General features: G+C 36.5%; 3 protein-coding genes and 2 non-coding genes across 5 annotated transcripts; 2 read left to right on the forward strand and 3 right to left on the reverse strand.

The window, feature by feature from the left end:
- The first annotated feature begins 22,927 nt into the window (after window positions 1–22,927).
- Window positions 22,928–24,692, forward strand: LOC127086002 (uncharacterized). Its single transcript, XM_051026626.1, has 4 exons — window positions 22,928–23,042; window positions 23,302–23,514; window positions 23,998–24,135; window positions 24,343–24,692. Exons 1-4 carry the CDS (start codon window positions 22,989–22,991, stop codon window positions 24,511–24,513), a joined length of 576 nt encoding a protein of 191 aa, XP_050882583.1. The 5' UTR covers window positions 22,928–22,988; the 3' UTR covers window positions 24,514–24,692.
- A 36,750-nt stretch (window positions 24,693–61,442) lies between these two features.
- Window positions 61,443–204,136, forward strand: LOC127081775 (uncharacterized). Its single transcript, XM_051021992.1, has 4 exons — window positions 61,443–61,599; window positions 61,867–63,114; window positions 130,783–131,127; window positions 203,759–204,136. Exons 1-4 carry the CDS (start codon window positions 61,546–61,548, stop codon window positions 204,134–204,136), a joined length of 2,025 nt encoding a protein of 674 aa, XP_050877949.1. The 5' UTR covers window positions 61,443–61,545.
- Window positions 145,726–145,832, reverse strand: LOC127088366 (small nucleolar RNA R71). The gene has a single exon (XR_007790204.1). It is a non-coding gene; the product is annotated as a small nucleolar RNA R71 (small nucleolar RNA).
- A 30,555-nt stretch (window positions 204,137–234,691) lies between the features above and the next one.
- On the reverse strand, window positions 234,692–234,798 carry LOC127088726 (small nucleolar RNA R71). The gene has a single exon (XR_007790549.1). It is a non-coding gene; the product is annotated as a small nucleolar RNA R71 (small nucleolar RNA).
- A 31,992-nt stretch (window positions 234,799–266,790) lies between these two features.
- LOC127081776 (uncharacterized) lies at window positions 266,791–267,465 on the reverse strand. Its single transcript, XM_051021993.1, has one exon. It carries the CDS (start codon window positions 267,463–267,465, stop codon window positions 266,791–266,793), a length of 675 nt encoding a protein of 224 aa, XP_050877950.1.
- Between the last annotated feature and the right edge of the window lie 20,893 nt (window positions 267,466–288,358).

Consider the following 288,358-nt stretch of genomic DNA (forward strand, 5'->3'; position numbering starts at 1 on the left):
CCTATTTGTTGAGTTTTGTTTCGTGAGGGCTCATATGACTCTTGCAGAGATGGTTTGCCTGGTGTTCCACTTTATTTGTGGGATACCACCTGGAGGTTTCATTCTGATTACCTGTACTGACTCACTTTCTTTGATGGTGTTAGCTTGGGAGGATCTCATGGTTTCCTTGTTCCGTTAATTACTGGTACTTCGGATCTTTATCCGTGTGGTACTTTTACATTTTCCCGTATTTTTACCGCTTTCTTAGCTGGAAGACCTCGATAGGAGGCAATGTTTTGTGTGTTTACTTTATGCTGGTTCCTTCGTCTAGGATTTCCCTTCTGCATGAGCATCCCTAACCCTACCAACTCATTGATTTTTCTTCTCCTAAGAACACGTTAACTCCTTCTACTACAGGCGAGTAAGTCTCCAAAGGTCGAGCATCCGGTAGATTGCGTAGTAACGTCGTTCGTCCAAAACCCAATCCATAACCCCGTAGTTAGCCGAACTACGGCTTGCTCTGATTCTCATTCCAGATGAGATACGTAGGCATAAGACGCAATATCTTAGCGAGCACAATTACCCTTAACCCCTAGGTAGCCAAACTACGAAGACTCTGATTCTCATATTCAGATGAGATACGTATGCAGTGGATGTGTAACACCTCAAAATTTGCCCTCCTCTCTTGGGACTAGCTTAGCATATTGCATATCATTTTTAGGTCATTAGTCATTGCATATTTGCATATCATGTGGCAACATAATCAAGTCATCCTCCTAGGTCTTGATCAGAAGATAAAGAGGTTGAGATATTCAAGCTAAGGGTCCTGTTGAATTGATCACTAATCATCTGAGGGTTGGTGCTTCAAATTAGGGTTTCTTGGTTCCTCAAGGAGGTGGATCATTATCTTGGTTGAAATGGTACATCATCATCATCATGGTTTTGTTCTCACCAAGAGATTCTTTATGCTTGATCAGATATCTTGAGATCAGGGTTTTGACCTCTGGTCAACCCTAATCATCTGTATTGTGCCAATCAGGGCCTGTCAAGGAGATGAGGTTTTCAATGGATATGGGGATCATCATGTGATTATATTGAGCTTATGGAAGCTAGGGTTTCATCATTGAGCCATTTCATCAGGAGTTTGGAGCTCAAGTTCATCTATGCATGGCCAATTCATCTGTCAGTCAGAAAAAGTCAACTGTGGTCAACTGTGCCTGAATTCATGGATTTGGAGGTGGGAGAGGGTTAGAGACACTTCATTCATGTCCAAACAAGTTTCATTTGACATTTCAAACATCAACAATGAAGAAAATAAAGTCAGATGAAAACTTTCCAAAAATAGAAAGTGACTTGTAATTCAAAACTGCCAAAAATGGAAAGGTTTTCTCCTCAAAATTACATGTCCAAAAATGCTTCAAATGAAATTGTGTCCAACATGAAAGTTGTAGATCTTGCTCTCACCTTTCCAAAAAGTCCAAGAACATGAATTTCCCATTTGTGGTTGGCAAGTTATGGATTGATCATTGTCAAGAAAAGTTGGATTTCAAAAGTGCATAACTTTTGATTCACAAGGCCAAATGGAGTGGGACTTTTTTGAGCAAATTTCTTTTGATGTCCTCTATCCAAAACAAGCATTACATTTCATGAATTGTGCTCACACAAAAAGTGCATTTTTCAAGTGGACTTAATTTGAAAAGTGGAGGGAAAAAGTGATTTTGCAAAATAAGCATGGCATACACATAATTCCACTTGCATTAGCTTACAAACATCATTTTAAACTTGCTCCAAACCAGAAATTACACTGTTACATTGGTTTTGCACATAAGAGGGTGAATTGGCTAATTGGCATTTAGCATGAAACTTGCATTTCACTTAAACACTCACATTAGCCTAATCATGATTAGTGAACATCATTAACATTACATATAAAACCATAATCATAACTGTTTTTTGATTAACCATAACAGAATTGTGAATTCTAGATCTAGATCCAAAACTTTTTCATTTTTCTCTCAACTTTCTTCATCAATTTTCTTCATTCTTTTTGCCTTGCCTTCGATCAATTCATCATCTACATGCATAATTGAGTGGAATTGAAGCAAAATCTTGGAGAAATCAAGCCAAATCGTGGACTGTTAAAGTGAGCTTCAACAATGGCAATTCGAGTTTTGAGCTAGATCCTTCACAATCAACACACAAACCTTGCTCCATTCAATCATTCAAGCATTAAAGAGTTTCTGTTTTGGCATTACAAGGCTTAAAACACACGATTTCACCACTGCAATTCCAACAAGGACCAAAAGCATATGGCATGGAGGAATTGATTCAATTGGCTTAAGTTGCTTGTTTGATTGATGTTGATTAACATTAAGCTTGTTTTGTAGGTGGCTTCCAAGTAATTTGTGTTGAGCATTGGCTTATGCTTTGCTTGATGCATTGCTTGTGTACAGTTAACTGTTGACTTTTAGTTTGTCTATTTGACTGCTTGAGCTGTGTACTGACTGAATTAGATTGTTTTCAGGTACATTAGTTGCTATAGTTCATTATGAACTTGCTTTTGGCTGTTGCTTGGTTGCTTAACCAATTGAGGTAGAACTCACTAACTCCATGTAGTCTGGAAGACCTGGCCTGTTACTTAGCCAGGCACCTGTCTGAAGTCCTCCTTAAGAGGCAATGATTGTGATTATTTATTTTTGTCCCCAAGCAGGAAAAGACCTTGAATAAGGCAATTGGCAAACACAAGAGATGTGCAATCCATCTCCTGCTATTCAGTTGAGTCATCCCTTTGCTCACACAACTGGTGTTGATGCATTGAGGATAGTAACCCAAGATCCTTGTACAGTTGTACAGTTGAGTCAGAGTCATAAGTGTAGAAGGGTTCCCACTTTCTGAACCCACACTTCCTTTGTCTGAAGCTCTCCCTGGCCAGGGATAAGAGCTGTGAGGCACACCCCTCACTTCCTATTTCATCTGCTTCACCCTGACTCTCAATGTCAGGGTTAAGAGCTAACATCACCCTGATACAGTTGGCTTGCTTTTGCAGCCTAACCCTTGTGTGAGCCCACCTTTGTCTGTATATAATGTGTGCTAATTGTGAATATTTGCTTTGATTTGATTGTGCTTGCATGCTTTGCTTTGCCTGGTTAGGATTAGCTTGCTGCTTGTGCAAGTAGATAGAAAACTCAACCTAGGACCATTATGGAATACATGATAACTATTAGGCTCGAGTCAGTCTCCCTTTTAGTTGGTCATTTCCCAGTCTCTGGTTAGGAGAAAGTTTCTCCCCTGTTAAGGGGAACTATGTTGCCCTGATCCTCATACCAGATGAGGTACGTAGGCAGGAGGTCGCACGAGATCTCTCCGGGCACCCTTTTTCTTTTTTTTGTGTGTTTGCTTGACAGTTGCTAGGCTCGAGTTCCCGACTCCTTAGTAACTTGTTGCTGGTTTCTTCGTGCGTGTGTTAGGAGATGGATGTAAGCCCAGCCATTGGCATTCCGTATCCTCTTGTTGTGTGCTTGGAGTCCGGTATAAGTCCATCGAGTGGCATCTGGTTTCCAGTGTGGGTTTGTTTGGTTCGGAAGCTGATGTAAGTCCAGCGATTGGCGTTCGGGTTCCATGTTTGCCTGTTTTGCGTGTGTTTTGTTTCGGCGTGCGTGAGCCGAACTACGGTAGCTCTGATTCTCGTTCCAGATGAGATACGTAGGTATAGGACGTGATGTCCTAGCGAGCCCTCTTCCCTCTTCTCCCACCTGTGTTGTTTTCAGTGTGTGTGTGTGTGATGTTTGTTTTAGCAACCTTGTTCTATCGTTTGAGCCTGGATCCCATCGAGTACGACGGACGTGAGGGGTGCTAATACCTTCCCCTTGCGTAACCGACTCCCGATCCCATTCTCTTTGGTCGTGAGACCATGCTTTTTCCAGGTTTACCTCGAGCGTTTCCTTTCCCTCTTTTGGGATAAATAACGCACGGTGGCGGCTCTGTGTTGTTTTGTTTTAGCCCGGCGGTTGTTTTTCGCGGATGCGACAGGATGCGACATCCGTGTGAGTCATTTTCTTTTGACCCCCTCTTTTTTTAGTAACTAACACATTAGATAAACCCACACCCTTTAGACAAGAACTACAAAAGTGGATCCCGTAGAGTACTACGGATGCGTAGGAGTGCTAATACCTTCCCTTCGCATAATCGACTCCCGAACCCAAGATTTGGTTGCGAGACCCTGTCTTGTCCTTTCCTTTTTCCAGGTTTACTTCGAGCGTTTCCTTTCCCTCCTTTGGGATAGATAACGCACGGTGGCGACTCTCCTGTCTTTCTTCGCCGGTTGTTTTTTTTTGCATTCCATTTTTCAGGTTGCGACATCGGGTACCTTGAATTTGTTTGGAATTCTAATCCCGGGAACAAGACCCTTGTCATTGAAATCCATCCCCATGACATCTTGGTTCTCCATAGCACCCAACCTTTCTTCCAGCATACGAAATTTCTCATCAACAACATTCTCTTCAGCATTGGAATAGTAATCCTTATATTGATCATCTTCTTGGACAAGAATCTGCATGGTCCTCCTAGGATGAGCCAACACTTGCTCAATTGAATTTCTGATACGGACATTCCCAATATGCAGAGGTGTCGGAGGAGGAGGAGGTGGCGGAGGAGGTGGAGGATTCCCATCATGTCGAGGTGTGGGCGGATGAGAAGGAGGAGGAGGAGGGGGAGGAGGATTCCCATTATTCTCATTATCGTCTTCACCAAATGGATTCCCTTCAGTGGGCCTAAGGACAATTGCCCTTAATTCTTCTTGCTTGATAGCCATATTCTGCATTAGTTCCATGAACTAACTTATCTGTGCAGCAACTTGCTCTTGCATTGTTGCCATGTCTGCTTGTATTCGTTCCATCTTTCATTGCTCGTTGGCATGAGTTGAGTAACAGTGAAAACTAGAATTTGCAATTTCTCTACAGAAGAAAACCATACAGAGATAAGAAGATGACCACAAATAACCTGTTATGCATGAAATGTGTATGCTATGTGTATGCTATGTTTTATCACTTCCAGGAACTCAAAGTTTTGTCTCTCATTAAGATGATAACAACAAAATACCATAGGCGATAAAAGGAAACACTGCCAAAAATAACTGTTCATCTCACTGCTCATCTCATTAAAATTATCAGAACAAGAACACAACTGAGTTCAACATAGAGTAAATATGGAAATGCTAAAAGATAGGTTCCCCATCCAACAAGTCTAGAGGTGCTCACAAAGTACAAAACATCAAAATACAACCAAAAGTAAGCTAATCAGACATCTCTACATAATATAGAGGTCCAGCCTTCAAATGATTCTGGCTCCAAGCTTTGGACTCCTCGAACAGTTTGTTTGTGTCTTTATGTCTAGGTTGTTTAATCAAACTTTTGATGATAAGGTCCTTGTGATGCATCATAACCTCCATGTACTGGAACTCTCTGCATAATTGGTCACACCTATCATAGTCTTCACTAGGATTTCCTCTTCTTCTTTCAGGCTCTTCTTCAAGCTTCTTCTTCTCTTCAAGAGCTTTGTCAAGGTACTTCTGACATTCCTTGAGATTAAACTCAAGTCTCTTATTTTCACCTTTGACTCTACCAACCTCCTTTTGTTCATCTTGCAACTTATTTTCCAGGATCTTCAACTCTTTCTTGTGCTCAGCTTTTGACTTTGCTTTTGACGCTTCCAATTTGAGATTCCTCTGTTGCGCTTTGAATAATTCTCTCTTTAGCTCTTACGTTTCTTTGTTTCTGTCTTCAGATGCTCTTGAATTTTCCGGCCTTTGCCTCTTTGTAGGAACAATTCCTCTTGCCTCTTTAAGCTTGTGCATCAGTTGTCTCTTCTCTTGATCAACCTGGTAGAGTTGCATCCCCATCTCATCTTTCTTAGCTTGAGTTTGGTAGTTTTCTGCTTGCAACTGTTGATAATTCTCAATGGGTATCATGATAGGCTCATCATAATCCAACTGAGAAAGTTGTTTGTAGAATGGTTCTTCTCTCTCAAAAGGTAACATGAGCACCTCAACCCTTTTCTTGATTCATGCCACATATGGATGTAAAGCCACATTCTCTTTTGGTCCAAAGAATACTTTACCCTTCTTATGGATTTTCCGCCAAGATGTCTTCACTCTTTTCAACAACTTGGGTTTCTCCTTCTTAGCAAATCAAACTGAAGTTTCTATCTCTCACTCATTGGGCTCACCTCTCAAAGCAAATCCCAACTGACGGATAGCCAATACAGGATTATAGTTGATACACCCTTTCGTCTCCATGAGAGGAACGTTGGAGAACTCCCCACAGCTAGTGATCATCTCAGTAACATGCATACCATTAGCCCATGTTATATCAAACGAAGTCAAAGCCATCACCCTTTTGGACCATTTCAAAGTACCTCGCGTTTCTACGAATGGTCCTTTTACAGGAAGATGAATCAAGAACCATTTGTAAAGAAAAGGTAGACAAAAAAACCACGGCTCCTCTCTTTCCATGTTGGGAGTGAATAGCATAATAAGTATCAGCGAGAATAGTAGGAACATGGTTCCTTCCTATAAAGATGCAAATAGCAGCTAGACCAATCAAATTCTCCACATCGGGAAATAATACAGCTCCATACACCATCACAGCTAGCAATCTATTAAAAATCACCTAACTTCCACCATAGACACCATTCTTCACACTTCAATGCTCCTTAACTTCTCCTATACCCAAATAAAGGGCATTTGCGATCAGTTGAAAATCTGGATCTTCAAGAACACTCATAAACGGAACCTCCTCTTTGATAGGAATTTTGAGAAGAGAAGAATACTCCTCCAACGTTGGAGCCAACTGGTAATCTTGGAAGGTGAAGCATCGTAGCTCAGGGTCATAGAATTGCAACAACATGTTAATAGCTTGGTCATCAATCCCAGAATGCAGAAAGAACACGATGTTCCCATACTCACTTGCGAATGCCTCAACATTTCTGTCAACCACTCTCTTACTCAACCCTCGCAGCCTAGATAAGTCAAATGGATAAAAGGTGTAGGTGGTCTTGTTTATGAGGAGTCTCGTGCATGTATCTTTGTTGTTTGACATCTTAAGAATTAACAAGAACTTTGACTTTCCTGGAAATGATATGTGTATGCAGGGTTAGATTCTTTTTTATAAAAAAAATAAAATGAATGTTATGCATGTGTATGTCATACAAGCAAGTGGGATCAAGGTTGATGGACACTGAAGTTCTGCTGTCTGTGTCTTGAAATAACCAGATATCATAGGACCAAAAGTTCGACGTCAACTGAGAAATACCACGAAACCAAGTACCAAATTTTGCAGCATGTACATGTTCAAGAATTCTCACCCCACTCACGGGTAAAACCTGGTTAGGGTAAGGTCGAAAGGTCCACAGATTCATCGGTCTGTGTGAAAGTACTATCATAGTAGCAGCATAGTGTGCATAACGATAGCATCCCACATCGGAAACCATATATGTGTGTAGCTCACATGACCTCACTAAATAGATCTTCCCCTAAATAGCCGTCATGTCTCTACTCTATTCGTAGGTTTCCTAAGTGACATCTATTGCCTGGGTACAGGGCCTTTTACCTCATAGTATTACCCACCCACCAAGAAAACAACAGCAAAACAACAGTGTATATAACCGGGTATCCCAGATGCAGATGCATACAAACATATATACAACAGTGATAGCAAATAAAGCAATGACCAGATAAACACCCAAAGAAACAAAACAAACAAGTGCTAGGATTGACTCGCTTAGGGCAATTGCCTCAGTCCCCGACAGAGTCGCCAGCTGTCGCGGCGGGAAAATTCTGAGTGTAAGCTATTGATTAACCTAACACGATTGAAATAAAGTCGCCACCGAACTTTTATTTATTCCAAAAGTAAAAGGGAAAAATATCGAGAAACCCCTAAAGAAAACTAGGCACGAAAGTAGGTTACGCAAGGGGAAGGTATTAATACCCCTCACGTCCGTAGTACTCTATGGTATCCACATAAGTCTGTCTGTTCTAAGGGTGTCTAAATCTAAAGCTTAAAAGCTAAGGGGGAATGCAATGCATGGTAGAAAGTTGATTTATTTACAAAGAAGAATAAAAGGTTTTTATTAATGTGCCCGACGTGATTGTGAACCTTTGTGCCTACGTACCCCCTTAGTGAGGGATCAAGGCATTTGTAGTTCACCTTAAAAGTTGGTTTGTTTGTGTTTTTTAGGCGGATAATGTTACATTCACACTCTACCATTTTGACGACTTATCGCCCGACATTTGTGGACTTACACATCGCATTGCACGGAATGGAAATAGCATATCCTTTGTTAAGAAAAAGGTTTGCAAAAGAAATAAGGCCAAGAGACCAAAAAGAGTTTGATTTGGTTTGTAATTTTATTTATAGATAGTGATGACTTAATCCCAATGTAGGGACACTCTTCCTTCTCTACTTTTATGAAAAAAGATTTGAGAATTGGTCCATAATAAAAAGGCTATGAATAAGAAAAATAACGGTAAACGGAATGTACCGCCTCGTCCTCCTATTACTTAAGTCTCGTAACATGTGAACCAACTCGTTTATGGCTTAGTGTTTTGAATTTGATTAAGAAAAAGAAGGTCTAATTCAAAAGAAAGAGGAAAAGACTAAGGGGAGACTACGCAAAGCCCTAGTGTTGTCATGCAATAGTGGCCCTTAAAGTCGAGGATTGGGGAGACTAAGCAAAACCCTAATATTAGCATGTATGGATAGAATCCTAATGTCTAATGACTTATCTTGCACAAGATGAAGCCAAATCCTAAGGGATCATGGAAAATAAATAATAAGGAAGTAAGCAAGGACAAATAACATGCATGTTATGATCAAGCAACAAAGCAACTCACAGAGAGGATGCATAAGATTGCCACAAGATTTAATGCACACGAAGCAATACTCAAGTAATCTATGCAAAACAAAAAAAAACTAATGTATAATCAAATATCCATGTGACAAGGCAATGACAAGCCCAAAGTCAGTAACATATCACAAAGGATGCCAAATGATCAAAGCACAAAACAAACACAATTCACACAAGTGAAAGATATCATCGCACAAAGGAATCATGTATTAAAGGTCAAACAAGGAAGGTATGATCACTAAAGGATAAAAAAAAACAAGAGAAGGCAGTATCTAAGACATACCAACAAGTATCAATCATTGAACACCATTCAACAAATGAAATAGTCCTCAAGATACAAAACTAACTAGCGAAATTATCAAACAAAGCTCAAAGGAAGCAAACATGTAATGCAAGCAAGAAGGAAGCTCAAAGATGAAAGAGTGCAAGATTCACATACACATGAAAACATAATTCAAATATCAATCCAAATATGGATCCTTAACCCTAAAGGTCTCACCATCAAAGAGGAATGAAAACAAAGTGGGAGGAGGAGAAATGTTGCTTCCAAAACTCATCAAAATGGATTTGTAATTGAGTGCAAGCCATAGAATCATAGAAGTTATACCTTAAAGTTACAATGACTTTAGAAGTCAGTAGCAAAAACACAAGGTTTAATTCAATATGGATCAAAGGTATTTGGCAAAGGAATGCATCAAAATAATCTCTTAACGTTAATCACATATGAATGAAAATAAAGCAACAAAGACAAACATAACAAACACAAGTTAGAGAGCTTAAATGGATCAACCAAATTGATCTTAAGTCCCTAAACATGTCATGAGAATAAGATAAGGAAATGAGAATCAAATCCTTAATGGTTTGCATCAATGCATTCCATGTATCTCACAAAATCCACAAATAAGCATAAGAAAGAAACACATTCGAAGAGAGAGATCAAGGTGATCAAATAAAGTCAAATGCCTCTCAAGTCTTTTAGAAGATTATCCTTGAGCTTATCATTCTTATAAGCATCAATGGAGTCAAGGTCAAAGCAAAAGTTGGCTCAAAAGATCAAAAGGATAAGAAACTAGGGTTTACAAACCACACAAACTTATATGCTTAAGGTAAAAACTAAATGATCAACTTAAAATTTCCAACAATTGAAAATAAGTTGTCACCTCCAAATTATCACAACATACCCAAAAATAAGCCATAAATTATGTCTACAAGCTTCAAAATGAAGTTGGGTCCAATTACACTAGGCAAAAGGGATCTTCATGATCAAAAAACCAAAGAAAATAGAAAAATAGAATATAAAATCCAAACAAAAATATTTACAGGAGTTCAAACCTCTAACAAATCAAAGGCATATACTTGCTCAAGCCAAAAGATCAAGGAAGCACCAAAACAAAAAGAAAAGTTGAAACTAGCTCACAAACTAGTCTAAAAAGACCTTTGAACAAAATAAACTTGAACAAGGCACAAAAACAAAATAAAAAAATCTACAAAAATAACAAATATTAACTTAACATCTTACCGAAGCTAAAAATTTTTTTTGTGAATTTTTATGACCAATGGAATTGGAGGAATTACATTGAAACTTCATGTAGAAACCATAAAACCTAAAAAAAACATTTAAATCTTGTCAAATTTTGAAAACAAAGTAAAACTAAAAATAAATTTGGTCGAAGACCATCAAAATATCAAGAAAACTTAAGGGAACATGAAAATATTTTTTTGTGAAAGAGGAAGAGAGAGCTTGTGTGTTGTGAAATGGACGACTTGCCTTTCTTATATAGGCCCCCAAAGTGAGGGTAGAAGAGTCAGTGCAAGTAAAGAGACGTTGGAGGGCATAAATGGAAGATAAGACTAAAAATCAACTTGTTAAGCAAGGTTGTGTTTTGCTCACATTTGGATATGGGGTTTGTGCATTTTGGACACCTCATAAATGCAGTAGTACATGGGAAAAAGATGGTACAAGTTAGTGGAGTGTAGAGAGAGAAACATCAAAGTTATCACTTTTGGCAAAATGAGGTTTTAATTGCAAAATTGGCCAAAATGGTTGAGTGGGTGCAAATAGAAGACAAGATACTATCATTCACGACCCAAATAGGTTATGGGATTGATTTGAGTCAAAAAGAATGGCTACATTTTGAGAAAATGGAGTATATGCAAAACTAGGCAAAAAGAATGGCTACATTTTTAGAAAAAAAATTCACTTCACCAAGTTACTTCATGAACAAGTTAGCTTCCAAAACCACATTTCCCTTGAGTTTCTTCCACCAAAATCCATATGATGTTGAAAAATGATTTTTGACTTCAACTTTGACCAAAAGTCCACTTGGTCAATAGTTGACTTTTGTTGACTTTTGCCTCAAATAATCAAATAATCAAGAATAAGCCATTGAACATCAAATGATACCAACCAAAGGTCCATGATCCAAATGAGGAAGCCCTAGTACACATAAAAGCCATTGATATCCAAGTTGCTCAAGAAATTTGTTAGAAACAGCCTTTGACCAACAATTGACTTTTTCACTAATCAGGTCAAAATTCACCAATCATCCAATGCAATGCTTTGAGAAGTCTTGTGATGAATCCAATGGTCATACTTGATACCTTGGGCCATAAATTGAACAAAGAAACCAAGTCTTGATGAAAATTCAACTCAATTCTTGAAAGGGGCCAAAACCCTAATTCCTGATCAAAAGGCTTAGGGGACAAGTAACTTGAAGCCACACCCTGATTCCTCAAAGATTCTTCTCTTGGGGAATTCAGAAAGCCAATGATCTTGAATCAATAAGGTACTCATGATCACAAGCTCTAGAAAAGTTTCATCTTCAACTGATGATCACAAGCTCTAGAAATCCTTGATCCCACCCACAAGTACTAATGTAAATGCAATGTATGAGAAGCAATAAGCATATGATGGTTGAAAACTAAGCGAGAAAATTTTGGGGTGCAACGCCCATCTGGTGTAAGCTTCCATGACTATGCAGTTCTTCTTACCCATTTCTGCTCTTCCTTGAGGATAAATTTCTCCCAAAGCCTTGATAATCTTCTTGAGTAACTCTGGATCATCAACCCCTTCATGTAAAACAAAACCTTCTACACTCTTGGAATTAGGTTTATCTACCATGGGGTATCCAAACTGTCGCAGTGCCAACCTCGAGTTGTAGTTGATTCCCCCTTTTGTACCAAGAAGAGATACATTAGGGAAGTTACCATAGTTGAGGATGAGTTTGACGTTGTCGTAGACTCGAGAGTACCAGGAAATATCTTCGGCATTCAAGGACATGATCCTCTAGGGCCACTTCAAATTGTCTTTGTTTTCAATGAAACGACATTTGCTGGGTAAATGCGAAATGAATCATCTATACATCAAAGGGGTACAACAGATGATGGTTCCCTTCTTCTTCTAAGTCCTTGCATGGATGGAGTAGTAAGTATCAACAAGAATAATAGGAACGGGATTCTGAGTTAAGAAAATATGAATAGCAGCCAGATCCACGAATTCTTCCATGTTCAAAAACAGTACGATCTCATAGATAAGTAGAGATAGAATGACGTTGAAAGGTGTCCAACTTTCATCATCAACAAAGGTAGTAGCTTTATCCATTAGAAACTTTGAGGTAAAACCATAGGTTCCACCTTTAGGGTTCAGGTTCAACTCCACTTCCTTCTTCCCTATGTGGAGGGCTTCAGCAAGGACTTGATATTTGGGGAGTTCCTTAGTGCAGACATAGGGCACTCAATTCTTGTTCCAAATACCCAGAATATGTGAATACTCTTTCAACATGGGTGTCAACTGATAATCTTGAAAAGTGAAGCATATCAACGGAGGATCGTAGAATTGCACCAGAGTGTGCACATCAATGGTATTGATATATTTTTATTTATGAGTTTTAGTTTTAATCAATTATTAATTATAAGATTACTATAATATTATCATTAAAATTAATATTTTGAATTATTATCTTTAAAAAAATTATATTTTAAATGGAATATTTGTTATGTAAAGGAATGACTACTAATTTATTTAGAGAAATATTTTATCATCTTTGATAAAACCAACAATTTAATAGTAAACCAAAAATATTGTAACTTCTTCGGTTCAGTTAACTACATAAGCATGTCAGCCCTACTTGCAAACATGTGAGCTTAACAAGCATGCAAGTCTCTTCCCACTATTTAAGTGTTTCTTGTGAGACTATTTTGTATTTATTGTTAACTATGTAGTGAAATCCTAGGAGTTGGAAGCAGAAGATTCATAAGTTTCATAAGCTTATCGTAAACAACATGACTCATGATTCACAATGTACAAAATCCAAGAATATTGACTACACCTACTTCTTAGCAGATTACATAGGATATGGTTTCCTCTATCCGACCTTACTTTGATTTTGTAAAGATTTAGAAAATACTTTTTTTTCTTTGCCTCTTTTTGAAACAAAATTGTTAAAAAAAAGTATTTCCAAATATTTTATTTGAAGAAGAGCCCCATCATACATTAGTGAATTTTCCACACCACTTTTTACTAATCATCTACCAATATATTATTATAACTTAAGAAATAAAAATAAAAACTTATTAGGAGTAGTCAGATATATAGATAAATTTAAAGACATAGATAATGATAACTTCTTAAATATTGATTTATTGATAAAAAAAAATGTTTGATAGTAGACACCACTAAAAATTTATATGACAATAATATAATAGGAATTTTAAAATAGTGCAGTAATATAACTCTTCCATTAATGGTTTATAAATTAAAGTTAATAAAAATTTATTTCGTATCAATAATGTTTTAATAATAGTGTTTTAATAAGGATTAAATTTATTTATTTTATTAACAATGGAAAATAAATATTAAATGAAAATATTATGATAATTTAGTTAATAATTTTTTATGTAACACTTAATTGAAATAAATTGACAGTATAAAATGATTTTACACCATCAGTTAATCATGGTCCTTGGATATTAAAAAAAATTTAATTTTTATTTTAAAAATTTATAAAATAATACAAACGGATGATGGTGATGAACCGACAGTGTAAATTTTTTACATTTATAGTGTATAATAATTAATTTCTTTTTTTCATTTAAATGTTAGTGTTGTCATTTTTATTTTGTTATAAAATTCGTCATAAATCTTAATATCCCTTAGATTTATCCGTTAGATCGGCATTGATATATATATATATATATATATATATATATATATATATATATATATATATATATATATATATATATATATATATATATATATATATATATATATATATATATATATATATATATATATATATATATATATATATATATATATATATATATATATATATATATATATCTTTTAAGGAGACTAAACATCTAAGTATATTATATTATCTTTTGAAAATAAATATTGAAATTTATTTATTTTTTCTTTTATTTTTTTTCCTTTTTGCTTAACGGTTAATCTTATGTAGTTACCTAAACCACCATCACATTTACAACCAAATCTTTATAATTAACTAATCTTATGTACTTGGAGCATTATTTCATCATAAAATCTCTGTCCTTATATTATTTGGAGAAATATTTTATCATCTTTGATTAAACCAACAATTTAATAGTAAACCAAAAATATTGTAACTTCTTCAATTCAGTTAACTACATAAGCATGTCAGCCTACTTGCAAACATGTGAGCTTAACAAGCATGCAAGTCTCTTCACACTATTTAAGTGTTTATTGTGAGACTATTTTATTTATTGTTAGCTATGTAGTGAAATCCTAGGAGTTGGAACCAAGATGCTCAATGATCCTTGAGGCTATGCAATGCAATGTTATGATGCCATGAGGGATCTTAGGGACAAAATTAGGGTCTTACAGACAGCTTACCAAGTCTATATTTGAGATTGACATTCTCTTTCTCTAGGGTCTTGATAGTTCTTTTCAGCTCATCGACTTCATAAGTATGATTGATCACAGGTTCAAGAGGATTGATGCTCATGGATGGTTTGGGTGGAAACATAAGCAATATCTCTTTGACTTTATATTTCACCCATTGTCGTGGTGGGAAAATTCTGAGTGTAAGCTATTGATTAACCTAACTCGATTGAAACAGAGTTTCCACCGAACTTTTATTTATTCCAAAAGGAAAAGGGAAAAATATCGAGAAAACCCTAAAGAAAGCTAGGCACGAAAGTCGGTTACGCAAGGGGAAGGTATTAGCACCCCTCACGTCCGTAGTACTCTATGGTATCCACACAAGTTTGTTTGTTCTAAGGATGTCTAAATCTAAAGCTTAAAAGCTAAGGGGGGAATGCAATGCATGATAGAAAGTTGATTTATTTACAAAGAAAAATAAAAGGTTTTTATTAATGTGCCCGACATGGTTGTGAACTTTTACGCCTACGTACCCCCTTAGTGAGGGATTAGGGCATTCGTAGTTCACCTTAAAAGTTGGTTTGTTTGTGTTTTTTAGGCGGATAATGTTAAATTCACACTCTAGTATTTTTACAACTTACCGCCCGACCTTTGGGGACTTACACGTCTCATTGCGTGGAATGGAAATAACATATCCTTTATTAAGACAAAGGTTTGCAAAAGAAAAAAGGATCAAGAGGCCAAAAAGAGTTTGATTTGGTTTGTAATTTTGTTTATAGATAGTGATGAGTTAATCCCAATGTAGGGACACTCTTCCTTCTCTACTTTTATGAAAAAAGATTTGAGAATTGGTCCACAATAAAAGGCTATGAATAAGAGAAATAACGGTAAACGGAATGTACCGCCTCGTTACCCTCCTATTACTTAAGTCACGTAACATGTGAACCAACTCGTTTATAGCTTAGTGTTTTGAATTTTATTAAGAAAAAGAAGGTCTAATGCAAAATAAAGAAGAAAAGACTAAGGGGAGACTACACAAAGCCCTAGTGTTGTCATGCAATAGTGGCCCTTAAAGTCGAGGATTGGGGAGACTAAGCAAAACCCTAATATTTGCATGCATGGATAGAATCCTAAGATCTAATGACTTATCTTGCACAAGATGAAGTCAAATCCTAAGGGATTATGGCAAACAAAGAATAAGGAAATAATCAAGGATAAGCAACATGCATGCTGTGGTCAAGCAACAAAACAACTCACGAAGAGGATGCACAAGATTACTACAAGATGTAATGCACACGAAGCAATACTCAAGCAATCTATGCAAAACAAAACAAACCAATGTATGATTAAATATCCATGTGACAAGGCAATGACAATCCCAAAGTCAGCAACATATCATAAAGGATGCCAAATGATCAAAGAACTAAGGCTAAAGCACAAAACAAACATAATTCACACAAGTGAAAAATATCATCGCACAAAGGAATCATGTATCAAAGGTCAAACAAGGAAGGTATGATCACTAAAGGATCAAAACAAAAAAGATAAGGCGGTAGCTAAGACATACGAATAAGTATCAATCATTGAACACCATTCAACAAATGAAATAGTCCTCAAGATACAAAACTAACTAGCGAAAACATCAAACAAAGCTCAAAGGAAGCAAACTTGTAATGCAAGCAAGAAGGAAGGACAAAGATGAAAGTAGTTCAACATTAACATACACATGAAAACATACTTCAAATATCAATCCAAATATGGATCCTCAACCCTAAAGGTCTCACCATCAAAGAGGAATGAAAACAAAGTGGGAGGAGGACAAATGTTGCTTCCAAAAGTCCTCAAAATGGATCTGTAATTGAATGCAAGCCATAGAATCATAGAAGATATACCTTAAAGGTACGATGACTTTAGAAGTCAGTAGAAAACACACAAGGTTCAATTCAATATGGATCAAATGTATTTGGAAAAGGAATGCATTAAAACAATCTCTTAACCTTGATCACATGTGAATGAAAATAAAGCAACAAAGACAAACGTAACAAACACAAGTTAGGGAGCTTAAATGGATCAACCAAATTGATCTTAAGTCCCTAAACATGTCATGAAAATAAGATAAAGAAATTAGAATCAAATCCTTAATGGTTTGCATCAATGTATTCCATGTATCTCACAAAATCCACAAATAAGCATAAGAAAGAAACACATTCAAAGATAAAGATCAAGGTGATCAAATGAAGTCAAATGCCTCTCAAGTCTTTTAGAAGACAATCCTTGAGCTTATCATTCTTCTAAGCATCAATGGAGTCAAGGTCAAAACAAAAGTTGGCTCAAAAGATCAAAAGAATAAGAAACTAGGTTTTACAAACCACACAAACTTATATGCTTAAGGTAAAAACCAAATGATCAACTTAAAATTTCCAACAATTGAAAATAAGTTGACACATCCAAATGATCATAACATACCCAAAAATAAGCCTTAAATTATGTCTACAAGCTTCAAAATAAAGTTGGGTCCAATTACACTAGGCAAAAGGGATGCTCATGATCAAAAAACCAAAGAAAATAGAAAAATAGAATATAAAATCAAAAAAAAAATATTTACAGGAGATCAAACCTCTAACAAATCAAAGACATATACTTGCTCAAGCCAAAAGATCAAGAAGCACCAAAACAAAAAGAAAAGTTGAAACTAGCTCACAAACTAGTCAAAAAAGACCTTTGATCAAAATAAATTTGAATAAGGTACAAAAACAAAAGCAAAAACTCTACAAAAATAACAAACATTAACTTGACATCTTAGAGAAGCTATACAATATTTTTGTGAATTCTTATGACTAATGGAAGTGGAGGAATTGCATTGACACTTCATGTAGAAGCCATAAAACCTAAAAAAAAACCATTTAAATCTTATCAAATTTTGAAAACAAAGCAAAACTAAAAATAAATTTGGTCGAAGACCACCAAAAATTCAAGAAAACTTAAGGGAACATGAAAATATTTTATTGGGATTTTTAGGATTCATAAATTGGCCAGAAATAATTAAATGCACAAGCTATTAAAAAGAAATAACAAAATAAACACATTTCAGCAATTAAAATACCAAAAATAGCAAACTAAATGGAAAAAAAAATCATAAATAAAAAGTAGACACAAATACCTTTCAACACATATTTGTTTTGTATTTTTTTGATAATTAAAAATATTTTTAATAAAATAAACAAGTAAAAAAAATGAATAACTAAAAAGAAATGTTTGGTCAAATAAATCCACATGGTATTCCGTGTCAGCCAATGAAAACAAACAAAATCATTGGATGTTATAGGACAAAAACAAGGTGAGCCAGTCAAAACACGCCATGTGGCCATGCAACATGAAAAAATCTTCAAAAACACTTCCAAAATCGTGTTTCACGATTTCCCACCAGGCCAACTTCCAATCCATTTTTCTCCTTCACTTCTTGATGAAATAAAAAGTTGTAAACACCTAAGTTATAAATCTCAGAGAGATTTACAACTTTGGTTTAGAAATTTATTCAAAAGGATGAAAGATGAGAGAGAAATCTATGTGAGAAATTGGCTAAAAATCATTTTTTTTCATTTGAAATCGTGTTTCATGATTTTCACTCAGGTAACTTCACTTCCATTTTTCTCATTCATCTCTTGATGAAATAAAAAATTGTAAACACCAAAGTTGTAGATCTCAGAGAGATCTACAACTTTTGTTTATAAATTTTTTTCAAAAGGATGAAAGATGAGAGAGAATTTTTGGCGAGAAGTTGGCTAAAAATCATTTTCATCAAATAACTTCCAATCCAAAAATCAGAGAATCAAGCAAGAATCAATGGAAAGTTTCAACATGAAAAATGTTCTAAACACCATCAAGAACACACACAACAATTTCCAGATTTTTAAATACCATGGTTAGGGTTTTGCAAGCTTACCAAGTGGAGAAAGAGTCCACTGCCCTCTTGTGCTTCCAAAACCAAAAGAAACCCAGAAACTCTTGTAAAATCTTCTTCCTTGAACTCAAATAAAGAGTTTTGATATTGAGAAATTATGGATAAAAAGCTTGATTCAAGAGGTAGAAAGATAAGACCAATTTGGTGGTTTTTGTGAAAGGGGAAGAGAGAGCTTGTGTGTTGTGAAATGGATGACTTGGATTGCTTTTATAGGCCCCCAAAGTAAGGGTAGAAGAGGCATTGCAAGCAAAGAGATGTTGGTGGGCATAAATGGAAGATAAGACCAAAAATCAACTTATTAAGCAAGGTTACATTTTTCTCACATTTGGCTAGGAGTTTGTGTGTTTTGGAAACCTCATAAGTGTAGTAGTACATGAGAAAAAGATGGTACAAGTTATTGGAGTATGGAGAGAGAAATATCAAAGTTACCATTTTTGGAAAAAATGAGGTTTTAATTGCAAAATTGGCCAAAATGGTTGCATGGGTGCAAATAGAAGGCAGGGTACTCTCATCCAAGACACAAATAGGTTATGGCCTTGATTTGAGTCAAAACAAATGGCTACATTTTGAGAAAATGGAGTATATGTAAAACTAGGTTTTAGTAAATTCACAAAAACCACCCCTTGGCCTCATGACCATAATTTTCTCAATTTTGAGAGTTAGCTCAAGTTCTTGTATGTTTTTGAAATTTATTGAGATGCCCTACAACTTCATGTTGGAAGAAATTTGATTTGAAACCTTTAAAGTCCCAAAAAGTGGCCTAGAAAATGGTTGAATGGTGAAAATGACCCATAATTCTCAAAAGTGAACTATAATGTCTTGCTCCACAAGTCTCAAAATAAGAACTTTTTGGACGTGGGACAAAATTGACAAACTTGTAGATATTCTTCCCAGATTTTTAGGAATATAATCAAATCACTTGGTCGAATCTCCACCCCTTGATAGTTTAATTTCATCAGCGCTGCTTTTGGGAGTACATTCAAAGACGAACCCGTGTCAATCAACACACTGGACAAAGTCACACCTGTACATTCCAAAGAAATATGAAGAGCTTTGTTGTGCTTTCTCCCCTCGGGAGGCAAATCAAAATCAGTGAAACCTAAACCATTGCTTGCAGTAATGCTCGTAACTACATGTTCAAACTGATTTACTGATATCTCTTGTGGTACAAAGGAAGTGTTCAGCAGGTTTATTAAGGTATTTCTATGAGCTTTCGAATCTCGCAGAAAGGAAAAAATAGAGATTTTCGAAGGTGTCTTGCTTAACCGATCAATCACTCTATAGTCACTTCTTCGGATGTATATCATAAGCTCTTCAACTTCTTCATTAGATGGCATCCCCGAATTCAAACCGGAAGGTTGAGTATTCTGCACAGGAGGTTCGGGAACAGAAAGTTCTGGCTTAGCATCAGTTCCTTCAACTACAAACTCTCTTTCCTTTGGCTTTATCCAAAGCCTCAACATTTACCTCAGGAATCTTTTGAACAGGAGAGAACACACTGCCACTTCTAGTAATTCGACTAGTTCCACCAACATCATTAACATCGGAATTAGGAGTCTTAACATTAACCTTCTGCCCTTGGTAATATACTTCTGCCCCATAGTTCCATGGAACACCTTTATCACTGCTATAAGGAACAAGGCCTGGTAAAGTAATACGAACAGTGGGTTTCTTTAGAGGCACAGGAATAGTGATAACGTCAACTTCCTCTACAACTTTCTTTTTCAGAGGGTCAAACTGTAGAGACCCCTCGTTAGTTAGATTCTGAATTTCAGACTTCGGACAATCACAACCATTACACTGATATAAACAATTTTTACAATCAGCAGCACAACCAGGAAAGAGACCCATCTTGAAAAGATATTCTTTGACAAAAGGCAGTTGGGTAGTCACAAGACTAACATCCATGATCATATTTAACTCTTCATCTACTTCAATAGCACTCACAGCAACACCTCTATGAGGTGGCATGGGATTCTGTACCACATTTGGTCCATTAGGAGGCTCAAACTCAATATTCTTATTTCAATAAGGTCTTGCACTTTGTGTTTGAACGCCCAATAGTTCTCAATGTCGTGCCCAACACCTCCGAAGTGAAACACACATCTGGCATTTGGATTATGACTAGCAGGGAGAGGGTCTGGCACTGTCCAATTTCTCAATTCAATCAAGTTGATCTGGCGAAGATGATTAAACAACTGAGCATAGGTCATAGGCAGAGGAGTGAATTTCCTAGGTGGACCCCTAGTCCTTTGTTGAGCATTTCTCTGGCGAGGAGCAGTCTGTTGTTATTGTCTAGGTTGTTGAGTTTGCTGGCGAGACGTAGCAGTAGGAATTGTGACAACATCTACTTGTTCGGAATAGGCTATCGATTTACCTTTACCCATATAAGCAGCACTAGAATCTTCTTTCTTCTTCGAAAAGCCTGTGAAAGGCTTCTTACCCTTATCAGATGAACTTCCAGAACTAGGAACCTGAATCTTGCCAAGCTTGATACCCACTTCAACACGCTCACCAGCCGTGACCACATCTGGGAAACCAGCAGTAGCGCAACCAACCAAACAATCATAGTAAACTCCTTGAAGAGTTCCCATAAATAGATCAACAAGCTCACGCTCCATCGTTGGAGGTTGAACTCGAGCCATCTTTGCGTGTACTCTTTAAAGATTCACTGTGCCCTTGTGTCAAATTCTGCAACTGAGTGTGATTGGGAGCCATATCAGAGTTGTAGTGGTAATGTGTTACAAAGGCATTCACCAATTCTCTCCAGCTTCATACATTATCCCTCTCCAAAGACATGTACCAATAAAGAGATCCTCCTGTCAGACTGTCTAGGAAGAAATGCATCAGCATCTTCTCATCATTGGAATATGCAAACATTTTTCTGAAATATATGTTAGGCCTCCTAATCAAATAAAATGTCTCATTTATATTTATTTAATTATCTTAAAACAATTGTCTTGTTATAAATACAATATTTATTATTTTTATTGATAAATCTTAAAAAAAAAAATATTTCAAATGGAATACTTGTTATGAGAAGGAATGAGTACTAATTTATTTGAAAAAATATTTTATCATCATTTATTAAACCAACAATTTAATAGGAAAACAACAATATTGTAACTTGTTCTGTTTATATATAACTATAATATAGTATCTTATTGTGTCCGTTAACTAGATAAGCATGCCAACCCTACCTGCAAACATTAATAAGCATGCAAGTCTCTTCACACTATTTAAGTGTTTCTTGTGAGACTATTTTGTATTTAAGCATGTCAACCCAACTTGCAAACATATGAGCTATGTAGTGAAATCCACCTGACTCATGATTCATGATGTACAAAATCCAAGAATATTGACTCCACCTACTTCTTAGCAGATTACATAGGATAGGGTTTCCTCTATCCGATAGAACTTTGATTTTGTAAAGATTTAGAACATCTTAAGCTGTTTGAATTATGTTGTAACTTCTTCTGGTTTGACTCATGTGAACATCTTAAGCATGCAAGTCTCTTCAGAGTATATAAGTGTTTTTCCTAAGACTAGTGTTTTGTATTTATTGTTGGATATGTGAACAATATAATAGGAATTATTTCCCGCACAAAATACAAGAACCTAGGATGTGGACTCCACATACTACTTCTGAGCACAGACTACATAGCATAGGTTTACTCTATCCCAACACTTATTATATTATATGCTATTTGAATAATATTTTGATTTTATATAATATTCTATCCCAACACTATTATTATATTTGAATAATATTCTAACTCAATTAATTGGACATTTTATCACACTAACTCATTGAATTTATAATATTTAATCAAATTAATTATTAAAGTAGCTTAACTAATTTTAAAATTGAAAATATGAATAGTCTGAGTTCATAATTATTATCACTTCATCAATAAATTAAAAGAAACTAATCATTTTTTTAAAAACTCAAAAAACACACCTAAAAGATCTTAGAAAAAAATAAATGTTACTAAATAAACTGTATTTAGATGTATGAACTTATAAATTATAAATTTTAAAAAATAGTCTTCACAACTAAAATCTCAATATCTTGGTTATTTATTCATTTTCTTTTTATTCACTTATAAATAATGTAAAAGATTTAAATTATAATTAAAAGAAATAATTTTGCCAAACAAACTCTTAAAGTCCAATTATTTTTACTTTTTATTCTCATTCAGTTATAAATAGGCCAACTCAATTCCACTTCAATGCATCTTTTACACTAAAATAGTTTTTCAACAATAACATAGCAGAAAAGAAATGACACACAAAATTGTTTTGTTTCTCCTACCTTTTCTCCTGCTCTTGTTGATTGTAAGTTACTGCATGTTTTTATCTCTTAAATTTATATTTTTCATCACCTAAATATCGTAATCTATCATTTTTCATTATCTATATTTGCATTCATCGCATTCACTCATAATCAATTATCTTTAATTTTTATTTCAAATTTTGTATCTATATGCTATAATGATTATCTCTTAACTGTGCAATAAAATATGTCTCATTTTTTTAATCAAATCTATCATCCAAATGTCACTTAATAATATCCCTTCATTCAATTGTATTGTAGAATGGGCAAGGAAGCTCTGCTCGATATATGAAACTTGAGCAAGAGAATGTAGAAGAAAAACACGCTGATCAGCCTTACCTTGATGGTTGGCTCAAAAATCCATTGAGGAATCAAAAACTCACCCATGACTCTAACCAAGTTTATCTTGATGGATGGTTGAAAGATACCCGATCTGAGAGAGCGAAATCCATCTCTGACTCCAACCAAGTTTACCTTGATGGATGGTTGAAAGATACCCGAAATGAGAAAGAAAAATCTTCCCCCGATTCCCACCAAGTGTACCTTGATGGATGGTTGAAAGATACTCGAGCTGAGAAAACAATACCAATCACAGACTCCAACCAAGTTTATCTTGATGGATGGTTGAAAGATACCTGAGTTGAGAAAGCTAAGTCCACCTCTGACTCCAACCAAGTTTATCTTGATGGATGGTTGAAAGATACCCGAGCAGAGAAAGCAAAATCCACCTCTGACTCCAACCAAGTTTACCTTGATGGATGGTTGAAAGATATTCGAGCTGAGAAAGTAAAATCTATTGATGACTCCAACCAAGTTTATCTTGATGGATGGTTGAAAGACATCAGATCTGAGAAAGCAAAGTCCATGCCTAACTCCAACCAAGTTTACCTTGATGGATGGTTGAAAGATACCCGATCAGAAAAAGAAAAATCCACCTCGAACTCCAACCAAGTTTACCTTGATGGATGGTTGAAAGATGCCCGAGCTGAGAAAGTCAAATCCACCTCTGACTCCAACCAAGTTTATCTTGATGGATGGTTGAAAGATACCCGAGCAAAGCAAACAAAATCCACCCCTGACTCCAACCAAGTTTACCTTGATGGATGGTTGAAAGATACCCAATATGAGAAAACAAAATCCTCATCTGACTCCAAACAAGTTTATCTTGATGGTTGGTTGAAAGATACCCGAGTTGAGAAAATAAAATCTCCCTCTGACACCAAGCAAGTTTACCTTGATGGGTGGTTGAAAGATATCCGAGCTGAGAAAGCAAAATCCACATCTGACTCCAACCAAGTCTACCTTGATGGATGGTTGAAAGATATCCGAGCTGAGAAAGTAAAATCTACATCTGACTCCAACCAAGTTTACCTTGATGGATGGTTGAAAGATATTCGAGCTGAGAAAGCGAAATCCACCCCTGACTCCAAACAAGTTTACCTTGATGGATGGTTAAAAAATACTCGAAACTAGTTCATATCTTTGTTTGTCAATGTCTATGTCATTCAGAAAACTTATGTTTTTAACTTCTATGTACTGCAAGATCTTATTCCTATGTACTAGGTAAGGTCTCGTTTATGTGCTTAATGAGCTATTGTTACTATGAACTAAATGTTTGTCTTTTAAAATAAACCTTAATTTAATTCGATAAAGATTGAGTTGGTGTTTCTTTCATTTTTCAAACCTTAGAGGTGAAGTTATGTTTTATTAATTCAACCTGTTTACTGTTAAAATAAATAAAGGAATAGAGATATCAAACTCTCAAACATTTGAGAAGATGAGATGTTAAGACTCTTGAAACCTTATAATACAAGTATTCTTGTATTATATATTAAGTGTGATTTATGTGTTTAAAATAAATAAAGTAATAGAGATATCAAACTCTCAAACATTTGAGAAGATGAGATGTTAAGACTCTTGAAACCTTATAATACAATTATTTTAGTATTATATATTAAGTGTGATTTATGTGTTCAAATTCTATTTTGTAAAGAATCAATTTGTATCATTATTTAATCATAAAATTAAATATCAAATAATAATTTGTATATAGATTAACTTTTTATTGAAATACTAAGTGTGTTTATAAAAGCCCTTCAATTGCCACTAGCTCACTTTAAGCATATGTGCACCACGCTTTCCAGAAGCAAAAAATGCTATTTTTTGTCAAACATGCCGTCTAAATGTGGTTTTGGAGTAATGGAAAACATAAGTCTATGCAATAATATATTGGGTTAAATTGAAGTCAAATTAATTGATGTATATTCACTTATTTGAACAATCTCCATTAATCTCACTTTATCCTCGTCTAAGATCGGACTAAAACACAAAAAAGGATTACAAGGAAATATGTATACCATAGAATAAAAGATTATATGTATTAACAATATGATGTGTCAAACTCCACCTTACACAAATCCAAGTTATTTGGTAACTATCATAACTTTCGTGTATTTTTTATGATCGATGAGAGAGAGAGAGAGAGAGAGAGAGAGAGAGAGAGAGATGGCTATAAGAGATATAGATAGAAAGGTACCTAAGACAAAAATTCTTAAAGGTAAATAATCCCTCCACATCCACTTGACACTCTGAACTGATCCTTTGTTTTAAATACTCCATGTACTCCTCGGTTTGATCACATGTTACATTAAAAACTTGTCACTTTTGCTTAATGCTTTCAAGAGTGGTATCATTTGTTTGGGTTTTTATTATACATAGGGGTGTTTCCAGTGCGGGTTGAGATATTTTGATGCTAAAAGTCATCTAACCCGCAAGAGAAAAAAAGTGTTGTTTGGTTTTGTTTGGTAGGTTTTTAGAAATAAAACCAAACTAAATCAAATCAAAACAACGTGGTTTGAATTTGTTTAATTGATTCGATTTTTTACAAGATTTCTATTGAGTCATTCATACACCTATATAAGACAACATAACTTTATGTTTAGTCATTCAAACAATATCAAATAACAACAAAACTCATGTATTTTTCTAAGCTTTAGTAAATTGGTTTTCAAGCATGGCGTTGAGTTTAGTCATTCAAAAAAACATATAGCCTCCAATTAGGAATAACGATATTCATTATGGAAAAGATGATCTCCTTTAAGATTCAAATAAAATTTTTGGGGACTATAATATCCCAGAGAGTGTAATGATATTTTGAAAGACGCAATCTTAATCTAGAGGGAACAATAATATTATTTGTAATGCTTTTTCATGAGTAAGCAAATTTATTAAATAGGGTGCCTCATTAAAATATCTCTCACTTCCTTATGTACAAAAAAGTAAGTCATGTCGGTTTATATCTTCACTTTATTAGCTTTTAATGTAATCATTAATTGTAATAATATCTTAAATTCACTGAGTTCCAAGATCTAGGAATAAAATCTTCGTTCAAGTCTTCTAGTTTATAGGCTCTAAGTGATAGCTTCTCACGTACTATGTAAGGAAATTACCATATAGGAAAGAGTTTACCAACCCTATTAAGTTCTACCACTTGTTTGATCACTAAGACGCCCTACTTCATTTCTCGTGGTGTATAACTTGAGAATTGTATCTCCCTATTTCACGTGCTTTACAAGTAGATTTGTCGCGCATTTAAGACATGTATCATTCTCTTTAAGGGATTCATAAAAAACAAGTAACCACAATAAGTTGCATTACTCAGAGATATTAGTACCAAAATATGGGGTTAGAAAACATGTTGGTAAGAGAATATGGCATACTAACTCCATGAGTGTTACACCTTATTTATTGAAATGTTCACGTCGATAGGTGGACGTGTATATTTCTACGGCTAGCATGGCGCCTGAACCATACACTATCTTAAATAATGTTTCATTTATTGAAGAGTGTGGTACCGTATGATATGACCATAATACCCGTGATTTTCATAGACGAGATCTTTCAATATATCTTAATAAATAGGTGTGAGATTTAAAATAAATGATTGAAATTTATTATTTTGAGTGGAAAATTAAAAGTAGGGATATCCCGCATAGGTGTTCACGAAATACTCCTTTTAATTTGTCAAGATTTTTCTTGATCTCATAGAGGATAACTTTGTTGGAGGATTCGACTTGGACATTGACTTGTGGGTGTTTAATTAAGACTAAATTGATTTTAACATCTAGCTGATTGAAATATGATGCAATTTGGTAAATTGAATTTGTAGATTATTCGTTTTCAGTAGAAGCCCCCCATTATTCCCATCGTGATCTTCCACATTGCTTCTGCTTCAATCTATTTAGTGAAGTAGTTCATCCTTACATGCAAGAATTTTAACTTCCTCGATGCTAGGGGAAATGGTCCTGGAATATCCATTCCCCAATACTAAAATGACCATGGAGAGGTCACTGAATGGAGTACCTCGGCGGGAGTTTAGTGCATGTTTGAGTATCGTTGGCACTTGTCATACCTATTTACATAATCGTCGATGTCTCTCAACATATTTGGCCAAAGTTCTTCCTCCAATGTGACTCTTTCATACACATTCGCGCACTTCCATTAATGTTGGGAAATTTTGCTACGTCTTAAGCATATCAACATTGGTATACTTGTCCCCATCTTACATATATTACATGTAACCATAATATATATTATAGATAACTTTATGACGTCCATTGTACCCATGACATTGACAACTATGGTTTATGTGTGGGAGGTGAGCATCATTTCTTGTATTGTCGTTTTCTTGTGGATTGACTTCTTTGTGATGACGAGTTTTTATTTAATATTGACATTGGAATTTTCTTCCATAGCTGCGTAAGGTACTTAGAAGAAATGAAATGCTTCTCTAGCTCTTGAATATTTTGGAGATGCTTCACTAGTTGGGACTTTTTAGTTTAGTATTCATCGGCGATTTAACTAGTTACAATTTGAGAATATTTTCTTGCTCGTAGTTTGGATGTGTCCATTTCAATTTTTAAAGTTATTATTTTAATTAAAGCTTCATATTCTACCTGTTTGTTACTGACCTTGAATTCGAATAATAACTTTTCTTTTATCATAATAGGATCTTAGTTTCATTGTTGTTGTAATTATTGCCAAGACCAACCTTTCTACTCTGATACCTTAGTTCATGTCCTTTAAAGACTTTGCTTACAAACTAAATAAACTTTTCATCGCCATCTAGTTGCTGAACTAACACAAAACTCATGGCATTATTAGTTAATAATAAGTATAGGAATAAAAGATCCCCTCCCTTGGGTTGATCAATATCGAGGGGGCTTTCAAGAATGTTTTAAAATTTAAAAGGATTCTACACATTCTTTTATCCATTTGAACTTCTCTCTTTTTCAATGTGGAAAAAAGCGGAAATTCTTATCGCTTGCGTATGTAGGAAATCAGAGAACACACATATTTTCCTTGTCAACTTTTGAACTTTCATAACTATTTCAAACTTATAATGTTGGGTATGAATTAGCATTTATCTGTGTTGGCCTCTATCCCCCTTGTAGTTAACATAAATATACATATTTTTTCTTTTTGAATCCCAAACAAGCATTTAGTTGGATTGAGGGGCATATTGTATTTTCTGACATAGCATAATTTATATTCTAGTTCTTTGTAGTGATCATTATGTTCATTGGTAGTTAATAGGTGGCACCGGCGTTCTTGAGACCAAAAGGAATTAACTCGTAGTAGTAATTGCACATGTTTGTCATAAAAGTTGTTTTAGGTGCGTCCAAAAGGTTCATCTTGATCTCATTATATCTCAATTAAGTTCCCATTAAGTTTATCATTATGTACCCTAGCAAAGCATTGATCAACATGCACTACTACAAATAATACATTTCATGGAAAAGCTTTCACCTCGACCCACCATTAACCGAGGTATATATCCTTGGAGCACCATCGTTAATTTTTTTAACAAAATATATACAACCTATACCCTCAGTTATTACCAAAACTGGGGGAATATAACTACCAGAGAGCTTGCTTCGAATCCCTCAGTTATTCCCCTTTCATTTTTTATTTATTTTTAATTTTTATTATTCTCGACTAAATTGGACAATCGAAGGGTAATATCTTTTGCATCAACATTTTCAAGTGCTCTTTTTATATTATTTTTAATTATTAATTTATCTATTAGCTCGGTTTTGTCTAAAACGTGTCGTGATAACTATTTTAAATGAATTCCCAAAATGTGGCGCTATGGGACTTTTATATTTTTTTAAATTTTTAATTAATATATTCCCTCGATTTTGCCTAAAACTGATGTGTTTGTTCTATTGCATGAAAATTTCAGAGAACTAGACTCTAACTTTTCATTTACCTATCAACACACACCCTTACTTCATTGTCACTCTCTTCATAAAAACCCTAGGCGATTTTCATTAAAACTCTTCTAATATCAACCTGAACATCATCTTTTTTCAACGTCAACTCTTCCAACATCAACTTGAACATCATCTCTTTTTAAAACTCGTTGAAGCATCGTCATCATGTTCATAGAAATGGCGTTAGTTTTAGAAATGTTGTTACGCACTATGGTGTTAGTTTTAGAAATGTTCATAGAAATGGTAATACTACTGAGATTTACATATATATATATATATATATATATATATATATATATATATATATATATATATATATATATATATATATATATATAATAGGAATGCGATGTCTACACCATATCTTACACCCCATACACTGTTCACCGTATTTATACGATGAACAGTGTTTTTTTTATAAATAAAATATAATATTTTTGTAAAAAAAATATTGTTTTTAAAATAATTTTTTAACATAAATTAAAATTTTATTATTAACCCATTTTATTATTGCATTAACCATAAAAATATACGTTATTAACCACTTATTTTACTTATAATTTATTAACCAAGTTTACTAATTTATTAACTAATAAAATACACAATATTAACCAAGTTCTGACATTAAATTATAAAATATAGATTAATTATTATATTTGATATTTTTTAATATCAGAATTTGGTTAATGTTATGTAATTTATTGGTAAATAAATTAGTAAATTTGGTTAATAAATTATAAGTAAAATAAGTGGTTAATAACATATATGTGTGGTTAATGTAATAATAAAATTGGTTAATAACAAACTTTATATTTATATTAAAAAAATATATTTTGAAAACAAAATATTTTTTATAACTATTATTATTCTATTTAAAAAATTATTAAAAAAAAACATTGTTCACCGTATAAATACGGTGAATAATGCACGTTGTAAATATTGGTGTATGAAAATGGTGTAAGAATATCATCTCTCTCTCTCTCTCTCTCTCTCTCTCTCTCTCTCTCTCTCTCTCTCTCTCTCCTCTCTCTCTCTCTCTCTCTCTCTCTCTCTCTCTCTCTCTCTCTCTCTCTCTCTCTCTCTCTCTCTCTCTCTCTCTCTCTCTCTCTCTCTCTCTCTCTCTCTCTATATCTATATATATATATATATATATTATATATATATATATATATATATATATATATATATATATATATATATATATATATATATATATATATATATATATATATATATATATAACAAACCATCTTTTTTTTTATTAAGGACAACACTCATCCGAACCATGTCACTCAATGAGTGTATAATCACGGTTAAATAGTTTGACCATAATGTAATGTGTTTTCTTAAATATAAAAATAAAAAGCACGCATAAAAATGAAATATTACCCAGTTAACAGTCAAGCCATTGTAATTTAGTGTTACGAAAGATCTATTTGTAGTAGTTGAAGTTCATGTTGGTGTCTTTGTTATATATTTTTATTTTTCTTAAGTTACACATACATGAGTGATTTGACAAGTACCTCTCATACAACATTTGCTGCAATCTCTGTTAATACAAAAAGGAAAAGAAAAACTAGAGGTGCCGCAATATTGACCAAGGGTAAAAAAGCCCATGAAAGTAGTGTTGCCCTCCCTATTAATTTTGATCTAAGAACTAGTAAGGCTTATGGTCAAAATGATGGTGATTTTAAGGTTTACATTGCATTACAAGGTAGAAACAAAGTGATTTTTTTGATAGATAATTGACACGATATTGATAGTGATTTGAAATATAACATATAGACCGATATTATGGTATTTATTATAAATTTTACGATTTGCTTTACAAATATTTATAATCATTAACTTTTTTGGTTTCATACTAATATCAACTCTATTAAGTAAACATAGGATTTATTTATTTTTCTAGAGGATATTGTGATGAAAATGAAATGACTTTCATATGTTGGTGAGCATTAAAGGGGCTTTAAGACACAACTCATATTTGAATACATTAATCATCCAAAAGATAACGAAATGCCTCCATACGTGAAGGATTCATATATTGATAATAAAGTTTGGGAGGATTTTGTAAAGTCTCGCACCTCTCCTGATTTCTTGGCTAAGAGTCAAAAGGGAAATGAGAATTGAGCTAGAAATATCTATCCACATATATTGTCTCGTGGATGATATGATAAACTTGAACAATGAAAAATAAAACAAAAGGAACTAGAGATGGGAGATCTTTCTAGAAGCCTTGACTAACATCTATATCCACCATAAATCCATGGGAAATGGTAGAGGACACTTCAAAGACCAGGTGGCGAGTTCACATAAGAGGCTACACACGAATTGGCTTAAAAGATTGTAAGTAGATAATTTTTCAACATTACTTATTTTAGTTAATTCAATTTGGTAAAGATGAACATTTATATGTGTTATAAGATGTACTGGTGGAACAATAGAAAGTTTGTACCTTTGTTTCATGAGATCGTTATGACATCATGGTATAAGCGATTGGAACTGAGGAGCATCTTAGGCGTGTCTGTGGTCTTGAAAGAGGCTTCGACTTGAAGTTACATTTTGGACCATCACAATCAATTTATGAGGTAAATTGTAAGAGAAAAATTGAAGAGATATTTGATTAAAAGTTAGGGGAGGTATTAGGACATGAGCAGGAGAAGTGGACTAAGGAAGCAATGGAGAAGTCAACTCAGGAGAAATGTGGGAAGGTGCATCTGGAGGAGCAAGAAAGGATGTTGCAGAAGAGCGGGAGATTGTGTTGCAAGAGGTGTATGAGAGGTTCCAGGAGGAGAGAGAGAGGATGGATGAGGTAGACTATGAGAAGTGTACACATGATGTGATTGAGGTATATGTATAAGTTTTAAAAACTATGTTGTATGTTGTTGTTATTGTTTGCGTATTTAAATTTTTGCATTATATTTTGGTTATTTTTATGATGCATAAATTGAAATAAATAAGCGTACTCAACCACCCAATTCCAGAATAGTCTGACACACATGAGAAAGTAGTCGAGAAATATTTTAATGGATGGTGCAAGCACGAAAGATAGTTGTTCTACCCCATATCACAATATTGAAACCACGCCACTTGAACTAGATAACATAAAAAGACTATTAAGGATGATAGAGGAGATTCCAAACATATGTGACTTTAAACTAAAACATGAACCAAAACAACCTGTTATACTTCATAAGAGTTGTCTTGTGAAAATTTTGAAGGCAGATGATTTGTCAAACATACCCATACTACAATTGTGGTTCTTGTAAGTTTGATTTTTATTGTGATTCCAATTCATATTCATTGCTCTCATACTTTAACATAAATATTTGACTTTTGCATTAACTTTTAATTAGATCCATGCATGGGATGTATGTTGAAAGGAAATTGAAAAATTATTGTTTCTTAGATCCATTGAACATTCAATTTCAAGGGAATGCAGTAAACACTATCAATATGTATATACAAATAAGTTGGTTAGTAAGAATAAAGATTGTTACGTGGGATCGTTTTATCATGCATAAGTATCACTACAACAAAAAACACATATAACCTCGATCGCTGAGGGGATCTGACCTTATTTACATAGGCGAGGTAAAGAAGGGCATCACAAAAACTTTCCACATTACCCCATGGTTTTGAAATAACCAAGGGGTAAAGTTCTCTTCACATGGGTTCGGTCCCCAACTTCTCTATTTTTATTATTTTCATAACTGGATGGCCGTCACGAGGGGAAAACATTTTTATTCAATTGTTTTCCTATATTTTAGTTTAAACCTATATTACAGACATATTGTACCTTTTGATCATATCTTAAACAGATACGTTGTACCAATAATATTCATTGTTTACACCATTTGCAAAGCATAAATGGCACATGTACACCATATAATTTTACAAAAAATTAAAACTAAAAAAATGATTAACCAACAAAAGCAATAACCAAAATGCAATGTCTTATAGGTCGTCCAAAAGTTATCTTCTGTAATTTATCACCGGTCGTTAAGCACTTATAATTTAAATCACATTCAAAACCTATTAAGATCATCAATAACAACAAATTTAAATCTTTAGTAAAAAGAATATAAAAAAACTAAATGAGTAAATATATATTACTGAGTGGTATAAAATATTTACGTACTAGTTTTCTCATATCCCCTCTTGATGATCATGACGAATAACATGCACATCATCATCAGAATCAATATCTTCAAATGAGAGACGTACATGTGTTATGAAAGAGGGGCTACCAAAGTTTAAATCTTGATTTTCATCACTATTTAGAATATGTTTTCATTGTATAGAAATTGACCATCTTGTGTTCGAAGGATTATTGATATAAAAAACTTGTGTTTTCTTGGGATGCCATGGTGAATGATTCGTTCATATAAGTCGCCTTCCAAAGATCAACTTGTGTGAATCCTAATTCACCGATTTCTACACTGGTGTTACTATCAATCCACTTGCACTTAAATAAAGAAACTTTAAAAGTAACATAATAAATCTCCATAATCTCCTAAGTGACCCTGAAGTATAGATGCCATGTACTATAAAAAAACCAAAGTAGTTTCCACCTAAAATTTTAATTCTAGATGGCCCAAAAAGGTCCATATGGAGAAGTTCAAGGGGTCCCGTTGTGGAAACAATATTTTTAGATTTAAAAGAGATCCTTATTTGCTTTCCCATTTGGTACGCATCACATAAGTGATCTTTTGAAAATTTGATTTTGGGAAGACCAACTACTAGATCTTTTGCAATAACTTTATTTAGTAAGTCAAAGTTGACATACACTAATCGTCTATACCAAATCCACAAGTCCTCACTCATGGAGACGAGACATTTAGCGCTAGTCAAAGATACTTCATTCAAGTCAAGCATGTATAGATTATTTACCCTTCAGCCCTTAAGCACGTCATTCTTTTTATCATTATGTTCAATCATGCAACAATCTTTTGAAAATGATACTTTATATCTTTTGTCATATAATTGGCTAATACATATGACATTGTGCTTAAGGCCTTTAACTAAAAGGACGTCTGAGATAGTAGTAGAGGATGGATTACATACACTACCTTTTCCGAGTATAGCTCCCTTGTTATTATCAGCGTAGGTTATAAACCCTTTCTTCTTAGCCACAAATTCAGAGAACAAGGAAATGTCACCCGTCATATGTCTTGAGCATCCACTATCAAGAACCCATGTTCTCTTTGTATCCTCAAGACATTCCACCTACAAATTTAAACAAGGGAATGAGGTACCCAATTTTCATTGAGTCCTAGTGTGTGAGTGAAACTTTGGTTGCATTTAGGAAACCATTGAAAAATGTCTTTAGGAACCAAAAATCTCCTAAATCCGCATTTAGCAATAGTATGTCCCCTTTTACAACAATATAGAAAATTTAAGTTCGGATGAGAGGTGCTTTTGCTAACTTGATCCTTTACCACATGTGTAATTTTGACAAGGATTATTCATGTTACTTCTAAAATTTGATTGATCAATAGAAAAGGTACCTTTAGGTTGTAAATCCTTGTCTAATTTAGCTTGAATAGTTATAACCTCTCTTTACCAAATGTGACAAGTTTCACATCCAGAACATCTAAACCAAAATCCCTTTATCATCTTCAGTTTTGCCTTTAGTAACCTTTATCATAGATTTCTTAAGATTTTCTAATTCCTTTTTGGAATCAGAAATCTTCTTTTCTAAATAACAGAAAATTTTCTTATTTGAGGCTAGGCGTTTGAAAGCTTCCTTGGCCTTATTGTGTAGAGTACTAAAGGCATTTTGCAAATCACAATAAGACATTTTATCAACATGATCATATTTAGAATGACTTACATTCTTTTTCTTATTTTGATGAGTTGTAAGAAAAAGATTGACATTTTCTTCTTCATCACTTGAGTTATCATCGCTTGAGGACTCACTATCGCTCTCCCATGTAATGTATGATCTTCTAGATTTGCTAGATTTGTTGTGATGTTTGTCTCTTCCTTTGTCTTTCTTCAATAAGGGACAGTCCGGCTTATAGTGACCGGCCTTTTCGTAATTATGGCATGATCCTTTTGACTTAGTTGTCTTACCTTCCTCTCGATTCGGGAATTTTGATTGTCTTCTATAGTTGACAAGATTTTTATCTGAATGTTGAACTTCATTCTTTCTAAGGTATCGGTTATACCTCCTTCGAAACAGCCCCATGTCTTCATTTGAATCTTTATCATCATCACTTGATTCACTCTCACACGTATCATTAGTGGATGACTTAGATCTTGAAGCCTTTAAAGCGATAGACTTCCTTTCAGTGTCCTTAGATTTCTTCTTCTTTTCCTTCTTTTGACTCTTCTCATGTTTCTCAAGGTTCATGAGCTCTTGCTCATGCTCTTGATGCTTACCAAATAATGTTGTCATGTCCAATGTTCTTAGATAATTGGATTCCTTAATCGTGGTCACCTTTAGTAGCCAATCCCTGTTAAGACATCTTAAGATTTTGTTAGTAGCAACATCATTAGGGCTAGTTATATCAAGAGCATTTAACTGATTGATTAGATGAGAAAATTGCTTTTGCATATCGGCAATGTTTTCACCATCCTTCATATGAAAAAGGTCAAATTCTTGAGTTAAAGTGTTGATTCTAGCTAGTTTGACATCATTGGTTCCCTCATGGGTAATATGCAATGAGTCCCACATAGCTTTAGAACTAGTACAATGGGAAACCCTATAATACTCATCAACACCTAAGGCAGGGATGAGAATATTTCTGGCTTTCCAATCATAGCTATACTTTTTCTCATCTTCTTCATTCCTTTGTCCTTCAGGTTTAGGTATAACAACACCATCCGCATTGGTCATGGTTATTTCCATAGGACCATCTTGGATGACTTTCCATACCTTCCTGTCAATATAGTTGATATGGATACGTATACAATCTTTCCAATAACTGTAGTTTTCACCAATAAAAATAGGCGCCCTATTGTACGCCCCTTTAGGGTCGTTACTCATTTTCTAAAAAGTTATATGCGAAGCACTAGATGAACTGGCGCTCGTGATACCACTTGTTAGATGATAGTACCCATTTAGAAGGAGGGTTGAATAGATTAGTATTTCAAGTTTAGCACTTTGAAAAATGTTTTCAAAGGTTGCAAAATCTCCCTAGACCACAATCGTCTAGACGATCCGTTAATGGAAAGATCGGATATGCGTGAAACCGAATGGAATAACTACGATAGAGATAATCAACCACTATCTTAATCAATTGATTAATTACCACAATCCTTTATATCGTTACCTCTAATCATGCGTTAACACAATAAGAGAACAAGTAAACTATTAATAGATTTGTGTGAGATTAATTTTATCAAACACTTGGTGTGCACTCCACACCAAGTATCAATTTCACTCAAATTGAATGTGCTGAATTTTACTTAGTTGCAATTAAAGTGATTGCATCAATTTGTCAAACATCCACTATGCACAACAATTAAGCGAGATTGATTTTTCTATTAATTTCACACAAAACGTAATTAATGCAGAATTTAAAGAGTTAAGAGAAAGAGAGAATAACACCAGATTTGTTTAGGTAGTTCCCCTTCCGTCCTCTCTTAGGGTACGTCTACCCCCAATTCTAAAACTAGAATTGAGATCTTTCTTATCAATTTGCAAAGTTATTACAAGAGAATAAATGATCACCGCCAACCAACCCCTAGTGTTGTTGCAGATCCTATTCACTTCTCTCCCCTTGATTCGAGTTGAACCAAGTCCTTCAAGTGTTTCGAACAAACCTCTGGTTGCAGCTACCTTATTGCGAGAACTCCATGTTCTCCAAAATTCTAGATCGGATGATTTTGATCGCAAGATGCTTGAACCCTAACCTTTCTTCACAATCCTCCGACTACTATTACTTGTTTGAACAAATCCACCTTTCTTCAAACCTTTCACTCGGCTGAATCTATGAAGCAAAGATTAGTGCAAAAAACCCCAATTCTTGGAGGATAAAACCCCAATGGTTTTATTCCGGAAAAATCCACAAAAAGCCTCAACCCAAACTAAGATTAAACAATCCTATTTGGACGTTATCACCACATCAATGCACAATGATCAACAAAATTTGTTATGTGTAATTGTTGAGAAATGCAATGAAGAATGAAGATGAAGAGCACTTTGGTGTATACCTTTCACTTTTCTTATTAATTTTGAAGAAGCGACTCAAGACTATTTATATGATGCATGGACAAAGTAACAAAAATAACAGAATAATTTTGCAAAAATGTACAGCAGAAAATTGAGTGCAAAAGGAGACCAGTCGACCTGTTCACACAGGTCACTTGACCTGTTCAGCCCTGAGGCAAAAACTACTCAAGTGAAGCAAGCGATGGGTTGACTCAAATAGGGGATGAGTCGAATCAAACAGGGTTTTTCTAGAGTTGAGTCGACCTATAACTCGACCTGTTCAGGCCCATGGTAATCATGGTTTAAATGAATCAGGAAATGAGTCGTCGCAATCATGTGGATGAGTCGACTCATTTGGTTTTCCTAGGATTGATTCTACCTCTGACTCGACCTGTTCAGACCCGAGAGTTTCACAGACTGGGATATGTATGAATGAGTCAACCGCTTCAGGATGTGAGTTGACTCACACATCTTAGACTATCAAAAAATGATTTTTGAGACGTATTTTGATCATTTGAAACCATTATTTTATGAACCTAAGGTACTAACGATGATCAAGTGCATTATTCAGGTTAATGAGATGCTCTTATATACATGGACACATTTCACTTATACTTTGAGCATGTTGGAGGATGAATGCGTTTTATGATATGATAACACCGTCCAAACCACACGTTATGAGCAACTAGAAAGGTTTGACATCATTAAAGTAAGGCCTAGTAATCTTTTCCCTCATATATAATATCCCAGAGAGTGTAATGATATTTCGAAATACGCAATCTTACTCTAGAGGGAACAATAATATTTATGTAATTCTTTTTCATGAGTAAGCGATAAAGCGAATTTATTAAATAGGGTGCCTCATTAAAATATCTAGCACTTCCATATGTACAAAAAAGTAAGTCATGTCAGTTTATATCTTCACTTTATTAGCTTCTAATGTAATCATTAATTGTTGTTGGTTCTTGTGTTGGCAGTAATTTTGGTAAAACCTAGAGTGTCACAAGTTGTCACATGTGTTGTCTTGACATAAGATAACATGTACCTGCTGGATGTTTAAAATGTGATTATGCAGGATTTTACTGAGATGTCAGACCCGATGTCATGACATTTGTATACAGAACATTCAGTCTGAATATTATGTATTATGTGATTGCATTTTTAATGCTAATCTTTGTATGATTGATGAGTTGATTGAACACACTATCAATCAGTAATTACAACTAGATTGACTTATTTTCCAAAGAGATATAATCAACTGTCATGAGAAGATATGAATGGAAAATAGTTTTAGGGTTTTATGATGTCCAAGCCCAGCCAAATGCTTCTATAAAAAGGACATGGAAAACCTGATTTTATACACAAGAAATAACAAATGAAATATTGAGAGAGAATAAGGGTTTTAGTCTTGTGTGGTCGTGTGAATTGTAAGCCATTCACTCATCCATAGATGATTGAATTAGACTGATTTTTGAGTTGTAATTTGTCCACTCTAAGCTTTGAAGCATGAGTGTGTGTTTACTTGATTGAAGCTTTTAAGTAAGATCAAGTATGTGTCTTTGAAGAGTGTCTTCTTTTCATTGTAATTCTTGTTTTATATCATTGCTGTGATTGAGGGGGAGTGAGTAGGATCTCATATCTAAGAGTTCTTAGGTAGAAGTCACACGGGTAGAGATTAGGTGAAAAGATTGTAACTTGAAGTTGTTTACTAAGAGTCTTTAAACTGATTATGTTTAGTGGATTTCCTTCCTGACTTGGTAGCCTCAAGACGTAGGTGAGTTTGCACCGAACTGGGTTAACAATTGCTTGTGTCTCTTGCATTACTGTTCTTTATCTTTTATCTTGTTTGTATTATTCAGATATTAGTGTCGTGACATTACCTTCGACATCTCATATCTGATACCAGAATTTCAATTGTAATAATGTATTAAATTCACTGAGTTTCAAGACCAAGGAACAACATCTTTGTTCAAGTCTTCTAGTTTACAGGTTCTAAGTGATAACTTCTCACGTACTCTATAAGGAAATTACCATATAGGAAAGAGTTTACCAATCCGATTATGTTCTACCACTTGTTTGATCACTAAGACGCCCTACTTCATTTCTCGTGGTGTATAACTTGAGAATTGTATATCCTTACAAATCTTTGTTTTGATGTAAACTCTTAGATGTGGGCTATTTTGCGTGCTTTACAAGTAGATTTGTCGCGCATTTAGGACATGTATCATTCTCTTTAACCGATTCATAAAAAATAAATAAACACAATACGTTTCATTACTCACAGATATTAGTAACAAAATATGGGGTTAGAAAACATGTTGGTAAGAGAATATGGCAAACTAACTCCATGAGTGTTACACCTTATTTATTGAAATGTTCGCGTCGGTAGGTGGACGTGTATATTTCTACGGGTAGCATGGCACCTGAACCATACACTATCTTAAATAATGTTTAATTTATAGAAGAGTATGGTATCGTATGATATGACCATAATAACCGTGATTTTCATAGACGATATCTTTAAATATATCTTAATCAATAGGTGTGATATTTAAAATAAATGATTTAAAATTAGTATTTTGAGTGGAAAATTAATAATAGGGATACCTCGTATAGGTGTTCACGCCATACTCCTTTTAATTTGTCAAGATTTTTCTTGACCTCATAGAGGATAACTTTGTTGGAGGATTCAGCTTGGACATTGACTTGTGGGTGTTTAATTAAGACTAAATTGATTTTAACTTCTAGATGATTGAAATATGATGCAATTTGGTAACTTGAATTTGTAGATCATTCGTTTTAAGTATACCCCCCCCTCTCCACCCCCACCCCCACTATGCCCATCATGATCTTTGGCATTGCTTATGCTTCAATCTATTTTGTGAAGTAGTCCATGCTAACATGCAAGAATTTTAACTTCCTCGATGCTAGGGGAAATGGTCCTAGAATATCCATGCCTTAATCCTAAAATGACCATGGAGAGTTCACTGAATGGAGTACCTCAACGGGGGTTTAGTGCATGTTTGAGTATCGTTGGCACTTGTCATACCTATTTACATAAGCGTCGATGTCTCTCAACATATTTGGCCATTAACAACTGGCTCATAATAATGTTTTCACCAAAGTTCTTCCTCCAATGTGACTCTTGTATACATATTTGTGCACTTCCATTAGTGTTGGGCAATTTCGTATGTCTTAAGCATATCAACATTGGCATAGTTGTCACCGTCTTACATATATTACAACCATCCATCATCTCTTGTATTGCCGTTTTCTTGTGGATTGACTTCTTTATGATGACGAGTTTTGATTTAATACTGACTTTGGAATTTTCTTCCATAGCTACGTAAGTTACTTAGAAGAAATGAAATGCTTCTCTAGCTCTTGAATATTTGGGAGATGCTTTACTAGTTAGGACTTTTTAGTTTGGTATTCATCGGCGATTTAACTAGTTACAATTTGAGAATAATTTCTTGCTCGTAAATTGGATGTGTCCATTTCAATTTATAAAGTTATTATTTTAATTAAAGCTTCATATTCCAACTGTTTGTTACTGACCTTGAATTCGAATAATAATTATTGTTTTTTATCATAATAGGATCTTAGTTTCATTTTCGTTGTAATTATTGCCAAGGCCAACCTTTCTACTTCGGATACCTTAGTTCATGTCCTTTAAAGACTTTTCTTACAAACTAAATAAACTTTTTATCGCCATCTAGTTGCTGAACTAACACAAAACTCATGGCATTATTAGTTAATAATAAGTATAGGAATAAAGGATCCACTCCCTTGGGTTGATCAATATCGAGGAGGCTTCCATGAATGTTTTCAAATTTAAAAGGATTCTACACATTCTTTTATCCATTTGAACTTCTCTCTTTTTCAATGTGGTAAAAAGCAGAAATTCTTATCGCTTGCGTATGTAGGAAATCAGAGAACACATATATTTTCCTCGTCAATTTTTGAACTTTCATAACTATTTCAAACTTATCATGTTGGGTAGGAATTAGCATCTATCTGTGTTGGCCTTTATCCCCTTGTAGTTAACATAAATCTACATAACTTTTCTTCTTGAAGCCCAAACAAGCATTTTGTTCGATTAAGGGGCATATTATATTTTATGACATAGCATAATTTATATTCTAGTTCTTCGTAGTGATCACTATGTCCGTCGGTAGTTAATAGGTGACATCGGTGTTCTTGAGACCAAAAGGAATTAACTCGTAATAGTAATTGCACATGTTTGTCATAAAAGTTGTTTTAGGTGTGTCCAAAAGGTTCATCTTGATTTGATTATAGCTCAATTAAGTTCCCATGAAGTTTAACATTATGTTCACTGGAAAAGCATTAATCAACATGCACTATTGCAAATAATACATTTCATGGTAAAGCTTTCACCTCGACCCACCAATAACCGATGTATATATCCTTGGAGCACCGTCATTAATTTTTTTAACAAAATATATACAACCTATACCTTTAGTTATTACAAAAGCTGAGGGAATATAACTACCAGAGAACTTGCTTTGAATCTCACTTACTTCATTTTATGTTTTATGTATATTTTCAATTGGTTTAGGGTCAAATGACACATTTCCCTTTTCCCCTTTCCTTTTTTATTTATTTTTAATTTTTACCACCCTCAACTAAATTGGACAACCGAGGGGTAATATATTTTGCATCAACATTTTCAAGTGCTCTTTTTATATTATTTTTAATTACTAATTTATCTATTAGCTCAGTTTTATCTAAAACGTGACGTGATAGATATTTTAAATGAATTCCTAGAATGTGGCGCTATGGGACTTTTCTATATATTTTTTTTAATTTTTAATTAATGTATTCCCTCTATTTTTCCTAAAACTGATGTGTTTGTTCTGTTGCATGAAAACTTCAGAGAACTAGACTCTAACTTTTTATTTACCTATCAACAAACACTCTAACTTCATTGTCATTTTCTTCACAGAAACCCTATGCGATTTTCATCAAAACTCTTCTGACATCAACTTGAACATCTCTAATTGACATAAGATAACTGCAGCATCATGTTCCAACTCGTCTAAATTTCTAGGTTCAATGACTTTACTACATATCGTATTGAAGAATAAGCACAATCTGGTAAATAATTACCCTTACATTTTTTGGTATAATGCCACGGATAGCCACTGATAGAAGTTTGTGTATCAAGACATGACAATCATGATATTTTAAGTCAACTAATTTGAGATCATTCATTGACACGAGTTTCTTCACACTTGATGAGTACCCTTGAGGATCTTTGATACCCTGCAAACAATTGCAAACACTTTTTCTTTTCTTTTTAGACAGAGTGTGATATGCTAGAGGCAAATATGTTATATTTCCTATATCTTTTGTGGCTAGCTCTTGTCATATACATGTCACCACCATATCTTCACGAAATTTCTTAGTATCTTTTGTTCTGCCTTTAATGTTTAGAAGTGTTCCAATCAAACTATCACATATATTTTTCTCCACATGCATCACATCAAGACAATGTCTTACATCGAGGCTAGACCAATATGGAAGATCAAAGAACACCGACCTCTTTTTCCAAATATTTTTCTCCACAGGACCTTTTTCGTTTCTTTCAAAAGACAACATTAAGGTGTTGCTATCTTTTATAAATTTCCTTCCCAATTAAGGGCTTTGGGGCAATACCAAACTTCTGATTTCTATTAAAAGCCTCTTGCAATCTACAGTACAGATGATTAGGTCTTAGAAAATTTCAATGCCCAAGGTAAACAATCTATTTTTTTATTTTTTATTGGTGGAAGCATGTATCATCTTCACATATTGGACATGCTTTATGTCCCTTGACGCTGTATCGAGACAAGTTACTGTATGTAGGAAATTCATATATTGTGCAAAACAACATGTCACACAACTTAAAGTTATCACATGTATACACATCATCAACATCGACGTCTTCCTCCAACAAAATTCTTAAATCTTTAATCAATGGCATTAAATAAACATCTATGTCGCTCCCTAGTTGTTTTAAAGTCGAAATCATCATTGATAACGTCATATATTTGCGTTTCGTGCATAACTAATGAGATGTGTTGTAAATTATGAGAAGAACAACCCATGTAGTATGGTTAGTACTCAAATTACAAAACTGATTCATTCCGTGGTGGCAAAATCTGAAAACAATGAATATATTTTCTTCTATTGCTATGAATGATTTCATGACATATTTTTCCATCACATAATCTTTCATACGCATGTCATCTAGTATTCTTTGTTTCATTTAAATTAGGAAACAATCTCTTGAACCTTTAAATTATCAGTAGATACCACATCACCTTGGAAGAAACACCTTTTTAGTTACACCAGCATCATCTTTAGCATCATTGTCATTCTTCTTGTAGCATGACTTCCAACTCCTCGGACACTCCTTCAAGTTTTCATACTCTTTCTTATTATAATATGCAATCATTAAGACAAGCATGTATTTTTAAATAGTCGAAACGCATTAGACACAATATCTTCTTGGCATCATAACTATGATTCGACAACGTGTTATCTTCTAGAAGCACTTTTTGCAACAATTCAAGCAATTTAGTGAAATTTTTATCCGTCCACCCACCTCTTGCCTTAAGATTGAATAGCTTTTACACAATTGACAATCTTGTAAACTTTTTGCATCCCTGAAATAATGACTCTTCGACGTCTCTATGCAAAGTAGCTTCCACATGATTTTTCTTAAAAACATCTACTTCAATATCACAAATCATATGTTTAAGAGTATCATTCATAAATTCATCATCTTTAACTTTATGTGACATATGTCTTTTTTTTGTCACTTCACCATGTCATACTCATTTTGTGTAATTTTGAATAATTCCATCACAACCTAAACATTTGAATATAACATCCCTTAGATATTTTTGCATATTTCGGAAAATTTTACAAGGACACTAAAAAATCTCATTATCGTCAGGAAGGTTTTTTCCGCGAATTCAAGAAATTGAATCACTCAATTGTCATACTATTTACTTAATCTATTGACTCTCATCCAACTACGATCTATAATCACATATAGCTTCTGAGAGTAAAATAAAAATAAACATTCCAAAATTAAACAAAAATAATAATAATAATAATAATAATAAACAACTATAAATACCTCGAAAATAACACTACATTATATCCTACAACTTAAAAAGCATGACAATAACAATAATAACAACAACAATAACGAGGAGGACGACGATGACAACAACAACAACAACGACTACTACTACAAATACATCAACAACAACAACATGGAAAAAATTTAACATACCAAAAATGTGACGAGAGAGTTAAATAAAAATGTTGGATTGAGGTTTGAGCTTCCTTCGTCCTTGGAGAATATGGTGTTTCAGTTTGTTAGGTGGAGGAGAATGGTGTTTCATTTGCTAGGGCGTAAAAAGTTAATGAAACTTAGCATTTTGTCGAGTGAATAAAATACTGTTTTGAGCGGGTAAGTGATATTATTTGTAATACTCAAATTTTATCTTTAGTTTTGAATAATTTTTATTTCTGTTTAATTTTCACCGACATGTAAAATTATGGAGGGATAAAATTTTGTGAAACATAATATACTTGGTAAAAAGTCAATGTTCATTTCTCCAAATGTAAGTATTACCTGTGCTTATTGATATTCTTTTATTTTTGATAATGTATTATTTTTGTTTTATGTGTGTGTGTATATATATATATATATATATATATATATATATATATATATATATATATATATATATATATATATATATATATATATATATATATATATATATATATATATATTTCAAATAATTTTGCGATACTTAACACTAACCGCCTCAAATATAGTCCACATCATCCTATTTGCTTATGTATACACCTTCTACTAAACCACTAACCAAAACATCATTATAGGTCAACATCCATTCTTTGACTCTTTTTCCCTACCAAAACTCTCATTTTTACCTTCCCTAATTCTCCAATACCATGTTATAATAATGAATATTTAATCATAATATATTAACTAAAAATTAAAACTTGCTTTTAGGTCATTGACTCGTGATTTTTAGTTGTTATGATGAATCATAATATATTTAGTTTGTATTATCAATATTATAAGATAATATAATTGTATACATTCTTGGGTCAATATTATTTTTTGTACAATAATAAATATACTATTTTATTTTACTCAAATTTTAAAAAATATAAAACATAAGATATTTTTATCTCAAATATTAATAGCATCACAAATGACCAGAAACAAAAAATTACCAAAATATAGCATTTACTTATATACTAATATTATTATAAATATTCTTATATTTTTTTTTAAATATAACATAGGAAACAATCCATATGAAAATTAATAAAACATAAATAAAAGAGGTCATTTTTGTATATTATTTTATTTATGTTCATAACTAATTATATTTATTATTTTTAATAATAAAAATAATTTTATTTAAATTATAAATAATAAACATAGATATTAAATGAATATTAGATTATATTCAATAAAAACGGAACATTTTATGTTATTATGAGAATTAAATTTTACACCTTTAAAAATTAGAGATATAGGAAATATGTAGAATGTATTATATATATTAATCATTATCTCTAATATTAATAGAGTTACATAGTATAAAAAATTTACTAAGATAAATATTTAATAAAAACAAATATTAGTCAAAAAATTATTCATAATCAATATTTATTAAAATTGATCAATCACAATTTAATTTGAGTCAACAAAATTTAAATTTTAATATATAATAAAAGAATATTAATTTTAGTCTCTTAAAAAAGTAAAGTTTATTTGTCACTAATAATAGAAGAAAGACAACTATTTTTAAGTTAAAATGTCATAAATCTTTGTAAAAAGTTGTTCAAAATATTAGTGTAATAAAACTTAATGACATCTTTAAAGAAAAACTGAATATTGATAAAATATTTACAAAAAATTATATTTAAAGTTGTTTTCAATTAAATGCAATAATGAATATAATAAATATTTTTAAATTTTGTATTATTCCAATTATAATTTAAATTTATTATTATCATTATAAAAAATATTTAAGTTTTGTATTATTACCAATTAAATGCAATAATGATTCTTTACTTACATATTAAATAATCGACTAATTTAATTTTATCATAATTAAAAATTAATAGAATTCTAATTGCATTATAATTTAGAAATATATTAAATTAGTTTTATCACAATCATATTTTACATGTTTAATAATTAATTTTATGATAATTAACTGTTCAATGAATTTCAATTGCAATATAATTTGTAATTAATAATCAATATACAAGGTTTACATATATATTATTACTGTTATTATAAATATTCATATCAAATTTTTTAAAAATATAAAATAAGAAACAATCAATATAAAAGAGATCATTTTATACAACTTTTATTCATCTTTATAATTAATTATATTCATTCTTTTTTTTAATAATCAAAATAATATTCTTCATATTGTTGATAAACTATAAATAATAAATATAGATATTAAATGACTATGATCAGTATTTATTAAAATTAATACTTCATCATTTAACATATATTATTCTATATGAACATTGTTGCCCATTAATTAAAATATTAAAATAAAATTTATTTGAATCATAAAAAATTAATTTAGTCTCTTTAAAAAAACATAATGGTTATTTGTGATACTAATACATAAACCGAATCTTGGTAAAATATTTATAATAAACTATACTTAAAAAAAATCTTTTTTTTTTGGAGAACCACTATTAAATTTAAAGTTGTTTCCAATTAAATTCAATAATAAAAATAATAAATATTTAGATTTTTTATTATTACTCAAAATTGAAAAGTACAGATTAATAAAAATATGGTATTTTATTTCAAATGAACATTAAAAAAACTAATTCATATAATATTGTATCCCAAATATTAATAACCTATAATAAAATGTTACAAAAATTAATTTTATTCTCTATAAAAATAAATAAATTTTCTTAGTCACTAATAATAGAAGAGAGTCAACTATTTTTAAGACAAAACCTAATAAATTATTGTAAAAATTTATTGAAAACATTAATGTCATAATTAGAAAAACACCAAATGTTGATAAAATATTTACAATAAATTATATTATTTATCAAAAAAATATAAATAAAATATTATTTATGGGCACAAAAAAGTCATAAGTGATTGTAAAAAAATTATGAAAACAATAATGTCATAAAAGTTAATCTCGTCAATAAAAACTGTCATAAAAATTAAATAATGAATATAATAAATATTAAATTTTGTATTATTAACCTTATTATTGAAAAAATAAAAATGTGTATGAATAATAAATATATTATTTTATTTCTTAACATAAAAAAATAAATAAATATAATATTTTATCCCATATATTAAATTCACATAATGGACAGAGATTGACTTATGGAGCGACATGTGTTTTGAGATGACTAAGGAAGAAACCCCTATAACCCGCGCTTTCACCTTCAACTAGAGCAAAGGCAATGGGAAAGACATTATTATTGTCGTCTTGTGCAACAACCATAAGCAAAGTGCCCTTGTATTTGTCGTATAACCATGTTCCATCAATTTGAAAAATAGGTTTACAAAATACAAAACCTTTGATGCACGGTTGAAACGCCCAAAAGAGGCGGTGAAAAATTCTATTTTCAGCAACACAAGTTCCATTTGGCGTAAATGCTGGCAATGTCTCCATAATTGCAACAGTTCTCAGTACGTATGTTTTAAGTGCTCATAAAAGTCGTGACAATTCTTTGTATGAATCCTCCCAGTTGTCGAATACCTGTTCAACAACCTTTGTCCTTGCAATCCACGCTTTCTGGTAAGATGGAGTATAGTTATATCTTGTGACGATATGGGATATTATTATACTCACCTTCACTAATGGGTCTTTGTTAACTAGCGGCAAAATGTCTTGCCATATCAATTCAGCGCTTAATTTTCTATTAACTTGTACAAGTGGCAATGCAACTGTGAGGTGGATTTATAGAAGCTATCTCCCAAGAATCAATTCTCTTCTTGTGAGACTCAGCCAACTGAAACTTGTAAATGATGTTACAACATTCGATGACATACCTTCTTGAATTAGTGCATGTTATGTATTTACCTTTACTAAGACATGTAGATAGAATAAGAAGTTACAATTGGGTGTCCGCTTGTTTGGCTTATCTTTATAGCTCTTTGTATAAAAATGCACACAAAGACACATCTATATTTTCTGGATGTGTTGTTTTGCTCCAAGCATGGGGTTGGTCCAGACTACTGTCCCTAGCGTCCGTCAACCACAACCCGTTCACATTCCTGTACACACAAAAGTAAGTTCTTAACAATATACTATATTTACTTACTTTACCGATTATTATCTCTAAATAACATATTTACTTTTTGATGCAGATGGGCGGTATGTAGTATGAGTTACAACAGATGTCCTAGACACTGTATTACCCAGTATCGTAATCTCTTGGATCACCTTCGACCAGCAGATGTATTGTCGTTAACCTAACTAATTCATAATAATTTGTTAATTTCTTCAAACAAAGTTATAATCTAATATATGTTCACATTTCAGTTCATTTGGCGTCCATATCTAAACTTGGATCATGACCATGAAATCAACGAACAAGACGCAACCATTTGGACTGCATGCACACCGATCATAAGATTCGCCACTATGGAGATGCATCATAATGATCGTGTTAAATTGCAGTTTGGTATGCTTCAACACATCCCAAATCCCCCGACAAACCTTGGAGAATGACATCTATGAAAAGTTAATGACCAATGGAACTTTAATCCTTGGCAAAGCTTCGCTAGATCTGAGTGTCAAAAATGGAAGCACCGAAAAGGCCATGTCTTAACTGACACTATGATGCCAACCTAAGAAAAACCAACTCGTAATTATATGGCTTGGTACAGATCGATTGAATTTGAGTTTCTCGCCGAGGATATGTACCTATACGATCCACTACAGGTAACTTACACACAAGAAGGTTCAATATCTAACCCCCAACAACATTGTTAGACCGATTACTCATAAACCTCTATCCATCGAAATTTCTAGTCCACAAACACACAAACCTACGACCCTAACATGCTAAACACTCAACCACAATACCAAGAGCATGCCCCGTACCACCACCAACAAGTTGATCATCATCAAGACACCCAACATCGATATGCACCCAACATATCACTCTACCAAATCCTCCTTAGCCAAAACACTCAGCGATCATTTAACACCAACCGTCCCTCCTCCTACTATAGCTAAGAAGCCCAAGCATCACAAAACCAAAACATGCAACAATCACATGGCTACAAAACACCACAACAATCATTTCAACCTTTCATCGATGCATCATTCACACTAATATCGACATTCAATCATTTTGGTCGCTCTCCAATAACTCAAACACAACCCAACTACTCTGGCATGGGTCACGAACTCAACTATGGCGGTAGCGCTTCATTGCATACACAGGACTATGTAGATTTTTCTGAATATCTTAGGCAATCTCCTGCAGGTGGTGGTGATGTTTCTGGGCCCTCAAATACTAAAACACATGTGGTGAATCATCAACGTGGGTTAGGGTCGCGCATTCAGGTAGCTAGGGGATATGGGACCTGAGGTCAGTTAGGTCATTCTGGTCAACGATGTAAGTCTTTTTGGTTAACGTATGTAAACACATATTAATATGAATATCAATTGGTCTGATTTTGAATTTTATCTAAAATTTATATTGTTTTTCAAAATAAAATTACGAAACACACATAGGTGTCAGACCAATTGGCGCCTCCTTTATAACCTAACACACAGACGCCAATTGGATTGGCTGCATTAGGTGCACAAGTCAATCCAATTGGCGCCACCTCTTTAACTTAGAGAGTAGGCGCCAATTCATTTGGCGCCACCTCTTCAAAGTGGGGTAGTTTGGGAAATAATCTGAAAAATTAGTTATTTTGAGATTTTTTTTGAAAAAGTGGGTTATTTGGGTCAAAAATTCAAAGAGAGCCAACTATTTTTAAGACAAAACCTAATAAATCATTGTAAAAATTTACTGAAAACATTAATGGCATAAAAATTAATGCCATAATTAGAAAAACACCAAATGTACAAAATATTTACAATAAAATACTATTTCTGGGCACAAAAAAGTCATAAATGATTGTAAAAAAATTATTGAAAACAATAATGTCATAAAAATTAATCTCATCATTAAGAACTGTCATAAAAATTAAATAATGAATATAATAAATAATTAAATTTTTTATTATTAACCTTATTATTGAAAAAATAAATATTTGTATGAATAATAAATATATTGTTTTATTTCTTAACATGAAAAAAATTAATAAATATAATATTTTATCCCATATATTAATATCACATAATGAAATGTTACACAAATAAAATATTTTAATTTTATAAATATTTTAATAAAGACGTGTATTATTATAATTATAAACATTTATATCATTTAAAAAATAAAACTCATGAAATAATGACAATAAATATAATCGACTATTTTTTAAATCATGAAAGAAAACTGATGAATGGATGACCTCGAGTTATACATTTTGGTGAATATAATAATAAAATTTTATAATGGTTTAAAGTTCATTATATGTTGCACACTCACGTAAATACTAACATTTTCCCCTCGGTTATTAACAAAATCCGAGAGGTAATGTTGTGCACTGCAGAGTTTTAAAAATAAAAAATGTTGTTGCTAGGGATCTAACAAATTATCTTTTCAACTATGCCTTGACTTATATAAAAACTGATGTGTAACGTGGCAAGTTTTCATGTCGACCTCTGTTACCTTGCTTGTCTAGCCGAGGTGAAATTCCTTCGAGCCCAAGGTAAAATGAGTATATTTGTAATAGTGATGTTTATGATGGATAAAGAGAAAGGGTCTTTGGAACACTCTAGATTAAGATCGATAAAATCCACACACATGCTCTGTTTTCCCGAGGATTTATTCAATACAACTACGATAGCTAGCCATGTGGGATATATGATTTTGCTTATAAATCTTGCCCCTTTCAGATTATTTACTTCTTTGATAACAATCATCCACATATCTTCCCCATCTTTTATTTTTTTATGATTAGTTTGGCGAAGACGTTGAGGTCGAGACGATAAAAAATGATCTTAAAGTCTATCCATGACATACTTGAAGGGATCTAGGAGAAAAAATCCACATTCTTTTGGAGCAAGTGGGCCATATATATTTCCTCGTCTTCTGTTAGGAAGGTGTTGATCTTTGTGTTCCATATGTTCTAAAGGCTGAAATGAACTTCTTTCATGTCTTATGTAGTAACTAACCTATCATCCAAGTATACTTGTCTTGGGTCGAGGTCTACAAAATTCATGACATGGACGTTGGGCCTTGGTGGTGCACTGGTGTTTGCTGAGCAACAAAAGTAAGTGTTCTAAATATCGTATCTAGAAGAATGATATTTTTAAAGACCGTTAAACAATTTTTTTAAGATTTTAAGTAGATAAGGGTTTTATATGTGTTTTGATGCGTGAAAATAAATGAAAAAAAATCTAAAATGGAGATTCTGGTGTTAACAATAAGAAAACTTGTTGGGGTAGATTTTTTCATTATGTATTTATTGTTGAATTATAATTCCTTGTGTCGAAGCAAGTTGCTCGACAGAAGCAAGGAAGTGTCAAATCACCTAGTGTGTCGAGTTATACTAATGTGTCAAAGTGTCGAAGCATGTTGATTCACACAGGATTTCGGCTTAGGCCTATTTTTATTAGTGTTAACTATTTTGGGCTTTTATAATTTTGGGCTTTGGCTTAGTGAGCAAGCTAACCTAAATCTATAAATAGAGGGTGTAACCCTTATTCATGTAATGTTGCACTCATAACATTATATTCACAGAATTTTTGTAATTGCAAAGTGAATAAAGAAGTTTTCCACAAGTTATGGACAAAGAGAAACTCTGTAGAAAATATTCTTCTTCTCCATCGTTCTTTCTTTTCTTTCTCAAATTTTCTTCTCTTTTTCATTGTTATTGTGTGGGTGATGACAATCTTATTCATCAAGATTGATAAAAAAAATTCATAGATTGTGGTGCATTTCCAACATCTGGTATCAAGTGCTCCAGTATAAACGATTTGTGGGAAGAAAATCACGATGACAATGAATCATTCAAATGGACATTTTCCAGCAAATCTTATGATTCTCAAGAACAACAATTATGATAATTGGTTCAAGTGATAACACTAAATTATACCACTATTTTGACTCGTTTTGCACATGTTTTGTTTTTGTTTTATATCTATTTCAACTATTATGTGGGTACCTTGTCTATATTTCAGGTATTTAACCATATTGGGACCATATGCGAAGAAAAGAAACAATTTGGATTCAAAACAACGAAAAATGGAAATTTGCACTCAAGGCTACCTACATGGCGTTCGCCATAGAGGTAGCCACCAGGAGAATGACGTGTCCCACGTTTCAATGGTCGGAATACTTGGTCACGCCCACGTTATAAAGATGGTGTTCTCCATGCAGGGGATGGCGTTCACTATCCTTTATTTTTATGTTGTAGTTGAAAAAGGGCATTGCTTGGTCTTTCACTCTTCCCATGTTTCCCTATATTTTCTCCCATGATTTGAGAAGGTTTCACTTGACATTTTAAGGTTTAGGATCAATATAAATAGTGATTTATTTAGCTTTCCAAGGCATCCAAGCTTAGTACCAACATAAGCCATAAATTCAGTATCATTAGAGCTTTAACTCCTTACATAAAAGGGTTATCGCATTTTTTTCGTGTATCAAGCTTGAAGCACTTTTATTTTGAAGTTATTTATCTTCCCGCATTTACATTTTGTCGAAGTTTATTTCCGTCTACCCGCATTGTATCAGATTCAAGTCTCTGATTGGAGTAAGTTCTTATACATCTTTATTTACGCTTTAATTGTTTTATCTATTTAATATCTTTGCTTTATTTTCCCGCATTTTATTTATCGCATTTTATTTCATCGCCTTTCCCTTTAAACCACTTTATTTAAAACCGTCGTTATGTTTAATTGTAAATCTAAACCAAATTCCTTTTTATTCACCGTGATCATGTATAGCTAATTTGTTCGTACTAGAATGTGTAGACCGGCATTTGATGGTACTCTATCTGTTATTTCTTTGGGATTACAATTTTGGGTTGTTTTGGTTTTAACACAATTTTTCCTAACTTAATCAAATCCGCTAATATGAACGTAGGATAGTGATAAAGTCAGATAAAATCGAAAGTCGTCTGACACTAAAGATTAAAATTGGTTATTTTTGGTTAGTAAATACCGCGAAAACACTTTATTAATTACTTAGGAGGTTTAATATTTCTAGAAGAAGGTTTTTAAACTATTTGCGAATGCGCGCGCCTATAGGTTTAGGACCCGGTCACCTGAGCGGAAGCTATGGGCCCTTTTTATTTAAACTTACCAATCAAAATCAATTTTCAACTAAGTAAAGAATATAATTCCTTAAAATAGGATTTACTATTTTGACGCAATTAGCGTCGGCCATATGTGACAATGAACGGTATAAATTAAAGAGTAAAATCTGATTCTGAATACGCAGAAGCGACAAACCCTGCTTAATTGAATTCTTTTCAAGGTAGAAAATATTGTTTGTATAGTAATCCCATTAGAAGCAATCAAGAGTACTCTTAACTGATGCAAACTACGTTCTAGTATTACTTGTTCAAATTCATTAAAGTTTATTATTTTCTTGTTCAATTCTTAATTCATTCGCCTTAGATAAACATCGTAACAATTAGAAACAATAGATTTGACTATTGGTCTTTGTGGGATCGATATCTTTTAAAACTAAGCGATAGATTGTACACTTGTATTTAGTTATTCCATTAGACTCAAAATCTTGCGAACAAATTTTTGGCGCCATTTTAGGGGACCAATTATGCCAAATTTCGTAACTTGTTGTTACATCGTCTAGATTAAGACACCCTATCTCTATCACTATGCATCATAAATTTTTTTCTTACAATTACCCTCTCAATATTTTGAAGTCCCGTATGAGTCTCATAAATCCAATCTTAAGATTATATGGGATAATTACATTGAAACACTAACTCTATCCAATCTAGAGTATATGATGCGAAGATTTATAGTAACACAAACCATGCGGAATAAGAGTTTGTAAACCAAATTTTTAACAGAATAAAACCTTAAGAAACTGGACACATTGGTCGACTCCCTGGTCACAGGAAGCAAAACATTGGAGACTAAAATAACCCTACTTGCACAAACACCTTTATACCTTTCCCTTGAGAAACACACGCTTATAGTAGCAACCAATAGTGAAAAACTGATCAAAAATCCTAAGGAGAGCAATAATGAGGTTAAAGAAATTTTAGATGAGAAAAGAATAGAGACCCTAAAAATATTCGCACCAATCTGCCTCTATCCAAGGTCCCGTACAAAATAGAAATCTAAAGGACCATAAAACGAATGAAAATAGAGGATTATTAGCTTTTAAGACAAGGAAAGAAAAATCTGAACTCAAAAGGCTAATACATATAATCATACCTGAACCATCTTGCAGAAAAGGAAAGAGAAAAGGTGGAGGATATGATAGATGGCTCGATAAGTGGACATGGAAACCAAATACTATTGAAAGTTCAATCAGGGAATTATCCTCTAATGAACCCCCATGAGCATTCATATTTCTCAGCTTTATCGAGCTACCAACATTAAACAAAGTGATGCGTGGGAGGTAACCCATAATTTCGTTTTATTTATTATGCATATTTTCTTTATATATAACAATGATTTATTTTCTTCTTACTAACGAGACTAATTGTTGGTTGATTTCACTCCAGGTATAAACATTTTTTGTTCCTACTAACCATACTTTCAGGATGCAGAACTTGGATGATATGCACGTCCACTTCAGAGATGAAGCCTAGAAGAAGTGTTATTTGGCATTATCTGAGAGACCCATGCTACCTACCACATACCCTGATTCTCATTGTCTAGAGACCCTAGGGATCGATCCCAACATCATATCCATGTGTAGCCAGTTGGATTGGGATGAATACTTAGAGAGAGAAAATGTTACATACTGGAACCTTACTTTGGAGTTCCTGAGTTCACTGACCCACGAGCCTTATAGTGGTCGTGGATTCAACAGAGGAAATATCACATTCAGATTATTTGGACGTGAATAGACCTTTAACCAAAGGGGTTTTGAAAAAATGCTACGGTTCCAGTATGGCTCAACCGCTGTAACCGAGGTATTTTATGATAAGGATACACAGGATAAGCTTGACACTTTCTAGGGAGCTATTACCATAGAAGGTAATCCCGACACATCCACCCAACTTACCACTTAAATCTACAACCCGACACTTAGGTACTTCCAAATGATTTTAGCCCAAACCTTCTTTGGTAGGAGTGAGAGTAGCGAACCTATTAACGCAAAAGAACTATTGTTTCTCTGTCGTGTCACCGAGTCAGAACCAGTTGAATCTGGAACTTTCCTTATAGCCAACCTTGAAGGAGTTTCTAGGTCTACGGAAGGCCCAATCCATGTGGGAGGAATCGTAACACAAATAGCCTATGCCTTGAACCTCCAAAACCAACTCTCCCACCTAGTCCCGTATTGTGGATTCACCCTCCTCGATATGGATTATTGCTTAGACCATGGCCTGGTAAGATGAGTGTACTTTAGGATTAACGAGTATAAACTACTCATTAGTAATGAGGTGGTCTACCATTTTACCTTGCCCAACCCAGAAAGAACCATCATTTATGGAAAACTGGAAATATAATCTAGAAGGACTAGGAGAGACAAATATCAGACATGCCACCCCTCCCACTCCATAATACCATCCACCACCTCTCAGATAGATCTACTGTATTTTCCTCTATAGGACCAACACAGAGGCGCAACACTGATTATGAGTTCAATTTCATACACCAGGAGATTGTTTCCCTTCGCGAAGAAATTCGAGACCTCACTTCACAGATGGAAGTGGCTAACACCACTCAGACAACAAAGACAAATTTCCTATGGAGTGAACTTCGTAGTCTTCAACGCCAGGTTATTGCACCTCAAACATCCAGACCATCCCAGATCCCGGGATATCCACTACAGCCCCACCAATAGCATTCGCTGAAAAGTCATTCATGATGGAAGAAGAATTTATTTTTCCTGTTATCATCACTATCAACGTTATTCATACTTATTATCTTTTTAATTGTTCTTTTTACTTCAAACTATTTTTTTCGTATTGCATCATTTAACATATTTTTATTTTTATCATGTGTCATATTATTATTTTTATATGTCAACGTCAAGGTTAATTTGTGCTAATATACTATGCAATCAACCGTCTCGAACAAAACGACAAGATTCCTAAAAAAGGGCCCAAAAATGCACCAAAGACTCTCCAAGGTCCAAAAGTTCACAACTTAGGGCCCACCTGCCGCCCAACCAAAGATGACGGTCTCCATCCAGTACATGGCGTTCGCCATGGGTCCTGGAATTTGAAATTCGGGACAGAAGCGAAAACCTTCATTTCTCCTCACCTCCTTCTTCTTCCCAATCCCACTACCTTCTACCTTAAACTCCATTTACAACCCCATTCACTCACATAACTCCCCATAACTCAAATACCCACTCAATTTCTATACACCCACTCAAATTTCCATCATTAAATACTCATTTTTTCACTAAAATCCTCAAAAACCCCATTCCTCATTTTCACCAAATTTCTTCACAATAATGACAAACATAGGAGGTATTATCTTTCGTGAGGGAAGGGACGAAAACAAACAAATGCAAAAATATCAAAAATTATTGACGCGAGAAGTTTTCTCTACCATGTATATCAAAAACAACTGCTTATACAATTTAGGCATTTACAATTGTGTGTACTATCTGTTAGAGAATTTAAATCTTCAACATCTATTTAACTTTTTAAGTGATTAAGGATGAATTTGGCTCTTCCTACCTATTTTAGATTTGTTTTTGAATTTTTCCTCTCCATATAATTATATGAGAAACTACAAAATTGGTTAATTAATTGTTTTGATCGATTGATACTTCTATATTAAAATGTGTCTTTCCATCTAATTTAGAAGGGTAAAATTAATTTTTATTTATGTAACTTTATTTTATTTAGTTTTAATTTTAAAAACTTATATTCAACTAATTATTTTATTTGCTATCTTTCTTTATTTGTGTTTATTGTGAATTCTTTTTGTTATGTGATTTATAGTAATGTCAACTCAAAAATGAGTAGTGCCAACTAAAAAAAAGTAATATCAACTGAAAAATTTGAATGAAATTTTTTGAAATAAAAAGTTAAATTTTTTAATGAAATTACAAAAGACAACTTCAGATAAATTTATAAAAATAAATTAAATAAAGTTAAGTTAAAAATATAGCTTAGTATTTATCAATCAAGCAATAGAAATTTGGTAGTTAAAGTCAAAGATGTAAGACTAATCAAAAGACTTAGATAATAATAAAATTTTAAATAGTATTATTGATAAAAAGATTTGAAAGTAGACACAGTAAAAAAAAGAATTTAATGGACACGGATAGTATAAAGAAATTTTACATAATAATCTAATAGAAAACATCAATTTATCAAATCATCCAAATTATTTTCAATTATTAATATAATATGGTATGATACACATAGTTATGACAATTTAAAATATGCATCTTCTATTTTCTCAAAAATATATATAATAACAATATAATCTGATACAAATATAATTCTTTTATTAATTATCTCTAAAGCAATATTTTAATAAGGATTAAATATTTTTTCTTTATTATTCATAAAAATTAAATATTAATCAAAAATTATTATAATAATTTAATAAATAATTTTGAAACTTAAAACGCTCAATTTTTTGATTTTAAATATCATTGTTATAATTTTTATTATTAAAAGCTTTGTTATTTAAGCCTCTGTATCTGTTGAGTATTACCTAGTACTTAGATCTGTTAAAGTGATTGAATATTTAAGTGTATTATATTATCTTTAAAATATGAATATTCAATTCGTCATTATTTCTTTTATTTCTTTTTTTTATTTGATAGTTAATCCTAATTAATTTGTAGTATCAATATAAACTACCATCACATTTAAAACAAACAACGTATCACTAATTATTTATTTATATATTTTTAATATAAAAATAAGAATATATTAATCATAATTTATTTTAAAAATATATTTCTTGACATCATAGTTTTTGACATCATAAAAATAAATAATAATAATAATAATAATAATAATAATAATAATAATAGTTATTATTATTATTATTATTATTATTATATTTTTTTACATCATAGTTTGTTATAGACCCCTTAAAATTCATCTATTTTTTAGTATTTCTTTAAATATATTTTAGGCCTCCTAATCAAATAAAATGTTTCATTTGTATTTTTTTTTTATCTTAAAACAATTGTTTTTTTAAAAATTAAACATTTATTATTTTTATTGATATATCTTTATTTATGAATTTTAGTTTTAATCAATTATTAATTATAAGATTATTATAATATTATCATTAAAATTAATATTTTAAATTATTATTTTTAAAAAAATTATATTTCAAATGGAATACTTGTTATGAGACGGAATGACTACTAATTTATTTGGAAAAATATTTTATCATCTTTGATTAAACCAACACTTTAATAGTAAACCAACAATAGTGTAACTTCTTTGATTTTTTTTCATAACTATAATAGACTTATCTTATCATGTCAGTTAACTACATAAGCATGCAAGTTTCTTCACAGTTTTTAAGTGTTTCTTGTGAGACTATTTTGTATTTATTGTTGGCTATGTAGTGGAATTGGAGCAGAAGATTCATAAGCTTATCATAAACACCACCACCTACTTCTTAGCAGATTACATAGGATAGGTCCTCTATTCGACGGTACTTTGATTTTGTAAAGATTTAGAACAATATATTTTTTTGGTTTGTCTCTTTTCGAAATAAAATTGTTTGAATTTTTTTAAAATATCTTATTTGAAGAAGAACCCCAATCATTCATTAGTGAATTTTCTAAACCACTTTTTACTAATCCTCTACAAATATACTATTAGAACTTAAGAAATAAAAATGATTGATAGTAGACACCACTAAAAATTTATATGACAACAATATAATAATAATTTTAAAATAGTGCAGTAATACAATCCTTTCATTAATGGTTTATAAATTAAAATTAATAAAATTTTATTTAATATCAATAATGTTTTAATAATAGTGTTTTAATAAGGATTGAATATATTTATTTTATTATCAATGGAAAATAAATATTAAATAAAAGTATTATGATAATTTAGTTAATAATTTATTTTGCAACGCTTAATTATTTTTAATTTAAATGTTATTGTTGTCATTTTTATTTTTGTTATAAAATTCGTCATAAATCTCAATATCGGTTGGATCGGCATGGATACTTGTATATCTATTAAAGAGATTAAACATTTAAGTATATTGAATTATCTCTTGAATATGAATATTTAAATTTGTTATTTTTTCTTCCTTTTTGCTCTGTAGTTATCTAAACCACCATCACATTTACAATCAAATCTTTATAATTAATTTATATCTTTTTTATATCTTTTTTATATCTTTTAAATAATAATGTGAATAATAAAAATATATTAAAAATACACAAAACAAATATTTATAATTGATTTTTTTATAAAAAAAATTAACATCATCAATATAACCTGCTATATTTCAAATAGAATATTTGTTATAGAGTACTTGGAGCATTATTTCATCATAAAATCCCTCTCCTAATATTATTACTAATTCAAACCCTTCAATCTTTTGGTTTTTACCATCACATAACTTCTGCACCTTATAATATTTGATTAGAATAAACAAAAAATGCTGTAACTTCTTCTCAATTGACTCACGTGAACATCTTAAACATGCAAGTCTCTTCCTAAGACTATTTTGTATTTATTGTTGGCTATGTAGTAGTAAATGAATTTTTTTTTATTTTCATTACTATTTCTTATTTGTTAAATAATAAAAATTAAATATTAAAAATTAAATGGGTCTTATTTCTTGCACAGAACCTAGGATGTGGACTCCACATACTACTTCTGAGCACAGATTACATAGCATAGGTTTCCTCTATCCCAACACTATTATTATATTACATGTATATTTGAATAATATTATAATTCAATTAATTGGACATTTTATCACATTAACTCATTGAATTTATAATATTTAATCAAATTAACTATTAAAGTAGCTTAACTAATTTTAAAATTAAAAATATGAATAGTCTGATTTCATAATTTTGTGTATAAGATTATGATAATTATTATCACTTCATCATCAAATTAGAAGAAATTTTTTTAATATCTGAAGTGATTTTTCAGATAACCACTTTGATTATTTTAATATGTTTGTTTAAGTTTTTAAGAAAATCATTTTTAATTTTAAAATAGTAATTTAATTCTAGTAGTTATTCTAAATTATTTATTTATTTTTTTAGTAGAAAGAAGGGCTAAAAGATTTTAATTTAGGAGCTTCGAATTAAAAAAATACATGATATTCAAAAACAATTTTTTTAATTTTTTTAATTTTTTTAATTTTTTTAATTTTTTGAAACTAATCCTGTTTTTAAAAAAAAACTCAACAAACACACCTAAAAGATCTTGAAAAAATAAATAAATGTTACTAAATAAAGTGTGTTTAGATGTATGAACTTATAAATATTGTAAATTTTAAAAAATAGTCTTCACAACTAAAATCTCAATATCTTTGTTATTTATTCTTTTTCTTTTTATTCACTTATAAATAATGTAAAAGACATAAACTATAATTAAAAGAAACAATTTTGCCAAACAAAGTCTTAAAGTCCAATTATTTGTACTTTTTCTTCTCATTCATTTATAAATAGTCCAACTCAATTCCACTTCAATGCATCTTTTACTTTAAACCAATTTTTCCACAATAACATAGAAGAAGAAAAATGACACACAAAGTTGTTTTGTCTCTCCTCCCTTTTCTCATGCTCTTGTTGATTGTAAGTTACTTTTTATCTTTTAAATTTGCATTTTTCATAACTTATATCTCATAATTTATCATTTCTCATCTTTTTTTGCATTCATCGCATTCACACACAATCAAATGCTTCTATTTGATTTGATAAAATAATATATTTTTGTCGTAATGAAATTTAAAAAATTACTTTTCTTTAATTTTTATGTTCAAATTTTGTATTCATATGCACCATTCAAATGTACCATCCAAATGTTACTCAATAATATCCCTTCATTCAATTGTATTGTAGAATGGGCAAGGAAGCTCTGCTCGATATATGAAACATGAGCAAGAGAATGTAGAAGAAAAACACGCTTATCAGCCTTACCTTGATGGTTGGCTCAAAAATCCATTGAAGAATCAAAAACTCATCCATGACTCCAACCAAGTTTATCTTGATGGATGGTTGAAAGATACCCGATCTGAGAGAGAGAAATCCATCTCTGACTCCAACCAAGTTTATCTTGATGGATGGTTGAAAGATACCCGAACTGAGAGAGCAAAATCTTCCCCCGATTCCAACCAAGTATACCTTGATGGATGGTTGAAAGATACTCGAGCTGAGAAAACAAAACCAATCGCAGACTCCAACCAAGTTTATCTTGATGGATGGTTGAAAGATATTAGAGTTGAGAGAGTTAAGTCCACCCCTAACACAAACCAAGTTTACCTTGATGGATGGTTGAAAGATACCCGAGCAGAAAAAACAAAATTCACCCCTGACTCCAACCAAGTTTATCTTGATGGATGGTTGAATGATACTCGAGCAGAGAAAGAAAAATCCACCTCTGACTCCAACCAAGTTTACCTTGATGGATGGTTGAAAGATACTCGAGCTGAGAAAGTAAAATCTACTGCTGACTCCAACCAAGTTTATCTTGATGGATGGTTGAAAGACATCAGATCTGAGAAAGCAAAGTCCACGCCTAACTCCAACCAAGTTTACCTTGATGGATGGTTGAAAGATACCCGATCAAAAAAAGAAAAATCCACCTCTAACTCAAACCAAGTTTACCTTGATGGATGGTTGAAAGATGCCCGAACTGAGAAAGCCAAATCCACCTCTAACTCCAACCAAGTTTATCTTGATGGATGGTTGAAAGATACCCGAGCAAAGCAAACAAAATCCACCCCTGACTCTAACCAAGTTTACCTTGATGGATGGTTGAAAGATACCCGATCTGAGAAAACAAAATCCCCATCTGACTCCAAACAAGTTTATCTTGACGGTTGGTTGAAAGATACCCGAGTTGAAAAAATAAAATCTCCCTCTGACTCCAACCAAGTTTACCTTGATGGATGGTTGAAAAATATTCGAGCTGGGAAAGTGAAATCCACATCTGACTCCAACCAAGTTTACCTTGATGGATGGTTGAAAGATATCCGAGCTGAGAAAGTGAAATCCACATCTGACTCCAACCAAGTTTACCTTGATGGATGGTTGAAAGATATTCGAGCTGAGAAAGAGAAATCCACCCCTGACTCCAAACAAGTCTACCTTGATGGATGGTTAAAAGATACTAGAAACTAGTTCATATCTTTGTTTGTCAATGTTTATGTCATTCCGAAAACTTCTCATGATGTTCCTATGTTTTTAACTTCTATGTACTGCAAGATCTTATTTCTATGTACTAAGTAAGGTCTCGTTTATGTACTTAATGAGCTATTGTTACTATGAACTAGATGTTTGTCTTTTAAAATAAACCTTAATTTAATTCGATAAAGATTGAGTTGGTGTTTCTTTCATATTTCAAACCTTAGAGGTGAAGTTATATTTTATTAATTCAACATGTTTATTGTTAAAATAAATAAAGGAATAGAGATATCAAACTCCCAAACATTTGAGAAAATGAGATGTTAAGACTCTTGAAACCTTATAATACAATTATTCTAGTATTATATATTAAGTGTGATTTATGTGTTTAAAATAAATAAAGGAATAGAGATATCAAACTCTCAAACATTTGAGAATATGAGATGTTAAGACTCTTGAAACCTTATAATACAATTATTCTAGTATTATATATTAAGTGTGATTTATGTGTTCAAATTCTATTTTGTAAAGAATTAATTTTTATCATTATTTAATCGTAAAATTAAATATCAAATAATAATTTGTATATAGATTAACTTTTTTATTGAAATACTAAGTGTGTTTATAAAAGCCCTTCAATTGTCACTAGCTCACTTTAAGCCTATGTGCACCACGCTTTCCAGAAACAAAAAATGCAATTTTTTGTCAAACGTGTCGTCTAAATGTGGTTTTGGAGTAATGGAAAAAATAAGTCTATGCAATAACATATTGGGTTAAATTGAAGTCAAATTAATTGATGTATATTCACTTATTTGAACAATCTCCATTAATCTCACTTGATCCTCATCTAAGATCAGACTAAAACGCCAAAAAGGATTACAAGGATATATGTATACCATAGAATAAAAGATTATATGTATTAACAATATGATGTGTCAAACTCCACCTTACACAAATCCAAATTATTTGGTAACTTTCATAACTTTCGTGTATTTTTTATGATGGATGAGAGAGAGAGAGAGAGAGAGAGAGAGAGAGAGAGAGAGAGAGAGAGAGAGAGAGAGAGAGAGAGAGAGATGGTTATAAGAGAGATAGATAGAAAGGCACCTAATACACAAATTCTTAAAGGTAGATAATCCCTCCACATCCACTTGACACTCTGATCTGATCCTTTGTTTTAAATACTCCATGTACTCCTCAGTTTGATCACATGTTACATTAAAAAATTCTCACTTTTGCTTAACGCTTTCAAGAGTGGTATCAGTTGTTTGGGTTTTTATTATACATATGGGTGTTTCTGGTGCGGGTTGAGATTATACATATGAGTTTTTATTATACATATGGGTTTTTATTATACATAAGGGTGTATTGCTTTTTCATGAGTAAGCGAATTTATTAAATAGGGTGCCTCATTAAAATATCTCTCACTTCCATATGTACAAAAAAGTAAGTCATGTCGATTTATATCTTCACTTTATTAGCTTCTAATGTAATCATTAATTGTATAAAATGTCTTAAATTCACCGAGTTCCAAGACCTAGGAACAAAATCTTCGTTCAAGTCTTCTAGTTTATAGGCTATAAGTGATAGCTTCTCACGTACTCTGTAAGGAAATTACCATGTAGGAAAGAGTTTACCAATCCTATTAAGTTCTACCATATAGGCTAAGACACCCTACTTCATTTCTCGTGGTGTATAACTTGAGAATTGTATCTCCTTACAGATCTTTATTTTTATGTAAAGTCTTGGATATGGGCTATTTCACGTGCTTTACAAGTAGATTTGTCGCGCATTTAAGACATGTATCATTCTCTTTAACGGATTCATAAAAAACAAGTAAACACAATAAATTGCATTACTCACAGATATTAGTAACAAAATATGGGGTTAGAAAACATGTTGGTAAGAGAATATGGCAAACTAACTCCATGAGTGTTACACCTTATTTATTGAAATGTTCACGTCGGTAGGTGGACATGTATATTTCTACGGGTAGCATGGCGCCTGAACCATACATTATCTTAAATAATGTTTCATTTATAGAAGAGTGTGGTACCGTATGATATGACCATAATACCAGTGATTTTCATAGATGAGATATTTCAATATATCTTAATGAATAGGTATGAGATTTAAAATAAATGATTGAAAGTTAGTATTTTGAGTGGAAAATTAAAAATAGGGATACCCCGCATAGGTGTTCACGACATACTCCTTTTAATTTGTCAAGATTTTTCTTGACCTCATAGAGGATAACTTTGTTGGAGGATTAGGCTTGGACATTGACTTGTGGGTGTTTAATTAAGACTAAATTGATTTTAACTTCTAGATGATTGAAATATGATGCAATTTGGTAAATTGAATTTGTAGATTATTCGTTTTAGTATAAGCCCCCCATTATTCCCATCGTGATCTTTGGCATTGCTTCTGCTTCAATCTATTTAGCGAAGTAGTTCATCGTTACATGCTAGAATTTTAACTTCCTCGATGCTAGGGGAAATGGTCCTAGAATATCCATTCCCCAATACTAAAATGACCATGGAGAGGTCACTGAATGGAGTACCTCGCTGGGGGTTTAGTGTATGTTTGAGTATCGTTGGCACTTGTCATACCTATTTACATAATCGTCGATGTCTCTCAACATATTTGGCCAAAGTTCTTCCTCCAATGTGACCCTTGCATACACATTTGCACACTTCCATTAGTGTTGGGCAATTTTGTTACGTCTTAAGCATATCAACATTGGTATACTTGTCCCCATCTTACATATATTACATGTAACCATAATACATATTGTAGATAACTTTATGACGTCCATTGTACCTATGACATTGACGACTATGGTTTATGTGTGGGAGGCGAGCATCATTTCTTGTATTGTCGTTTTCTTGTTGATTGACTCGTTTGTGATGATGAGTTTTGATTTAATACTGACTTTAGAATTTTCTTCCATAGCTACCTAAGTTACTTAGAAGAAATGAAATGCTTCTCTAGCTCTTGAATATTTTGGAGATGCTTCACTAGTTGGGACTTTTGTTTGGTATTCATCGGCGATTTAACTAGTTACAATTTGAGAATATTTTCTTGCTCGTAGGTTGGATGTGTCCATTTCAATTTTTAAAGTTATTATTTTAATTAAAGCTTCATATTCCACCTGTTTGTTACTGACCTTGAATTCGAATAATAACTTTTTATTTATCATAATAGGATCTTAGTTTCATTGTCGTTGTAATTATTGCCAAGGCCAACCTTTCTACTTCGGATACCTTAGTTCATATCCTTTAAAGACTTTGCTTACAAACTAAATAAACTTTTCGTCGCCATCTAGTTGCTGAACTAACACAAAACTCATGGCATTATTAGTTAATAATAAGTATAGGAATAAAATATCCCCTCCCTTGGGTTGATCAATATCGAGGGGGATTTCAAGAATATTTTCAAATTCAAAAGGATTCTACACATTGTTTTATCCATTTGAACTTCTCTCTTTTTCAATGTGGAAAAAAGCGTAAATTCTTATCGCTTGCGTATGTAGAAAATCAGAGAAAACATATATTTTCCTCGTCGGCTTTTGAACTTTCATAACTATTTCAAACTTATCATGTTGGATATGAATTAGCATTTATCTGTGTTGGCCTTTATCCCCCTTGTAGTTAACATAAATCCACATAATTTTTCTTCTTGAAGCTCAAACAAGCATTTAGCTGGATTGAGGGGAAATTGTATTTTCTTACATAGCATAATTTATATTCTAGTTCTTTGTAGTGATCATTATGTCCATCGGTAGTTAATAGGTGGCATCGGCGTTCTTGAGACCAAAAGGAGTTAACTCGTAATAGTAATTGCACATGTTTGTCATAAAAGTTGTTTTAGGTGCGTCCAAGAGGTTCATCTTGATCTGATTATATCTGAATTAAGATCCCATGAAGTTTAGCATTTTGTACCCTGGAAAAGCATTGATCAACAAGCACTACTACAAATAATATATTCCATAGAAAATCTTTCACCTCGACCCACCAATAACCGAGGTATATATCCTTGGAGCACCATTGTTAATTTTTTTAACAAAATATATATAACATATACCCTCAACTATTACCAAAATTGAGGGAATATAACTACCAAAGAGCTTGCTTCGAATCCCACTTACTTCATTTTATGTTTTGTTTTTATTTTTAATTGGTTTAGGGTCACATGACACATTTCCCCTTTCCTTTTTTATTTATTTTTAATTTTTATTACCCTCGACTAAATTGGACAATCGAAGGGTAATATATTTTGCATCAACCTTTTCAAGTGCTCTTTTTTTACTATTTTTAATTATTAATTTATCTATTAGCTTGGTATTGTCTAAAACATGTTGTGATAACTATTTTAAATGAATTCCCAGAATGTAGCGCTATGGGACTTTTCTATTTTTTAAAATTTTTAATTAATATATTCTCTCGATTAAAACTGATGTGTTTATTCTATTGCATGAAACTTCAGAGAACTAGACTCTAACTTTTCATTTACCTATCAATAAACACTCTAACTTCATTGTCATTCTCTTCACAAAAACCCTAGGCGATTTTTATTAAAACTCTTCCAACATCAACTTGAACATCATCTTTTTTTCAACGTCAACTCTTCCAACGTCAACCTGAACATCATCTCTTTTCAAAACTCGTTGAAGCATCGTCATCATGTTTGAGGTACGTAACTTACCACTGAAATGTTCATAGAAATGACGGTAGTTTTAGAGATGTTGTTACGCACTATGGTGTTAGTTTTAGAAATGTTCATAGAAATGGTAATACTACTGAGATGTATGTAACTCTTCCATATATATTGTTTTTTTTTAATATTTCAACATAACTTGTTGTTTTGATATTTAATCATGTTCATGTAATATGTTAGAAATAGTAACGTTATGTTTAAATTTGTGTTACAAATAAACATTGTCATATTACTTAATTGTTGTGTATGTTTATAGTTAGTATGATTTTATGGTCTCTATGTACTGCATATTTCTAGTTAGTATGTTTTTATGTTCTAAATAATTTTGGATGAAGTGTTGTATTATGTGACTTTGAACACTACTACAGAAAACACAAATAATGACGGTTGCGAAACACATATAATAACGGTTTCACGTCTGTTGTTATGTCTGTCACACAAAAATTGATTTCCTCTTTTTTTTTTCTAGTTTATTTTGCTAACATCAAATTTTGTGTGAAAGACTCAGCTTGACATCCATTTATCATCATTTTTTTGAAGAATTTAAAGCATTGAATCAAATTCTATGAGCTAAAGAGAAAATCATGAATTAAAAGATGCATGCAATTCGAAAAACATTGGATCGTCTAAGTTGTTTTTCAAGAATAATTTAATGTTTTTGATTATTATCTCAAAAACCTATTTAAGTGAATGCAAGTTGAATGTGGAGTTAGTGAAATAAGCAATCACATATGATATAACAAACTCACTAACAACATTTATTAACGAAAACATCAATTAATTAACATATATTGGGAGAACTTGATAACTAACCGTTCCTGAAAAATTAAGACAAACTTGTAAAATGAAAGGAGGATGAAACTGAGGAGAAAGCTACAAACTTGTGTGATAAATTTGAATGGATGTCATTGTAGGTCTATCACAGAAGTTTGCATCTTTCATTTCACCTTCATTCTCTCTTGTATTTTTTTCTTCAAAGCAACACAAATAAATTGTAATCCTACAAAAATCATGAAAATAACAACATGTTAAAATAAACTAGCATTACATTGTAATCCAACAAAAGTTTATCAATACATAACAACAACACTAATATAACTAGCATTACTATTTAATCCAAAAAAAGTTTCTCAAGGTCTTCATCTGATTCGGAATAGTTGCATCCAAATTCATTAAGTACTTCACAATAGCTTCTACCTTTTTTATCTTTTCAGGATTTAGATTCTTGAAAAGAATCTTCTTATAGCTTGTTCCACTAGACGGTTCAACAACACTAATGTGATCCCTAACAATTTCAGTTTCCTTGGATTTGTTCAACCATAACTCCGCAATATCAATAACCTCCTTTGAAGCCTCAAACTCGCGAATAAATTTGTTCCCCCTTTTCATGTTTAGAGAAGGATCTGAAATCAGAGAGAAGGATCTAAAATCTGAACAAGAAGAGAAACCCTGTTTCAAAATAACATACAACATGCAACAATATACAACATACAAGAACAAAAAAAAACCATAAACACAGGAACAAGAAGAAAACCATGTGAAACATTACAACAACATACACGAAAATGAGAGAATAAAGATAAAGAAGAATAGATTTATGTATGAAGGATAATATTGAGGAAGGGAAAGCTAATGACAAAGAAGAAGAGAGAAAATGTGTGTTAGGGTTTCATTGTGAGTGTTACGGTGATACTATCAAGATTCGAGAGTTAATTCGCTTATATGTGAATAAACAATTTCACCGCGATCGTATTCAAAAATCGTGATAAAATATAATTCCTTTCACAATGGTTATTTTGATAGATAATTGAAATTATATTGATAGTGTAGCGGGTTATTCGTTACCATTGGAGATATTGACTAAATCCAAGGTAAATCATACAAGTCGAGTCGCCACCGCACTTCTATTTATCCAAAGGAATGGTTAGAAAGTGAACAAAAACCTAATAGTTTTATCGAATCAAAAACTAGTAAAAGAGAAACAGAGATCTGGGTAAGGGGGTTGGTTATGTAATGGGAAGGTGTTAGGCACCCAAAACATCCTAGGTACTCCTAGGAAGCCCTTTTCATACTTGTTGTAAGGTTGTTTGTTTTGTGAAAGTTTATTTATGCAAACATGATTGAAGAGGTGAGAAGAGAATGTACAAGTTTATTTAAATTTGTGTTTGGATGGATAAACCCATTGCCTACGTACCATCTTAAAAAAGATTAGGATCAAAACCTCGTAGTTCGGGGTAAAAATCTCAAAATGAGTTGGTGAATTGATTGGTCCAAAAGCCTTAAGGTCTTTTGTTATCAAAGGGAGAAAACTCAACCTAAAACCACAAATCCACCATGTGAGGATAGCTTCAACATGCTAGTGAGGGGTTAACCCTATAATAAGCATGGAAGACTCATTGTCCATCACTAAGGATATAGACGAGTATTACATCTACCACCAAGATAACTCAAACCTAATAGCTAAAGGTTATGGAAAATTTGATTAAGAAAGTGGCCATTGAAACCACAAAAAGACATTTGAATGAGTTATATTTACCAATTAGAAGTATATACAAAAATGGTCAAAGTTGACTTAAAGATTCAATTCAAAATAAGTGTTATGAAAAGAAGGTTTGAAAATCAAAAGCATAAGGCTTAGATTTCTAATGTTTGAAAACAAATGTTAAATGTTTGCACAAAAGTTTCGGCTTGGGTTAGAGTGGAGGGAAGAAGAAGAATGAATAAGTCCTAAGTAAAACAAAAAGGTGAGGGATAAAGAAACAAAACCACAATGGAGTTCCTCTCTTGAGATCATATTGATGATCCAAGTAGCTCCCATCCTTTGGAATAAGCAATCACACAAAGCATAAACTCAAGCAATCATTAGTCAAAGTGGATTCTTGGAAAGACTCCTCAATGCATCTTGGATCTCTCTCTCTTGGAAGCTCATGGTAATGGTTCCTCAATTAAGCTCAAGTTGGAACTCCTAGCACAATCATGTACTCAAGTGGCAATAACATAAACATGTTCTCAAGTGAGCAAAGGGAAAAGCAAATGGATAATATGTAAAAGAATAGTAAATTGCATAAAAGTAAAGTGCAAAAAGTAAATGTTAATAGTTAATAGTTAGTGTTAGTGGTTAGTGTGCCATAAGGAAAAATTTAGCGCTATGTTAAGCAATCGTAATTGGACTTATGTAGAAGTCACAACTATCTGAGGCCGGTCAATAATAATGTAGGCAACAACACAAGTTAGAAGTCTTGATTAGTGAACCAAGTTCCAACAACTTGTCATGCCAAAAAGAGAAAGAGAATTGATCTTGTATTGGTTTAAGCCTTTTGCATGATTTAGGAAACAACCTATCCTTAATGCAAAGCCATTCATTTGATCAATTGATCAAGATGAATTAGATTTGAATCAAGGAAGATTAAGTCTCCTTAATCAATGCTAACTTATCAACCTTCAACTCATTGATCAAAAAGAAAAAAGAAGAAGAGGAAGAAAGAGATAAATAATGGAAAAGGAAATGGAAAGAATAAAGTGCATAAGGTGAAATAAAATGTACCAATCCATATGTGTTGACCAAATGACATTGAAAGTCAAAGTCAAACAATGAGAAATCAGAGATGGGATGAAGATTGGAGATCAAACAATAAACATAATATTTTTGGTATTTTCAATATTAAAATAAACTTGAATTAAAAATAAAAGAAAAGGTCAAACTTCAAAATCACTTCAAATCAACCTTGAAAGGTCCAAGTGATTTATCCCAAGTTCAACAAGGTCAAACTAAGTTTGACAAAAAAAACAGCATTTTTAAAAGTCAGAAACTATTTTTAATCAATTAAAAATGAATAAAAATAACCTAATTGAACTAAAATCTCAAATAAATCTCAAATCAATTACAAAATTGATGAGAATATTTTTCATAGATCCATCATCATTCAAATAGGTTAGGAAAATATTTTTGTATTTTTTTGAATATCAAAAGCTATTTAAAATGAATTAAAAATAACCAGAAAAGAGAAAATTCACAAAAAATATCAAATGACAAAATAAAAAAAAAATAAAAAAATCAGAAATAGAAACTAGAAATTATTTGGAGACTAATCCAATTGGTTCCATATTTTTTTAATTAAAAATGAAGAAGATATTGATTTTTGAAAATTATTGGAATAAAAGAAATTAAATCAGAAAATTGGAAATTCAAAAAAACCAGAAGCGTTAGATCTGAGCTCATTAATTGAGCTGGCAGATCATGCGCTCCAGATGTGCACTTCCACCATAAGTCCAAGTCCACGCGCAACATACTGAATAAATGAAAGTCATAACAAGCGAGGACCAGGATTAGATCTGGAAAACTCAATCCAACGATCCACATTCAAACTGGCAATGGGACGGCCACCGGAGCCACCTTCTTCTCCGGTGAGCATGTATTTTCCGGCCAAAATTGCAGACAACCAAAACTTAACCAAAATACACGATCTATACATCTTTGGAAAGCTGGGATGATGTACATCATCCCTGTGCCACTCAATTTCACTCTAGATCTCTATATTGAGAGAAATCAGAGATGGAAGTTTTATGGTGTTCATCATGAACTTAATGGATTTCAAAAATTAAATGCACAGTCATGATGCCTCTATTGAGAGGACTTCAGCCAACAAAAGATCCAAGAAAATAGGTCAATATATGATGAGTTTCGAAGAAAATACCAGTTGAAGAACAAACTTGAATTCTGGAGATTTGAACTTGATTCCTTGCTTTCTTTGCCAAAACAGAAGATCAATGAGCTGAAGGATGAAGGTTTAGAAGCTTTAGATCCAAGGATTCAACCAGATGTAGTTGAATTTTAGATCTGATAAATTTGAAGAAAAGTGAAATAGCTTCTTTGGTAATGGTTATGAATTCAGTTGTGCAGCATCTCAGGCGCCATTAGGTTGGTTTATGATGGAGGTATGCACCTCTATTTATAGCAAAACCTGATGCAAGCAAGGTGAATTTTGTGTGCATGAAAGTTTGAAGGCCTCCATGCATGGGCCTGTACAGGCGCATGGAGGGCCCAAAAGCCAATGCAAATGGATGCTGAAATGATTTGGAGAAGGTTTGGATGTGTGGTTTGCACTCCAATTGCTTGCATATGAAGTTTCACCATGTTATGCATAATTGAACCAAAAACTTCCCCTCTTCGAAACTACCACTTGCCAAATCCAAACATGATCATGTGAGTAATGGTTGGAAAGGTTTTGATGTAAGGAACAATTGTTATGTTGGGCAAAAATCCATTTGAAGTGTGGAAATTGGTGAAACTGGAGTTTAAAGTGCAAGGTGCAAAACATGTAAAGGCAAAGTTTCTAAATTTGGCCAATGTTCAAGCCCTTCTGTTTTGATGATGCAAGCCCCAAATGAAAAAACCTCCAACATCAAAGTTGTAGATCTTTTCAAGACAATCAAAATGGCCTTAAATTTTGACTCATATCTTGATGAATTGATGATTGAGGACACTCAAATAAGTTCAAATATGCATGAAATGAAGAATTAAGGAACTTCCCTTGATTGTATTTGACCATGGGCTAAGGTTGCTTCAAGGGCAAGGCATTGTGGTGCATAGATGAACTAGGGTTTCTTTGGGGAGCAAACCTCAAACCCTTTGACTTGTTTTGATCAAAATGATGAATTGAGATGCTAGGGGGGCATATTTGATGGAGGAGAGCTTTGGGAACCATTACCATGCTTGCTATCATCTCCTCTTGGCCATATCTTTGTACCAATGATCTCCTTGAAGCTTTTGACCTTGTGATTGCTCAAGCTACAAACAAAAGATGTTAGTGACATATTTTTATGCTTTTGGTTAGTAAACAAAAATGAGAAAAGCAATGATATACAATTCAAGCATGCTTGGTGATCTCAAACCACTCACAAAAGGTCCCACCCAAAGGCAAAGGGAACCAAGATGCTTATGATCCTTGAGGCAATGCAAATGCAATGTTATGATGCCATGAGGGATCTTAGGGACAAAATTGGGGTCTTACAGATGCCCCTATTTAAGGTCATTCTAGGCGGAGAAGTGAAGGTTAAAATCTTCGTCTCGACGGGGTAGAATGGGCTTAAATAATAACAAAGAGACGAATTTTGGTCCCTAAGAGACCTCATGATGCGAATGTATGCATGCAAACGGTAGTACTCTGCGGGGATATGTGTCCGCAAAGAAAGAAAGAGACCAGGAACAATTGAAGATATATTGGAGTAACACACTCATAAATGGAACAGAGACTCTACCAGGGAGTAAAAGGATAGAAATGCGTGAGCAGGCCACGACTTGAAACTTGCTGAGAGACACGGAGAGAATCCATGAAATAAATCAATGGAAGGACTCGAGCTGCCTCGAGGATGCATGTATTGGGGAATATGCCAATATAGCAAAAAATTATCCGCAACGGATACTTCGGATAAAAATCCGAACTCAGGTGGATACGTCCACTAACGACTCAGGTGAGGAAGATCCCAACAGAACTCTCCTGGGGAAGCAACGGGATGAGGTATTACCGGTCGCTGGTGTCGCATCGCGCGAAAAACCGGCGGGAAAAGAAAGAACAACAGAGCCGCCACCGTGCGTTATTTATCCCAAAAGAGGGAAAGGAAACGCTCAGAGTAAACCTGGGAAAGAACATGGTCTCGCGACCAAAGAGAATGGGTTCGGGAGTCGGTTATGCGAAGGGAAGGTATTAGCACCCCTACGCATCCGTAGTACTCTACGGGATCCACGCACACTAGAAAGGAAATTGGTTGCTAAACACTGCTCAAATATTCACACACACTGGCTGAAAGAAACGAAAGAGACTGACTGAAACTGGACTCGGCAGGATGTCGCATCCTGGGCCTACTTAGTCTATCAGGCATAGACATCAGAGTCAAAGTAGTTCGGACTAGGGAAACGACACATGCTCGCTAGGGTATCGCATCCTATGCATACGTATCTTCTCGGACGAGAGAAGAATCAGAGCATTCGTAGCTCGGCTGACACGCACACAAACAAACAAACACAGGCAAACATGGAGCCCGACTGCCAATCACTGGACTTATGTCAGCATCCGAACCTAGACACACGCAAAGAGGCAAACGTGGAGCCCAAATGCCAATCACTGGACTTACATTGACATCCGAACCTAAACAACACAACAGATAGATAGGGAGTCGGGGACTCAGCCTATAACTGTCAAACACACACAAACAAGACAGACAGCAAATGCTAAGGAGTCACGGACTCGAGCCTAGCAAAGGTCAGACAACACAAAAAAAGAAAAAGGGCGCCCGGAGAGATCAGCTCAATCTCCTGCCTACATACTTCATCTGGTATGAAGATCAGGGCGATGTAGTTCCCCTACGCAGGGATAAAGGACTAGCCTAACCAGATAACAGAGGGAGACACAACTAGGGAGACTACGACTCGAGCCTAGATGTTGTCATGCAAAATCAACCCTAAGTTATGGTTTCTAGCTAAACGGCACGCGGGCCAACCTATCCTAAGCATGGCTCACACAGGCAGCAAGCCACACACACTTAACTTGCACAGGAAGCAAGCCAAGCAAAACCTAACTTGCACAGGAAGCAAGTCTAAACTAATCCTAACTTGCACAGGAAGCAAGTCAAACTATCCTAACTTGCACAGGAAGCAAGTCAAACTATCCTAACTTGCACAGGAAGCAAGTCAAACTATCCTAACTTGCACAGGAAGCAAGTCAAACTATCCTAACTTGCACAGGAAGCAAGTCAAACTATCCTACAAGTACAGATAGCACACGCTATACACAAACAAGTGGCTCAAACAAGGGTTAGGTTTTAGTCAAGGGGTCATATCAACCTCGACAAACAAACCTCTGGAATGGGGTGAGTGTTGCTCTTAACCTTGCCATTGAGGGGCTAAGGTGAAGCAGATGAAAGGATGAAGTGAGGATGAGACCTCACAGCTCTTATCCCTGGCTTGGGAGAGCTCAAGACAAGAATGTGTGGGTTCAGAAAGTGGGAACCCTTCTACACATTAAAACTGACTCAACTGTACAGTTTGTACAAGATCTTGGGTTTGTATCTTCAATGCATCAACACAGTGGTGTGAGCAAAGCAGATGACACACTGAATAGTGGGGGATAGATTGCATATCCCTACCTTCCACCAATTGCCTCTTCACTTAGGAGGACTTTGACTCTATGCAAGGACAAAGTTAAACATCCACAAACATTGCCTCTTAAGGAGGACTTCAGACAGTTGCCTGGCCAAGTAACAGGCCAGGTCTTCCAGACTACATGAAGAAAAGGAGGCATACCTCAATGCAAATTGCTTATACAAGCAAAGCAAAAGCAAAAAGTTCACAAGGAACTAAGCAACTAAAACACCTGAAACAGTCAAGCAGATGTTAGTACGCAACTTCAAACAGACGGAAACAGACAACAACAGTCCATTAGAGGCACATGGATGTGCAAGGCACAATGGCTTAAGGCATGTGAGCCAAGCCACCTACAAAACAAAGAGGTTAGGCAATGATACTTGAGTAAGCTCAATCAAAAGAATTGGTCTTAATGGCCATTTGATGGTCAACCTGAAATCACAAACTCAAAGGTGAGTCACAGGACCACTAGGGCAAGCCTAGGGTCAAAAGTGAATGAGAAAGTCCAAACAGCAAGGGGCAAGTATCCAAAATCATGTTCAAACCATTAGGAAACACAACCAATTAGATTCACACTCATATCAATCATCATCATCATTTCATGAACCATTTAGGTCAAAACATGGCAAACAGAAGCTCATAGAAATCAACATAAAGACTTGCATCAAAAGCAATCTAAACATTTTCCAAAAATCATCAAATAAATCATGATCAAACCTAACATATAGCATGATAAGAATGTCAAATTTCATCCCATTTGGACAAGTGGAAGGTAGTCAATGAAAATCAGAAAGTCAAAGTACATTTGAACATGCCCAAAGAAGTCAACCAAACATGCATCAACTTAGAAAAATCATAAGTCAAGAATGGTGTATAATAAATGAATGGGACTAAAGCCATGGCAAAGATGAGGATGTCTAGTTATCTCATGTAAAATTTCATGTCCATCCAATAAAGTATGAGAATTTCACAAATGAAATGGGAACATGTGTCACACAAAGTCAATATTTGACTAGGCAGGAAGGAAAAATCTCAAACAAATGGAAAATTGTTCAAATAAATCCAAGAAAATTCACAAGTAAACTAGACATACAAGAGTAGGCTCATGCAAAAAATCAAGTCATTTGGAGATAAGGAAGTATGGCAATGAAAATTAGGAAAATACATGATCATGGTATAGAACCAAATGTAACACATAACTTCAAAAATTCAAAGCTCACAATCCAAAAATGATAAATGCACAAACTTTATATGGAAATGAAGGTCAAGGTGTCTAGTTTCACCACAAAAAATTTCAAGCTCATTGGATACAAAATGACAATTTCACAAAAGATTTGGCACAATGTATCATTTTGGCATACATGTCAAGAAAATATTTATCATTTAAGATCCAGACCATGGAAAATTAATTAAAAATCATGATTAAATAAAGGACACATTCATGAACATGTGGAAAAAATTTCATAATTTTTTGATGAAAATTGAATGAGAAATAAATTGTGGAAATTGGATGAAATTATGATGCAAACATGAACAAAATGGTATGGCAATTGGTCAACATAAGTCAGCGGATGGCAAAAGTGTAATTCTGGGCTCACTAAACCAAACTGTGCGTTTTGGGGGGGAGGAAATGAAATGTTCTGATTGGTCCTCACCAATAGAACAGTAAACTTGGCCAAATGATTTCAAAAACTGGGTTCTAAAACCCTAGGGTTTTAACAACCATGGTATCTCAACATTCATCATCATCATGCACGAACAAACACAACCAACCTTAATAATCATCATTCAAGCATCAACTGTAACCAACATCAACAATCCAAAACAAAGCCATGTAACCTCATCATTAGACAACACCAGCTAATAACCAAACAAACACAAACATGGGAAATCTGGAAATGATAAGGTTTAAACACGGCAGGGCAGCTCAAATGCTCAACTTTAATCGATCATCATGGCCAACAAATCTTAAACAGAAACATGCAGACCAACATGGTAACATAAATGATATTCATGCAGCATAGGATAATAGCAAGCAATGTTTAGTCAGCATGGCAGCACAAAACATATGGTTTTTTGGGTTCAAGCATAACAGCAGCAGGGCATGCTCATGGGATTTCAAAACTGCAGCAGGGTTTGAACATTCAGCAGGATCCATTCAAATTCATGGTTCATTAACAGCATGCCAAATTCAAACAACATGGTAGACAAATGGCAAAAGTAATGATCATCCAACAAACAACAACAGCATTCAACATGGCAAGGAAACAACTGTCATCATTAAGCAATATTAACTAACAACCAACCAACAAAATCATGAGAAAAAATTCTGTTCAGGGCATAAGTTTGGACAGCAGTAGGGTATCATCAATTTCATCATCCAAAAACCAGTCATGAACAAACAAACATAACAGGAGCAACAATGATCACGCAACCTCAAAACACAAACAAGTAAAGCACAAACTTATGCAAATTTCTGGGCAAGGCAGGTTGCAAACAGTAAGGCATTCAATCCACCTTCATGGTTCAAAATCGACATGAACAAATGAAAATCAAACCAACAAAACCCATACAGCATGGCATTAGCAGTATCAATTTCATGTTTATGGTTCATTAACATCAAGCAAGTTTCAAGCACGAACACATAATGTCATGGCCTTGGTGCAGCAGGTTCATGTAACACACAAACAGCAGTCAATCAACTTTGAAATTTCTGGGTGTTCATGCAATACTAGGTTTCTACTAGCAACCAACATACATCCTCATGTTCATCATTAACATCAAACAGGTTTTGAGCAAAAGCACTCAATAGCAAGGTATAATGAACATCAAGCAAACATTAACCAACAACCAAAAACATTGATCATGGAAATTTGGACAGGGTTAGTTCAAACAGCAGCATGCTTCATCATCATGTAAAATTATAAACAAACTCAAACAATCAACCTGGCAGTAGTAAAATGATCAACATTCTTCATGACATAACAACAAAGCAACATGAGCATGAAGATTTCCAGAAGTGAGCCTTAGGTTTTTCAAAACAAGCAGCAAAGTTTATGTTCCAACTTCATGGTTCATCAACCAATTGGAATCAAACAAATGGCAATGATACAATAATGATCATGCAACAACAGTCAAACAAATACCCTAAACACAATCCATGTAAATATGCTGAAAAAACAAATAGGTTTCATCACAGCAGCAGGGCATATGCAGCATGGTTATCAACAAGCAGTCAACAGCAACATCCATCATTATGAACTCATTTAAAAATAAGCATCAAGCAAGCAGCATGGTATCATGTATTCATCATCAATTTGCATTCAAAAACCAATCATGAGCAACAGCATACATCATATTCATGAGATTTCTTGGCAGGTTTTAGGGTTAGAACAGCAGTAAGCAACATCCATTCATCATTCTTCAGACAAAACAAACAACAGCAACAACATCCAGCATGCAGTCAGCACTCATCATCACCATAAGGCATCGAAATTTTAATGTGCCTAGAAGTCTAAATCAAGAGTACCAATAGCACCAGCATACTTCAAGCATCACAGATATGATATTCATTTCCATTAAAACAAACTAAACAAGCCAAATCGAAGGAAAACAATCTTGGTCATGAAAACGAAATTCCAGATTTCTTCCAACATTATTAACTAAATCAAATAATATAAAAGCTTACAACAATCAGCAAGGCAAGGATTACAAAAAGTATAGCATGGTTAAGAGAAAAAAGGGATTCGAGTTTTTTACTTGGTTGTGAAGAAAACCAAGATGCAGTGCTTGTTTTGATGTTGCAGTCTGAAACAGCCCTTCCTTATTCTTTGGAATGATGGTTCTTGAAGTCTTTTGGCCCAGGTTTTGACAGAAGAATGCAAGGCAAGGCTTGGTGCTTTTTCTGCAATGTGAAGTTGGTCTGCTGCTTTGTTTAGGCAGAAGAAATGAGATGCCAAGTTATGTTGGTTCTCTTGCAGCTAGCAGGGTTTAGGTCATGCTAGCAAGGTTTAGGAATGATGAGAAATGGAGATGAACCAAACTGTTATGGTTGGCAAAGCAGTGTTTAGAGTTAGGCAGGATTTTTGGAGTTTTGCCAAAGCAAAGCAAGGTTGAGGTTTGATAATGCTACTCAGGTTCAGCATGAGTGAAGGAGGTTAGGTCATAGCCAAGTTTTTTTTAGGATGCCAAGGCCAAGTGAGAGCAAGGTGAAAAAATGGAAGATTGGTTGGTCATGATTCTTTTTCAAATTGGACAGCAAGTTATGTTGTTTTGTATTGTGCAAAAATCCTCTCCTCTTTGGAGTTTGACAGCTTGCTTGATAAAATGCCAAAGCCAAGTCAATCCAATCCTCTTCTGCTGTCCTGCTGCTGTAGGTTTTCTGAATGGCAGGAAAATGGTGGAAAATGCAGGTTAGGTTAAGGGTGTGTGTAGTTGGTCTTGGTGGAATTTGCTGTCTTTGCCAAATGAGGGGATCAGTCTTTTTCAGTGCAGCAGCCAGGTAAGGGCATGTTTTGGCTATTTGGTGTTTTTTTTTTTGCTGTCTGCAACTAGTGTTTTGGTTTTAACAGAAAAAGGGTGAGGGAACAAGGTATCAATCAGAACAAGGTTTGTGTCCTTTGAAATTTCCTGGACAGCATGCCAAGAAAATCAATCCTTTGCCTCAGTGAAGTGGTTGGTCAGCTGTTATGTTGGTGGCTGCAATTTAGTTCAGAACGAGGAAAGGATAGTGAAAAACAAAGGCCAGTGTTTTTTATTCTTTGAAGTTTGGACTGGTTTGGTAATTGTAAGTGAGATCATGTTTGAGAAAATGAATGCAGTTCTGTTGGAACTATGGACTTTTGCAGAATTTTTTAAATGCAAATCAAAATGGCCAGGTTATTGTTCATTGGAGGTTTTTGGGAATGATTTTTGGTTCATGCATCCAAAGTGAAGCTTGAGTGATGGTTCGAGGCTGCTGCAGGTTTTATGACAGGGTTCTTTTGTTGCCAAGTCTTTTTTGAATCAGCATGCCCTTGCCTCATTTGCCTTGGCCAAGTGGTTTTTGTGCCATGCTGCTAATTGCTGTTACTGTCATGACAGACAAACATGGCCTGAATCCTGCTGCTTTCAATAAGGCATGGTGTTTCCTTTAAGTGCACAGCATGGTGATGCCTTTAGGGAATGAGTGAAGTGTGTTTTCCATGTGTATCCAAACCATGACACAATGCTGCACACCATTGCCACTAGGTCTGCTATGTAAGTACAAGGTATGGCTCAACAATTGGATGTTTGAAATAATGTCCTTTTGCCCAAAATTCAAGTATGCTAACATGGCCATATGTACTTGCTGGTGTATGGCTGCATGATGAGGTTTCAACATGACAGAAAAATGGCTAAGAATGCTGCATAATGGTGCTGGTACAAAGCATGGTTATGGAAAGCAAGGACAAGCATGGTGCAATGGTACTTTTCTTGTAATTCAAGCAACCAAACAAGATTCACATGTTCTGCATAATTTGGCTTTGCAAACACACTTAAAATGATATTTATGAGCTGTTCCAATTGGCCAAATGTTGAAAAAATGCTTGAGTCAAAAAGTCAACTCTTGGTCAAACTTACTTTTAAATGAAAAAGGTCAAAATATGCCATTTTGATTGGTGAAGTTTTGACTCATGAAATTTATATTTTTGGAAAGAGGATGAAAAATGTGGTTTGTAGGAAAAAACCCCACCAAATTTGGCCAAACGGTTTGGGAGATATGGCCCTTTGAAGTTCAAGATTTTCTGAAATCGATTCGATCATAACTTGTCAACCACACATGGGAATTGAGAGTTCTAGGACTTTTTGGAAATGGGAGAACAAGATCTTCAACTTTCATGTTGGGCAAAAATTCATTTGAGGCTTATATCATGATGTAAGTTTGAGGATCAAGACTTTCCATTTATGGTAAGTTTCAGTTACAGGCCCAGTTTCCGTTTTGGGAAATTTATGATCTGGCTTCAAATTCTTCCATGATGGTGTTTGGCATGATATATGATGACCATTTGGACATGAATGAACCCTCACAAACCAATTCCAATCATCAAATCACCGATTAAATGGACAGTTGACCAACAGTTGACTTTTAGGGTTTCTGTATGATTGTGCATTGACTGATGACTTCCAAACCCTAATTCCTTGAGAATTTGACTTCAAATGATGTCCCAAGTTGTTTGAACTCTTGATTATTGACCATGGTGCCCAAATTCCACAAGAATGACCACCATCCACTACTTTGACTGACAGTTGACTTTTCTAGGGTTTTTGACTGTCTGGGCATGAACTGCTGACCTCTGAGCCCTCAACCCTTGACCAAAATACTTCAAATAGACCTCCAAGCCATGTGAACTTGTTGCACAAACCTTAGGGCCTTGATTCAATGAGCAATTCTTTTGCTTGCTTGGTTGACTGATCAGAAGATTAGTTTGACCTAATTTCTGATTGCTTGCACTTGAGGCAACTGGGAACAATGCAAATGCTATGCAATGGATCATGATATGCTATGACCTAATATGAAAATGTATGTATAATGATAGGTGCAAATTTGAGGTGCTACAGCTGCCCCTATTCAATCAGCTGGGAACCCGAATGGATGATAGCGATGGCTGTCAGACTTTCAGGGTAAACAGGGATTGAATACCAAAGAACCGCAGAATTTGCACAGACTGGATATAATACAAAAGAACCACGTCATTTACCGATGACAAACTGCATGACAGCTTCAGAAAAGCAAAACCATTTACCGATGGTTGAGAACTGGAAACTTGATATTTACCGATATCAACTGCAGCACGACCATTTACCGATGGCGGCTGGGGAAAACAAACTTCTGAGAAACGAAACCATTTACCGATGGTTAGAACTTTGATATTTACCGATATCAACTTCAACACGACCATTTACCGATGGCTGCTGGGCAAAACGAATTGATGTAATAAGGAAGCAAGACCATTTACCGATGGTGGCTTCAAAGAAACTTGACATTTACCGATGTCAAACTTAGCGAGACCATTTACCGATGGCTGCTGCAACTGGGAATTCGACATTTACCGATATCGAAGAAAACGGGGCCATTTACCGATGGCATCTCCACTTGGGGAGGAACAAAATCTTTGTGGTGATACCGGACAAAACGTTTACCGACGACTTCTGGGGATTTTGATTTTGTTGACCAGACATTTACCGATGACTGGGATGAGACTCGACGTTTACCGACATCGAAAGGTGATGTTTACCGACATCCAAAGAAATGACCAGACATTTACCGATGACTGGGAATGAGAAATTTAGTGGGGAGATACAAATATTTGCAACCGGAAACCAGATAGGACATTTACAGATGACTCTACTGGGGATTTCTAGCTGGGAATTATCAGACATTTACCGATGACTGAGGAAAAGACTCGATGTTTACTGACATCGAAAGATGATGTTTACCGACATCAAAAACGACCAGACATTTACCGATGACTGGAGAAAAGACTCGATGTTTACTGACATCGAAAGATGATGTTTACCGACATCAAAAATGACCAGACATTTACCGATGACTGGAGTAAGACTCGATGTTTACAGACACCGAAACAATGGTGTTTACCGATACCAAACAAAGATGACGACCAGACATTTACTGATGACTGGAGCGAATACTCGATGTTTACAGACACCGAAACAAGGGTGTTTACCGACACCAAACAAAGAAAACACACGTGGGTGCCGGCATGACACTTACCGGCATCACGAGAACGACATCTTAGATCTGTTAAGGCAAGGTTGACCACTTGCTGGGGGTCTCACTGGGGAGAAGCAAACTTTCTGTCACCATCGGGTGAGGAAATAAACCTCTGTCACCATCGGGTGAGGAAATAAACCTCTGTGGGGAATAAACAAATCTGAATGCTGTCAAGAGCAACTGTAGCAGTCTTGGTGCTGATGTTGAATGAAATGATCCGCCTCTACCGGGGATACGGTCTGGTGAAGTTAACACATGAATGCATATGTTTGAATTTTTCTATGGCGTAATGCTCCATATGGAATGGAAATGCTACGCGGTTTTTGAGGATGCAATGATTACTACATGAAAAATGCAAGATGATGAAAGACTCTGGCTGGGGAGCCAAAATGATCAGATACTCTGACTCTGCGGGGAGACTCCTCTTGGGGAAATACTCTGCGGGGAACTCTGCTTGAGGAATGGTAAAGCGATTTCTCACTTTTGTTGAAGAACAGCACTGCTGCTGGGGAAATATAAACTCCGCTGGGGATATCCTTCAGTCCACAGGTAGAATAAATGCTGGAGATAAACTTCGATGAACCTGCCTCACTCGGGGAGGAAATTGGCAAATACCGGCCTGCTGGGGATAGGCAATCCTTAGATCTGCTGGGGAATAAAAGGCACTATCCACAGACGTCTTTGCGGGGGAACACAACTCTGATAGCTTCCAAACTTGCTCGGGGCAAATATCTGTTGAGGAAACGTCCTCACAGACGCCGATCTGAAAAACAGCACAACAAAAAAATGCCTCCAAGGGATACATGGACAAGATACGCTCAAGTGTCCTCAACATTCTAAATGATTTTCAAATGTTTCACATTTCTGCATGTTATTGTATAACCTCCATGTTTTTGTATGCAATGCTTATCAAAAATTCGGACATTTTGCAAACAAAACAGTAAAAATAAAAACAAGAGAGCTATTTATCTGAATAACGACTTTTATTGATTGAAAATGTGCCTGAAGAGGCAAAATACATTAGGAAGCAATTCCTAGAAAGAGGTAATTGCGCATAAAAAGAAAAAAATCTATCCTAATGGCAATGTGGACACGGCATCCACTATTTCCTAATTCTGTTATAACTCACAGATCATCAGTTTTCCTCCCAACTCCTTGCTTTCTGAGAAGAATGACTGGACGGATCACATCTTTCGAGATGGCAGACGATAAAGCTTGATGAAGTACAGACAAACTCAGACTGTAGTCTTCGCTTTAATCCCTAACTTTTGCCTGGATCGCCCTTTCGGGTTTTCAATCCACCGGGATACCCTTCTTTTGCCTAAGCCGCCCTTGCGGGTTTTCGACTTACCGGGTGTAAAAATTTTTTTTTATTTTATCCCTAATTTTTGCCCGAACCTTTTCTTTCTGTTTTTTTTGGTTCGTCGGGATGCCCTTTTTTGCCTGGACTCTTTTTTTTTCTTATCCAGCGGGTCAATTTATGCGAAGTATTTTTTGACTACATCTGAGTTGACAGGAGACGGAAAATCTTCACCATCCATAGTTGTAAGCATCAAGGCCCCACCGGAGAAAACCTTCTTCACAACATACGGACCTTCGTAATTAGGAGTCCACTTGCCCCTGTTATCTGTACCGGGAGGGAGGATCCTCTTCAAAACTAGATCACCGATCTGATAGCTTCGAGGACGCACTTTCTGATCAAAGGCTCTCTTCATCCTTCGCTGATACAACTGTCCATGACATACAGCTGCTAGCCGTCTCTCCTCGATAAGGCTCAACTCGTTAAACCTTGTTCGAATCCACTCGGCTTCGTCCAGCTTGACATCCAATAAAACTCTCAGAGAAGGAATCTCCACTTCAACAGGTAGGACAGCTTCCATGCCATACACAAGGGAGTAAGGGGTTGCCCCGGTCGACGTACGTACTGAGGTACGGTACCCATGCAAAGCGAAAGGCAGCATCTCATGCCAATCCTTGTACGTAACGACCATCTTCTGCACAATCTTCTTGATATTCTTGTTTGCCGCTTCCACAGCACCATTCATCTTCGGTCTGTAGGGAGAAGAATTGTGATGTTCAATCTTGAAATCTTTACACAGCTCCTTCATCATCTTGTTATTGAGATTCGAACCATTGTCAGTGATGATTCTCTCAGGGACTCCATAACGACATATGATTTCTTTCTTGATGAACCGGGTAACCACTTGTTTGGTAACGTTAGCATAAGAAGCTGCTTCTACCCACTTGGTGAAATAGTCAATCGCAACCAGGATGAAGCGATGTCCATTCGAAGCAGTAGGCTCAATCTTCCCAATCATATCAATGCCCCACATGGCAAACGGCCAAGGCGAATTCATGATATTCAGAGGGCTTGGTGGTACGTGCACCTTATCAGCATAGATTTGACACTTATGGCATTTCCGAGCATACTTGAAACAATCGGATTCCATAGTCATCCAGTAATAACCCGCTCTCAACAATTTCTTAGCCATTGCATGTCCGCCGGCATGAGTACCGAAGGAACCTTCATGAACTTCTTGCATCAACAGGTCTGCTTCGGGTCTGTCCACGCATCTGAGCAAGACCATGTCAAAGTTCCTTTTGTATAGCACATCATCCTGATTCAAATAGAAGCTTCCAGCTAGCCTCCTCAGGGTTTTCTTGTCGTTCTTTGACGCACCTTCAGGATACTCCTGAGTCTTGAGGAAATTCTTGATGTCATAATACCACGGCTTCTCATCACCCACAACAGACTCGGCTGCAAACACATACGCAGGCCTCTCCAGTCGATTCACCGCAACATGTGGCACATGATTCCACCAATGAACTTTGATCATAGACGACAAAGTAGCCAAGGCATCAGCCATTTGATTCTCATCCCGGGGGACATGATACAACTTCACTTTCTTGAAGAACGTTAATATTCTTCTGGTGTAATCTCTATACGGAATCAAATGCGGCTGATTCGTATTCCAATCTCCGTTGACTTGATTGACCACTAGAGCTGAATCTCCATAAATGTCAAGTGTTTTGATCCTCAGATCAATGGCTTCTTCTATCCCCATGATGCAAGCCTCATACTCAGCTTCGTTGTTGGTGACGTCAAACGTCAGTCTGGCAGAAAAAGGTATATGAGCACCTTTAGGATTGATCAATACTGCCCCAACGCCGTTACCATTCATATTCACAGCCCCATCAAACATCAGTGTCCACTTGTCATCTGGATCCGGTCCTTCCTCGACAAGAGGCTCTTCGCAATCCTTCATCTTCAGATACATGATGTCTTCATCAGGGAATTCAAACATCATAGGCTGATAATCTTCAATCGGTTGTTCGGCGAGATAGTCTGACAGAATACTACCTTTGATGGCCTTCTGAGACGTGTACTGAATGTCATACTCTGTTAAGATCATCTGCCAACGGGCAACACGTCCGGTGAGAGCTGGCTTCTCAAAGATGTATTTGACTGGATCCATCTTAGAAATCAATAAGGTAGTATGGTTCAACATATACTGTCTTAGTCGGCGAGCAGCCCAGGCCAAAGCACAGCAAGTTTTCTCGAGCAGTGAATATCTTGTTTCACAGTCGGTAAACTTTTTGCTAAGGTAGTATATGGCATGCTCTTTTCGACCAGACTCGTCATGCTGTCCCAATACACACCCCATCGAGTTCTCAGTCACTGACAGGTACATTATCAGAGGTCTCCCAGGAACTGGAGGTATAAGGATTGGAGGTTTCTGTAGGTACTCCTTGATTTTGTCAAAAGCTTTCTGACAGTCATCGTTCCACTTGATCGCTTGATTCTTTCTAAGCAGTTTGAAAATTGGTTCACATGTAGCAGTTAGATGAGATATGAACCTTGCAATGTAGTTTAATCTCCCTAAAAACCCACGGACTTGCTTCTCCGTTTTCGGTTCAGGCATCTCTTGAATAGCTTTGACTTTTGCTGGATCAACCTCAATCCCTTTCTCACTGACAATGAAGCCTAAAAGCTTCCCGGATCTCACTCCAAACGTGCACTTGTTCGGGTTCAACCTTAGTCTGAACTTTCTCAACCGGTCGAACAGCTTCTGCAAATTAACCAGGTGCTCCTCTTCCGTCTGCGACTTCGCAATCATATCATCTACGTACACTTCAATTTCTTTGTGCATCATGTCATGAAAGAGAGTCGTCATTGCCCTCTGATAGGTAGCACCAGCATTCTTCAGCCCAAATGGCATCACCTTATAGCAGAACGTGCCCCAAGGTGTGATGAATGTCGTCTTTTCCATGTCCTCTGGCGCCATCTTGATCTGATTATATCCGGAGAAACCATCCATGAAAGAGAATACCGAGGATTGAGCCGTATTATCAACCAATACATCAATGTGAGGTAATGGGAAATCATCTTTCGGACTCGCTCTATTCAAATCCCGGTAATCGACACACATTCTGACTTTACCATCCTTCTTCGGCACAGGAACGATGTTGGCCACCCACGGCGGATAACTTGTAACAGCCAGAAAACCTGCATCCCACTGCTTCTGAACCTCTTCCTTGATCTTAGTTGCCATGTCAGGACTCGTTCTACGAAGCTTCTGCTTGACCGAAGGACATCCTTCCCTAAGAGGTAATCGATGCATCACAATGTCTGTATCTAATCCAGGCATATCTTGATACGACCAGGCGAACACTTCCACATATTCTCTTAGCATCTCAATCAGCCTCCTCTTGACAGAGTCCTCTAAAGCAGCCCCAATCTTGATCTCCTTTTTGTCGTCCTCAGTACCCAAGTTGATAGTTTCCAACTCCTCCTGATGAGGTTGGATGACCCTTTCCTCCTGCTTCAGCAATCTGGCTAATTCTGCAGGGAGTTCACAGTCTTCCTCACTCTCCTCTTCAGCTTGGTAGATGGGATTATCGAAATCATACTGAGCCCTAACAGAACTGTTCATAGTGAATGCCATAAGATCGCTTCTGCATGTTTGATGCTTTGTTTTAGAAAAAGAGTCCAATAAAGTCACAAAAACAAAAAACATTGCCATTTTTATTGTTTTGAAAAAAAGTGAAAACAGAAAACAGAAAGACAGGGATCACAAAATTTGTTCAAAAAATGTCCTTCATTAATGATAATCATTAAAACATGATGAGGCCCTACAAAAATGAATCACTACGCCTTGGGCAGAACGTAGGATTTTCATGCAAAATGACAAAACAACAGAAAATTACTCTGTCAGAAGAGTAACTTGAACCACTTCTTCAGCCGTCCAGTTGTTGATAGACCCCCCTGGTGCACACGGGCGAACCCAGTCGTCCAAATCACAATCACTGTCACAGTCTTCACTACCGGTTGCAGAAACGTCGCCATGATTCATTAGCCCAGCGCTGGTAAAGGTACTCGGACCCGCTTGACCATTCTGCTCTGCTCGGAGAGGCTCATAACCAACACCAAATTTGTCTTCTTTAACCGGCAAATCCACCATCTTGCCCCAGCCTTCAGTTCTGCCAGAATCAACAACCTCCTTAGCCTGCTTGTAAGAAGTAATCGAAACACCCGGCTTCTTCTGTTCAGCGTATGCCACTTTCTCAAGAGCCACAGTCTCAAATGCCTGGCATAATGTTTCGTGGATCTCGCCATCCACCTCAACATATTTGAACGAGGATAGATGACTCACCAGAATCTCTTCTTCACCGCACACAGTCACAATCTGACCGTTCCAGACATACTTGAGCTTTTGATGGAGTGTCGACGAGACTGCCCCTGCTGCATGAATCCATGGACGCCCCAACAAACAACTATAGGCAGGCTGGATGTCCATAACATAGAAGATGATATCGAATACCTCAGGACCTATCTTCACAGGCAAGGTAACTTCTCCACACACAGAACGTTTGGATCCGTCGAAAGCACGAACGATCAGGTCACTGGGATTAAGCACGAACCCTTCCGCATCAATCTTCCTCAGAATCTGCTTAGGCAACACATTCAGCGACGACCCGGTGTCTACCAATACGTGAGACAACACTGCCCCCTTGCACTCCATGGTGATGTGCAAGGCTTTGTTATGGTTTCGCCCTTCAGGTGGTAAATCCAAGTTGGTGAAACCTACACCATGCCTGGTACTCACATTGGCCATCACACCCTCCAGTTGATTGACAGAAATCTCTTGAGGCACGTAAGCCAGATTCAACATCTTCAGCAAGGCATTACGGTGTGCCTCAGAGCACATCAACAGTGAAAGTATAGAAATCTTGGACGGAGTTTGATTCAACTGATCCACAATCTTGTAGTCACTCTTCTTGATTATCTTCATAAACTCTTCCACGTCCTTCTCAAATGACCCCTCGGGCGCTTCTTTCTGGACTGGTTCTTCCTCAACCACAGCTTGCTTACCCTTTGCTCTGGCGAGAGCTTCAGCATTATTGTCCCTCAAAGGCTGCGGTGCGAACAGACGACCGCTTCTGGTAAAACCTCCTGGACCCCCTACATTGTCCACAGCCGGACCAACAGTTGCAGGAACTCTATTCGGTAAACCAATTGTCACTGGAGTTTGATTCACTGGTCTTGTCTGACTTTCAGCCCTTCTGTAATTGCGGTGAGCATTATCATACTTCCACGGCACAGCTCTACTATTCTCAACAGCCCTTCTTCCAGATGCAGCGGTAGTAGTTGGAACACTGATGGTTACAGGCACGGGAATGGTAACTGGGGTACCATTTGTTGCAGGTGCACTGACGACCCTTTGTCCACGTTCTTCAGACGGTTTAAAGTAAATGGTGATAGTTGACGCTGTTCCACGATCTTTTACAGCCCTACTGAATTGCAAACAACCTTCATCCATCATACCCTGGATACCGGTCCTCAACTGGTCGCAGCCATTCTCAGATTCTGCACAGCCCAAACAATCTTCATCACAGCCCGGGTAGACGCCCCCCCTTCAGCAGACGGCCCTTCACAACTAACAGAGAAGTCTGAACATCATCAACATTAACAACCAGATCTTCAGCTTCTTTCCCCTCAATATTGTTCACTCTATGCCCACCATGCTGAGGCATGGGGTTGTTTACTACATTAGGCACTGGAGCGAAGTTGATTGCCTTGGCATCGATCAAATCTTGAACCTTGTGTTGGAGAGCTCGACACTTCTCAGTATGGTGGCCTGGTGCCCCAGAATGAAAGTCACATCTAACATTAGCATCATAGCCGGGGAGGCAGCACTGTAGGCGGAGCCATTGTACGCAACTCAATCATCCCCAACTTGAGTAGTTCGGGTAATAACTCTGTGTAAGACATGGGCAGAGGATCAAATCTTCTATCAGCCTGCAATTTCTGTCTGGGCTGATAAGGACGTTGCTGTTGTTGTTGTTGCTGTGGTTGTTGAACTCTTTGTTGTTGTTGTTGACGAGGTTGAGGTGCCGGAATAGTCACTGCAGCTACCGGACGATATTGATCTCTGTTAGCATTTGTTCTGTACACACCCCCTCTGTGCTGTACAGCATTGGTCTCTCCTTCTCTACGGCGAGGTGCCCCAGAGAAGGGTTTCTTTAATGAAGACGAGGATCCAGCATCATGGATCCTACCAGCTTTGATTAGACTCTCAGTCCTTTCTCCACAAATGACAACATCAGAAAAACTACCGAACGGGCAACTCCCCATCCGGTCCATAAACACACCTTGAAGAGTACCAATAAACATGTCTGTCAATTCCCTCTCCAGCATAGGGGGTTGAACTCTAGCAGCCAGTTCACGCCACCTCTGGGCGTACTCCTTGAAGCTTTCATTGGATTTCTGACATAGACTCTGCAGCTGAGTCCGGCTAGGCGCCATGTCCATGTTGTGTTTGTATTGCCTCAAGAAGGCCTCACCCAGATCTCTCCAGCATCGGATCGAATCTCTCTTCAATTCCATGTACCAGTCCAAAGAAGCCCCAGATAGACTATCTTGGAAAAAATACATCCACATCTTTTCATCATCGGTATATGCAGAGATCTTTCGATAATAAGCCTGCACGTGGGTGCGAGGGCAAGAGGTACCATTGTATTTGTCGAAGGACGGTGCTTTGAACTTGTGAGGGATTCTCAAGCCTTCAACCAACCCCATATTAGTAACATCGAAACCGAGAGAATTCTGACTTTCCATAGCACGGATCTTCTCAGCAAGAGCTTCAACTTTACGATCTCTTCATTAACCCTTCCCAGAACGTCTTCGTCTTCACTGAGCAGAGAGAACAAATCCTCTTGTCTGTCAACAATCGGAACAGGGTTGCGGGCCGGAGCACGGACTACTCTGGCATTAGCGGCATCTGGAACAATAGGTTGACCGTTGATTCGAATACCCCCTAACTCATCACCTACAGCATAGTTGTTGACGGGTACAGCAGCAGCAATATTGTTATCATCGACTGGGCCTCCCTCTGGCGGACCATGGTTGACCGGTGGATTTGCAGCCTCTTGTCTCTGAACCATAGCTCGAAGTTCTTCTTGACCTTGCGCAACCCCTTGCATCATATTCATAAACTGGGCCATGCTAGCCTTCATCTCAGCCAACTCTGCTTGAAATTGATCCATACTTCTCTGTTGATTCAGTCTTGTTGAGTAGCGGTGCGGACGTTGATCAGCTATCCTGCCTGAACAGGAACCAAGAGTGAGAAGTCACGATCAAGAACACCTGTTATGCAAAATGATATGAGTATGATGCTAATGATGCGTATGATGCACATGATATGCTCATTTCTCAGGCATTCAAAGAGCCTGACCCATCCTGAAAAGATGACAACCTGCAGCAACAAGAGGACAAACAGATACAGGGAAATGCTGACATCCTTATACATACATAAGGGTAAAAAGGCATACAACCAATGTCAACAGAATATCTGAATAAACGACGTACAAAGAAAAAGAATCCCATCCAACAAGCCTGGAGGTGATTCTCAACAAAAAGATCCAAGGGATGGCTTACACGCAAATGAATCCCATCCAACAAACCTGGAGGTGATTCTCAACAAAATACAATCAGAGATACAAACTAAGACAGACGGTCTTCCGGAATGAGGGTCTTCAGGTAATGGCACTGGTCGATCAACAGCGAACATTCTGAGCAATCTGGTAAAGGAGTGATCTTCTCTTTCAACTGTCTTCTCAGCTCCAAGACTTCTCCTCCAAGGTGGTCCTCTGATGCCTGTCTCAAGTCTACTTCCTTCCTCAACTGGATGTCTTTATCTCTGAGTTGCTTCTCCAAGTCTCTGATCTTCTTCTGATAACCGGCTTCTGCTCTCTGCAGCCTCAAGCGCTCCCGATGTTCTGCATCTAACATAGACTCTATCTCCTCGTAGGATCTCTTCTTGCTTCTCAGTCTGCTAGCATCCTCTCCTTGCACCTCCCTGAGTTGATGGGCCAAGTGCAGCTTATCAGCATGAGCTTTGTACAACTCCATCTGAGTGTCTTGCTCCTTCTCCCTCAACCGACGACTCTCCATCAAAGCTTGCTTATAGTGCTCAGCAGGCACACTATCAGCAAGGATCAAAGGTGGTTGCTCCTGCAACGGTTCCATCCTATCGTAGGGTAACAACAAAGTCTCTACTCTCTTCTTGACCCAATCAGTGTAATCGGGCATAGCAACGGCAAACTTCTTCCCTAAGACAGATCCATCCTTCACACCAATAGACTTCCAAGCTCTCCCTACCTGCTCCAATCTAACAGGGTCACTCTTATTCTCAAAATACACACTCTCAGCTACTTCAGCCTCAAGTGGTCTTCCTTTCATCACAAACCCCAACTGGCGAAGAGAAAGAACCGGGTTGTAATTGATGCAACCCCTAGTCCCTATGAGTGGCACATTACGGAATCCTCCACAGCTCATAATGACGTTACGCACATCCATCCGGTAAGATTGCCACCTGATATCATAGGAGGTAAGAGACATAACCCTCTGAGTCCACTTCAGGGTGCTCTGAGTATCCACAAATGGTCCACTGGCTGGCAGAAGAGACATGAACCATTTGAACAGAAGAGGTAGACAACACCTGATAGCCCCACCCTTACCATGCCTACTGTGAATAGCATAGTAAGTGTCAGCCAATAGAGTAGGAACTGGATTTCCTCCAATGAAAATACTGACTGCAGCATAGTCAACAAAATTCGGCATACTCGGAAACAAGACGATCCCATAGATCATGACGGCCAAATGAGCATGAAAGGCTTCCCAACTTCCCTTATCTGCTTCTTCTCTAGCTACCCTCAACAGAAATTTCAAAGGCAATCCTACAACATCCCCACTGGACTTCCAACTCTTACTAACCTCCTCAACACTCAAACGGAGAGCTCTGGCAATCAATCTGAAGTCGACCCCCTTTGAACGTCCAAGAAGGGAGTCTGATGCTGAATAGGGATACTCAACAGGATAGAATACTCCTCGAGAGTAGGTGCTAACTGGTAATCTTGGAAAGTGAAGCATCTGAGCTCTGGGTCATAAAACTGTAGTAGTGTCTGCAGAGGCACCGGATCCACTACCGTCTTCAATACTGTCAAGATGTCTCCATACCGCCCAACAAAACTCTTCAGTCGATCGTCTGTCACGAGGCTACCCAACTCAAATAGCGGAGTCAACGGCTCACAGTGGAAACTGTAGGAACAGGTCTTTCGCTTTGGCTCTGGGACTGTTGCCATCTCTATCAGTAGACAAGCTCGGGAATGTACCTGAGAAATGATATGCATGCAGAGATTAGTTTTTTTCTTTTTTTTTTCTTTTTTTTTCCTCCTCTTTTTTTTTTGGATTTTTTTTTTGCGTTTCTTTTGAAAAATAAATATGCTATGATGCACATGATGCAGACTGGACTGGCTGGTTGTGCAATCTCTGATCACTAAGTCGAAGCTTCAGTCAAGATCGGAACATAAATCCCACTTAAGGTTAACTGAACACTGTCTGAACACAAAGTCACCATCAGAATCAAGTCACCAACAGAACCGAGTCACCAACGGTACCTGTAATAATGATCATTCCCTCCCCACTCACGGGTGTAGTCTAGGCCAGGGTAAGGCTGAGAGAAACGCAGCATAAATAACCTTTCGCAGAATACTGTCATATACACACCCGAAGTATGTAACGACAGCATCCCACCAGGGTCTGAACTGCTCGTGATATCAATGTTCCGCTAAGTGGCGCCATACCACCCGCTTCCCATGAATCACTCTATTCCTAGGTATCCTAGATTGCACTCATGGTCTGGGTATTGGACCTTTTACCTCAACTGACTCTTCCCCCCCACACGGAGAGAAACAAACAACCAGCCAGGTGAACAGATGAATAAATGTAAACATTAATGCAAACATAAATGCAAACAACAGACAATGAATGCAAACAGTAAATAATGAATGCAATAAATAAACACAGCATAAAGCAACCAAAACCCTAACCTAAAGAGCGCTAGGAGAGACTCGCTCAGGGAAGATGGACCAGCATAGGTCAACTTCTCTATATCCCCAGCAGAGTCGCCAGCTGTCGCATCGCGCGAAAAACCGGCGGGAAAAGAAAGAACAACAGAGCCGCCACCGTGCGTTATTTATCCCAAAAGAGGGAAAGGAAACGCTCAGAGTAAACCTGGGAAAGAACATGGTCTCGCGACCAAAGAGAATGGGTTCGGGAGTCGGTTATGCGAAGGGAAGGTATTAGCACCCCTACGCATCCGTAGTACTCTACGGGATCCACGCACACTAGAAAGGAAATTGGTTGCTAAACACTGCTCAAATATTCACACACACTGGCTGAAAGAAACGAAAGAGACTGACTGAAACTGGACTCGGCAGGATGTCGCATCCTGGGCCTACTTAGTCTATCAGGCATAGACATCAGAGTCAAAGTAGTTCGGACTAGGGAAACGACACATGCTCGCTAGGGTATCGCATCCTATGCATACGTATCTTCTCGGACGAGAGAAGAATCAGAGCATTCGTAGCTCGGCTGACACGCACACAAACAAACAAACACAGGCAAACATGGAGCCCGACTGCCAATCACTGGACTTATGTCAGCATCCGAACCTAGACACACGCAAAGAGGCAAACGTGGAGCCCAAATGCCAATCACTGGACTTACATTGACATCCGAACCTAAACAACACAACAGATAGATAGGGAGTCGGGGACTCAGCCTATAACTGTCAAACACACACAAACAAGACAGACAGCAAATGCTAAGGAGTCACGGACTCGAGCCTAGCAAAGGTCAGACAACACAAAAAAAGAAAAAGGGCGCCCGGAGAGATCAGCTCAATCTCCTGCCTACATACTTCATCTGGTATGAAGATCAGGGCGATGTAGTTCCCCTACGCAGGGATAAAGGACTAGCCTAACCAGATAACAGAGGGAGACACAACTAGGGAGACTACGACTCGAGCCTAGATGTTGTCATGCAAAATCAACCCTAAGTTATGGTTTCTAGCTAAACGGCACGCGGGCCAACCTATCCTAAGCATGGCTCACACAGGCAGCAAGCCACACACACTTAACTTGCACAGGAAGCAAGCCAAGCAAAACCTAACTTGCACAGGAAGCAAGTCTAAACTAATCCTAACTTGCACAGGAAGCAAGTCAAACTATCCTAACTTGCACAGGAAGCAAGTCAAACTATCCTAACTTGCACAGGAAGCAAGTCAAACTATCCTAACTTGCACAGGAAGCAAGTCAAACTATCCTAACTTGCACAGGAAGCAAGTCAAACTATCCTACAAGTACAGATAGCACACGCTATACACAAACAAGTGGCTCAAACAAGGGTTAGGTTTTAGTCAAGGGGTCATATCAACCTCGACAAACAAACCTCTGGAATGGGGTGAGTGTTGCTCTTAACCTTGCCATTGAGGGGCTAAGGTGAAGCAGATGAAAGGATGAAGTGAGGATGAGACCTCACAGCTCTTATCCCTGGCTTGGGAGAGCTCAAGACAAGAATGTGTGGGTTCAGAAAGTGGGAACCCTTCTACACATTAAAACTGACTCAACTGTACAGTTTGTACAAGATCTTGGGTTTGTATCTTCAATGCATCAACACAGTGGTGTGAGCAAAGCAGATGACACACTGAATAGTGGGGGATAGATTGCATATCCCTACCTTCCACCAATTGCCTCTTCACTTAGGAGGACTTTGACTCTATGCAAGGACAAAGTTAAACATCCACAAACATTGCCTCTTAAGGAGGACTTCAGACAGTTGCCTGGCCAAGTAACAGGCCAGGTCTTCCAGACTACATGAAGAAAAGGAGGCATACCTCAATGCAAATTGCTTATACAAGCAAAGCAAAAGCAAAAAGTTCACAAGGAACTAAGCAACTAAAACACCTGAAACAGTCAAGCAGATGTTAGTACGCAACTTCAAACAGACGGAAACAGACAACAACAGTCCATTAGAGGCACATGGATGTGCAAGGCACAATGGCTTAAGGCATGTGAGCCAAGCCACCTACAAAACAAAGAGGTTAGGCAATGATACTTGAGTAAGCTCAATCAAAAGAATTGGTCTTAATGGCCATTTGATGGTCAACCTGAAATCACAAACTCAAAGGTGAGTCACAGGACCACTAGGGCAAGCCTAGGGTCAAAAGTGAATGAGAAAGTCCAAACAGCAAGGGGCAAGTATCCAAAATCATGTTCAAACCATTAGGAAACACAACCAATTAGATTCACACTCATATCAATCATCATCATCATTTCATGAACCATTTAGGTCAAAACATGGCAAACAGAAGCTCATAGAAATCAACATAAAGACTTGCATCAAAAGCAATCTAAACATTTTCCAAAAATCATCAAATAAATCATGATCAAACCTAACATATAGCATGATAAGAATGTCAAATTTCATCCCATTTGGACAAGTGGAAGGTAGTCAATGAAAATCAGAAAGTCAAAGTACATTTGAACATGCCCAAAGAAGTCAACCAAACATGCATCAACTTAGAAAAATCATAAGTCAAGAATGGTGTATAATAAATGAATGGGACTAAAGCCATGGCAAAGATGAGGATGTCTAGTTATCTCATGTAAAATTTCATGTCCATCCAATAAAGTATGAGAATTTCACAAATGAAATGGGAACATGTGTCACACAAAGTCAATATTTGACTAGGCAGGAAGGAAAAATCTCAAACAAATGGAAAATTGTTCAAATAAATCCAAGAAAATTCACAAGTAAACTAGACATACAAGAGTAGGCTCATGCAAAAAATCAAGTCATTTGGAGATAAGGAAGTATGGCAATGAAAATTAGGAAAATACATGATCATGGTATAGAACCAAATGTAACACATAACTTCAAAAATTCAAAGCTCACAATCCAAAAATGATAAATGCACAAACTTTATATGGAAATGAAGGTCAAGGTGTCTAGTTTCACCACAAAAAATTTCAAGCTCATTGGATACAAAATGACAATTTCACAAAAGATTTGGCACAATGTATCATTTTGGCATACATGTCAAGAAAATATTTATCATTTAAGATCCAGACCATGGAAAATTAATTAAAAATCATGATTAAATAAAGGACACATTCATGAACATGTGGAAAAAATTTCATAATTTTTTGATGAAAATTGAATGAGAAATAAATTGTGGAAATTGGATGAAATTATGATGCAAACATGAACAAAATGGTATGGCAATTGGTCAACATAAGTCAGCGGATGGCAAAAGTGTAATTCTGGGCTCACTAAACCAAACTGTGCGTTTTGGGGGGGAGGAAATGAAATGTTCTGATTGGTCCTCACCAATAGAACAGTAAACTTGGCCAAATGATTTCAAAAACTGGGTTCTAAAACCCTAGGGTTTTAACAACCATGGTATCTCAACATTCATCATCATCATGCACGAACAAACACAACCAACCTTAATAATCATCATTCAAGCATCAACTGTAACCAACATCAACAATCCAAAACAAAGCCATGTAACCTCATCATTAGACAACACCAGCTAATAACCAAACAAACACAAACATGGGAAATCTGGAAATGATAAGGTTTAAACACGGCAGGGCAGCTCAAATGCTCAACTTTAATCGATCATCATGGCCAACAAATCTTAAACAGAAACATGCAGACCAACATGGTAACATAAATGATATTCATGCAGCATAGGATAATAGCAAGCAATGTTTAGTCAGCATGGCAGCACAAAACATATGGTTTTTTGGGTTCAAGCATAACAGCAGCAGGGCATGCTCATGGGATTTCAAAACTGCAGCAGGGTTTGAACATTCAGCAGGATCCATTCAAATTCATGGTTCATTAACAGCATGCCAAATTCAAACAACATGGTAGACAAATGGCAAAAGTAATGATCATCCAACAAACAACAACAGCATTCAACATGGCAAGGAAACAACTGTCATCATTAAGCAATATTAACTAACAACCAACCAACAAAATCATGAGAAAAAATTCTGTTCAGGGCATAAGTTTGGACAGCAGTAGGGTATCATCAATTTCATCATCCAAAAACCAGTCATGAACAAACAAACATAACAGGAGCAACAATGATCACGCAACCTCAAAACACAAACAAGTAAAGCACAAACTTATGCAAATTTCTGGGCAAGGCAGGTTGCAAACAGTAAGGCATTCAATCCACCTTCATGGTTCAAAATCGACATGAACAAATGAAAATCAAACCAACAAAACCCATACAGCATGGCATTAGCAGTATCAATTTCATGTTTATGGTTCATTAACATCAAGCAAGTTTCAAGCACGAACACATAATGTCATGGCCTTGGTGCAGCAGGTTCATGTAACACACAAACAGCAGTCAATCAACTTTGAAATTTCTGGGTGTTCATGCAATACTAGGTTTCTACTAGCAACCAACATACATCCTCATGTTCATCATTAACATCAAACAGGTTTTGAGCAAAAGCACTCAATAGCAAGGTATAATGAACATCAAGCAAACATTAACCAACAACCAAAAACATTGATCATGGAAATTTGGACAGGGTTAGTTCAAACAGCAGCATGCTTCATCATCATGTAAAATTATAAACAAACTCAAACAATCAACCTGGCAGTAGTAAAATGATCAACATTCTTCATGACATAACAACAAAGCAACATGAGCATGAAGATTTCCAGAAGTGAGCCTTAGGTTTTTCAAAACAAGCAGCAAAGTTTATGTTCCAACTTCATGGTTCATCAACCAATTGGAATCAAACAAATGGCAATGATACAATAATGATCATGCAACAACAGTCAAACAAATACCCTAAACACAATCCATGTAAATATGCTGAAAAAACAAATAGGTTTCATCACAGCAGCAGGGCATATGCAGCATGGTTATCAACAAGCAGTCAACAGCAACATCCATCATTATGAACTCATTTAAAAATAAGCATCAAGCAAGCAGCATGGTATCATGTATTCATCATCAATTTGCATTCAAAAACCAATCATGAGCAACAGCATACATCATATTCATGAGATTTCTTGGCAGGTTTTAGGGTTAGAACAGCAGTAAGCAACATCCATTCATCATTCTTCAGACAAAACAAACAACAGCAACAACATCCAGCATGCAGTCAGCACTCATCATCACCATAAGGCATCGAAATTTTAATGTGCCTAGAAGTCTAAATCAAGAGTACCAATAGCACCAGCATACTTCAAGCATCACAGATATGATATTCATTTCCATTAAAACAAACTAAACAAGCCAAATCGAAGGAAAACAATCTTGGTCATGAAAACGAAATTCCAGATTTCTTCCAACATTATTAACTAAATCAAATAATATAAAAGCTTACAACAATCAGCAAGGCAAGGATTACAAAAAGTATAGCATGGTTAAGAGAAAAAAGGGATTCGAGTTTTTTACTTGGTTGTGAAGAAAACCAAGATGCAGTGCTTGTTTTGATGTTGCAGTCTGAAACAGCCCTTCCTTATTCTTTGGAATGATGGTTCTTGAAGTCTTTTGGCCCAGGTTTTGACAGAAGAATGCAAGGCAAGGCTTGGTGCTTTTTCTGCAATGTGAAGTTGGTCTGCTGCTTTGTTTAGGCAGAAGAAATGAGATGCCAAGTTATGTTGGTTCTCTTGCAGCTAGCAGGGTTTAGGTCATGCTAGCAAGGTTTAGGAATGATGAGAAATGGAGATGAACCAAACTGTTATGGTTGGCAAAGCAGTGTTTAGAGTTAGGCAGGATTTTTGGAGTTTTGCCAAAGCAAAGCAAGGTTGAGGTTTGATAATGCTACTCAGGTTCAGCATGAGTGAAGGAGGTTAGGTCATAGCCAAGTTTTTTTTAGGATGCCAAGGCCAAGTGAGAGCAAGGTGAAAAAATGGAAGATTGGTTGGTCATGATTCTTTTTCAAATTGGACAGCAAGTTATGTTGTTTTGTATTGTGCAAAAATCCTCTCCTCTTTGGAGTTTGACAGCTTGCTTGATAAAATGCCAAAGCCAAGTCAATCCAATCCTCTTCTGCTGTCCTGCTGCTGTAGGTTTTCTGAATGGCAGGAAAATGGTGGAAAATGCAGGTTAGGTTAAGGGTGTGTGTAGTTGGTCTTGGTGGAATTTGCTGTCTTTGCCAAATGAGGGGATCAGTCTTTTTCAGTGCAGCAGCCAGGTAAGGGCATGTTTTGGCTATTTGGTGTTTTTTTTTTTGCTGTCTGCAACTAGTGTTTTGGTTTTAACAGAAAAAGGGTGAGGGAACAAGGTATCAATCAGAACAAGGTTTGTGTCCTTTGAAATTTCCTGGACAGCATGCCAAGAAAATCAATCCTTTGCCTCAGTGAAGTGGTTGGTCAGCTGTTATGTTGGTGGCTGCAATTTAGTTCAGAACGAGGAAAGGATAGTGAAAAACAAAGGCCAGTGTTTTTTATTCTTTGAAGTTTGGACTGGTTTGGTAATTGTAAGTGAGATCATGTTTGAGAAAATGAATGCAGTTCTGTTGGAACTATGGACTTTTGCAGAATTTTTAAATGCAAATCAAAATGGCCAGGTTATTGTTCATTGGAGGTTTTTGGGAATGATTTTTGGTTCATGCATCCAAAGTGAAGCTTGAGTGATGGTTCGAGGCTGCTGCAGGTTTTATGACAGGGTTCTTTTGTTGCCAAGTCTTTTTTGAATCAGCATGCCCTTGCCTCATTTGCCTTGGCCAAGTGGTTTTTGTGCCATGCTGCTAATTGCTGTTACTGTCATGACAGACAAACATGGCCTGAATCCTGCTGCTTTCAATAAGGCATGGTGTTTCCTTTAAGTGCACAGCATGGTGATGCCTTTAGGGAATGAGTGAAGTGTGTTTTCCATGTGTATCCAAACCATGACACAATGCTGCACACCATTGCCACTAGGTCTGCTATGTAAGTACAAGGTATGGCTCAACAATTGGATGTTTGAAATAATGTCCTTTTGCCCAAAATTCAAGTATGCTAACATGGCCATATGTACTTGCTGGTGTATGGCTGCATGATGAGGTTTCAACATGACAGAAAAATGGCTAAGAATGCTGCATAATGGTGCTGGTACAAAGCATGGTTATGGAAAGCAAGGACAAGCATGGTGCAATGGTACTTTTCTTGTAATTCAAGCAACCAAACAAGATTCACATGTTCTGCATAATTTGGCTTTGCAAACACACTTAAAATGATATTTATGAGCTGTTCCAATTGGCCAAATGTTGAAAAAATGCTTGAGTCAAAAAGTCAACTCTTGGTCAAACTTACTTTTAAATGAAAAAGGTCAAAATATGCCATTTTGATTGGTGAAGTTTTGACTCATGAAATTTATATTTTTGGAAAGAGGATGAAAAATGTGGTTTGTAGGAAAAAACCCCACCAAATTTGGCCAAACGGTTTGGGAGATATGGCCCTTTGAAGTTCAAGATTTTCTGAAATCGATTCGATCATAACTTGTCAACCACACATGGGAATTGAGAGTTCTAGGACTTTTTGGAAATGGGAGAACAAGATCTTCAACTTTCATGTTGGGCAAAAATTCATTTGAGGCTTATATCATGATGTAAGTTTGAGGATCAAGACTTTCCATTTATGGTAAGTTTCAGTTACAGGCCCAGTTTCCGTTTTGGGAAATTTATGATCTGGCTTCAAATTCTTCCATGATGGTGTTTGGCATGATATATGATGACCATTTGGACATGAATGAACCCTCACAAACCAATTCCAATCATCAAATCACCGATTAAATGGACAGTTGACCAACAGTTGACTTTTAGGGTTTCTGTATGATTGTGCATTGACTGATGACTTCCAAACCCTAATTCCTTGAGAATTTGACTTCAAATGATGTCCCAAGTTGTTTGAACTCTTGATTATTGACCATGGTGCCCAAATTCCACAAGAATGACCACCATCCACTACTTTGACTGACAGTTGACTTTTCTAGGGTTTTTGACTGTCTGGGCATGAACTGCTGACCTCTGAGCCCTCAACCCTTGACCAAAATACTTCAAATAGACCTCCAAGCCATGTGAACTTGTTGCACAAACCTTAGGGCCTTGATTCAATGAGCAATTCTTTTGCTTGCTTGGTTGACTGATCAGAAGATTAGTTTGACCTAATTTCTGATTGCTTGCACTTGAGGCAACTGGGAACAATGCAAATGCTATGCAATGGATCATGATATGCTATGACCTAATATGAAAATGTATGTATAATGATAGGTGCAAATTTGAGGTGCTACAGCTGGGTAATAAGCTCAAAGAGACGTGTGATCTGAACACCAGTATAAGGGTGAGAGAACAACATGCTCGGGAAGAATGAATATCTAAGACCGGTATAAGGGTGAGAGATATCAATCAACCAAATCATCTGAGGAAGACCTAAAAAGGTATATTTCAACTCAGGGAATCTGACTCCATAGGGGACAAAAAGTCATAATAGGGAGCAGAAAGAGGGAACATCAGGGATGCCGGTTACTAGGCATATAATAGGTGACCAACCAAAGCGTTAATTGGGGAATATTCCCCAAACACTCATCATCCAAAAAGAGGTCAAAACGTAAACTCAATTATGGGATGGACATTCGATTCCAAAGGGGATGCGAATCTTACTCGACTGGGGAAGAACAAAAGGCTTCGATCAAAGAGTGCATGAGATATATTATCTATTACCGTCAGAACGTAGATAATATACTCGCATGGAAGATTATCCACAACTGGTTACTGGGTTAATAAAGGATAAATCGATCGACAAAGAAAGGCATCGGGATACCGAAACTAGGTATATAATGATGACCATTCGAGGGGGAGCAACAAACATTACCAGCAACCGGTATATGAAAGATGATTGTTGGGGATAAACTGCCTAATCAGAGCAATTATCCAAGAGAATGAGGGAATATCCACACCGAATATTGGATAAAGATAACCGTCAAGGAGGGGATTACATCTACTGGATACTGGGTAGAAAACCACGGAAGAGTAACCGTCACCGATGAGGATGAACAAAAGGTTAACTCTGCAAAGGGGAGAAAATAGGGTTTACAAATACCGACATAAGGGTAGAAAGCCACTGACTCCGCCGAGGATAAGATGAATGATTACTAATTACTGAGCAATTATTCATTTACACCACGGGGAAACAGGAAACACATCCCAAGAACCCAATTTAGGATCAAACTAAAGAGGCAAACTGAATCAAGACTCGTCCTAATGAGGATATAACTCAATAGGGAATCCCATCCCAATATATGTGTTGAGGAGGAAGCAAAAACAATCGTCGTCCACGAGGATATAACTCAGTGGGGAATGCGGAAGGAAAGATAAACACTTTCTGCTTAAGGGGCTGACTCTATATTGAGGGATCGGACACCAACATCTGCTTGGGAAATGTATTACCAACTAGAAGGGAATAACAAACAAAGATATATGGCAAAGAATGCAATATGAATATCCAAATGTTTGAAAATTATATGCACGTATGCGTGGTTTATGTATGATGAATGCTGACAAACAGACATTTCTAACACAAACAGCTCCAAGGAACAAGTATACAAACATCCGGTACCACATCTCAAGAGAGAAAGCCAGATTCACCGGAGAGTAATCCAATCTGATGAGAGCAAGTGATACCAGGAAGCAAAGATCTCTGTCGGGGGATGATCATCAGTCATTCCAGCTGGGGACAGGAGTTATTGCACAGATAAAATCCACCACATAAGCAACTCTACTGGGGAATCTATCCGAGGAGGTAAAGGGATTCTGGGGATCAACCACCAAGTACCGTACTTACCAAAGAGATCACATCTGCTGAGGAGGAAAGGTCACTATCCTGCTGAAGGAAAGAGCGGTGAATATCTTACCAAACACTCCACCCAGTAGAAAAACCACAAAAGGCTTTGGAGGAAGAAGATACAGTCATGCCAGGAATATGAACAAATGTCTTACCCTGTTGGATATCATACCATCCTTGGGAGAGCACTGAGGATCTCCTAAGTATCTTCTCGTCATTGTGAATGTTCACTTTATTTAAAAACAAGTTATGAAAAATTCGAATATTCAAAACAATGATATTTTCTCAATTAGCAAGTAAAACGTTTGTTGAATAGAAACAAATAAGAGTGCAAATAATTGGATAAAAGGCTCAAATTTATTTGATGGAATGGTAGTCTACAAATGGCAAGACTCCATAGATCTTTACAAGTTTGAAATTGGTGATATATATTGGAAAAGGGCTACATTGAACATAACGACCATTTCTCCACCAATTCTGAATCCGATGTATTTGAAGCTTCGGTTGATGACGAATGAGCAAGAATCTCTAACGGATGACAGTTGTAGAACAAAGACTTGTCAGGATGCAGTTACTTGCCAAATCCCTAATTTTTGCCTAGATTGCCCCAGGGTGAGGTACTCAATCTAGCGGGATACATATATTCATTTTTTTATGTCTCTAACTTTTGCCTGGACCGCCCTTTCGGGTTTTCAATCCACCGAGACGCTCATTTTTGCCTAAGCCGCCCTTTCAGGTTTTCAACTTAGCGAGTTATTCTGTTTTTATTTTAGGCGAAGTATTTCTTGACTGCATCTGAATTCACAGGACGAGTGAAATCCTCCCCATCCATAGTTGTCAGTATCAAAGCACCACCTGAAAATGCTCTCTTAACAACATATGGACCTTCATAGTTTGGAGTCCACTTGCCCCTGGAATCGGGCGCGAAAGACAAGACTTTCTTGAGCACGAGGTCACCTTCTCGGAACACACGAGGCTTGACCTTCTTATCAAAAGCTTTCTTCATTCTTTGCTGATATAACTGACCATGGCACATGGTAGTCAATCTCTTTTCTTCTATCAAATTCAGCTGGTCATAACGACTCTGAACCCATTCGGCATCAGTCAACTTGGCCTCCATCAAGACTCTCATTGATGGGATCTCCACCTCTACTGGGAGTACAACCTCCATGCCATAAACAAGAGAGAAAGGGGTTGCCCCTATTGAAGTGCGAACAGATGTGCGATATCCATATAAAGCAAATGGCAACATCTCATGCCAATCCTTATACGTGACAACCATCTTTTGGATAATCTTCTTGATATCCTTATAAGTGTCGGGGGAATATGAATCTTATCCGCATAAATCTGACACTTATGGCATTTCTTCACATATTTGCAACAGTCGGACTCCATTGTCAGTCAATAGTAGCCTGCTCTCAACATCTTTCTAGCCATGGCATGTCCATTGGAAAGAGTACCAAATGAACCTTCGTGGACCTCAGTCATCAACAGGTCTGCTTCGTGTCTATCCACGCATCTGAGCAGAACCATGTCAAAGTTTCTCTTATAGAGTACATCACCATTGAGGTAAAAACTTCCTGATAATCTCCTCAGAGTCTTTCTATCTTTCACAGATGCCCCAGGCGGGTAAATCTAGCTCTGAAGGAAACGCTTAATGTCATGATACCACGGCTTATCATCTTTCACTTCTTCAATCGCAAACACATGATCTGGTCTGTCCAAGCGCATCACAGTGATATTGGGGACTTCATTCCAAAGTTTAACCACAATCATTGAAGCAAGCGTAGCAAGAGCATCTACCATCCGATTCTCATCTCGAGGAATATGATGGAAGTCAACCTCAGTAAAGAACGTTGAAATCCTCCTCGCATAATCCCTATATGGAATGAGACCAGGCTGATTCGTTTCCCATTCACCCTTAATCTGATTAACAACGAGGACTGAATCACCATATACATCAAGATGCTTGATCCTTAGATCAATGCATTCTTCCAATCCCATAATACAGGCCTCATACTCAGCCATATTATTCGTGCATTTGAAAGTTAGCCTTGCTGTAAAAGGAATATGCGTGCCCTGAGGAGTTATAATCACTGCCCCAATACCATTTACAGCGCCATCAAACACCATACTCCATCTGGAACCAGGCTCTGGCCCTTCATCGAGTGTAGGCTCATCACAATCTTTCATTTTCAAATATAGAATCTCTTCATCTGGGAAGTTATACTGGACTGACTGATAATCCTCAATCGGCTGATATGCCAAGTCGTCAGCCAAAATACTACCTTTAATAGCCTTCTGAGCTCGATACTCAATATCATACTCAGATAACAACATCTGCCAACGGGAAATCCTCCCTGTTAAAGCAAGTTTCTTGAAGATATACTTGATTGGATCCATTCTGGATATCAACCAAGTCGTATGATTTAACATGTACTGGCGTAAGCGCTTAGCAGCCCAAGCCAAAGCACAGCATGTCTTCTCAAGCATAGAGTATCGAGACTCACAATCGGTGAACTTCTTGCTTAAGTAGTAAATAGCATATTCTTTCTTTCCTGATTCGTCTTGCTGACCAAGGACACAACCCATTGAGTCTTCAAGAACAGTCAGATACATAATCAATGGTCTTCCTTCCACGGACGGAGACAAAATCGGAGGCTCAGACAGATACTCTTTAATGCTGTCAAAAGCTTTCTGGCAATCCTCGGTCCAATCATGGGACTGATCTTTCCGAAGGAGCTTGAATATCGGCGCACATGTGGCAGTCATGTGGGATATGAATCTAGAAATATAATTCAAGCGGCCAAGAAAACCTCGGACTTGCTTCTCAGTTTTGGGCGCAGGCATCTCTTGTATTGCTTTGACCTTTACAGGATCAACCTCAATACCTCTTTCACTAACAATAAAGCCCAATAACTTGCCAGAACGGACTCCAAATGTACACTTGTTGGGATTCAGACGGAGCTTATACTTCCTCAAACGCTGAAAAAAGCTTTAACAAGTGCTCTACATGTTCAACTTCCGTTCTTGACTTTGCAATCATATCATCAACATATACCTCGATTTCCTTGTGCATCATATCATGAAACAAGGTGGTCATAGCTCGTTGATACGTGGCTCCGGCGTTCTTCAAACCAAAGGGCATCACTTGATAACAGAATGTTCCCCAAGGTGTGATGAATGTTGTCTTCTCCATATCCTCGGGTGCCATCTTAATCTGATTATACCCGGAAAATCCGTCCATAAATGAGAAGACATTGAATTTAGCTGTATTGTCTACCAACATATCAATATGTGGTAGAGGAAAATCATCTTTTGGACTAGCTTTATTCAAGTCCCTATAGTCCACACACATCCGGACTTTTCCATCTTTCTTAGTCACATGCACAATATTGGCCACCCATTGAGGATATGTAGAAGTCACCAGAAACCCCACATCAATTTGCTTCTGAACTTCCTCTTTGATTTTCACTGCCATATCGGGATGAATTCTTCTGAGCTTCTGCTTCACAGGCACGCACTCAGGTTTCAAAGGCAGGAAATGTTGCACGATATCTGTATCTAGACCAGGCATGTCTTCATATGACCAGGAAAAGTCGTCGACATATTCTCGTAGCAATTCAATCAACCCCTTCTTAACAGATTCTTCCAGGAGTGCCCCAATCTTTACTTCTCGCACACAATCTTCAGACCCCAAGTTAATTGTTTCCAGATTCTCAAGATGCGGCTGAATGATCTTCTCTTCATGCTCAAGTAGACGAGTAATCTCGTCAGGAATCTCTTCAACATCATCTTCTTCCGCCTCAAATACAGGGAATTCAAAGTTGGGAGATGGTGTCGGGTCATTATGTTCAATGGGTTTGATCAACCTGCATAATGATTTTGGATATGAAGAGCTTTAGAAGTCAAACGAGGCAAATCATTATGCAGATGAAAAGATTGCTTTTATTCTTATTTTTGAGGTTTTATGTGATCACCAATTTCATGCAAAAAGCGAAAAGGGAAAATAATTGGAAAACAAACATTTAACATGAATCTATTGAATGAAAATATCATTGTATTTATGCGCCAACAATGTCATCACTCCTCCTTTTGGCATGGGAGGAGGGTTTTTAAACACAATGAACATTACTTTGACTTATGGATAACTGTTGGAATATCCACAGCGATCCAATTATTGCAGATTCCCCCAGGGATGACGAAGTTGTCAGAATCCTCTTTGTCTTCCTCCAAGATGGCAGCAGCCTCTTCGCCTTGACTGGTGTGGATGAATCCTCCACTCTTGGACAACCCTTGCGTACTAGAAACCCCATAAGAATAACCGATGCCAGCCCGGGACTTGTTGTCTTCTATCTCAATCATTTTCCCTAAGCCAGCAGTTGCACCACGCTCAATGGCCAACTTTGCATCTTTGTAGGAAGCAAATGAAGGAGTTCTTTTCTCAATAGGTTCAGTAATAGATAAAGCTTGGAAAGGAGTTCCAACTTCATCCTCAGCATCTATATATGAGAAAGAAGACAAATGGCTAACCAGGAGAGCCTTTTCTCCCCCTACCACCACCAGCTTCTTGTTCTTTACAAATTTCAGTTTCTGGTGTAGGGTGGATGTCACGGCGCCTGCCTCGTGAATCCATGGTCTGCCTAAGAGACAGCTGTACGATGGGTGAATGTCCATAACCTGAAAGGTAATCTGAAAATCACTCGGTCCGATCTTGATTGGGAGATCAACTTCCCCAATCACCGTTTTGCGAGACCCATCGAAAGCCTTCACAACTACTCCACTCTGCCTCATGGGAGGCCCTTGATATGACAGTTTCGAGAGAGTGGATTTTGGCAATACGTTCAGTGATGACCCAGTGTCCACCAGCACGTTGGACATGGCGTCGTCTTTGCAACCCATAGATATATGTAATGCCAAGTTGTGGTCTCTTCCCTCCTTGGGGAGATCAGAGTCACAAAAACTCAAGTTGTTACAAGCAGTAATGTTTGCAACAATGCTATCGAATTGTTCTATCGTGACATCGTGATCCACATATGCCACATCCAAAACCTTCTACAGAGGCTCTCGGTGTGGTTCTGAATTCAAAAGCAATGATAACACAGATATCTTGGATGGCGTTTGTAGAAGCTGGTCTAGAACATTGTACTCGCTTCCCTTGATGAGCCTCAGCATCTCATTACAGTCTTCTTTCACATTGCCGCTTGGGCCAACAGAAGCAGGAGTTTTCAATGTAGAGGAGGGCTTAACAACAAGTGCCGGATTCGGAGTGCACACAACATTCCCAATCGGGCGTTCCACAAAATCAGCATTAGTTTGAGGCTTTGGCGGTGCTGAAAATACACGACCGCTACGTGTCAAACCGCTAACATCCGCAATATTAACAACAGTTGAAGATGGCAAGGACACCTCTTTCCCATTTTCTACTGCGACAGCATTGTAGCGGTAGGAAACCGCTTTCTCATAAGAGTATGGTATTGGTCCGGCTGGCTTGATGGTTAATGCGGGAGAAACCTTTTGCTTGCTACCATCATACTTGATGATAACAGGCTTGGGGATCCGAAACACTGGAGAAATTACGTTGACCTCATCAGCATCTTCATCAACATTTCTGTTTTAAAGGATTTCAATAACTCCTTCATCCAGCATTTCTTGAACATCTTTGCGCACCTGGCGACAACCTCTTTGATTGACAGAACAGACTCGGCACCTATTGTGGTCATGCTCATAATGACTATAATCACATAGCAAACGATGCATCTCGACCAGAGATTGTCGAATATGGCTGACATATTTGACTTTGTACTTGCCAGGGCAGCCCTGGACCATGTTGACAGACTTCCCATGCTCGGGCAATGAGTTTTTCTTCACGTTAGGACCTATGTCCTTGAAACACAGAATGCCACACCTCACAAGGTCTTGAACCTTGGTCTTCAAAGGGTAACAATTCTCCACGTCGTGCCCGGGAGCACCAGAATGGTAAACACAGTGTAATTCAGGCTTATACCACCATTGGGGGTTAGCAGGTATAGCCGGTGCGTCTCGCGGAGTAATCAACTTCCTCTCTATCAAAGAGGGATATAACTCTACATACGTCATCGGAATAGGATCGAAGGTGACCCTTTTCCTCTCGTAACTCGTGCTGGTTTGATTACTGTTTCGAGGCTGGTAGGTCTGCTGTTGCGGATGGTGCTGTTGATGTTGATATTACGGATGTGGTTGCTGATTGTTGTTATATTGCTGATACTGTTGATTATCTCTGAAAACAGGTGCTATATGAGCCACCTGGTGCTGGTTACCGGCGGGACGCACGGTCTTCCTCCTCACAGAGGGTCTTCTTGGTTTTACATGGGAGGTCACAACATGTGCCTCTCCATCTTTCTTCTTCGTAAACGCCCCATAACGTTTGGCAGAAGAGCCTTCTTCTCTGGTCAGACGTCCTTCTCTAACCCCTTCTTCTAGACGCATCCCCATATTCACCATCTCGGTGAAGTCAGAAGGAGCGCTAGTGATCATCCGCTCATAATAAAAAGAACTCAAGGTCTTCAAAAAGATCTTACCCATCTCTTTCTCTTCTAGCGGAGGCACGATCTGTGCTGCTAACTCTCGCCACCTTTGGGCGTACTCTTTGAATGTTTCCTTGTCCTTCTGGGACATGGCCCTCAATTGATCCCTATCGGGGGCCATATCCACATTGTACTTGTACTGCTTGAAGGATCGGATGTTCGCACTGTCTAAACCCATATACCAACGCAGAGCGGCACCGGACAAACTGTCCTGAAAGTAGTGGATAAGCAATTGGTCATTGTCGGTCTGAGTCGACATTTTCCTGGCATACATGACCAGGTGGCTGAGAGGGCAAGTATTCCCGTTGTACTTTTAAAAGTCAGGGACCTTTAACTTCAAAGGGATTTTCACATTAGGAACCAAGCAGAGTTCGGCAGCAGACTTGCCGAAAAGATCCTTTCCTATGAGAGTTTTCAATTCCTTGCGAAGCTCAAGAAATTGATCGTTCATAGCGTCCATATTTTCATAGACATCTGGACCCTCAGACGGCTCAGAATGATAGATGGTGTCGTCTACTCTGGGCAAAGTATGCACGACAGGAGGAGGAACAACAAGGACCGGGCTAGATGCCGGCATAGAAGCAAAGGTGGGAGCAGGACCCTCGGGCATGAAATTGGGAGGCATCCCCCACGGGAATCCGGTTGGCATGGCTGTTGGAGCAAAGTGTGCACTGGCTGCAGGCACAGTCGAGGAGACAATCTCAGAGATGGCTGTCCTCTGGGGAGGAGTTGAAGGTGTCGGAGAAGACTGGCTCTGGGCAGCCAAGAATGATTCCATCAAGGCACTTAATCTGGCCACTTCTTCTTTCAACTCGCGGTTCTCTTGTTCTAGATGATCCATCAGTCTTGAAATGTTGGCTCTGGTGTAGTACCGGTGAGTCAGCTTGTCTTCAAAATAAATGAGGAACACAGAGTTAGACCAAAGGACAAGAAGCCGAGAACAAAACCTGCTTATGCACATGATGCATGCAATGTTTGTGCATATGATTTGTTTTTTTATTTCAAAGGAACTTTAGGGTTCTATTTGTAAATTTTGGAAATATTAAACACTTTTATATGGAAACATAATATCTGGGAAATATTTTACACCAAAGAAGTACATCATTGGTAACCATATACAAGAGAAAAGGAAAATAATCATCCTATGGACCCCAAGAAACAATCATCCAAAGCTCTGGACACAGGAAGATAAGATGCACGAAGTCTCTTCACCTCCCTCTCGTAGGCTGCCTCCATATCCGCCTTCTCCTTGCGAGTCGATCATACTTCCTCTTCCAAAACTTGGAAGACTGAGGAAGTAGAGAAGTCCATGCATCATCAGGATCATCAATAACCTGATGTTCGAGGAACTCTATCAAAGCATCCTTCTCCTTGATCTGCTGAAGCAACTCCTCTCTTTCACGGATCCAAGCACGTGAACGGTCTTCGTCTCTCAACTCCTCTACTCCTTGGTCAGGGAGGGTTGAAGGCCCATCCATAACCATAGGTGTAGGTCTTGGATACTCGTAAGGCATGAGATAATCAGACGCTCTCTTCCTAACCCAAGCAGTGTAAGGCTCCATAGCAACACAATTCTTAGGACCCAACTCTTTCCTTCCTTTCCTATGAATCTTGCGCCAAGCGCGGACCATTCTTCCCTTTAAGTTTTGGGGATCTTTACCCTCCTGAAAGAACACACCCTCTAACAGAATGTTATTGGGTTTATCCTTTAGGGGGAACCCAAGCTGACGACGTGCCAAAACAGGGTTGTAGTTAATCCCACCACATGTACCTAGAAGAGGCACATTGGAGAATTCACCACAAGAGTCGATAATTTGCACACCATCATACACACGGTTGTACCAAGAGATATCATCATTAGTGAGAGACATAAGTCTCGTGGACCACCGTAGACATCCCTTGTTCTCCTTTAAGGCGACCGTCTACGGTAAGTGAGAAATAAACCACTTATACAACAGAGGCAAACAACACACAATGGCACCACCACCCTTTGTATTCCTCATATGCAAAGAAAAATAAGTGTCACCCAACAGAGTCGGAACGAGATTAAGAGTAGAGAAGATCCTAATAGCGTTCACATCCACAAACTTGTCGATGTTGGGGAACAACACTAACCCATAGATGAGAAGTACAAATATGGCTTCAAAGGCGTCCTCACTCATGGCCTTCCCATACACAGTAGCTTGAGCAATGAGGAACTCAGAAGGGAGACCTTGAATTCCACCTTTGGTAGTCATATGAGCACCAACCAGAGATTCGTCTATGTGCAATATATCAGCTATCTCTTGAGAAGTAGGGATACTCTTTAAGCCACTGAACGACAACTGGTCTAGAATAGGTATACCCACAAGGTATGCATACTCCTCAAGCGTGGGCAAAAGCTGAAAATCCGGAAATGTGAAGCAACGGTACAAAGGATCATAAAACTGCACCAATACACTCATCAACCCTTCATCCACCTGAGTAGTCAGAAGAGGAAGAAGCTTCCCAAAACGAGTCTTGAAACCTAAGGGATCTAGTACATAGGATGTCAAGTTCCTTAACTCTTTCAAATCTGGTTGTCTGAAACTATACTTCTTTGTATTCCTTCTTTGTCTTTCCATGTCTGAAAATTTTACAAATAAACCCCTTTAAGTTCCTTGAAAATTTTCTTCATTATTGATGATATGGATGCAAATGGGTGCATGAATGCATGAATGCAACAATCACACTCAAGGATCAAGCAAAGCACACCAAACAAAGGTCATGGGATGGATCATATTATCCTTAATATCAATCATCCATTTTGGTGGATTATGGTTTACACCTTATCAACACCCAAGTTCCATTGATATTAAGGATACATGAACGGATCAACCATGAATCAAGGGTTTGTTGCGAGTCACGAGCATGAAGTCTCGGTTAAGAACCACCCAAAGGGAGTGTACTAGGGTTTAAACCTGCCAAACATGTTCTACAAGAGGTTCCCATAGTCATCATCCCATCTTTCGGATATTATCGGATAAATGACTACTCGTATTCCAAGAATATTCTCAAGAGAGACTCTTATGAGTGTAGTATCACGTAACAATCGTATCAAATCTTACATTTGAACGACTTTCGCACTACATCCTAAGAATAGGCCAAGATGGGCTTGGTAAACTAAGGTCCTTGGCTTCTAAGGTCTATATTGGAAAGAGTAATGTCTAACCACAACTTACTTGTGTGACATTATTGATCCCAACATGACCTCCACTAAGTGAATGGACTTGCAAGTCAACTTGCTAAGGAATAACTCCACGCAAGTCAACAAGACTACGCCATTCTCCTATCCTAAGTGCACTCGAGTCCGGATATAGAACTCATCTCACAAGGATCACCAAGCATACAAGGAATTAATATCAAGCAAATCAATCATTACATACAATACAGTAATCCCAAATTGCACAAAAAATATGTCACAAAACAATACAATACAATACAACAAAATATGAAAAGTTGGCAAAACCCACTAGGCATTTGATCCCCAGCAGAGTCGCCACTTTTCTGTAGCGGGGTATTCGTTACAATTGGAGATATTGACTAAATCCAAGGTAAATCATACAAGTCGAGTCGCCACCGCACTTCTATTTATCCAAAGGAATGGTTAGAAATCGAACAAAAACCTAATAGTTTTATCGAATCAAAAACTAGTAAAAGAGAAACAGAGATCTGGGTAAGGGGGTTGGTTATGTAATGGGAAGGTGTTAGGCACCCAAAACATCCTAGGTACTCCTAGGGAGCCCTTTTCATACTTGTTGTAAGGTTGTTTGTTTTGTGAAAGTTTATTTGTGCAAACATGATTGAAGAGGTGAGAAGAGAATGTACAAGGTTATTTACATTTGTGTTTGGATGGATAAACCCATTGCCTACGTACCATCTTAAAAAAGATTAGGATCAAAACCTCGTAGTTCGAGGTAAAAATCTCAAAATGAGTTGGTGAATTGATTGGTCCAAAAGCCTTAAGGTCTTTTGTTATCAAAGGGAGAACACTCAACCTAAAACCACAAATCCACCATGTGAGGATAGCTTCAACATGCTAGTGAGGGGTTAACCCTATAATAAGCATGGAAGACTCATTGTCCATCACTAAGGATATAGGCGAGTATTACATCTACCACCAAGATAACTCAAACCTAATAGCTAAAGGTTATGGAAAATTTGATTAAGAAAGTGGCCATTGAAACCACAAAAAGACATTTGAATGGGTTATATTTACCAATTAGAAGTATATACAAAAATGGTCAAAGTTGACTTAAAGATTCAATTCAAAATAAGTGTTATGAAAAGAAGGGTTGAAAATCAAAAGCATAAGGCTTAGATTTCTAATGTTTGAAAACAAATGTTAAATGTTTGCACAAAAGTTTTGGCTTGGGTTAGAGTGGAGGGAAGAAGAAGAATGGCTAAGTCCTAAGTAAAACAAAAAGGTGAGGGATAAAGAAACAAAACCACAATGGAGTTCCTCTCTTGAGATCATATTGATGATCCAAGTAGCTCCCATCCTTTGGAATAAGCAATCACACAAAGCATAAACTCAAGCAATCATTAATCAAAGTGGATTCTTGGAAAGACTCCTCAATGCATCTTGGATCTCTCTCTCTTGGAAGCTCATGGTAATGGTTCCTCAATTAAGCTCAAGTTGGAACTCCTAGCACAAGAAAAACACACATCAAAAGGTTCTATAACACAATCAAAGAATGGACAAGAGGGAGTTTAGAATATGGTCCTTTCAATGTCATTTTCAATATTAAGCATTCTAAAGGCTCAATGCCTAGTTGCTCTTTGACTTCTATAGCACTCTAAAGGCCCAATGCCTAGTTGCTCTTCAAATTCCATTTGCTTGGGTAAGGTCCCTAAATCTAAGTCCATTTTGTCCAATTCTTTGCATTTGGTCAACAACAATCAAACAAAACACAAACACAATAGTATATACACAATCATGTGCTCAAGTGAGCAAAAGGCAAATGGCAATAACATAAACATGTGCTCAAGTGAGCAAAGGGAAAAAAAGCAAATGGATAATATGTACAAGAATAGTAAATTGCATAAAAGTAAAGTGCAAAAAGTAAATGTTAATAGTTAATAGTTAGTGTTAGTGGTTAGTGTGCCATAAGGCAAAATTTAGCGCTATGTTAAGCAATCGTAATTGGACTTATGTAGAAGTCACAACTATCTGAGGCCGGTCAATTAAAATGTAGGCAACAACACAAGTTAGAAGTCTTGATTAGTGAACCAAGTTCCAACAACTTGTCATGCCAAAAAGAGGAAGAGAATTGATCTTGTATTGGTTTAAGCCTTTTGCATGATTTAGGAAACAACCTATCCTTAATGCAAAGCCATTCATTTGATCAATTGATCAAGATGAATTAGATTTGAATCAAGGAAGATTAAGTATCCTTAATCAATGCTAACTTATCAACCTTCAACTCATTGATCAAAAAGAAAAAAGAAGAAGAGGAAGAAAAAGATAAATAATGAAAAAGGAAATGGAAAGAATAAAGTGCATAAGGTGAAATAAAATGTACCAATCCATATGTGTTGACCAAATGACATTGAAAGTCAGAGTCAAACAATGAGAAATCAGAGATGGGATGAAGATTGGAGATCAAACAATAAACATAATATTTTTGGTATTTTCAATATTAAAATAAACTTGAATTAAAAATAAAAGAAAAGGTCAAACTTCAAAATCACTTCAAATCAACCTTGAAAGGTCCAAGTGATTTATCCCAAGTTCAACAAGGTCAAACTAAGTTTGACAAAAAAAACAGCATTTTTAAAAGTCAGAAACTATTTTTAATCAATTAAAAATGAATAAAAATAACCTAATTGAACTAAAATCTCAAATAAATCTCAAATCAATTACAAAATTGATGAGAATATTTTTCATAGATCCATCATCATTCAAATAGGTTAGGAAAATATTTTTGTATTTTTTTGGATATCAAAAGCTATTTAAAATGAATTAAAAATAACCAGAAAAGAGAAAATTCACAAAAAATATCAAATGACAAAAAAATATCAGAAATAGAAACTAGAAATTATTTGGAGACTAATGCAATTGGTCCCATATTTTTTGAATTAAAAATGAAGAAGATATTGATTTTTGAAAATTATTGGAATAAAAGAAATTAAATCAGAAAATTGGAAATTCAAAAAAACCAGGAGCGTTAGATCTGAGCTCATTAATTGAGCTGGCCGATCATGCGCTCCAGATGCGCGCTTCCATCATAAGTCCAAGTCCACGCGCAACATACTGAATAAATGAAAGTCAGAACAAGCGAGGGCCAGGATTAGATCTAGAAAACTCAATACAACGATCCACATTCAAACTAGCAATGGGACGGCCACCGGATCCACCTTCTTCTCCGGTGAGCATGTATTTTCCGGCCCAAATTGCAGACAACCAAAACTTAACCAAAATACACGATCTATACATCTTTGGAAAGCTGGGATGATGTACATCATCCCTGTGCTACTCAATTCCACTCTAGATCTCTATATTGAGAGAAATCAGAGATGGAAGTTCTATGGTGTTCATCACAAACTTAATGGATTTCAAAAATTAAATGCACAGTCATGATGCCTCTATTGAGAGGACTTCAGCCAACACAAGATCCAAGCAAATAGGTCAATATATGATGAGTTTCGAAGAAAATACCAGTTGAAGAACAAACTTGAATTCTGGAGATTTGAACTTGATTCCTTGCTTTCTTTGCCAAAATAGAAGATCAATGAGCTGAAAGATGAAGGTTTAGAAGCTTTAGATCCAAGGATTCAACCAGATGTAGTTGAATTTTGGATCTGAAAAATTTGAAGAAAAGTGAAATAGCTTCTTTGGTAATGGTTATGAATTCAGTTGTGCAGCATCTCAGGCGCCATTAGGTTGGTTTATGATGGAGGTATGCACCTCTATTTATAGCAAAACCTGATGCAAGCAAGGTGAATTTTGTGTGCATGAAAGTTTGAAGGCCTCCACGCATGAGCCTGTATAGGCGCATGGAGGGCCCAAAAGCCAATGCAAATGGATGCTGAAATGATTTGGAGAAGGTTTGGACGTGTGGTTTGCACTCCAATTGCTTGCATATGAAGTTTCACCATGTTATGCATAATTGAACCAAAAACTTCCCCTCTTCGAAACTACCACTTGCCAAATCCAAACATGATCATGTGAGTAATGGTTGGAAAGTTTTTGATGTAAGGAGCAATTGTTATGTTTGACAAAAATCCATTTGAAGTGTGGAAATTGGTGAAACCGGAGTTTAAAGTGCAAGGTGCAAAACATGTAAAGGTAAAGTTTCTAAATTTGGCCAATGTTCAAGCCCTTCTGTTTTGATGATGCAAGCCTCAAATGAAAAAACCTCCAACATCAAAGTTGTAGATATTTTCAAGAAAATCTAAATGTCCTTAAAGTTTGAATCATTTGGATTTTTGGTGAAAGAGTTATGGGCACTTGAAGTTGGACTTTTTTGCCTTTTAATGCATTTGGCCCAAAAGGACCTATAATGTCTTGCATTATCACATGTATTTCCTTTGAGATTTTGAACTTTTGTTCAACATAACATTTGAAGTAGACATCTTAAGATTTCCAATGCATTTGATACCACCTCAAAATCATAAAAAATGAATGATTTATTTCGTTGGGAAGTTGACCCAAAATTAGGGTTTCAGTCAAAATGACCTATAATGTATTGGAATGGGAGATGGCCTTCCAAGCTTCAAATCAATTTTTTATGAACATGAAAGTTGTTCATATTGTCCTTAAGAACATTTTTTATTTTAGGATCATCTCCATTTGACCAACACATGACAAGTTAGGTCTCAGTGCATTTCAAAATAGTCAGATGAATTGACTGATCAACTTCTCAAGTCCATGACTCATATCTTGATGAATTGATGATTGAGGATAATCAAATAAGTTCAAATATGCATGAAATGAAGAATTAAAGAACTTCCCTTGATTGTATTTGACCATGGGTTGAGGTTGCTTCAAGGGCAAGGCATTGTGGTGCATAGATGAACTAAGGTTTCTTTGGGGAGCAAACCTCAAACCCTTTGACTTGTTTTGATCAAAATGATGAATTGAGATGATAGGGGGGCATATTTGATGGAGGAGAGTGTCGCATTACGCGAAAAACCCAGCGGGAAAACGAAACAACAGAGTTGCCACCGTGCGTTATTTATCCCGAAGGAGGGAAAGGAAACGCTCGAAGTAAACCTGGAAAGGAATGGTCTCGCGACCAGAGAGAGATGGGATCGGGAGTCGGTTATGCGAAGGGAAGGTATTAGCACCCCTACGCATCCGTCGTACTCGACGGGATCCACGCTCAGAAAAAATAGAAGAAAGGTTGCTAAAGACTGCTCACAAACTGCACAAGGCTGGAAGGAAACACAGAAAGACAAAAGAAACGGGACTCGACAGGATATCGCATCCTGGGCCTACGTAGTCTGTCAGACACAGACATCAGAGTCGACGTAGTTCGGGACAAGGGAAACGTGCTCGCTAGGATGTCGCATCCTATGCATACGTATCTTCTCTAACCGGAGAAGAATCAGAGCACTCGTAGCTCGGCTAACGCACGCCAAACAAAACCCACACAGGAAACCGACTGCCAATCACTGGACTTACGTTAGACTCCACACAAACAGGCAAACATGGAAACCGAACGCCAATCGCTGGACTTACATCAGACTCCGAACCAACAAACACACACAGGAAACCAACTGCCAATCGTTGGACTTACGTCAGACTCCAACAAGCAAACAAGACACAGGAAGCCAACTGCCAATCGCTGGACTTACGTCAGACTCCAAACACACACACAGGGGTTGAAAAAGAAAAAGGGCGCCCGGAGAGATCTGCTCATCTCCTGCCTACGTACCTCATCTGGTATGAGGATCAGGGCGACGTAGTTCCCCTTAACAGGGAAAGAACTTCTATCCTATCCGGATACAAAGGGAGACACAAACTACTAGGGAGACTACGACTCGAGCCTAGAAGTTGTCATGCATACAATCCCTATGTTAAGGTTTCTATCTAACTTGCACAGGAAGCAAGCTATCCTAAACAGCACAGGCAAGCACATACAAGCACAAAAAGCAAGCACACATACTATATGCAAACAATTGGGCTCATACAAGGTTAGGCTGTGAAACACAAGCCAACTGGAATGGGGGGTAGTTAGCTCTTAACCCTAACATTGAGAGTTAGGGTGAAGCAAATGAAATAGGAAGTGAGGGTAAGACCTCACAGCTCTTATCCCTGGCCTGGGAGAGCTTCAGACAAATCAAAGTGTGGGAGTTCAGAATGTAGGAACTCTTCTCCACAGATGACTGACACAACAAAGATCTTGGGTTATTATCCACAATGCATCAACACAAGGTGTATGAGCAAGGTGAATGACACAACTGAATAGTAGGGGATGGACTGCACATCCCTTTTATCTGCCAATTGCCTCTTAAGAGGTCTTTACCTGCTTGGCACAAATTTAAACATTCACAAGCATTGCCTCTTAAGGAGGGCTTCAGACAGGTGCCTGCCCACATAACAGGACAGGTCTTCCAGACTACATGAAGTCAGAGAAAATATACCTCAGTGGTTAAGCAACCAAGCAAAGCAAAAGCAAGTTCAAAAGAACTCAAAGCAACTTAGGTACCTGTGAGAAGTCTAAACTAATCAGTTCAACTGTACAGACAAACAATCAACAAGCAATAACAAACAGACAGACAATGTTCACAATGTGCAAGCCACAAGACAAAGTCAAATGAGCTAACATCAACCTACAAAACAACACAAGGTTAGCCAATCATCAACCAATTAGTCAAACTCAAATGAACGAGCCACTCCATTCATGGCAATGTGCCTTTGAACTTGAAATCCACAATCCAAACAGTGAGTCCAAACCACTAGGTCAAAGCCTAGGGTCAAAGGAGGATCAAAAATCCAAAACAGAACATGAAATTTAACATGAATCAACTTCATTCAATCAAGAACAAAACTCAAAATGTCCCATACCAAAATCATTAACCCAATTCATTTCATGAACCAAACATGGCAAGGGATGCAAATCGTGATCACATTGAGACACCAGAAGAAACAAATGCACATTAAATAAAAAATGACTCAAAAAATCTTGGAAAAATTCATGAGTAAACAGGACATACAACATGATCATCTCACAAAAAGTCAAAGGCATTGGACATCATTAGGCATGGCAATCACATAGCATAAGTTAAGACAAGCACATGTGTGACACAAATTGTCACACCAACTTAGCATAATCATAAAACAGAGATGGATCATGGGAAAAATCTCAAACCAAAGCCAAAACATCACTCAACATGTCTAGAAATAGCATGCAAAATTTGAGAAGCATTGGATAAGAAACAAGCATTTTATGATCAAATGAATAAGGCAATAGCACAAATGAACACATGTTCAATCTCCCTTGGGCAAATCATTTTTTTTATCAGGCACAACTTGCAATTCAATAATCACAAAAAAGTAGACAGAACGAGGATCACAATGCAAAAAATTGGAGGTCATTTGGTGCATTTTCCAATTTATGGTGAATTTTTGAAGTTCATGAAAGAAATTAAAAAAAATGAAAATGGATAAAGCATGAAATAATGAAGGAATAGGAAAAATGCAAGGCAATTTGGAAAAGGCTCTCAACCAGGATTCGAACCATGTGCATATTTGAATCCAAACGCGCGCTAACAGCCAAAACGACTGTGTTTCAGCATTCAAACCCTAAACGCGCGCTATGCATGGATTTGAATTTTCGTAGCAAATACGCATGAACTCGTAGCTAAATCCGTAGCAAAACTGGAAATGTATAAATCTTCATGCAAGCACGATGAAGATCATGAAGATCTTCATGCAATTTTCCAGATTCCAACCAAATGTTCCAGAATTCAACAAAACTCACACCATTCAACTCGTCATGCCACATACATTAAGAATCAAACTACAATTCATGCAAAAACATCAAGATAAACACGGATCGAAGAGAATCAAAATCAACATCAAAACTTGAAATGCATGTATCTTTGTGAATATCGCACCAAATCATTCCAAATTTGTACCAGAATTACCACCATTCAAGGATCTACACAATAAGCATAATGAATTGGAGAATTAAGGAGGTCGAAAAACTGACCTGTTGAAGAACAGAATTGGATTCACGTGTTTCCAAGCCTTGCCACGCTTCAGATCTTCTCCTATGATGCTTGTGAGATGAATGATGATGAAATGGAAGCTCACTGATGCACAAAACCAGCTCAATCTTCAACTGCTATGGATGCTTCAAGCTTCTATCCTAGCTCAATATGCCACGATTCCTCTTGAATTCTTGTCCAACTCTACTCAACAGCACTTCATGATGATGAATTCTGCAATAGAAAGTGTTCTTGCTTGAAGAAATTTGGCAAAAGTTTGAGAGAGAATTTTTGGAGAATTTTGATTCTAGATCTGAAATTGAGGATTCTGATCAAAACAATTATGATTAAGTACTTATACCTCATGCTAATCATGTTTAACAACAACTTAAACCAAATGCAAGTGTGATTAGTGAGTTGGAAGGTGTTTGTGCAAAAATGAAATTCTCCCTTCATGCACCCCCATGCACGTGAACAGTACATGTTCTTGGCTCAAAATGCCTTAAAAACATCCCTTGCAAGCTTTTGAATTGATTTGATATGCATATGTTCCACAAAAATGATTTTATGCAATTTCCTCCCAAAATCTTCATGAATGAACCAAAGGCCATGCAATGAGATTTTATGCCATGTGATGATATGCTTGGAAAATACATGTTATAAGGATCAAAGTGCAAAAAGAACCACTCAATTTGGAGTTTTGGTTTGAAAGTTATGTCCATTTGAAGTTTGAAACACACTTTGCCATGATTGGACCATAACTCCTCAACCACACATGAGAAATCCATGATCTTGGACTTTTTGGAAATGGGAGAGAAAGATATTCAACTTTCATGTTGGACAAAATTTCATTTGAATCTTTCTTGATGATGTAATCTTGAGTTGAAGTTGGTCCAAAATCTTTCCATTTTTGGAAAGTTCAAATTACAGGTCACCTGCTATTTTTGGAAAGTCTTGATCTGACTTCAAATTTTTCAATGTTGATGTTTGAAATGTCAAATGAGACTCGTTTGAACATGAATGAAGCATCTCTAACCACTTCCCACCTCCAAATTCACAATTGACTGTGCAGTTGACTTCTGTTGACTTTTGTGGGCCTCAGATGATTTGCACATGGACTGATGAGCTCTGAGCCTTCAACACTTGGCCAAATCACTTCAAAATGATCCTTGAATCATATGAACTCATTGTATCAACCCTAGGGCTTTGATCTCATGGAAAATGCTCTTGTTGCCTTGCACAGTTGAATCTCCTAACCAGTCTTGACTGATGCAATGTAATGGACTATGCAATGCTAATGCAATGGTTATTGACCTAAAAATGAAATGTATATACAAATAGGAGGTGCAAATTTGAGGTGCTACAGAGAGCTTTGGGAACCATTACCATGCTTGCTATCATCTCCTCTTGGCCATATCTTTGTACCAATTATCTCCTTGAAGCTTTTGACCTTGTGATTGCTCAAGCTACAAACAAAAGATGTTAGTGACATATTTTTGTGTTTTTGGTTAGTAAACAAAAATGAGAAAAGCAATGATATACAATTCAATCATGCTTGGTGATCTCAAACCACTCACAAAAGGTCCCACCCAAAGGCAAAGGGAACCAAGATGCTTATGATCCTTGAGGCAATACAAATGCAATGTTATGATGCCATGAGGGATCTTAGGGACAAAATTGGGGTCTTACAGATAGTGATTTGAAATATAACATATAGACCGATATTATGGTATTTATTATGAATTTTACGATTTGCTTTACAAATATTTATAATCATTAGTTTTTTTTGGTTTCATACTAATATCAACTCTATTATGTAAACATAGGATTTATTTATTATTCTAGAGGATATTGTGCTGAAAAAGAAATGACTTTCATACGTTGGTGAGCATTAAAGGGACTTTAAGACACAACTCACATTTGAATACATTAATCATCCAAAAGATAACGAAATGCCTCCGATACGTGAAAGATTCATATATTGATAATAAAGTTGGGGAGGATTTTGTAAAGTCTCGCACCTCTCCTGATTTCTTAGCTAAGAGTCAAAGGGGAAATGAGAATTGAGCTAGAAATATCTATCCACATATATTATCTCGTGGATGATATGATAAACATGAACAATGAAAAATAAAACAAAAGGAACTAGAGCTGTGAGATCTTTCTAGAAGCCTTGACTAACATCTATATCCACCATAAAACCATGAGAAATGGTAGAGGATACTTCAAAGATCAGGTGGCGAGTTCACATAAGAGGCTACACACGAATTGACTAAAAAGATTGTAAGTAGATACTTTTTCAACATTACTTATTTTAGTTAATTCAATTTGGTAAAGGTGAACATTTATATATGTTGTAAGATGTACTGGTGGAACAATAGAAAGTTTGTATCTCTGTTCCATGAGATCGTTATGACATCATGGTATAAGCGATTGGAACTGAGGAGCATATTGGACGTGTTTGTGGTCTTGGAAGAGGCTTCGGCTTGAAGTTACATTTTGGACCATCACAATCAATTAATGAGGTAAATCGTAAGAGATAAATTGAAGAGATATTTGATTAAAAGTTAGGGGAGGTATTAGGACATGAGCGGGAGAAGTGGACCCAGGAAGCAATGGAGAAGTCAACTCGAGAGGAACGTGGGAAGGTGCATCTGGAGGAGCAGGAAAGGATGTTGTAGGAGGAGAGGGAGATGGTGTTGCAAGAGGTGTATGAGAGGTTCCAGGAGGAGAGAGAGAGAGAGTATGGATGAGGTAGACTATGAGAAATATACACATGATGTGATTGAGGTATACATATAAGTTTTAAAAACTATGTTGTATGTTGTTGTTATTGTTTGTGTATTTTAATTTTCCATTATATTTTGGTTATTTTTATGATGCATAAATTGAAATAAATGAGCGTACTCAACCATCCAATTCCAGAATAGTCTGACATTCATGAGAAAGTAGTTGAGAAATATTTTAATGGGTGGTGCAAGCACGAAAGATAGTTGTTCTACCCCGTATCACAATATTGAAACCACGTCACCTCAACTAGATAACATAAAGAGACTATCAAGGATGATAGAGGAGATTCCAAACATATGTGACTTTATACTAAAACATGAACCAAAACAACCTGTTATACTTCATAAGAGTTGTCTTGTGAAATTTTTGAAGGAAAATGATTGGTCAAACATACCCATACTACAATTGTGGTTCTCGTAAGTTTAATTTTTACTATGATTCCAATTCATATTCATTGCTCTCATACTTTAACATAAATATTTGACTTTTGCATTAACTTTTAATTAGATCCATGCATGGGATGTATGTTGAAAGGATATTGAAAAATTATCGTTTCTTAGATCCATTGAACATTCAACTTCAAGGGAATGCAGTAAACACTATGAATATGTATATACAAGTAAGTTGGTTAGTGAGAATAAAGATTGTTACATGGGATCGTTTTACCATGCGTAAGTATCACTACAACAAAAAACACATATAACCTTGATCGCTGAGGGGATTTGACCTTACTTACATAGGCGAGGTAAAGAAGGGCATCACAAAATCTTGCCACATTACCCCTTGGTTTTGAAATAACCAAGGGGTAAAGTTTTCTTCACATGGGTTCGATCCCCAACTTCTGTATTTTTATTATTTTCATAATTGGATGGCCGCCACAAGGGGAAAACATTTTATTCAATTGTTTTCCTATATTTTAGTTTAAACCTATATTACACACAAATTGTACCTTTTGCTCATTTCTCAAACAGATACATTGTACCAAAAATATTCATTCTTTACACCATTTGTAAAGCATAAATGGCACATGTACACCATATAATTTTACAACAAATTAAAACTAAAAAAAATGATTAACCAACAAAAGCAATAACCAAAGTGCAATGTCTTATAGGTTGTCCAAAAGTTATCTTATGTAATTTATCACCGGTCGTTAAGCACTTATAATTTAAATCACATTCAAAACCTATTAAGATCATCAATAACAACAACTTTAAATCTTTAGTAAAAAGAATATAAAAAGCTAAATTAGTAAATACATAATTACTAAGTGGTATAAAATATTTACGTACTAGTTTTCTCATATCCCTTCTTGATGATCATACATGCACATCATCATCATCATAATCAATTTCTTCAAATGAGAGATGTACATGTGTTATGAAAGAGGGGCTGCCAAAATTTAAGTCTTGATTTTCATCACTATTTAGAATATATTTTCATTGTATAAAAATTGACCATCTTGTGTTCGAAGGATTATTGATATAAAAAACTTGTTTTTCTTGGGATGCCATGGTGAATGGTTCGTTCATATAAGTTGCCTTTCAAAGGTCAACTTGTGTGAATCCTAATTCACCGATTTCTACACTGATGTTACTATCCATCCACTTGCACTTAAATAAAAGAACTTTAAAAGTAACATAATAAATCTCCATAGTCTCTTAAGTGACCCTGAAGTACACTCTAGATGCAATGTACGAGATTCTTATCTCTCGAACTAGAGAAGTACATAGATTCATCTTCAACCATAATCCCACTATTTTGCAAGATACTACGATCATTCTTTGATTTGTATAGAATTAATATTTAGTAATTTCGTATGCACTGAAGTTATTACAATAAACTTAGGCATATGTGGCATCCACTTAATTGTCTTTGATGCACTACTCTCTTTAGAAACTCTTTCATTAAACTAAGTTATAAAAGTTTTGTTATGCTTTATCAACAATATTTTTCATTCATTCGGGGGAATTTTTTCTTGATAAGATTTTTGTGAATGGTCAAGTAAGGTTGAATTTCTCAAATGTTATTCAATATATACAAACGTGATTGAATAACTACATCTTGGTCAAATGTCTTGACATTTAAATCTTGAATACCTCTACCATCATATCTTCCATCATGATGATACTCGAGAATTCCTATATAGTTCGCTATTGACAAATAGTTTGTACAAAACGCAATAGCTTCTTCTGTGATGTACTGTTCAATGATCGAAGCTTTCTGATGATGATGATTATTTATATACCCTGTAAAAGTTCTTAATGTATTTCTCTATAAGATACATCCACCATAAATAAACTCAACCATAAATTCTAATCTTCCTTACTATATAAAAATCGTCCATAGCTCAAATAGTATTATCTTATCATATCAGATAACTACATAAGCATGCAATTCATCTAATCAAAAATAAGTGTTTCTTGTGAAACTATTTTGTATTTATTGTGAAATCCTAGAAATTGTAGCAGAAGATTCATAAGCTTATCATAAACAACATCATGATGCACAGTGAACAAAATCCAAGAATGTGGACTCCACCTACTTCTTAGCAGATTACATAGTATAGATCCTATCCGACACTACTTTAATTTTTGTAAAGATTTAGAACAATATTTTTTTTGGTTGGCCACTTTTTGAAATAAAATTGTTTGGATTTTTTCTTCCAAATATCTTATTTGAAGAAGAGCCCGAATCATTCATTAGCGAATTTTCTAAGCCACTTTTTACTAATCCTCTACGAATATACTATTACAACTTAAGATAGTGCAAGAATATAACCTCCATTAATGGTTTATAAATTAAAATTAATAAAATTTTATTTAATATCAATAATGTTTTAATAATAGTGTTTTAATAAGGATTAAATATATTTATTTTATTATCAATGGAAAATAAATATTAAATAAAAATATTATGATATTTTAATTAATAATTCATTTTGTAATGCTTAATTTTTTAATTTTAAATGTTATTGTTATCATTTTTATTTTTGTTATAAAATTTGTCATAAATCTCAATATCGATTGGATCATTATGAATATTTATAAGGAAATTAAACATTTAAATATATTATATTATATTTTGAATATCAATATAACATGCTATATTTCAAATATAATATATGTTATGAGATGGAACGAGTACTTGGAGCATTACTTCATCATAAAATCTCTGTCCTTGTATTATTACTAATTCAAACCCTTCAATCTTTTGGTTTTTACCATCACATAATTTCTGCACCTTATAATATTTGATTAGAATAAACAAAAAATGCTTTAACTTCTTCTTCTGTTTTGACTCATGTGAACATCTTAAGCATGCAAGTCTCTTCAGAGTATTTAAGTGTTTTTCCTAAGACTATTTTGTATTTATTGTTGGCTATGTAGTAAATGGGTCTTATTTCTTGCTCAAAATACAAGAACCTAGGATGTGGACTCCACATACTACTTCTGAGCACAGACTACATAGCATAGGTTTCCTCTATCCCAACACTATTATTATATTACATGTATATTTGAATAATATTATAATTCAATTAATTGGACATTTTATCACATTAACTCATTGAATTTATAATATTTAATCAAATTAACTATTAAAGTAGCTTAACTAATTTTAAAATAAAAATATGAATAGTCTGAGTTCATAATTTTGTGTATAAGATTATGATAATTATTATCACTTCATCATCAAATTAAAAGAAAATTTTATATTATCTGAAGTAATTTTTCAGATAACCACTTTGATTATTTTAATATGTTTGTTTAAGTTTTTTAGAAAATCATTTTTAATTTTAAAATAGTAATTTAATTCTAGTAGTCATTCTAAATTATTTATTTATTTTTTAGTAGAAAAGAAGGGCTAAAATATTTTAATTTAGGAGCTTCGAATTAAAAAAGAAAAATACATGATATTAAAAAACAAAAATTTTAATTTTGCCAAACAAAATTTTAAAGTCCAATTATTTGTACTTTTTCTTCTCATTCAGTTATAAATAGTCCAACTCAATTGCACTTGAATGCATCTTTTACACTAAAGTAGTTTTTCAACAATAACATAGCAGAAAAGAAATGACACACAAAGTTGTTTTGTTTCTCCTACCTTTTCTCCTGCTCTTGTTGATTGTAAGTTACTGCATGCTCTTATCTCTTAAATTTATATTTTTCATCACCTAAAGATCGTAATCTATCATTTCTCATTATCTATATTTGCATTCATCGCATTCACTCATAATCAAATGCTTCTATTTGATTTGATAAAATAATAATTTTTTGTTGTAATGAAATTTAAAAAATTTATTTTCTTTAATTTTTATTTCAAATTTTGTATCAATATGCTATAATGATTATGTCTTAACTGTGCAATAAAATATGTCTCATTTTTTTAATCAAATCTACCATCCAAATGTCACTCAATAATATCCCTTCATTCAATTGTATTGTAGAATGGGCAAGGAAGCTCTGCTCGATATATGAAACTTGAGCAAGAGAATGTAGAAGAAAAACACGCTGATCAGCCTTACCTTGATGGTTGGCTCAAAAATCCATTGAAGAATCAAAAATTCACCCATGACTCTAACCAAGTTTATCTTGATGGATGGCTGAAAGATATCCGATCTGAGAGAGCGAAATCCATCTCTGACTCCAACCAAGTTTACCTTGATGGATGGTTGAAAGATACCCGAATTGAGAAAGAAAAATCTTCCCCAGATTCCAACCAAGTATACCTTGATGGATGGTTGAAAGATACTCGAGCTGAGAAAACAAAACCAATCGCAGACTCCAACCAAGTTTATCTTGATGGATGGTTGAAAGATGCCCGAGTTGAGAAAGCTAAGTCCACCTCTGACTCCAACCAAGTTTATCTTGATGGATGGTTGAAAGATACCCGAGCAGAGAAAGCAAAATCCACCTCTGACTCCAACCAAGTTTACCTTGATGGATGGTTGAAAGATATTCGAGCTGAGAAAGTAAAATCTACTGATGACTCCAACCAAGTTTATCTTGATGGATGGTTGAAAGACATCAGATATGAGAAAGCAAAGTCCACGCCTAACTCCAACCAAGTTTACCTTGATGGATGGTTGAAAGATACCCGATCAGAAAAAGAAAAATCCACCTCGAACTCCAACCAAGTTTACCTTGATGGATGGTTGAAAGATGCCCGAGCTGTGAAAGCCAAATCCACCTCTGACTCCAACCAAGTTTATCTTGATGGATGGTTGAAAGATACCCGAGTAAAGCAAACAAAATCCACCACTGACTCCAACCAAGTTTACCTTGATGGATGGTTGAAAGATACCCGACCTGAGAAAACAAAATTCCCATCTGACTCCAAACAAGTTTATCTTGACGGTTGGTTGAAAGATACCCGAGTTGAAAAAATAAAATCTCCCTCTGACTCCAACCAAGTTTACCTTGATGGATGGTTGAAAAATATTCGAGCTGGGAAAGTGAAATCCACATCTGACTCCAACCAAGTTTACCTTGATGGATGGTTGAAAGATATCCGAGCTGAGAAAGTGAAATCCACATCTGACTCCAACCAAGTTTACCTTGATGGATGGTTGAAAGATATTCGAGCTGAGAAAGAGAAATCCACCCCTGACTCCAAACAAGTTTACCTTGATGGATGGTTAAAAGATACTCGAAACTAGTTCATATCTTTGTTTGTCAATGTCTATGTCATTCCGAAAACTTTTCATGATCTTCCTATGTTTTTAACTTCTATGTACTGCAAGATCTTATTTCTATGTACTAAGTAAGGTCTCATTTATGTACTTAATGAGCTATTGTTACTATGAACTAGATGTTTGTCTTTTAAAATAAACCTTAATTTAATTCGATAAAGATTGAGTTGGTGTTTCTTTCATTTTTCAAACCTTAGAGGTGAAGTTATGTTTTATTAATTCAACATGTTTACTGTTAAAATAAATAAAGGAGTAGAGATATCAAACTCTCAAACATTTAAGAAGATGAGATGTTAAGACTCTTGAAACCTTATAATACAATTATTCTAGTAGTATATATTAAGTGTGATTTATGTGTTTAAAATAAATAAAGGAATAGAGATATCAAACTCTCAAACATTTGAGAAGATGAGATGTTAAGACTCTTGAAACCTTATAATACAATTATTCTAGTATTATATATTAAGTGTGATTTATGTGTTCAAATTCTATTTTGTAAAGAATTAATTTTTATCATTATTTAATCATAAAATTAAATATCAAATAATAATTTGTATATATATATATATATATTAACTTTTTTATTGAAATACTAAGTATGTTTATAAAAGCCCTTCAATTGCCACTAGCTCACTTTAAACCTATGTGCACCACACTTTCCAGAAGCAAAAAATGCTATTTTTTGTCAAACGTGTCGTCTAAATGTGGTTTTGAAGTAATGGAAAACATAAGGCTATGCAATAACATATTGGGTTAAATTGAAGTCAAACTAATTGATGTATATTCACTTATTTGAACAATCTCCATTAATCTCACTTTATCCTCATCTAAGATCGGACTAAAACACCAAAAAGGATTACAAAGAAATATGTATACCATAGAATAAAAGATTATATGTATTAACAATATGATGTGTCAAAATCCACCTTACACAAATTCAAGTTATTTGGTAACTTTCATAACTTTCGTATATTTTTTATGATGGATGAGAGAGAGAGAGAGAGAGAGAGAGAGAGAGAGAGAGAGAGAGAGAGAGAGAGAGAGAGAGAGAGAGAGAGATGGTTATAAGAGAGATAGATAGAAAGGTACCTAAGACACAAATTCTTAAAGGTAGATAAGCCCTCCACATCCACTTGACACTCTGATATGATCCTTTGTTTAAAATACTCCATGTACTCCTCAGTTTGATCACATGTTATATTAAAAAAATCTCACTTTTGCTTAACATTTTCAAGAGTGGTATCAGTTGTTTGGATTTTTATTATACATATGGGTGTTTCTGGTGCGGGTTGAGATTATGCATATGGGTTTTTATTATACATATGGGTGTAATTCTTTTTCATGAGTAAGCGAATTTATTAAATAGGGTGCCTCATTAAAATATCTCTCACTGCCATATGTACAAAAAAGTAAGTCATGTCGATTTATATCTTCACTTTATTAGCTTCTAATGTAATCGTTAATTGTAATAATGTCTTAAATTCACCGAGTTCCAAGACCTAGGAACAAAATCTTCGTTCAAGTCTTCTAGTTTATAGGCTATAAGTGATAGCTTCTCACATACTCTGTAAGGAAATTACGACATAGGAAAGAATTTACGAATCCTATTAAGTTCTACCACTTGTTTGATCACTAAGACACCCTACTTCATTTCTCGTGGTGTATAACTTGAGAATTGTATCTCCTTACAGATCTTTGTTTTGATGTAAACTCTTGGATATGGGCTATTTCACGTGCTTTACAAGTTTATTTGTCGCGCATTTAAGACATGTATCATTCTCTTTAACGGATTCATAAAAAACAAGTAAACATAATAAGTTGCATTACTCACAGATATTAGTAACAAAATATGGGGTTAGAAAACATGTTGGTAAGAGAATATGGCAAACTAACTCCGTGAGTGTTACACCTTATTTATTGAAATGTTCACGTCGGTAGGTGGGCGTGTATATTTCTACGGGTAGCATGGCGCCTGAACCATACACTATCTTAAATAATGTTTTATTTATAGAAGTGTGTGGTACCTGTATGATATGACCATAATACCAATGATTTTTATAGACGAGATCTTTCAATATATCTTAATGAATATGTGTGAGATTTAAAATAAATGATTGAAATTTAGTAATTTGAGTGGAAAATTAAAAATAGGGATACCCCGCATAGGTGTTCACGACATACTCCTTTTAATTTGTCAAGATTTTTCTTGACCTCATAGAGGATAACTTTGTTGGAGGATTCGGCTTGGACATTGACTTGTGGGTGTTTAATTAAGACTAAATTGATTCTAACTTCTAGATGATTGAAATATGATGCAATTTGGTAAACTGAATTTGTAGATTATTCGTTTTCAGTAGAAGCCCCCCATTATTCCCATCGTGATCTTTGGCATTGCTTCTGCTTCAATCTATTTAGTGAAGTAGTTCATCGTTACATGCAAGAATTTTAACTTCCTCGATGCTAGGGGAAATGGTCCTAGAATATCCATTCCCCAATACTAAAATGACCATGGAGAGGTTACTGAATGGAGTACCTCGGCGGGGGTTTAGTGTATGTTTGAGTATCGTTGGCACTTGTCATACCTATTTACATAGTCGTCGATGTCTCTCAACATATTTGGCCAAAGTTCTTCCTCCAATGTGACCCTTGCATACATATTTGCGCATTTCCATTAGTGTTGGGCAATTTTGCTACGTCTTAAGCATATCAACATTGGTATACTTTTCCCCATCTTACATATATTACATGTAACCATAATACATATTGTAGATAACTTTATGACATCGATTGTACCTATGACGTTGACGATTATGGTTTATGTGTGGGAGGCGAGCATCATTTCTTGTATTGTCGTTTTCTTGTGGATTGACTTCTTTGTGATGACGAGTTTTGATTTAATACTGACTTTGGAATTTTCTTCCATAGCTACGTAAGTTACTTAGAAGAAATGAAATTCTTCTCTAGCTCTTGAATATTTTGGAGATGCTTCACTAGTTGGGACTTTTTAGTTTGGTATTCATCGGCGATTTAACTAGTTACAATTTGAGAATATTTTCTTGCTCGTAGTTTGGATGTGTCCATTTCAATTTTTAAAGTTATTATTTTAATTAAAGCTTCATATTCCACCTGTTTGTTACTGACCTTGAATTCGAATAATAACTTTTTATTTATCATAATAGGATCTTAGTTTCATTGTCGTTGTAATTATTGACAAGGCCAACCTTTCTACTTCGGATACCTTAGTTCATATCCTTTAAAGACTTTGCTTACAAACTAAATAAACTTTTCATCACCATCTAATTGCTGAACTAACACAAAACTCATGGCATTATTAGTTAATAATAAGTATAGGAATAAAAGATCCCCTCCCTTGGGTTGATTAATATCGAGGGAGATTTCAAGAATATTTTCAAATTCAAAAGGATTCTACACATTCTTTTATCCATTTGAACTTCTCTCTTTTTCAATGTGGAAAAAAGCGTAAATTCTTATCGCTTGCGTATGTAGAAAATCAGAGAACACATATATTTTCCTCGTCAGCTTTTGAACTTTCATAACTATTTCAAACTTATCATGTTGGATATCAATTAGCATTTATCTGTGTTGGCCTTTATCACCCTTGTAATTAATACTACTGAGATGTATGTAACTCTTCCATATATATTGTTTCTTTTTGAAATATTTCAACATAACTTGTTGTTTTGATATTAATCATGTTCATGCAATGTGTTAGAAATAGTAACTTTATGTTTAAATTTGTGTTAGAAATAAACATTGTCATATTACTTAATTATTGTGTATGTTTATAGTTAGTATGGTTTTATGGTCTCTCTGTACTGCATATTTCTAGTTAGTATGTTTTTATGTTCTAAATAATTTTGGAGGAAATGTTGTGTGATGTGACTTTGAACACTACTACGGAAAACACAAATAATGACGGTTGCGAAACACATATAATAACGGTTTCACGTCTGTTGTTATGTCTGTCACACAAAAATTGATTTCCTCTTTTTTCTTTCTAGTTTATTTTGCAAACATCAAATTTTGTGTGAAAGACTCAGTTTGACATCCATTTATCATCATTGTTTTGAAGAATTTATAGCATTGAATCAAATTCTATGGGCTAAAGAGAAAATCATGAACTACAAGATGCATGCAATTCGAAAAACATTGGATCGTCTAAGTTGTTTTTCAAGAATAATTTAATGTTTTTGATTATTATCTCAAAAACTTGTTTAAGTGAATGCAAGTTGAATGTGGAGTTAGTGAAATAAGCAATCACATATGATATAACAAACTCACTAACAACATTTATTAACAAAAACATCAATTAATTAACATATATTAGGAGAACTTGATAACTAACCGTTCCTGGAAAATTAAGACAAACTTGTAAAATGAAAGGAGGATGAAACTGAGGAGAAAACTACAAACTTGTGTGATAAATTTGAATGGATGTCATTGTAGGTCTATCACAGAAGTTTGCATCTTTCATTTCACCTTCATTCTCTCTTGTATTTTTTTCTTCAAAGCAACACAAATAAATTATAATCCTACAAAAATCATGAAAAAAACAGCATGTTAAAATAAACTAGCATTACATTGTAATCCAACAAAAGTTTATCAATACATAATAACAACACTAATATAACTAGCATTACTTTTTAATCCAAAAAAAGTTTCTCAAGGTCTTCATCTGATTCGGAATCAGTTGCATCCAAATTCATTAAGTACTTCACAATAGCCTCTACCTTTTTTATCTTTTTAGGATTTAGATTCTTGAAAAGAGTCTTCTTATAGCTTGTTCCACTAGACGGTTCAATAACACTAATGTGATCCCTAACAATTTCAGTTTCCTTGGATTTGTTCAACCATAACTCCACCATATCAATAACCTCCTTTGAAGCCTCAAACTCGCGAATAAGTTTGTTCCCCCTTTTCATGTTTAGAGAAGGATCTGAAATCAGAGAGAAGGATCTAAAATCTGAACAAGAAGAGAAACCTTGTTTCAAAATAACATACAACATGCAATAACATAAAACATACAAGAATAAAAAAAAAATCATAAATACAGGAACAAGAAGAAAACCATGTGAAAATCATGTGAAATATTACAACAACATACACGAAAATGAGAGAATAGGATAAAGAAGAATACATTTATGTATGAAGGATAATATTGAGGAAAGGAAAGCTAATGATGAAGAAGAAGAGAGAAAATGTGTGTTAGGGTTTCATTGTGAGTGTTACGGTGATACTATCAAGATGCGAGAGTTAATTTGCTTATATGTGGATAAATAATTTCACCGCGATCGTATTCAAAAATCGTGATAAAATATAATTCCTTTCACAATGGTTGGCATAAATAACTGTGGTGATAGATATTTTAATTTTAATATATATATATATATATATATATATATATATATATATATATATATATATATATAATATATATATATATATATATATATATATATATATATATATATATATATATATATATATAATATATATATATATATATATATATATATATATATATATATATATATATATATATAACCTTTTTTTTAACAAAGTGAGTATTTTGATATATAATTGAAACGATATTGATAGTGATTAGAAATATAACATATAGACCGATATTATGGTATTTCTTATGAATTTTATGATTTGCTTTACAAATATTTATAATCATTAGTTTTTTTTGGTTTCATACTAATATCAACTCTACTATGTAAACATATTATTATTCTAAAGGATATTGTGCTGAAAAAGAAATGACTTTCATACGTTGGTGAGCATTAAAGGGACTTTAAGACACAACTCACATTTGAATACATTAATCATCCAAAAGATAACGAAATGCCTCCGATACGTGAAGGATTCATATATTGATAATAAAGTTGGGAAGGATTTTGTAAAGTCTCGCACCTCTCCTGATTTCTTAGCTAAGAGTCAAAAGGGAAATGAGAATTGAGCTAGAAATATCTATCCACATATATTATCTCGTGGATGATATGATAAACATGAACAATGAAAAATAAAACAAAAGGAACTAGAGCTGGGAGATCTTTCTAGAAGCCTTGACTAACATCTAAATCCACCATAAAACCATGAGAAATGGTAGAGGACACTTCAAAGACCAGGTGGCGAGCTCACATAAGAGGCTACACACGAATTGACTGAAAAGATTGTAAGTAGCTACTTTTTCAACATTACTTATTTTAGTTAATTCAATTTGGTAAAGGTGAACATTTATATGTGTTGTAAGATGTATTGGTGGAACAATAGAAAGTTTGTATCTCTGTTCCATGAGATCTTTATGACATCATGGTATAAGCGATTGGAACTGAGGAGCATATTGGACGTGTCTGTGGTCTTGGAAGAGGCTTCGGCTTGAAGTTAAATTTTGGACCATCACAATCAATTAATGAGGTAAATCGTAAGAGATAAATTGAAGAGATATTTGATTAAAAGTTAGGGGAGGTATTAGGACATGAGCAGGAGAAGTGGACTCATGAAGCAATGGAGAAGTCAACTCGGGAGGAACGTGGGAAGATGCATCTGGAGGAGCAGGAAAGGATGTTGTAGGAGGAGAGGGGGATGGTGTTGCAAGAGGTGTATGAGAGGTTCCAGGAGGAGAGAAAGAGAGAGTATGGATGAGGTAGACTATGAGAAATATACACATGATGTGATTGAGGTATACGTATAAGTTTTAAGAACTATGTTGTACGTTGTTGTTATTGTTTGTGTATTTTAATTTTTGCATTATATTTTGGTTATTTTTATGATGCATAAATTGAAATAAATGAGCGTACTCAACCACCCAATTCCAGAATAGTCTTACATACATGAGAAAGTAGTTGAGAAATATTTTAATGGGTGGTGTAAACACGAAAGATAGTTTTTCTACCCCGTATCACAATATTGAAACCACGCCACCTCAACTAGATAACATAAAGAGACTATCAAGGATGATAGAGGAGATTCCAAACATATGTGACTTTAAACTAAAACATGAACCAAAATAACTTATTATACTTCATAAGAGTTGTCTTTTGAAATTTTTGAAGGAAAATGATTGGTCAAACATACCCATACTACAATTGTGGTTCTCGTAAGTTTAATTTTTACTATGATTCCATTTCATATTCATTGCTCTCATAATTTAACATAAATATTTGACTTTTGCATTAACTTTTAATTAGATCCATGCATGGGATGTATGTTGAAAGGAAATTGAAAAATTATGGTTTCTTAGATCCATTGAACATTCAATTTCAAGGGAATGCAGTAAACACTATCAATATGTATATACAAATAAGTTGGTTAGTGAGAATAAAGATTGTTACGTGGGATCGTTTTACCATGCGTAAGTATCACTATAACAAAAAACACATATAACCTCGATCGATGAGGGGATTTGACCTTACTTACATAGGCGAGGTAAAGAAGGTCATCATAAAAACTTGTCACATTACCCCTTGGTTTTGAAATAACCAAGGGGTAAAGTTCTCTTCACATGGGTTCGATCCCCAACTTCTGTATTTTTATTATTTTCATAACTGGTTGGCCGCCACAAGGGGAAAACATTTTATTCAATTGTTTTCCTATATTTTAGTTTAAACCTATATTACATACTGTAGCGGGGTATTCGTTACCATTAGAGATATTGACTAAATCCCAGGTAAACCATACAGGTCGAGTCACCACCGCACTTCTATTTATCCAAAGGAATGGTTAGAAAGCGAACAAAAACCTAAAAGTTTTATCGAATCAAAAACTAGTAAAAATGTCAGAGATCTGGGTAAGGGGGTTAGTTATGCAATGGGAAGGTTTTAAGCACCCAAAACATCCTAGGTACTCCTAGGGATCCCTTTTCATAAGTGTTGTTCTAGTCTAAAGGGTGTAGGTATATCTAAAGTACTATTTACTAAAAGGAAGGTTAAAAGAAAATGACTCGCAAGGATGTCGCATCCACTGCCTACGTATCTCATCTGAGTATGAGAATCAGAGTCTTCGTAGCTCGGCTACCTATGGGTTAAAGAGAAGTGCGCTCGGTAAGACGTCGCGTCTTATGCCTACGTATCTCATCTGGAATGAGAATCAGAGCAAAATGTAGTTCGGCTAACTAGGGGTTAAGGATTGCCATCTGAACATGGACTTACAAAAGAGGACACCAGGTGTGTCAAAGGAGGGTGGGCAGTGTGTTCAACATCCTAGCAGTAGGTGTCGCAGCTCGCTGAATCGAGTCTTAGGCAGTTACCTCCTTGCAACAGAACGAACTGACATGCCACAAGATCGGAGACGCACGGAAGGTCTAAAAGTGGGGAAGCTCTGCTCTAGAGTTGTCATGCAATATGGACCTATGTGTTAGGATTTACAAAGGGGAACATCTACCTAATGTTAGCATGCAAAGAATAAGGGAATTCTACCTATGTTATCATACAAAGGGTTCTACCTAATGGGTGCTACCTAAACGGAACAAGAGTCGACGGATGGAGCGCAGAGAGGAGTTACGGATAAGGGTAGATGGCGATGCCGGAGGCAATCGACTTACAGGTAGATGGAGATGCCTGAGGCAATCGACTTACAAGAGGATGGATGAATGCGTGCTGGTTCTGTTAAGTTTTGAAAATGATTACTCGACGTTGGATCGAGCTTTTGATCTTATTTTGAAATGGTTATCGGATGTTCGTTTTAATTCTTGTATTAACAGGTGACTAAAGAAGTAAAGAAATATATATTGTACACTTTATGGGAGAGGGGTACATTTGTTATGAATGGGGATTGTTCATGGCAAACAAACAATAAGAATATATGCCTCATACATCATACAAGTAGGCAACAGTTATCAATCAGATCGGATAAATAAACAATATATAACCAAACCAAAGAATCAAATAATGGAGCATTTAAACAATGCATGGGATTATGAACATGTTAAATAATCAAGCAATAGAAAGCATGAATGAGAGAAACAAGTATAAAAGATAACAGATGAATCAAATAGATGAAAATATGCACACGAAGGGTCCACTGAATAATTTAATCAGGAAATGAGGTAACGACCAAATAAAATCAAGGTAAAAGGCCTCTAATACATGGCATATGAGATGAAAAAGGGAGTATCGAAAGATGTCTTCAATTGCCATAAGCAACCCCTAAGTCAAACATCGATCATAAAGAAGTCAACTGAAAATTCAAGTCAACTTAAAAAATAACAAATAAATAGCAAATTAATCAAGAAAGTTATGAAAAATTAAACTAAATAAGGAGGGGTCAGGACATCATCATCCCCCAAAAAGATTTTAAAAATAATGAAAATTGGCACGTGAATTAATTAAAACAAAACATAGGTCAAACCAAAAGTCAATTAATAAGACTAGGTTAGAAATAAATCAAGAATAAATAGTAAATTAATCAAGAAAATTATTAAAAATTAAACTAAATAAGGTGGGGTCAGGACATCATCATCCCCCAAAAATATTTTAAAAATAATGAAAATTGGCACGTGAATTAATTAAAACAAAACATAGGTCAAACCAAAAGTCAATTAATAAGACTAGGTTAGAAATAAATCAAGAATAAATAGTAAATTAATCAAGAAAATTATGAAAATTTAAACTAAATAAAGTGGGGTCAGTACATCATCATCCCCCAAAAATATTTTAAAAATAATGAAAATTGGTACATGAATTAATTAAAATAAAACAGAAATCAAATTAAAAGTCCACCAACCAAACTAGGTTAAACATAAATCCAAAATAAATTGAAAATGTGAAATAAAAATCCAAGAAAAGGTCAGGTTGACCATGAGACAGTGGTCAACCTTCATACCAAAAATCAAATGCTAACAATAATTTTAAGTCATAAAAATAAAATCAATAAAAAAAGTGTGTTAAAATGGATCATTTAGAATAAATAATTAAAATAAAATATTAATATTAAAAAAATACGAAAATAAAAATTATATAAAATTAAGTAAAACGTTAAGAAAAGTGAAAAATATTTTTGGGTAATTTTATGGACGAAGAAAATATTTTAAATAAGAAAAAGAAATATGAAAATGGAAGGATTAATGGTGATGAACATGGTAAGCAAGCGTAGATATATCAAAACATGGTCATGGAAGAGATGATTACCTAATGGAAAATAGAAGTGGAATGGAATCTGATATGTGATGAAGCTTTGCCTCCTTGCCACGAAATTCCAATGCTCCTTTAGGGTTAGGGTTTCAGCTTCTTAAATAGGGTGAATTAGGTGTTCTCATGGGCTTTTTAATAAGTGATTTATCCATAAGAATAAAAGTGTGAAGTGAGGTGTAAAATGTTGTTATTTTGGGTCAAACTTAAGTGAATGGATGTCTAATGCATGGCCAAAAGAGGTCAAAAACGTGACTGGTTTGTGCAGCATGCTTAGAAAATCAGATTGGGCCAGCCATACCCAAAATCTGCCTAGAAAATCAAGTCATGGTGCCCACTTTAAATGAATGTATCTCTCAAACCATGGATCCAAATGAGATGATTCCAAAAGGATGTGAAAGAGGACATGGCAAGGTACAATTGTTGTTAAGAAATTATTTTCAAATAATTCCTTGAAGTGCAAGAAAACTGGCCAAGAAGTCTTGACAAATTTTGAAGATTTTGGACTTAGAAATTTTTCTAAGTGTCCTAAAAAAGTGTCTCACTTTGACTAAGCATAACTTTCTCAATTCTAATCCAAATGGAGCAAACTTTATATCTCTAGAAAGCTTGGAACAAGAGGAACAACTTTCATGTTGGAGAAATTTTCAAATGGAGCTTTTATCTTGATGCAAAATGGGCTTAAAGTGAGTGCAACGATCATGAAAACTTGTCCTAAATGGAAAGTCAACCATTTCCAATTTAAGTAACTTTTCCAATTCCTGATTAAATGATGAATCCATGATCCAACCTTGATAAAATTTCACATGTATGATTCCCTAGGCATAGATTTTGAGATTCCACTCTCAAAATGTCAAGAGTTGACTTTTCTGGCCCCATAGTTGACTTTTCCCAAATTGTCTGATTCCCGATTCCATTGATCAATTGAAGCACTTCTAGCTCAAATAAAGAGCTGATTTTTTGTATTTAGACCCTTGTGGACATATGGAGGGCCATGGAAAAGAGTTTCACCCAAAGAATCAGAAATAAACTGATTTTATACCAAACCCTAGTTTTAGGGCAAAATGATCAAGAACTGATTGCACTGATTGCCAATGGATCTTTCTGAGATAATTGTGAATCTTCTTAGGCCAAGATGCCTCTCTAATCATGACATGGATGAGCTCCTCTACTTCCAACCAAACATTACCTATTGCAGGTAACCATGAAACCCTAATTTCCTGATTAAGTCCAGATGAACACTCTGATAGCTCTGAATCTTTCACTGATGAATTGGGGACCATAATAAGATACTTGGACCCCCCTGAGACCCTTGAGACTTGTATACTTAGAAAATAAAGTCCAATTCTCAATCTTGCTTTGTGTGGGCTCCTTCTATTAAGGAGTGATCGATCAAAACCTGATCTCCATGTCACTAATGCAGTATGCAATGAGTATGACCTAATATGATGCTAATGAAGTGTGAAACATAATCCCATGCTTCCAGGAAAAATGAAGGGTAAATTTTGGGGTATTACAGCTGCCCCTATTCAATCAACTGGAAACCCGAAAGGAAGATAGCAACGGCTTTCGCACTTTCGATGTATCAAGTGATTGAATACGAAAAAAGCCCGAAAATTTACACTGAAGTGAAAAAATGAAGTAACAATGCCTGTCAGAATCGGCCAAGAGGTGGTCTTGAAAAAGAATCCGTCTGGTATGGTGAGAGTCGGTCTGAACACCGAAACAAGGAATGTTAGTCTGAATACCAAAATAAATGGTAACACAGAAATAACCATGGCTCGAATGCCGCTCATCAATCTGAATACTGGAAATGACTTCGATCTAAGCATCGGACAATACTTGATTATCAAACATCGGTCTGAACACCGGGAAACTGGCCTGAATGCCACTTCGGTCTGAATACCGGAAACTTGGCCTGAATGCCACAAGTTGCGTCGACCTGAACGTCAGAAACTTCTTCGATCTGAACATCGGAAAACTGGCCTGAATGCCACTTCGGTATGAATACCTGATAACATGAAATAATATCACATTCTAGGACTCAATTTAATTAAATTATATTATTATTTACTTCAATTTATTTCATTTTACGCGATATTACTCGGTATTTTCTTTCTATTTATCTCAGGTAGTTTATTTGAAGCACAAGTAAAAAAGGAAGAAAAGGAGGTGCAAAAAGAATGAAAAGAGGCAAATATCAAAAGCCAAAGCCCAGCCCAAAAACACAGGCGCTGTGCCTGTGACGAGCGTCACACAGGCTGTGACGAGCGTCACGCTTTACCCACTTGTGTTACGAGCGTAACACATGGTGTGACGAACGTCACACCATTCTCCTATATTTTTGGCTTCAGAAGCGCAACAAAGACGTTGAGGCCTATTGTTACGCTTGACCATTGGAACGTGAATGGAAGAATCTTGGAAACCGTTACAACAAAGTGACCAGTATAAATATTGGCCTTGCAAACCCTGTAGAAGCCTCTCCGACTTCGTTCAATTTTCTTCTTCCAGCCGTGCAAGCATACCATTATTTTTCTTTACTGTTTTTGCTTTTAATTGCAGTTTTTATTTTTATTTTCTTTTCCAGTTAAGCTTTCAGTACTTAATTAATTCTTTTTCGCACAATAGTTTCTACACTGGAAACTATTGTGTATCTTTTACTAGATCTAACCTTACGTTAGACCCTAGATTTTTATTCCTTCACTTTTATTTTTCTGTCTGATTGAAGAATTCAAGAACAAATCCAACCGGTCTGTGGTGGATGTTCAAGATTGCTGTTAATTACTCAGGTTCTTTAATTATTGTTTGAATTTATATATGCTTTGTTTTACTGTTTATTTATATTATTTGCCTGAGATGAATTTGTTTATGCATGATAATTATTTAGATCTGTTTAGTATGTCTGGCTAATTTATCTAGGTATCGGTATGTAAAGTAAGCGGAATGAAGGAATCAAAACTAAGTTGGTTTAATTAAGTTTAAAATTAAAATCACTCTTTTCACGGTCTCAATTTACAGGTTTAATAACAAGGTTTTTGTACGAAAGTAAAAGACATAAAGAAGTTAAAATCAATAGAACGAGAGTTTGAGTTTTTGACTGGACAGTGTTAATTGGACATTAATTCTAGATCAGGGCGAGAGCAATTTTTAGAGTTAATTAAATTCTAATCTTTTCCAAAAAGTATTTTTAAAGGTTGAATGTGAAGACGAGAGTTAAGCATTTGAATTTAATTGTATAACCTAAGTCAACAGAGCGAGAGTTTGAGACAAGGGTGTTTAAACGATTAGTGTTTTCTTAAAAAGAGTTTCTACGGATTCTATTGTTTTCAAAAAAGTGGTTTTTGACTTAACTAATAAGTGACAGCTACGTTAATATAAAATCATAGTTCATTCAATAGAGCGAGAGTTTGAGATAAGACTTTTAATCAATAGTGTCAACTAAAAAGATTTATTTTAAAACCAAGAAACCAATGAAGAATTGATTCCCTAATTACGACGAACTACATACCGATATCCGCTTTATTGATATTTAATCTAGATCCTATTTTTAGTTTTAACTTTTCCCCAAACAATCAAAGTATTACCCGCCTTAGCTTTACGAAGTAACCTTAGAAAACGGTATATCGATTCATAAGTCCCTGTGGGATCAATATCTTTTAAAACTACGCGATAGAACTGTGCACTTACAGTTTGTACCCCAAATTCGACTCATAAAGTCGCGATCAAGTTTTTGGCGCCGTTGCCGGGGACTTTTATTTAGTCGATATCGTAACTCTTCTGTTACGCTGTAGAGACTAAGGCTTATTTTCCTTTTCTTTTCTTTCTTTCGTTGATTTGTATGCCACACACTCGCTCACAAGGAGAGTTGTTCTACTTACGAATCAACGATATCGAACTATATCTTCGAGTCTTACGACGAATTCGGGAATATCGTGCTGCAAACAATCTCCCTCCTGTCGAACTTCCTGATCTCAAAAATCTTCTTCCTTCGCCGATACCCGAGATGGCAGAACCAGCTCGTGCTCTTCGAGATTACGCCGCTCCATCGCAAGATGAGCCGCATTCGAGTATTGCTCCACCCGCAATCGAAGCAAACAACTTTGAACTTAAACCTTCACTGTTACAGGCAGTGCAACAAAACCAATTCTCTGGAAATCCTACCAAGGATCCAAACCTTCATTTATCCATATTTGTCCAATACGTTGATACTGTTAAAGCTAATGGTGTCACTTTAGAGGCAATTCGACTTCGTCTTTTTCCTTTCTCGTTAAGAGATAGCGCTAGAAGATGGCTTCAATCTCTTCCTTCCAACTCAGTCACCACATGGAACGAGTTGAAGAAAGTTTTTCTTGCCCGATATTTTCCGCCGAGCAAAACAGCTATGTTAAGAGCCCAGATAAATGGATTTAAACAGAAAGATAACGAGTCTTTTTACGAAGCATGGGAAAGATACAAAGACGTGATGAGACTTTGTCCACACCATGGTTTAGAAGACTGGTTAGTAATTCATACCTTCTATAATGGTCTCCTGTACAACACGAGGTTAACAATAGACGCCGCCGCAGGTGGTGCACTAATGAACAAACCTTATGCTGATGCTTACCAACTTATCGAAAGCATGGCTCAAAACCACTATCAGTGGGGAAGCGAACGAACAATGGTAGAAAAACCTCAAACGAAAACTGGCATGTACGAGATAAGTAACCTTGATCATGTTAATGCAAAAGTGGATGCTCTGGTCCAGAAAATTGAAAGTTTAAATGTATCACCTCCAGCCACCGTGGTAGCCATAACTCAGAATTGCGAAGTCTGTGGAATCCAAGGTCACACTCCTGCAGATTGTCAACTCCTAACAGGAATCCAAGCGGAGCAAGTAAACTATGCTCAAGGAAGCCCCTACTCGCATACCTATAACTCAAATTGGAAGAATCATCCCAATTTTTCATATAAGAGTAATAATGCTTTATACGCACCTGGACAATCTCCAAATCAAGCCCCAGCTATACCTCCAGGATATCAAAAGCCGATCCCATCTACACCTAACAATAACGCCCCTAGGAAATCCAACTTGGAAATCATGATGGAAAACTTTATAGCTTCTCAACAGCAAACCAATAAAGATTTCTTAAACCAGAATGTACACACTGGCGAATAAATTAAACAACTAGCAAGTAAAGTAGATGCCCTGGCTACCCATAACAAAATGCTGGAAACGCAAATATCACAAGTAGCTCAACAACAAGCGCCTACTGCTGCCCCAACTGGTACATTTCCTGGACAACCCCAACCTAACCCGAGAAGCCACGCTCATGCAATTATACTGAGAAGTGGAACGGAAGTGGAAGGACCGTCTGACCCAAGGATAGAAAACCAAAACTCTAAAAAGTCAACTGAGGAAGAAAGTGAACCTAAGGAAAAGGAAGAGAGTAATAAGGAAACCGTAGAAAAGAAGGAACCTTATGTACCTCCACCACCTTATAAACCACCTATCCCTTACCCTCAAAGGCTTATTAAAACCAAAGATGCGGGCCAATTCAAAAAATTTGTTGACCTACTAAAACAATTAAACGTCACAATTCCGTTTACAGAAGCTATTACGCAGATGCCCTCATATGCCAAGTTCTTAAAAGAAATTCTTTCTAATAAAAGGAAACTTGAAGATAGCGAAACCGTTACACTCACCGCTGAATGTAGCGCTATAATCCAGAATATGCCTCCTAAACTTAAAGACCCAGGTAGTTTCTCTATACCCTGTCACATAGGAAAATTTGTCATTGACAAAGCCTTATGCGATTTAGGAGCCGGTATTAGTGTTATGCCTTTATCCATATGCAAGAAACTGGAAATGGGAGAATTAAGACCAACTAAAATGTCTGTGCAACTAGCAGATCATTCCGTTAGATATCCTGTAGGAATTCTTGAAAATGTTCCAGTGCGCATAGGTCAATTCTACATTCCAACTGATTTTATAATTATGGATATTAGAGAAGATGAAGTTACACCCATTATACTGGGAAGACCGTTCTTAGCAACGGCCGGTGCAATCATAGACGTAAAACGAGGACGACTCACTTTCGAAGTAGGAGAAGAGAAAATTGAGTTCATTCTTTCCCAATTTTTGAAAGCACCTGCAATAGAAGATACATGTTACTTCATGGATATCATCGATGAATGCATAAAAGAAACGGAGTTAGAAAAAGACAAATCATCTGACTATCTTGTAGAAGACAAACTTAACCAATGTTTAGCAATAACACCAGACCCTACGCAATGCCTTAAGAAACCAACCCTAGACCTGAAAACACTTCCCAAAAATCTGAGATATGAATTCCTAGACTTAGAACGTGAACGACCAGTGATAGTTAATGCTGACCTAGGAAGACTCAAAACAGAAAAACTCCTACATATCTTAAGAAAATATCCAACCGCACTAGGATACAACATCACCGATCTTAAAGGGATAAGCCCTTCTATTTGTATGCACCGCATCATGCTATAAGAAGACTGTAAAACTTCTAGGGAACACCAGAGGAGACTAAACCCGATCCTGAGTGAGGTAGTGAAGAAGGAAATAACCAAGTTATTAGAGGCAGGTATCATATATCCTATATCTGATAGCAAATGGGTTAGTCCTGTACACGTAGTACCAAAGAAAGGAGGTGTAACAGTCATTGAAAATGAAAAAGGAGAAACTATAACCAAACGAATCGAATCGGGATGGAGAATGTGCATTGACTATAGGAAACTAAACAAAGCAACCCGAAAAGATCATTTCCCTTTACCATTCATTGACCAGATGTTAGAACGATTAGCAAAACATTCTCATTTCTGCTATCTAGACGGTTACTCAGGCTTCTTTCAAATACCAATTCACCCTGATGACCAAGAAAAGACAACATTCACATGTCCCTTTGGTACCTTCGCTTATCGACGAATGCCATTTGGCTTGTGCAATGCTCCCGCAACCTTCCAAAGGTGCATGATGGCCATATTCGCCGATTTTCTAGAAAACATCATGGAAGTATTTATGGATGACTTTTCCGTATGCGGACAAAGCTTTGAAGAATGCCTTGAAAACCTAGAAAGAGTTATAGAGCGATGTGTAAAAGTAAACCTAGTACTTAATTGGGAAAAATGTCACTTTATGGTACAAGAAGGAATTGTTTTAGGACACATCATCTCGAACAGAGGAATTGAAGTAGACAAAGCCAAAATAGAGGTAATCGAAAACCTTCAACCCCCGAAAACTGTGAGAGAAGTACAAAGCTTCTTAGGACATGCCGGTTTTTACCGACGATTCATTAAAGACTTCTCTAAAATAACTAAACCTTTAACCGGGCTATTAATGAAGGATGCTGAATTCATATTCGATAATAGATGTTTAGAAGCATTTCAAACGCTTAAACAAGCACTGATCTCCACGCCCATAATGTAGACACCAGATTAGAATGAACCATTCGAAATAATGTGTGATGCCAGTGATTACGCTGTAGGTGCTGTTTTAGGACAACGAAGGGATAAAAAGCTTCACGTTATATATTACGCAAGTAGAACTCTAGATGAAGCACAAATGAATTACGCCACAACCGAGAAAGAACTTCTAGCAGTAGTGTTTGCGCTAGATAAATTTCGTTCTTACCTGGTCGGAGCCAAAATAATCATCTACATTGACCACGCTGCTATCAAATACCTCTTAACAAAAAAAGATGCTAAACCTAGACTCCTAAGGTGGATCCTGTTGCTACAAGAGTTCGATTTGGAAATCAAAGACAAGAAAGGAACTGAAAACGTAGTAGCAGATCACCTCTCGAGACTTGAGAACCTTGAATCGGAAAGAACATCGATCAACGATGATTTCTCGTACGATAAACTTATAGCTACTTTGGAAGAAAATAACGCTGATAAACAGGTAGAAACCACCTTAGCTATATCTGTTACACCGTGGTACGCTGACCTCGTCAATTATTTAGCTGCCGGAATAGTTCCACCTACTTTATCCTACCAGCAAAAGAAACGATTCTTCTATGACATAAAACACTATTACTGGGATGACCCCTTACTTTTTAAAAGAGGTCCCGATGGTATTTTCCGTCGGTGTATACCTGAAGAAGAGGTAGAAAATATAATCCAACACTGTCACTCCGCTCCTTATAGTGGACATGCAAGTACATCCAAGACCTGCTCTAAAATCCTACAAGCCGGTTTCTATTGGCCAAATATATGGAAGGATGTACATGCAGCTATTAAGAAATGTGACAGATGTCAACGCACAGGAAACATATCTAGACGTGACGAGATGCCACAAAAGGGCGTTTTAGAAGTAGAGATTTTCGACGTGTGGGGAATAGACTTCATGGGACCTTTTCCATCCTCTTTCGGTAACAAATACATACTCGTGGCAGTTGACTACGTATCAAAATGGATTGAAGCTATAGCTTCTCCAACAAACGACACACGAGTAGTAACTAGACTCTTTAAGAATATAATATTTCCAAGGTTTGGTGTCCCAAGAATAGTAGTCAGTGATGGTGGATCGCATTTCATATCCAAGGTACTCGAAAAACTACTGCTTAAGTATGGCGTAAGACATAGAGTAGCAACACCTTACCACCCTCAAACCAGTGGGCAAGTGGAAGTGTCTAACAGAGAAATCAAACAGATACTAGAGAAAACAGTCGCCACTTCAAGGAAAGACTGGTCATTGAAATTACCAGAAGCTTTATGGGCTTACCGAACTGCTTACAAAACTCCCATAGGGACAACCCCATTTAAGCTCATTTATGGAAAATCCTGTCACCTCCCGGTAGAATTAGAACATAAAGCCTATTGGGCTATTAAAAATTTAAATTTAAACTATAAAGCCGCCGGCGAAAAGAGAATCCTTGATATAAGCGAATTAGAGGAACTCAGAAGAGATGCTTACGAAAATGCCAGAATCTACAAAGAAAGAACAAAACAATGGCATGACAAGCGCATATCAAGGAATATCTTCAAACAAGGCGATACAGTCCTTTTATTTAACTCTAGGCTAAAGTTATTCCCGGGAAAACTACGATCTAGATGGTCAGGTCCTTTTCAAATCACCAATGTTTTCCCCAGTGGAGCGGTAGAAATTAAAGGCAAAAATATGGAACCATTTACCGTAAACGGGCAACGTCTAAAACATTATCACTATGCAGAAAACAATGAAGATTCGTAAGTCTTGCACTTAGACGAAATGCTTCCAGAATTTATAAATTATATTTGATAGTTTTAATGTCGAGCTTGCGACATTAAACAAAGCGCTTGGTGGGAGACAACCCACAAATATTTATCTTTTTACTTCTTCCTTAATTATTCTTTTAATTTTTGTTTAGTATTCATTCTTAATTTATTTTAATTTATTAAAAACTTTTCTCTTCTTCTTTCGGCATTTGGCCAAATCCTGACTAAAACTCTTGTTTCTCTTTTCTCTAGCTAACACTAACCTGATGGGACAAATTGATCGTATGGATATCAAATTCAGAGGGAAAGCTCAGAAACAAAAGTTTGAGGAACTAGCCACGAGAGAGATACTACCTAGCCTGTATGCTGATGACTGGGCAATGACTGCCCTTGGACTAAGAGAAAGTGTCCTGTATTTGCTGAGTCAGATAGGGTGGGAAACCTCTCCTATCCGTAGACATTTCGTCACCTACCGGAGACTAACACTAGAATTCCTTACTTCCCTGATCTATCTACCCAGCCATGGGAAAGGAATAAGCAGAGGTTTCATCCAGTTCAGAATGTTTAACATGGAGTACCAATTTAATATTCAAGACTTTACCAACCTTTTAGGTTTCCCTACCTCTTTTGATACATTCACAGTGAGCCAAGAAGAACTTTTTGAATATAGAGAACTTGAACACTTTTGGGGAAGCTTGACTGGAAATGACGATCCCGAGGAACATGAGTTTCTCTCTGGAAACATACATAACCCAACCTTTCGTTATTTCCATAAGATCCTGACCCACACCTTATTTGGGAAGAAGCCAAACAGTACCACAGTTTCACGTGATGAACTCTTCATCATATTTTGTGTTTCCCAGAACCGTCCAGTAAACGGTGGCACTTTTATGTTGGAAAATTTAGACCACCTTATCCAAGATGAACGAGCACCAATTCGAATAGGCGGTTTGATAACCATGATTGGTAATGCTATCGGATTACGTCAGCCTATGCTTGACTTAAGCCCTTTTTGTGGCATTACTATTATGAGTATACCCTTCCTCTTCAACACTATGTTTATAGCAAACCTAGGATCTGACGAGTTTGAGCTTATAATTAATAACCAAGTTCTTTGCCTATTCCCCATGCCCAATCCTAGGACTAGTGTTCATAACCGCAATAACTGGCTCTACAATCTGAACGAAGCCCCCTCTCCTGCTAGATCCACTGAATCCATCCAGGACTATGAGATTTGTGATGACCAGATTCCTTATGCTGAATCAGACCCTTAGACACCATCTGGTTATTATGATATTGATCCTCCTCCTCAGCCTGTTCAGACCGAAGAATCGGCAATACCCGATCTTAGGCATCATATGCCCGGAACTGATTATAACGCTGCCATTGAAGCTTTGATGTCAGAACAAGACGCCCTCAGAGAAGAGTTCGCTAACATGAGACACAAATTTCTGGGATACATGAACAGTATGACAAATCAGTTTCACGAGTTGCTATACCGTGTTAACTCCTTTGTTCCTCCGGCCAGAGATCATGCAGATGGATAGAAGTCGTTTTTCTTAGTTATTTAGTTTTAGTTAGATTATTCATTAATGTTATTTCAAATTATGTTCGTATTTGTTTCTCTTTCGCATTTTTGTTTTTTTTCCAATGTTACATTATGATTATTTTATGAAGCTATTGATTTATTCTATTTTATTATGAATTATGCAATATCTATCAAAAATGCTCTCTACTGTTGCTGCCTACATAACTTATTAAAGAAAAAAATATATTTATGCACTATTATACAAAGTAGAATAGCATGCAGGGGAAATTTAAATCGCAGAGTAAAATAATCTGAAGCAAAGCAAAACAAAAAAATAAAATAAACTACTATAATTATTATGAAGAACGCAAGCAGTAACCATGCCAGAATGACTGTGTGACGAGCGTCACACAATCTATCACGGACGTCACGCCAAGTGCCTGTGACGCCCGTCACGCCCCTGTCACGAACGTGACACCGTCTGACCATGTTAACGTTACTAACCGTTGGGAGACGACCGTTACACCACTTCACCTTTTTACCTTCCCCATTTATTCACATTTACCCATATTTATTTACTTTTCAACCACTCCCTTTCCAACTTCCAATTTTTTTCCCTATAAATACCTACCATACCTTTCTTCATACACCACAAACCATTCTCTAAACTCAATTTCATTTCCCTTCTCCCCTAATTACCTCTTTCAAACCACTTATCGATATGGCGGGAAACCAAGCTTTCGGAAATATCATCTTCCGATCCGAAGATGATAATTATCAAAGGGAGCAGTTCGAGCGTTTCCAACAACGAGGTGTCACCTCTACCAGGTATCCTGATTTAACTTGTTTACAAGAATTAGGATTACTTCAAGGTATAGAATGGATGCTCCGTCTTGCTGATTTAACCTTTCTATGCACGCATAATCAACCTACCTACCCGTCCCTAACCTTAGAATTTTTAAGTTCATATGCGTACAACACTCCCACCGGTGAAGACGAGTACTTAACCGGTACCACAACCTTCCGTATGTTCAACACCGAGTACTCCCTATCCCAAAACCAATTGAGTACCATGCTACAGTTCCCCATCGAAGGTCAAGTCTACCCCAGAATCCCTCCAAACTTAAACTGGAACACAGTTGCCGCTTTCGACCTCTTTAGGAAAATATCCGGTGTAGATGCCAAAAACTGGGAAGAGCTCCTTGTTTCCCATATACATAACCCAACTATCCGGTACTTTATCCGCATCCTGCAAAACACAGTTTTTGGAAGACCGAACAACAGCAAGGTCAACGCAAAGGAATTATTCTTCCTCGAATGCGTCTTCGAACCGAATACTAAGGTAAACGCCGCCTCCTTCCTATTTCATCATATCCGCACCTTATGTGCTAGAGGCCGTAAACCTTTTGTAATTGGTGGATTAATCACCACCATAGCACTTGGCTTAAACCTAGGGGACCGACTCCAAACTTTAGAATCTTTACCTCCTCTCTTTATGGATATAAGCTACTGTCGGTCCAGCCGCCTAATAAAGAACAGAGTAGGCGGAAAATATTACCTTATGGTGAATAACCAGGCAGTCCCAAGCATTGTTCTATCCAACATTGCCCTAACAGATGTCACCAACCCCAACCGCCACCTCTATGATCTGAATGCTCTCGAAGCTACCGAGCCTTCACATGCAAACCCGTCTACAGACGAGTTCGAAGAAATGGAGCAAGGTGATCATGCTCCTGCACAACAATCAGTCCCGCTCAACCCTTTCGATAATGCAGCGGGCCCATCCTCACGACGTCGTCGACGAAGAAGGCCTGCAACCAACGACGACATCATGGATGCTATTGATGGTATGCAAGCACAGAATCTCAAAATGATGCAAATGATGCGCCAAATGCAACAACAACAGGAAGAGAGGAATGCCATAACCGACCAGCGGTTCACTGATTTGCTTAGCAGGTTTGACAACTTAGAAGTACATCAACGATCACCAGGTCCAAGAACAAGAGGCGACAGGCACCATTAACTTTAGTTTCTTTTTCCTCTTTTTTTTATTTATCTCTGAAACATTGGGGACAATGTTTCATTTACGTATGGGGGGTAACCGTGTTCTTTCTATCCTCCTTTTTCTTTTTCTAGTATGTATCTTTCTTTTCATTGTTATTTCCCTTATAAAAAAAAAATCTTATAATATAGATTTATTTTAAGTTAAGTCCCAAGTGTAAAAAATTTCTATTATCTATTCCCTCAAAATTTTCATGAGCCATAACAAAAATTCAACACACTCAGTAAGTATAAAGGTTGCTCATTTTATCGAACTTGAGACAAATTAAGACAAAAACTATTACCGCCAAACACTCTAAACAAACCTCAACATGTCAGATCAGAAAGGCACCTGCTATACAAGTCCATGGACTTTTAACTTTATAGTAACCCCAAGTAGTTTATACGAGAAGTCAGCACCATCTTAATAGCAAACTACGTGGAGAGCCGATGAATATAAGTGAATGATTCCCAAAGTAACATAAAAAAATATATATATCAGGAAATGCACTAATTAAGTTAGGTGATCCTTACCAGATCATTTAATCTAAAGGTTGCAGATCATACAAAAGCATAATATGAAAGATCCATTATGAGTTGGTTCAGCAAGTATCTGGTGCTGAACTTGGTAGGGCAGACTACGGTCCGATCCCCCGCAATTTGCAATGGACTGAATAACGAAGTAATCCGACTTATGTACCAGAACTTCTAGCAAAAAGGGGATCAGAATCACTAACCGGTTACTCCATTATGTGCGCGAAAAGATAAAGGGCTTAATGTGATTTCGCTAGAATGAAAACGGGTGAAATAAGAGTAAAGGAACTAGGATAGCTATAATGGCATTACTCGAACTGGTTTGCATAAGGTGGGGTTATCTGAGGTTGTGACGGTGGTTGTTGATGCCAAGATTAAACTCAAGTTACTTCTAAACAAGGTTTACATGCAACCTAGTACGAATTGATGTGTGTTTTGAAATTTCATCTGGCTAAAATTTTAAAAACAAGTTCTATACTGTATTTTGCTTGAGGACAAGCAAAAATCTAAGTATGGGGGAGTTTGATAACATGAAATAATATCACATTCTAGGACTCAATTTAATTAAATTATATTATTATTTACTTCAATTTATTTCATTTTACGCGATATTACTCGGTATTTTCTTTCTATTTATCTCAGGTAGTTTATTTGAAGCACAAGTAAAAAAGGAAGAAAAGGAGGTGCAAAAAGAATGAAAAGAAGCAAATATCAAAAGCCAAAGCCCAGCCCAAAAACACAGGCGCTGTGCCTGTGACGAGCGTCACACAGGCTGTGACGAGCGTCACGCTTTACCCACTTGTGTTACGAGCGTAACACATGGTGTGACGAACGTCACACCATTCTCCTATATTTTTGGCTTCAGAAGCGCAACAAAGACGTTGAGGCCTATTGTTACGCTTGAACATTGGAACGTGAACGGAAGAATCTTGGAAACCGTTACAACAAAGTGACCAGTATAAATATTGGCCTTGCAAACCCTGCAGAAGCCTCTCCGACTTCGTTCAATTTTCTTCTTCCAGCCGTGCAAGCATACCATTATTTTTTTTTACTGTTTTTGCTTTTAATTGCAGTTTTTATTTTTATTTTCTTTTCCAGTTAAGCTTTCAGTACTTAATTAATTCTTTTTCGCACAATAGTTTCTACACCGGAAACTATTGTGTATCTTTTACTAGATCTAACCTTACGTTAGACCCTAGATTTTTATTCCTTCACTTTTATTTTTCTGTCTGATTGAAGAATTCAAGAACAAATCCAACCGGTCTGTGGTGGATGTTCAAGATTGCTGTTAATTACTCAGGTTCTTTAATTATTGTTTGAATTTATATATGCTTTGTTTTACTGTTTATTTATATTATTTGCCTGAGATGAATTTGTTTATGCATGATAATTATTTAGATCTGTTTAGTATGTCTGGCTAATTTATCTAGGTATCGGTATGTAAAGTAAGCGGAATGAAGGAATCAAAACTAAGTTGGTTTAATTAAGTTTAAAATTAAAATCACTCTTTTCACGGTCTCAATTTACAGGTTTAATAACAAGGTTTTTGTACGAAAGTAAAAGACATAAAGAAGTTAAAATCAATAGAACGAGAGTTTGAGTTTTTGACTGGACAGTGTTAATTGGACATTAATTCTAGATCAGGGCGAGAGCAATTTTTAGAGTTAATTAAATTCTAATCTTTTCCAAAAAGTATTTTTAAAGGTTGAATGTGAGGACGAGAGTTAAGCATTTGAATTTAATTGTATAACCTAAGTCAACAGAGCGAGAGTTTGAGACAAGGGTGTTTAAACGATTAGTGTTTTCTTAAAAAGAGTTTCTACGGATTCTATTGTTTTCAAAAAGTGGTTTTTGACTTAACTAATAAGTGACAGCTACGTTAATATAAAATCATAGTTCATTCAACAGAGCGAGAGTTTGAGATAAGACTTTTAATCAATAGTGTCAACTGAAAAGATTTATTTTAAAACCAAGAAACCAACGAAGAATTGATTCCCTAATTACGACGAACTACATACCGATATCCGCTTTATTGATATTTAATCTAGATCCTATTTTTAGTTTTAACTTTTCGCCAAACAATCAAAGTATTACCCGCCTTAGCTTTACGAAGTAACCTTAGAAAACGGTATATCGATTCATAAGTCCCTGTGGGATCGATATCTTTTAAAACTACGCAATAGAACTATGCACTTGCAGTTTGTACCCCAAATTTGACTCATAAAGTCGCGATCAATACCGGAAACTTGGCCTGAATGCCACAAGTTGCATCGACCTGAATGTCGGAAACTTCTTAGATCTGAACATCGGAAAACTGGCCTGAATGCCACTTCGGTCTGAATACCGGAAACTTGGCCTGAATGCCACAAGTTGCGTCGACCTGAACGTCGGAAACTTCTTCGATCTGAACATCGGAAAACTGGCCTGAATGCCACTTCGGTCTGAATACCGGAAATTTTCATGCCTGTCAGCATCGGCAGAAATAGGGAAAATGATAACTGAGGCGGCATGTGGGCCAACAACCCCTGCTGGGAATAATAAAGATAAGTTATGAACAATCTTCAGTCTGAATACTAGAAACAACTTCTGGCTTATCACTTGGGATGCCGAGAATGCCTTATGCTTTACATGCGTATGTTTGAATTTCTCAAGGGCGTAATGCTCTATGAAAATGGAAATGCTACACAATTTGGGAGGATGCAATGCAATATGATTCTACATGCAGGGATGTGAAATGCTTGATTAGAGAGAACGCCAAGCTGAGGCAAAGAATTCTGCTGGGGAAATGATCACCATCTTCTGGACCCTGGCAAGGCTGTTGGAGATGCACAACACAAAGAACTCTGTGGGGAAATGACCCGCCACACGGTGTTCTGGCAAATAACAAAATACCGAGGCTCTGACTGGGGAGAGAATGGCTCTGAAAACTTGCTGCTGAGGAAAGCGACAGTGGTTCTAGCAACCATAATCTGCGAGAGAGACGACTCATCAGGGGAAGCAAACACCGATACGGAACCGAGATTCTGCTTCAAGGAAAGAGACCATGGGTCTAGCGTCGAGATCATCGATCTAACATCGAACTCTGAGGAGCAGCCGCTTCTGCTGGGAAGATACAGTCTGGCACTGTCAACTCCGCTGGGGATATACAGTTTGACATTGTCAACTCCGCTGGGGATATACAATCTGACACAAATGCTTGGGGACGTACAGCAGTGAGAGCCTGTTGGGGATTGAAGAATCCAACGCTCGGACCAGCTCTACAGGGATAAGATACCAAATTCCAATTGTTGAGGAAAAACATCCGCGATCATTTGATGGGGACCTTAAGGAAATGCCCCGAGTGTGTAGCACCTCAAATTTGCACCTACTTCTTGTACATACATTCTCATATTAGGTCATAACATAACATGGTCCACTGCATAACATTGCATTATCCCTTTGCCTCAAGTGCAAGCCAATCAAGAAATTAGGTCAAACTGGTCAGGAGATCAGTCAGTCAAGCAAGCAAGTGCATTTCTCAAGGAGCCAAGGCCCTAGGGTTGGTCCAACATGTTCACATGACTTGGGGGTCCATTTGAAGTGTTTTGGTCAAGGATTGGATGTTCAGAAGTCATCAGTCAATGCACAGTCAGTCAGAAACCCTAAAAAGTCAAACTTGGTCAACTGTATCTGATTTTATGGTTTTGATGGTTGGATTTGGTTTGAGAGAGCTTGTTCATGTCCATATAGGCCTCATGTATCATGTCAAACACCATCATGGAAGAATTTGAAGCCAGATCAGAAATTTCCAAAAAGGGAAACTGGACCTGTAACTGAAACCTGCCAAAAATGGAAAGTCTTGATCCTCAAACTTACATCATGATACAAGCTTCAAATGAATTTTTGCCCAACATGAAAGTTGAAGATCTTGTTCTCCCATTTCCAAAAAGTCCAAGAACACTAAATTCCCATGTATGGTTGGCAAGTTATGATCAAATCATTTTCAGAAATTCTTGAACTTCAAAAGGCCATATCTCTCAAACCATTTGGCCAATTTGGGTGGGGTTTTTTCCTACAAGTCACATTTGATCCCCTCTTTCCAAAGATGTAACTTTCATGCATCAAAACATTACCAATCAAAATGGCATTTTTGGACTTGCTTGAATTAATTTTAAGTGAGGTACAAAAGTGAATTTGTGAGATAATCATTTCTAACCAATTCTACCAATCAAACATGTTCTGAAAATGCATTTGTGACATGAACCAAGTCATTTTTGTGCAGTACATATAGCCATTCCTAACTTGCTTGAAAATTGGACAAAAGTACATTTTTCAACAACTACATCCCACCTTTTCATGGACTTTGATTTGTACCTTTAAACAGAGAATATAAAGATGATTTTCTGTCATTTACAAACCCTAGCAGCCATCATTTGCACACAGAAAAACTCACTCTCTAAAAATCTCATTTTCTTGCCACTTTCAAAATCTGTCAACATTGGCCAAAGAACTGAACCTTGCCTTGCTTAATACAACATCCATTCATCATTTTGAACCTGTTTTCACCACCATTCTCCAGCTGGAAGGCCATTTCCACGACTGTTTTTCTTCAAGCATCATCAATGGCAGTCCAAGTTTGAAGCTATTTCAAGTTACTTCGAGCCAAGCCAACTTCATCATTCAACTTTAGGGAGCTTAAGGAGCATCTGTTTCACTTTAACATGGCCAAATAACAACCGAATCGACACTGTTCTTCCAACTTGGTAAAATTTCGACTCTCACCTTTTCCAAAATCATGATACACACTTTGTAGATCACCTTTCCCTGATCATTATGAGTTTTGAATGGTTGAAAATGGTTTAGTATTTAGCAAGTTATGTTGAGTTGAAGTTTCACATCCAAACTTGTTTTTGCTTATTTCTTTTTGTTTAACTTGATTTAATGAAAATGGAGTTTGGAATGATGATGTGTGTTACTTGATGATTACCATGACGTGTTCAATTTACATTTCTGGGCATATTTTTTTTCCACGATTTTGGGAAGAGGATGAAGACGTTACTGTAGCAAACCCTAGCCAATTTCCAGAATTTTTTCACCTGAACGTGCTTTGCATGAGCTCTTTCGCGTTTTCATTGCCTCAGCCAATAGGAACATTCCGTTCCAGCGTCCAAAACGGTAGCGTTTGGTTTAGTGAACCCCATATTTACAAATATGCCATTCCCGGTTTTTATTTCATTTAAATCATTTAATTGTTTCAATTTTTATTTCACTTGGCATGGCTCACTTGCAAAAATCATAACTTGATCATTTTAAATCCAAATTTCATGGGAATTTTTGCATTGTGTTCATCTGAATCTCTACTTTTTTATCATAATTTTTCCAGAATTTTTTGATCATTGAATTTTATATGGCATTAGGGTTTGTAGAATGTGACCAAATTTTGTACATCTTACCAAAACATTTGTGAAATGGTGATACTTTATCCAATGGCTCCCAAATTTTTTGTGCTTAAACTAGACACACTCATGGTGATTTTGGTGTAGAGTTTGTGAATTTATCATCGCTGGTTTGTGAGATATGATTTTTTGAATTAGGGTGTGACAATTTGTGTCACACCATTGATGTGCAACTTCATGATTTTTGATACCATGCTTCCTGACCTCCAAATGAATTGATTTTTTGCATGAACCTACTCTTGTATGTCTAGTTTACATGTGAATTTTCTTGGAATTATTTGTGGCATTTCCTAATTGTTTGAGATTTTCTCCCCTGTTTGACCAAAATGTTGACCTTGTGTGACACTTGTTCCCATTTCATTTGTGAAATTCTCATACTTTATTAGATGGACATGAAATTTTACATGAGATAACTAGACATCCTAATCTTTGACATGGTTTTAGTCCCATTCATTTATCATATGCTATCATTGATTTATGAATTTTTCAAGTTGATGCATGTTTGGTTGACTTCTTTGAGCATGTTCAAAATTGCTCTGACTTTCTGATTTTCATTGACTGCCTTCCACTTGTCCAAATGAGATGAAATTTGACATGCTTACCATGCTGTGGGTTGTGATTGGTCATGATTTATTTGGTAATTTTTGGTAATGTGTAAGATTGCTTTTGAGTTAAGTCTTGCTGTTGACTCCTATGAGCTTCTGTTTGCATTGCTTTGACTTAAATTGTTCATGAAATGATGATGATGATTGATATGAATGTGAACCCAATTGGTTTTGTTTCTTGATTGATTAAACATGATATTGGATACTTGCCCTTTGCTGTTTTAACTTTTTCATTCATTTTTGACCCTAGGCTTGCCCTAGTGGTCTTGTTACTCACTTTTGAGCTTGTGTTTTCAGGTTGACCAACAAATGACCAATGAGACCAATTCTTTTTGATTGAGCTTGCTTAAATATAATTGTCTAACTTGTTTGTTTTGTAGGTGGCTTGGCTCACATACCTTAAGCCTTATGCCTTACACATCCATTTGCCTCTAATTAACTGTTGATGTCTGTTTCTTTTTGCTTTGTTTTGAAGTTGCATACTAACATCTGCTTGACCATTTCAGGTGCTTTTAGTTGCTCAGTTCCTTGTGAACTTTTGCTTTTCTTTGCTTGTATAAGCAATTTGCATTGAGGTATATTTCTAATCTTCATGTAGTCTGGAAGACCTGGCCTGTTACTTGGCCAGGCAACTGTCTGAAGTCCTCCTTAAGAGGCAATGTTTGTGTATGTTTACAATTTGTCCCTGTACATAGTCAAAGACCTCCTAAGTGAAGAGGCAATTGGCAGAACCCAAGGGATATGCAATCTATCCCCTGCTATTCTGTGTGTCATCTGCTTTGCTCACACCACTGTGTTGATGCATTGCAGATACAAACCCAAGATCTTGTACAATCGTACAGTTGAGTCAGTTTTAAATGTGTAGAAGGGTTCCCACTTTCTGAACCCACACATTCTTGTCCTAAGCTCTCCCTGACCAGGGATAAGAGCAATGAGGCACACCCCTCATCTCCTTTCATCTGCTTCACCTTGGCCCCTCAATGGCAAGGTTAAGAGCACATTCACCCAGTTCCAGAGGTTTGTTTGTTGAGGTTGATATGACCCCTCGACTAAAACCTAACCCTTGTTTGAGCCACTTGCTTGTGTATAGTGTGTGTTATCTGTGCTCGTATGTTTGACTTGCTTCCTGTGCAAGTCAGGGTTAGTTTAGACTTGCTTCCTGTGCAGGTTAGGTTTTGCTTGGCTTGCTCCCTGTGCAAGTTAAATGTGTGTGTGGCTTGCTTCCTGTGCAAGTCATGATTAGGATAGGCTTGCTTCCCGTGCAAGTTAGCTAGAAACCTTAACTTAGGGATGATTTGCATGATAACATCTAGGCTCGAGTCGTAGTCTCCCTAGTGTTGTGTCTCCCTCTGTTATCTGGTTAGGCTAGTCCTGTATCCCTCTGTAGGGGAACTACGTTGCCCTGATCCTCATACCAGATGAGGTACGTAGGCAGGAGATGAGCTGATCTCTCCGGGCGCCTGTGTCTTTGTTTTGTCTTGTTGTGTGCTTGGAAGCTGATGTAAGCCCATCGAGTGGCAGTTAGGTTCCAGTGTGCGTGTGTTTGGTTCGGATGCTGATGTAAGTCCAGTGATTGGCGTTCAGGCTCCATGTTTGCCTCTTTGTGTGTGTTTTGGTTCGGATGCTGATGTAAGTCCAGTGATTGGCGTTCAGGCTCCATGTTTGCCTCTTTGTGTGTGTTTTGGTTCGGATGCTGATGTAAGCCCAGTGATTGGCATTCAGGCTCCACGTTTGCCTTTGCCTGTGTTTGTTTGTGTGCGTGTCAGCCGAGCTACGAATGCTCTGATTCTTCTCTCGTCCGAGAAGATACGTATGCATAGGATGCGACATCCTAGCGAGCATGTGTCGTTTCCCCAGTCCGAACTACTTCGACTCTGATGTCTATGCCTGATAGACTAAGTAGGCCCAGGATGCGATATTCTGCCGAGTCAGTCTCTTTTGTTTTCTTGTGTCTCTTTCAGCCAGTTGTGTGTGTGTGAGCAGTGTTTTTAGCAACCAATTTTCCTTCCTATTGTGCGTGGATCCCGTCGAGTACGACGGATGCGTAGGGGTGCTAATACCTTCCCTTCGCATAACCGACTCCCGATCCCATTCTCTCTGGTCGCGAGACCATGTCTTCTCCAGGTTTACTCTGAGCGTTTCCTTTCCCTCTTTTGGGATAAATAACGCACGGTGGCGGCTCTGTTGTTCTTGTTTTCCCGCCGGTTTTTCGCGTGATGCGACAGCTGGCGACTCTGCTGGGGATAACAGAGAAGTTGACCTCTTGCTGGTCCATCTTCCCTAAGCGATTCTCTCCTAGCGCTCTCTAGGTTAGGGCTTTGGTTGCTTTGTGCTGTTATTTATTGCATTCATTTGTATATATTTGCATTTACTGTCTGCATTTATTGTTTGCATTAATGTTTGCATTCATTCATTTTTTATCTGGCTGGTTGTCTGTTTCTCTCTGTTGGGGTGGGAGTTACATGAGGTAAAAGGCCCAATACCCAGGCCATGAGTGAAATCTAGGATACTTAGGAATAGAGTGATTCATGGGAAGCGGGTGGTATTGCGCCACTTAGCGGAACATTGATATCACGAGCAGTTCAGACCCTGGTGGGACATTATCGTTACATACTTCAGGTGTGTATATGATGATGTTCTGCGAAAGGTTATCTATGCTGCGTTTCTCTCGACCTTACCCTGGCCTAGATGACACCCGTGAGTGGGGAGGGAATGATCATTATTACAGGTACAGTTGGTGACTTGTTGGTGACTTGTTGGTGACTTGTGATCCTGTTGGTGACTATTGGTCCAGAAGTTCGGGGTCTCAGATGACTTTGGGTTTCAGATGAATTTGTGGTTCCGAGTTCAAGCCGAAGCTTTGATCCTGTGTTCTGAGAGACACAGCCAACCAGTCATGTCTGCATCATTTGCATCATAGCATATTTATTTTTCAAAAGAAACGCAGTAAAAAAAAAAGATACAAAAAAAAAAGAAAGAAAAGAAAAAGAAGGGAAAAAAAAACTAATCCCTGCATGCATATCATTTCTCAGGTACATTCCAGAGCTTGTTCACTGATAGAGATGGCAACAGTCCCAGAGTTGAAGCGGAAGACTTGTTCCTACAGCTTTCACCGTGAACCTTTGACTTCTCTGATTGAGTTGAGCAACCTTATGACCAGTGGTAACCAGAAGGGGTTTGTTGACCAGTATGGAGATATTCTGACACTGTTGAAGATGGTAGTCGATCCGGTGCCGTTGCAGACTCTTCTACAGTTCTACGACCCAGAGCTTCATTGTTTCACCTTTCAAGATTATCAGTTGGCGCCTACTCTTGAGGAGTACTCCATTCTGCTGAGTGTCCCGGTCCGGTATCAGGTTCCTTTCTTGGATGTGCCCAAGGAGGTTGATTTCAGAGTTGTTGCCAGAGCTCTCCATTTGGGTATCAAGGAAGTCAGTGATAGTTGGAAGTCCAGTGGGGATGTTGTAGGATTGCCTTTGAAGTTTCTGTTGAGGGTAGCTAGAGAAGAAGCAGAGAAGGGAAGTTGGGAAGCCTTTCATGCTCAGTTGGCCGTCATGATCTATGGGGTCGTCCTGTTTCCGAGTATGCCAAATTTTGTTGACTATGCTGCAGTCAGTATTTTCATTGGAGGAAATCCAGTTCCTACTCTGTTGGCTGACACTTACTATGCTATTCACAGTAGGCATGGTAAGGGTGGGGCTATCAGGTGTTGTCTCCCGCTTTTGCTCAGATGGTTCTTGTCTCTCCTGCCAGTCAGTGGACCTTTTGTGGATGCTCAGAGCACGCATAAGTGGACTCAGAGGGTTATGTCTCTTACCTCCTATGATATCAGGTGGCAATCTTACCGGATGGATGTGCGTAACGTCATTATGAGCTGTGGAGGATTCCGTAATGTGCCACTCGTAGGGACTAGGGGTTGCATCAATTACAACCCGGTTCTTTCTCTTCGCCAGTTGGGGTTTGTGATGAAGGGAAGACCACTTGAGGTTGAGGTAGCTGAAAGTGTGTATTTTGAGAAGCAGAGTGACCCGGATAGATTGGAGCAGATAGGAAGAGCTTGGAAGTCTATTGGTGTGAAGGATGGATCTGTCTTAGGGAAGAAGTTTGCCGTTGCTATGCCCGATTACACTGATTGGGTCAAGGAGAGAGTAGAAACTTTGTTGTTACCCTACGATAGGATGGAGCCGTTGCAGGAGCAACCACCTTTGATCCTTGCTGAGAGTGTGCCTGCGGAGCACTACAAGCAAGCCCTGATGGAGAATCGCCGTTTGAGAGAGAAGGAGCAAGATACCCAGATGGAGCTGTACAAGGCCAAAGCTGATAGGTTGAACTTGGCTCATCAACTCAGAGGAGTGCGAGAAGAGGATGCTAGCAGACTGAGAAGCAAGAAGAGATCCTACGAGGAGGTGGAGAGCATGTTAGATGCAGAACATCAGGAGTGCTTGAGGCTGCAGAGGGTTGAGGCCAGCTATCAGAAGAAGATCAGAGACTTGGAGAAGCAACTCAGAGATAGAGACATCCAGTTGAAGAAGGAAGTAGACTTGAGACAGGCATCAGAGAACCACCTTGGAGGAGAAGTGGTAGAGCTTAGACGACAACTGAAGGAGAAGATCACTCTTTTGCCAGAATGTTCAGAATGTGACCTGTTGATAGACCAGTGTCAGTACTTGAAGACTCTCATTCCGAGAGGCCGTTTGTCTTAGCTTGTATCTTTGATATGTATGTTGAGAATCACCTCCAGGCTTGTTGGATGGGATTCATTGTTGTACTCCGATTGTTTGGATTTTCTTTGTCGACTTTGTTGTATGATCCTGTTACTCATATAGATGAGGTTGTTGGTTTCACCTTGTACTCATCACTCTTGTGTATGTTGTTTCTGTTGCTTCTATGTTGTTCTTGCTGCAGGTTGCCATCTTTTGAGGATGACTCAGGCTCTTTGAATGCCTGAGGAATGAACATATCATGTGCATCATACGCATCATTAGCACCATACTCATATCATTTTGCATAACAGGTGTTCTTGGTCGTGACTTCTCACTCTTGGTTCCTGTTCAGGCAGGATAGCTGATCAACGTCCGCACCGCTACTCAACAAGACTGAATCAACAGAGAGGTATGGATCAAGTTCAAGCTGAGTTGGCTGAGATGAAGGCTAACATGGCCCAGTTTATGAATATGATGCAAGGGGTTGCACAAGGTCAAGAAGAACTTCGAGCCATGGTTCAGAGACAAGAGGCTGCAATTCCACCGGTCAACCATGCTCCGCCAGAGGGAGGCCCGGTCAATGATAACAATGTTGCTGCTGCTGTACCCATCAACAACTATGCTGTAGGTGATGAGTTGGGGGGTATTCGAATCAACGGTCAACCTATTGCTCCAGATGCCGCTAATGCCAGAGCAGTCCGTGCCCCGGCCCGTAATCCTGCTCCGATTGTTGACAGACAAGAGGATATGTTCTCTCTGCTCAGTGAAGACGAAGGTGTTCTGGGAAGGGTTGATGAGAGGGATCGTAAAGTTGATGCCCTTGCTGAGAAAATTAGAGCTATGGAATGTCAGAATTCTCTCGGTTTTGATGTTACCAATATGGGGTTGGTGGAAGGTTTGAGAATCCCTTACAAGTTCAAAGCGCCGTCCTTCGATAAATACAACGGTACTTCTTGCCCTCGCACCCATGTGCAGGCTTATTATCGAAAAATCTCTGCGTATACCGATGATGAAAAGATGTGGATGTATTTTTTCCAAGATAGTCTATCTGGGGCTTCTTTGGACTGGTACATGGAATTAAAGAGAGATTCAATCCGATGCTGGAGGGATCTGGGTGAGGCCTTCTTGAGGCAATACAAACACAACATGAACATGGCACCGAGCCGGACTCAGCTGCAGAGTCTTTGTCAGAAATCCAATGAGAGCTTCAAGGAGTACGCCCAGAGGTGGCGTGAACTGGCTGCTAGAGTTCAACCCCCTATGCTGGAGAGGGAGTTGACAGATATGTTTATCGGCACTCTTCAGGGTGTGTTTATGGACCGGATGGGGAGCTGCCCATTCGGTAGTTTTTCTGATGTTGTCATTTGTGGAGAGAGGACTGAGAGTTTGATTAAAACTGGGAAGATCCAAGATGCTGGTTCCTCTTCTTCTAAGAAGCCGTTTGCTGGGGCACCTCGTCGAAGAGAGGGTGAAACTAATGCTGTTCAACACCGTAGAGATCAGAACAGAAGTGAATACCGTCAAGCTGCTGCAGTGACCATTCCGGCACCTCAACCTCGTCAACAACAACAACAAAGAGTTCAACAACCGCAACAACAACAACAACAACGTCCGTATCAGCCCAGACAAAGGATGCCTGATCGACGTTTTGATTCGCTACCCATGTCGTACGCCGAACTGCTGCCCGAACTACTCAGGTTGGGGATGGTTGAGTTGCGTACAATGGCTCCGCCTACAGTATTGCCTCCTGGGTACGACGCCAACGTCCGTTGTGACTTTCACTCTGGGGCACCAGGGCATCATACTGAGAAGTGTCGGGCTCTCCAGCACAAGGTCCAAGATTTGATCGATGCCAAGGCAATCAACTTCGCTCCAGTGCCTAACGTCGTAAACAACCATATGCCTCAGCATGGTGGGCATAGAGTGAACAATATTGAAGGGAAGGAAGCTGAAGATCTGGTCGTTAGTGTTGATGATGTTCAGACTTCTCTGCTAGTTGTGAAGGGCCGTCTGCTGAATGGGGGTGTCTACTCGGGTTGTGATGAGGATTGTTTGGGTTGTGCAGAATCTGAGAATGGTTGCGACCAGTTAAGGGCCGGTATCCAGGGTATGATGGATGAGGGTTGTTTGCAATTCAGTAGGGCTGTAAAAGATCGTGGAACAATGTCAACTATCACCATTTACTTTAAACCGTCTGAAGAACGTGGACAAAGGGTCGTTAGTGCACCTGCAACAAATGGTACCCCAGTTACCATTTCCGTGCCTGTAACCATCAGTGCTCCAACTACTATCGCTGCGTCTGGAAGAAGGGCTGTTGAGAATAGTAGAGCCGTGCCGTGGAAGTATGATAATGCTCACCGCAGTTACAGAAGGGCTGAAAGTTAGACGAGACCAGTGAATCAAGCTCCAGTGACAATTGGTTTACCGAATAGAGTTCCTGCAACTGTTGGTCCGGCTGTGGATAATGTAGGGGGTCCAGGGGGTTTTACCAGAAGCGGTCGTCTGTTCGCACCGCAGCCTTTGAGGGACAACAATGCTGAGGCTCTCGCCAGAGCAAAGGGTAAGCAAGCTGTGGTTGAGGAAGAACCTGTCCAGAAGGAAGCGCCCGAGGGCTCATTTGAGAAGGACGTGGAGGAGTTTATGAAGATAATCAAGAAGAGTGACTACAAGATTGTAGATCAGTTGAATCAAACTCCGTCCAAGATTTCTATACTTTCACTGTTGTTGTGCTCTGAGGCACACCGTAACGCCTTGCTGAAGATGTTGAATCTGGCTTACGTGCCTCAGGAGATTTCTGTCAATCAACTGGAGGGTGTGATGGCCAATGTGAGCACCAGGCATGGTGTAGGATTCACCAACCTGGACTTACCGCCTGAAGGGCGTAACCATAACAAAGCCTTGCACATCACCATGGAGTGCAAGGGGGCAGTGTTGTCTCACGTATTGGTAGACACCGGGTCGTCGCTGAATGTGTTGCCTAAGCAGATTCTGAAGAAGATTGATGTGGAAGGGTTTGTGCTTACTCCCAGTGACCTGATTGTTCGTGCTTTCGACGGCTCCAAACGTTCTGTGTGTGGGGAAGTTACCTTGCCTGTGAAGATAGGTCCTGAGGTATTCGATATCATCTTCTATGTTATGGACATCCAGCCCGCCTATAGTTGTTTATTGGGGCGTCCATGGATTCATGCAGCAGGGGCAGTCTCGTCGACTCTCCATCAAAAACTCAAGTATGTCTGGAACGGTCAGATTGTGACTGTGTGCGGTGAAGAAGAGATTCTGGTGAGTCATCTATCCTCGTTCAAATATGTTGAGGTGGATGGCGAGATCCACGAAACCTTATGCCAGGCGTTTGAGACTGTGGCTCTTGAGAAAGTGGCGTACGCTGAGCAGAGGAAGCCAGGTGCTTCAATTACTTCTTACAAGCAGGCTAAGGAGGTTGTTGATTCTGGCAAAGCTGAAGGCTGGGGCAAGATGGTGGACTTGCCTGTTAAAGAAGACAAATTTGGCGTTGGTTACGAGCCTCTCCAAGCAGAGCAGAATGGTCAAGCGGGTCCGAGTACCTTTACCAGCGTTGGGCTGATGAATCATGGCGACGTCTCTGCAACTGGTAGTGAAGACTGTGACAGTGATTGTGATTTGGACAACTGGGTTCGCTCGTGTGCACCAGGGGAGTCTATCAACAACTGGACGGCTGAAGAAGTGGTCCAAGTTACTCTTCAGACAGAGTAATTTTCTGTTGTTTTGTCATTTTGCATGAAAATCCTACGTCCTGCCCAAGGCGTAGTGGTTCATTGTAGGGCCTCATCATGTTTTAATGATTATCATTAATGAAGGACATTTTTTGAAATCAAACTTTGTGATCCCTGTCTTTTTATTTTTTGTTTTCATCTTTTTTTCAAAAACAATAAAAATGGCAATGTTTTTGTTTTTTGTGACTTTTTTGAACTCTTTTTCTAAAACAAAGCATTAAACATGCAGAAGCGATCTTATGGCATTCACTATGAACAGTTCTGTTATGGCTCAGTATGATTTCGACAATCCCATCTACCAAGCTGAAGAGGAGAGTGAGGAAGACTGTGAACTCCCTGCAGAATTGGTCAGATTGCTGAAGCAAGAGGAAAGGGTCATCCAACCTCATCAGGAGGAGTTGGAGGTTGTTAATTTGGGTACTGAGGACGCCAAAAGAGAAATCAAGATTGGGGCTGCTTTAGAGGACTCTGTCAAGAGGAGGCTGATTGAGATGCTGAGAGAATATGTGGAGATATTCGCCTGGTCATATCAAGATATGCCTGGGTTAGATACAGACATTGTGGTGCATCGATTACCTCTTAGAGAAGGATGTCCTTCGGTCAAGCAGAAGCTTCGTAGAACGAGTCCTGACATGGCAACTAAGATCAAGGAAGAGGTTCAGAAGCAGTGGGATGCAGGTTTTTTGGCTGTTACAAGTTATCCCCCATGGGTGGCCAACATCGTTCCTGTGCCGAAGAAGGATGGTAAAGTCAGAATGTGTGTCGATTACCGGGATTTGAATAGAGCGAGTCCGAAAGATGATTTCCCATTACCTCACATTGATGTATTGGTTGATAATACGGCTCAATCCTCGGTATTCTCTTTCATGGATGGTTTCTCTGGATATAATCAGATCAAGATGGCGCCAGAGGACATGGAAAAGACGACATTCATTACACCTTGGGGCACGTTCTGCTATAAGGTGATGCCATTTGGGCTAAAGAATGCTGGTGCTACCTATCAGAGGGCAATGACGACTCTCTTTCATGACATGATGCACAAAGAGATTGAAGTATACGTAGATGATATGATTGCGAAGTCGCAGACAGAAGAGGAACACCTGGTTAATTTGCAGAAGCTGTTTGACCGGTTGAGAAAGTTCAAGCTGAGGTTGAATCCGAACAAGTGTACGTTTGGGGTGAGATCAGGGAAGCTTTTAGGCTTCATTGTCAGTGAGAAAGGGATTGAGGTTGATCCAGCGAAAGTCAAAGCTATTCAAGAGATGCCTAAACCGAAAACGGAAAAGCAGGTCCGTGGGTTTTTAGGGAGGTTGAATTACATTGCAAGGTTCATATCTCATCTAACAGCCACGTGCGAACCAATTTTCAAAATGCTTAGAAAGAATCAAGCGATCAAGTGGAATGATGATTGTCAGAAAGCTTTTGACAAGATAAAGGAGTATTTACAGAAACCTCCAATCCTTATACCTCCAGTTCCAGGGAGACCTCTGATAATGTACCTGTCAGTGACTGAGAACTCGATGGGGTGTGTATTGGGACAGCATGACGAGTCTGGTCGAAAAGAGCATGCCATATACTACCTTAGCAAAAAGTTTACCGACTGTGAAACAAGATATTCACTGCTTGAGAAAACTTGCTGTGCTTTGGCCTGGGCTGCTCGCCGACTGAGGCAGTATATGTTGAACCATACTACCTTATTGATTTCTAAGATGGATCCAGTGAAGTACATCTTTGAGAAACCGGCTCTCACCGGACGCGTTGCTCGTTGGCAGATGATTCTAACAGAATATGATATTCAGTACACGTCACAAAAGGCCATCAAAGGTAGTATTCTGTCAGACTACCTCGCCGAGCAACCGATTGAAGATTATCAGCCTATGATGTTTGAATTCCCTGATGAAGACATCATGTATCTTAAGATGAAAGATTGCGAAGAGCCTCTTGTCGAGGAAGGACCGGATCCGGATGACAAGTGGACACTGATGTTTGATGGGGCTGTGAATATGAACGGTAACGGTGTTGGGGCAGTATTGATCAATCCTAAAGGTGCTCATATACCTTTTTCTGCCAGATTGACGTTTGACGTCACCAACAACGAAGCTGAGTATGAGGCTTGTATCATGGGGATAGAAGAAGCCATTGATCTGAGGATCAAAACGCTTGACATTTATGGAGATTCAGCTCTAGTGGTCAATCAAGTCAATGGAGATTGGAATATGAATCAGCCGCATTTGATTCCGTATAGAGATTACACCAGAAGAATACTGACGTTTTTCAAGAAGGTGAAGTTGTATCATGTCCCCCGGGATGAGAATCAAATGGCCGATGCCTTGGCTACTTTGTCGTCAATGATCAAAGTTCATTGGTGGAATCATGTGCCACATGTTGCGGTGAATCGACTCGAGAGGCCTGCGTATGTGTTTGCAGCCGAGTCTGTTGTGGGTGATGAGAAGCCGTGGTATTATGACATCAAGAACTTCCTCAAGACTCAGGAGTATCCTGAAGGTGCGTCGAAGAATGACAAGAAAACCCTGAGGAGGCTAGCTGGAAGCTTCTATTTGAATCAGGATGATGTGCTGTATAAGAGAAACTTTGACATGGTCTTGCTCAGATGCGTGGACAGACCCGAGGCGGACATGTTAATGCAGGAAGTTCATGAAGGTTCCTTCGGTACTCATGCCGGCGGACATGCAATGGCTAAGAAATTGTTGAGAGCGGGTTATTACTGGATGACTATGGAATCCGATTGTTTCAAGTATGCTCGGAAGTGCCATAAGTGTCAAATTTATGCTGATAAGGTGCATGTACCACCAAGCCCTCTGAATGTCATGAATTCGCCTTGGCCTTTTGCCATGTGGGGCATTGATATGATTGGGAAGATTGAGCCTACTGCTTCGAATGGACATCGCTTCATCTTGGTTGCGATTGATTATTTCACCAAATGGGTGGAAGCAGCTTCCTATGCTAACGTTACCAAACAAGTGGTTACCCGATTCATCAAGAAAGAAATCATATGTCGTTATGGAGTTCCTGAGAGAATCATCACTGACAATGGTTCGAATCTCAACAACAAGATGATGAAAGAGCTTTGTAAAGATTTCAAGATTGAACATCACAATTCTTCTCCTTACAGACCGAAGATGAATGGTGCTGTAGAAGCGGCGAACAAGAATATCAAGAAGATTGTGCAGAAGATGGTCGTTACGTACAAGGATTGGCATGAGATGCTGCCTTTCGCTTTGCATGGGTACCGTACCTCAGTACGTACGTCGACCGGGGCAATCCCTTACTCCCTTGTGTATGGTATGGAAGCTGTCCTACCTGTTGAAGTGGAGATTCCTTCTTTGAGAGTTTTATTGGATGTCAAGCTGGACGAAGCCGAATGGATTCAAACAAGGTTTAACGAGTTGAGCCTTATCAAGGAGAGACGGCTAGCAGCTGTATGCCATGGACAGTTGTATCAGAGAAGGATGAAGCGAGCCTTTGATCAGAAAGTGCGTCCTCGAAGCTATCAGATCGGTGATCTAGTTTTGAAGAGGATCCTCCCTCCCGGTACAGATAACAGGGGCAAGTGGACTCCTAACTATGAAGGTCCATATGTTGTGAAAAAGGTATTCTCCGGTGGAGCCTTGATGCTTACAACTATGGATGGTGAAGATTTTCCGTCTCCTGTTAACTCAGATGTAGTCAAAAAATACTTCGCATAAATTGACCCGCTGGACAAAAAGAAAAAAAAGAGTCCAGGCAAAAAAAGGGCATCCCGGCGAACCAAAAAAACAGAAAGAAAAGGTTCGGGCAAAAATTAGGGATAAAATGAAAAGAATTTGTACACCCGGTAAGTCGAAAACCCGCAAGGGCGGCTTAGGCAAAAATGGGTATCCCGGTGGATTGAAAACCCGAAAGGGCGATCCAGCCAAAAGAGGGATTAGAGCGAAGACTACAGTCTGAGTTGTCTGTACTTCATCGAGCTTTGTCGTCTGCCATCTCGAAAGATGTGATCCGTCCAGTCATTCTTCTCAGAAAGCAAGGAGTTGGGAGGAAAACTGATGATCTGTGAGTTATAACAGAATTGGGAAATAGTGGATGCCATGTTCACGTTGCCATTAGGATAGATTTTTCCTTTTGTGCGCAATTACCTCTTTCTAGGAATTGCCTCCCAATGTATTTGCCTTTTCAGGCACATTTTCAATCAATAAAAGTCGTTATTCAGATAAATAGCTCTTTGGTTTTTATTTTTACTATTTGCAAAAATGTCCGAATTTTTTATAAGCATTGCATATAAGAACATGAAGGCTAAACAATAGCGTGCAAAAAGATGAAACATTTGAAAATCATTTTGAATGTTGAGGACACTTGAGCGTATCTTGTCCATGTATCCCCTGGGGGCATTTTGTTGTGCTATTTTTCAGGTTGGCATCTGTGAGGACGTTTCCTCAGCAGATATTCTCCCCAAGCAAGTTTGGAAGCTATCAGAGCTATGTTCCCCTGCGGAGACGTCTATGGATAGTGCCTTCTATTTCCCAACAGATCTAAGGATTGCCTATCCCCAGCAGGCCTGTATTTGCCGATTTCCTCCCCGAGTGAGGCAGGTTCATAGAAATTTATCTCCAACATTTATCCTATCTGTGGACTGAAGGATATCCCCAGCGGAGTTTACCTTCCCCCAGCAGCAGTGCTATTCTCCAACAGGAGTGAGAAGTCGTTGCTCTCCCTGCAGAGTCTCCCCGCGGAGTTGGAGTACCCGATCAGTTTTGGCTCCCCAGCCGGAGTTTTTCATCATTTTGCATTTTGCATGTAGTAATCATTGCATCCTCAAAACCGCGTAGCATTTCCATTCAATATGGAGCATTACGCCATAGAAAAATTCAAACATATGCATTCATGTGTTAACCTCACCAGACCGTATCCCCGGCAGAGGCGGATCATTTCATTCAACATCAGCACAGCAAGTCCGCTACAGTTGCTCTTGACAGCATTCAGGATTGAAATCCCCACAAAGGTTTATTACCTCGCCCGTTGGTGACAGAAAGTTTGTTTCTCCCCAGTGAGACCCCCAGCAAGTGGTCAACCTTGCCTTGACATATCTAAGATGTCGTTCTTGTGATACCGGTAAGTGTCATGCCAGCGCCCGCGTATGTTTCTTTGTTTGGTGTCGGTAAACACCATTGTTTCGGTGTCGGTAAACATCGAGTCTTTCCCTCAATCATCGGTAAATGTCTGATAACTCCCCAGCTAGAAATCCCCAGTAGAGTCATCGGTAAATGTCCTATCTGTTTTCCAGTTGCAAATATTTGTTTTTTCCCTTAGTGAAGTGTTCCCCGGTCATCGGTAAATGTCTGGTCGTTTTTGGATGTCGGTAAACATCATCTTTCGATGTCGGTAAACGTTGAGTCTCATCCCAGTCATCGGTAAATGTCTGGTCGTTTTTGGATGTCGGTAAACATCATCTTTCTATGTCGGTAAACATCGAGTCTCCCCAGTCATCGGTAAATGTCTGGTCGTTTTTGGATGTCGGTAAACATCATCTTTCGATGTCGGTAAACATCGAGTCTCATCCCAGTCATCGGTAAATGTCTGGTCATGCTTTGTTTCCTTGTTGATAAAATCAAGATCCCCAGAAGTCGTCGGTAAACGTCTTGTCTGATTACACCACAAAGATTTTGTTCCTCCTCAAGTGGAGACGCCATCGGTAAATGGCCCCGTATGCTTCGATATCGGTAAATATTGAATGCCCAGTTTTATCCGCCATCGGTAAATGGCCCCGCTTTCTTCGATATCGGTAAATATCGGATCTCCAGTTGCAATAGCCAACATAATGGTCAAGTTGAAGTTGATATCGGTAAATGTCAAGTTTCTTTGAAGCCACCATCGGTAAATGGTCTTGCTTCCTTTTACATCAGAAGTTGTTTCCCAGCAGCCATCGGTAAATGGTCTTGCTGAAGTTGATATCGGTAAATATCAAGTTTCCAGTTTCTAACCATCGGTAAATGGTTTCGCCTTTCTGAAGTTGTCAATTGCAGGCGTCATCGGTAAATGACGTGGTTCTTCTTGTATCATATCCGGCAGAGTGCAAATTTCTCGGTTCTTGGTATTCAATCCCTGTTTACCCTGAAAGTCTGACAGCCGTTGCTCTCATCCGTTCGGGTTCCCAGCTGATTGAATAGGGGCAGCTGTAGCACCTCAAATTTGCACCTACTTCTTGTACATACATTCTCATATTAGGTCATAACATAACATGGTCCACTGCATAACATTGCATTATCCCTTTGCCTCAAGTGCAAGCCAATCAAGAAATTACGTCAAACTGGTCAGGAGATCAGTCAGTCAAGCAAGCAAGTGCATTTCTCAAGGAGCCAAGGCCCTAGGGTTGGTCCAACATGTTCACATGACTTGGGGGTCCATTTGAAGTGTTTTGGTCAAGGATTGGATGTTCAGAAGTCATCAGTCAATGCACAGTCAGTCAGAAACCCTAAAAAGTCAAACTTGGTCAACTGTGTCTGATTTTATGGTTTTGATGGTTGGATTTGGTTTGAGAGAGCTTGTTCATGTCCATATAGGCCTCATGTATCATGTCAAACACCATCATGGAAGAATTTGAAGCCAGATCAGAAATTTCCAAAAAGGGAAACTGGACCTGTAACTGAAACCTGCCAAAAATGGAAAGTCTTGATCCTCAAACTTACATCATGATACAAGCTTCAAATGAATTTTTGCCCAACATGAAAGTTGAAGATCTTGTTCTCCCATTTCCAAAAAGTCCAAGAACACTAAATTCCCATGTATGGTTGGCAAGTTATGATCAAATCATTTTCAAAAATTCTTGAACTTCAAAAGGCCATATCTCTCAAACCATTTGGCCAATTTGGGTGGGGTTTTTTCCTACAAGTCACATTTGATCCCCTCTTTCCAAAGATGTAACTTTCATGCATCAAAACTAATTACCAATCAAAATGGTATTTTTGGACTTGCTTGAATTAATTTTAAGTGAGGTACAAAAGTGAATTTGTGAGATAATCATTTCTAACCAATTCTACCAATCAAACATGTTCTGAAAATGCATTTGTGACATGAACCAAGTCATTTTTGTGCAGTACATATAGCCATTCCTAACTTGCTTGAAAATTGGACAAAAGTACATTTTTCAACAACTACATCCCACCTTTTCATGGACTTTGATTTGTACCTTTAAACAGAGAATATAAAGATGATTTTCTGTCATTTACAAACCCTAGCAGCCATCATTTGCACACAGAAAAACTCACTCTCTAAAAATCTCATTTTCTTGCCACTTTCAAAATCTGTCAACATTGGCCAAAGAACTGAACCTTGCCTTGCTTAATACAACATCCATTCATCATTTTGAACCTGTTTTCACCACCATTCTCCAGCTGGAAGGCCATTTCCACGACTATTTTTCTTCAAGCATCATCAATGGCAGTCCAAGTTTGAAGCTATTTCAAGTTACTTCGAGCCAAGCCAACTTCATCATTCAACTTTAGGGAGCTTAAGGAGCATCTGTTTCACTTTAACATGGCCAAATAACAACCGAATCGACACTGTTCTTCCAACTTGGTAAAATTTCGACTCTCACCTTTTCCAAAATCATGATACACACTTTGTAGATCACCTTTCCCTGATCATTATGAGTTTTGAATGGTTGAAAATGGTTTAGTATTTAGCAAGTTATGTTGAGTTGAAGTTTCACATCCAAACTTGTTTTTGCTTATTTCTTTTTGTTTAACTTGATTTAATGAAAATGGAGTTTGGAATGATGATGTGTGTTACTTGATGATTACCATGACGTGTTCAATTTACATTTCTGGGCATATTTTTTTTCCACGATTTTGGGAAGAGGATGAAGACGTTACTGTAGCAAACCCTAGCCAATTTCCAGAATTTTTTCACCTGAACGTGCTTTGCATGAGCTCTTTCGCGTTTTCATTGCCTCAGCCAATAGGAACATTCCGTTCCAGCGTCCAAAACGGTAGCGTTTGGTTTAGTGAACCCCATATTTACAAATATGCCATTCCCGGTTTTTATTTCATTTAAATCATTTAATTGTTTCAATTTTTATTTCACTTGGCATGGCTCACTTGCAAAAATCATAACTTGATCATTTTAAATCCAAATTTCATGGGAATTTTTGCATTGTGTTCATCTGAATCTCTACTTTTTTATCATAATTTTTCCAGAATTTTTTGATCATTTAATTTTAAATGGCATTAGGGTTTGTAGAATGTGACCAAATTTTGTACATCTTGCCAAAACATTTGTGAAATGGTGATACTTTATCCAATGGCTCCCAAATTTTTTGTGCTTAAACTAGACACACTCATGGTGATTTTGGTGTAGAGTTTGTGAATTTATCATCGCTGGTTTGTGAGATATGATTTTTTGAATTAGGGTGTGACAATTTGTGTCACACCATTGATGTGCAACTTCATGATTTTTGATACCATGCTTCCTGACCTCCAAATGAATTGATTTTTTGCATGAACCTACTCTTGTATGTCTAGTTTACATGTGAATTTTCTTGGAATTATTTGTGGCATTTCCTAATTGTTTGAGATTTTCTCCCCTGTTTGACCAAAATGTTGACCTTGTGTGACACTTGTTCCCATTTCATTTGTGAAATTCTCATACTTTATTAGATGGACATGAAATTTTACATGAGATAACTAGACATCCTAATATTTGACATGGTTTTAGTCCCATTCATTTCTCATATGCTATCATTGATTTATGAATTTTTCAAGTTGATGCATGTTTGGTTGACTTCTTTGAGCATGTTCAAAATTGCTCTGACTTTCTGATTTTCATTGACTGCCTTCCACTTGTCCAAATGAGATGAAATTTGACATGCTTACCATGCTGTGGGTTGTGATTGGTCATGATTTATTTGGTGATTTTTGGAAATGTGTAAGATTGTTTTTGAGTTAAGTCTTGCTGTTGACTCCTATGAGCTTCTGTTTGCATTGCTTTGACTTAAATTGTTCATGAAATGATGATGATGATTGATATGAATGTGAACCCAATTGGTTTTGTTTCTTGATTGATTAAACATGATATTGGATACTTGCCCTTTGCTGTTTTAACTTTTTCATTCATTTTTGACCCTAGGCTTGCCCTAGTGGTCCTGTTACTCACTTTTGAGCTTGTGTTTTCAGGTTGACCAACAAATGACCAATGAGACCAATTCTTTTTGATTGAGCTTGCTTAAATATAATTGTCTAACTTGTTTGTTTTGTAGGTGGCTTGGCTCACATACCTTAAGCCTTATGCCTTACACATCCATTTGCCTCTAATTAACTGTTGATGTCTGTTTCTTTTTGCTTTGTTTTGAAGTTGCATACTAACATCTGCTTGACCATTTCAGGTGCTTTTAGTTGCTCAGTTCCTTGTGAACTTTTGCTTTGCTTTGCTTGTATAAGCAATTTGCATTGAGGTATATTTCTAATCTTCATGTAGTCTGGAAGACCTGGCCTGTTACTTGGCCAGGCAACTGTATAAAGTCCTCCTTAAGAGGCAATGTTTGTGTATGTTTACAATTTGTCCCTGTACATAGTCAAAGACCTCCTAAGTGAAGAGGCAATTGGCAGAACCCAAGGGATATGCAATCTATCCCTTGCTATTCTGTGTGTCATCTGCTTTGCTCACACCACTGTGTTGATGCATTGCAGATACAAACCCAAGATCTTGTACAATCGTACAGTTGAGTCAGTTTTAAATGTGTAGAAGGGTTCCCACTTTCTGAACCCACACATTCTTGTCCTAAGCTCTCCCTGACCAGGGATAAGAGCAATGAGGCACACCCCTCATCTCCTTTCATCTGCTTCACCTTGGCCCCTCAATGGCAAGGTTAAGAGCACATTCACCCAGTTCCAGAGGTTTGTTTGTTGAGGTTGATATGACCCCTCGACTAAAACCTAACCCTTGTTTGAGCCACTTGCTTGTGTATAGTGTGTGTTATCTGTGCTCGTATGTTTGACTTGCTTCCTGTGCAAGTCAGGGTTAGTTTAGACTTGCTTCCTGTGCAGGTTAGGTTTTGCTTGGCTTGCTCCCTGTGCAAGTTAAACGTGTGTGTGGCTTGCTTCCTGTGCAAGTCATGATTAGGATAGGCTTGCTTCCCGTGCAAGTTAGCTAGAAACCTTAACTTAGGGATGATTTGCATGATAACATCTAGGCTCGAGTCGTAGTCTCCCTAGTGTTGTGTCTCCCTCTGTTATCTGGTTAGGCTAGTCCTGTATCCCTCTGTAGGGGAACTACGTCGCCCTGATCCTCATACCAGATGAGGTATGTAGGCAGGAGATGAGCTGATCTCTCCGGGCGCCTGTGTCTTTGTTTTGTCTTGTTGTGTGCTTGGAAGCTGATGTAAGTCCATCGAGTGGCAGTTAGGTTCCAGTGTGCGTGTGTTTGGTTCGGATGCTGATGTAAGTCCAGTGATTGGCGTTCAGGCTCCATGTTTGCCTCTTTGTGTGTGTTTTGGTTCGGATGCTGATGTAGGTCCAGTGATTGGCGTTCAGGCTCCATGTTTGCCTCTTTGTGTGTGTTTTGGTTCGGATGCTGATGTAAGCCCAGTGATTGGCATTCAGGCTCCACGTTTGCCTTTGCCTGTGTTTGTTTGTGTGCGTGTCAGCTGAGCTACGAATGCTCTGATTCTTCTCTCGTCCGAGAAGATACGTATGCATAGGATGCGACATCCTAGCGAGCATGTGTCGTTTCCCCAGTCCGAACTACTTCGACTCTGATGTCTATGCCTGATAGACTAAGTAGGCCCAGGATGCAATATTCTGCCGAGTCAGTCTCTTTTGTTTTCTTGTGTCTCTTTCAGCCAGTTGTGTGTGTGTGAGCAGTGTTTTTAGCAACCAATTTTCCTTCCTATTGTGCGTGGATCCCGTCGAGTACGACGGATGCGTAGGGGTGCTAATACCTTCCCTTCGCATAACCGACTCCCGATCCCATTCTCTCTGGTCGCGAGACCATGTCTTCTCCAAGTTTACTCTGAGCGTTTCCTTTCCCTCTTTTGGGATAAATAACGCACGGTGGCGGCTCTGTTGTTCTTGTTTTCCCGCCGGTTTTTCGCGTGATGCGACAGAGTGTACCTGTTCTGAATAGACGATCCAAAGCACTTAAAATTTACAGAAATTTTCAATGTTTATTAAGCACGTACCTGTAAAGCTCTTATGTTTCATGATGCAATGTTTATCAAAAATTCGGACGTCATTTTTGCAAACAAAACAGTAAAATGAAAATGAACACAGAGATGTACTGAATAACATGATTTTATTGATTGAGTGGCCTCTGAATAGGTATTTACATCAGGAAGCAATCCCTGGAAAGAGGTAATTGCACAACAGATAAAAAACAGAAATTAATCTAATGGCAATGTGAAATGGATTTCTATCGGGTTCCAATTTTGCTATGATTCGCTCGTCTTCAAGATCCTCCAGATGACCAGCTTTCCGAAAAGGTGATTGGACTGTTTCCTATCCTTTGGAAGTTTCCTTTTATCGACACGAGATGATATTCAGAACTACTCTGAACGCATCCATTCGCTTAATCCCTAACTTTTGCCTGGATCGCCCTTTCGGGTTTTCAATCCACCGGGATACCCATTTTTGCCTAAGTTGCCCTTTCAGGTTTTCAACTTACCGGGTGTACAATCGTTTCATTTTTTAATCCCTAACTTTTGCCCGAACCTTTTTCATTTTCTTGGTTTGCCGGGATGCCCATTTTTTTTCCTGGACTATTCTTTTTATCGTCCAGCGGGTCTATTTTATGCGAAGTATTTTTTAACTGCGTCTGAGTTCACAGGGGAAGTGAAGGTTTCACCATCCATAGTAGCAAGCATTAAGGCTCCACCATCAAAAACCTTGGTGACAATATACGGTCCATCATAGTTAGGAGTCCACTTGCCCCTATGATCTGTCTGAGAAGGAAGGATCCTTTTCAACACCAAATCTCCGACTTGGAAGCATCGAGGACGCACTTTATGATCAAAGGCTCTCTTCATCCGACTCTGATACAATTGCCCATGACAAATGGATGCCATTCGCTTCTCTTCGATAAGACTCAACTCATTGAACCTTATCTGACTCCATTCAGCTTCGTCTAACTTGACATCCAACATGACTCTTAGAGAAGGAATCTCCACTTCAATAGGTAGGACTGCTTCCATACCATACACAAGGGAATAAGGGGTTGCCCCGGTCGATGTACGTACTGAAGTACGGTACCCATGCAAGGTGAAGGGTAGCATCTCATGTCAATCTCTGTACGTAACGACCATCTTCTGCATAATCTTCTTTATATTCTTATTTTCTGCCTCAACAACACCGTTCATCTTAGGACGATAAGGGGAAGAATTGTGATGTTGAATGTTGAAGTTCTTGCACAACTCCTTCATCATTTTGTTATTGAGATTAGAACCATTATCAGTAGTGATCCTTTCGGGAATCCCGTAACGACAAATGATTTCTTTCTTAATGAAACGGGCAACCACATGTCTGGTGACCTTTGCAAATGACACTGCTTCGACCCACTTGGTGAAATAGTCGATGGCAACAAGGATGAAGCGATGCCCATTGGAAGAAGTCGGCCCAATCTTTCCAATCATATCAATGCCCCACATAGCAAACGGCCACGGCGAAGACATCACATTCAGAGGATTTGGCGGCACATGCACCTTAACAGCATAAATCTGGCATTTATGACACTTCCGAGCATATTTGAAACAATCAGATTCATTGGTCATCCAGTAATAACCCGCTCTCAACAATTTCTTAGCCATTGCATGTCCACCGGCATGAGTACCGAAGGAGCCTTCATGAACTTCCTGCATTAACATGTCTGCTTCGTGTCTATCCACGCATCTGAGCAAAACCATGTCGAAGTTCCTCTTATACAGCACATCATCTTTGTTCAAAAAGAAACTGCCTGCCAATCTTCTCAAAGTCTTTCTATCATTGTTGGATGCCCCTGCAGGGTACTCTTGATTCTTCAAAAAGCACTTGATGTCGTGGTACCAGGGCTTATCATCAACTACCAGTTCAGCAGTAAACACATACGCGGCCCTATCGAGGCACATAACATCAATCCTGGGAACATAGTTCCACCGAATCACCTTGATCATGGAGGAAAGAGTAGCAAGAGCATCTGCCATCTGGTTCTCATCACGAGGTATATGATATAGCCTTACTATTGTGAAGAAAGTCAACAGTCTTCTCGCGTAGTCTCTGTAGGGGACCAGATTAGGCTGGAGAGTATTCCAATCACCATTCACTTGATTGATCACTAGAGTTGAATCTCCGAAGATGTCCAGAGTCTTGATTCTCAAATCAATGGCTTGCTCGATACCCATGATACATGCTTCATACTCAGCTTCATTATTGGTGCACTCAAAAGTCAGACGAGCGGTGAAAGGCATGTGGGCACCTTTCGGAGTGGTAATGATAGCACCAATTCCACTTCCTTTGGCATTGACGGCCCCATCAAACATTAAAGTCCACTTTTCTTCTGGATCAGGTCCCTCCTCAACAACTGGCTCTTCATAGTCTTTCATCTTGAGGAACATGATGTCTTCATCCGGAAAATCAAACTTCATCGGCTCATAATCATCAATCGGCTGCTGAGCAAGATAGTCTGACAGAATACTCCCTTTGATGGCTTTCTAGGATGTATACTGGATGTCGTACTCTGTCAGTACCATTTGCCAACGAGAAACCCTTCCGGTGAGAGCTGGCTTCTCAAATATATACTTGACTGGATCCATTTTGGAGATCAGTAAGGTTGTGTGAGTCAGCATGTATTGTCTCAATCGCTTAGCAGCCCATGCAAGTGCACAGCATGTCTTTTCAAGCATTGAGTATCTCGACTCGCAATCTGTGAATTTTTTACTCAGGTAGTAGATGGCATGCTCTTTCCTACCTGTCTCGTTGTGTTGATCGAGAACACAACCCATGGAATTATCAAGTACTGTCAAATACATAATCAGCGGTCTCCCTGGGACTAGAGGCATAAGGATTGGAGGATTCTGCAAAAACTCTTTTATCTTCTCAAAAGCCCTTTGGCAATCATCATTCCACCTGATGGCCTGATCTTTTCTCAATAATTTGAATATTGGCTCACACGTGGCTGTTAGGTGAGAGATGAACCTTGCAATGTAGTTCAACCTTCCTAAGAAACCACAGACTTGTTTTTCTGTTCTTGGCTCAGGCATTTCTTGTATCGCTTTCACTTTGGCCGGATCCACCTCAATCCCTTTTTCACTAACAATAAAACCTAGTAGTTTTCCAGATCTCACCCCGAAAGTACACTTGTTCGGATTAAGCCTCAGCTTGAATTTCCTCAAACGCTCAAACAGTTTCTGCAAATTCACCTGATGTTCTTCTTCCGTCTGAGATTTGGCAATCATATCATTAACATAAACCTCGATTTCATGATGAATCATATCATGGAAAAGAGTTACCATAGCTCGTTGATATGTTGCCCCAACATTTTTCAGACCAAACGACATCACCTTGTAGCAGAAGGTGCCCCATGGGGTTATGAAAGTTGCCTTCTCCATGTCTTCTAGTGCCATCTTAATTTGATTATAGCCAGAAAAGCCATCCATGAAGGAGAATACCGAGAACTGAGCCGTGTTATCCACCAAAACGTCAATGTGAGGTAATGGGAAATCATCTTTAGGACTAGCTCTGTTCAGATCCCGGTAGTCGACACACATCTGTACCTTTCCATCCTTCTTAGGTACTGGAACGGTATTTGCAACCCATGGCGGATAATTTGTAACCTCTAGAAACCCTGTATCCAACTGTTTTTGCACTTCTTCCTTTATCTTGACAGCCATCTCTGGTCTTGTTCTTCTGAGCTTCTGCTTGACCGGAGGACAATCCTCTTTGAGAGGCAAACGGTGTACCACAATGTCTGTGTCAATCCCTGGCATATCCTGATAAGACCAAGCGAAGATGTCAACATACTCTTGCAGCAATTCAATCATCCCCTTCTTCACATTATCTTCCTAAGCAGCCCCTATCTTGCTTTCTCTCTTGGTGTCCTCGGTGCCGAGATTAATCACTTCAACAGACTCTTGATGCGGTTGAATGACCCTTTCCTCCTGTTTTAATAACCTGGCAAGTTCTTCAGGGAGTTCACAGTCTTCATCACCCTCTTCTTCAGCTTGAAAGATTGGATTTTCAAAGTCGAAGCGAGCCATAGCAGAAAGGTTATCAATAGGATCCGGTGACGTGCATCTGCATGAGTGATGGTATGTGCTTATGAGTGTGAACAAGAAGTGGAAACTAAACAAAACATTGCCAAATATATATATATTTTTATATTTTTTATTTTTGAAAACTGCAAAAATAGAAAGACAGTGAACAAAATATTTGAATGCAAAAAGACGTCATTTATGTTGGTGTAAGCCCTAGAGGCCAATACTTTTGGTACTTGTATCGAATTATTTATTAATAATAAAAGGCTTTTTCTTTATTACGGTTGTTTAATAAAGTCCCTAGAATAGCTAGTCTGTTTAATGCATCAAGTGTGACTTGATCATGAGACCACATTAAACATAAGGACACTATTCTTAAAGTATCCGTAGTCGAGCTTTATTGTGAAGTGGGATAACATTAAAGCATTAAGACTATTATGTTTGTAGACTGATGATCACATCTCATGGATCATGGATAAAGAGTTATCAAGTCTTAAACATAGGTATGAATATTAAGAGTAATATTTATACCGGATTGACCCGCTATGAGAATACTATATAGAAAGTTATGCAAAGTGTCATAAGTTATTCTCATGGTGATAATAGTGTATACCACTCTTCGACCTGAAACCACTATGGACCCTAGATGTAGAGTCGAGTGCTTTGTTACTGATCCAACATTGTCCGTAACTGGATAACCATAAAGACAGTTGATGGGTACTCCACGAAGCATGCTGAGGGACATGAGTGTCCTAGATGGAATTTTCCCATCCTACGTAATAGGATAAATGTCTATGGGCCCAATATTGAACTGGACAAGGATGACACGGTCTATACCTTGTGTTCAATATAGACATAAGGGCAAAATGGTAATTATACACATAATTATTATCATAGGAGGTTTTGTCAGATCACATGACATTTTCGTGTCTTGGGCAACAGTGATTGTTGCTAGATACCACTCACTATTTATTATGTTAAATGCGTGATTTAATATAATTGCCAACGTCGCGAAAACCTACAGGGTCACACACAAAGGACGGATTGATGAGAGATAGAGTAACTAAGGAACATCGTAAGGTACGGTGTACTTAAGTAGAATACGAAGTATGGTAAGGTACCAAATACTTAAGTGATTTTGGCATATTATGAGATATGGGCCAAAATACACTTAAGTGGGCTTTTTGGCTTGAAGCCCACACAAGTGGTTCTATAAATAGAACTCTTGTGCAGAAGCATTGTATGGGAATACAACACAACTGAAGAGTTGAAATTTCGTATCTCTCTTTCTCTCACTCAAATCCTTCATTCATAATAGCTAGCACTACGATTGAAGGAATCCGTTCGTGTGGATTGAGTAGAGACGTTGTCATCGTTCAACGTTCGTGATCGTTCCGTGGATCTGTATCCAAGGTTTTGATTGTTACAAGAGATCTGCACCAAAGGTTTGAATCGCCACAAGAGGTAACGATTCTATCACTGATCATGCCCATTCGTAAGGATCACTAAATGAAGAAATTTTAAATTCCGCTGCGCCTTGGATGGCAATTCTCCTTCAGTGGTATCAGAGTCACCTACGAAACCAAGAATCTGATATCTGTTTTTGTTCTATATTAATATGATTAAAGATAGAATGAATCAAAGATTAAATTGAGATCGATCAAGTTATATATATGATATATGTAATTCTGATGCAAAATACATTATATATGATATAGTGTTCTCGTTTCGTTCATTCAAACACTCAATGGTTGTTTTCCTTTGAGCGATCAATGGTCATTTGCTTCTTGATCCGACATTAGTATGGTGAAGCAATGACGTGTTGATCAATCATACTGAATTAACAATCGAGATGTGTTTGACGGTCTGAAATTGGTGCATCAGGGTTAGTGACGGCACAAGGGTTGTGTTGTCAGAGAGTTATGCGATTGGGGTTATGATTGCACAAGAGTTGTGCTTTCTGAACACTTTTTGGAACAGTGTTAACCGGTTAACGCATATGGTTAACCGGTTAACGCAATACAAAATAAAATTTTGAGATTTTCAAACAGTGTTAACCGGTTAACGCTTTTGGTTAACTGGTTAACGCAAGGCGGAAAACCGTTTTCCAAGAGATTTTCAAACAGTGTTAACCGGTTAACGCATTTGGTTAACCGGTTAACGTAAGGCAGAAAAGAATTTTCTAACAGTTTTTCAAACAGTGTTAACCGGTTAACGCAAGGCAAAATTCACCCGTTCGGCTAACTCAGTGCTTTAAAAGTATCAAGTGTTGATGCGAAAAACGACGTCGATTTTAAATGAATTGTTCATTAAAATTTTGCCTTTGCGTAGTGTGATCGGTTTAATTTGGTTTTAATTAATTAAAGGAATTAATAATAATAATAAAGTGTTTATTATTGTCTTGTGGTGATCGGTTATGGCCTTAGTTTTCCTTTATTATGCTTTGAGTTTTAAAATACGACCTGCGTGTCGTGCCTCTCTCTTTATCTCCCAAATGTAACTTCTTTTCTCATCTCACTCCCTCGTATGTAAAACGAGTTTCTTTTTGTAATGTAATGATATGAAGAAAGCAAAGAAGTCAGTGCCAAAGGAGGACAACCTTGAAGATCTTGCTTGGAGAAGCTTATATCGTTGTAGGTTAGCTTAGGTTCTCTCATTGGCTTGGGAGAACAATTGCGCTAGGGGCCATAACTGTTTCATTATGTATGTATGTATGTTGATGCATGTAAATGTATGTTGATGCATGTGAGAGGCGATTTATATGATAAATAAGCCGGTGAGATCAGAATAATTGCAATTCCCTCAATTAAATATTAAGTTTATGCTTTCCAAGTTTTAACACTCATCAAGACTAGTATCGGATAATGTAGATTTCGCCTACGCGAGGTGCATGTTCTATATTAGTAAGGTGCGATGGGATAATTGTAATATCCAACTGTTAAAACAATGGGTCAAACTTAACTAAACAAATTATAATAAGATTATATATATGTTTAGAAGCAAGAGTTGGGAATGATCCATATGATGGATTGGAATAAGGAGTTACTCACCCAACTGAAATTTTCGAGAGTTGTATGAGATACAATTGGAAGGAGTTCCTACCTAAATAAACTAGTTTTGTGTAATCCGCCTACGCGGACTTAGAACGAAGTGAAATATGGATCTCGACCCACTAGAAAATCTTCCAACGGGATTTTCCGAATCAAGTGATGAGGGTCATTTGTTTTGAGTAAAATAGTGGGAGCATATTTAATTAAAGGCCTAATTAAATATGTCAATGATACTTATATTTTCATTAATCCTTATGTAGATTACCATGACAGCAAACACCTCTAACAACATCCCGCGATCAATCCTTGATAAGGAAAAATTGTCTGGGACAAATATTCTGGATTGACACCGAAACTTGAGGATTGTCCTCAAACATGATAAAAAGCTGTATGTCTTGGAGACACCTGTTCCTGAAGAGGAACCTCCTAGTTCTGCACCTAAGGCAGAAAGAGATGCTTATAAGAAGCATATCGATGATGCCAATGAAACTGCTTGTCTCATGCTAGCTACCATGAACTCAGAATTGCAAAAGCAACATGAGAACATGTCAGCGTTCGATATGATCGAACACCTGAAGTTGCTCTATCAAGAGCAAGCAAGGCATGAGAGGTTTGAAGTTTCAAAAGACCTTTTTCAAGGCAAGTTAGCTGAGGTAGCCCATGTAGGTCCCCATGTACTCAAGATGATTGGATATGTGGAAAACCTTGAGAGATTGGGTTTTCCCCTCGGAAAGGAACTTGCGAATGATTTGATCTTGCAATCGTTGCCAGATGGGTTTAGTCAATTTGTCCTAAATTTCAATATGAATGATATGGACAAATCGCTTCCTGAACTGCTCGCCATGTTAAGAACTGCCGAGCAGAATCTAAAGTCAAAAGGGAAGTCCATTCTGATGATCGGAAATGGAAAGAGACAGAACAAAAGTCCCACTAAGCAGAGTGATAAAGGGAAAGGCGAGGAAGTTGCCAAACCCAAACCCACCGTTGCTGCTTTAAAGCCTAGTGGAGGCATAGCAAAAGAAGGCACCTGCTTCCATTGCGGTAAGACCGGACACTGGAAGAGGAACTACCCAAAGTACCTGGAAGATAAGAAGAATGGAGTAGAGACTTCAACTTCAGGTATTTTTGTTATTAAAATTAATTTATCTACTTCTGCATCATGGGTATTAGATACTGGATGCGGTTCTCATATTTGTACAAATGTGCAGGGACTAAAAGGGAGTAGAGATTTGGCAAAAGGTGAAGTCGACCTACGAGTTGGCTATGGAGCAAAGGTTGCTGCTTTAGCCGTAGGAACTTATGTATTGACTTTACCTAGTGGTTTAATAATTCAGTTAGAGAACTGTTATTATGTACCTGCAATTAGCAGGAATATTAATTCCATTTCTTTTTTGGACAAGTTTGGTTTTTCATTTATAATAAAGAACAATTGTTGCTCAATTTATTTGAATGATATATTCTATGCTTCTGCACAAATTAACAATGGACTATATGTCCTTTATCTTAAAATGCCAATTTATAACATTAATACTAAAAGGATGAAACCTAATGAGTTAAATCCAACTTACCTTTGGCGTTGTCGATTAGGCCACATAAATGAGAAACGCATTTCCAAACTCCATAAAGATGGACTGTTGGACTCTTTTGATTATGAATCATATGAGACATGCAGATCTTGTTTAATTGGAAAGATGACAAAGTCTCCATTCACAGTAAAAGGTGAAAGAGATAATGATCTTTTGGCCCTCATACATACTGATGTATGTGGACCACTGAACATGCCAGCCAGAGGAGGTTTTCAGTACTTCATCACATTTACTGATGATTTCAGTAGATATGGTTATGTGTATTTAATGAAACACAAATCATAGTCCTTTGAAGAGTTCAAGGAATTCAAGAATGAAGTAAAAAACCAACTAGGTAAGAATATTAAAACTCTTCGATCAGATCGAGGTGGTGAGTATTTGAGCCTAGAGTTTGATGACCATCTGAAAGAGTGTGGGATCCTATCCCAACTCACTCCTCCTGGAACACCCCAATGGGATGGTGTATCTGAGAGAAGAAATCGAACCCTGTTAGACATGGTCCGATCTATGATGAGTCACGCCGATCTTCCAAACTCCATTTGCGGACATACACTTTTGGCAACAGCTTACACACTTAACCGTGTTCCATCCAAAAGGTTAAGAAGACACCATATGAGATATGGAGTGGTAAGAAACCACATATGTCTTACATGAAGATTTGGGGTTGCGAAGTTTATGTGAAACGACAAATTTCAACTAAGCTTGAGCCCAAATCTGACAAATGCTTATTTGTGAGGTATCCTAAAGAAACAAGAGGGTATCACTTCTACAATCCTTCTGAGGGCAAAGTGTTTGTCGCTCGAACTGGAGTTTTCCTAGAAAAGGATTTTAATTCCAAAGGAATCAGTGGGAGGAAAGTAGAGTTTGAAGAAATTCAAGAATCACAAGGCATTGATACACCTATGGATGAATAAGAGCAGGAAACACAAATAATTGTGTAAGAGCAACCTGCTCAAGTAGAACAAGACCAGCGTAGGTCAGGCAGGATACGTCACCTACCTGAGATATATGGATATCTCATCAAGGTGATGTATTACTCATGGATTTATCAAGAAAGAACATGAGCCTTGTGTCTACAAGAAGGTTAGTGGGAGCATGATCGTTTTCCTGATATTATATGTAGATGACATATTACACATTGGAAACGATATCCCTACCCTGCAACAAATAAAGTCTTGGTTGGGGAAATGCTTTTCTATGAAGGACCTAGGTGAAGCAGCCTATATATTAGGAATCAGAATCTATAGAGATAGATCACAAAATTGCTTGGCCTAAGTCAGAGTACATAGACAAAGTGCTGAGACGCTTTAATATGAATGATTCCAATAGTTATGTGTTTTGCTTAAATGGTGGCGCTGTGAGCTAGAAAAGTTCAAAGCAAGATACAATTGCTGATTCTACAACCGAGGCCGAGTATATTGCTGCCTCAAGTGCAGCAAAGGAAGCTGTTTGGATCAAAAAGTTCATTAGTGAACTTGGCATAGTCCCTAGCATTGTGGATCCCATTGGTCTCTATTATGATAACAATGGTGCTATCGCACAAGCTAAGGAGCCTAGATCTCACCAACGATCCAAACAAATACTTAGGCATTATCACCTCATTCGAGAGATAATAGATAGAGGATATGTGAAAATATGTAGAGTACCTACACTTGACAATATTGTTGACCCACTAACAAAGCCTCTTGCGCAGCAGAAGCATGATGGCCATACTAGATCAATGGGCATTAGGGGAATGCCTGATTGGCTCTAGTGCTAGTGGGAGATTGTTGGTGTAAGCCCTAGAGGCCAATACTTTTGGTACTTGTATCGAATTATTTATTAATAATAAAAGGCTTTTTCTTTATTACGGTTGTTTAATAAAGTCCCTAGAATAGCTAGTCTGTTTAATGCATCAAGTGTGACTTGATCATGAGACCACATTAAACATAAGGACAATATTCTTAAAGTATCCGTAGTCGAGCTTTATTGTGAAGTGGGATAACATTAAAGCATTAAGACTATTATGTTTGTAGACTGATGATCACATCTCATGGATCATGGATAAAGAGTTATCAAGTCTTAAACATAGGTATGAATATTAAGAGTAATATTTATACCGGATTGACCCGCTATGAGAATACTATATAGAAAGTTATGCAAAGTGTCATAAGTTATTCTCATGGTGATAATAGTGTATACCACTCTTCGACCTGAAACCACTATGGACCCTAGATGTAGAGTCGAGTGCTTTGTTGCTGATCCAACGTTATCCGTAACTGGATAACCATAAAGACAGTTGATGGGTACTCCACGAAGCATGCTGAGGGACATGAGTGTCCTAGATGGAATTTGCCCATCCTGCGTAACAGGATAAATGTCTATGGGCCCAATATTGAACTGGACAAGGATGACACGGTCTATATCTTGTGTTCAATATAGACATAAGGGCAAAAGGGTAATTATACACATAATTATTATCACAGGAGGTTTTGTCAGATCACATGACATTTTCGTGTCTTGGGTAGCAGTGATGTGTTGCTAGATACTGCTCATTATTTATTATGTTAAATGCGTGATTTAATATAATTGCCAACGTCGCGAAAACCTACAAGGTCACACACAAAGGACGGATTGATGAGAGATTGAGTAACTAAGGAACATCGTAAGGTACGGTGAGTAGAATACGAAGTATGGTAAGGTACCAAATACTTAAGTGATTTTGGGATATTATGAGATATGGGCCAAAATACACTTAAGTGGGCTTTTTGGCTTGAAGCCCACACAAGTGGTTCTATAAATAGAACTCTTGTGCATAAGCATTGTATAGGAATACAACACAACTGAAGAGTTGGAATTTCGTATCTCTCTTTCTCTCACTCAAAGCCTTCATTCATAACAGCTAGCACTGCGATTGAAGGAATCCGTTCGTGTGGACTGAGTAGAGACGTTGTCATCGTTCAACGTTCGTGATCGCTCCGTGGATCTGTATCCAAGTTTTGATTGTTACAAGAGATCTGCACCAAAGGTTTGAATCGCCACAAGAGGTAACGATTCTATCACTGATCATGCCCATTCGTAAGGATCACTAAATGGAGAAATTTTAAATTCCGCTGCGCCTTGGATGGCAATTCTCCTTCACTTTATTTATGATAAAAAATGCAGGTATCCACATAGATGAGCCCTACAATGAGTCATCACGCCCTGGGCGGAACGTAAGACTTGGATATGCATGAATAAACAAAGAAAAATACTCTTTAAGAAGAGTGACTTGGATAATCTCTTCAGAAGACCAGTTGCGGAGAACTTCACCCGGGACCCTTAGACGCACCCAGTTGTCAATGTCGCAATCACTATCCCCATCTTCTTTGTTGATTCCTTCGGGTACCATATCGGTGAATGCATGAGTCAGCTATCCTAGTAGTGGAATACCAAGTAAAATGAGAACACCGCGGCGATACCTGTTATGCAAGACATGCTAAGGAATATGCAAATGCAATGACATGTTTATCAATTCCAAAGGGCATTCTACCCCTTGATTTCAGTCTCTCAATAGATAAACAGTGTAAGAAAACCCCGACTAGAATCAAGAAGAAGATATAAACCCCTAGGAATAGATAAACATGATGCATGCAATGCTTATGATTTAATTTTAATATCAGAGGAACTTTAGAGTCTTATTTGCAAATTTTGGAAATATTAAACGTTTATCACATACGGAAATATCACGTCAATTAATATTTGGAAATGTTTTTACGCCAAAGAAGTACAGTCTTGGTAACCAAATACAATACAAGAGAGAAGGAAAATGAACATCCTATGGATCCCTAGAAGCAATCGCCCAAAGCCCTCGAGACCGGAAGATAAGCTGCACGAAGCCTCTTCACCTTCCTCTCATAGGCTGCCTCCATATCTGCCTTCTCTTTGGCGAGTCGATCATACTTCCTCTTCCAAAACTTGGAAGACTGAGGAAGTAGAGAAGTCAATGCGTCATCAGGATCATCAATAACCTCGTGCTCAAGGAACTCTATCAAAGCATCCTTCTCTCTGATCTGCTGAAGCAACTCCTCTCGTTCACGGATCCAAGCACGCGAACGGTCTTCGTCTCTCAACTCCTCAACTCCTTGGCTAGGGAGGGTTGAAGGCCCAGCCACAACCAAAGGTGTGGGTCTTGGATACTCATAAGGCATGAGGTACTCGGAAGCTCTCCTCCTAACCCAAGAGGTATAGGGTTCCAAAGCGATACAGTTCTCTGGACCTAGCTCTTTCCTTCCCTTCTTATGGATCTTGCGCCAAGCGCGGACCATCCTGCCCTTCAAGCCTTGGGGATCTTTACCCTCCTGAAAGAACACACCCTCTAACAGAATGTTATTGGGTTTATCCTTTAGGGGGAACCCAAGCTGACGACGTGCCAAAATAGGGTTGTAGTTAATTCCACCGCATGTACCAAGAAGAGGTACATTGGAGAATTCACCACAAGAGTCGATAATCTGCACACCATCATATACACGGTTGTACCAAAAGATATCATCATTAGTGAGAGACATAAGTCTCGTGGACCATCGTAGACATCCTTTGTTCTCCTTGAAGGCGAGCGTCTGAGGCAAGTGCGAAATAAACCACTTGTACAACAGAGGCAAACAACACACAATGGTACCACCGCCCTTTGCATTCCTCATATGCAAAGAGAAATAAGTGTCACCCAATAGAGTATGAACGGGATTAAGAGTAGAAAAAATCCTAATGGCGTTCACATCCACAAATTTGTTGATGTTGGGGAATAACACTAGCCCATAGATGAGAAGTACAAATATGGCCTCAAAGGCGTCCTCACTCATGGCCTTCCCAAACATAGTAGCTTGATCAATGAGGAAATCAGACGGGAGACCTTGAATTCCACCTTTGGTAGTTATATGAGCACCAATAATAGATTCATCTATACGTAACATATCAGCAATCTCTTGAGAAGAAGGAACTCTTTTCAAGCCACTGAACGGCAACTGGTCTAGGATAGGTATGCCCACAAGATAGGCATACTCCTCAAGCGTGGGCAAAAGCTAGAAATTCGGAAAAGTGAAGCAACGGTACAAGGGATCATAGAATTGCACCAACACACTCATTAGACCTTTATCCACTTGAGTAGCCAGAATAGACAGAAGCTTCCCATGACGAGCCTTGAATTCCAAGGGATCTAATACATAGGATGTCAAACTCCTTAACTCTTTCAAGTCGGGTTGTCTGAAACTGTACTTCTTCGTATTCCTTCTTTGCTTATCCATGTCTGAAAATTTGCAAATAGACCTCTTAAGTTCCTTGAAAGTTTTCTCATTGTTGATGATATGGATGTGTATGAATGCATGAATGCATGGATGCAACAATCACACTCAAGGATCAAGAAAATCACACCACACAAAGGTCATGGGATGGATCAAGTCATCCTTAATATCAATCATCCATTTTGGTGGATTATGGTTTACACCTTATCAACACCCAAGTTCCATTGATATTAAGGATACACAAGAACGGATCAACCACGAATCAAGGGTTTGTTGCGAGTCGCGAGCATGGAGTCTTGGTTAAGAACCACCCAAAGGGAGTGTACTATGGTTAAACCTGACAATCATGTTCTACAAGAGGTTCCCATAGTCATCATCCTATCTTTCGGATATTATCGGATAAACGACTACTCGTATTCCAAAAATATCCTCAAGAGAGACTCTTATGAGTGTAGTATCGCGTAACAATCGTATCAAATCTTACACTTGAACGATCTTTGCACTACGTCCTAAAAATAGGCCAAGATGGGCGTGGTAAACTAAGGTCCTTGGCTTCTAAGGCATATATTGGAAAGAGTAATGCCTAACCACGACTACTCGTGTGACATTATTGATTCCAACATAACCTCCACCAAGTGAATGGGCTTGCAAGTCAACTTGCTAAGGAATAACTCCACACAAGTCAACAAGACTATGCCATTCTCCTATCCTAAGTGCACTCGAGTTCGGGTATAGAACTCATCTCACGAAGATCACCAAGCATACAAGGAATTAATATTCAAACAATTCAATCATTACATACAATACAATAATCCCAAATTGCACAAAAATATGTCACAAAGCAATATACCATACAATACAACAAATATGAAAAGTAGACAAAACCCACTAGGCAAATGATATTCCCCAGCAGAGTCGCCACTTTTCTGTAGCGGGGTATTCATTACCATTAGAGATATTGACTAAATCCAAGGTAAACCATACAAGTCGAGTCGCCACCGCACTTCTATTTATCCAAAGGAATGGTTAGAAAGCGAACAAAAACCTAAAAGTTTTATCGAATCAAAAACTAGTAAAAATGTCAGAGATCTGGGTAAGGGGGTTGGTTATGCAATGGGAAGGTTTTAAGCACCCAAAACATCTTAGGTACTCCTAGGGAGCCCTTTTCATAAGTGTTGTTCTAGTCTAAAGGGTGTAGGTATATCTAAAGTATTATTTACTAAAAGGAAGGTTAAAAGAAAATGACTCGCAAGGATGTCGCATCCCCTGCCTACGTATCTCATTTGAGTATGAGAATCAGAATCTTCGTAGCTCGGCTACCTATGGGTTAAAGAGAAGTGTGCTTGGTAAGACGCCGCGTCTTATGCCTACGTATCTCATCTGGAATGAGAATCAGAGCAAAACGTAGTTCGTCTAACTAGGGGTTAAGGATTTCCATCTGAACATGGACTTACAAAAGAGGACACCAGCTGTGTCAAAGGAGGGTGGGCAGTGTGTTCAACGTCCTAGCAGTAGGTGTCGCAGCTCGCTGAATCGAGTCTTAGGCAGTTACCTCCTTGCAATAGAACGGACTGACATGCCACAAGATCGGAGACGCACGGAAGGTCTAAAAGTGGGGAAGCTCTGCTCTAGAGTTTTCATGCAATATGGACCTATGTGTTAGGATTTACAAAGGGGAACATCTACCTAATGTTAGCATGCAAAGAATAAGGGAATTCTACCTATGTTATCATACAAAGGGTTCTACCTAATGGGTGCTACCTAAACGGAACAAGAGTCGACGGATGGAGCGCGGAGAGGAGTTACGGATAAGGGTAGATGGCGATGCCGGAGGCACTCGACTTACAGGTAGATGGAGATGCCTGAGGTAATCGACTTATAAGAGGATGGATGAATGCATGCTGGTTCTGTTAAGTTTTGAAAATGATTACTCGACGTTGGATCGAGCTTTTGATCTTATTTTGAAATGGTTATCGGATGTTCATTTTAATTCTTGTATTAACAGGTGACTAAAGAAGTAAAGAAATAAATATTATACACTTTATGGGAGAGGGGTACATTTGTTATGAATGGGGATTGTTCATGGCAAACAAACAATAAGAATATATGTCTCATACATCATACAAGTAGGCAACAATTATCAATCAGATCGGATAAATAAACAATATATAACCAAACCAAAGAATCAAATAATGGAGAATTTAAACAATGTATGGGAGTATGAACATGTTAAATAATCAAGCAATAGAAAGCATGAATGAGAGAAACAAGTATAAAAGATAACAGATGAATCAAACAGATGAAAATATGCACACGAAGGGTCCACTGAATAATTTAATCAGGAAATGAGGTAAGGACCAAATAAAATCAAGGTAAAAGGCCTCTAATACATGGCATATGAGATGAACGAGAGAGGATCAAAAGATCTCTTAAATTGCCATAAGCAATCCCTAAGTCAAACATCGATCATAAAGAAGTCAACTGAAAATTCAAGTCAACTTAAAAAATAACAAATAAATAGAAAATTAATCAATAAATTTATGAAAAATTAAACTAAATAAGTTGGGTCCAGGACATCATCATCCCCCAAAAAGATTTTAAAAATAATGAAAATTGGCACGTGAATTAATTAAAACAAAACATAGGTCATACCAAAAGTCAATTAATAAGACTAGGTTAGAAATAAATCAAGAATAAATAGTAAATTAATCAAGAAAATTATGAAAAATTAAACTAAATAAGGTGGGATCAGGACATCATCATCCCCCAAAAAGATTTTTAAAATAATGAAAATTGGCACGTGAATTAATTAAAACAAAACTAAGGTCAAACCAAAAGTCAATTAATAAGACTAGGTTAGAAATAAATCAAGAATAAATAGTAAATTAATCAAGAAAATTATGAAAAATTAAACTAAATAAGGTGGGGTCAGGAGATCATCATCCCCCAAAAATATTTTAAAAATAATGAAAATTGGTACGTGAATTAATTAAAATAAAACAGAAGTCAAATTAAAAGTCCACCAACCAAACTAGGTCAAAAATAAATTGAAAATGTGAAATAAAATTCCAAGAAAAGGTCAGGTTGATCATGAGACAGTGCTCAACCTTCATCCCAAAAATCAAATGCTAACAATAATTTTAAGTCATAAAAATAAAATCAATAAAAAAGTGTGTTAAAATGGACCATTTAGAATAAATAATTAAAATAAAATATTAATATTAAAAAAATACGAAAATAAAAATTATATAAAATTAAATAAAACGTTAAGAAAAGTGAAAAATATTTTTGGGTAATTTTATGGACGAAGAAAATATTTTAAATAAGAAAAAGAAATATGAAAATGGAAGGATTAATGGTGATGAACATGGTAAGCAAGCGTAGATATATCAAAACATGGCCATGGAAGAGATGATTACCTAATGGAAAATAGAAGTGGAATGGAATCTGATATGTGATGAAGCTTTTCCTCCTTGCCACGAAATTCCAATGCTCCTTTAGGGTTAGGGTTTCAGCTTCTTAAATAGGGTGGATTAGGTGTTCTCATGGGCTTTTTAGTAAGTGATTTATCAATAAGAATAAAAGTGTGAAGTGATGTGTAAAATATTGTTATTTTGGGCCAAACTTAAGTGAATGGATGTCCAATGCATGGCCAAAAGAGATAAAAAACGTGACTGGTTTGTGCAGCATGCTTAGAAAATCTGATTGTGCCAGCCAGACCCAAAATTTGCCTAGAAAATCAAGTCATGGTGCCCACTTTAAATGAATGTATCTCTCAAACCATGGATCCAAATGAGATGATTCCAAAAGGATGTGAAAGAGGACATGGCAAGGTACAATTGTTGTGAAGAAAATATTTTCAAATAATGCCTTGAAGTGCAAGAAAACTGACCAAGAAGTCTTGACAAATTTTGAAGATTTTGGACTTAGAAATGTTTCTAAGTGTCCTATAAAAATGTCTCACTTTGACTAAGCATAACTTTCTCAATTCTAATCCAAATTGAGCAAACTTTATATCTCTAGAAAGAGTGGAACAAGAGGAACAACTTTCATGTTGGAGAAATTTTCAAATGGAGCTTTTATCTTGATGCAAAATGGGCTTAAAGTGAGTGCAACGATCATGAAAACTTGCCCTAAATGGAAAGTCAATCATTTCCAAATTAAGTAACTTTTCCAATTCCTGATTAAATGATGAATCCATGATCCAACCTTGATCAAATTTCACATGTAGGATCCCCTAGGCATGGATTTTGGGATTCCACTCTCAAAATGTCAGGAGTTGACTTTTCTGGCCCCACAGTTGACTTTTCCCAAATTGTTTGATTCCCGATTCCATTGATCAATTGAAGCACTTCTAGCTCAAATAAAGAGCTGATTTTTTGTATGTAGACCCTTGTGGATATATGGAGGGCCATGGAAAAGAGTTTCACCCAAAGAATCAGAAATAAACTGATTTTATACCAAACCCTAGTTTTAGGGCAAAATGATCAAGAACTGATTGCACTGATTGCCAATGGATCTTTCTGAGATAATTGTGAATCTTCCTAGGCCAAGATGCCTCTCTAATCATGACATGGATGAGCTCCTCTACTTCCAACCAAACATTACCTGTTGCAGGTAGCCATGAAACCCTAATTTCCTGATTAAGTCCAAATGAACACTCTGATAGCTCTGAATCTTTCACTGATGAACTGGGGACCATAATAAGATACTTGGACCCCCCCTGATACCCTTGAGACTTGTATACTTAGAAAATGAAGTCCAATTCTCAATCTTGCTTTGTGTGGGCTCCTTCTGTTAAGGAGTGATCGATCAAAACCTGATCTCCATGTCACTAATGCAGTATGCAATGAGTATGGCCTAATATGATGCTAATGAAGTGTGAAACATAATCCCATGCTTCCAGGAAAAATGAAGGGTAAATTTTGGGGTATTACACATACATATTGTACCTTTTGCTCATTTCTCAAAGAGATACATTGTACCAAAAATATTCATTGTTTACACCATTTGCAAAGCATAAATGGCACATGTACACCATATAATTTTACAACAAATTAAAACTAAAAAAAAGATTAACCAACAAAAACAATAACCAAAATGCAATGTCTTATAGGTCGTCCAAAAGTTACCTTATGTAATTTATCATCGGTCGTTAAGCACTTATAATTTAAATCACATTCAAAACCTATTAAGATCATTAATAACAACAACTTTAAATCTTTAGTAAAAAGAATATAAAAAGCTAAATGAGTAAATATATATTACTAAGTGGTATAAAATATTTACGTACTAGTTTTCTCAATTTCTTCATCATAATCAATTACTAAGTGGTATATAATATTTACGTACTAGTAAATATCATACATGCACATCATCATCATAATCAATTTCTTCAAATGAGAGATGTACATGTGTTATGAAAGAGGGACTATCAAAATTTAAATCTTGATTTTCATCACTATTTAGAATATATTTTCATTGTATAAAAATTGACCATCTTTTGTTAGAAGGATTATTGATATAAAAAACTTGTTTTTCTTGGGATGCCATGGTGAATGGTTCGTTCATATAAGTTGCCTTTCAAAGATCAACTTGTGTGAATACCGATTTCTACACTAATGTTACTATCAATCCACTTGCACTTAAATAAAAGAACTTTAAAAGTAACATAATAAATCTCCATAGTCTCTTAAGTGACCCTAAAGTACACTCTAGATGCCATGTACGAGATTCTTATCTCTCGAACTAGAGAAGTACATAGATTCATCTTCAACCATAACCCCACTATTTTGCAAGATACTACGATCATCCTTTGATTCGTATAGAATTAATATTTATTAATTTCGTATGCACTCGAAGTTATTACAATAAACTTAGGCATATGTGGCATCCACTTAATTATCTTTGATGCACTACTTTCTTTAAAAACTCTTTCATTAAACTAAGTTATGAAAGTTTTGTTATACTTTATCAACAATATTTTTCATTCATCCGGGGGAGTTTTTTCTTGATAAGACTTTTGTGAATGGTCAAGTAAGGTTGAATTTCTCTAATGTTATTCAATATATACAAACGTGATTGAATAACAACATCTTGGTCAAATGTCTTGACATTTAAATCTTGAATACCTCTACCATCACATCTTCCATCATGATGATACTCGAGAATTCCTATATAGTTCGCTATTGACAAATAGTTTGTAAAAAACACAATAGCTTCTTCTGTGATGTACTGTTCAATGATCGAAACTTTCTGATGATGATGATTATTTATATATCCATCTTAAATAAATTGAACCATAAATTCTAATATCCCTTACTATATAAAAATCGTCCATAACTCAAATAGTATTATCTTATCATATAAATTAACTACATAAGCATGCAACTCATCTAATCAAAATAAGTGTTTTTTGTGAGACTATTTTGTATTTATTGTGAAATCCTAGAAATTGTAGGAGAAGATTCATAAGCTTATCATAAACAACATCATGATTCACAGTGAACAAAATCCAAGAATGTGGACTCCACCTACTTCTTAGCAGATTACTACATAGTATAGATCCTATCCGACACTACTTTGATTTTTGTAAAGATTTAGAACAATACTTTTTTTGGTTTGCCACTTTTTGAAATAAAATTGTTTGAATCTTTTCTTCCAAATATCTTATTTGAAGAAGAGCCCGAATCATTCATTAGCGAATTTTCTAAGCCACTTTTTACTAATCCTTTATAAATATACTATTACAACTTAAGATACTGCAGTAATATAACCCTTCCATTAATGGTTTATAAATTAAAATTAATAAAACTTTATTTAATATCAATAATATTTTAATAATAGTGTTTTAATAAGGATTAAATATATTTATTTTATTATCAATGGAAAATAAATATTAAATAAAAATATTATGATAATTTAATTAATAATTCATTTTGTAACGCTTAATTTTTTAAATTTAAATGTTATTGTTATCATTTTTATTTTTGTTATAAAATTTGTCATAAATCTCAATATCGATTGGATCAGTATGGATATTTATAAGGAAATTAAACATTTAAATATATTATATTATCTTTTGAATATCAATATAACATGCTATATTTCAAATATAATATATGTTATGAGATGGAACTTGGAGCATTATTTCATCATAAAATCTCTGTCCTTGTATTATTACTAATCCAAACCCTTCAATCTTTTGGATTTTACCATAACATAACTTCTGCACCTTATAATAGTATTTGATTAGAATAAACAAAAAATGCTTTAACTTCTTCTGTTTTGACTCATGTGAACATCTTAAGCATGCAAGTCTCTTCAGAGTATTTAAGTGTTTTTCCTAAGACTATTTTGTATTTATTGTTGGCTATGTAGTAAATGGGTCTTATTTCTTGCTCAAAATACAAGAACCTAGGATGTGGACTCCACATACTACTTCTGAGCACAGACTACATAGCATAGGTTTCCTCTATCCCAACACTATTATTATATTACATGTATATTTGAATAATATTATAATTCAATTAATTGGACATTTTATCACATTAACTCATTGAATTTATAATATTTAATCAAATTAACTATTAAAGTAGCTTAACTAATTTTAAAATTAAAAATATGAATAGTCTGAGTTCATAATTTTGTCTATAAGATTATGATAATTATTATCACTTCATCATCAAATTAAAAGAAAATTTTATATTATCTGAAGTAATTTTTCAGATAACCACTTTGATTATTTTAATATGTTTGTTTAAGTTTTTAAGAAAATCATTTTTAATTTTAAAATAGTAATTTAATTCTAGTAGTTATTCTAAATTATTTATTTATTTTTTTAGTAGAAAGAAGGGCTAAAAGATTTTAATTTAGGAGCTTCGAATTAAAAAATACATGATATTAAAAAACAATTTTTTTAATTTTTTTAATTTTTTGAAACTAATCATGTTTTTTTAAAAAACTCAACAAACACACTTAAAAGATCTTGAAAAAATAAATAAATGTTACTAAATAAAGTGTGTTTAGATGTATGAACTTATAAATATTGTAAATTTTAAAAAATAGTCTTCACAACTAAAATCTCAATATCGTTGTTATTTATTCTTTTTCTTTTTATTCACTTATAAATAATGTAAAAGACATAAACGATAATTAAAAGAAACAATTTTGCCAAACAAAGTCTTAAAGTCCAATTATTTGTACTTTTTCTTCTCATTCATTTATAAATAGTCCAACTCAATTCCACTTCAATGCATCTTTTACATTAAAACAATTTTTCCACAATAACATAGAAGAAGAAAAATGACACACAAAGTTGTTTTGTCTCTCCTCCCTTTTCTCATGCTCTTGTTGATTGTAAGTTACTTTTTATCTTTTAAATTTATATTTTTCATCACTTAAATATCATAATTTATCATTTCTCATCTTTTTTTCTATTCATCGCATTCACACACAATCAAATGCTTCTATTTGATTTGATAAAATAATATATTTTTGTTGTAATGAAATTTAAAAAATTACTTTTCTTTAATTTTTATTTTCAAATTTTGTATTCATATGCACCATCCAAATGTTACTCAATAATATCCCTTCATTCAATTGTATTGTAGAATGGGCAAGGAAGCTATGCTCGATATATGAAACATGAGCAAGAGAATGTAGAAGAAAAACACGCTTATCAGCCTTACCTTGATGGTTGGCTCAAAAATCCATTGAAGAATCAAAAACTCATCCATGACTCCAACCAAGTTTATCTTGATGGATGGTTGAAAGATACTCGATCTGAGAGAGAGAAATCCATCTCTGACTCCAACCAAGTTTATCTTGATGGATGGTTGAAAGATACCCGAACTGAGAGAGCAAAATCTTCCCCCGATTCCAACCAAGTATACCTTGATGGATGGTTGAAAGATACGCGAGCTGAGAAAACAAAACCAATCGCAGACTCCAACCAAGTTTATCTTGATGGATGGTTGAAAGATATTAGAGTTGAGAGAGCTAAGTTCACCCCTAACACAAACCAAGTTTACCTTGATGGATGGTTGAAAGATACCCGAGCAGAAAAACAAAATTCACCCCTGACTCCAACCAAGTTTATCTTGATGGATGGTTGAAAGATACTCGAGCAGAGAAAGAAAAATCCACCTCTGACTCCAACCAAGTTTACCTTGATGGATGGTTGAAAGATACTCGTGCTGAGAAAGTAAAATCTACTGCTGACTCCAACCAAGTTTATCTTGATGGATGGTTGAAAGACATCAGATCTGAGAAAGCAAAGTCCACGCCTAACTCCAACCAAGTTTACCTTGATGGATGGTTGAAAGATACCCGATCAGAAAAAGAAAAATCCACCTCTAACTCAAACCAAGTTTACCTTGATGGATGGTTGAAAGATGCCCGAGCTGAGAAAGCCAAATCCACCTCTGACTCCAACCAAGTTTATCTTGATGGATGGTTGAAAGATACCCGAGCAAAGCAAATAAAATCCACCCCTGACTCCAACCAAGTTTACCTTGATGGATGGTTGAAAGATACCCGATCTGAGAAAACAAAATCCCCATCTGACTCCAAACAAGTTTATCTTGACGGTTGGTTGAAAGATACCCGAGTTGAAAAAATAAAATCTCCCTCTGACTCCAACCAAGTTTACCTTGACGGATGGTTGAAAAATATCCGAGCTGGGAAAGTGAAATCCACATCTGACTCCAACCAAGTTTACCTTGATGGATGGTTGAAAGATATCCGAGCTGAGAAAGTGAAATCCACATCTGACTCCAACCAAGTTTACCTTGATGGATGGTTGAAAGATATTCGAGTTGAGAAAGAGAAATCCACCTCTGACTCCAAACAAGTCTACCTTGATGGATGGTTAAAAGATACTCGAAACTAGTTCATATCTTTGTTTGTCAATGTCTATGTCATTCCGAAAACTTTTCATGATGTTCCTATGTTTTTAACTTCTATGTACTGCAAGATCTTATTTCTATGTACTAAGTAAGGTCTCGTTTATGTACTTAATGAGCTATTGTTACTATGAGCTAGATGTTTGTCTTTTAAAATAAACCTTAATTTAATTCGATAAAGATTGAGTTGGTGTTTCTTTCATATTTCAAACCTTAGAGGTGAAGTTATGTTTTATTATTTCAACATGTTTATTGTTAAAATAAATAATGGAATAGAGATATCAAACTCCCAAACATTTGAGAAGATGAGATGTTAAGACTCTTGAAACCTTATAATACAATTATTCAAGTATTATATATTAAGTGTGATTTATGTGTTTAAAATAAGTAAAGGAATAGAGATATCAAACTCTCAAACATTTGAGAAGATGAGATGTTAAGACTCTTGAAACCTTATAATACAATTATTCTAGTATTATATATTAAGTGTGATTTATGTGTTCAAATTCTATTTTGTAAAGAATTAATTTTTATCATTATTTAATCATAAAATTAAATATCAAATAATAATTTGTATATAGATTAACTTTTTTTTATTGAAATACTAAGTGTGTTTATAAAAGCCCTTCAATTGCCACTAGCTCACTTTAAGCTTATGTGCACCACGCTTTCCAGAAGAAAAAATGCAATTTTTTGTCAAACGTGCCGTCTAAATGTGGTTTTGGAGTAATGGAAAAAATAAGTCTATGCAATAACATATTGGGTTAAATTGAAGTCAAATTAATTGATGTATATTCACTTATTTGAACAATCTCCATTAATCTCACTTTATCCTCATCTAAGATTAGACTAAAACACCAAAAAGGATTACAAGGATATATGTATACCATAGAATAAAAGATTATATGTATTAACAATATGATGTGTCAAACTCCACCTTACACAAATCCAAGTTATTTGGTAACTTTCACAACTTTCGTGTATTTTTTATGATGGATGAGAGAGAGAGAGAGAGAGAGAGAGAGAGAGAGAGAGAGAGAGAGAGAGAGATGGTTATAAGAGAGATAGATAGAAAGGCACCTAATACACAAATTCTTAAAGGTAGATAATCCCTCCACATCCACTTGACACTCCGATCTGATCCTTTGTTTTAAATACTCCATGTACTCCTCAGTTTGATCACATGTTACGTTAAAAAGTTCTCACTTTTGCTTAACGCTTTCAAGAGTGGTATCAGTTGTTTGGATTTTTATTATACATATGGGTGTTTCTGGTGCGGGTTGAGATTATACATATGGGTTTTTATTATACATAAGGGTGTAATGCTTTTTCATGAGTAAGCTAATTTATTAAATAGGGTGCCTCATTAAAATATCTCTCACTTCCATATGTACAAAAAAGTAAGTCATGTCGATTTATATCTTCACTTTATTAGCTTCTAATGTAATCATTAATTGTATCAAATGTCTTAAATTCACCGAGTTCCAAGACCTAGGAACAAAATCTTCGCTCAAGTCTTCTAGTTTATAGGCTATAGGTGATAGCTTCTCACGTACTCTGTAAGGAAATTACCATGTAGGAAAGAGTTTACCAATCCTATTAAGTTCTACCACTTGTTTGATCACTAAGACACCCTACTTCATTTCTCGTGGTGTATAACTTGAGAATTGTATCTCCTTGCAGATCTTTGTTTTAATGTAAACTCTTGGATATGGGCTATTTCACGTGCTTTACAAGTAGATTTGTCGCGCATTTAAGACATGTATCATTCTCTTTAACGGATTCATAAAAAACAAGTAAACACAATAAATTGCATTACTCACAGATATTAGTAACAGAATATGGGGTTAGAAAACATGTTGGTAAGAGAATATGGCAAACTAACTCCATGAGTGTTACACCTTATTTATTGAAATGTTCACGTCGGTAGGTGGACATGTATATTTCTACGGGTAGCATGGAGCCTGAACCATACATTATCTTAAATAATGTTTCATTTATAGAAGAGTGTGGTACCGTATGATATGACCATAATACCAGTGATTTTCATAGACGAGATCTTTCAATATATCTTAATGAATAGGTATGAGATTTAAAATAAATGATTGAAATTTAGTATTTTGAGTGGAAAATTAAAAATAGGGATACCCCGCATAGGTGTTCACGACATACTCCTTTTAATTTGTCAAGATTTTTCTTGACCTCGTAGAGGATAACTTTGTTGGAGGATTAGGCTTGGACATTGACTTGTGGGTGTTTAATTAAGACTAAATTGATTTTAACTTCTAGATGATTGAAATATGATGCAATTTGGTAAATTGAATTTGTAGATTATTCGTTTTCAATAGAAGCCCCCCATTATTCCCATCGTGATCTTTGGCATTGCTTCTACTTCAATCTATTTAGCGAAGTAGTTCATCGTTACATGCAAGAATTTTAACTTCCTCGATGCTAGGGGAAATGGTCCTAGAATATCCATTCCCCAATACTAAAATGACCATGGAGAGGTCACTGAATGGAGTACCTCAACGGGGGTTTAGTGTATGTTTGAGTATCGTTGGCACTTGTCATACCTATTTACATAATCGTCGATGTCTCTCAACATATTTGGCCAAAGTTCTTCCTCCAATGTGACCCTTGCATACACATTTGCACACTTCCATTAGTGTTGGGCAATTTTGTTATGTCTTAAGCATATCAACATTGGTATACTTGTCCGCATCTTACATATATTACATGTAACCATAATACATATTGTAGATAACTTTATGACGTCCATTGTACCTATGACGTTGACGACTATGGTTTATGTGTGGGAGGCGAGCATCATTTCTTGTATTGTCGTTTTCTTGTGGATTGACTTGTTTGTGATGATGAGTTTTGATTTAATACTGACTTTAGAATTTTCTTCCATAGCTACGTTAGTTACTTAGAAGAAATGAAATGCTTCTCTAGCTCTTGAGTATTTTGGAGATGCTTCACTAGTTGGGACTTTTTAGTTTGGTATTCATCGGCGATTTAACTAGTTACAATTTGAGAATATTTTCTTGCTCGTAGGTTGGATGTGTCCATTTCAATTTTTAAAGTTATTATTTTAATTAAAGCTTCATATTCCACCTGTTTGTTACTGACCTTGAATTCGAATAATAACTTTTTATTTATCATAATAGGATCTTAGTTTCATTGTCGTTGTAATTATTGCCAAGGCCAACCTTTCTACTTCGGATACCTTAGTTCATATCCTTTAAAGACTTTGCTTACAAACTAAATAAACTTTTCATCGCCATCTAGTTGCTGAACTAACACAAAACTCATGGCATTGTTAGTTAATAATAAGTATAGGAATAAAATATCCCCTCCCTTGGGTTGATCAATATCGAGGGGGATTTCAAGAATATTTTCAAATTCAAAAGGATTCTACACATTCTTTTATCCATTTGAACTTCTCTCTTTTTCAATGTGGAAAAAAGCGTAAATTCTTATCGCTTGCGTATGTAGAAAATCAGAGAACACATATATTTTCCTCGTCAACTTTTGAACTTTCATAACTATTTCAAACTTATCATGTTGGATATGAATTAGCATTTATCTGTGTTGGCCTTTATCCCCCTTGTAGTTAACATAAATCCACATAATTTTTCTTCTTGAAGCTCAAACAAGCATTTAGCTGAATTGAGGGGAATATTGTATTTTCTTACATAGCATAATTTATATTCTAGTTCTTTGTAGTGATCATTATGTCCATCGGCAGTTAATAGGTGGCATCGGCGTTCTTGAGACCAAAAGGAGTTAACTCGTAGTAGTAATTGCACATGTTTGTCATAAAAGTTGTTTTAGGTGCGTCCAAGAGGTTCATCTTGATCTGATTATATCTGAATTAAGTTCCCATGAAGTTTAGCATTATGTACCATGGAAAAGCATTGATCAACAAGCACTACTACAAATAATATATTTCATGGAAAATCTTTCACCTCGACCCACCAATAACCGAGGTATATATCCTTGGAGCACCATTGTTAATTTTTTTAACAAAATATATATAACATATACCCTCAACTATTACCAAAATTGAGGGAATATAACTACCAAAGAGCTTGCTTCGAATCCCACTTACTTCATTTTATGTTTTGTTTTTATTTTTAATTGGTTTAGGGTCACATGACACATTTTCCCCTTTCCTTTTTTATTTATTTTTAATTTTTATTACCGTTGACTAAATTGGACAATCGAAGGGTAATATATTTTGCATCAACATTTTCAAGTGCTCTTTTTTTACTATTTTTAATTATTAATTTATCTATTAGCTTGGTATTGTCTAAAACGTGTTGTGATAACTATTTTAAATGAATTCCCAGAATGTATGGCTATGAGACTTTTCTATTTTTTTAAAATTTTAATTAATATATTCTCTCGATTAAAACTGATGTGTTTGTTCTATTGCATGAAAACTTCAGAGAACTAGACTCTAACTTTTCATATACCTATCAACAAACACTCTAACTTCATTGTCATTCTCTTCACAAAAACCCTAGGCGATTTTTATTAAAACTCTTCCAATATCAACTTGAACATCATCTTTTTTCAACGTCAACTCTTCCAACGTCAACTTGAACATCATCTCTTTTCAAAACTCGTTGAAGCATCGTCATCATGTTTGAGGTACGTAACTTACCACTGAAATGTTCATAGAAATGACGCTAGTTTTAGAGATGTTGTTACGCACTATGGTGTTAGGTTTAGAAATGTTCATAGAAATGGTAATACTACTGAGATGTATGTAACTCTTCCATATATATTGTTTTTTTATTAAATATTTCAACATAACTTGTTGTTTTGATATTTAATCATGTTCATGCAATATGTTAGAAATAGTAACGTTATGTTTAAATTCGTGTTAGAAATAAACATTGTCATATTACTTAATTGTTGTGTATGTTTATAGTTAGTATGATTTTATGGTCTCTATGTACTGCATATTTCTAGTTAGTATGTTTTTATGTTCTAAATAATTTTGGATGAAGTGTTGTGTGATGTGACTTTGAACACTACTACAGAAAACACAAATAATGACGGTTGCGAAACACATATAATAACGGTTTCACATCTGTTATTATGTCTGTCACACAAAAATTGATTTCCTCTTTTTTTTCTAGTTTATTTTGCAAACATCAAATTTTGTGTGAAAGACTGTTGAAAAGTATATTTTCGGCAAATATTTTAATATCGTATCCACAGAGATTGGTTGTTATTACCGCCGTTCTATAATCCAAATTGTTATAAGTTTTGAAAGTAACCAAGTTGTTTTGTTTGAAAAGTTATCTTTTGAGTAAAATGTCACTAAAATAATAAAATAGTTTTAATCAAATGTAAAAGGTTTGGCCAGATTGGAGTTCACAATTCAAATTGCTTATGATTCCTTATGACAACTATATAGATTCAAGATTATTGATGATGTTCAAGTATCCTCTCAATATCATTTATGTCTAAATGATAGTGTGATAATCACTATATTACTCTTTAGGTGATTTCTCCACCTAACTATCAATATAGCAATCTTTAATGGTTGATACAAAAGAAGAGTAGTGAATAAATCTATTTCTACAACTTATTCACTACTTGAAAATATATTTTATGTCAAGACTTAAATAATCTCTTTCAACAACTACTCAAATATAATATTCAACTTAGGGCAAAAATATCATTCAATACATCAATAATCTTTTATCATATATAAGAGTCAAATGAAATACATAAACAAATAAGAATAGCTACTACCTCCAATCTTGACAAAATGAGGTTTAGCTCCTCATCATCATTTTGGAAAGCAAAAGACAATGGTAAGAACTCTGTTTTTCTCTTATAAAAAATCAAACTATGAATGAATGAATCAACATTTTCCATTCTGTTTTCTTAAAGGGTTGACATTTCCTAAAATGCTCATTTTCATCTAAAACTGAAAAGCCCCCTAAAACAGATACAAAATTGTCAAACACAGCTGGCATTGAAAACAGCACACTTGGCCAAAACAGCTTGCTGGATTCGCAAGGTTCGCGGCGCGAAGGGAGATCGCGGCGCGAACTGAAGCTACTTCAGCTTCCTTGCCTTGCAAGCTTCATCCAAAGATTCTTCCAAATGTTAATCTTCAAAAATAGGCCTCCAAATTGCATTCAACACTTCTTCCAAATTATGATTATGCATTCCGAAGCTCTCTTGTCCAAAAATTTTACAAAACTAACAAATATGTGAAATAACTACTCAAAACAACATCAATTAAACCTAATTGCATTTATACAAAATAGTGAGAATAAAAGTGTGTAATTACATCAAAAATTGGTAAAAGGGACCAATAAAATTATATAAAAAGTTGTACTAATTGGTCCCTAACAAAGACTCAGCTTGACATCCATTTATCATCATTGTTTTGAAGAATTTAAAGCATTGAATCAAATTCTATAGGCTAAAGAGAAAATCATGAATTACAAGATGCATGCAATTCGAAAAACATTGGATCGTCTAAGTTGTTTTTCAAGAATAATTTAATGTTTTTGATTATTATCTCAAAAACCTGTTTAAGTGAATGCAAGTTGGATGTGGAGTTAGTGAAATAAGCAATCACATATGATATAATAAACTCACTAACAACATTTATTAACGAAAACATCAATTAATTAATATATATTGGGAGAACTTGATAACTAACCGTTCCTGAAAAATTAAGACAAACTTGTAAAATGAAAGGAGGATGAAACTGAGGAGAAAGCTACAAACTTGTGTGATAAATTTGAATGGATGTCATTGTAGGTCTATCACAGAAGTTTGCATCTTTCATTTCACCTTCATTCTCTCTTGTATTTTTTTCTTCAAAGCAACACAAATAAATTGTAATCCTACAAAAATCATGAAAATAACAGCATGTTAAAATAAACTAGCATTACATTGTAATCCAATAAAAGTTTATCAATACATAACAACAACACTAATATAACTAGCATTACTATTTAATCCAAAAAAAGTTTCTCAAGGTCTTCATCTGATTCGGAATCAGTTGCATCCAAATTCATTAAGTACTTCACAATAGCCTCTATCTTTTTTATCTTTTCAGGATTTAGATTCTTGAAAAGAATCTTCTTATAGCTTGTTCCACTAGACGATTCAACAACACTAATGTGATCCCTAATAATTTCAGTTTCCTTGGATTTGTTCAACCATAACTCCACCATATCAATAACCTCCTTTGAAGCCTCAAACTCGCGAATAAGTTTGTTCCCCCTTTTCATGTTTAGAGAAGGATCTAAAATCAGAGAGAAGGATCTAAAATCTGAACAAGAAGAGAAACCCTGTTTCAAAATAACATACAACATGCAACAACATACAACATACAAGAACAAAAAAAACATAAACACAGGAACAAGAAGAAAACCATGTGAAAATCATGTGAAACATTACAACAACATACACGAAAATGAGAGAATAAGGATAGAGAAGAATACATTTATGTATGAAGGATAATATTGAGGAAAGGAAAGCTAATGACGAAGAAGAAGAGAGAAAATGTGTGTTAGGGTTTCATTGTGAGTGTTACGGTGATACTATCAAGATGCGAGAGTTAATTCGCTTACATAAATGACTGTGGTGATAGATATTTTAATTTTAATATATATATATATATATATATATATATATATATATATATTATATATATATATATATATATATATATATATATATATATATATATATATATATATATATATATATAACAAACCTTTTTTTAACAAAGTGAGTATTTTGTTAGATAATTGAAACGATATTGATAGTGATTTGAAATATAACTTATAGACCGATATTATGGTATTTATCATGAATTTTACGATTTGCTTTACAAATATTTATAATCATTAATTTTTTTGGTTTCATACTAATATCAACTCTATTATGTAAACATAGGATTTATTTATTATTCTAGAGGATATTGTGCTGAAAAAGAAATGACTTTCATACGTTGGTGAACATTAAAGGGACTTTAAGACACAACTCACATTTGAATACATTAATCATCCAAAAGATAACGAAATGCCTCCGATACGTGAAGGATTCATATATTGATAATAAAGTTAGGGAGGATTTTGTAAAGTCTCGCACCTCTCCTGATTTCTTAGCTAAGAGTCAAAAGGGAAATGAGAATTGAGCTAGAAATATCTATCCACATATATTATTGTAAGAACAAAAATTGTTCTACAACAGATTCCTTGATTTTGATGATAACAAAGGATGAAACCAAAAATGACACCCTAACGAAAAGTTTCTAAGTGTGCAGGGTTCTAAAGAAAGAAGGAAGAAATATGATGACGTCATCAGATACAAAACCAGATCAAATACAAATTATCAAATGATCAGAAGCATCTGAAGTTGAAACACGTTCAAGAAAGTCTAACTCTGAGCAAAACAGCAAAGTATCAGAAGCATCTAAACAAGAAGTAAGCTCTAGAAGTTCTGACTCTGAACAACGGTATGTCTAACTCCAGAAACTCTCAGCGCTATCTGAAGAATCCATCAGAACTCAAAAGAGATCAACATCAGAAGCAAGACTCCAAGATTCTCAGATACACGAAGACTCTGATCATGGAATTGCTAATTATGAAAGAGTAACGTTAAAGTCAAGTAAAGTTTTGCAAATGGATTTCCTAAACACAGAAAGAGACGTTAATCTCCAATTTCAATAAAGAAGGAACTATATGTGGTAAGTAGTCATTTCAAGGAGAGAAAGTTATCCTGGCAGAAGCTATTTATGTTATGGCGTAAATTCATTTTATTACTCATCAGTTTCAACTACTACCTCACTGATATATAAAATGGGCTGCAATCAACATTGAAGATACATAAGAAAAAAAATTATACTGAAACATCAGCGCTCAAGAAAACACTCTTGCTCTCTAAACCTTCACGAAGCTTTTGCTTATAACGTGAATCACTTTTGTTCTTACTATTGTAATATTTGCTTATCTTAGAAGCACTCTAGATTACATAAATCTTTTATCTATTGTTTGTTTATTTCCTCAAGTGACTCTGTGTAGTCTGTATACTTGAGAGGACTAAGAGATCTTTCTCTTAGACGTTGTTTGTAATCTTTCAAGATTAGTGGATTAAGTCCTTGTTGAAGGCGAAATCACCTCGGCCGGGTGGACTGGAGTAGCTTTGTGTTATAAGCGAACCAGTATAAAATCCTTGTGTGATTTTCATTTTGAAAAAGCGCTTATTTTTCCAAACAATTCAAACCCCCCCTTTCTTGTTTTTCTCACCTTCAATTGGTATCAGAGCTCCGGCTCTGTTATTGATTTTCTAATCAAACACTTAACAGTGTAGAGAGATCCAGAAAGAGAAAAACTATGGCCCACACAAATGAAAAGGATAGTTACAATGCTAAGCCTCCTGTCTTTGATGGATAGAAATTCGATTACTGGAAAGATAGAATTGAAAGTTTCTTTCTAGGCTATGATGCTGAACTCTGGGACATTGTCACAGATGGATACAAACCTCCTGTCACAGAGGATGGAGCTGAAGTTCCCAGAAGTAAGATGTCAGATGATCAGAAACGAGTTTTCAAGAATCATCACAAGGCCAGAACCATACTCCTAAATGCTATATCTTACAACGAGTATGAAAAGATCACCAACAGAGAAACAGCCAAAGACATACTTGACTCTCTAAGGATGACTCATGAAGGAAACTCTCAAGTCAAAGAGACAAAGGCTCTGGCGCTTATCCAGAAATATGAAGCCTTCAAAATGGAGGATGATGAAGCCATAGAGGCAATGTTCTCTAGATTCCAAACTCTGATTGCAGGTCTCAAGGTTCTAGACAAAGGATACACAACTGTAGACCATGTCAAAAAGATAGTCAGAAGTCTGCCAAAGAAATGGAGACCTATGGTTACTGCTCTGAAGCTGTCAAAGGATCTGAACAATATTAGCCTTGAAGAACTTGTCAGTTCTCTCAGAAGCCATGAGATAGAACTAGAGGAAGATGAGCCTCAGAAAAGGAACAAGTCTGTAGCATTAAAGTCCAGACCTGAAAGACGCAAACTTGACAGAACCAAAGCTCTCCAGGCAGAAACTGAAGATGTTGACAACTCTGAACCAGAAGACTCTGATGATGAAGAAGAATTGTCCCTACTAACCAGAAGAGTTAAGCAACTCTGGAAAAAGAGGAACAACAACTTCAGAAGACCAAGACCCAGAGGGAATCGATCAGAATCAACTTCAAAAGGTAAATCTAACAAAGATATTACCTGTTATGAATGTAAAGAAACAGGTCATTACAGGAATGAATGCCCCAAGCTAAAGAAAGACAACTCTAGAAAAGAAAGCTTCAAGAAAAATACCTTCAGGACAAAGAAAGGACTGATGGCTACCTGGGATGATAGTGAATCTGGATCATCAGAATCTGACTCTGATGAACAGGCCAATGTGGCACTTATGGCTACCACATCCAGGAGTAGCTCAGATGAAGAATCTGAAGAGATATCCTATGCAGCAAAGTTCAAACACCAGTCATGGTACCTGGACTCTGGATGCTCGCGACACATGACGGGAAGAAAGTCTATGTTCCAAAGCCTGGAACTTAAAGATGCTGGATTCGTAGGTTTCGGAGGAGATCAGAAAGGAAGATCAGAGGCTCCGGAACTATTGGTAATGGTACTCTTCCCTCTATATCTGATGTTCTTTACATAGAAGGATTAATGCATAACTTGTTATCCATAAGTCAATTAAGTGATAACGGTTATGATGTAATCTTTAATCAAAAAACATGTAAAGCCATTAATCAAAACGATGGCTCTGTCCTTTTCACAGGCAAGAGGAAAAACAACATTTATAAAATTAATCTTTCTGATTTAAAAGAACAAAATGTTAAATGTCTGATGTCGGTTCACGAAGAGCAATGGGTATGGCATAGACGCTTGGGCCACATTAGCATGAGGAAACTTTCTCAGCTAACTAAACTCGAGTTAGTCAGAGGCCTACCTAAACTGAAGTTTTCTTCAGATGCTCTGTGTGAAGCATGTCAGAAAGGAAAATTTTCAAAAACATCCTTTAAAAAGAAAAATGTTGTTTCTACCTCTAAGCCTCTGGAACTTCTTCACATTGACTTATTTGGTCCTGTGAAAACAACATCAGTTAATGGAAAGAAGTATGGACTAGTCATTGTTGATGATTACAGTCGCTGGACATGGGTAAAATTCCTAAAGCACAAGAGTGAGTCTCACTCTGTATTCACTAGTTTCTGCTCCAAAGTGCAAAAAGAATTTGATGCTAAAATTGTTAGAGTCAGAAGTGATCATGGTGGAGAATTTGAAAACAAAGATTTTGAAGAATTATTTGACTCTAATGGAATATCCCATGGTTTCTCCTGCCCTAGAACTCCACAACAAAATGGAGTTGTAGAGAGGAAGAATAGGACACTCCAAGAGATGGCCAGAACCATGATCAATGAAACTAATGTGGCAAAGCATTTTTGGGCAGAAGCTGTAAATACAGCGTGTTACATTCAGAATAAAATCTCTATAAGACCCATTCTGGAAAAGACTCCCTATGAACTGTGTAAAGGAAGAAAACCAAACATTTCATATTTTCATCCTTTTGGATGTTCTTGCTTTATTTTAAACACTAAAGAACATCTGAACAAGTTTGATTCCAAAGCACAGAAAGGTATTATGTTAGGATACTCAGAACGCTCTAAAGGCTACAGAGTATACAACACAGAAACCAAAATTGTGGAAGAATCAATTCATGTCAGATTTGATGATAAGCTTGACCCTGAAAAGTCAAAGCTAGTTGAAAATTTTGCAGATTTAGAAATCACTCTTGCAGGATCTGATAAAATTCCAGAAGCAACTGTCATTCAGAACTCTGAAGAAATAAAATCCCCAGAAATCCCAAAGAAAGTCAAAAGTCGTATTAAGATATCTGAAGATTTGATTCTGGGAAACAAGGACAAACCTGTCAGAACTAGATCTACCTTCAGGACCTCTGAAGATACTCCTCTGGGACTAGTGTCTCTGATTGAGCCTATGTCCTGTGATGAAGCACTTCAAGATAACGACTGGGTTTCAACCATGCAAGAAGAATTAGATCAATTCACAAAGAATGATGTCTGGGATCTTGTTCCAAAGCCCAGAGGCACTCACGTTATTGGAACCAGATGGGTATTCAGAAACAAGCTGAATGAGAAAGGAGAAGTCGTCAGAAACAAAGCTCGACTGGTAGCTCAAGGTTATAGTCAACAAGAAGGTATTGATTATAATGAAACTTTTGCTCCAGTCGCGAGGTTAGAATCTATTCGTCTTCTTGTATCTTTTGCTATTAACCATTCTATTAAATTATATCAAATGGATGTCAAGAGTGCATTCCTTAATGGTTATATATCAGAAGAAGTGTATGTCAACCAACCTCTAGGTTTTGAAAATCCAAACTTTCCAGAACATGTTTTTAAACTTAAAAAATCTTTATATGGACTTAAACAAGCTCCCAGAGCTTGGTATGAACGTTTAAGCAATTTTCTTCTGGAACACAATTTTATCAGAGGGAAAGTTGACTCCACACTTTTCTGTAAGAACCTTAACAATGATCTCATGATATGCCAGATATACGTTGATGACATTATTTTTGGTTCAGTTAACGCCTCTGTTTGTCAAGAATTCTCTAAGTTAATGCAGGCAGAATTTGAAATGAGTCTAATGCAAGAACTAAAGTTCTTTCTGGGAATTCAAATTAACCAAACTTCAGAAGTTACATATGTTCATCAAAGCAAATATATTAAAGATGTTCTGAAGAAATTTGACATGGCTAACTGCAACTCTGCAAAAACTCCAATGCATCCAACATGCATTCTTGAAAAAGAAGAAGTAAGCTCAAAGGTTTGTCAGAAGCTCTATCGAGATTATGCAGGAGATAGACTAGAACGAAAAACCACATCTGGAAATTGCCAGCTTCTGGGAAACAATCTAATCTCCTGGGCTAGCAAAAGACAGTCAACTATCGCTCTATCAACTACAAAAGCAGAATATATCTCAGCATCACTGTGCACAACTCAGATGCTCTGGATGAAGCATCAGTTAGAAGATCTGCAAATTTTTGAGAGTAACATTCCTATCTTCTGTGATAATACTGTTGCCATTTGTCTAAGTAAGAATCCCATTCTACATTCCAGAGCTAAACACATTGAAATAAAACATCATTTTATCAAAGACTATGTTCAGAAAGGGATAGTAACATTGAAGTTCATTGATACAGATCATCAATGGGCAGATATCTTTACTAAGCCTCTAGCTGAAGATAGATTTCTTTTTATCTTAGAAAATCTGAACATTCAAAATTGTCCAGAATGAAGTGTGGCTCTGAAAATGTAAAATGAGACTCTGACATAAACAAATGTATTTCTGCCTCTGACTCTGATACTTCTATCAAGTTAAGAAGATATCTGAGTTAGAAATCTCCAAGAACCAATCCTTTGGTATTCCTGAAGATCAGATACATCAACACGTGGAGCACTTAGCGTCCAACCCTAGAACTTCTAGACAGCTGTCCAGAAGAAAATCAAAGGGAAACGTTTGAGATCTCCTCGAGCAGTGTGCATACTGTTGGGATTAGACATTCATTAATTAGCCTTAATCATTTCTCCCCCAAGCGTGCTTACTTGAGCTTTGTGCTAATGCAATATTGTGTGTCGTTTTGCATGTGTTTTAACTTAGAGTATTTAAACACTCTTCTCACATTTCACACACTTATCACTCTCACTCACTCTAAAACCCTAAACCTCTCTGAAGCATTTCTGCAAACTCTTCATCTTCTTCTTCAACTATGGATGCTCAACAACAAGAAGTTTTCAACTTCTCTCAACAAATGGAATCCACCACCACTGCCCAAACTTCAAGCATTTCAACTCTAATGGTTACAGGCGTTTCCATTACTCCAGTATACAAGGAACCCCATATCCTTGATCGTTTACCTCACATCAACCTAGCAACTCCCTTTGAGGGATTGGATGTGTTATGTGAAACACTGGTGGACTTTGACAACTTGAGAAGAAATGGAGTTGATCTTACTGAAGAACTTCGTCAACAAGGTTGGGGAAACTACTTCTAAAGGCTCTATGGCCCTGTTTACCCACTTCTCATCAAGGAGTTCTGGAGATTTGCAGATGCTGATGACCATTTCATCGTCTCCTATGTTTTGGGGGTAAAGATAGTAATTACTGAAGAGTCAATTGCTTCTTTGTTGAACATGGAGAAAGATGAAGGAAAAAGGATTTACAACATCAACCCTAGATCAAGGCGCGTTGCTGAAGTAATCAATCCAACCATCTTCAAACCCAACACTGAAGGAAATCCTTCAAAGAACAAAGAGCTGCATCAGAACCTCAGAGTGTGGCCCAAGATCATTCTGGGAACTATTCACCACCGCCCAGCCTCAAACTCCTCTGATTACATCAATGCAAATCAGAAGTGCATTCTGTATTGCATTCACAAGGGTGTGAAGATCTGCCTTCCTGCACTACTCTTCAGATACCTAAGAGACTCTGTCAGGGAGACCAGAAACAACATGAAGCCCAGATCCTACATCCCTCTGGGAAGATTGTTATCTGATGTTTTCATCGAGAATGGGCTGGTAGATCATCTGGAGAAGGCCAAGCTGATGCAAGATCTGGCAATAGATACTGGGAAGCCTCTGAACGCCAGAAATCTCAAGAGTATGGGAATAATAAAGAAGATTCAAGTCAGACCCACGCTGGACACATCCTGGGATTCCTTGAAAGATCAGAGGAAGCTGCCTCATGGTCTTGCTAGGTTCTACAAGAATGAACCCAGAGATGCGGTTGCTATCTATCTTCAGCGTCTGCTGGATGAAGGTGTTGACATCTCTGACTTCAGCCTCGACGATTGTCTAGATTCAGAAGAAGACTTCGTCAGGTACAAGAGAGGTCTCTCTGAGAAGAAGATAACATCACAGGCAAAGAAGGCAAGACTTGGAGAATCTTCTGGAAGTAGATCTCCAGCTCCTCTGCAAATTTCTACTGGTACGTCTGTTCCTCCTATTTCCTCTGAACCTCTGATGGTTTCCTCTACTCCTTCCTCTAATCCTCTCCCAACACCACCCATTTATACAACCTCTGAAATCCCACCTTCAACCACCAGAACCTCAGAACCTCGACCCAAATTTAATCTTGCCCATACAACACTACCCTTATGTGAAGCTGAAGAACTGAACCAAACCAGTTCCTTTTCATCTTCAGCCCCAGAATCACCCCCATACCTTGAACTCTCTTCTGACCAAGTATACTCTGACCCTGACTCCCCAACCTTAGCCCAAATTCAGGCTCAAAACCTTACTTCACAACAACCAACACAAACACAATCTGAAGCAACTTCACCTCCACCAGAACAAACAACCAACATTACTTCTGAAGACCAACCCTCTGAAACTCAACCCTCTGACCTCCACACCTCTGATATCACCCCTCCAAACACCTCCGCTGAACCTGAACCTGAAGCTGAATCTGAACCATTAGACTTAAACCCTCTTTACGCTTCACCCCAAAGATCTGAACCTCAACCTGAAGCAGAATCTGAACCTCTCACATTAAATCTCAGCCCTCCAACATCTCCACCTCATACCTCTGAAATTGACCTTTCTATACCTACCCTTGAGGAAGCCATCATGCTGGTCGCAGGGGCTTCAGTACAAAAGGTCAAGTCTCTGACCATTAACTCTGAAGTCAGTGATGATCCTGACTCTATAAGGACACACTAGAACAGAGTCATTGGCTGGATGACCTCTGAGGCTTTTAGACTGAAGAACATCTCTGAACAAGTCAGAAATGGCTACATCAGAGATGCTGAGGCAAGACTTCAGGAAAGACTTGCAAGAGAAGCTGAAGCCAGAAGGCTGGAAGAAGAGAGATTAGCAAGAGAAGCTGAAGAAGAGGCTAGAAGGCTGGAGGAAGAAAGAGCAAAAGAAGCTGAAATTCTAAGGATAAAGGAAGCTGAAGCACAAGCTGCTGCTGAAGCTGAAGCGCTGGCTACTGCTGAAGCACAGCAGGCTCTGACTCAGGGGGAGTCTTCTTCTTCTATTATCCCTATGGTTCTCCAGACGCTGAAAGAACTTAAGCAAGATCAGAATGAACTCCGTGCCAGAATGGATAAACAAGACACTGTCAACGACAACATTCAGAACATGCTGGCTATGTTGCTTCAGAGAATGCCTCCGCCTCCGAACCCCTAGGCACTTAAGACTTATTGCTTGTTGCTCTGATTTCTCTGTTTCAGATGTTTACTTGTTCTTTTTGCCTCTGTTGCTTTTTATCTAAATACAATGTTTTTCTCTTCAATTATTTATTTTTTGCTATGTCTTTTTGATTCTGACAAAAAGGGGGAGAAGTCATTAATAGCTCTGATGAAAATATTGTCTAAATACCTTAAGCATTCTGCAACATATTTTTCTTAAAAATAAATTTATCTAACCTGGACTTAAGAAATTGCAGAAGGTATCAAGAAACCTCTTTACTTAGAAGATCTGGTAAGAACTTCTGAACTCCCTAGCACTATCTCAGGGGGAGCTCTTGTCTATCTGATCTGATATTTTATATGTTTCATCTGCTAATTAAGTTTGTTTTGTCATCATCAAAAAGGGGGAGATTGTAAGAACAAAAATTGTTCTACAACAGATTCCTTGATTTTGATGATAACAAAGGATGAAACCAAAAATGGCACCCTAACGAAAAGTTTCTAAGTGTGCAGGGTTCTAAAGAAAGAAGGAAGAAATTTGATGACGTCATCAGATACAGAACCAGATTAGATACAAATTATCAAATGATCAGAAGCATCTGAAGTTGAAACACATTCAAGAAAGTCTAACTCTGAGCAAAACAGCAAAGTATCAGAAGCATCTAAACAAGAAGTAAGCTCTAGAAGTTCTGACTCTGAACAACGGTATGTCTAACTCCAGAAACTCTCAGCGCTATCTGAAGAATCCATCAGAACTCAAAAGAGATCAACATCAGAAGCAAGACTCCAAGATTCTCAGATACACGAAGACTCTGATCATGGAATTGCTAATTATGAAAGAGTAACGTTAAAGTCAAGTAAAGTTTTGCAAATGGATTTCCTAAACACAGAAAGAGACGTTAATCTCCAATTTCAATAAAGAAGGAACTATATGTGGTAAGTAGTCATTTCAAGGAGAGAAAGTTATCCTGGCAGAAGCTATTTATGTTATGGCGTAAATTCATTTTATTACTCATCAGTTTCAACTACTACCTCACTGATATATAAAATGGGCTGCAATCAACATTGAAGATACATAAGAAAAAAAATTATACTGAAACATCAACGCTCAAGAAAACACTCTTGCTCTCTAAACCTTCACGAAGCTTTTGCTTATAACGTGAATCACTTTTGTTCTTACTATTGTAATATTTGCTTATCTTAGAAGCACTCTAGATTACATAAATCTTTTATCTATTGTTTGTTTATTTCCTCAAGTGACTCTGTGTAGTCTGTACACTTGAGAGGACTAAGAGATCTTTCTCTTAGACGTTGTTTGTAATCTTTCAAGATTAGTGGATTAAGTCCTTGTTGAAGGCGAAATCACCTCGGCCGGGTGGACTGGAGTAGCTTTGTGTTATAAGCGAACCAGTATAAAATCTTTGTGTGATTTTCATTTTGAAAAAGCGCTTATTTTTCCAAACAATTCAAACCCCCCCTTTCTTGTTTTTCTCACCTTCAATTATCTCGTGGATGATATGATAAACTTGAACAATGAAAAATAAAACAAAAGGAACTAGAGCCGAGAGATCTTTCTAGAAGCCTTGACTAACATCTATATCCACCATAAAGCCATGAGAAATGGTATAGGACACTTCAAAGACCAGGTGGCGTGTTCACATAAGAGGCTACACACGAATTGAATGAAAAGATTGTAACTAGATACTTTTTCAACATTACTTATTTTAGTTAATTCAATTTGGTAAAGGTGAACATTTATATGTGTTGTAAGATGTATTGGTGGAACAATAGAAAGTTTGTATCTCCATTCCATGAGATCATTATGACATCATGGTATAAACGATTGGAACTGAAGAGCATCTTGGACGTGTCTGTGGTCTTGGAAGAGGCTTCGACTTGAAGTTACATTTTGGACCATCACAATCAATTAACGAGGTAAATCATAAGAGATAAATTGAAGAGATATTTGATTAAAAGTTAGGGGAGGTGTTAGGATATGAGCGGGAGAAGTGGACTCAGGAAGCAATGGAGCAGGAAAGGATGTTGTAGGAGGAGAGAGAGATGGTGTTGCAAGAGGTGTATGAGAGGTTCCAGGAGAAGAGAGAGAGAGAGAGAGAGAGTATGGATGAGGTATACTATGAGAAATGTACACATGATGTGATTGAGGTATACGTATAAGTTTTAAAAACTACGTTGTACGTTGTTGTTATTGTTTGTGTATTTTAACTTTTGCATTATATTTTGGTTATTTTTATGATGCATAAATTGAAATAAATGAGCGTACTCAACCACCCAATTCCAGAATAGTCTGACATACATGAGAAAGTAGTTGAGAAATATTTTAATGGGTGGTGCAAGCACGAAAGATAGTTGTTCTACCCCGTATCACAATATTGAAATCACACCACCTCAACTAGATAACATAAAGAGACTATCAAGGATGATAGAGGAGATTCCAAACATATGTGACTTTAAACTAAAACATGAACCAAAACAATCTGTTATACTTCATAAGAGTTGTCTTGTGAAATTTTTTAAGGCAGATGATTGGTCAAACATACCCATACTACAATTGTGGTTCTCGTAAGTTTAATTTTTACTATGATTCCAATTCATATTCATTGCTCTCATACTTTAACATAAATATTTGACTTTTGCATTAACTTTTAATTAGATCCATGCATGGGATGTATGTTGAAAGGAAATTGAAATATTATTGTTTCTTAGATCCATTGAACATTCATTTTCAAGGTAATACAGTAAACACCATCAATATGTATATACAAATAAGTTTGTTAGTGAGAATAAAGATTGTTACATGGGATCGTTTTACCATGTGTAAGTATCACTACAACAAAAAACATATATAACCTCGATCGCTGAGGGGATTTGACCTTACTTACATAGGCGAGGTAAAGAAGGGCATCACAAAATCTTGCCACATTACCCCTTGGTTTTGAAATAACCAAGGGGTAAAGTTCTCTTCACATGGGTTCGATCCCCAACTTCTGTATTTTTATTATTTTCATAACTGGATGGCCGCCACGAGGGGAAAACATTTTATTCAATTGTTTTCCTATATTTTAGTTTAAACCTATATTACATACATATTGTACCTTTTGCTCATTTCTCAAACAGATACATTGCACCAAAAATATTCATTGTTTACACCATTTGCAAAGCATAAATGGCACATGTACACCATACAATTTTACAACAACTTAAAACTAAAAAAAATGATTAACCAACAAAAGCAATAACCAAAATGCAATGTCTTATAGGTCGTCCAAAAGTTATCTTATGTAATTTATCACCGGTCGTTAAGCACTTATAATTTAAATCATATTCAAAACCTATTAAGATCATCAATAACAACAACTTTAAATCTTTAGTAAAAAGAATATAAAAAGCTAAATGAGTAAATATATATTACTAAGTGGTATAAAATATTTACGTACTAGTTTTCTTATATCCCTTCTTGATGATCATACATGCACATCATCATCATAATCAATTTCTTCAAATGAGAGATGTACATGTGTTATGAAAGAGGGGCTACCAAAATTTAAATCTTGATTTTCATCACTATTTAGAATATATTTTCATTATATAAAAATTTAACATCTTGTGTTAGAAGGATTATTGGTATAAAAAACTTTTTTTTCTTGGGATGCCTGGTGAATGGTTCGTTCATATAAGTCGCCTTTCCAAGATCAACTTGTCTGAATCCTAATTCACCGATTTCTACACTGATGTTACTATTAATCCATTTGGACTTAAATAAAAGAACTTTAAAAGTAACATAATAAATCTCCATAGTCTCCTAAGTGACCCTGAAGTACACTCTAGATGCCATGTACGAGATTCTTATCTCTCGAACTAGAGAAGTACATAGATTCATCTTCAACCATAACCCCACTATTTTGCAAGATACTACGATCATCGTTTGATTTGTATAGAATTAATATTTAGTAATTTAGTATGCACTCGAAGTTATTACGATAAACTTAGGCATATGCGGCATCCACTTAATTGTCTTTGATGCACTACTCTCTTTAGAAACTCTTTCATTAAACCAAGTTATGAAAGTTTTGTTATGCTTTGTCAACAATATTTTTCATTCATCCGGGGGAATTTTTTCTTGATAAGACTTTTGTGAATGGTCAAGTAAGGTTGAATTTCTCTAATGTTATTCAATATATACAAACGTGATTGAATAACTACATCTTGGTCAAATGTCTTGACATTTAAATCTTGAATACCTCTACCATCATATCTTCCATCATGATGATACTCGAGAATTCCTATATAGTTCGTTATTGACAAATAGTTTGTACAAAATACAATAGCTTCTTCTGTGATGTACTGTTCAATGATCGAAGCTTCCTAATGATGATGATTATTTATATACCCTGTAAAAGTTCTTAATGTATTTCTCTATAAGATACATCCACCATAAATAAACTGAACCATAAATTCTAATCTCCCTTACTCTATAAAAAATCAAGTGATTCATAACGTTAAGAAATGATGGAGGGAAAACATTTGTAGTTGACATAAGATGACTGCAGTGTCATGTTCCAACTCGTCTAAATTTCCAGGTTCAACGACTTTACTACATATCACATTGAAGAATAAGCACAATCTAGTAAATAATTACCCTTACATTTTTTGGTAGAACGCCACAGATAGCTACTAGTAGAAGTTAGTGTGTCAAGACATGATAATCATGATATTTTAAGCCAACTAATTTGAGATCATTCATTGGCACAAGTTTCTTCACACTTGATGAGTATACTTAAGGGTCTTTAATACCCTGCAAACAATCACAAACACTTCTTATTTTCTTTTTTAGACAGAGTGTGATATGCTAGAGGCAAATATGTTCTATTTCTTATATCTTTTTTGGCTAACTCTTGTCGTATACTCATCACCACCATATCAACATGGGATTTCTTAGTATCTTTTGCCTTTCCTTTAATGTTTAGAAGTGTTCCAATCAAATTATCACATACATTTTTCTCCTCATGCATCACATCAAGACAATGTCTTACATCGAGGCTATACCAATATGGAAGATCAAAGAACACCAACCTCTTTTTCCAAATATTTTTCTCCACGGGCCCTTTTTCGTTTCTTTCAAAAGACAACATTAAGGTGTTGCTATCTTTTATAAATTTCCTTCCCGGTTAAGGGATTTGGGGCAATACCAAACACCCGCTTTCTATTAAAAGCCTTCTACAATCTACAGTACGAATGATTAGGTCTTAGAAATTTTCAATGCCCAAGGTAAACAATCTATTTTTTATATTTTTTTAATCGGTGGAAGCATGTATCATCTTCATATATTGGACATGCTTTATGTCCCTTAACCTTGTAGCAAGACAAGTTACTATATGCAGGAAATTCATATATTATGCAAAACAACATGGCACACAACTTAAAGTTATCACATGTATACATATCATCAACATCAACGTCTTCCTCTCACAAAATTCTTAAATCTTCAATCAATGGCGTTATAAACATCTATGTCACTCCCTAGTTGTTTTAAATCCGAAATCATCATTGATAACGTTATATATTTGCGTTTCATGCACAACTAATGAGATATGTTGTAAATTATGATAAGAACAACCCATGTAGTATGGTTAGTACTCAAATTACCAAATTGGTTCATTCCATTGGTGGCAAAGTCTGAAAACAATGAATATATTTTCTTCTATTGCAATGAATCATTTCATGACGTGTTTTTCCATTACATAATCTTTCATACACATGTCATCTAGTATTCTTTGTTTCATTTAAATTAGGAAACAATCTCTTGAACCTTTAAATTATCGGTAGGTACAACATCACCTTGGAAGGAACACCTTTCTAGTTACACCATCATCATCTTTAGCACCATTGTCATTCTTCTTGTAGCATGACTCCCGACTCCTCGGGGCATTCCTTCAAGTTTTCATACTCTTTCTTATTATAATATGCAATCATTAAGACATGCATGAATTTTGACATGGTCCAAACCCATTAGACACAATATCTTTTTTGCATCATAACTACGATTTGGCAACGTGTTACCTTCTGAAAGCATTTCTTGCAACAATTCAAGCAATTCAGTGAAACTTGTATCCGTCCATCGACCTCTTGCCTTAAGATTGAATAGCCTTAACACAATTGACAATCTTGTAAACTTTTTGCATCCCTGAAATAATGACTCTTCAACGTCTCTATGCAAAGTAGCTTCCATATGATTTTTCTTAAAAACATCTACTTCAATATGACGAGTCATATCTTCAAGAGTATCATTCATAAATTCATCATCTTTAAATTTATGTGACATAGGTCTTTTTTTTGTCAATTCACCATGTCATACTCATTTTGTGTAGTTTTGAATAATTTCATCACAACCTAAATATTTGAATATAACATCCCTTGGATGTTTTTGCGTATTTCAAATTTTTTTACAAGGACACTACAAAATCTCATTATCATCAGGAAGGTTTTTTTTTCGCAAATTCAAAAATTGAATCACTCAATTGTCATACTATTTACTTAATCTATTGACTCTCATCCAACTACGATCTATAATCACATATAGCTTCTGAGAGTAAAATTAAAATGAACATTCCAAAATTAAACAAAAATAACAATAAACAACAACAACTATAAATACCCGGAAAACAATACTATATTATACCCTAAGTCTCAAAAAGTATGACAATAACAATAACAACAACAACGAGGAGGAGGACGATGACAACAACAACAACAACAACAACTACTACAAATACATCATCAACAACAGCGTGGAAATAGTTTTAGAGACCGGAGACGTGATGAGAGAGTAAATTAAAAATGTTGATTTGAGGTTTGAGCTTCCTTCCTCCGTGGAGAATATGGTGTTTCAGTTTGTTAGGTGGAAAAGAATGTTGTTTCGTTTGCTAGGGCATAAAAATTAGTGAAACTTAGCATTTTGTCTAGTGAATAAAATACAATTTAGTGTTTACATCTTAATTTTCAGAAAAAGAGAACACATATATTGACAACTAATTATTTTATGTCCGAAGCAAAGTGTTGTAGTTATATTATATTCATTACACTAAAAACTTAATGAAGATATGCAAGATGTTTTGAGCGGGTAAGTGATATTATTTGTAATACTCAAGTTTTACCTTTTATTCCCGTTTAATTTTTACCGACATGTAAAACTATGGAGGGATAAAATTTTGTGAAACATAATATACTTGGTAAAAAGCCAAGGTTCATTTCCCCAAATGTAAGTATTAACTGTGCTTATTGACATTCTTTTATTTTTGATAATGTATTATTTTTGTTTTGTGTGCATTAATATATATATATATATATATATATATATATATATATATATATATATATATATATATATATTAAATCCAATGCTTCAAACAGTTTTACGACACTTAACACTAACTTCCTCAAAAATAGTTTATATCATCCTATTTGCTTATGTATACACCTTCTACTAAACCACCAATCAAAACACAAACATCCATTTTTTTTACTCTTTTTTCCTACCAAAATCCCCTTTTTACATTCCCTAATTCTCCGATACCACGCTATAAATAGTAAACATAGATATTAAATTAATATTAGATTATATTCAATAAAAATGGAACGTTTTATGTTATTATGAGAACTAAATTTTACAATGTATTTTATATATATATATATATATATATATATATATATATATATATATATATATATATATATATATATATATATATATATATTAATTATTATCTCTAATATTAATAGAGTTATACAGTATAAAAAAGTTACTAAGATAAATATTTAATAAAAACAAATATTAGTCAAGAAGTTATTCATAACCAATATTTATTAAAATTCATCTATCACAATTTAATTTGAGTCAACAAAATTTAAATTTTAATCTATAATAAAATAATATTAATTTTAGTCTCTTAAAAAATAAAATTTATTTGTCACTAATAATAGAAGAAGGGCAACTGTTTTTATGTTTAAATGTCATAAATCTTTGTAAAAAGTTATTCAAAACATTAGTGTCATGAAACTTAATGCCATCTTAAAAAAAACTGAATGTTGATAAAATATTTACAAAAAAATATATTTAAAGTTGTTTTCAATTAAATACAATAATGAATATAATAAATATTTAAGTTTTGTATTGTTACCGCTATAATTTGAATTTATTATTATCATTATAATAAATATTTAAATTTTGTATTATTACCAATTAAATGCAATAAAGACCGTTTACTTACTTATTAAATAATCGACTAATTCAATTTTATCATAATTAAGAATTAATTGAATTCTAATTGCTTTATAATTTAGAAATAATATTAATTTATTATTTTCACAATTATATTTTACATGTTTAATAATTAATTTATGGTAATTACCGTTCATTGAATTTCAATTGCAATATAATTTGTAATTAATAATCAATATACAATATTTACTTATATATTATGATTATTATACATGTCCATATCAATTTAAAAAAAATAAAAATAAGAAACAATCAATATAAAAGAGATCATTTTATACAATATTTTATTCATCTTTATAATTGATTATATTCATTCTTTTTTATAATCAAAATAGTATTCTTCAGTCGATAAATTATAAATAATAAATATAGATATTAAATGACTATAATCAATATTTATTAAAATCAACACTTCATCATTTAACATATATTATACTATATGAGCATTGCTGCCCATTAATTAAAATATTAAAATAAAATTTATTTGAATCATAAAAGATTAATTTAGTCTCAGTAAAAAAAATAATGGTTATTTGTGATACTAATACATAAATCTAATCTTGATAAAATATTTACAATAAACTATACTTAAAGTTTTTTTTCTTTTTTTTTTGAGAACCACTATTAAATTTAAATTTGTTCCCAATTAAATTCAATAATGAAAATAATAAATATTTAAATTTTTTATTATTACTCAAAATTGAAAAGTACATATTAACAAAAAAAATATGGTATTTTATTTCACACGAACATTAAAAAAATAATTCATATAATATTGTATCCCAAATATTAATAACATATAATAAAATGTTAGAAAAAATAATTTTATTTTCTATAAAAATAAATAAATTTTCTTAGTCACTAATAATAGAAGAGAGTCAACTACTTTTAAGACAAAACCTAATAAGTTATTGTAAAAATTTATTGAAAACATTAATGTCATACAAATTAATTCCATAATTAAAAAAACACCCAATGTTGATAAAATATTTGCAGTAAATTATATTATTTATCAAAAAAATATAAATAAAATATTATTTATGGGCACAAAAAAGTCATAAATGATTTTAAAAATATTATTGAAAACAATAATGTCATAAAAATTAGTCTCATCATTAAAAACTGTCATAAAAATTAAATAATGAATATAATAAATATTACATTTTTTATTATTAACCTTATTATTGAAAAAATAAAAATGTGTATGAATAATAAATATATTATTTTATTTATTAACATAAAAAAACTAATAAATATAATATTTTATTCGATATATTAATATTACATAATGAAATCAAATAGAGATGGGCTTGTGGAGCGACATGTGTTCTGAGATGACTAAGGAAGAAAACCCAACCACCAGCGGTTTCACCTTCAACCAGAGCAAAGGCAATGGGAAAGATATTATCGTTGCCTCATAAGTAAAGTGCTCTTGTATTTGATGTATAACCATGTTCCATCAATTTGAATAATAGGTTTGCAGAATGCAAATCCTTTGATGCATGGTTGAAACGCCCAAAAGAGGTGGTGAAAAATTCTATTTCCAATAACACAAGTTTCGTATGACGTAAATGCTGGTAATGTCTCCATAATTGCAACAGTTCTAGGTGTGTATGTTTTAAGTGTCCATAAAAATCGTGACAATTCTTTGTATGAATCTAATTCCCGAATACCTTTTCAACATCCTTTATCCTTGCAATCCATACTTTCTTGTAAGAGGGAGTATAATTATATCTTGTGACGATATGAGATATTATTATACTCACATTCACTGATGGGTCTTTGTTAACAAGCGGCAAAATGCCTTGACATACCAATTTAGCGCTTAATTTTCGGTGATATTGTACAACGTTAGTGGCAATGCAACTGTGAGGCGGGTCTATAAAATCTATCTCCGAAGAATCGCTTCTCTTCTTATGAGGCACATCCAACTGAAACTTACAAAGGATGTTACGACATTCGAGGACATACCTTCTCGAATCAGTGCATGTTATGTATTTACCTTTACTAAGACATGTAGATAGAATAAGAAGTTACAGTTGAGGGTCCGCTTGTTTGGCTTATCTTTATAGCTCTTTGTGTAAAAATGAACACGAAGACACATTTACATTTTCTGGATGTGTTATTTTACTCCGAACATGGGGTTGGTCCAAACTACTGTCCCTAGCGCGCGTCAACCACAACCCGTTCACATTCCCGTACACACAAAAGTAAGTTCTTAACAATGAACTATATTTACTTACTTTACTGATTATTATCTCTAAATAATATATTTACTTTTATGGTGCAGATGGTCGACACGTGGTATGAGTTACAACAAATGGCCTAGACACTGTATTACCCAGTATCGCAATCTCTTGGATCACCTTCGACCAATACATGTATTTCCATTAACATAATTAATTCGTAATAATTTGTTAATTTCTTCTAACAAATTTATAATCTAGTATATGTTCATATTTCAATTCATTGGGTGTCCATATCTAAACTTGGATCATGACCATGAAATCAACGAATAAGATGCATCCGTTGGACTGCATACACACCGATCATAAGATTCACCACCATGGAGATGCACCATAGTGATCGTATTAAATTGTAGTTCGGTATTGTAGCGGTAAATTCATGATCATCAAGCTATGGATAAGCTAGACATCAATAAAACTAGAATCCTCACTGCACATTTATTATTTCCAAGGGAAAACGGGAAAGTACGAACAAAACCCAAAAGTAAGAAGTTTTCAAATCAAAACTAATAAAATGTCAGAGATTACAGGTAAGGGGGTTGATTACACAAAGGGAAAGTGTTAGCACCCAAACTGTCATAGGTACTCCTATGGAGCCATTTTTTGTGTGCATATGTATTTTGTACAAAGTGATGTTCACAAACAAATAGAATGTAGGGATGATAAAATAATTCATTAATTATATTTTTTGTGTTTGACAAGACCTTCGGACTTGTGCCTACGTACCAACATAAAATGAGGGATCAAAACCTCGTAGTCCGTGATACAAATTTCAAAGTGGATGCATTACTTTTAACAAAATTTAAGTTTGAGAAGCACAAAGGCCTAAAAATGGTTTGAATGAGTTAGTTCTTTTTGGCTTTTTTGAAAGTTTAAGTCAAGTATAGTTAAATTTATTTACAAATTTGATTGAGAAAGGAAGTTTGAAAAGGCAATGGCATAAGGCCAAAGTTTCTAGTTTTTTGCAAAGTGGTCAAAGTTTAGAACAAAAATAGTTCAAACAAAGAAGATTTTTAAAAATGGGGGAGGGATTTTGAAATTAAAAAAATGGGGCAGAGATGAAGAGACCAATCTTATGCATAAGATTCAAAGTTAAGGGTTGAAAAGATCTGATCAATGGATAACAATCCAATAGACAAGAATGTCAATAGAAACCTAAATTCCCTTGGACATTTAGAATCAAGCAACATACAAATGCACAATTATATTATCTTGAAGAGAAAGACATCAAATAAAGATAGTCACATCCAAGCTTAGCCACTCCATGATCTTCTTCAAATTAGCCCATGTAGCAGATGAATTCCACAAGTCACAGGTTCAAAATAACAACTTCACAATGATCATTGATAACATGAAATAGTATCACATTCTAGGACTCAATTTAATTAAATTATATTATTATTTACTTCAATTTATTTCATTTTATTAGATATTACGCGGTATTTTCTTTCTATTTATCTCAGGTGGTTTATTTGAAGCACAAGTAAAAAAAAAGGAAGAAAAGGAGGTGCAAAAAGGAATGAAAAGAAGCAAATAACAAAAGCCAAAGCCCAACCCAAAAAGCACAGGCGCTGTGCCTGTGACGAGCGTCACAAAGGCTGTGACGAGCGTCACGCTTTACACACTTGTGTGACGAGCGTCACACATGGTGTGACGGACGTCACACCATTCTCCTATATTTTTGGCTTCAGAGACGTTGAGTCCTATTTGCACGCCTGACCATTTGCCACGTGAAGACCTTTGACGCGGAATACTTTTGGAAACCGTTACAGAAAGTGACCAGTATAAATATCAGCTTTGCAAACCCTGCAGTGGTTCCACGCTTCTTCGCCGTTTTCTCTTTTTCGCATTTTTTCTCTTCCAGCAGTACAAGCACATTTTTACAGCATTACTTTTACGATTTTTATATTGTTTCCTTTGCAATTTCTATTTTCTTTTCCAGCAATTAATTAATTTTTCGCACAGTAGTTTCTACACCGGAAACTATTGTGTACCTTTCACCGGATCTAACCTTACGTTAGAATCTAGTTTTTTATTCCTTCGCTTTTATTTTTCTGTTTGATTGAAGAATTCAAGAACAAATTCAACCGGCCTGTGGTGGAGTGTTCAAGACTGCTATTTAATTTCTCAGGTTCTTTAATTATTGTTTGAATTTATATATGCCCTGCTTTATTGTTGATTTATATTATTTGCCTGAGATGAATTTGTTTATGCATGATAATTATTTAGATCTGTTTAGCATGTCTGACTAATTTATTTAGGTATCAGTATGTAAAGTAAGCGGAATGAAGGAATCAAAACCAAATTGGTTTAATTAAGTTTAAAATTAAAATCACTCTTTTTACGGTCTCAATTTACAGGTATAATAACAAGGTTTTTGTACGAAAGTAAAAGACATAAAGAAGTTAAAAGCAATAGAACGAGAGTTTGAGTTTTTGACTGGACAGTGTAAATTGGAAATTAATTCTAGATCAGGGCGAGAGCAATTTTTAGAGTTAATTAGATTCTAATCTTTTTCAAAAAGTATTTTTAAAGGTTGAATGTGAGGACGAGAGTTAAGCATTTGAATTTAATTATATAACCTAAGTCAACAGAGCGAGAGTTTGAGATAAGGGTGTTTAAACGATTAGTGTTTTCTTAAAAAGAGTTTCTACGGATTCTATTGTTTTCAAAAAGTGGTTTTTGACTTAACTAATAAGTGACAACTACGTTAATATAAAATCATAGTTTATTCAACAGAGCGAGAGTTTGAGATAAGACTTTTAATCAATAGTGTCAACTGAAAGGATTTATTTTAAAACCAAGAAACCAACGAAGAATTGATTCCCTAATTACGACGAACTACATATCGATATCCGCTTATTAGATATTTATTTTAGATCTTATTTTAGTTTTAGCTTTTCCCCCCAACAATCAAAGTATCATCCGCCTTAGCTTTATGAAGTAACCTTAGAAAACGGTATATCGATTCATAAGTCCCTGTGGGATCGATATCTTTTAAAACTACGCGATAGAACTGTGCACTTGCAGTTTGTACCCCAAATTCGACTCATAAAGTCGCGATCAAGTTTTTGGCGCCGTTGCCGGGGACTTTATTTAGTCGATATCGTAACTCTTCTGTTACGCTGTAGAGACTAAGGCTTATTTTTATTTTCTTTTCTTTCTTTCGTTGATTTGTATGCCACACACTCGCTTACAAGGCGAGCCGTTCTACTTACGAATCAACGATATCGAACTATATCTCCGAGTCTTACGACGAATTCGGGAATATCGTGCTGCAAACAATCTCCCTCCTGTTGAACTTCCTGATTTCAAAAATATTTTCCCTTCGATACCCGAGATGGCAGAACCAGCTCGTGCTCTTCGAGATTACGCCGCTCCATCGCAAGATGAGCCGCATTCGAGTATTGCTCCACCCGCAATCGAAGCAAACAACTTTGAACTGAAACCTTCACTGTTGCAGGCAGTGCAACAGAACCAATTCTCTGGAAATCCTACCGAGGATCCAAACCTTCATTTATCCGTATTCGTCCAATACGATGATACTGTTAAAGCTAATGGTGTCACTTCAGAGGCAATTCGACTTCATCTTTTTCCTTTCTCGTTAAGAGATAGCGCTAGAAGATGGCTTCAATCTCTTCCTTCCAACTCAGTCACCACATGGAACGAGTTGAAGAAAGTTTTTCTTGCTCGATATTTTCCGCCAAGCAAAACAGCTATGTTAAGAGCCCAGATAAATGGATTTAAACAGAAAGATAACGAGTCTCTCTTCGAAGCATGGGAAAGATATAAAGACATGATGAGACTTTGTCCACACCATGGTTTAGAAGACTGGTTAGTAATTCATACCTTCTATAATGGTCTCTTGTACAACACGAGGTTAACAATAGATGCCGCCGCAGGTGGTGCACTAATGAACAAACCTTATGCTGATGCTTACCAACTTATCGAAAGCATGGCTCAAAACCACTATCAGTGGGGAAGTGAACGAACAATGGTAGAAAAACCTCAAACGAAAACTGGCATGTACGAGATAAGTAACCTTGATCATGTTAATGCAAAAGTGGATGCTCTGGTCCAGAAAATTGAAAGTTTAAACGTATCACCTCCAGCCACCGTGGTAGCCATAACTCAGAATTGCGAAGTCTGTGGAATCCAAGGTCACACTCCTGCAGATTGTCAACTCCTAACAGGAATCCAAGCGGAGCAAGTAAACTATGCTCAAGGAAGCCCCTACTCGCATACCTATAACTCAAATTGGAAGAATCATCCCAATTTTTCATATAAGAGTAATAATGCTTTATACGCACCTGGACAATCTCCAAATCAAGCCCCAGCTATACCTCCGGGATATCAGAAGCCGATCCCATCTACACCTAACAATAACGCCCCTAGGAAATCCAACTTGGAAATCATGATGGAAAATTTTATAGCTTCTCAACAGCAAACCAATAAAGATTTCTTAAACCAGAATGTACACACTGGCGAACAAATTAAACAACTAGCAAGTAAAGTAGATGCCCTGGCTACTCATAACAAAATGCTGGAAACGCAAATATCACAAGTAGCTCAACAACAAGCGCCTACTGCTGCCCCAACTGGTACATTTCCTGGCCAACCCCAACCTAACCCAAGAAGCCACGCTCATGCAATTATACTAAGAAGTGGAACGAAAGTGGAAGGACCGTCTGACCCAAGGATAGAAAACCAAAACTCTAAAAAGTCAACTGAGGAGGAAAGTGAACCTAAGGAAAAGGAAGAGAGTAATAAGGAAACCGTAGAAAAGAAAGAACCTTATGTACCTCCACCACCTTATAAACCACCTATCCTTTACCCTCAAAGGCTTATTAAAACCAAAGATGCAGGCCAATTCAAAAAATTTGTTGACCTACTAAAACAATTAAACGTCACAATTCCGTTTACAGAAGCTATTACGCAGATGCCCTCATATGCCAAGTTCCTAAAAGAAATTCTTTCTAATAAAAGGAAACTTGAAGATAGCGAAACCGTTACACTCACCGCTGAATGTAGCGCTATAATCCAGAATATGCCTCCTAAACTTAAAGACCCAGGTAGTTTCTCTATACCCTATCACATAGGAAAATTTGTCATTGATAAAGCCTTATGCGATTTAGGAGCCGGTATTAGTGTTATGCCTTTATCCATATGCAAGAAACTGGAAATGGGAGAATTAAGACCAACTAAAATGTTTGTGCAACTAGCAGATCGTTCAATTAAATATCCTGTAGGAATTCTTGAAAATGTTCTAGTGCGCATAGGTCAATTCTACATTCCAACTGATTTTATAATTATGGATATTAGAGAAGATGAAGTTACACCCATTATACTGGGAAGACCGTTCTTAGCAACTGCCGGTGCAATCATAGACGTAAAACAAGGACGACTCACTTTTGAAGTAGGAGAAGAGAAAATTGAGTTCATTCTTTCCCAATTTTTGAAAGCACCTGCAATAGAAGATACATGTTACTTCATGGATATCATCGATGAATGCATAAAAGAAACTGAGTTAGAAAAAGACAAATCATCTGACTATCTTGTAGAAGACAAACTTAACCAGTGTTTAGCAATAACACCGGATCCTACGCAATGCCTTAAGAAACCAACCCTAGACCTGAAAACACTTCCCAAAAATCTGAGATATGAATTCCTAGACTTAGAACTTGAACGACCAGTGATAGTTAATGCTGACCTAGGAAGACTCGAAACAGAAAAACTCCTGCATATCTTAAGAAAATATCCAACCTCACTAGGTTACAACATCACCGATCTTAAAGGAATAAGTCCTTCTATCTGTATGCATCGCATCATGCTAGAAGAAGACTATAAAACTTCTAGGGAACACCAGAGGAGACTAAACCCAATCCTGAGTGAGGTAGTAAAGAAGGAAATAACCAAGTTATTAGAGGCAGGTATCATATATCCTATATCTGATAGCAAATGGGTTAGTCCTGTACACGTAGTACCAAAGAAAGGAGGTGTAACAGTCATTGAAAATGAAAAAGGAGAAACTATAACCAAACGAATCGAGTCGGGATGGAGAATGTGCATTGACTATAGGAAACTAAACAAAGCAACCCGAAAAGATCATTTCCCTTTACCATTCATTGACCAGATGTTAGAACGATTAGCAAAACATTCTCATTTCTGCTATCTAGACGGTTACTCAGGTTTCTTTCAAATACCGATTCACCCTGATGACCAAGAAAAGACAACATTCACGTGTCCTTTTGGTACCTTCGCTTATAGACGAATGCCGTTTGGCTTGTGTAATGCTCCTGCAACCTTCCAAAGGTGCATGATGGCAATATTCGCCGATTTTCTAGAAAACATCATGGAAGTATTTATGGATGACTTTTCCGTATGCGGACAAAGCTTTGAAGAATGCCTTGAAAACCTAGAAAGAGTTCTAGAGCGATGTGTAAAAGTAAACCTAGTACTTAATTGGGAAAAATGTCACTTTATGGTACAAGAAAGAATTGTTTTAGGACACATCATCTCGAACAGAGAAATTGAAGTAGACAAAGCCAAAATAGAGGTAATCGAAAATCTTCAACCCCCGAAAACTGTGAGAGAAGTACGAAGCTTTTTAGGACATGCCAGTTTTTACCGAAGATTCATTAAAGACTTCTCTAAAATAATTAAACCTTTAACCGGGCTATTAATGAAAGATGCTGAATTCATATTCGATAATAGATGTTTAGAAGCATTTCAAACGCTTAAACAAGCATTGATCTCCGCGCCCATAATGCAGACACCAGATTGGAACGAACCATTCGAAATAATGTGTGATGCCAGTGATTACGTTGTGGGTGCTGTTTTAGGACAACGAAAGGATAAAAAGCTTCACGTTATATATTACGCAAGTAGAACTCTAGATGAAGCACAAATGAATTACGCCACAACCGAGAAAGAACTTCTAGCAGTAGTGTTTGCGCTAGATAAATTTCGTTCTTACTTGGTCGGAGCCAAAATAATCATCTACACTGACCACGCTGCTATCAAATACCTCTTAACAAAAAAGGATGCTAAACCTAGACTCCTAAGGTGGATCCTGTTGCTACAAGAGTTCGATTTGGAAATCAAAGACAAGAAAGGAACTGAAAACGTAGTAGCAGATCACCTCTCTAGACTTGAGAACCTTGAACCGGAAAGAACATCAATCAACGATGATTTCTCGTACGATAAACTTATAGCTACTTTGGAAGAAAATAACGCTGATAAACAGGTAGAAACCACCTTAGCTATATGTGTTACACCGTGGTACACTGACCTCGTCAATTATTTAGCTGCCGGAATAGTTCCACCTACCTTATCCTACCAGCAGAAGAAACGATTCTTCCATGACATAAAACACTATTACTGGGATGACCCCTTACTTTTTAAAAGAGGCCTCGATGGTATTTTCCGTCGGTGTATACCCGAGGAAGAGGTAGAAAATATAATCCAACACTGTCACTCCGCTCCTTATGGTGGACATGCAAGTACATCCAAGACCTGCTTTAAAATCCTACAAGCCGATTTTTATTGGCCAAATATATGGAAGGATGTACATGCAGCTATTAAGAAATGTGACAGATGTCAATGCACAGGAAACATATCTAGACGTGACGAGATGCCACAAAAGGGCGTTTTGGAAGTAGAGATTTTCGACGTGTGGGGAATAGACTTCATGGGACCGTTTCCATCCTCTTTCGGTAACAAGTACATACTCGTGGCAGTTGACTACGTATCGAAATGGATTGAAGCTATAGCTTCTCCAACAAACGACACACGAGTAGTAACTAGACTCTTTAAGAATATAATATTTCCAAGGTTTGGTGTCCCAAGAATAGTAGTCAGTGATGGTGGATCGCATTTCATATCCAAGGTACTCGAAAAACTACTGCTTAAGTATGGCGTAAGACATAGAGTAGCGACACCTTACCACCCTCAAACCAGTGGGCAAGTGGAAGTGTCTAACAGAGAAATCAAACAGATACTAGAGAAAACAGTCGCCACTTCAAGGAAAGACTGGTCATTGAAATTACCAGAAGCTTTGTGGGCTTACCGAACTGCTTACAAAACTCCCATAGGGACAACCCCATTTAAGCTCATTTATGGAAAATCCTGTCACCTCCCGGTAGAATTAGAACATAAAGCCTATTGGGCTATTAAAAATCTAAATTTAAACTATAAAGCCGCCGGCGAAAAGAGAATCCTTGATATAAGCGAATTAGAGGAACTCAGAAGAGACGCTTACGAAAATGCCAGAATCTACAAAGAAAGAACAAAACAATGGCATGACAAGCGCATATCAAGGAAAATCTTCAAACAAGGCGATACAGTCCTTTTATTTAACTCCAGGCTAAAGTTATTCCCGGGAAAACTACGATCTAGATGGTCAGGTCCTTTTCAAATCACCAATGTTTTTCCCAGTGGAGCAGTAGAAATTAAAGGCAAATCTATGGAACCATTTACCGTAAACGGGCAACGTCTAAAACATTATCACTATGCAGAAAACAATGAAGATTCGCAAGTCTTACACTTAGACGAAATGCCTCCATAACTTATAGATTATAATTGATAGTTTTTATGTCGAGCTTGCGACATTAAACAAAGCGCTTAGTGGGAGACAACCCACAAATATTTTATTTTTTTCTATTATTATTTTCTATTTCTTCCTTAATTATTCTTTTAATTTTTATTTAGTATTCTTTCTTAATTTATTTTAATTTATTAAAAACTTTTCTCTTCTTCTTTCGGCATTTGGCCAAATCCTGACTAAAACTCTTGTTTTTCTTTTCTCTAGCTAACACTAACCTGATGGGACAAATTGATCGTATGGGTATCAAATTCAGAGGAACAGCTCAGAAACAAAAGTTTGAGGAACTAGCCACGAGAGAGATGCTACCTAGCCTGTATGCTGATGACTGGGCAATGACTGCCCTTGGACTAAGACAAAGTGTCATGTATTTGTTGAATCAGATTGGGTGGGAAACCTCTCCTATCCGTAGACAATTTGTCACTTACCGGAGACTAACATTAGAATTCCTTAGCTCCCTGATCTATCTACCCAGCCATGGAAAAGGAATAAGCAGAGGTTTTATCCAGTTCAGAATGTTTAACATGGAGTACCAATTTAATATTCAAGACTTTACCAACCTTTTAGGTTTCCCTACCTCCTTTGATACATTTACAGTGAGCCAAGAAGAACTTTTTGAATATAGAGAACTTGAACACTTTTGGGGAAGCTTGACTGGAAATGACGATCCCGAGGAACATGAGTTTCTCTCTGGAAACGTACATAACCCGACCTTTCATTATTTCTATAAGATCCTGACCCACACCTTATTTGGGAAGAAGCCAAACAATACCACGGTTTCACGTGATGAACTCTTCATCATATTTTGTGCTTCCCAGAACCGTCCAGTAAACGGTTCCACTTTTATGCTAGCAAATTTAGACCACCTTATCCAAGATGAACGAGCACCAATTCGAATAGGCGGTTTGATAACCATGATTGGTAATGCTATCGGATTACGTCAGCCTATGCTTGACTTAAGCCCTTTTTGTGGCATTACTATTATGAGTATACCCTTCCTCTTCAACACTATGTTTATAGCAAACCTAGGGTCTGACGAGTTTGAGCTTATAATTAATAACCAAGTTCTTTGCCTATTCACCATGCCCGATCCTAGGACTAGTGTTCATAACCGCAATAACTGGCTCTACAATCTGAACGAAACCCCCTCTCCTGCTAGATACACTGAATCAATCCAGGACTATGAGATTTGTGATGACCAGATCCCTTATGCTGAATCTGACCCTCAGACACCATCTGGTTATTATGATATTGATCCTCCTCCTCAACCTGTTCAGACCGAAGAATCGGCAATACCCAACCTTAGACATCATATGCCCGGAACTGATTATAACACCGCCATTGAAGCTTTGATGTCAGAACAAGACGCCCTCAGAGAAGAGTTCGCTAACATGAGACACGAATTTCTAGGATACATGAACGGTATGACAAATCAGTTTCACGAGTTGCTAAACCGTGTTAACTCCTTTGCTCCTCCGGCCAGAGATCATGCAGATGGATAGAAGTTGTTTTTCTTAGTTATTTAGTTTTAAGTTAGATTATTCATTAATGTTATTTCAAATTATGTTCGTATTTGTTTCTTTTTCGCATTTTTGTTTTTTCTTTCCAATGTTACATTATGATTATTTTATGAAGCTATTGATTTATTCTATTTTATTATGAACTATGCAATATCTATCAATAATGCTCTCTACTGTTGCTGCCTACATAAATTATTAAAAATATAATATAATTATGCACTATCATACAAAGTAGAATAGCATGCAGGGAAATTTAAATAGCAAAATAAAATAATCTGAAGCAAAACAAAATAAATAATAAAAATAAATTACTATAATTATTATGAAGAACGCAAGCAGAAACCATGCCAATATAACTGTGTGACGAGCGTCACACAATCTATCACGGACGTCACGCTAAGTGCTTGTGACGCCCGTCATGCCCCTGTAACGAGCGTAACACCCTTCTGACTAGGTGAACGTTACAAAGACGTTGGAGACGACCGTTACACCTCTTCAGCTTTTTACCTTCCCCATTTATTCACATTTACCCACATTTATTTACTTTTCAACCACTCCCTTTCCAACTTCAAAATTTTTCCTATAAATACCCACCATACCTTTCTTCCTACATCACAACTATTCTATACAATCAAATATATTTTCTTTTCTTTCCTAATTACTTCTTCCAACTCATTCATCAGTATGGCGGGAAATCAAAATTTTGGAAACATCATCTTCCGATCTGAAGATGATAACTATCAAAGAGAGCAATTCGAGCGTTTCCAACAACGAGGTGTCACCTCTACCAGGTATCCTGATTCAACTTGTTTACAACAATTAGGATTACTTCAAGGTATCGAGTGGATGCTCCGCCTTGCCGATCTAACCTTTCTATGCACTCATAACCAACCTACCTACCCCTCCCTAACCTTAGAATTCTTAAGTTCATATGCGTACAACACTCCCACCGGTGAAGACGAATTCTTAACCGGTACCGCAACCTTCCATATGTTTAACACCGAGTATTCCTTATCCCAAAACCAATTAAGCACCATGCTACAATTCCCCATAGAAGGTCAAGTCTACCCCAGAATCCCTCCAAACTTAAACTGGAGCACAGTTGCCGCTTTCGACCTCTTTATGAAAATATCCGGTGTAGATGCCAACAACTGGGAAGAGCTCCTTGTTTCCCATATACATAACCCAACTATCCGGTACTTCATCCGCATCCTACAAAACACAATTTTTGGAAGACCGAACAACAGCAAGGTCAACGCAAAGGAACTATTCTTCCTCGAATGCGTCTTCGAACCGAATGCTAAGGTAAACGCCGCCTCCTTCCTATTTCATCATATCCGCACCTTATGTGCTAGAGGCCGTCAACCTTTTGTAATTGGTGGATTAATCACCACCATAGCACTTGGCTTAAACCTAGGGGACCGACTCCAAACTTTAGAATCTTTACCTCCCCTATTTATGGACATAGGCTACTGTCGGTCCAGCCGCCTAATCAAGAACATGATAGGCGGAGGGTGTTATCTTATGATGAATAACGAGGAAGTCCCAAGCGTTGTTCTACCCAACATTGCCTTAACCGATGTCACCAATCCCAACCGCCACCTCTATGATCTGAATGCTCCCGAAGCTACCGAGCCTTCACATACAAACCTGTCTACCGACGAGTTCGACGAAATGGAGCAAGGTGATCAGATTCCTGCACAACAATCAGTCCCGCTCAACCCTTCCGATAATGCAGCTGGCCCATCCTCACGACGTCGTCGACGAAGAAGGCCTGCAACCAACGACGACATCATGAATGCTATTGATGGTATGTAGGCACAGAATCTCGAAATGATGCAAATGATGCGCCAAATGCAACAACAACAGGAAGAGAGGAATGCCATAACCGACCAGCGGTTCACTGATTTGCTTAGCAGGTTTGACAACTTAGAAGTACATCAACGATCACCAGGCCCAAGAACAAGAGGCGGAAGGCAGCATTGATTTCATTTCTTTTTCTTTTTGTAATTCATTTCTTTTCCTTAAAACATTGGGGACAATGTTTCATTCAAGTATGAGGGGGAAAACCGTGTTCTGTCTATCCTCCTTTTTCTTTTTCAAGTATGTATCTTTCTTTTCATTGTTATTTCCCTTTAAAAAAAAATATATATATATATATATATATCTCTTATAATATAGATTTATTTTAAGTTAAGTCCCAAGTGTGAAAAATTCCTAGTATCTATTCCCTCAAAATTTCCATGAGCCATAACAAAAATTCAACACACCCAATAAGTATAAAGGTCGCTTATTTTATAAAACTTGAGTGAAATCAAGACAAAAATTATTACCATAACAACGCTCTAAGAACCTCAACATGTTAGATCAGGATAAGTACCTATTATACCAATCCCTTGAACTTTTAGTTTTATAGTAACACCGAGTAGTTTATACGAGAAGTCAGCACCATCTTAATAGCAAACTACGTGGAGAGCCGATGAATATAAGTGAATGATTCCCAAAGTAACATAAAATATATATATATATATATATATATATATATATATCAGGAAATGCACTAATTAAGTTAGGTGATCCTTACCAGATCATTTAATCTAAAGGTTGCAGATCATACAAAAGCATAATATGAAAGATCCATTATGAGTTGGTTCAGCAGGTATCTGGTGCTGAACTTGGTAGGGCGGACTACGGTCCGATCCCCCGCAATTTGCAATGGACTGAATAACAAAGTTATCCGACTTATGTACCAGAACTTTTGGCTAAAAGGGGATCAGAATCACTAACCGGTTACTCCACTATGTGCGCGAAAAGATAAAGGACTTAATGTGATTTCGCTAGAATGAAAACGGGTGAAATAAGAGTAAAGGAACTAGGATAGCTATAATGGCATTACTCGAACTGGTTTGCATAAGGTGGGGTTATCTGAGATTGTGACGGTGGTTGTTGATGTCAAGATTAAACTCAAGTTACTTCTAAACAAGGTTTACATGCAACCTAGTACGAATTGATGTGTGTTTTGAAATTTCATCTGGCTAAAATTTTTAAAACAAGTTCTATATTGTATTTTGCTTGAGGACAAGCAAAGATCTAAGTATGGGGGAGTTTGATAACATGAAATAGTATCACATTCTAGGACTCAATTTAATTAAATTATATTATTATTTACTTCTATTTATTTCATTTTATTAGATATTATGCGGTATTTTCTTTCTATTTATCTCAGGTGGTTTATTTGAAGCACAAGTAAAAAAAAGGAAGAAAAGGAGGTGCAAAAAGGAATGAAAAGAAGCAAATATCAAAAGCCAAAGCCCAACCCAAAAAGCACAGGCGCTGTGCCTGTGACGAGCGTCACAAAGGCTGTGACGAGCGTCACGCTTTACACACTTGTGTGACGAGCATCACACATGGTGTGACGGACGTCACACCATTCTCCTATATTTTTGGCTTCAGAGACGTTGAGTCCTATTTGCACGCCTGACCATTTGCCACGTGAAGACCTTTGACGCGGAATACTTTTGGAAACCGTTACAGAAAGTGACCAGTATAAATATCAGCTTTGCAAACCCTGCAGTGGTTCCACGCTTCTTCGCCGTTTTCTCTTTTTCGCATTTTTTCTCTTCCAGCAGTACAAGCATATTTTTACAGCATTACTTTTACGATTTTTATATTGTTTCCTTTGCAATTTCTATTTTCTTTTCCAGCAATTAATTAATTTTTCGCACAGTAGTTTCTACATCGGAAACTATTGTGTACCTTTCACCGGATCTAACCTTACGTTAGAATCTAGTTTTTTATTCCTTCGCTTTTATTTTTCTGTTTGATTGAAGAATTCAAGAACAAATCCAACCGGCCTGTGGTGGAGTGTTCAAGACTGCTATTTAATTTCTCAAGTTCTTTAATTATTGTTTGAATTTATATATGCCCTGCTTTATTGTTGAGTTATATTATTTGCCTGAGATGAATTTGTTTATGCATGATAATTATTTAGATCTGTTTAGCATGTCTGGCTAATTTATTTAGGTATCGGTATGTAAAGTAAGCGGAATGAAGGAATCAAAACCAAATTGGTTTAATTAAGTTTAAAATTAAAATCACTCTTTTTACGGTCTCAATTTACAGGTTTAATAACAAGGTTTTTGTACGAAAGTAAAAGACATAAAGAAGTTAAAAGCAATAGAACGAGAGTTTGAGTTTTTGACTGGACAGTGTAAATTGGACATTAATTCTAGATCAGGGCGAGAGCAATTTTTAGAGTTAATTAGATTCTAATCTTTTTCAAAAAGTATTTTTAAAGGTTGAATGTGAGGACGAGAGTTAAGCATTTGAATTTAATTATATAACCTAAGTCAACAGAGCGAGAGTTTGAGATAAGGGTGTTTAAACGATTAGTGTTTTCTTAAAAAGAGTTTCTACGGATTCTATTGTTTTCAAAAAGTGGTTTTTGACTTAACTAATAAGTGACAGCTACGTTAATATAAAATCATAGTTTATTCAACAGAGCGAGAGTTTGAGATAAGACTTTTAATCAATAGTGTCAACTGAAAGGATTTATTTTAAAACCAAGAAACCAACGAAGAATTGATTCCCTATTTATTTTAGATCTTATTTTAGTTTTAGCTTTTCCCCCAAACAATCAAAGTATCATCCGCCTTAGCTTTACGAAGTAACCTTAGAAAACGATATATCGATTCATAAGTCCCTGTGGGATCGATATCTTTTAAAACTACGCGATAGAACTGTGCACTTGCAGTTTGTACCCCAAATTCGACTCATAAAGTCGCGATCAATCATGTTGCAGATGAACTCAAAGGGATCTTGAATGATGTATCAAATGAAGTTTCAAATTGCAAGCACTTGGTTTCACAAAAATTGGCATTGGCCAAGTCCTTTAGCATAGGAAGGTTGCCTAAATTCTAAGTCCAATTGTCCAAGTTCAAGCCAACAGTCCACACAAAAGTTTTTTTAGGATTTTTGTTGTTATTATGTACATTAATGGTCAAAGACCATACAAACAAACAAAATATACACAAAAAAGATATATCACACAATATGGTCCAAGTGGACAAAATGAAAATTGCATTAACCTAAACAATTAGAATGGTATGAATAATGACAAATGAATAAAGACTAAAATTAAATTGCATTAAAGGAAGTGACTTGAAATTAAATGTTAGTTGTTAATGAGTTAGAAGCTAGTATTGTTTTGCTTTTGCTTTTTTATTTTATTTTTAAGTCATTCTTTGGAGAACACTCAACCCACTTATCACAGACATGTATCCTTGAACCAAGACATCTTCCAAAGGAAGAAAAAAAGGTCAAGTTTCCACACAATACCATGAAAGAGGGGAGACTTACAATCTCATTAACTAGAATGCCTATGCTTTTTTGTGTCACAAATTTAGCGCTATGTTAAGCAATCGTAATTGGACTTATGTAGAAGTCACAACTATTTGAGGCCAGGCAATAGAATTTTGGTGTTAATGCATGTTAGAGACATAATATAATGGACTATGCTCATGAAACATACCACACATACAAAAATGAAAAGGAGGTGGACTAATCTCATCCATACTTATGTTAATTTTTCAATCAACTAGCCTTAGGACTTTGAGATATCATAAGCCAAATGAGATGAATGCATGAAGAAGGGGAATAACATGAAGAGGGAGGGGAATGAATCAAAACTCAAATTGGTCAAAGGAGGATTTTTACCAAACTAATATCATCCATTCATTTTGGGAGATGGAATGTACATTCCATCAATCCCCTAAATCCAATGATATTAACTTGACAAAGTCAAATCAACCTTGACCAAGGCCCAACAACAAAAGTCAAACTCATACAAGTCATCACAATAGGTCAACACAATTAATTGACATTTATTCATTTTAAAAATACTAAAATAATACATTTAAATTAAATATGGTTGGTCAAATTCCTAAAACCTCATCAAAACACCAAAGAAATGGCCATGAGATTTATCATAGGCCAAACAAGGTCAAAGGACCTTGGAGAAAAATTTTCAGATTTTTTAAAGACTTAAAAATATTTTTAAACAATTAAAAACAATCACAAAATCAATTAAATCATGAAAAATATTAATAATGATCCAAAAAATAATTTTAATTCAAAATATGGAAGAGGAAATTATTTGAAATTTTTTGGATCAATATTAAAATTAATATGAATTAATGAAAATAAACTAATTAAAATGAAAATCAGAAAATAGCAAAAAACATGGACCACTTGATCTTCCTCATTAGTTGAGGTGGCAGATCAAGTGGTCCTCAACGCGCTTTCCACCATGGACTTAAGTCAATGCGCCACAAGGATGGTAATCATAACCAACGCGTGAGATTAAAACATTTCAACTGGATCCTATGGCTGGGAGAGGTGCCAACGTACCGCCGGTGCTGTAACTCCGATCTTCTTCTCCGGTGGACCTCAACGGACTGGTCCACCCTCAACCATCACAAAAATAAAAAAGGAAGACATGATCTAAAATAAAAAATGGCGTAGAGCACGAATCTGACCTCAATTTCAACTAACTCCAAATATATAAAAAGATATGAGGAGTTGAATTTTGAGGTGTGTCAACTGAGTTACTTCGATTTGACCTCTAAGCAACTCAATCTTCTTGCCTATATTAGTAGGACTTCAGACAACCAAAGATCCAAGAGAATTGAGTAGAATTGAGTGAGAATCGAAGAGATGAAGTTTTCTGAAAATTACCTTCAATGCTATGTAGAACTTGATGTTGCTTGCTTCAAACACGATCTGATCACACTTGAGAAGCTAGCGGGAAGTGATTGGCAAGGTGTCGCAACGCGAAAAACAACTGGCGAAAAAAGAAGAAACAAAAGAGTCGCCACCGTGCGTTATTTATCCCAAAGGAGGCTAAGGAAACGCTCGAAGAAAACCTGAAGAAAGGAACGGAAAAGACAAGGTCTCGCAACCAAATCTTGGGTTCGGGAGTCAATTATGCGAAGGGAAGGTATTAGCACCCCTACGCATCCATAGTACTATACGGGATCCACTCTTGTTGTTCTTGTCTAAAGGGTGTATGTTTATCTAAGGTACTATTTACTAAAATAAAGGTCAAAAGAAAATGACTTGCATGGATGTCGCATCCACTGCATACGTATCTCATTTGAGTATGAGAATCAGATTCTTCGTAGCTCGGCTATCTATGGGTTGAAGGGAAGTGTGCTTGGTAAGACGTCGCGTCTTATGCCTACGCATCTCATCTGGAATGAGTATCAGAGCAAAACGTAGTTCAAATAACTACGGGAACAAGGGTCTCGATTGCAACTAGGGCAAGAGAAAAGGAAGGTCTCGATCGCAACGAGGGCGAGAGAAAAGAATCGCAACAAGGGCGAAAGGAAACAAGGATTAGTCGTTAGTTATTAGTCAAACTCGGCAAGACATCGCATCTCATGCCTACGTATCTCATCTGAACATGAGAATCAGAGTTGTCGTAGTTCGGCTAACTAGGGGTTAAGGATTGCCATCTGAACATGGACTTACAAAGGGGGACACCAGTTATGTTAAAGGAGAGTGGCAAATGTGTTCACGTCCTAGCAGTAGGTGTCGCAGCTCGCTGAATCGAGTCTTAGGCAGTTACCTCTTTGCAATAGGATGGACTGACATGCCACAAGATCGGAGACGCACGAAAGGTCTAAGAAATGGGGAAGCTCTGCCCTAGAGTTGTCATGCAATGTGGACCTATGGGTTAGGATTTACAAGATGGGAATATCTACCTAATGTTAGCATGCAAAGAATAAGGGAATTCTACCTATGTTATCATGCAAAAGAATAAGGGGATTCTACCTAGGTTATCATACAAAGGGTTCTACCTAATGGGTGCTACCTAAACGGAACAAGAGTCGACGAATGGAGCAAGAAGAGGAGTGGGGTAAAGAGTAGATGGCGATGCATGAAGCAATCGACTTACAGGTAGATGGCGATGCCTGAAGCAATCGACTTATAAGAGAAATGGCTATGCATGAAGCAATCGACTTACAGGGATGAAATACGTGCTGGTTCTGTTAAGTTTTGAAAATGATCACTCGACATTGGATCGAGCTTTTGATCTTGTTTTGAAATGGTTATCGGATGTTTGTTTTAGTTCTTGTATTAACAAATGAATAAAGAATGAAAGAATAAATATTATACACTTCATGGGAGAGGGGTACATTTGTTATGAATGGGGATGGTTCATGGCAATCAAACAATAAGAATATATATGCCTCATACATCATACAAGTAGGCAACAATTATCAAACAATAAGATATATAAACAAGTATATGATCAAATCAAATAATCAAAGAATGAAATGAAGAAGCATCAAACAATGCATGATAAGTATAAACATGTTAAACAATCAAACAATAGAAAGTATGGATGAAAGAAACAAGTGTAACAAATATCAAATGAATCAGACAAATGAAACTATGCATACAAAGGATCACTGAACAATTTAATCGGGAAATGATGCAAGGATCAAATAAAATCAAGATGAAAGGCCTCTAATACATGGAATATGAGATGAACAAGGGAGGATCAAAAGATCTCTTCAATTGCCCTAAGCAATCCCTAAGTCAAACATCGATCATAGAAAAGTCAACTAAAAAGTCAAGTCAACTTGAAAAATATGGAATAAATAGTAAATTAATCAAGAAAATTATGAAAAATTAAACTAACTAAGGTGGGGTCAGGACATCATGATCCCCCCAAAAGATTTTAGAAATAATGAGAATTAGTGTATAAATTAATTGAAATAAGATAGAAGTCAAATGAAAAGTCAACCAAACAAACTAGGTCAAAATTAAATTGAAAATGGGAAATAAAATTCCAAGAAAAGGTTAGGTTGACCATGAGACATTGGTCAACCCTCATCCCAAAAATCAGAAATTAAAAATAATTCTAAGTCATGTAAATAAAAATCACAAAAAAAGTATGCTAATGTGAACCACTTGAAATAAATAATTAAAATGAAATATTAACATTAAATAAATATGGAAATAAAAATTAAATAAAATTAAATAAAACATTAAGAAAAGTGAAAAATATTTTTTGATATTTTTATGAATAAATAAAATATTTTTATTAATTAAAACAAAAAACAGATAATTAAAATAAGAATTAAAAAAAATGAAAGTGGAAATAGAAGTGTGTTAATGGGTCTGACATGTGGGAGGTGTAGATAGCGCGTGAGAGAAAAGCCCAGTCCACATGAAATAAGCCAGCGCGTGACATATGTGTCACGTTTTAATTTTAAAATTCATGTGACTTCCATCAACTGGTCACGCTGGCACTTAAATCACAAAATGACAAAACAAGCCTGGACGGACATGATTACAAGACGAGCGCGCGATCTAACGGCCTACCGAGCGACACGTTTCGTCTTCTTCATGGAGCAATGGAAAACCCTAGTAACATGCATGCATACGCGAAAACGGCAGGATATTTTTTCAATCTTCCAACCAAGATTACAAATGCTATAGTGCTCCAAATGACATGGTATAAAAAGCAAAGTTCAAGTATGCAATGAGTAGAACATCATAGTATCTTATTTCAATGAAAATAATGGCTTGAACATAAAGAAAAGTGAACAGCAAGATGGCCTCATGAACACGGATATGGATAGTGTAAACTTATCAACATGAAAAATGCCTCATGTTGAGGGCTTCATAAACAAGCATGGCATAATGTTGACAACATAAAGCAAGCATGGAATGGCATGAAAAAAAAGTAATGAACAAGGTAAGCATAAGGATAAGCATGGAATAAGCAAAGCCATAGTCATGGAAATGGATTGAAAAGCTTACCTAGTGGATGTAAGGTCCACTGCCTCTTGGTATTGGAGAGGATGGAAGGAGAATAAGGTGCTGTTTTGATGCTTGTGCTTGAGAAACTTGTGAAATGAAATGAAAACCAGCCTTGCCAACTTGCCTTTGCTTGCCTTGCTCTGAAGTTTTGCAGCCACCACACTTCAAGTTAGGGTTTTAGTGCTTATATATGTTGGATATATCATTCTTAATGGGCTGAAATGTTTGTTTTGGTTCATGAGCAAAATGCAATGCAAAAAGTGAGGTGTTTTAGAAGATCTCTTGTTTTGGCAAAGGCTAAGTGAGTGAAACAAAAGTACATGGCCAAATGAGGTAAAGAAAGAGGGTTGGTCGATTTTGCAGCTTTATTGGTTGTCTTGGTCTGGCAAGGAAACAATCCAACAGGGTGACTTTGAGACTTTGTATCTTGATGTGTATATGACCAAATGGCAAGGCAATGCAAACAGTAGGAAGAGTGCATGGAGCTTAACATCTTTCATGTTGGGAACAAGTTGAAATGATGAGTGGAAAGAGGTGAAAAATGGCCATAAAATCGTGTCTCATCATCTGCAAAATGGCTGGGCCAGTTTGGCCTAAATGCTGCCTAGAAATTCAATTCATGATGCCAACTTTAGATGAGTGCATCTCTCAAACCAATGATCCAAATGGGATGATTCCAAAAGGATATGAAAGAGGACATTTCAAGGTACAATTGTCATGAAGAAAGTATTTTCAAAAGATGCCTTGAAATGCAAGAAAACTGGCAAATAAGTCTTGACAAATTTTGAAGATTTTGGACTTAGAAAATTTTCTAAGTGTTCTAAAATAATGTCTCACTTTGACCAAGCATAACTTTCTCAATTTTAATCCAAATGGAGAAAACTTTATATCTCTAGAAATCTTGGAACAAGAGGAACAAATTTCATGTTGGAGAAAGTTTCAAATGGAGCTTGCATCTTGATGGAAAATGGCCTTAAAGTGGGTGCAACAATCATGAAAGCTTGCCCTAAATGGAAAGTCAACCATTTCCAAATTTAGTAACTTTTCCAACTCCTGATTAAATGATGAATCCATGATCCAACCTTGATCAAATTTCACATGTAGGCTCCCTTAGGCATGAATTTTGAGATTCCACTTTCAAAATGTTAGGAGTTGACTTTTCTGGCTCCATAGTTGACTTTTCCCAAACTCTCTGATTCCCGATTCCATTGATCAATTGAAGCACCTCTGGCTTAAATAAAGAGCTGATTTTTTGTATGTAGACCCTTGTGGACATATAGAGGGCCATGGAAAAGAGTTTCACCCAAAGAATCAGAAATAAACTGATTTTATACCAAACCCTAATTTTAGGGCAAAATGATCAGGAACTGATTGCACTGACTGCCAATGGGTCTTTCTGAGATGATTGTGAGTCTTCCTAGGCCAAGATGCTTATCTAATAATGACATGAATGAGCCCTTCTACTTCCAACCAAAACCTTGCATGTTGCAGGTAGCCATGAAACCCTAATTTCTGATTAAATCCAGATGCACACTCTGGGAGCTCTGAATCCTCCATTGATGATCTGTAGACCACCATAAGATACCTAGACCACCTTGAGACTTGTATATTTGGAGAATGAAGTTCAATTCTCAGTCTTGCTTTGTGTGGGCTCCCTCTGGTTAAGGAGTGGTCAATCAAACCCTGATTTCCAAGTCACTAATGCAGTATGCAATGAGTATGACCTAGTATGATGCTAATGAAATGTAAGACACAATCCCATGCTTCCAAGAAAAATGAAGGGTAAATTTTAGGGTATTACACAAGGGTGAAAGGCTTTGGATCCTGGAGTTCTTGAATCTCCAACAGTTGAGATTCAAACTCAAATTTCAAATTGAAATTTCTTAGGTTTTCCTTTAGAATGAGAGGGTTTGAATTGGGGGGCAAAGCTGGCGCCCAAGGTGTGATTCAAATGAGCTCAGAAGCCTTCTATTTATAGCCAATTGAAGTGTTAATTGCACACTTCAAAATCTGTCCAAATTTGGCAATGTGAATGGCACGAGTGCATGGGCATGTACATGCCCATAATGAAATGCATAAAGGTCCAAAATCAATCATGTTGAAGTCTGAATGAAGCTTGAATGGCAAGGCAATGTGAAATGAAGTTTGTACATTTGATTCCTTCCAATGATGCAGCCCTGTTAAAGCCATGCGCAGACCTAGCAATCTTCATCCAAAATGCATGAACTTGGGTTCTTTGGAAAGCTTGGATCAAGGGCATCAAGTTTAATGTTGAACACTTTTTCATTTGGAGCTTGGAACATGGTGGATTTAGATGTGGAAGTTTGTAAATTTCAACATGTTGAAAATTTTTCTGAGTGTTAATCCATATATCTCAATATTCCATCTTGCTTAACTTTTTGTGTGTGCTTCAAATGAGAAACGTGTCTTCATCAAAGTTGTATCTATTTCAAATACCTTCAAAATGATCACCAATTTCATGTCATTTGGATTTTGAATGATAGAGTTATGCATTTTTGATGTTGGGGAAAATCACTTGTTCAATGGTATAGGTAAAAAATGACCTATAATGTAACCTCATATCACATGCTCATAAAAGTTGAATTTGCTCTTACTCCGAACATAAAAGTTGAAGTAGACATCTTGAATTTTATTGTGAAACTTGGAAGTATTTAATCTCATAAAAATTGAGCAAGTTATGGCCCTGGGAAATTGACTTTCAAGTTAGGGTTTAGACAAAATGACCTATAATGTTTCAACATAGAAAATGATTTTCCAAGCAATTTGAAGTGTCCCTTGAGAAATTTGATCAATTGGTGAGATAGCTTGTAGGAGAAGTTACTCAAGATACCTAGTCAAACTAGGGTTTCCAAGGCAAATCACCCTCAAACTCTTGAAGAATACTTGATCAATATAACATGTAGGAATCATTGGGACTCATATATGATGCTTATAACCATTCTTGGATCAATCTATGGTTGTGCTCTTTGGTCATGAGGGTCTCAAACCCTATATATGACCTTGATAGATCAACGGGACCACACCCTACCTACAAAGGGGTTAGGCAAATGCAAAGACATATTTTTGGTATTTGGTTAGTAAAAATGATAATATACAAGTATGGTACAATTGCATGGCGCTTGGTGATATCTCCCAAAACAAACCCAATGAAAGAGGGGTAAGGAGGATGCCAAGGCATGATCCCAATGCTAATGCACATGATGAAATTGCATGAGGGATCTTAGGGTCAAAATTGGGGTCTTACAGGTATGCTTCAACACATCACAGATCCCCCGATAAACCTCGGAGAATAAAATCTACGAAAAGTTAATGACCAATGGAACTTTAACCCTTCGCAAAGCTTCGCTAGATCCGAGTGTCGAAAATGGAAGCACCGACAAGCCCATGTCTTAACTGACGTTGTGATGCCAACAGAAGAAAAATCAACTCGTAATTATATGGCTTGGATATGTACCTATACGACCCTCACCAGGTAACTTACGCACAAGAAGGTTTAACATCTAACCCCCAACAACATTGTCAGACCGGTTACTCACAACCCCATATCCATCAAAATTTCCGGTCCACAAACACACAAACCTACGACCCTAACATGCCAAACACCCAGCCACAATACCAAGATGATACCCCATACTACCACAAACAAGTAGATCTCATCAACTCAACATCTCTATGCACCCTACGCATCATCCTACCATAGTCGTCTTAGCCAAAACACTTAGCGATCATTTAGCACCAACCGCCTCTCCTCCTACTATAGCCAAGAAGCCCAAACATCTCAAAACCAAAACATGCAACGACCATATGGCTACAAAAAAACCACAACAATCATTTCAACCTTTCCTCGGTGCATCATTCACACCAATGTCTCCCTTCAATCATCCTGGTCACCCTCCAATAACTCAAACACAACCCAACTACTAATGACAATAAATATAATAAACTTTTTTTTAAATCATGAAAGAAAAATGATGAATGGATGAACTTGAGATGCACATTTTGGTGAATATAATAATAAAATTTTATAATGGTTTAAAATTCGTTTGGAAGATACAGTCGTTGCTGAAGTGGAGAAGAAATTGAAAACGATGAATATAGCTACTCAATAGGTAGCTCAAATTCAACCTGCTTAGACCATCACTTATGGAATTTGTAATGGACCTCACCACACTGTGTATTGCTTTGCAACTCCTCAACAAATTGAAGAGATAAAATTCTTAAAGCAGAATAATCCCTACTCTAACACTTACAATCCAGGTTGGAAGAATCATCCAAACTTCTCTTGGAAAGATCAACAAGGGAATGTTCCACAACAGAGTCAAGGTCAATATCAGACTCAATATCAACAACAGTAAGCTCCAAGGAAAGCAGACTGAGAGATTGCCATTGAAAACATGGCAGCTCAAAATAGGAAATATGAAGAAGAGACGAGAAACAATCAGAAAAACACCACCGCCTCTCTAAAGAATCTTGAAGTTCAGCTGGGGCAGATAGCACAACAACTAGCAATTTCTCGAACACCAGGTTCCTTACCAAGTGAAACAATTCAAAATCCGAGAGGTCAAGAGAATATTAGTACTTTCACGACGAAAAAGAAAAAGGCTGCTAAAAAGAAAAAAATTTATATCACCTGGAGAGCCGACTGAAGAGGAAATTACAAAGGAGACTAAACCGGTGATTAAGTTGCCCTACCCTTTGAGAGTGACAAAGAAGGATTCAAAAGAGTCATACTTGGAGATATTCATGACAATGTTTAAAAAGGTTGAGGGTCATATGTCTTTGTTTGAAGCACTCAAAAGAATGCCCATGTACAAGAAATTCATGGAAGAGGTAATGGCTGAAAAGAAACCAACAACAGAAGAATAGGTAGCCTAGAAGGAAAAGTTTAGTGCAAACTCACTGGGGCAAAAAATTCCTAACAAACAAAAGGATCCAGGAACGGTAACATTACCATGTACAATTAAAGAAAGAACCTTCAAAAAGGTACTAATAGATTCTGGAGCTAGTGTGAGTCTAATGCCATTATCAATCTATCACAGGTTGGGTATTAAAAATGTCAGTGATACAAAGACCAATATGAAGTTTGTGGATCACTCAAGAAAGGATGCATATGGGATAGCAGAAGCCGTACTGGTAACAATAGAGGACTTGATTTTTCCTGTTGATTTTGTAATCGTATACATACCTGAAGATGATGAGGCACCCATCATTCTGGGTCAACCTTTCATGCAAACAAGTCGATGCAATCTCGACATGGACCAGGGCACGTTAACCTTGAAAGCTCACGACAAAGAGATAACATTGAATGCTATTTGATCGCGACTTAGTAGGTATATGGGAATCGTGACTGCAAGTGCACAGTCCTATCGTGTAGTTTTAAAGATTATCGAACCCACAAGGACTAATAATCGAACGTATCGTTATCTAATGTTACTATGTAAATCTAAGGCTGATGATCGTTCTAAGATTGAAGGGATGAAGAGAAATAGCTATAACATAAATAGAATATTAATAAAGATATGAGATAGATGGGATATCAGTATGTAACGCATCAACCTTCGGGGATCCGATAGATAGTTGGTGTAATCTTATTGGTCAAAATATTCTTCAGAAGAAATTATTTATAGAAAGGACTTAGTCTCACACTCTCGTTTTTATTGACTCTGACCATACTCCTAAACTAGAATGCTTGGCTCTCGCGGTCTCATTTTGAATTTGAAAGTAATTTTTGAATATGAATAAAGTCTAATTAATCCTAAAACGCTCTCGTTGTGTTTAGGATTAATGCCTAGTTTCAGCTATTTGTTTAAAATCTCAAACTCTCGTTCTTGTTGACCGTAACCTTAGTTTTTTTTGTACTCTCGTACGAAAAACAGTTTGATTAAAATAAGAAACTAAATACCGGAAAAATAAGTTTTCTAAAAACTAACACCAATTTTCTACGAATCCCGTCGTTTCGACGGTCTTTACATACTGATACCTAAGGGTTTAGCCGGACATTGATCCGGTAACAGACATGGTATTTGGAAAATCAAACATGCAATAAGGCATAAATAATTAAAATATGAATCAAAATAAAACCTGGATTACGAATTGAGAACTGGAACTGAATCTTGATTCTTCGAATAAAATAAAGTCGACAGGCTTTGGCGATGAGTAACCATTACAATTGAATTCAAATGCGTAAAATAAATTGCAATAGTCCCCGGTGTGGAGAAACTATCATTGTTACAAAGTAGGAAAAACTACCTAAGAAACTAAAAGAAAATAATTCTGACTAAAAATAATCCGTAGATTGAAAAGAGAACCGACCCCCCATTAGTAAAAACTAACTTTACCATATATACTCCCCACTCTCCTTAAAAGTAGCATTCCATTTCTCCTCGTGGGGAGTAGTTGGTTGAAAAAGTAAGAATCAAACATGGAGAGGATTGTGGAGAAAATTATGGAGAGAAACAAGGAAGGAAGACTGGGTTGGTGGCGGCTACCACAATCCTAGTGTGGTCTTCATGGCGGGCGCCACCCTCTATGGAATGGGTGCCACACACATCCAAGATTTGTGGTAGATGCCACATTGTGTGTGGCGGGCGCCACCACTTCCTAAGGCCATGTGGCGGGCTCCACCTTCTTCAAATGTGGTGGGCGCCACACATTTCTTCATTTTTTGCTCCATTTTCTTCCCTTTTTCTTTCCTTTTTGCTATTTTCCCTTTTTCTTGCCTAGACATCTCTTATTCGATAAATACCTGAAATAAACATAAAATACGGCGTAATATTATGGAAAATAAAGTAACAAGAAATGCATATTAAGTCAAATATACGATACGTTTTCGCATTATCAAACTCCCCCATACTTAAACCTTTGCTTGTCCTTAAGCAAATGCCGCGTACATGAATAAAAAAGTTTTGTAAAACCTTTGCAGCATATAATATCAAGACTTGTAAAATACACAGTTGCATTCGGATACTCATTCTAGTCTATAAACTTTACTTTGGTCAAAAATTGCATCAATAGGTATCAACTTCCACACTAAGGGTATCGTTGGAACACATAGTCGCAATAGTGCAACCATAAGTCTCCCTCCTATACAAACCAATCTGAATCGTGTCTTCATGCCTAAGCCTACCTTACTAAACCTTATTTTTATCCTTTTTCATTCTGGCGCAATCACATTAAGCCCGTTATCCTTTCACATTCATAACAAGATAATCTATTAGGGACTATGATCTCATCATTATTTCTTTCTTTCTTTTTTGCACTTTGGCTCAAATAACAGTTAGGGATGGTTATACCGTTGGGATAAATGACCGGGTGAGGATCACCTAACTTAGAGGGGACAACATTTTCATACATTTCGTCAATCTTTTTCTCTTTTAAGCCTGAGATCATACACTTATTTGCATCGACTTCTTGCATAGTGTGTGCTTAGGATGGTGTTGACTGCTAGATAAACTACTTAAGGAATATCAAAGGATAGAATTTAAGGCTATGGCATGACAAGTACTTAAATCGATCTTATACTTGGGAGATTTAAGGTGTTAAAACGATACCGATCTTGTAAAGTTTTTCCAAATCTCTATAATTCAACCTCACTTTTATTTATAGTTAAGAATTTTCAAAAGATGTATTGAATCTCTAAGTCTAGATTTTTGCAAAAAAAAAAATTGGTATGGCTTAAGAAAATGGTAGAATCAATAAATAACGGAAACCACACATAAAGACTCGACAACACATTGATATTTGACTCGACTGACACATAACAAAAATAACAATGATAATAATTTAAATCTACCTAGAAAGCGATAAATAGAAGCGGTAAAGCTTCCTCCCCCATACTTAAACCTTACATTGTACCCAATGCAACGAAATAAGATAGGAAAGAAAGGTAGAACCTGGGTAGCCTGCTACTGGTGCCTTCTGCCATGTGTACGTGCACGTCCACCATTTCCTAGCTGGTGAGGTGGCGTATAGTCTTGTAGATCTTCCACAAGCATTGTCAATGTTGGCATTTTATCTATCAAGCCATACATGTTCTGTTAGGTTCTAAAAGCGTAGTTGTGCTGATCATGCTACATCTGGTGAAGTATTTGCAACATTTTTGTTTGTTGAGCTTCCATGTTTTGGATTTGTAAGTTGCATTGAGCGTCTGATTCACTACGCCGCAATACTTTAGCATAGATCTCATAAAGAGTGGCTGGTGATACATTTCTTCTTCTGGGTCTTTGGCTGGAGGATGTACCTGCAACATTTTCTTATGACATGTGTGTGGTGTGTGAATCAGTAGTGGGAGCAACTTGCTCTGAAATACAATCCTCGTCGGTGTCCCCGCCAACAGCTGCATTCTCAGGAATGTGCGCGGGGACCGGATCATTAATATAATAAATTTTTTCCTGGTTACGCACATCTGTGCGAGTTGGATTTGAGAGGATGAAATCTTGTAACACATTATTTTCAATTATTAGATTAAATTTACCATCTCTTCTTCATTTTACCAATTTCATGCTTCTCGCCATGTCAATGTCAATGGCGTGATGCGGGAGCGAGGTTAGCCTGGAGAATTTTTCTTCGAGTCCTAGGACTTTGGATATGGAGGTTATTAAACCTCCAAAAATAATCGGCCATCTCTTCGCATTGACAATGGCCTGCATGTGGGCTAACATAAAAGGGACGTGTTGCACCCCAAAATTTGCTCACTTGAGTTGAATTGAGTTTTGGCCCCTTTCAAGAATTGAGTTGAATTTTCATTAAAAATTGGTTTATTTGATCAATTGATGGCCCAAGGTATCAAGTATGACCATTGAATTCATCACAAGACTTCTCAAAGCATTGCATTGGATGATTGTTGAATTTTGACCTGATCAGTGAAAAAGTCAATTGTTGGTCAAAGGCTGTTTCTGACGAATTTCTTGAGAAAATTTGTTCTCAATGGCTTGTATGTGTACTAGGGCATCCTCATTTGGATCATGGACCTTTGGTGGGTATTATTTGATGTCCAGTGACTTATTCTTCATTATTTGATTATTTGAGCAAAAGTCAACAAAAGTCAACTGTTGACCAATTGGACTTTTGGTCAAAGTTGAAGTCAAAAATCATGGTTCAACATCATATGGACTTTGATTAAAAATTCAAGGGAAATGTGGTTTTGGAAGCTAATTTGTTCATGAAGTAACTTGGTGAAGTGGAAATTTTTCGAAGTGTAAAAGTTACTCCATATTGCTGATTTTGTAAAATTCATAACTTCCTCATTTTTTATTGAAAATTTTCAAACTTTATATTTCTGGAAATATGGGAAGAATACCTACAAGTTTCTCTCTATGGTCCCATGTACAAAACATGCTTATTTTGAGAGTTATGGAGCAAGACATTATATGTCACTTTTGAGAATTATGGGTCATTTTCATCGTTCAGCCATTCTCGAGGCAACGTTTGGGGACTTTAGATGTTTCAAACCATATTTATACCAACATTAAAGTTGTAGTGCATCTCAATACCTTTCCAAAAAGTATAAGAACTTGAGCTAACTCTCAAAATTGAGAAAGTTATGACCATGAGACCAAGGGATGGTTTTTGTGAATTTACTAAATCCTAGTTTTGCATATACTCCATTTTCTCAAAATGTAGCCATTCTTTTTTACTCAAATCAATATCATAACTTATTTGGATCGTGAATGAGAGTATCTTGCCTTCTATTTGCACCCATGCAACCATTTTGGCCAATTTTGCACTTAAAACCTTATTTTTGCCAAAATTGCCAACTTTGATGTTTCTCTCTCTACACTCCACTAACTTGTACCATCTTTTTCCCATGTACTACTTCACTTATGAGGTGTCCAAAACGCATAAATACCCTAGCCAAATATGAACAAAATGCATCCTTTCTTAACAAGTTGATTTTTGGTCTTATCTTCCATTTATGCCCTCCAACGTCGTTTTGCTTACAATGACTCTTCTACCCTCACTTTGGGGGCCTATATAAGCAAGAAAAGTCATCCATTTCAAAAATGAGTTTATTTTCTAAAATGTGTTTATTTTGTTATTTCTTTTATATAGCTTATGAATTTAATTATTTATGGCCAATTTATGAACCCTAAAAATCCCAAAAAAAATATTTTCATATTCCTATGAGTTTTATAGAACTTTTGGTGGTCTTGGACCAAATTTATTTTTAGTTTTTTTTTTTTTTAAATCGAACAAGATTTAAATGGATTTTTGAGGTTTTATGGCTTTTACATGAAGTTTCAATGTAATTCCTTCACTTCCATTGGTTATAAAAATGTACAAAAATATTTCATAGCTTTTTTAAAATGTTAAATTTATGTTTGTTATTTTTGTATATTTTTTGCTTCTGTTTTTAAGCCTTGTTCAAATTTATTTTGTTCAAAGGTTTTTTTAGACTAGTTTGTTAGCTAGTTTCAACTTTTCATTTTGTTTTGGTTCTTCCTTGATCTTTTGGATTGATAAAGGATATGCCTATGAATTGATAGAGGTTTGAGCTCCTGTAAATATTTTGTTTGGATTTTATATCCTATTTTTCTATTTTCTTTGGGTTTGTTTATCATGAGCATCCCTTTTGCCTAGTGTAATTGAACCCAACTTCATTTTGAAGCTTGCGGACATAATTTAAGGCTTATTTTTGGGTATGATATGATCATTTGGATGATTAATTGGTATGTCAACTTATTTTCAATTTTTGGAAATTTTAAGTTGATCATTTGGCTTTACCCTTAAGCATATAAGTTTGTGTGGTTTGTAAACCCTAGTTTCCTATCCTTTTGATCTTTTGAGCCAACTTTTGCTTTGACCTTGACTCGATTGATGCTTAGAAGAATGATAAGCTCAAGGATAGTGTTATAAAATACTTGAGAGCCATTTGACTTCATTTTATCACCTTGATCTCTCTCTTTGATTGTGTTTCTTTCTTACGTTTATTTGTGGTTTTTGTGAGATACATGGAATGCATTGATGCGAACCATTAAGGAGATGATTATAATTTATTTATCTTATTCTCATGACATATTTAGGGACTTAAGATCAATTTTGTTAATCCATTTAAGATCCCTAACTTATGTTTGCTGTGATTGTCTTTGTTGCTTTATTTTCATTCATATGTGATCAAGGTTAGGAGGTTGTTTTGATGCGTTCCTTTGCCAATTACCTTTGATCCATATTGAATTGAATCTTGTGTGTTTGGTACTGACTTATAAAGTCATTTTACCTTTAAGTTATATATTCTATGATTCTATGGCTTGCATTCAATTACAAGTCCACTTTGATTACTTTTGGGAAGCAACATTTCTCCTCCTCCCACTTTGTTTTCTTTCCTCTTTGATGGTGAGACCTTTAGGGTTGAGGATATATATTTGAAGTATGTTTTCATGTTTATGTGAATATGTCATTACTTTCATCTTTGTACTTCCTTCTTGCTTGCATTACAAGTTTGCTTTCTTTGAGCTTTGTTTGATGTTTTCGCTAGCTAGTTTTGTATCTTAATGACTATTTCATTTCTTGAATGATGTTCAATGAATGATAATTATTGGTATGTCTTAGATACCTCCTTATCATGTTTTTTTTTATCCTTTAGTGATCATACCTTCCTTATTTGACTTTTGATATATGATTCCTTTGTGCGATGATATCTCTCACTTGTGTGAATTGTGTTTGTTTTATGCTTTAGCCTTAGTGCTTTGATCATTTGACATCCTTTGTGATATGTTGCTGACTTTGGGCTTGTTGTTGCCTTGTCACATGGATATTTGATCATACATTAGTTTTTTTTTTGTATAGATTACTTGAGTTATACTCTGTGTGCATTACATCTTGTGGCGATCTTATGCATCCTCTCTGTGAGTTTGTTTTGTTGCTTGATCTTAGTATGCATGTTTTTTATCCTTGCTTACTTCTTTATTCTTTGTTTGTCATGCTCCCTTAGGATTTGACTTCATCTTGTGCAAGATAAGTTATTAGACCTTAGGATTCTATCCATGCATACTAACATTAGGGTTTTGCTTAGTCTCCCATATCCTCAACTTTAGGGGCACTATTGCATGACAATGTTAGGGCTTTGTGTAGTCCCCCCTTAGCCTTTTCTTCTTTCTTTTTCATTATACCTTCTTTTTCTTAATCAAATTCAAAACACTAAGCCATGACGAGTTGGTTGACATGTTACGAGACTTAAGTAATAGGAGGGTAATGAGGCGGTACATTCCGTTTACCATTATTTCTCTTATTCATAGCCTTTTATTATGGACCAATTCTAAAATCTTTTTCATAAAAGTGGAGAAGGAAGAGTTTCCCTACATTGAGATTAACTCATCACTATCTACAACAAAAATACAAACCAAATCAAACTCTTTTTAGCCTCTTGGCCCTTTTTTCTTTTGCAAACCTTCTTCTTAACAAAGGATGTGTTATTTCCATTCCGCGCAATGCGACGTGTAAGTCTCTAAGGTCGGGCGGTAAGTCGTCAAAAAGCTAGAGTGTGAATGTAACATTATCCGCCTAAAAAACACAAACAAACCAACTTTTAAAGGTGAACTACGAATGCCCTGATCCCTCACTAAGGGGGTACGTAGGCACAAAGGTTCACAACCACGTCGGGCACATTAATAAAAACCTTTTCTTTTTTTTCTTTGTAAATAAATCAACCTTCTATCATGCATTGCATTCCTCGTTAGCTTTTAAGCTTTAGATTTAGACACCCTTAGAACAAACAGACTTGTGTGGATACCGTAGAGTACTACGGACGTGAGGGGGTGCTAATACCTTCCCCTTGTATAACTGACTTCCGTACCTAGTTTTCTTTAGGGTTTTCTCGATATTTCTCCCTTTTCCTTTTGGAATAAATAAAAATTCGGCGGCGACTCTGTTTCAATCGAGTTAAGTTAATCAATGGCTTACACTCGGAATTTTCCTGTCACGACAGGACGGTATTCACCTTTTGTGGCAGAAAAGTGACGAACAAATAAAAGAGTTCTTTTTAGTTCACCTTGTTAGAGTTTACTCGGCCAAAAATGATGGACGCCAATATATGGCGGAAATATCGAATAGTCGGGTTGTGAATTAGAGTGGCTCTATTTCCCTTAAAACTATGGGTTATTGTATCTATTTTTTCCCTCCAAAATGGTTGAAAGGCACGTTACCAACCTTCAGTATCTGGGACCTCACTTACTACGCCATCCCCATGGGGAAATTGTAGTAGGTCCACAAGTTGGGAAAAAGTAAAGGCATATTCTATGTTGAATAAACGAAACTGGACAGTCCCACTGGAATAGTTTGAGTTGGGTGTGGAACTAAAAATTAACGAACTTAGAAATTCTAGTGTTAATTGAGCATAGACATGGTCCTTAAGAGATAGGAAATAATTTAAATTTAAAGTGTCTAGCATATAGTTAAAACTATCTAAAATTCCTAAGGCAAATAAGCAGGGTTCATCGACATACCTTGTTGATTCAATCTTTCTCGCGCTTAGAGTCGTGTAAGTCTCTTTCTGTAATTCACCTGGCTCGCCATTTCTGAACACTATTTTGTATTCCCTCATCTGTGCCATGATAAATTTCACACTTCTTGTGTAATGTAGTGAGAATATAGCAAGAGAGGGGAGAATTATGCTTATGAGAGGTGTGGTTTTGTGAGATTATGTTGGTGGTTTATATAGGGATGGTTGTGATTGGGAATTGATGAATGAAATAAATTTCATTTAAGGTCTTCAATGTCGTGGCCAAAGGGAATTGAGAGTGGTTGAAGAGCTTTTATGGAGTGTCCAACATGCAAGGGACATGTCATTGAAAAGGGATCATGTGTCATTAGTGCAACAGAATGCATGTGAACGGTAATATGGTAATGTAGTGGCTGGCGCCACTTTTTAAGCTTGTGGCGGGCGCCACTAGGGACTTATGGCGGGTGCCACCGTCATCGCATGGGCTCCACAGCCTGTGTGTGGTAGGCGCCACATGCAATGTGGTTTGTTCCCATGTGTTGACCTCTTTACGGTTTTGACCACAAATTTCCATTTGAATTTTTATTTGACCGACATTAAATAAATAGTGGTTGTATAATCAGGTAGAAGAAAACCATCATAATATATAGGTAGGAATGAGAAACAAGATATGGTAAAATGACATTAAAACGCAAAATTGAAAAATAAAAGAATGAGGTAGATAGGAAAAGATGATATATTTCGTCTACTGAAATAAAAAAGAAATGAAGTAAATAAAAAATTCCCAATGTGTAAAACAATAATAAAATCCCAAACATAAAATAAAATAAGATCAGTAAATCGGTAATATTCAAATAAATTAGCCATTACGACGACTGTTGGTAGGAGGAGCGAACCAGTAGAAGTGTTGGTAGATGTGATCCAGGTTTTCAGTCACTACATCCATAAAGTTGTGAAAGTCCATGCGAAAAGTGCTCAGCTCGCCTCTCAGATTGGCGATGTTTGTCTGGGCAATGTCGATGGTAGCAGTATGATCGGTAGAAGGTGCAACAGGTACAACAGGGGCGCATGATTCAGCGTCAAAGAGATATGTATCATAATGGTCATAGATTTGGGGTATCTCTGGAAGACAAGATGGTGCATCTGGTGGTCCATCCAAATCATAGAGCCAGTTGTTCCTATCATGTACACTCGTCCTATGGACTGGCAGGGTAAACAGGTGTACTACTTGACGGTTAATTAGAAATTCAAACACATCCGGACCTAGGTTCCTAATGATACCAGTGTTGAAACAGAATTGGATGTTCATTGGTCGTACCCCACCTAAAGGGTTAAGCCTGGTAAGTGGGTGTCTTAGTCCAATGGCATTTGCTATCATGGTCACTAAGCCCCCCACTAAGATTGGTCCATGGTTATCCTGCACTATACGGTCCAAATTAACTATCATAAATGTAGAGGCGTTAATAGGTCGGGCCTATGATGCACAATACATTATAAAGAGTTCGTCTTTGGACACGGAGGTGATGTTCTGTTCCTTTCCAAATAGGGTTTGAGCTAGGATCTTATGAAAGTAACGAATGACAGGGTTGTGGATGTTCTCGGAATGCATGAGATCCGACTAAGGATGTTCGTTTCCTGTGATGCTACCCAAAAAGTAATCTAATTCAAGGTCTAGAAGCCTGTCTTCCCGGGTAATGGTAAAGGTATCAGGACCATTAGGGCATCCTAGGAGTTCAACTATTTCTCAATGGGTGTAGCGATACTCAATATCGAACATCTTAAAGGTGATAAGGCCTTTGTTAAATCCCATAGCATGGTTTGGCAGGTAAACTAGGGAGCTTAGGAATTCTAAATTTGACCTACTGTAGGAACTAAATTTTCTTTTGATAGCAAGTGTATCCTAGCCAATTTGGTTAATCAGGAACATGATACTGTCTCTTATACCTAACTTGGTCATAGTACGTCCATCTGGGTATATGGTTAGTGTCATTTCTCTTTGAGCTAGAGCCTTAAAACGTCTCCTTTGAGCTCTGCCTCTGAAGACTATATCCATGTAATCTACTTGTTGCATTGTGATGGTCAGTGGCTAGATAAATTTAAGTAGATACTGGCATTAAGTTTGTAATGGTTAATAAAGAAAAATACTGATTGATTTTTTTGAAAAGGGAAGAAAGAAAAAAATGGATAGATAAAAAATGAGATTAATAAAATAGGAAATATTCACTATGTTTTACGTTGATAGTTCGGCGACTCTGGAGTGTAAGTACTCATAGTGGTTCTTTCAAGGATGAATCCTTGGTCAAACTTTTAATTATCCTCGATTTCCATGGCCACTTATCAATCCATCTCTCATATTCGTCACCTTTTCTTCTTTTTCTTCTACGAGGTAGTTTATCCTTCTGAACTTATGATGGTGGTTCTGGCTCTATCCTGAGAGCTACCTTTTCAGGTTTGGGTTCAACTTTTTCGTCCACTACCTCAAAGTCTAACTTTCCCCTTTTAATACTAATGAGTTCCCTAGTTTCACGGTCTTCTAATTTTCTCTTCTTATTCAGGATCTCAAATATAGGTGCATTGGTGTGGATATTTTCCAATAGCTCCTCATACCTTTCGGATTTAGGGTCTACCTTAACTTCCATAGACCTTCGCGGGAAAGGAATTGGTGATTTATAGGGAGGAGGAACAACACATAGTGCTTCCTTATCTACCTCTTTGATAACCTCCCTCTCGGGTGGTGTCGGTGGTTCTTTCTCAATCTCTACTCTTTTATCACCTAAACCCCCCTCATTATCGCTCTCCTTAGGATTTTCGGTAAATTTTTCACTGGTGATTGTTACAACATCCATATGTTTCTCTGGGAATGGTCCTAGAGATGTCTGCGCAAGCAGGGAGATTTGAGTCTTCAATGCCTCGTTGTGAGTGACGAGGGACTCACCCACAATGTTCAGTTGCGTAAGGGTTTCATTGGTATAGAGACTTATTTTTCTAAATTCTTCATTCTGAAGAGTTTGTGTAGCCACAAAGTGTTCCATCATAGATTTTATCCTAGAGTGAGTTTGCGTCTCAATGAAATCCTCCATTAATATTTCCAGGTTGGATTTATAGGAATCTTGCGATTCTTCAAAATACTGGGAGTGATAATTGTAGAGAAATTTTGAGTGATACATGGTAATAGAGAAAAGAGTTCCTTAGTCTATATTGGGCAACACAGGAGTTACGATATCGACTAAATTAGTCCCCGGAAACGGCTCCAAAAACTTGATCGCGACTTAGTAAGTCTATGGGAATCGTGACTGCAAGTGCACAGTCCTATCGCGTAGTTTTAAAGATTATCAAACCCACAAGGACTAATAATCGAACGTATCGTTATCTAATGTTACTATGTAAATCTAAGACTGATGATCATTCTAATACTGGAGGGATGAAGAGAAATAGCTATAACTTAAATAGAATATTAATAAAGATATGAGATAGAGGGGATATCAGTATGTAACGCATCAACCTTCGGGGATCCGATAGATAGTTGGTGTAATCTTATTGGTCAAAATATTCTTCAGTAGAAATTATTTATAGAAAGGACTTAGTCTCACACTCTCGTTTTTATTGACTCTGACCATACTCCTAAACCAGAATGCTTGGCTCTCGCGGTGTCATTTTGAATTTAAAAGTAATTTTTGAATATGAATAAAGTCTAATTAATCCTAAAGCGCTCTCGTTGTGTTTAGGATTAATGCCTAGTTTCACCTATCTGGTTAAAATCTCAAACTCTCGTTCTTGTTGACCGTATCCTTAGTTTATTTTGTACTCTCGTACTAAAAACAGTTTGATTAAAATAAGAAACTAAAAACCAGAAAAATAAGTTTTATAAAAACTAACACCAATTTTCTACGAATCCCGTCGTTTCGACGCTCTTTACATACCGATACCTAAGGGTTTAGCCGGACCTGGATACAGTAACAGACATGGTATTTGGAAAATTAAACATGCAATAAGGCATAAATAATTAAAATAGCAATCAAAATAAAACCTGGATTACGAATTGAGAACTGGAACTGAATCTTGATTCTTCGATTAAAATAATATCGGCAGGCTTTGGCAATGAGTAACCATTACAATTGAATTAAAATGCGTAAAATAAATTTCAATAGTCCCCGATATGGAGAAACTATTAATGTTACAAAGTAGGAAAAATTGCCTAGGAGACTAAAAGAAAATAATTTTGGCTAAAAATGATCCGTAGATTGAAAGAGAACCGACCCCCCATTAGTAAAAACTAACTTTACCATATATACTCCCCACTCTCCTTAAAAGTAGCATTCCATTTCTCCTCTTGGTGAGTAGTTGGTTGAAAAAGTAAGAATCAAACATGGAGAGGATTATGGAGAAAATTATGGAGAGAAACAAGGAAGGAAGACTGGGTTGGTGGCGGCTACCACAACCCTAGTGTGGTCTTCGTGGCGGGTACCACCCTTTGTGGAATGGGTGCCATACACGTCCAAGCTTTGTGGCGGATGCCATATTGTGTGTGTTGGGCGCCACCACTTTCTATGGTCATGTGGCGGGCACCAGCTTCTTCAAATGTGGTGGGCGCTACACATTTCTTCATTTTTTGCTCCATTTTCTTCCCTTTTTCTTTCCTTTTTGCTATTTTTCCTTTTTCTTGCCTAAACATCTCTTATTCGATAAATACCTGAAATAAACATAAAATACAGCGTAAAATTATGGAAAATCATGTAAAAAGAAATGCATATTAAGTCAAATATACAACACGTTTTCGCGTTATCACTATTGAAGACCAGGAGCTAGAGGAAGATACAGAATCTCACTATCAAGTAGGCTTAATTAGGACAGAGGCGAGAAGGCAAAGTAACATGCCAACATCAGAGAAAGATGCAGGAAGGCCCTCTCGACTCTCATCACTGCCATTAGCCACCCTGAATGGAAAGACTCCCATCTCCGTTCCAAAAACCAAGAGAAAAAAAAAACGAAAACATGGTAAGGAGATGAAGGTTAAAAAGGACTTGTGGCACAAAGGAATCCATACAGATGAAAGAGACAGCTTCCTAGTTTTGGACAAGAGGTGCAACAAGGTTTGGAGGCTGAAGTACACCCTGTAACAAGGGGAATGAACTGTTGAGCCATGCGACATTAAACGAAGCGCTTCGTGGGAGGCAACCCACGCGTTACTAGTTCTAATTATTGTTTGTGTTTGTTTGTAATTTTAGGCTTGCACAGTGCCTTACATAAAAGGGAGAAGGTACTCACATGGAAAAGGTTGAAAAATTTGAATTTCGTGTGGGCATGTTGCACTTTCCTCCTCATCCCCCTCAGTGGGGCACTGTGTGTCACCCTCATTCTATACTATTCTAAAACATTGAGGTCAATGTCTAGTTCAAGTGTAGGGGAGGTTTTGCTATGCTTTTTACATTTATTTTTGTTCTATTTTATGTTTTATTTGATTAGTTCCCAATTTTTACCGTTCACATTTAGTTTATTTTTGCTGTCAGGTATCATCTGTTGCATGTATTTCAGGTTCTTGGTATTATAGTGGGATGAAGTAATGATCAATAACGGTAGTGGATGAAATGATCACTCCACTTACTCTTGCTTGTTGTGAAGGATCTTCCCAGAAAGTCGATACTATTGAAGAAAAGATCGGACGCAATTTCTAAATCTCAACTAACGTAGGTTCCCTGTGCATTCCGAGTTGAGTAAGTAGCCACACCATACTCGAAGTCTTATGGATGCTGTCAAGCTTTACCTAACATGGTGAGTGCATAAAAGGCCAAACACATTTGTCATCATGAGCGATATTCAGGTACTGCTTTATCACTCTAACTTTGCATAGGTTCTTTGGGAGTTTGACTTCATGTATACATACACTGAGGCACGTTGTTTGATTATAGCCCTGAGCCTTTCTAGCCATCCCGTTAATGTTATCCTTTTTTAACCCCATTTAAGCATGTATCCATTGTTTGTTTAACCCCGTAAATGTACCCCGCGGCCAAAACACTTCCTTGCGTTGTTCGGAGTCAAGTTGATATTATTAAAGTTGTGTTGAAATTCTAAGTTTGGGGTAAAACCCCATAAGTTTCAAAAGCCAAGGTGAGTGCGAAAAAAAAGAGAGAATCATCGAGAAAATAAACTTGGGGGTTCAAAAGAAGCATTGTCCAAAGAATGGCACTCGGTTGAAAAACAAGAATAACAAAGAAAAACCTGAGCTATAAAAAAATAATAGAGGAAAAGAAAGAAAACGAACAAACACAGCAAAAATAATAGTAACATTGACTCGAACCAAAAACCACTTGTTTCCCATTTTGTTTGGAATATCCACACCATAACCCAAACTCCATTACAACTCGAAAGACCTCAAAAAGTGTGTGTTATATGTAATTGATATGAAAGGAGAAACTATTCAAACTTATGAGTTGATATTGCATATTTTGAATTGGGAGTGAAAACACTTAAACCCCGAGAGACTTGGTGAATGTGTGATGTAAGCTGACAAATGAAGCGGTACCTCGATGAGGAAGTGCGATAGAAAACTCATTAGGAAAAGCAGGAACTATACAAGGGGGAATGAAGGCGTTGGTGAAAGATCTCAGCAGTATCATGGTAAGAATACAAATTTTGGGAAGTGACACTTTGTCGTATAGGACATTACTTGAGGAAAAGCAATGAGCTAAGTTTGGGGTGGAGATCGGTCACCATTTTCACTATATTTTCGTTGCTTATCCGACAAGAAACCAAGGATTTTGAGACACTATGTACACATTATGGTACCTTTAAAGTTAATTTTCATTCCCGTAAGTTATTTAAGAAATTTTATTAATTGTCAGTTTTATTTTATATTTTCGTGATTTTACGCGTAGGGTGTCTGTGTTTTTGTCCAAAGGTCCAGGTGGAAGAACCGAGGAACTAGGAGCCAGAGAGTGCAGAATTCCGGAAAGCAAAGGAATGGAAAAACCCTGGTACAGGAGGCCTGACACGGCCACCCGTGTCATCTGACACGGCCACCCGTGTCATCTGACACGGCCACCCGTGTCATCTGACACGGGCTGTGTCAGACAGAAGGAGAATGCAAGCCAAAACAGTAGCCTGACACGGCCGGCCGTGTCAGCTGACACGACCCGTGTCATGCCTTATTCTCAACCGTGTTAAGCCCACATGGGCGTGTCAAGTGAAGGAGTAAGCTTACACGGCCACGCGTGTCAGTTGACACGAGCCGTGTAGCCCAAGCCCAAAACTTTCCCTTTTCATCGGGCTTTTGATCATCGGGCTTACAGAGAGATTTTTGGACATGCCCACCCATTGCTTGTAATTTTCACTATATAAGAGAACCTTCTACCCAAAAAAAGATCTTCTTGGAACAAGGAAAAACACAATATTGTCAAGCCGTCAAATATTACAGAGAGCAAGGAGTTCGGGGAGCTGAAGGTTTTCATGAGCGGAAGCGATTGAAGATCAAAGTCATCCAAATACTTGTAACGTGTAATTTTTATCTTGCATTCGTTTTGAACAATATGAGTAGCTAAACCCCCCAATGCTAGGGGGTGTCCCTGATTTAGAATTGTAACGAATTTGAGTTTACATTTGCATTTATAATATTATTTTTCCGGTAACCTTTTGATATGTTTAATGCTTTCTCTTTCGGACCAATCGAGATTGTTTTATGGTTATTAATTAGGCTGGACCACCATTGGTAAGGTTTTCATAAGGTTACTCTGCAGTAGATATCACCTAGGACTAGGGATACCCTGTATGAACCAGAGTGTTCTTGATATAATAAAGCTTAACTTCACCTTAATTGCCTATGGACATAGAAATTAGGGTAGATTGCTTAAAGGTTTTCTCACCAAGGACTTTGGAGAAAATACCCTTGAGAACTGGTATTAATTGATATTTGTTGATGCAATAGTGACTCAGAGTTGTTACAGGGATAAGTCATACACCTTCCCTGACATTGTTCCTCTTACCTTGCAAACCCTTATTTTCATCCTTATTTGCCTTTGCCTTTATTTTTATAATTTTGAATCTAAAAACCCAAATCATACTTTTTGTTTAATTAAATGATAATTTGAACTCGATATTAACGTGCAGTCCTTGAGATCGATATTTGGGGAATTTACCCGTTATTACTATAATAGGCAAAATAGTACACTTGCTATTTTTCCGATCATGTACTATGTAAAGTTTTTCTTCTTATCAATGCAATTATGATTTACTTACTTTTTTAGTCTGACAAAAAGGGGGAGAATTAAATAGAAGTCTTTTGATGAATTACTTTATCTAAATATCAGAAATGCACTACTTACATTCTAACATAAAATTATTACATAGTCTAAGTCATTTTTCAAGATCTATCTGAACCAAGGGAAACTGAATCCTTATCTGAGAAACTACTAAGTCAAGTCAAGAAACCTAAGAAAATCTGGTAAGAAATTCTCTTCCCCAAAATCCCATATCTGATACTAAATTTTTTTCAAGTATTAGACTGAAGGGGAGATTACTAATCTCAAGGGGAGTCACTTCTCTATCTGACTCTGATTACTTTCAGTTTAATATCTATGAAAGTACTTATTATTTCATCAAAATTATAAGTTTTGTCACCATCAAAAAGAGGGAGATTGTTAGAACAAGATTTTGACTCTGCAATATATCTCTAAGTTTTGATAATAACAAAGAATGAAACAATTTGGTACCCTAACAATTTTTGTAAGTGTGAAGGATTCTAAGTTAAAATGACTCTGACGAAACGAATATCTGGAATCTGCATTTGCCCAGAAACGTAGACCTAGCATAAAGATTTGAATCTAAACAAGAATACATCTGAGGAGCAATCACTTGAAGAATCTAACTCTGAAGTTCAACCTCTGATTCTTAAGACTCTGCAAGAGATATCTGAAGACTCTACAGGAGAGATCTGAAGACTCTACAAAAGATATCTGAAGACTCTAACTCTAAAGACTATGATCATGCTCACCTCACTCAGACACATGCTTAGAAACACGCCATCAGATATCACCTGATCAGATACTTAAGCTGGAAGCATTCAAATTGAAGTGCAACGCTTTTAAGGAAACATTTGATTATGCTCCAAGACTACTATAGAAAGGACAAGAAATTTACTACATTTAACTCCAACGGCTGGCACGAAATCTTTATTGATTTCCCCCAACGGAATCATCTCAAGTTCTATATAAAGGCCTCCTTACAACTTGTTGAAATACAACTTTCACACAACTTTCATACAACAACATTCTAAATATCTAAATATTCTTCACCACTATTGTTGTAAGAAATAGTTTTCATACAAGAGTTGTTGCTCAATATTGTGTGGTTGTTCTTAAAGTTTATTTATAATGCTTATCTAAAAGCATCTATCCAAACACTTGTAATTCTTGAAATTGTTTGTGATTCCTCAAGTGACTTGTTTAGGTCTGTAGACTTGAGAGGGCTAAGAGGTTGTTAAACTCTTAGACGAATTTTGTAATCTGTTGAGATTAGTGGGTTAAGTCCTTATTGAAGGAGAAATCACCATGGTCGGGTGGACTGGAGTAACTTTGAATTGCAAGCGAACTAGGATAAATCATTTGTGTTATTATTATTTATTTTGTGTGTGTTATTGCAAAAAAAAAATTCCTATGAAAATAATTCACCCCCCCTTTCTTGTTTTTCTCTACCTTCAATATGTTGTTGTTATTGTTTGTGTATTTTAATTTTTGTATTATATTTTGGTTATTTTTATGATGTATAAATTGAAATAAATGAGTGTACTTGTAGCGGTAAATTCATGACCATTAAGTTATGGATAAACTTAACGTCAAAAAAACTAGAGTCGCCACCGCACTTTTATTGTTTCAAAGGAAAAGGGAAAGGTACAAATAAAACCCAAAGATAAGAAGTTTTAAAATCAAAACTAATAAAATGACAGATATTACAGGTAAGGGGGTTGGTTACACAGAGGGAAAGTGTTAGCACCCAAAGTGTCTTAGGTACTCCTAGGGAGCACTTTTTTATGTGTGTATATGTTTTGGTATAAAAATGATGTTTGAGAAAATATAGTGTGGGTATGAGAAAAGAATTCATTAATTATATTTTTGTGTTTGACAAGACCTTTGGACTTGTGCCTACGTACCAACATAAAAATTAGGGATTAAAACCTCGTAGTTCGTGGTATCAATTTTAAAGTGAGCGAGTTGCTTTTAACAAAAATTTAAATTTAAAAGAGGCACAAAGGGCCTAAAAGAGTTTGAATAAGTGTTAGTTCTTTTTGTCTTTTTAAATTTTAAGTCAATATGATTAGATTCATTTACAAGTTTGATTTAAGAAAAAAGTTTAAAAATGCAATGGCATAAGGCCAGAATTTCTATTTTGCAAAAGAGTCTAATTTTAGAAATCACAAGCAAAGAAGATTTTTTTTAAAAAGGGGGATAGATTTGAAATTTAAGAAATGGGGGGAGATGAAGATACTAATCCTAAGCAAAAAATTAAAAGTTAAGAGTTGAAAAGATCTGACCAATGGAATGCAATCCAATAGACAAGAATGTCATATAGAAACCCATTTTCCCTTTGGACTTTGAATCAAGCAATATCAACAAGTAATTAGAAATATGGAGAGCAAGACATCAAATAAAGATAGCCACATCCAAACAAGCAACTTCACAGTCTTCTTCTTAATCTTCTCATGCATCAGATGAGATACTCCTTAATTGGCTCAGAATAAGGCATTGGACACATGTTCAAAGTAATATTTACATCAAGACCATGTAGTAGATGAACTCAAGGGGATCTCAATATTTGCATTAGATGAAATCTCAAATCACAATAACTTGGTTTCTGAAATGTTGGCATTGGCCAAGTCCTTTTGCATAGGGAATGTTGCCTAATTCTAAGTCCAAAGCTCATATCAAATCCAATAGTCCACACAAACATTTTTTAGGGTTTTTTGTTGTTTATTAAGTACTTTAAGGTCCTAAGACCACAATCACAAACAAGATAGACAAACAAATATATACAATCACAATATATGGCTCAAGTGAGCAAAATGAAAAAGACATAAACATAAGCAAGTTAAATGATATGTAAATGTCAAATGAAATGGTAAATGACTTGAATTTAAATGATATAAAGTAAATGACTTGAAATTAAAAAAACAAGATTAATAAGAAGTTAGTCAAATATTAGTTGATTAGATGTTAGTTGGGTTTTTCTTTTTAATTGTTCAAGTCATTATTTGCAAGCCTAGATCCTTGAACTAAGACATCTTCCAAAGGAAGGAAAAAAAGGCCAAGTTTACACATAATACCATGAAAGAGGAGAGACTTACAATCTCACTTACTAGAATGCTATGTCTTTGTGTCAAAATTTAGCTCTATATTAAGCAATCGTAATTGGACTTATGTAGAAGTCCAACTATCTGAGGTCGGGCAATAGAAATTTTGGTGTTAATGCATGTTAGAGATATGGCATACAGAACCATACTCCTAAGACATACCACACACAAAAAGAAAATGATCAAAGGGATGAACCTAATCTCATTCATACTTGTATTGGTTCATCTAACACAAAGTTATTGATGAACCAAATAGCCTTAGGATATTGAGACTTCATTGGTCAATGAAAGGGATGAGATAGAATGGGATTGAAGATAAAGAGGGAGGGGATATGAGATAAACACAAATTGGTCATGGGAGGAATTTTATCAAATTAAAATCATTCATTCATTTTGGAAGATGAAATGTACATTCTAGTAAATGGCTCAAACAAAAGTCAAATCAACCTTGACCAAGGCCCAAACACAAAGTCAAACTTCACAAGTCAATAAAAATGGCTCAACATAATTTCTACACAAGTAAACAATTAAAAATCAAATTAAAATGCATTTAAATTAAATTATGTTTGATCAAAAACCTAAAACCTATTAAAAACACCAAATAAATGGTCAAGAGATTTATCATTGGTCAAACAAGGTCAAAGGACCTTGGACAATAAAATTTCATAATTTTTGAAAAGTCGGAAGTATTTTTAAACAATTAAAAATATGCACAAAAATAGTTAAATCATGAAAAATATCAAAATTAATCCAAAAATAATTTTAATTCAGAAAATGAAAGAGGAAAATATTTGAATTTTTTTGGTGGAGGCCTTATATTTTTTGGATTAAAAATGGAATTAATATGAATTAATTAAAAATAAGGAATTAAATGAAATAATCTGAAAATAAAAAAAAGGATAACCATCTGATCTCCCTCATTAATTGAGGTGGCATATCAGATGGTTAGAAACGCGCGTTACATCAATGCTTCAGTCAACTGTACCACACACGTGGTAATCAAATTGGATGGATGAGGTTAAAACGTGAAAACCAAATCAGATGGCCTGGATTGTTCCAGCGCAGCACCTGTAAGATCCCAATTTTGACCCTAAGATCCCTCATACAATTTCATCATAAACATTAGCATTGGGATCATACCTTAGCACCCTACTTACCCCTCTTTCATTGGGTTTGTTTTGGGAGAGATCACCAAGCACTTTGTGATTGTATCCTACTTGTATTTTATCATTTTACTAACCAAAATACCAAAAATATATCTTTGTATTTGCCTAACTCTTTTGTAGGTAAGGCATGACCTCATTGATCTATCAAGTTCATATCTAGGGTTTAAGACCCTCATGACAAAGAGCACAACCATGAATTGATCCAAGAATGGTTATGAGAATCATATATGAGTTCCCTTGATTATTACTTGTTATATTGATCAAGTTTTCTTCAAGAGTTTGGAAGTGATTTGCCTTGGAAACCCTAGTTTGACTGGGTATCTTGAGTAACTTCTCCAACAAGCTATCTTACCATTTGATCAAATATCTCAAGGGACACTTCAAAATTCATCATCTTATGCATATATGATCTACCATAAGCCAAGAAAGTCAAAAGAATTGAAGGTTAGCAAGTTGGTTGATGGTGGTTGGCCAGATGAATACATCTGATCAAAACTGGGTCTCCCTAGACCCTATCTCCTACAATTTTCACCATATGAAAATTAATACAAGATAAACGTTACTCTAAATGACATTCCAAACAACTTTCATGTTGAGACCTAGATCTAGTTTTGCTTGGAAAATCATTTTCTATATTGAAACATTAAGATGAATACATCTGATCAAAATTGGGACTCCCTAGACCCTATCTCCTACAATTTTCACCATATGAAAATGATTCCAATATAAAAGTAACTCTAAATGACATTACAAACAACTTTCAAGTTGAGACCTAGATCTAGTTTTTTTTGGAAAATCATTTTCTATGTTGAAACATTATAGGTCATTTTGTCTAAACCCTAATTTGAAAGTCAACTTCCCAAGGCGATAACTTGCTCAATTTTTATGATATGAAATATTTACAAGTTGTAAAATCAAATTAAATATGTCTACTTCAACTTTTATGTTTGGAGTTATAGCTAATTCAACTTTTATGAGCATGTGATATGAGGTTACATTATAGGTCATTTTTGACCTATACCATTGAACAAGTGAGTTTTCCAAACTTCAAAAATGCATAACTCTATCATTCCAAATCCAAATGACATGAAATTGGTTAACATTTTGAAGGTATTTGAAATATATACAACTTTAATGAAGGCACGTTTCTCATTTGAAGCTCACATAAAAAGTTAAGCAAGATGGAATATTGAGATATATGGCTTGACACTTAGAAAAATTTTCAACATGTTGAAATTTCCAAACTTCCACCTCAAAATTATCCATGTTCCAAGATCCAAATGAAAAAGTGTTGAACATCAAACTTGTTCCCCTTGATCCAAGCTTTCCAAAGGACCCAAGTTCATGCATTTTGGATGAGGTTTGCTAGGTCTGCGCATGGCTTTAACAGGGCTGCATCATTGGAAAGAATCAAATGCATATACTTCAGTTCACACTGCCTTGCCATTCGAGCTTCATCCAGACCTCATTTGGAATCATTTTGGACCTTTTTGCATTGCATCATGGGCCTGTACATGCTCATGCACGCGTGCCATCAACATTGGTAATTTTGGACAGATTTTTGAATTGTGCAAATATCATTCATTCATGCTATAAATACATGACCTCTGTGCTCATTTGAATCACACTTTGCGCGCCAGCTTTGCCCCTCATTGAAACCCTCACATTCTAAAGGAAAACCTGAGAAATTTCAATTTGAAATTTGAGTTTGAATCTCAACTGTTGGGGATTCAAGAACTCCAGGATCCAAAGCCTTGCAACCTCTCTAATCACTTCTTGCTAGCTTCTCAAATGTGATCAGATCGTGTTTGGAGCAAGCAATGTCAAGAACTACATAGCATTGAAGGTAATTTTCAGAAAACTTCATCTCTTCGATTCTCTCTCAATTCTACTCAATTCTCTTGGATCTTTGGTTGTCTGAAGTCCTACCAATGTAGGCAAGAAGATTGAGTTTCTTAGAGGTCAAATCGAAGCAACTCAGTTGACTCACCTCAAAATTAAACTCCTCATATCTTTATATACATGTGGAGTTAGTTAAAATTGAGGTCAGATTCGTGCTCTACGCCATTTTTTCTTTCAGATCATGTTCTTCTTTTTTATTTTAGTGATGGTTGAGGGTGGACCAGTCCGGCGAGATCCACCGAAGAAGAAGACCGGAGCTACAGCTCCGGCTGTGCGTTGGCACGTCTCCCAACCACATGATCTTTCCATTTCTTTTTAATTTGAGGCGTTGGTTTTGATTATAACGCGTGTGGTGCGCTGACTAGGTTCCATCATGGAACACACGTTGTAGTCCACTTGATCTGCCACCTCAATTAATGAGGGAGATCAAGTGGCTCACGTTTTTTCACATTTTCTGATTTTTGTTTTATTCATTTTATTTTCATTAATTCATATTAATTTTAATATTGATCCAAAAAATATGAGAGTTTCACCAAAAAATTTCAAATAATTTCCTCTTTCATATTCTGAATTAAAATTATTTTTTTGGATCATTATTAATATTTTTCATGATTTAATTGTTTTTGTGTTTATTTTTAATTGTTTAAAAATACTTTTGAGTCTTTAAAAATTATAAAAAAAATTCTCCAAGGTCCTTTGACCTTGTTTGACCTGTGATAAATCTCATGGTCATTTCTTGGGTGTTTTGATGAGTTTTTAGGAATTTGACAAACCATATTTAATTTAAATGCATTATTTTAGTATTTTTAATTTGAATAATTGCCAATTAATTGTGTTGACCATTTGTGATGACTTGTTTGAGTTTGACTCTTATTGTTGGGCCTTGGTCAAGGTTGATTTGACTTTGTCAAGTTAATATCATTGGATTTAAGGGATTGATGGAATGTACATTCCATCTCCCAAAATGAATGGATGATATTAATTTGGTAAAAGTCCTCCTTTGATCAATTTGAGTTTTGATCTATTCCCCTCCCTCTTCATCTCATTCCCATTCTTTATACATTCATATCATTTGGTTTATGATATCTCAAAGTCCTAAAGCTTGTTGATTAAAAAATCAACATGAGTATAGATGAGATTAGGCCACCTCTTTTGCATATTCTTTTTGTGTATGGTATGTTTCATGAGCATAGTCCATTATACTATGTCTCAAAAATGCATTAACACCAAAATCCTATTGCCCGACCTCAAATAGTTGTGACTTCTACATAAGTCCAATTACGATTGCTTAACATAACACTAAACTTGTGACACAAAAGGCATAACATTCTAGTTAGTGAGATTGTAAGTCTCCCCTCTTTCATGGTATTGTGTGGAAAGTTGGCCTTTTTTTACTTCCTTTGGAAGATGTCTTGGCTCAAGGATCCATGCTTGTGATAAGTGGGTTGAGTGTTCTCCAAAGAATGACTTAAAAAATGAAAAGGAAAAGTAAAATAATAGTAACTTCTAACTCATTCACAACTAACATTTAATTTCAAGCCATTTACTTTAATGTCATTTAATTTTAGTCTTTATTCATTTGCCATTATTCATACCATTCTAATTGTTTATGTTAATGCAGTCTTCACTTTGTCCACTTGGACCATATTGTGTGATGTATCTTGTTTGTGTATACTTTGCTTGTTTGTGTGGTCTTTGACCATTAATGTACATAATAACAATAAAAACCCTAAAAAAACTTTTGTGTGGACTGTTGGCTTGATCTTGGACAAATGGATTTAGAACTTAGGCAACATTCCTATGCTAAAGGACTTGGCCAATGCCAATTTTTGTGAAACCAAGTGCTAGCAATTTGAAACATCATCTGATACATCATTCAAGATCCCTTTGAGTTCATCTGCAATATGATCATTATGAAGCTGTTATTTTGAACGTGTGACTTTGTAAATTCATCTGTTACATGGGTTAATTTGAAGAAGATCATGAAGTGGCTAAAACTTGGATGTGGCTATCTTTATTTGATGCCTTTGCTCTTCAAGATTAATATAATTGTGCATTTGTGTGTTGCTTGATTCTAAATGTCCAAGGGAATTTTGGCTTCTATTGACATTCTTGTCTATTGGATTGCTACCCATTGAATAGATCTTTTCAACTCTTAACTTTTAACTTTGTGCATAGGATTAGTCTCTTCATCTTCTCCCCCATTTCTTTAATTTCAAAATCTCTCCCTCCCTTTTCAAAATCTTCTTTGATTGAACTTATTTTGTTTTAAACTTTGACCTATTTCCAACAAGATAGAAACTTTGGCCTTATGCCATTGCATTATCAAACTTCTTTTCTTAAATCAAAATTATAAATAAACTTAACTATACTTGACTTAAACTTTCAGAAAAGGCAAAAAGACCTAACTCATTCAAACCATTTTCAGGCCTTTGTGCCTTTCAAACTTAATTTTTGATAAAAGCAATGCACCCACTTTGAAATTTGTATCACGAACTACGAGGTTTTGATCCCTCATTTTGATGTTGGTACGTAGGCACAAGTCCGAAGGTCTTGTCAAACACAAAAAATATAATTAATTAAATTCTTTTCTCATCCCCCCATTCTATTTTGTTTGTAAACCTCATTTTTGTACAAAATACATATGCACACAAAAAGGGCTTCCTAGGAGTACCTAGGACACTTTGGGTGCTAACACCTTCCCTCTGTGTAACCAACCCCCTTACCTGTAATCTCACTCATTTTATTAGTTTTGATTTGAAAACTTCTTACTTTTGGGTTTTGTTCGTACTTTTTCCTTTTTCCCTTGGAAACAATAAAAGCGCGATGGCGACTCTTGTTATTCGATCTCTAGCTTATCCATAGCTTGATGATCATGAATTTACCGCTACAGATATTAAGTGGCGACTCTGCTGGGGAGTAGTCTCCAGTGGGTTTAGCCTACTTTTTATGTGTATATATTTGTATATATGTGATGTTTGTATATATGTATGTGTGATATAATCTGCTAGTTGTGCTTGGTGATCTCTGAGTGGTGAGATAAGTTCTAACTCGAACTTGAGTGCAATTAAGATAGGAGGATGGTATAGTCATGTTCGACTTGTGTGGAGTAATCCTTAACAAGTTGGCTTGAGACCCTTCTGCTCAGTGGAGACCCTTTTGGATTTGGAAATGTCACATAAGTATTTACGGTTAGGCATTACTATCTCTAATTTGGGTCCGAGAAGCTGAGGACCTTAGAACATTTTACCCCTCTTAGCCTATTGAGGGCGTAGTGCGGAAACTGTTCAAGTGTAGACTTGATAAGAGTTGTTACGCGATACTACACTCAGATGAGTTTCTCTTGAGAATATTATGGGTCGATGAGTTAGTCATCTTAACTTGTAATATCCGATAGATGGAATTAAGACTCTGGGAACTTTTTAGAACATGATCTACAGGTTTTTTATCCTTAGTTCACTCCTTTGGGATGGTTCTTACCCAGATTCCATGCTCGTGACTTACAACAAACCCTTGATTATTGGTTGATCCAATCAAGTCTTATCAATATCAATGGAACTTGGGTGTTGATAAGGTGTGAACCATAATCCACCAAAATGGATGATTGATCTTGACAATGACTCGATTCATCCCTTGATCTTTGTTTGCTTGCCTTGTGTGTGATCCCTTATTTGTGATTGTTGCATTCATGCATTCATGCGCATCATAACATTCTTCACACGAAAAATTTCAAGGAACTGAGGTATTATTTGCAAATATTTCCAGACCATGGATTATGGACGAAGGAACACTAAGAAGTACAGTTTCACATGTCCCGACTTGAAAGAGTTAAGGAAGCTAGCATCTTTTGTATTAGACCCCTTGGACTTTAAACAACGTCATGGAAAGCTTCTGTCTATCTTGTCTGCTGATGTGGTTGAAGGACTTCTGAGTGTATTGGTGCAGTTCTATGATCCTCTCTACCGTTGCTTCACTTTCCCAAATTATCAGTTTGTGCCTACATTAGAGGAGTATTCTCATATTTTGGGGATACCTATTTCTAGTAGAGTGCCTTTTAGTGGATTGGAGGAGATCCCCGATCTAATCTTATTGCTGAAGCTTTTCACTTGAAGAAGTCTGAGATCGAGGCTCATTGGGTGAAAAAAGGAGGGTTATTTGGGTTGCCATCTAATTTCCTCATCAAGGAAGCTACTGCTTTTGCTCAAGCCGGTAGTGTGGATGCTTTTGAAGCTATCTTTGTGTTGCTCATTTATAGATTAGCTTTGTTCCCTAATATTGATGGTTTTGTTAATGTTAACGCCATTAGACTTTTCTTGACTGGGAATCCTGTGCCTACTTTGTTGGGTGATATGTATTTCTATTTGCATCTAAGAAATTCTAAGGGTGGTGGAACTATTGTCTGTTGTATTCCTCTTCTTTACAAGTGGTTTATTTCGCACTTGCCTCAGACGCCTGCTTTTGTGGAGAACAAACAATGTCTAAGGTGGTCTCACAGATTTACGTCTCTCACTAATGATGATATAGTTTGGTATGATCCATCTTTGGGCAGTTTGGTTATTATTGATAGTTGTGGTGAATACTCTAATGTGTCTCTCGTTGGTACACAAGGAGGAATTAACTATAACCCTGCTTTAGCTCGTCGTCAACTTGGGTTCCCCTTGAGAGACAAACCTAATAACACTTTGTTAGAAGGTCTTTTCTATCAGAGGGTAAAGATCCCCAACATTTGAAGCATAAGATTGTGCATGCTTGGCATAATGTGCATAGGAAGGGAAGATCCGAGCTTGGTCCATGCAATTGTGTAGCCTTGGAAAATCTTACACTCTTTGGGTGAAGAAGAGAGCTATGGACTTAAAGATGCCTTATCCTTGTGAGAGACCTATGTCTATGGTTGTGGTTGAGCCATTAACTCTCCCAACCAAGATGTAGAGGAGTTGAAAGACGCGCTCACCAAGATGAAGCAAGAGAAAGATATGTGGGAAGAGCGTTTCCATGCTTTGAGCAAAAAGCATGAAGAAGTACAATTGGAGCCTAAGGACAAAGATGCACTCATTGAGCTACTTGAAGATCGAGGGACAAAGAGACATAGAGAGCCAGAGGTTTCATCTTCTAGCATACCTCAGCCTTCCGTTTCTTGGAAGAAGATTGTTGATCAACTTGTCCTCGAGAAAACTCAGATGAAGGCTTCTTTTGAGACTGAGATCCGTCGTATTCAAAGGAAGTACGCGCCTTCAGCTAGATCTTCTGACATTGTTGTTAGGGATCCTTAGGATGACTAGTCTCCGTTTCTCTTGTATTTTCATTTGGTTTCTGAAATTGTACTCAGTGTAATCCTTTCAATTATATAAATGAAAAGAGATTTTTGGTCATATAATTTTTTTTGTAATTGCTGATATATATATATATATATATATATATATATATATATATATATATATATATATATATATATATATATATATATATATATATATATATATATATATATATATATGCAAACGATATAGTAAGTTCCTTGAAAACAAAAATAAATAAACAAGCATTGCATTTCATGCATCATTTGCATAAGAAGGTTTCTCTTTCGCCAGATGTTTCATTGGTGTTTCTTTTGTGCTTCAGCCAAGCTGACTCATCGGTACAACACCCGCGCCAATCAACTGAGAATTATGGAACATCTAGAGCAAGAGAATAGAGAGCTGAAGGACGAAATCACCCATCTGACTGCCATAATGGAGTCAGTTCTTGCTGCTCAGAGTCAATCTTCTCCAACGCCTACAACTTTTCCTCCTCAGAGGACAGTTATTTCAGAGGTGGCTACCTCTACCATGCATGTTGCTTCCGATTATTTTGCGCCCACTATGCCTTCCGGATTCCCGTGAGGAATGCCGTCCAACTTTATGCCTGAAGGCATTGCGCCTATATTTGCTTCCATGCCGACATCTAGCCCGGTCATGTCTGTGCCACCTCCCATTGGGCACACCTTACCTCGTGTAGAGGACACCATTTATCACTATGAGCCGTCTGAGGGTCTGGATGTCTACGAGAAAATGGATGAGATGAAAGATCAGTTTCTTGAGCTGCGAAAGGAATTGAAGACGCTAAGGGGTAAGGACTTGTTTGGAAAGAGTGCTGCTGAGTTGTGTTTAGTACCCAACGTCAAGATCCCGGTGAAGTTCAAAGTGCCTGACTTTGAAAAGTATAAAGGGAATACTTATGCACTCAGTCATCTAGTGATGTATGCTCGCAAGATGTCTACTCAGACCGACAATGATCAACTGTTGATTCATTACTTCCAGGACAGTTTGACTGGTGCTGCGTTCTGTTGGTATATGGGGCAGGACAATGCAAGCGTTCGTACTTTCAACGACTTGGGGGAGGCTTTTGTCAAGCAATATAAGTACACTGTGGATATGGTGCCTGATAGAGACTAGCTTAGGTCTATGTCTCAGAAAGATAAGGAGACGTTTAAAGAGTATGCGCAGAGATGGAGGGAATTGGCTGCCCAGATCACTCCTCTGTTGGAGGAAAAAGAGATGACAAAGATCTTTCTGAAAACTCTAAGTTCATTCTATTATGAACGTATGATTGCTAGTGCCCCTAGTGACTTTACCAAAATGGTAAACATGGGGATGAGGCTTGAGGAAGTAGTCCGAGAGGGACGTTTGTCGAAAGATGAAGCATCATCGAGTAAGAGGTATGGCAACAATTTTGGGAAGAAAAAGGACAGTGAAACAAATGCAATTTCAAGTGGGAGGCAGAGGAGGCCTCAGATCAGAAGGAATCCAACATCCCGTCAACATCATCATAAAGTATCTTCAGTTATCCCGGTATTTTCTAATCATCAATCAACACCATTTCAACAACAACAACCTCAACAACAACCGCAACAACGAACAAACACCTACCACAATAACAATACCAACAAAAATCATCATCAACAGAACTTTGAGAGGAAGAAGGTCTATTTCGACCCGATTCCTATGACTTATGTTGAAATCTATCCATCTTTGGTTCTCAAGAAGCTACTTCAACCAAGAAACCCTCCGCAAATTCCAGAACCACTTCCGTGGTGGTATAAACCTGAACTCCGTTGTTCTTTTCATCAAGGGGCACCCGGACACGACATTGAAAATTGTTATCCACTCAAGTAGGAGGTCCAAAAATTAATGAAGAGTGGAATGGTCTCCTTTGAGGACCGTGCGCCGAATGTGAAAGCAAATCCATTGCCCGCTCATAGGAACTCTTCTGTGAATATGGTGGATGGTTGCCCTGGCGAGTTTGAGGTTTTTGATTTGCGTTTTATCCGGAGATCCTTGGTGCAAATGCAAAAGGATATTTGTTTGGTGAGAGATTGTGAACATGACAATGATGGTTGTGTTATCTATAGTATTAACCCAAGCGGTTGCGAAATTGTGAAAAGAGACATCCAACGACTGATGGATGAAGGCATGGTTCAAATTGTTCAATCCTGTCATGTAGATGACGATGTAAATGTCATAGTGCCCATTTTCAAGCAACCAGAAAGATTGGTAATACAGTATGACAACAGCAACCGTAACAATGTCAACAATAGATCAGTATCACCATTGGTAATATGGTTAGCGGGCCCGGTCCTGTATTCATCTGATAAAGCTGTGCCATATCAGTATAATGCTACAATGATGAAAGATGGTCAAGAGGTCTCGTTGCCTACGACTAGTTCAGTGGTGAGCATTGCTGATCTTACTAAGGTGACCCGCAATGGTCGAGTGTTTGGGCCGGTGTTCCCAAAGGATAAGGAAGAATCAGTTGTTGGAAAGAAGGTGGAAGTGCCTGTTGTAGATCCAATTGGTGCTTCAAAGGGTAAGTCTGGTGAATCCAGCGACTTGAAGGCTAACGACGATGATGTGGTACTTCGGTTAATCAAAAGGAGTGAGTTTAATCTGGTGGAGCAGCTGCTCCAAACCCCCTCAAAAATCTCAGTGTTGTCTCTACTCATGAATTCTGAAGCGCATAGAGAAGCACTATAGAGAGTTCTGGAACAAGCGTTTGTAGAACATGATGTTACAGTGGATCAATTCGATCATATCATGGCTAACATCACTTCTTGCAATAATCTTAGTTTCTATGATGAAGAACTCCCTGAGGAGGGAAGAAATAATAATCTGGCTTTGCATATTTCTATGAATTGCAAAGAGGATGCTTTGTCAAATGTGCTTGTTGACACTGGGTCGTCGCTGAATGTGCTGCCGAAGTCAACTCTGTCAAAGCAATCATACCAAGGAGCGCCTATGAGGTGTAGCGGTGTAATCGTCAAAGCTTTTGACGATTCGCGCAAAACAGTTATTGGTGAAGTGGACCTTCCAGTTAAGATAGGTCCGAGTGACTTCCAAATTACTTTTCAAGTAATGGATATCCACCCGGCCTATAGTTGTTTGTTGGCAAGGCCATGGGTTCATGAGGCAGGAGTCGTTACTTCAACTTTGCATTAGAAACTTAAATTTGTGAAGAATGGAAAGTTTGTGATTGTTAGTGGGGAGAAGGCGTTGTTAGTTAGCCACCTGACATCTTTCTCTTATGTTGAAGTTGAGGATGAGGTTGAGACTCCATTCCAAGCCTTATCTATTGCTGTTGAAAAGAGAGTTAGGGCACTTATGTCCTCGTTGAAAGATGCTAAGAAGATTGTGGAAGAAGGCAATGTTGATCAGTGGGGGCGCATGGTAGAGGTCTCTGACAATAAAGGCATAACCGGTTTGGGCTTCCAGAAAGGTTCATCAACTGCAAGGTCTGAAGATATGCAACTTAGCTTCCGTAGCGGAGGGTTCATTCATGGAAATGAACAACACTTAGCTACTATGCTAGAGGATGATGAAGAGGAAGATTGCACCAATTTTGTGACGCATGCAAAGGCTTACAACAATTGGACTGCTGTTGATATTCCTGTTATTTTGCATCTATCTAAGTAATTCCTTTGATATGTTTTTAAAATCCTTCTCCTATGCCTAAGGGAGAAGTGAGCATTGTTGGGCATTTTCAAATTGATCATTAATAAAATTAATTATGTTCATCCACATCTATGATGTCTTGTTTTACTTTTTGCTTTATTCTGAAAATGGTAATCACAAAAAACATAAATACATAGAATGATTGTCCATCAGTATAATATTTGGTCACAAATTCACTTTTCTAAAATCAAAATATCAAAACATTATGCAGGTTGATTTCTAACCCAATTGAATACTATGATCCTTATCCTTCTCCATATTTTGAATTCCCTGTGTTTGAGGCTGGGGAGGAAAGTGATGAAGAAGTGAGTGATGAATTATCTCGTCTTCTTGAGCAAGATGAAAAGACCATTCAGCCATTCGAAGAACAGATTGAGCTAGTCAGCTTGGGTTCCGAGGATGATGTGAAGGAAGTGAAGCTTGGGTCTCGCCTGTGTCCAGATGTCAAGAAGGGGTTGATTGATCTTCTCCGAGATTATTCAGATGTGTTTGCTTGGTCCTATCAAGATATGCCTGATTTGGATTCTGAGATTGTGGAGCATAAATTGTCGTTGAAGCCAAAATGCCCGCCAGTCAAGCAGAAATT

Source organism: Lathyrus oleraceus, chromosome 5 (genome assembly GCF_024323335.1).
Source record: "Lathyrus oleraceus cultivar Zhongwan6 chromosome 5, CAAS_Psat_ZW6_1.0, whole genome shotgun sequence".
Lineage (NCBI taxonomy): Eukaryota > Viridiplantae > Streptophyta > Magnoliopsida > Fabales > Fabaceae > Lathyrus > Lathyrus oleraceus.

Excerpts from the sequence above, each read along its gene's own strand:
- LOC127086002 (XM_051026626.1), top strand. The coding sequence starts at position 22,989 with ATGACACACAAAATTGTTTTGTTTCTCCTACCTTTTCTCCTGCTCTTG. Across the intron at positions 23,043-23,301 it reads TTCTCCTGCTCTTGTTGATT|AATGGGCAAGGAAGCTCTGC; the intron begins GTAAGTTACTGC and ends ATTGTATTGTAG. Across the intron at positions 24,136-24,342 it reads CTGACTCCAACCAAGTTTAC|CTTGATGGATGGTTGAAAGA; the intron begins CTTGATGGATGG and ends AACCAAGTCTAC.
- LOC127081775 (XM_051021992.1), top strand. The coding sequence starts at position 61,546 with ATGACACACAAAGTTGTTTTGTCTCTCCTCCCTTTTCTCATGCTCTTG. Across the intron at positions 61,600-61,866 it reads TTCTCATGCTCTTGTTGATT|AATGGGCAAGGAAGCTCTGC; the intron begins GTAAGTTACTTT and ends ATTGTATTGTAG. Across the intron at positions 63,115-130,782 it reads CTGACTCCAAACAAGTCTAC|CTTGATGGATGGTTGAAAGA; the intron begins CTTGATGGATGG and ends AACCAAGTTTAC.
- LOC127081776 (XM_051021993.1), bottom strand. The coding sequence starts at position 267,465 with ATGGAGGATTTCATTGAGACGCAAACTCACTCTAGGATAAAATCTATG.